Genomic DNA, 255,673 nt, shown 5'->3' on the forward strand with positions numbered 1-255,673 from the left:
TATTATGAATAGATAGACATCTTCTGCTTCTCTCGTAAAAGGCAGGGTTTGTACTTTTTTTTATTTATATAAGTTTTTTTGAAACGTTCAGTGATAGACTATTATCTGTTTCAGCTCTTTCTGATGGGGCTGACATTGACAGTTGATTTAGAGTGATTTTTATATATTACTAATACATATTTAATAAAAAATATATTACATTTTACAGATATAATAACTTAGTTTTAATATAAAATACATCACAATATATGACAATCAGTCATGTTTAAATTACTATACATATAATAAATTAGTATTGTTTATGGCCTTATTTAAAACATATTAAATGCAACTGTAAGGAAAGAGAACGCCAAAAAACAAAAGCTATATCTATTAAAGATCAGTACAAGATCAAACACTGGTTTTCAAAAAAAAAATTACTGAATGACTAGAAACTTTAAAAATGCGAATACTTAACAGATAAGCTAAGACATTATTTATTTCAATAAAACCACCAGAAAAGTTATTTCAGAAAACCATGATTAATATTACTCCTAAGGTTTAAAACCGTTGGTCATCTTGACTTTCATTTAAAATTTCTACTTTAGTATCTGCCATTTTACTAGTTTTTTCATTATTCGCGCTCTCTTGATCTGCAGATGGTGGAATTGGATCCGGTTGATAGTGTGGTATATCTAATCTCGATAGAATTCTGAAATATACCAAAAATATTGTTAAAACAGACTTAGTAAATGGCAAGACAAAATAATTTATATTTACAGTAAAAATTAAGAATTAGGAAACAAAGAATAAAACTGGTTTTTAAAAGCAAAACTTTTGGTTTCGAACTACCAGTAGAAATATTTGGATATTTACTTTTTGATTTATTTTTAGATGTCGCTGTATGCATCTTAAGGAATTTATTTCGTTATTACTTCCTTTGACGGAAAAGTTTTGATTTCACGTTTAGGGCTTCCTACTGAAGCGCTCTGATGAGTCATGCAAGGACGAAATACGTATAAGCGAATTGTCGAAGCATTGTACGTGAAATCAAATATTAACTGTCTTTTCTATAAATATGGGAACCTTAAGGAAAATCTACCAGTCAGTTATTTATTTATCAGTAAGTAACAATGTCATTTTTTGGCCGGAATACATATACTGAAGCAATACTGTTCAGTTAGGGCAACTTAATCACAAATTTAAAGTATCGACAACAAATTATCAAATGCTTACCGTATTAGAGGTATAGCACAGTTGTCTTTACTTTTGTTTTTCTTTTTTATTTAAATAGTCTCTATATTCAAAATCCACAAGGAAACTAAGTTATTGTAGCTGGCTGTATACCATGTATCACAAAAAATTTGTTAAAATCCTTTATAAAAGGTTTATTAATTAAAAAACACAATCAGGCTATGTCATGAAGTCAATATTGACAACATTGTCTTCATGACATAGCCCGATTGGTTTTTTTAATTAATATACCTTTTATAAAGAATTTTAACAATTTTTTTTTAGTTTCTATATTCTTAATTTTTATTGTTAAAACTTGCTCCCAGTCCCCAAGTTTTTGTTGTAAATGTTGAAAATTGTAACCAGTTCAAATTAGGTGAATGCGAAATTTAATTCTTATATTATTGTAATTAGATTTGCAGTGTTTTTCCGATATCTTCTTTTTGTTCAATGGTATGTATGTACAGCGCTAACAGGTCTTTTAGGCCCATTGCAGGATGGTTAATTTCCATCGTTTTCTGTTCTTAGCCAATATTCCAATTTCTGATTTCCATCTCTCTGACATCTTCCATCACTATATCTCTTCATTTCTGTCCTTCCTAGCAATATTCTTGACTGTTCTATTACCTTGCATTCTTTCTATATACCCGTGCCCTTCTAGTCTACGTTTTTTCACCACTTTTGTTATTGTAAAGTTAGCATAAAAATGGTACATTTCTACATTAGTTCATCTTCTTCATTCTTTCGCTACTACTTTTTCACCAAACAATCTGTGAAGCATCTTTTCCATGCTTCCAATCTGTTCTTTATGGTTTTGTTTATAGTCCATGTATCGGCAGCATATACTATTCTGGGTCTAATTATAGTTTTGTATACTCTATTTTTTGTATTACGAGATACATCTTTAGTGTTAATTATCTTCCTCATGGCTCCAGCACACATGTTATTCTTGGTCAGTTTCAGGTTGATTTTAGTTTCTTCCTTACATGTCTGATCAATAAGAATACGTAAGTACATATATTAATCCACCTTCTCATATTCTACAACTGATCCATCCTTCACTTCCAATTTAAAGGATCACCTGGTGTTTATTGCTTTTTTGCTTTTACATTAACTTTCAGTCCTATTTTAGAGCTTTCCCGAATCAGTTTTTTTGCTATATTTGCCAGTTCTTTCCCATTTCTTGCAATGAGAACCACATCATCAGCGTATGCTAAGAATTGGTGCTCCTTGTATAAAATAGTGACGGACCTATTTATACCACTAATCCTTATCATTTTTTCTAGAACTGTATTGAATAGCAATGTAGACAACGGGTCTCCTCACCTTTTTCCACTTCGAATTCTTCTGAGACTGTACCGTTGCATTTCACAGCACAAATGGTTTGTCTAATTGTCATTTTTACTAATCTTACTATTTTTTCTGGTACTTGGAATTCTTTTAGCGTTTCTATTAATTTTTTTCTGTCTATTGTATCGTAGGCGGCTTTGTATCAATGAAAAGTACATAGCAATTAATCAGGATTTGTTTTAGCATAAAAATTTGATCGGTTGTTGATCTTCCTTTCCGAAATCCTTCCTGCTAGTCCTAGATTCTTGTCTACATATATTTCTAATCATTTTTTAATTAGTATGTCGAGCACTTTATATTCAATTATATCTCCCTTTTTATGTATAGGAATTATAATCGACTTATTCCTTACTTGAAGCATTTCTTTGGCATCCCACACTTCTAGTATTAGCTCACTAAGCTGGTTTATTAAAGTCTCTGTTCCATATTTTAAGTTCTCTGCCATGTTGCCGCTCTCCCCGAGGCTTGTTTATTTTTCATAACCTTTATAACGACAACACCACACACCTAAAAACCAGACTTCTTCCACAAAAGCCCTTTAGCCGGAAAAAAAAAACTTATATGTGATCTGATAAATATAATCGTAATTTCTGCCGATTGTGGGATCTAGAAAGCTTAATGCTGCATGGGAATAACCTTTTACTCCGACATGCATCTACATGTTGGAGTAAAAGGTTATTTCTAGCGTCGTTCGACAACCTCCAGTAAGAGGCTTTAAATTTGCGGTTCTCCTAATTCGCTATCGAAAAGAGATCTCCCGATTTCTTGTTACTTCGTATAGATGCCGCTGCTAGTGTATCAGGCAGTTATTTTAATTATAACTGCCAAATACTAGACTGCATTTCATTTCAGTTTGAACTTCCACAAGTGTTCCACAATGTATATTAAAAATGTTTTGAATCACCTTTCTACATTGCTTCTGATTTCTAGACAATTTCGCAATATCACTTTAGATCTGATCAATTTTTTTTTAAGTTAAATTAATGTTGACAAACTTTTGCAGTAGTGAATAAAACAATAAATAAGTATACTTACAATATTGATATACCAACGATAATATTAATAGCCAATGACAGATAATTATATAAGCCACTGTTTGTATTTATCGTAGCATTGTATATGGCTGGATAGACCAGACCAGAGAGCAACGAAATTAAGCTCTGTAGTATACTCATGAGAGCCAATATATTTCCCATTTCTTCAGGTCTGAGCATATAAGACATTACTGTTTTCCACATAAGCATAGTTAAACCTCCAAAACATCCAAGAAAGTTACCTAAAATATTACATAAATTAAATCAACTAAAAAACTCCGAATATATTTTTGCTATAAAGGTTGTTTTCCTAAGAAGGACACGGCCAACTACTTATTTTTCCAAAAGTGTGATTAACAATTTAAAAACGCTACAAAAAGCAATGTTAAGGTCGGTAACCTATGCTTTGTGTAGGCTTGCAAAAAATAAAAATATTGCATGTTAATAAAGTAAAAGATCATGTTGTTACTTAAATATTCAGTAAAACGCTTTTGTCCCATGGTCTCATGGTGTACATTATTTAATTTAAAAGTAAAAACATTACCGAGTGTCACCAACACATACCAAAGAAAGATGAAGCGAGGCATGAGAAGGAATTGTATAAGCAATCTAATAATATTTTTACGGCATCTTTACGATGGACTTGCAGTCGGTGCTTCTATGCTCTAAATTAAATGCTGGTTCACTTTAATTTAAAACCAAACTTATTGTGCATAATTACACCGTGTATGATTTGAAGACGAAAGCTGGTTACTGTAACATCTGGCATGAAGGCAAGGGAGGATTAAGTGCACAATCATTTGCTTCCATAATTAGCACTTTTATAATAAATCACCTTGCACAAACAGAAAATAATGGTGAAGATGACAATAACTGCTTATTTTTTTAGAGCGAAGGATGTGGCTGCCAAAACAGGAATGCAACCATTGCAAATGCCTTATAAAATTTAGCTGCGTTAAGGAAAATTACAATAATTTAGAAGTACCTCGAACAAAATCAAACTCAAATGGAATGCGATTCTATGCATTCCGTTATTGAGCGCAAGTTACGAAATAGAAACATAAATGTTGCGGCAGATTATTTTTATGTTACACCTAGCTTTTTCAAAAATTTTGAACAGGTACATTTTGTCAATTCAATTAGACCTGGGCGCAAAGCTGGAGACCCAACGGTTAATGATGTCCGGGCTCATATACTTCATCTAATTTACTTACTGTTGCACGTCATCCGCATCATAGCCTGTGAGATCACATGATAATAACACGACATATTTAGGCGGTAGGTGTGTTCCTTTTTAGAATCACTTTACCGAGTACACTGGCAATACAGCCACTAGACATATTTTATTATTATACGCATAATATTATATATGTTTCATTTAATTTGTATAAATGCATTATAAAGTTTTTATGAAGAACATTTGTTCGGAACACACTGTAACTGTAATCGAGCGAAGGTGATACTTTGGCATAAATTGGTAACACTTATTTGACAGTTGCAGTGTTGACAATTTTTGTTTTACATTTTACATAAAATAAAATAAATATCTATGTATTCCATTTTACATCTTTATATGACGCATACAAGCGGCTCAAATTTTTTTTAACAAAATTATTTTTTAACTCTTGTTTTGTTTTTATTTATTTACATTAAATAATAATTTTTTTTGTTGTATAATCCACTTTTGCAATAATTATGTGACCTATTTGATTTAAAATGGATTCAGGATTTTTGTGTACTTTGGCAACTATGTCAACTTTGATCTCTGTTAATAATAATGACGTGCAACGGTTAGTAAATTAGATGGACTGTAGGTACAATTCAAATGATACCATAGATTTTAAACTGCGACATGTTGCCGATTGGGAAGCTCTTCCATCAAGATATAACCAAGTTAAAAAACTGCTCGGCTATATAGCGCTCCTTTAAAAATCAAAAGAGAGAAATTCGACCACTTAATGTCTAAAAAATATTTTACCCAAAGACTACCACCATTTTTACGGTCAGTTGCCGAATTTATGAATTATGCCGAAAGTTACGAATTATACGAAAATAAATATTAAGTACACTAAATTTTAAATTGTTCAAAAAATTTTATTTAAGTAGAAAAGTTATCAATGAAATGTAATAATTGTTTAAACGATGTATTTTTATAAGTCACACAAGTCCAACAAAAATAAGAATAAGCGCAGAAAAATCAGTAAGTCCATTTATATAATTAGCATTAACTGATATCATGTTTTAGACAAAAATATACTAATATCTAACCTGTAGTAGATTTATCATCGATATTTAAAACAGAAACACACAGTATCTTTTAACTTAATTAATTTAACGTGTCTCCTGGAAAGTTTTGCTTTTGTGACTTATGTGATTTGCTAATTTGGCCGACGAATTGGGGGTGGAGAAAATGATAAAATTGTACAAAGAATTATTTGCAACTGTACTTTCATTAATGTCAATATTTAAGATAAATGCCAAATACCTGTATAAATTTACATTTAACTCATTCCGAAAAAGTCGTTTTCGTGAATATGAAACGTTTTGATGCTCTGATATTTCGACACTTCTTCTTTCTTCTTAACATGCCATACACCAAAGTGTGTAGGCGACTATCTCATTACTAGAATTCTGTTCTTGGCGGCGTGACACAGCTCGCCTGTATTGTGTATTCCTGTCATTCTTTAATATTCCTTAACCAGGATAATTGTTTGCGGCCGGCTCCTCTCCTACCTTCGATCTTCCCTTTTAGGATTAACTGTGGTATTTCATATTTTGCTCCCCTCAATATGTGCCCAAGGTAACCAATCTTGCGTTTTTTAATTAATTTAAAGAGTTCTCTTTCCACGCCGGCTCTCTTAAGGACGTCATCGTTTCGAACTCTATCCACCCAAGATATGCGCATCATTCTTCTTAATGACCACATTTCAAATGCTTCAAGTTTGTTGATAGATATTTTTTTCAAAGTCCACGTTTCCATGCCATAAAGCAAGATGGACCATATGTAGCACTTGACCATTCTGTAGCGTATTTCGAAATTTAGGTTTTGATTACATAGGAGCGGTCTGAATTTCACAAAAGCTTGTCTTGCCATTTGTATTCGGGTTTTTATCTCTTGTTGTGGATCTGATTGGTCATTGATTGTGGTGCCAAGGCATTTAAAAGTTTTCACGCGTTTTATGCGATCGTCACCTATGCATATTATCGGGATTTCTACTAATGACCATATACTTCGTTTTCAAAATGTTGATTTTGAGGCCATATTTTTTACCTATGCTATTCACTCTATCAAGTAGTAACTGCTGATTCCAATTTATTAGTTATAATCACTGTGTCGTCCGCATAGCGTAGGTTGCTAATTGGTATGCCGTTCACCTTAATGCCTAATTCCGTGTCTTCTAATGCTTCCGCAAATATATTTTGAACATATAAATTAAAAAGTATCGGAGAGAGTATGCAGCCTTACACCTTTCCGGATTTCAAATTCATCCGTATATTGGTCTTGATCAATCCTCACCTTTGCCATTTCGTTCCAGTATAGATTTTGAATAATTCTGATCTCCTTCTGGTCAATGTTGGCCCTATGTAGAAGTTCCATCATGATACCATGTTTAACATTGTCAAATGCCTTCTTGTAGTCGATGAAGGTGAGGTAGACATCTTTTCGTTGATCTAGACAGTTTTGTATTAAAGTGTTCAAACATAAAATTGCCTCTCTTGTTCCTAGTCCCCCCTTAAAACCGAATTGTGTTGACCCGCTAAGTTCTTCTAGTATCTTGTACATTCTTGAGTGTAATATCCTAAGGAAGAGTTTCAGCAGGTGACTCATTAAACTGATTAAGCGGTGTTCATTGCATTTTGTGGCATTAGCTGTTTTTGGGATCATCACAAAGGATGACTGCAGCCATTCTCGCGGAATGTAACCAGTATCATAAATTCTATTAAACAGCTTTACCAAGATTTCGATATTCTCCTCGTCTAGTAGTTTTATTGCTTCTATATTAATTTCATCTGGACCTGTTGCTTTATGCATCTTTGTGGTTCTAACTGCATATTCTATTTCACTTCGCATTATTGATGGCCCTGATAAGTTTTCGGAAGGAAGTTTGCGCGTTGGTTGTGTTGGTCTTTCGTCATTAAAAAGTCTTTCTGCGTATTCTTTCCACGCCATTGCTATCTCCTCTTCTGACTCTATGTATTCGTTTCTGTCGTTGCGTATTCTTGTTTTGTGGTGGCTTTTGTGTATATTCGATATTTCTTTGATCTTCTTATGTAGTCCAAAACTATCTCCTTTTTCCTGCAATTGTTCTATTTCGTTGCACCTTTCCACCATCCAACGTTCTTTTGCTTTCTTAATTTTCTGGCGAATTTCTTTGTGTATCTGTTTGTATTTGTCTTGATTACGTTGTTGTTTATGTTGCCTTCGCTTTTCCATTAGATCCATAATTTCGTCCGTCATCCATTCATTATGCTTTCTCTTTCTGATCTGTGTTTTAACTTCTCTGTTTACTGCCAGAATCGTTTCTTTAATATCATTGACTATCTCTTCGATATCATCATTTTGTTCTATTATTCGCATTCTTTCATTAATTTGATTTGCATAGCTCTTCTTCAGATTTTCATCTCTCATCAGTTCTCTTGTATTTATAGGCGTGCTGGTGTTTGTATTTGTTCTCTTAATTTTTGCTAGTTTTAACCTCACATCTGCTATTAGCGGACATTTCGACACTAACCTACGCTAATTTTGGTTATTGGTCGATCGTATGATCTTGGGCGGGTATTTTCAATTCGATACGTACTGCTTGTACTCTTTTAAAAACAACAACATGCGTTTTAATAGAGATCAATATCATATTTGATTTGATTTTGGAATCATAGTTTGCATTTTTAATAAGGTTTCACATACTGCCAGTGACAAATAAATTCTAATACATAAAATACTTACCTATATAAATATACATATCGCTTGTTGCTAAAGCTCGAAGAATAGTTACAATGGTTATCGATGCAACACCTAACAAAGCCAGCCGCATTTCCTTTATTTTTAAAACCTTATATAAAATATAAGTGCCCAATGATGCTAAAATCATGTGCCCAACAGAGGTAATGCTGCTTACAAAATTCATTTTGCTTACGGTCCAGTGTAATCTATTTCTTAAATATAAGGAAAAAACTTGCATGTCACCCATACTAAAACACCATATTAATTGAATGGCTATAACGATAAACAAGAATCTATTTATTTTGTTTTCTCTTGGTCTAAAGGCTGCTTGTAAAACAGCTTTGAAGTTTAAGTTCGAACAGATGTCCTTTGAGTTGAATATCTACAAAATAATAATTTATTATTGATAAAAATTAGATGATATTACAAATTGCACCATATTTTCAAAAATTGTACTAGATCAAGATATGTATCCAATAAAAGCTCTCAATTGGGGAATTAAATTAGGTGTCTACTTCAGTTTTGCTAGTGGGTAATTTCCAAAATAATTGGAAAAAAACTATTTAGTTACTGATCGAACCTTAATATAAAATTTTATATTTCACTGCGCTTCCACAGAGATAGAGAGAACAAAAAATAAGGGAAACGGGTGAAAACACGTAAGTTAGAAAAAGTATTGCTTTCGAAGTTTCTTAGATAAAAGTATATGATAAAATTTTCATGTAAAATACAGAAATTCCTTCTACTTCGCTACCTAGCCTAAAGCCTAATGTCTGAGCACTAGCTATATATATATATATATATATATATATATATATATATATATATATATATATATATATATATATATATATATATATAATATTACTGTAGTAAGAAAACCATATATAAAGTGGCAAGAAAATGATTCATGTCTTTAAAATTATGAAGGGATATTTATGAAAATAATAGGGAAAAAATTCGAAATATACTTAAACATCTAAACAATGGTAAAGCGATAGGAACTGGGATTAAATCGACTAACTTAATAAAGCCAAATACCACACAATATAGTGAAATGATGCATAAACTCTTAAATAAGATATGAATTGATAAAGAGTTTCTAAAATGGTTAAATAATAAATGAGTTATAACACAATAAAAAAAAAAGATAACTAAGTTACTGCAAAAATTGCAATGCGATAAAACTTCTAAGTTTCGCATTAAAAGTTGTAAACAGACTCCTAGCTTTTCCTGAAGTTTTAAATCTAAGGACATTCTTGCTTGATGCTAGAAAACTAGGCAGCAATCATATGTACATCCCATCCACTTTAACACTGAACTGAGCCTCCAGTAACTTCAAACTTTTGGTGAAATCGTTTACCCTGCTCATGACTGAGCCAACATTTTCCGGAAAATCAGCAAGGTAAATGTAAAAAATATAGTTTGATTCTCAAGTTGCAACCCATTAATTTAAAGTTCTGTAAGAGTTGTTGGATAATTTCAGCGTAATTCGTAATTCTGTGTTCGTATATTTTCAAGAAAGTCGTTAAGAATGTTTTTGTCATAAAACAGATCAAAAATCAGAAGCACAAGGGTGAAAAATTGTATAGATAGAATAAAAAGTACATAAATAACAAAATATATAGCAAAGAAATCAGAAGAAGTTATCTAGACTATATGTATCTAGAACCAAAAAACTAAAAGAGAAATACTCGAAAATAATGCAAAAAGTAAAAAAAAGAAATTTAAAAATAGTATCTACGCTTGTTTGATATAAATATAGCCAGAAAGGATGTATAGCAAATGCCAAGTACCTACAGCATTTTCTTACCTGTATACAAGAATAAAGCAATTGTTCAACAATAATAGATCCACTTAGTTTTTCATATCTTCCTTAAAAATAAATTTTTTCTTTCAAAAACAGATTATATCAAAAACAATGGATACTACAATTAATTTGGATTCATACATGATATATCAACAAGAAATGTAATTTCGTTGACTAAGTTTCTCAAACGTTTTTACAGTGAAAAATAAATGAACTAAATGGATAGCATCAATTTCATACAAAAGTAGGATTTTATCAAGATTAATTCTTATTCCTCATTCTAATAATTATTTTTCTTAATAATAATTAAGCTAATGTTGCTTTTTTCCTAGTATATGTTGATGATGAGGTAGTACAAAATATTGGAAGAGATTTATAACTAGGAAAGAATCCTAAAACAGGATCTTGAAGTAAATATTTAAAACTGATATAATAGCAGCTAAATAAAATATTTGTTTGAATATTGAGTTACTATTGCAAACACCTTTGCAGTAAAATGATTGCAATTCTTGTAAAAAAATAAGAGTTTTAGGTATCAAAGATCGGTATTACAGTGCAAAGGGGAAATAGATGGAGCATTGTAACAATGACATTTTGATAGCCATGACACTACCCTCCAACAATACATCAAAATTTAAAATATAGCACAAAGTATATGTTTAGGAAATTTAAGTGGCAGAACATGGAAATAAATATTATTGATGAAACCTCTTACGTTTAGCTGACGACATCGTGCTAATTTCAGGCAATTTCAAAGAAGGCCAACATTACTTCTGCGACAACCGTGATTGTTAAGAAATACACTTTAAAACATACGGTATATGACAAACTAAGGTCCTTATAGCAACATATCTATAAAGAACTTTGATCAGATAAAAGGCATATATCGAGCACAGTTTAATTAAATCTTGCCCAAGTACTTTCGATCCCTAGATCATCTTCAGGGGCATTTCGTCAATTGTGGCCTATCCGGCAAGAACAAGATGTCATAAACATATAAATGTACATTACACTACACTACAAATGGACAAACAAACACTTTAAAATAATTTAAGGAAGGTTTGTTTCTGTCTCCGGCTTCTTCAAGTAATGTAGCCTTCCTTAAATTATTTTAAAGTGTTTGTTTGTCCATTTGTAGTGTAGTGTAATGTACATTTATATGTTTATGACATCTTGTTGTTGCCGGATAGGCCACAATTGACGAAATGCCCCTGAAGATGATCTAGGGATCGAAAGTACTTGGGCAAGATTTAATTAAACTGTGCTCGATATATGCCTTTTATCTGATCAAAGTTCATTTATTCGAGCATTCAACCTTATATTTATTTATATCTATAAAGGACGTAAAAGTGGGGTACCTTTGTAATATCTTTTTAGGTACAGCTGATTCCTAAATCAACTGAAACGGCTCTTAAAGCGTATTTTATAGAAAATTGAGCAGTGTATTTTGAAGGATAAATATTTACTATTTATATACTGTCACTGTTACTGCCAAATCTTAAAATTTGCCAGATAACTTATTCTGTTCAACCTCAAAAAATGGCTCCACATGCTAGCAAAGAACTAAAAGCAAGAATTGTAATGAAATCAGAAGATGATTGGTGACTATCTGCCGTAGCGAACTATTTTAATATAAGCAAAACAACAGTTTTTAATATTAGTAAAATAAAGAGAGAACAAGAAACTCTCAAAAGAAAGCGTAGTTTTGGAAGACCAAGAATATCTACCGCTCATGGAGGTCGTACGCTTTTGGAGAGATTAGAAGGGAACCCTTTTGAAAATGCGAAAACTGCAAAAATTATGTCTCAGTTTCCGGGAAGAAAGACAACAATTTGACAACAAAAAAACAAGCTCTTACACCACAACAGAAGCAATCAAGACTTCTATTTGCTTTAAACCATCAGCTACAAGATCAAGATATTTAGGACAGGGTAATATTTACAGATAGTATTATTATTATTATTCTAAAAGGGCAAAACTGGGGTGTATAGACCAGATGATAATAGATTTAATCCTCTATATGTTAATAAATATCGAGCAGCTGGTCATTTTAGCTCCAATATATGAAATACATCATGTAGAAAACATCATGTTTCCCACTATAGAACAGTTAGGTATATCCAAAAAATAATTTTATCCTCCAAGATAATTCCCCTGTTCACACTGCAAATTTAATAAACCAGTGGCTCCAGAATAACAACATCGAAACCTTACATTGGCCCAGCTACAGTCCAAATTTAAACCCAATCAATAATGTGTGGAGGTTATTATAAAACGGTTGTATCGGCGTAATTTTATACCTCAAAATACTGAAGAGCTGTGGCACGCTATATAACAGGTTTGGAAAGAGCTATCTGAAGAAGACAATTTTATAGTTCCTTTCACGCAGGTGGATCGAGGACTACAAGCTGTTATCAATGCTGATGAAGATATAACAAAATATTAATTTTATTATTCTTCTTCTTTTTCTCCTAGCACTACAACCCGGGGTGGGTTTTGGCTGACTGCACAACTTGCTTCTATCTTGAACGGTCGTCCATAATACTTGGGTCAGTGGGTAGCCCCATTGTTCTTAGATCTAACCGTATATTGTCTCTCCATCGAATTCGTGGACGTCCTAAGGGCCTTTTTCCATTGGGGGCTTCCTCCCATATTAGCTTGACAAGACGGTTATTGGGGAGTCTATGGACATGGCCAGCTCATCTTAGACGTTGGAATTTAATCTCTTGGACTATATCGCTCGCTCTATATATCTGCTTGACCTCAGCATTTGTTCTTTCGAAAATTCTTCTGAGGATTTTCACACTCATATTTTTACACATTCTCACACTCATACATGAACACTGGTCTAATCACCGTTTTATATATTCTAATTTTTAATGTTCGTGTTAGGCTTTTAGATTTAATAGTATTGTGGAGGCTGCACATACATCTGTTTGCTGCCTGAATTCTTCCTTTAATCTCTTACGCGATATCGTTATTTGCAGTGATTGTTGCTCCGAGATATTTAAAACTCTCCACTCTTTCAAAGTTATATAGATCTATTGTAACATCGTGGTTTCGTGGTCTTGTAACATTTTATTGTTACATACCTAAATTTAGTATAGTTTTGGTCTTCCAGGCCCTCGCTTTCTTGCTTTAATATATTGTTGAGTTAAGTCGTTTGTTTTATTCCTTAATATTAATAAAAATAATAACAACACTATTTTGTGTAAAAACTGTCACTTATATACTCGTTCTAAAATGTAGGAATTCCAAATAATATTAAAATTTAGACCTTAATAATTATTACAATTTATGAAGTATGTAATCAATTCGTTGTTGTTTGTTTGTTTATTTTATTATTTGTCTGTCATAATAAATATAATATAATGTCATATCAATCAAATACACTGCTCAAAATCTTACTAAGAGTCGTATCAGTTTTTTTAGGAACCAGCTGTACATATTTATTATAAAAATTTAGTTAAACTAATTACTTAGTACGTAGTTCGTAGATCTGGACAACCAAACCTTTATTTGGGCGAAATTAGAAGGCCAATAGAGTTAGCATGAGTGACTTTCGGTAGTGCAAAATTAAAAAGTACCTACGGTATTTAACACTTTGAGGTCTAAATGTGTAAAACAAATAGTTTTTGAACACTTTATGCTCCCATTATTGACTTACGAAACAGAAACTTTAACACTTACTAAAAATTCTAAAACAAAAATTAAGTCATTGAATTGTGTAAGTCATAATCCTATGCAGAAATTATCTCAAAAAAAGGCAACTCAAGAGACTAATAACTTTGGGATCAACTCTCAAAAGTTTAAATATTCTTCTTCTTCTTTTTATGCATAAATGACTCTGTCTGTTTTTCAATGTACCTCCAGTAAGTTGTCTTTCCATCGTTTTCGTGGTCTTCCTACTGATGGTCTTTCTATTTAGGAACCGTCTCTTGCTGTCTTTACTACTCTATTTTGTCTTTCGGCTTATACGATCGTTCTATTCTTTTCTTTTATTTCTTACCCAGGTCCACCTTGCATCTACGTCGTATATCTGTACTTCTAGGTCTGTTCCATAGTGTATTGCCAACAATGTTTCTAAGTGTTGTCATCTCTGCTGTTTCTAACATCCTTTTCGTCATTTTGTCAATATTGGTCTAATGACTGTTTTGTACATTTTGCTTTTCATTTCTTTCCCGATATATTTATCTTTACATATTGTATCATTCAGGGAGCCTGCGGCTTTGTTTGCTCTATTCACTTGATTTTCCACTTTACTTTTCAGCTTTCCGTAGCTAGATAATGTGATTCCTATATATTTATTTAGTCCAACGCTTAATAAACATTAAGAAGATAAAGTAGAAACATCGGAAAGAAAAGATGCGACCTATTCTTATAATAAAACATACAATAAAATAGTTTATATCTTACCGTTTTAAGCTTCTTGGCGTCCTTTCTTGATTCCGGAACAAAGAAAATTGTGTAAAGAATACTAGGTATTTGTAGTCCGATCGAGATCAGATACATTATTTCATAACTTGTAGCGTATAATACACGCGATGATATCATTTTTGAAACAAAACCTGATGACATCAGAATGAATTCAAAAACAGCTAGTCTGAAAATATAAAAGATTTTTAATAAATATGGTTAGGTACAACTTTCTTAATAGCAAGCAACGCACAAGAACTACAAAATATAATAAATGCGGTAGTTCACCACAGCGAAATGTTCGGTTTACATCTAAACGTTTCTAAAACTAAAACTTTAGTATTTTCAAAGACACCAATAAACGTACAGGTGTATGCCAAGGGTCAAATAATAGAACAGGTAAATTCCATAAAATATTTGGGAACAAATATCAATAGTCAGTGTAATCCAAAAAAAGAAATCCTATCAAGAATCGAACAAGCAAGGAAAACATTCATGAGCATTAAAACATTTTTTACAAGATCAGACCTTAGTCTACAGCTTAGAATCCTAATGATCAGATGTTACGTTTTTTCTGTCTTACTGTATGGCTGTAAAAGTTGGACAATGGACTCCGAAATAGAAAAAAGAATAAATGCCTTTGAGAGTATATATACAGACGAATGTTGAGGATTCCATGGGTACAAAGAGTTACTAATGTTGAGGTACTTCGTCGCATGTGTAAACAAAAAGAATTAATAAGAGTAATCAAAGAGAGGAAAATGCAATACGTTGGTCATGTGCTGAGAGGCGAAAGATATGAATTACTTCAAGTTATACTGGAAGGAAAAGTACAGGGCAAAAGATCAGTAGGAAGATGCCAGAACTCGTGGCTGAAAGACCTGAGGAGATGGTTCCACCGCTCATCCGCAGAGATCTTTCGCGCAGCAGTTTCCAAAACTACAATTGCCATTTGGATCGCCAACCTTCGAAAGGAGACGGCGCAATGAGAAGAAGAAGACAACTTTCTTGTTAAAATATTAATACAACATATTGGTTATTGTTAACGTTCGGGCGCAAAGACACTGTATGCCTTGAGGTAAGTTGGAAAGAACAAAGGTTAAAAATAAAATAAAATGGAAATAAAATTAAAACAAATGGAAAAAATGAAATTGTATATAGGTTTATCTAGTTTTGTACATATTTTGTCAATAACACCTTAATCAGAGGTTGATAAAATAAATAATATGGCGTAACAAAATATCAGAAATTACTTTACATTCATTCAAGGCTATTCAAAATCAATTAGAAAAAGAAAGAGCAGCAACACCTACCAAATTAATAAAATTTGCAATACTAAATAATGAAATAGTAGCTGGTATAGATAGTTTGGACCAGAATTAATAAACTCAAATTTAAACTTAGTCTTGGTCTAAAAAACTTTTACTCAAGAAAATATAATCAAAAGAAAAAAAATCTCCCCCAGAGGAGTCGTGCTTACAGATACACCAACAGCTCCCTACCTACCAACTAAAGTCTACCCCCATACGGACTACTCATACATTAGGTCCTCTCCAGACTGGCAGTCTGGTGCATCACGTAAATAGCCGATTTTTTTCTCTTTGTTTCTGTTTTTCTCTATATCTCTCTCTTTCCCTCTCTCTCTCTTTTTCTCTATCTCTGTCTCTCTCTCTTTACTACCTTTGCTGAAGATTTATATTTGATATTTTCTTTCTTCTGAAATTACTTAGTTACTGCCTCCAGTATTTCTTTGTATTCACCCTTTCCCCTCATTACTATCTGCATTAAGGTAGTTGCACTTACCCTACCTACATTCTAGTGTCGTTTCTGCCTTTAGCAAAACTTCTGTACTCGAATACACAATGCTCGACCGTGTCAGTCACTCCAGAGTCCGCAGTTTCCAATCTCAATATTTTCTATTCTTTCTAGGTACGCCCTGAGGAAGCTGTAGCCTGTTAAAAATTGGGTAACAAATAATACGGGTCTTTGTCATGTCACTTTATTCAGACAGAGATATTTGGAATTAATACCCTTGTCCAGGCTAAACTTTGCTTATTTTTGCATTTTTTTCTGCCACTTCGTTATGCTGTTAGTCCTAGCTACTCTTTTTTCTTTCCAAAAAAGGTTTCCATCCTTTTTTTTGCCATTAGGTGGATATGTAACATATCCGTGATTACTTAAGTAGCCACCGTTGATGTTGTTTTGCATGCATGTGCCAACCTCGGTAGTACTTTTTTTGAGATTTTTCTAGCATTCTCCTATATTTCTTGACGTTAAGCACTTGTTGCCATATGGGTGCCGCTTAGAGCACATTAAAGTGGACCACTTTGATTAGAATTCTCCTTTTGGTTGTCCCTGGTGCTCTCACATTGGGCATTATCCTTCTCAGCACTAAAGTCTCCTCTTCTGCCGTACAGACGACATATTTCACGTTCTCGGCAAAAGTTCGCCTTGTATCTAGGACTAATCCCATATACTTTCCTTTCTTCCTCTACGAAAAGGCATCCCTGATTCCCATCCATGTCTTCAATTTGTTGAAAACTCAATTCTCTATCTGCCTAATTGACCAGTTTTTAGTGGGCTTTACCAGCACTACCAGATCATCCGCATATGCTATTAGCATTAAACCAATGCCCAGCTTGGCCTTCAAAATCTCATTGCAAAGAAAATTCCAAAGCAATGGCCCCAGAATGGAACCCTGCGGCACTCCCACCGTGGTTCCTATAGAGTTACCCCTCGCAATGTTGATGCATATATTTAGAAAGTATTTCCTGACCAAGTTCTGCAGATAGAATTCTGCAGAATTTCTTATGTCGAGGAAGAAAGACACCATCCCAATGCTTCTGCATATGTATATTTTATATACACATCCGTTTAGAACGTCTTTCGACGTTGTCCGATACCTAAACACCATCTCTTCCTATCTTCGCAGTCGTTTGTTGTTAAATTTCTTTCGCTCATGGACTTGTTTACGCCGTGTTGCCATTCTAATCTGGGTCTTCCTCTTTTCCGTCGACCTATCGGTTGCCATTCTATTACTTTATATGTGTATATGTTTTACTCGATGAAAATGGTTGTGACCAAGTGGTATGTAAGAAAAGTGAAAAAAAAAACAGAATATGGGACACCTCTTTAAACCAATTTATAATAAAACCAATATTGAAGACAAGCAGTATTTGTATACGAAGCCTGACGAGATACCATAATTAAGAGGAAAATATTTTTCGCCAACTTTGAACATGTCGATAGTGTATCGAAAGTATAATTTGGGCATCTATGTTGAATTCACAGAAACAGGGCATCGGAATCGGAATATAAAGGTGGCTTTAATCTTTAGTGATTACCTTTGAAGGTGTAAATCGTCACTTAAAGTCATGGAATATAGTTTTTTGTATCTGGACATCGTTTTCATACATGAAATTAATATTCTGGGTTGATTTAAAAGGAGAGAAAACACCATGATGGAATTTTTGTTCCCGATGATTAGGTTTCCATAATTCAATCAGCAAAAAAAATACGAAATTCCAGGTCAAAAGAATGAACTCATTAGAGTTTTTTAGTACCAAGTTTTGCATGAACAGTTTACGAGGTAAAAATTGGAGTTCCCAGGACATTGTAGCAATCCAGTTTCTTACCCAAATTTGGCCTCTTCTCTTATTATTTCTTCTCTTTTTAACACGGTTAGTATTCTCTTTAACAATACTTTTTAGAATTAAACTGACACCCTAGACGGACTGCAAATTTTATTTTTTCGATTGACATATTACTATTGTGTAAACGACCACAGAAAGTCGGAACTGAAAAGAATATTCCACTATTTAAACCCAAAAATGAAACTGGCTTGCCAAAATTCTGTTCTGTTAAATCTAGCATAAACCTTTACTGGCGTGCAAACAGGACTAGCGTGGCTACTGGCGCCACCAAATTTATGCGTGTATAAACTCGCCTTAAGGTAGAAGACTAGTATGGACATAAGCTTGATTCAGTATACAATAATGTACATAGGTAAAATATACCTGACCACATCGACTAACTTCTGTTTAGTAGCCTTAATGACGCAGGGTTAATGGTGCAATCTTACCTTACTACTCGGTCTTGTTTTGTCGACACATCTATTAAATAAGCAGAAGTAACAATAGCTCCGGTTGACATGCCTCCCATTACCATTGATGGAATCCCAGCAGCAACAAACCACCAAGAAGATGCGTATGTAAAATGTGCTATCAGGAAATTATTTATAGAGGAAATAGTTCCACCTAAAAACAAAATGAAAATCGTATATATTACTAGAACGATTTCCAAAGTGGAAATTGAAACGTCAATAAACGTACTTTAACCTTTAATTGTGGCTTATTCTCATTTAAATAGTAATTAACTTATTATGTATAATCCCATTGAATGTCACAGTTAACTATATATCGTTTTACATCGGTCGATTAATTCAGAGTGACCTTAAAACGAGAAAGGCACTTTAAAGAATTTAAATGTTTAATCTGTAATGACGTTTATAAATCATCTTAGAAATATGTACTCACCATATTTGATGCTTCGTTCTACCATCGATTGTGTGGTTTATAATCAATGGTTCTACATATCGATAATAGTCGGAGCAAAATGTTAATCAAATTTAGATCATTATAAATTCACAAGTAATCAAGAAAACTAAAATATTACTTATATATTACTAAAAATATTTTTCTCGTCATTTAAAGAGTTGGAAATATATCTTTCACCTTAAATATTTTTTAGCTTTTAACAAAAAGGTCAAGAACTTCAGTAATGCATTAATAATATACATATTAAAGTGTTTGTTATTAAACTATTACTAAGTTTAGAGACTTGAAATTTTCTATAAATAAATATAAAAGTATTGTATTTTGTGATTAACAAAAGCAGTGTAACATAAGGGAACAATGGGGTGTGACAAAAGCTATAATTTGTATATCTAAAGAGTAGATCTGGTAAAGTTATTCTTTCTCTTCTTCCTCTTAGCCTTCTATCCTGTATTTCTCAACATGGGCCTCTCCCATCCCTCCATGTCCGTCGTAGCAACATAAATATTTCTAGTTTGTTGTGGCTATTTTTTTTTAATTTTTCGTCATCTACCCATCTCATCTATGGTCTTTCTCTTGGACGTCTTTGTAAGGTTTCCAATTTGTATCATGACATTTCAATGTTTTTGTGTAGCAGTGTGTCCTGCGAAGCTCAATTTGGGTTTGACAATTTAGGTCGGGATATCTTTGAAATTTTTTTTTGCCATTTTCATTAAGTTATACGTCTAGGGTCGTCTGTGTGTCATTATTTTTGCCACATTTATTTTTGGGCTGAGGTATTGAGAGCTGTCTGTGAGTTCCTTCACCATAGTTTGTAGTTCATCGAATGTGCTTACTATAATCACGATGTTGCTAGCTAATCTGAGTTGGTTTAACTTGTTGTAGTTACCGTTGATGCCATGTTAACCAAGATTTAGATTTAATGACGTCCTCTAGGGCTAAATTAAACATTTTGGCGATATTACGTCGCCTTGTCTAACTCCTCTCTTAATGGAAATGGGATTTGTATTTTAGTCTAGTTATACTATCATAGTTGTGTTTTCACATACATTATGCATTACTTGCCCATACCTCTAAAATGTTCTTGTTTTATGGCCCACATCTCGATACTGTCAGGTGCCTGCTTTTGTTCTATAAATGCCAGAAATACGCGTATAATCCATTCGTTCAGCTAGAGAATATTTTGACATATTCATAGTCGGAAACCTACAACACAAAATTTCCTACATCACACTATTTAAAGCTCAAATAAACTTTCTATTGCAGATTTTTTTCATCGAAAAAAGAAGAATTATTATAAATAGTTGGAGTGTATACTAAACCCATACAATTTTCAGTATTATATTAAACAAATATATTTGTTGTTATAATTCAGTTTAACCTTTAATAATAACAACCTAATTTTTCGTGGGTAGTTACAATTTGAAAAGACGCCCAACTTTTACTCTTACAACAGTTTGCGTTTATGGTAGCTAACAGGGGTAGCAGGGATGAAATATGTTGATTCGACGACTCTCAAAAATTTATTACTAACGTGTTTTTTTTCTTTGTTCTCAATATAATTATCCAAATTAGCCGAAAAAATATTTGTCAAAATGCAAAGTTTTATTAAAAAGTCCCTCTTTTCCAACAGGTATCATTAACGATGTCACTAACCATGTTACTAACCACCAGATTTTTTTTTCTGTTGGCTAGTTAATATTTTAATAATTTAACACCCAAATTGCCGTACAAATTGCGTGGTACGTTTTCTTGGTCGTATGTTCAAACGTTGTAGTAACAATAATACCTAATGTAAAAATAATTACTATCAAGCTGAATCTTCGTAAATAGTTTCATTTTGATGAAACTTGTACTAATTAAATACTTTATACTTGCATTAAATACTTCAGTACATACGTTTGTCATTTTTAACTCTAAACATATTAAATGATCTATTCTACTGATTATACAATGAATATATTTTTGGCGAGTAATGAAAATGGATTGACATCATTAATTAAAACAAAAAATTATATATTCGTCTAAAATTTCTAAAATCGTTCTTAAACATCAAATTTACACCGAAATAAACACCGAAACGTCAAATGTATGTAGTTCAAATTAAAATTATCATTACAGTAAATTGTGAAAAGTATACCTATTTTACTGGTTAATTTAATGTTTGTACTTTAATTTTGCATTTTTTTTTGTTTTATATTAATACCTATGTATGTGCGTGCATTAGTATATTTATATTCGCCTATTTGTATGATATAAATATATTTAATATTGTAGCAAATAGTATTTATTGTCTTCCGCGGCTGAATGGATCAAGTAATCCAAAGCTAATAGAAAAAAAAAGTAGACTGTGGCTTTATCTCATATAAACTATAATTAATATTTAATATTTAACCTAGACGTGCCACAAGAAAACCGTTTCAGTACCTTTTCAAGAAATATGTTTTTACTTAATGTTGTATTACAAAAATACGAAAACTTCTTCTTTTTTATGTAGACATAACTCTGTCTCTTTTTGAATGTGCCTCCAATAAGTAGTGGTTTCGTGGTCTTCCTACTGATCGTCTTCCTACTGGGGAACAGTCTCTTGCCGTCTTTACTACTATATTAGTTGTCATTCGGCTTATATGATCGTTTTATTCTACTCTACTATTTCTTATTCAGTTCTTGTTCTACTTCTACTTCTATATCTGTACTTCTAGCTTTGTCCCATAGTGTCTTACCATCAATTTTTCTTTTCATCTCCGCTATTTTAGCCTCTTTTTGCTCTCTCTGTGTCATGTGTCGTGCTTTTGCTAGTCTGGTGACTGTTTCTTAAATTCTGCCTTTCATCATGCGGCCCGGTTTGTTTTATTTACTTGAGTTTTCAGTTGTAGCTTTTTTGAGTTTTCGAGCTTTCCTTAGCTAGATAATGTGATTCCCAGATATTTAAACGCCATCACTTGTTCTATTATCTGACCTTTCACCTCTAATTTACATATTAGTAAATTTGCTGTTGTAACCAAGCATTTTGTATTTGTTGGGGAAATTAACATGTTAAATTTTCTGGTGGTTATATTAAATTTGGTGTAGCACACGTTGTAAATCATCTTCACTTTGAGAGAGTAATATTGCGTCGTCTGCATAGTAGATTATTATAAATTGTTTTTCTCACATTAGTATCCTTTTCTAGTTCTTACTTTCTTTGTTAGTTCATCCATAATCAAGTTGAACAATAAAGGACTCAGGGAATCTCCCTGTCTTATTCCATTGCCAGCTTCAATAGGGTCGGTTAGTTCTTCTTCTACTTTTACTTTTATTGGGTTATTTTGAGGGATATTTTTGATCATTTTAATTATTCCTAGTAGTATCTCTCTTGCGTACAATAAGTGGATAACGTCTTTTTTTGACCCGTTCAAATGCCTTTTTAAGTTGCAAGAGACATAGATATGCCAGTTTCACTCCAATGATTTGTCTTGCACTTGTCTCATTGTATAGGAAAACGAAAATGATAATTCTTGTCAGACATACGCTGCATACCTGCTTGATTACAGGACATTGTTTTATTTTGTTAGAGAATACACGTACCTGTCACATGATACCTTTGTCCTACAGTTATTAATAAAAAAAAAATGGTCTTGTGGCATTGACAACTTTTGAACGTTGGACCAGAATAAGACCAAGCAATTTTTAGGACAATGTGGGTGTTAAATGATATAAATATTGACTAGTCAACAGAAAAAAAAATCAGGTAGTTGTAATTATTTTTCATGACCTTGTTAATAATACATGTTGAAAAGGGAGGACTCTTTGATAAAGCCATGCATTTTGTAGGACAAATATTTTTGGGTAATTTAAATAACTAACTTGAGAATAAACAAGAAAAACTCCGTTAGTAATAAATTTTTTAAAAAAATCCAGAACCAAGTGTATTATCTTCATTTAATCTGCTGCTACGTCACATACTGATCTAGTTTCATGACATTTACATAAATTCTTCTTATTTAATATATTTGTATTAAAGCTTGGCCTCTATCATTACAAAATAAATAGAGCCATTGAGCCATTTTTTAGACACCATTATTTTCTTTTCGGACCATCAATATTTTCTCCATTATATGATGAAAGTTACAGTTTTTCGTCATTTAAGGTGTTTTTTAAAATTCTTAGAATCTCCTTATAGATTTCCATCACCGATAACACATTTTTATTAAAACCTAAGATCCGTATTTGACTTAATACAGTATTATGGAATAAATATAAGTTTTAATGAAGCAATATTGAACATCCAGTAATAAGGTGTGTGATGTTTTTTTTTTGTAAAGTCTGATCTGGTGTTTTATATTTGTCTCATACTTTAACCTTAAGAAAAAGACATAAAGATGATTTACATTACACGTGACTGTTATTTAGATTTATTTTTTGCCCGTATCTATAAAATTATTTTTTACATCTTTTATTATTGCTTGTAAGTCTTCAATATCTAAACATATAATAAATATAACTGCCTTCCTCAAGATATTTACATAAGTAAAATTTTTCTTCGGGTAAAGAAGGTTAATATTAATCCTTATTAAAATAGCCATATTAAGCTAACTGCTGTAAAAGCCAATACTGTTGCCCGGGTTTTGTAAAATATAATTTAGTCAAGGAGGCTACAATGTATTAAAAATAGGTATATACTTACATATCATGCTTAGTAGTAGGAAAGGTTTCCTCCCAAACTTATCTGACCACGTACCAACATACATGCAAAAGAATATGGGAAATGTGTTATGAAGTATATTTTGAACCATGTTAATATAATTAACAGTCGGCTGTACTTTTGGCTCGAGATCTATTGTAACGTTATTAACATCATTTCCTAATTGGGCACAATCTGACTCCGGATAACCAAGTATAGTGTAGCACGTTCTATACATAAGCAAATTCGTAAAAACAGAGCCTACAAAAAGGTGTGTTAAAATACACTGAGGTATATTGTTTTACTGGGTTAAATAAACAATTTACAAATTAACTATTTACATTTTTATAATTTATGCAACAAGGTACATTAGATAAAAAAAAACATCCATTTTCGTTGATGAGAACCGGAGATATTGCAAATTGTATAAATTTGAAGTTATGAAATCGAGTGAAATCGAGAGGGTACAATATGTGTCGCTTTTAAACCCTTCGCCTTAAACACATCTTGGACTGATCATTTTTAAAGGGATTGTTTTGACATTTGTTAACAAAAACTGAGATTTTATTCTTTTAAATAGTGTTTTTTAAATTTTCAATGTTTGTAAACAAAGTGCCAGTGAATTTACAAAAGAAATACTGGGTTTTAAAAGTCAAATATTCAGATTGTATTTTTTCAAACTTCGTGTAAAAGTGACATTTGACAACTTTTTAATGTGTCTGTGTTATTTTAACCCTTTGAGACCCTTGGATCATAATTATGCACAGTTACGTCAGCTAGCTCCATGTTAAGGACCCTTTATTTTGAAACTGAATCAAAATCGCGACGCAACAGTTGTTGTAAAGAGACTTTATTGTTTATTTGCAATGGCGGACGCTCGAAAACTTCTCATGGTAAGTAAATAAAATCCAAAAAAATCCGTTTACTTTTATATAATTTTTAATACTTTATAATTTAATTGTGTAGTAAAGCGATAAAAGAATTTATATTTATATTTATTTTGTAGAAAAAAATATTTATACCAATAAAAACTTGGTTTTTATTTATTTGGACTATTCCAAGACTTGATATATCCGAGACTTGTTAGGTTTTATGGATTAAACTTAAAATGAAAATGAATACATATATAATTAAATTTTTTTGAGCTAGGTGCAATAAATATACATGCACATATTTTCTAAAAAATATGTATTTAGTTTTTTACATATTTTAATTTTAAATGATTGATGATTTACGAAAGTCTATGTAAATATTTTATTTTTAGAGGGAAAATACGATCCAGAAAATGAAAAAGATGCAGCTATTTTATTGGAATTACTGGATACCGTTTCCGATATTCAACTTAGTGAGGAGGATGGGGAAGGAAATATTCCAGAAATCTTCTCAAAACAAATAAAAGTTCGTGGAGGTGTCGACATAACCTTGATGAGTTGTCTGAGTCATACTGGAATAAGGAAAAAGATATAGCTGACATTTCAGAGCCCACGTCAGGCAAGAAAAAAGAAGTTCGCATAGGAGTTCGCATCACACAGGGTTCACAAAGATTCAAATACCTGAGTATTTGAATCTTTGAATCCAGTTCACACGGAGATGACGAAAACGAATCTGGGTCACACGAGGATGATAAGAACAATTTGCCACTTGATGGTTTATTTACTTCAAAAGAAGGCAATTCCAGCTTTGTAACAACCAAAAAATCTGTAAAATGGTGTAAGACAGATTTTGAACCTCCAGATTTTGTTTAAAATAAGGAAAAAAAACCTAGCCCTACAACATCTCCAACGCCTCATAATTCCTTATATTTTTTTTTCTAAATATATAGACGTCTAGCATTGTATGTAGATGGTCACTTTTACCAATATGTATGGCTTTTATGACGAAAAGACTCAGTTTAATAATACATTTGTAGATGAAATTAAGTTTATTTGGTTTACACATTATTTTCGGATGCCTAAAATTTCCAACAGTTTGTTTATATTGGCACAAAAATTTGCATATTAATATATTTAGTGAAACAATGGCAAGAGACCGATTTTTTTAACTTCGATCAAATTAACACTGTATAAATACTTTGTATACAAAATTCTTATAAGTTGGAGACCGTGGAAATATAAACGAAGCAGAGGAAGACCCCAAATGAGATGGGCAGATGATATCAAGAAACACGTGGGCTTTAGACAGACAGAGAAGAATGGAAAAGGATTGGGGAGGCCTATGTCCAAAGATGGACCGAAGAAGGCTTATTAGATCGATAAATACTTTGACAATCCTCGATAACTCGATAACTCGATAAGTTCTATAGAGTACATTCTTTATATGATGGTATCAGGAAAGGACGTTTAGAGTTAAAGTTAGAGAAAGAAACCTATGAATTAATGAACCAATAGTACCATTTATGGGCCATTTGTCTCTAATTCAATACTTAAAGAGAAGTCTGTAATTCAATACTCAAATACACCCTGGCGGGTAAAAATTTTTGTCGTATGCGCAAAGTCTGGCATCGCTTATGATTTTGTTTTATACCAAGGCGCTTCTACTGGCTTAGGTGCTCAGCTGCTAAAACGGTGAGGATTTGGTGCTACAATAATTCTTCATCTTACAGAAAGAATAAATAATGAAGAGCTTAAGTTATATTACGATAATTACTTTTCCTCGTATCAACTTCTTAAAGTCTTAAAATCAAAAAAATATTAGCAGCTGGAACAATTCGAGGCAATAGGTTCAACAATCCTCTTGCAAAACCAATAAAGAAATGTCGAAAAATGGTAAAGAAACTATAGATTGGTAAAGATGGCTATGTAGTTTTAGTCAAATTAATATATAATCGGAGTGTGCTTCTGGCTTCTAACTTTGTTGGAACTGAAAATACTGACGTATTTAAGCGGTGAAGCGGAAAAACGTATATGTACGTAGAAAGACCTGAGGTGGTAAAGGTTTATATTCATTCGATGGGTGGCGTTAATTTATTAGATCAAATGATCAGTGTGTACAGAATTTATATTCGTTAAAAAAAGGGACCCTTTGAATTACTTTTTATGCCTTAAACTTGGCTGCAGTAAATAGCTGGTTTGAATATCGACAAAAATGTGACACACTAAAAATTTGAAAAAAAAAGACCCTTCTAGATTTCAAAATATGGCTTGCTGAAAGTCTGATCAAGGCAAACAGACCAATTTCTTGCATCAAAAGCGGCAGGCCAAGTACTTCAACAATACCCATAGCACGAAAAAAATTGAAATATAACCTTGACGAAACTAGACCAGTTCGTGAAGTTTAATATGGGTCCTTTGACCATATTCCCCAATTTAATGGAAACAAAGAAGTAAAAAGGTGTAAGCATGCAAACTGTAACAAAAAGACTCACTTTTTTAAGATAAATGGAATGTAGACCTTTGTATAAAAAAAAATTAAAACTATTTTTCTTTGTTTTACAGACAATCATTTTTTGCTATTTTGAGTCTTTATTGCGTTTTAAAATAAATTTCAATTTTTAAAACAAGTTTTTGTTTTTGTTTTAACTCAATTTCTTTATTAAAAGTTTTAGTAAATCTTGCCAGTTTCTGTTATCTATCGATAAAGTTTATTTATGCTAAAATTTTAAAAAATGTACATATAATATGTATTTTAGGACCACCACCTACTACAAATTGTAGAAACAAAATAATTGTTTTTTACTAGGAAAAATAATCAGGTCTGAAAGGGTTAAATGCTTATAAGCTTAAAATCACAGTACTTTTGGAAACCCACTTTACAGTATTTAACATAAACTTTTTAACCGTTAAATGATATAGTTTGATAATATAAGTCAGACTTAATATAGACACAATATATCACGAATAATAACATTTTAAATTTTGCAATAACTGTTAAGTTAAACTTAATGAAACTTTTTTAACTCAATTTGGTTACAATCCTGCTTGTACTCGACTTTCTATCAGTCAGAAGAACAAGCAGGTTTTCAATCACGTCACGGAACAAAATGATCATATGCAGTGCCTCTAAACCTTATCCGAAAACTCTATCGAATCTAATATAATAGATCTAATATATAGAATATAAAAGACTACTTATTCTTATTGCTGTTGACTTCCACAAAGCATTTATCATAATAAAAACTCTTATATTTTAAAAGCACTATAAAAATGCGGCAACTGTAAATGTTTATTGCATGACTGAGAAGATAAAAATTGGGAGAGGGGTACGGCAGTACGACACTTTTTCAGTCACCAAAACTATTTATAACAGTCATAGACTATGCATTTAAGTGTGGGACGATTCGAGTGGGACTTAAAGGGTATTAACATCGATGGAAAGAATCTAATTCATCTCCGAGATTCCAATGACATTTTTCTCATAACAGACGACTTGGGACAAGAAAAAGTAATGTTACAACAACTACAGCAAATAAAACAGAGAGTTGGTTTAAAAAACTATAACAAAACAAAAATGGTGACTACTCTTGTCGCCAATTAGCTAAAAGAAATCGAGAAATCGCTTATAGAAGTTGTGGAAAAATATGTGTATTGTGTATTTGAGTCACGAAATAGGATTAACGAGAGAAAACCAAACATGTGAGCTACTTAAAATAATAAGTTTAGGTTTAGCTGTATTTGAAAAAATTAGAGATGAGTTTGAAACAAAGCTCCCACTTGATTTAAATTGGAAAGATTTTCTTTTCTTTCTGAAGGAAAGATTTCTGAAGGTAATCATCAGCAGAAAAATTGAGTAGGACACAATGTATTCACACAAAGCTTAAGAAATAGACTAAGAAACGAGGAAGTTTGTAGACGAACCGGAGTGCAAAACATTACCGATTGTATTACAATGCAAAAAATGTAGATGGGCAGGATAGATGTTTCAAGAATAAAAGACGGTGGGTTGACAAAAAAAAATTACTTAAGTGAAGACCACAGGCAGACGAGCAAAGCCGGGAAAGACCCCCAACGCAATGGACCGACGACCTCAAGATAATTGTAACCAAATGAATAGCAGAGGCGAAGAGCAGAAAAGATAGAAATATTATTCCTTATAAGAGATTTCAAGGCCCAAATAGGCCAAGAAAATTGCTTCAGAGAGGTTGCAAATACAAACTCAATACATGAAATAACAACAAACAGTAATGGAGAAAGACTATGTAATTTAGAAGCAGCATTAAACATGGACATAAGTAGCATGAAACTTAAACACAAATATATACATAAAGTAACATGGATGAGACCAGTAAGTCTTCAGGAAAATCAAATAGACCATGTACTGATCAAAAAGACACACAAACAATCGATAAATTACGTTATCGCAACATTGATTCGGATCATATGCTAGTGATTACAAAATGTAAAATAAAAATAACGAAGAATGACACAGAGAAAATGGGACGTAGATAAACTGAAAGCAAAAGAAGTAAAAAGAAGATTTGTAGAAGACGTAAATACAGAGATGCAGTTCAAAAAATAACAAATTGAGGAAAGTGGAAAGAAATCACACAAGAAATAAACAATGTATTAGAGAAAGTGGTAAGCAAAATTCAAAATCAAAGAAAAAAATATTGATTTGACGATGAATACAAATTAGCAGTGAAAGGAAAGAATAAAACAAGATTGAAATGGTTAAGCACAAGCAAAAAAGGGGAACGAAAAAATACAAAGATTAAAGGCAAAAGAAAAACAAGTTATTTAAATCGAAAAAAAAATTCAAAAAGTAGAAGAAATTATGAACTGGATAGAAACAGAAAATGAAAGACACAACTAAAAACCATTGTAACAATACTTAAAACTGGGTAACCGAAAACGGACAGCTAATATAGCCATATAAGTAAAAAAATGGCAGATGTAATTTCAAAGAAACATTTTAAGAAACGGATAGAGAAGAATAAAGAAAAACAATAACGAACACAGAACAAGATAAAGAAGAAGAAGAAAAATTGGTCTATACTGAAGTGAAGAAGAAAATATGCAAATTTAAAAATGGGAAAACAGCGGAAAAAGACGGAATATGTGCAGAACTTATAAAATACGGTATGGAGGCACTATATAGACAGATTTATGAGCTAATACAGAACCTATGGAGCAAAGATATAACGTCCAAAAAATGGAAGAAGGGAATTAGAGTGACAATCCCAAAACAAGGAGACCACAGAATATGCAAAAGTAACAGCTGGTATAATTAGAGACAGAGTAAAAAGTAACAATATATACAGAACAAAGCATAGCGGATTGTCAGTACGGTTTTAAAAAAGTAAGATCCACGATAGACGCTATATACATATACGCTAAAACAAGTGATAGAGAAAACATACGAGTATGACCGAGAAACACATATACTTTTCCTAGACTTTAAACAGTCGTTTGACAAACTAAACAGAAGAAAAATGATCCAAGACTTACAAGAGAGTAATATACCAAATAAAATTATAAGAATGATAGAAATGACACAGAAAGAGAAATAACAGAAATAATAAAAATGAAAAATGGAGTAAGACAATTAGATGCGCTCTCAACGATACTATTTATTCTATCACTAGGCAATCATAACACTAGACTATAATAAAAAAGCTGTAACATGAAGGAACTATAAACGAAAATGCAGTATAAATAATAGGATATGTGGACGATATAACCATAGTAGCAACAGATAAAAAAGCATTAAAGAAAACCTTTCAAGAAATAGGAAAGGAAGCCAAACTGAGAAAACTAAAAATAAAACATAAATGAAAATAAAACAAAATACATGAACGTAAGGAAGAAAAAGAAGACACAAATGACAGAACTGACAATAGATGCACACAGTTTCGAAGTGGTTAAAACATTTAAATATTTGGGAGCACTAGTCAACAAAAGAAATGAAAGTGTAGACATGAAAAGAAAAATTCAAGCGGGAAATACAGCGTTTTATAGAAATAAAATATATAAGCGGAAACACAAAAATGAAAATTTAAAAGACGACTATAAGACCAATAGTAGTATATATGCTGCAGAAACATTTACATTATCAGAACGAGAAGAAAAGCAATTTAAAGTTTTTGAGAGAAAGATTATCAGAAAAATACTGGAACCAAAACGGTAAAACGAAGAGGATAAAGGACAATGCATGAATCACGAAATACAAGACTCGCTGGGTCAAGATAACATCGTTAGAGCAATAAAATCACAAAGAATTAGATGGTATGTACAATAATGAGAAGAAAGAAGAGCAATTCGTTAAGAGTTATAACGAGGTAAACTTACACCACCAAGTAAAAGAACCAGAGGCGGACCTAAACTGAGATGGAGACAACAAGTGGAAGAAGACTTGAGGATTACGGAAATTAGAAATACAGAACGGACAATCAAAGAGAAAGAAAAATTGAGAAAAGTAGTAAAAACAGCGAAGTCACACCAGAAACTGTAAAACCAGAATGGAATGATCCCCACACAAAAAGGATCTTCAAGTGAGAACAGCATGATAATGATGATCTTTTAAAAATATAATGAGTATATATGTCAACTTGCATGTATTGCTGTCCTTCGTGCACCCAATTCTAACTGTAAGTTCTGTAAGAGTGTTTTCATGTTGAAGATTTATACAAAAATTTATAAAAAGTGATTTTAGTAGAAAGAATTTTGTTTCCCTAAATACACTAATCTACATCCCATTATATAAATCAATCTTAACAAATAATTTCGTGTTTCATGTAAATTTGTTGAAATCGTCATTAGACTTAAATTGGAACAAAAATATTAAAGTTCGAAACAATGGTTCTATTTTAAGTTACTTTTAAAATATATAAAATACATACCACACAACTCCCCGGAAAAAATTAAAAGGCATAAAGGTACTTCCACGCTAAAATATTTGTACCACGCCATTATAGTCCTTTTTTAAAAATCAGTGTCGTTTTAACTATGAAATACGTATTAAAAAGAAATAAACAACAGATTATTACTTATATATGTGAAAACACAATTTATTTGCGTAAATCATAAATATGCGCTCAATATTATAAAAAACTACATACCTGAATAGATTAAACTAATTTTAATTTTGAAGATGAGTGCTTGGGTATTTTCTTGGTTCCTCAGCATTGTTGTGGATTTTTTGTTTCTTTATCTACATATTGAAAATTATATTTTTATAATTTTTATCAGTCTACCTTTTATTAATCAAAAAATTTGCCTTGAATAAATAATACAAAATTTTTGTTCAAAAAGCTAATTGTATGATAATCTTTGGCTGTGCTAGAGGTTCCCAATGGGTTCATATTAATTCTCTGGGGTTTCACAAAATTCAAAACAAGCTTAATATAAACAGTGACTGATTATGTTTTCTGCTGAATAGCTTAATTTATAATCAGACAGCAGGATACCTTTCTGTGTGCACGGAAGTCCGGATAGTTGAAAACTCACCCTAACCTATATTCAGAGAAAAAATTTACCTAAGTTTTCAACTATCACAGCGATTATATTTTAACTTGATATTGTATTTATTTATATAATAATATAAATGTTTCAGTTCTAGTTAGCCATCCTAAAAAGAAAGTTGATACCAAGACTGTAAACAATTTCAAAATATATTAAGCTTGGCACCTATTTAAGACGACACATTTCTACATAAATATTAATCTCGATCAAGACTTCTTCCTTACACTTATATCAGAAATAACAAATTTCTTTTATCTATTAAGCTTGCGATCCTATAGTCTTCACAAACTTTTGCTCCTGGTTTTTTGTGCCTGGAACTCTGATTTGAGCCACCCTACTGGTATTTTTCCTGACTTGTATATTTCATTAAATATTTCAGTTAATATTTTTATTTGTTCTGGATCTAATAGCTTCAGCAGTTCTGCAGAAATTTTATCAAGTCCCGATGCCTTTCTATCCTTTATTTGTCTGACGGCTGCCGTTATTTCTTCTGGTAGGATTTCTGGACCTGAATTTTCTTCAATGATGGGTTCTTGTATTGTTCTAAGGTCGTGGAAAAGTTTCTCCAAGTATTCTTTGTAGCTTCTTTCGTTGTCGCAAGGTTGCTTTCATCATCTGTTATTTTTCCGCTGTTGCATTTTCGAAACTTTCCAGCTATTTCCTTCACCTTTCGATGGACATTGAAGTTATTATATCGACTCTTACACTCCATTTCTTGACATTGTTCTGTTTTTTGTTTCTCTTTGGTTTCTCTTATCTTTCTTCTGACGATGGTATGTATTCTCCTATATTCTTGGAGCTTTTATTTGTTTTTTTTTTTCTCTGACCCATAAGTTTAAGTATTTCATCGGTCATCCACGATTTCCATTTCTCTGAATCTTTTTTCAGGTGTTGTTCTTTTATTTCTCTCACTGTTTCTTGTATGATGGTCAGACTTTCCTCTATAGTTTTTACATTTCTGCAGTTTAGTGCCTTTGTATTAAGATATTTACTTACCTTCAGTCGAACATTGGGATGGTTTAGTTTTCTAATATCATACTTCTTCATCGACTTCTTCATTCTTCATTCTAGCATTAAAATTACCTACAACTGGTACATAATCAGAATTTCTGTCTGCCCCCGGATATGTTTTTACCGATGTACAGCTGATCCTATACCTCTTATTTACTAGCATGTAATCAATCTGATTTCTTACAATTTTCCCACAGAATCGTGTGGAGATTTTTAGGTGTACAATTTCCTTGGGTGTAGCTTAAACCTGGTGTTCATTATTACTAATTGATTTACTTCAGCAAAACTCTCCAATATATCTCCCCGATCGTTCCGATTTCCTAGTTCAAATGGTCCAACTGCAGATGATGTTTTGCTGGCCCCAACTTTGACGTTGAAGTCACCTACGATAATTGTTAGGTCTTGCTTTTTTAACCTTTTCATGCCTTGAATAATGCTATGGTATAGTTCTTCTACCTCTTCTTCTGTTCCTTCTGTTGTAGGTGCATAGGTACACTTGAATTATATTTATGTCGATTGGTCTTGCTTTTATTTGTATGAGCATCACTCTTGCTGAGATTGGGATGAAATTGTCAACAGATTTTGCCTTTTTTTGTCAATATAATGCCGACACCTAATTCATGTTTGCCGTTATCTATTCCAGAATAGTAAACGCGGCGTTCCCCGATATTGCGGTTCCTGAACCTGGCAACGCATTTCGCTTATTCCCAAAATATTTAATTTCATGTGTGCCACTTCTTGTATTGCATTATGGATTTTACCTTTTTGTGCCATAGTTTTTACGTTCCATCTGCCTATTCTGATATCTTCTTTGCATTTAAATCTATTTGTTATACTTGTAACTGCTCCTCAATCTTCCAATCTTTGTTCCTCATCTCTATGCCGTTGACCGCTTTCACGGACCACTTTCTTCTGTCTTTGAAGCGGAAGCCTTCTTTTTGTAGTGCGTATCCGTTTCGTATGTTGGCAACCATCATGGCAATCTGTATTGTGCAAACTGTGGCTCTGTTGTTGTGTTGAACCACATACGTAGATTTTTCAGCAAGGAAATCCTTCGCCCTCCTGGACCTCGTTATTCTTCTACTTTTCCTTGTAAAATTAATTGCAGCAACCCACATCTTTCGCTGTTTCTCATGATGTGACCGAGGTATTCGATTTTGGCTGTTTTTATTACGGTTAACAACTCTATTCCTTTTTTCATTCTTAATAAAACGTCCTGGTTAGTAACATGGCCGGTATAGGATATCTTTAGGATTCGACGACTCAATTTTCTTGCAGGTAGCGTCTGTGAGAGTCCACGACTCAACTCCGTACAACAGTATAGGAAAAATATAACATCGTAGTAACCTGATTTTTATGAGTAGTGATAAATCATAACATTTGAATAGCTTAGCCATTTTTTGAAGTCCACATTTTGCTTTTTCTATCCTTAATTTTATTTTTAGGAAATGGTCCCAATTTTCATTGACGTTCGTACCAAGGTAGGTGTATGTTTTTACTCTTTTTATTGGTTGACCATTCACACTGATTCTTTCAATTTTCTGTTCCTTCTTAGAGATCGTCATACATTTTGTTTTTTTAATGTTCAGTGAAAGTCCACATCTCTGACTCACTTCTGTGATTATATTCATTAACTCCTGTCGGGCTTCATAACTGTCAGCGAATACCACCGTGTCATTTAAGTTCCAATCTGATGTCATTGATAAATTCTCCGTTAATTTGAATCCCGGCTTCAACATCTTCTACTGCTTTTTGAAAGATTTCCTCATAATATATGTTAAATTGCAAAGGTTTATTCCAATATTTGTTGATATCTCCATCAGCTTGTCGTGTTTTACTGTATCGAACTCTTTATGGTAATCGATGAAGCATGCATAAATATCGCAATTAACATCTCTACATTGTTGAAATGCACTGTTGTATGCTGAAGAGAGCTTCTGTCGTACCCACTGCGTTCCGAAAACCAAACTACACGGCTGATTTTTTCTTCGCATAGTCTGTATATCCTTTGATATATTTACTTCTTCATGTGCCATCTTCTCTAAGAAGGTTGGCAACCATCATGGCAATTCACACTTTCGATACCGCTGCTCTAAAGAGGTCAGCAGAAGTGCAGTTAAACCAAGCTCTCAAATTGTTTAACCAGGAGATGCGCCTTCTTCCGCGAATCCTTCTACCCTATATTCTTCCTTTCATTATTAATTGCAACAAGTTATAACGCTCGCCTCTCATGACATGTCCCAAATATTGCAGTTTTCTGACTTTAATTGTATTTAAAACCTCTTTATCTTTTCCCATTCTTCTCAACACCTCGACATTCGTGACTCTATCCACCCAACTTATTCTTAATATCCTTCTGTATGCCCATAACTCTAAGGCTTCTAATCTGTCCGAAACATCTTTCATTAATGTCCAAGCATCCAACCCATAAAATATTACGGAGAACACGTAGCATCTGAGAATTCTTATCTTTAAAGAAATTGAAATATCCCTGTTGCAGAGTACTTTTTTTAGTTTGTTGAAAGAATTTCTTACCTGTCCTATTCTTTCCTGAATCTCTTCTGTGTACTCATTATTTTTATTAATTATTGTACCCAGATATTTATATTTTTCAACTTTTTTAATTTGTTTTCCATGTATTGTTATGTTTTCTTGGCGCTGTTGGACTTTTGTAATTACCATAAATTGTGTCTTTTTTGTGTTTAGGGACAGTCCGTTTTCTTTACTGACTTCTACCACTTTGTCAACCATTTGTTATAAATCCTCAAGACATTCCGCTAATAAAATAGTGTCGTCGGCAAACCTTATATTTTTGATTGGTCGGCCATTTACTTTTATTCCCATAGTTAGTTCTTCTAGTGCTTCCTGGATTATTTCCTATGAATACAAATTGAACAAAGTAGGAGACTGATTATAATAGATAGCGCTAATAACCGATAAGATGGTTTATCGAAGGCTTTGTTGTAATCCAAGAAGCACATATATACTGGCTGATTAAGATCCATGCACTTTTGCACCAGTACATTCCCAGCGAACAGGACTTCCCTCGTTCCCAGTGCATTTCTAAATCCAAATTGTGTGTCACTTATGTTCTTCTTTCTTAAGTTTGTTGTGTATTCTCCGGTGTATAATTTTTAAAAATATTTTGAGCGTATGACTCATTAAACTTATTATCCGGTGGTCTTGACATTCTTTTGCATTTGGTTTTTTTGGTAGTGTTATGAATGTTGACATCAGCCAATCACTGGGAATGATTCCTGTACTGTGCATTGTATTAAATAAGTCGACCAATATTCCAATTTACTGTTCTATTAACCATATTATGTCTACAGGTATTTCGTCAGGACCTGTTGCCTTGTTGTTCTTTGTTCTCTTTATCGCCTCTAATACCTCATCTTCTATTATGTCTGGGCCGTTGTCGAACTTTTCCTGTTCTAATGCTTTCTCAGTCCGTTCGTCTTTAAATAGCTCTTGAATATATTCCTGCCATCTTTTAAGCCTTTCACCGACGTCCATAATTATTTTGCCGTTTTTATCCAGCAGTATGTTTGATTTCTTCTTCACATTAGTGCCTCTTATTTCTCTAAATCTTTTATGAAGGTTTAACTTATCATGTTTCTCTGCTCAATCTTTCGCATCTGTCACTATCACAGACCACTAATAATAATAGGTAGGTGATCTGTGGTCACTATACCATTTTTCCTTTGCATCTCTGATCTTTCTCCTTATTTCTGTGTGTATAATATTATATATGATTTTGTCTTTGGTTTTATAAGATCTCCTTGCTTCCATGAGATCCAGAATCTCATTGGTTATCCATTCATTTTTGTTCTCGATCAGCTTAGGTGTTAGTGTTGTCTCACATGTGCGTATAAGAGCATCTTTACACATAATATGTCATTTCCTGTTCGCATCTTCAGTAGAAATAATTTCTATTTTGGTGAACTCTCCTTTAATTTTTAGTGTGACTTGCTCTTTTGTCATATTCATATATCATATTTGATATATGATTTTTATAAATAACTTTAAAATGTGGCTTATGGTCCGGAAATTATTGCAAGATACGAATGTTCTTTTCTTTGGTAGAGTAATAAACGTTGACTTCAGCCATGATCTTGGTATTATATTTTTGTTAGTTGTTGAGTACCGTCATTGTCAGTTTAGCATGTGCATTTTCAGGTTCAGGAGCTTTGCCATCTTTTAGTAGGAATATTGCTTTTTCCACTTCATCCAATGTGGTTGGTAAGTGGTCTTTACATATGTAGGAAGGAGGTTGTTTAGAAGTCATATTATCAAAGAGTTCTTGTATGTATTTGATGCATATGCATATTTCTTGATTTTTATCAGTGATGATGTTCCCATGTTGATCTTGCAGTTTGCTAGCTGTGTTGGATTTTTGAAGACTAGCTGCTTGTTTTACCTTTTTATACATATTAAATGTATCTTGTTTTTATTTCAACAACTCTATCTCTTTACACTGTGTTGTTAACCAATTGCCTTTGACCTTTCCTATTTCGGTTCTTATTTGTCTCTGAATATTTTTGTACATTGTTTTGTTATTCTTTGATTTTCTTCTTTCTTCCATGAGTTGCAGTACATTGTTATTTGTCCAACTTTTTCTCTTCTCTTTATTTTCTATTAAATGTTTTTCTCCGATCTTGTTAAATATTTTACATATTTTCTGGAATAATTCTTCTGGGTCATATGTTTGCTTCATGTTGCTTAGTTTTTCTGACAGAATCCATGCGACTGTCTCCTTTTTTTCCTTATTTTTTAGTCTTCTTATATCACATTTTTTGATAATATTCTTTTTTATAACCTTTTTAAATCTAAACCTAAATTTACCAATAACAGAAATATGATATGACGCGCCGTCCGCACCGGGATAACTTTTAACTGATAGGCATCCATTACGGAATCTCTTGTTTACCGTTTTGTAATCAATTTAATTCCCCATTATATTTCCTTGTTGATCTTATTGAAAGACCCAAGAATACAAACATGTTGGTGATAGTTTAAAGAACGTACTTAATATTACAAATTCTTCTTCCTCTACAAATAGTTTTTAATCTTTCTCTGCTTTTATTTCTCTTTCCTAGATCATCAAAATCACCAACTAATATACAGCTTTTTCCTTTGCCAATTTTTGCATTTAAGTCACCAATAATAATCGTTTTATCTTCCTTCTTAATTATATAGAATTGCTCTATTTCTTCTTCTGGTTTAACGCTGGTTGGGGCATACACTTGTAAAACATTTAATTTGACCGGAGTAGTATTTAGTTGTATTTTTATTAATCTTTCAGAAACAGGTATGAAATTTGTAACATATTAACGTAACTAAGGAAATACGATTACTCCAACCCATACATATGTTGACCCTCATAATTTCCCGAGTGGTATACCATATGGTTCAAAATAGAAGACACTGGATTGATTTGGGGGAGGGCTATGTCCAAAGTTGGATTACTTAAAGCTGAAGAAGAATACCATATGGTTGTCAACAATACAAGCACCACTATTTGGCCACCTCATTTTGCTTATACCCATTATACCTACTCCAAGTCTGGTCATTTCTTAAATGTTACTATGAAGTTTTCCTTTCTGATAAATTGTATCCACATTCCAGGTACATATTTTAATAATCAACTTTGAAGTTTTTAAAAACTCTTTTTTAGTTCTGTTATAGGAATTTCGCTGGGTTACGACCTGGGAGGCCCTGTGATCTAAAGGTGGATCACCTGCCTTGCCAAATATTGGTTTCCGTATTTCATGTTATGTAATTTCACTTTAGTTGTATTTGCCATGCTAGCTTTACTAGAGATGTCGTCAGGGACCTTCATTGTAGTGGTTTTTCGTTGCCTTCTGCATTCTGGTGCCGTTGACCTCATTTTTTTGGTTCTTTCGTCTTCGTGACCAATTTCTCAATCTCAGGACAGCCGAGTGCCCTTCCACTTACCAGCTCATCCGCCCTAAGCCGTTGGGCAGTAAATGGTGGATTGCTTATCCCAGCAAATACGCAGAGGTCAAAGCCTCATAGCTTATCTAGTAGGATGCGCCAGATCACCATGATCTAGATCATCATACGAGCAAGACTATATGTTGCGCATGACTAGCCTATAACATTCACATTTCACTTATTTTAATTTCATATTTAAACTTAAACGCGATATATTTGACAAATAATATTATAAGTAAAAATAGTTGTTCATATATATATATATATATATATATATATATATATATATATATATATATATATGTATATATGTATATATGTTAAGTAAAAATAGTTGTTCATATGTATATGCATATATATCATAATATTCATATTGAGGACCACTTCAAATATTTTTTCAACAAAATTGTTATCTGGTGTAATATACTATGTATTAGAATATATCACTTGTTCTATGTACTCGAATTAAACATTCAATTTTTTGTTGTACAAAAATTTATGTACTATTGTATGTAATATATATGTAAAAGAGGTTAAAAAACCTCAGCAACCTTTTGGTTTTAATATCGAAAAACGGTGTACGTATACTCATACACAATCAATGTGTATTGTCTTTTTTGCACTAGCTCTTGTATTACCATGTATTCCCAGATAACCTAGGACCCATACTAGTTGATACTTTTATGTTTCGCCAGTCAATCCGGTTCTTCTTGGAATTTCCATACCTAAGTTTCTTATTACAGGTCCTAAAAGCTCCCATTACCGCTTAACTGTATATACCTTATATTGATCCCCTTATGTGTTTGAAAGCTCTCATGTCTATTTTTCTTTCACAATGAAAAATCTTATAAATCTCTGCCTACAATACAGCAAAATTATCTAAATGTTTATATAGTAATGTCTATATGTGTGTATACCTGAATCAGACCATTTAGACCACCTGTGAAACAGTCAACAGAGTCCGCATAACCATGATGATTTCCAACCTTCGATAGAAGATGGAACTTAAAGAAGAAGAAGTGAAACAGTATAACCCTGCCGCTGGGTTATGTATTTTTCCCTGCCAAATCCCTGTCTTGAGCAGATGTCCACTTCAGGAATAAGTTCTATGCTTATGTAACATTGTGTTATTGTTATTGCTCCCATAGTGATTTCTTCATCCCATTTATCTAGTGTTTTTCTCATTATATATTTAGAATATACGTTGTATAATAATGGTGATTTTGGCTAAGTTTTTATCATACAGTTAGGTTAATTAGATGGTTAGGTACTCCCATATTTTTCATTAAACTACAGAGTGGATCCCATTTTCCCAAATCGAAATCCTTTGTGTAATCTACGAGACAGAGCAGCATTGGTACGTTGTGTTTCCTCATGTTTTTTATTATATGTCTAATGGTTAGTATCTGTTCCCGCGTTTTTTTTTCTTGGTACGAATCCACATTGTTCTTCGGCTATCTCTGGAAATTGAAAACTCTTTAGCCGTTCATTGATTACATACAGCAGAATTTTGCTTGCATAAGAAATAAGCGCAATAGTTGTGTAGTTGCTACTTACGATTAGTGATATTTAGTAATGAATAGGGATGAAGGTTAATTTGCACCATTCATCAGGCCATTTATCTGTAATCCATGTCATGTTGCACATATACAGTATATTCATCTAGGCCAATCTCGCCCATTGTGTTTAGAGTCTCCGCTGGTATGTCATCGATCCTTGCAGAGTTTTTGTTTCTTAGTTGGTTAAGAGCCTTCTCTACTTTTGCTTGTAAGACTGTTGGTTATGCCAATATTTGTGTATGAGTATAATTTATATTTCTTGTGTTCTGAGACTGATGCATCTTTTGAAGTGTCTTTGTATAATTCTGAGCAGTAATTTTTTCTTTTCTCTGCAATGCTCTCTATGTCGCTTTTTACTTCTCCATTATGGTCTTGAATGGCTTGATGTCTCGGGCCAAATATTCTCAGTCCTATTTATTGAGTGTTGCTTCCTACATAATCTATACGGTATCTCTAGTTTTATTTATGATTTTCTGATGTATATTCTCATCTAACCATTACATTGCTCTAGTTTTCTTGGTGTCTGTAATATCCTGTTCTATATTAAAGTGCAGAGGAGTAAGGCATCCATAGCTCTTGTTGGAATGGCCCTCAAATCCCCTGTAATTGCAAAACAAGCAAGCATTTGTGTCTTACTGAAATTGAGGATGACATAACTCTCTAAACTCTCTAGCTCTGCTAATAAGCTACATAAGTGAAGACTAGTTTTTATTTAAATTTTTTATATACTACAAAAACTTGCTTCCTCGCTTTTTTTATCACTTTGCTTCTTGACTTTGCTTTTTTTGTTTTGATATCTCGCTTTGCTCTCTTGTTTTGCTCGCTTATGATAGTGATATAAAATACATGGTGATGCATTTAAAAATGCTAAGCAAATAATGAATTTGTCTTTGGACTTATCCTGTATTAGATTTAAGAGTAAATTAAAATCAATTATATTTATGAATTTTGACAATATTTAAAAATATGGCTACAATTCTTTGGACTTAAGCAAGATGGAAAAAGATTTTATAATTGAAAAATTTTATGAAAATGTTACAAACACAATCCAATAGCTATCTGAATTTGTAAAAAGAATATGAACGTTGTGTAGTAGTAGAAGAAAAAAAAATTAATTTCAAAATTTTTCCTTGAAAAAGCAAGTATGGATTGGTAGAGCCGTATTATATATAAATTTATAGTGGCATCAGATTGGGAAGACTTGAAAAAGATTTTTTGTGAAACTTTTGAAAGTAAAGGCTGGTCTTCAATCCGATATGCTCACACATTTAAATACCAAACTCGCTGCTTATTTGGATATTCAATAAAAAAGGAAAAGCTACTACTGCAGGTCAGTAAACCCATTGACACAAGCATATTTATATACATATTTAATAGCTATTGGCCTACAAATAATGTGGCAGATAAAATTGATAGAGGAACGCTTCAAGGTATTCAAGATTTGTACAATGAGATAGGTAAACTTAGAGCAATTTGCAACTAGAAATCTAATAGAGAATAAAAACTATGCAGAAAATAAATTCAAACAAACAGAGGAAAAACTCTTTGTAAAATATGCGAAAATTCAAATAAAGAAAGACGATTCCATTCTGAGGAGAATTACGGATTTAAAAAAAAATAGATAAAGCTGGTCAAGTGAGGAAACTAAATAACCATGTAATGTTAGAAGTGGAATTGAGCAGCGGGAATCCAAACAACTTACAATAATATCATTCATTGTGTTAAAGTAAAAATAAACACACTGGATGTTAATGCACTTACTGATCCAGTATTTAATGTGTCATTGATACATGTAAATATTGAAAATAAAACAAAAGGAATAAAATAATAAACATTAGTTAATCCAAACACAATTAAAACAGTAGGTATGGTTCCATTAAAATTAAAAAATTTAGATGTTGAGAAAGAAATAAATGATTTTGTTACAGAAAATGAAGAATTTAGGTATGATTTTTTAGCTGGTTTGGACTGTTTTTTTAAATTTAAGTCACAATGACAAACTAGAGATTATTCATAACAATGGTATATGGCAAGTAGAAATATAGAATCGCTAGAAAAAAATAAAGATGTCAAAATTCCTGATGTACTAGGAGACATAAACAAAAAAGAATATAAAATTAATTTCAATAAAAATTTTAATATTGATAAATTTAACATAATAAAAAACCATTTAGATTTAGATAAACAAGATAAAATTAAGGAAATAACAGATAAATAAGTAACAGTATGTGCCAAGGATAAATATAATATTGGTACATTAAAGATTATGAAGCCCACATTGATCTATACGTAGAAAAATACTGCTACAAACAGATGTACAATGGAGGACAAAAAAAATAGGAAGTCAAACAGCAAAATTATTGGAAAAAGGTCTGATTAAAGATATAAAAAAGAAAAGGAAAAAAATCAAGGCTATGTATAGACTTTGGAGAACTCAACAAAATAGTCACACCTTTATCACAGCCTTTTCCACTGATAGAAGATTTAATAATAAAAACAGTAAACTATAATTACTTTACAACATTAGATATTAATTTAGCATTCTGGTGAATTCCAATGAAAATTAAAAATAGACACAAAACAGCATTTGTAACACAAGAGGGACCTATCTATCATTTGGATTGAAGAGATCGCCAGCCATTTTCCAAAGAATACTAAGTAACATAATAAGAAACTACTAAATGTCAGATTTTGTAATAAATTTTATTGATGATATTATAATATTTTCAAAGACATTCACAGGTCACATTTCACATATATCTACATTATTGAAACAATTATGAAAGAAGGTTGTAAACTAAAATTCTCAAAGTGTTCGTTTGCAAAATATAGTGTAAAATACTTGGGTCATATAATCGAAAAGAATTTGGTGACACCATTAAAAGATTCCCTAATCGCTGTAAAAAATTTTGCACTCCCGGAAAAAGGCAAAATGTCCATCAATTTTTGGGAAAATAAATTTTTATCAAAAATATATACCACACATAGCAGTTACAGTTGCCCTACTACATAAACTATTAAGGAAATTTGTTAAGTTTATCTGGACAAAAAAATGTCAAAAAGCCTTTGATAAGAAAAAAACTTGGTTGTGTTCACAACCAATTCTAAAAATATTTGGCCCAAATGTTCCAATTATTATAATCTACACAGATGCATGAATTATTGGTGTGGGAGCTGTGCTAAAACAGAACGATGCAAATGGTAATTGTAGATTAGTGACCTATTTTTCAAAAAAGAAAATAACAGAAGCACAGAAGAAGAAAAAAGCAACTATCTATAATGCTTAGCCATAAAAGAAGCCGTAAAATATTGGCAATATTGGCTAATGGGCAAAGAATTTAAGGTATGTTCTGACCATAAACCCTTGAAAGGTATGAATTTTAAAGCTAGAACGGATGAAGAATTAGGTCATTTGACTTAATACTTATCACAATACAACTTTATGGTTAAATATAATCTAGGGCAACCAACCAATAAGCGAACTGTCTGAGCAGAAATCCAGTATACGAACCAGAAAAAATCAAGAACAAAACCAAAATATGCATGGACGTCACATTTAGTTACAGCAAAACGACCATTTCACATAGTTTCTATAGACATAGTTGGAGGATTTGGTAGGTGTAGGTCAACAAAGAAGTACCTCCATATATTAATTGACCATTTTATAAGGTACGTTTATATTTTAACATCTCAGAATCAAAACGCAATGGACTTGCTAAAAAATTAACAATAATGGTAACAGATAATTACCAGGTGAACATAGTGTTGACCGATCAATACCCTGGAATAATCTCAAAAAAATATATAAAACAACTTGTTAAGCATAATAATACAAAACTGGTTCTCACTGCCGTTGATACACCATTTTATAATGGGCTGCATGAAAGAGTAAATCAAAATAAATTGTAAAATAAATGAAACAAAAAACAATCGAAAAGACCTACAACTTAATGTTGAAGACCAAGTATACGTGGAGAATAGTAATAAAATAATTAGGGCAAAGATAAAAAAATTGCGAACTGGACCATACGCAATTAAGAAGAAGTGATAGAATTCAATCTACGAATTGGATACTGAATACAGAAAAGAAGAGTCAAACCTGTTCCACATCACAAACTAACACCGTTGTTTGAAAAATCCAAAAATAAACACACAAATGCCTGAATAGCTCTCACTTGGAGGGGGGAGATGTAAACGTAAGAACGCAAGATTACCAAGCAGCTTAAGATAGCCGGTGAGAGATGAGTGACAATGCTGCCAGTGACAAGTGAAAATAAACATTATTCTTGAAAAATGGTAGCAGAACCTAATTAATAGCTTTAATTGTTGTTTCTTTGTTATTTTCAGGAATGATCCCTTATAATTATAAGTTTGTAAATCTTAATATATATATATATATATATATATATATATATATATATATATATATATATATATATATATATGTAAATACTTTTTTCTTTTTGGGTGTGGTAGTCAATAAAAAATAGAGCTTTGCTAAGGCGTACTATTTATTCTGAATCCAAGCTTTCGGTGGTTTTTTGCCACCTTTATCAAGGTCTACAAAGAAAATTACTATGTTGTAACAAACTGAATGGTGCCAAAAAGGCTGTAAAAAACTATAAAAAACTTACCCGAATGTAAGATTCGTGGCATAAACAACAACGTTAAATAACATGATAAAACTGAGGTTGCAACTAAACTTAAAAATGTTACTGTTAAAAAACACTTTAAAAATTACTAAAAACGTTAAAAGTTAAAAACAAAATGAAAGACGACATGTTGAAACAGTCGTCGTTGCAGGCTTGATTTCAGTCACATTTCACGAGCAGAAAGAGAAAGTGAGTGGATAATTATTGTTTAAATAGTTTGGAGAAAATACAAAAAACAACTTTGAAAATAACGTCTAACAGAATACTGTTAGTGAATTTTTAGTACTGCCAACTGTATTACCAACTTGAAATTAAGCGGGAAATTAAAAATGTAAATTATAACATAAGCAATCGAAAGAAAATAGTATTTAGTAAATAGGTTTAGAAAAAACAACTCAAAACAAAACAAAAATGAATTAGTAATTGCAGTTTGATCGTAAATATTCAATTAATAATGAAATTTCAAAAAAAGGAAAGAACCAAAGAAAACTCTGAGATGCAAAATAGCTCAGTCAAAAGTCAATATAAAATTTTAAATTTTGCTAAGATTCTGGATCTCAGATCTCTTATTAAGATTGTTATTATCACTCTTGCTGATATGTACCATCTCTAAGAAAGTTCTCTTGAATTTATTTTTCTCTCTGGCTAATATTTTTACATTGTTGAAATCTATCTTATGGTCTAGATCGATAGTATGCTCTGCCAAAGCACAAGTAGGTTTGTTTAATCTACAATCACTCTTATGAGAAATAATACGGCTAGACAGATTCCTTCCAGTTTCACCAATGTACGTGGATGGACATTCAGTACATTGAATGCAATAAACAACATCTGTAGTCTCTAGAGTGGTTAGGGGTTGTTTTATTTTGCTATACAGCTCACGTATGGTTTTGATGTTCTTGTTAGCTATTTTGATATTCTTAAAGTCTTTAAAAATCTTAGTGAGTTCAACGGTTAGTTTCGGAATATATGGAAGGGCATAAAAATACACACTTGTTGGAGCAGAAATATTTTGTGCTGAGGGCACTGATTGTGACATAGTAAGTATGTTGTTTCTATTAACAAAGGGGACATTAAAAATTAATTTATTTATCAGTCTTAGAGGATATGAATTTTCAACAAAAATATTGCGTAAGAGGTTGAGATCATGTTGGAGATAATCCGGATGAGACAACCTTTTGACACGTTCTTTCATCGCTAGGACTAAATTAGTTTTCATCCTCGGGGGGTGGTAGGAGTGGTAGCTTATGAATCTATTGCTACATATGGGTTTTCTATACCATTGTGTTTTCACAACATTATCCTCACATCTATGCAAACTCATGTCAAGGAAAGGCAAAGATCCCCCCCCTTTCCTTGACATGAGTTTGCATAGATGTGAGGATAATGTTGTGAAAACACAATGGTATAGAAAACCCATATGTAGCAATAGATTCATAAGCTACCACTCCTACCACCCCCCGAGGATGAAAACTAATTTAGTCCTAGCGATGAAAGAACGTGTCAAAAGGTTGTCTCATCCGGATTATCTCCAACATGATCTCAACCTCTTACGCAATATTTTTGTTGAAAATTCATATCCTCTAAGACTGATAAATAAATTAATTTTTAATGTCCCCTTTGTTAATAGAAACAACATACTTACTATGTCACAATCAGTGCCCTCGGCACAAAATATTTCTGCTCCAACAAGTGTGTATTTTTATGCCCTTCCATATATTCCGAAACTAACCGTTGAACTCACTAAGATTTTTAAAGACTTTAAGAATATCAAAATAGCTAACAAGAACATCAAAACCATACGTCAGCTGTATAGCAAAATAAAACAACCCCTAACCACTCTAGAGACTACAGATGTTGTTTATTGCATTCAATGTACTGAATGTCCATCCACGTACATTGGTGAAACTGGAAGGAATCTGTCTAGCCGTATTATTTCTCATAAGAGTGATTGTAGATTAAACAAACCTACTTGTGCTTTGGCAGAGCATACTATCGATCTAGACCATAAGATAGATTTCAACAATGTAAAAATATTAGCCAGAGAGAAAAATAAATTCAAGAGAACTTTCTTAGAGATGGTACATATCAGCAAGAGTGATAATAACAATCTTAATAAGAGATCTGAGATCCAGAATCTTAGCAAAATTTACAATTTTATATTGACTTTTGACTGAGCTATTTTGCATCTCACAGTTTTCTTTGGTTTTTTCCTTTTTTTGAAATTTCATTATTAATTGAATATTTACGATCAAACTGCAATTACTAATTCATTTTTGTTTTGTTTTGAGTTGTTTTTTCTAAACCTATTTACTAAATACTATTTTCTTTCGATTGCTTATGTTATAATTTACATTTTTAATTTCCCGCTTAATTTCAAGTTGGTAATACAGTTGGCAGTACTAAAAATTCACTAACAGTATTCTGTTAGACGTTATTTTCAAAGTTGTTTTTTGTATTTTCTCCAAACTATTTAAACAATAATTATCCACTCACTTTCTCTTTCTGCTCGTGAAATGTGACTGAAATCAAGCCTGCAACGACGACTGTTTCAACATGTCGTCTTTCATTTTGTTTTTAACTTTTAACGTTTTTAGTAATTTTTAAAGTGTTTTTTAACAGTAACATTTTTAAGTTTAGTTGCAACCTCAGTTTTATCATGTTATTTAACGTTGTTGTTTATGCCACGAATCTTACATTCGGGTAAGTTTTTTATAGTTTTTTACAGCCTTTTTGGCACCATTCAGTTTGTTACAACATAGTAATTTTCTTTGTAGACCTTGATAAAGGTGGCAAAAAACCACCGAAAGCTTGGATTCAGAATAAATAGTACGCCTTAGCAAAGCTCTATTTTTTATTGACTACCACACCCAAAAAGAAAAAAGTATTTACATATATTTTTTCCAAACTAGTCAAAAAACTTTGGACTACTTTTTCTTACTATATATATATATATATATATATATATATATATATATATATATATATATATATAAGCGAAACAGCGAAAGACTGTAACTACAGGAAAACATTCCTTGGTGCTTAATGTATACTGATGATATAGTGTTGATAGGAAATGAAGTAGGAAGGAAGGAAATCGTAGTAAACCCAACTAAGAACAACAACTGAAACAGTAGAGACAAGTTCTTAAGGAAAAAGATTTAAATACTAGGACACAAAAGATGGAGTTAAAAAGGTATAGTTTTAACTACCAAGAATCGGTATTACAAAGTAATGGGAAAATAGATGGAGATGCAAGTAGTAGAATTTGGGTTGGATGAATGCAGTATAAGCAAGAAAGTCGTGGGCTGTGTAAAAGAAAAATTCCAATAAAGCTGAAGCTAAAATTCTTTAAAACAGCCATAAGCTAGTAACTATACGGGACCTAATGTTGTGTAGTTAAAAAAAAAAGATGAACAACGAATGGATGTGGTGGAAATAAGAATGCTTAGACGGATGAGTGTGGTGACAATACAGGATAAAATTAAGAAAGAGCGTTATCCAGAAAGTGTAGACACATTTTTTGGTATACGTGAATCTCGAAAAACAAGGGTCCTGTGACCTAATTTTCAAGAATTGCAACCCAAATATTCAACAAGCATGTTGTTTAAATGCGGTGAAGATTAGAACTTGAGTAATTGTGAAAATTGTATTTGCTTACAATACCATTCTTGTGGAAAGTAGTTTTATCTTTAAATAAAACGTTTTCGATGAAATAGGTATCATTATAAATTTATTCCTGACCCCATTGACAAAATTCTAGTCATTAATGATAATTATCATCATTATTAATCTCTAAGTGCAACTACGAATATGGATGCATGTTGTTCTTTTTTTAAATTCTTCGAACACTACGAATACTAATTTCAAAAACGTTTACCATTTTCCTCGTACTAATATGCATATTCTCAGTGATTCTAAAAATTACATTTAATTATTTTTCTTCATTTACAATAGTTTTTGTTTTATGTGACCAGTCCGTTGCAACTATTCGATTAAAATTTTCTTCTCGATTATCGTCTTTTAGGGAATTGCTGATGATAAAGTATTGTTGCTTGTAATACATTTTTTTACACTCTTCTAACACAAAAACCATATCGATTAGTTTCTCTTTAGAAAAATTCATGTTATTCATACTAACAAAGTAACGGGAACTATAAAAATAAACGTTTAAACAAGTTATGTATTAAAGTCATAGATAACTAGATAGATTATTGTATGTTTTTATTAATATTTTAAACACCAATAATCCTAATTACCTAGGTATTTTGATATCCCATTCTATATTAAGAGATTAAGTCTAGATTATGTTTTTTTTTTAATTATTTTTGATTAAATATTTTTTTCGGCCAAACTATTAAATTTCACCTATAATAGTTGTTTTTGCAATTCATGTTTGGCTCAATTACGAATAACTCCCAAATTAAAGAAGTTAGGTGTAGGGAATGCTTAAGAAATAATAAAGTACCATAAAATAACATTCCATTGTTGTTTCAGTTATAAAATCTCCGTCAAAAGTTTTTACCAATCCTGTATATTAAAATCAAATATTTCGCTTTGTTAATAATATTGGACAATAGTAAACTATATTAAAAATCTTTTGAACATATATACAGTTATATTTTTTTTTCGTCAAATCTCTACAATTCTACAGGGTGTTAATTTTGTAAATAACGTAGTTATTTATTTTTTAATACAAAAAAAACATTTTTAACTAAATTTATTAAATGGTTTTTCTAACAAACCTACCATAGAAGTCTGAAGGGGCCAAACTGGTCCTGTGTCAGTTATTATCGTTTTCTCGGAAATTAGATTCTTTCTTTTTACTTTTGATCGGATGGGTAAAATTATATCTATTTACGTTTGTTCCTAGAAGGTCTTTTATTACATAGTGTTTGTTCCTTGAAAGTTTTTCCTTTATCGTGTTCTTTATTAGATTCTGCTGATTCTCATTTCTGTAATATTGAAGCATTCGTTCATTTGTGAAAATTGAAAACCACTGTAAAGGTGTCTCGCCGTGAACTATCAGAACTTGAACTTCTTGAAGAAATACGAAAAATAAAACAAGATGTTTCGGGAGGCGAATCTGAAATCAGACGATTAAGAATACGTACCACTACAAAATAGTGATTCAGATCGGTTAGAAAGTTTTGTTGTACAAAAGTTATCAATTTATGTAAACTCTGCTTCTACTTCTCAACAACACGATTTAGCTAATATTATTGTGAATCCAAGTGTAACTTAGCCAAGTTGCAAGAAAAAAGAGGTCAACAAGCAAAAGTAATTTCAATCGGAGACAGCAAACAATCAAAAGACAAAACAGCATGGAAAGTTATTGGTTCTGGATCAGCACCTGGTAAGATCATGATTTTTAGTTTCTTCATATTCACTGAATGTTTACAGTCATTAGCATTCAGCATAATATTTGCCCAGAGCAATCAGGTCCTACTTTGTATGCAGAAAGAAACGTAAAGAATGTTTAAGTGATGTAAGTAAGTGCTTGGCTGCTTTTTTTTTGCTACTACCAAACTTCGCGTATACAGAGCAATTGTAGAACCAATTACCACATATGGTGCCGAATGTTGGACGATGACAAAGAATGAACGAGATAAAGTAGACGTTGTGGAAATGGATTATCTTAGAAGGTCATGTCGAGTATCGAGAATGGAAAGAATCAGGAATGAGGAAATACGAAACCGTACAGGAATTAGAGATACTCTTTCAGATAGAATACAAGGAAGGCAATTACAATGGTATGGTCACGTGATGAGAATGGAGGAGGAGCGGTGGCCAAAGAAAGCCTTAATGTATGTTCCGCCAGAAAGAAGGAAAAGGGGAAGACCACCAAATTCCTGGAGAAGAGAAATTACAAAAACAATGCAATCTAGAGGCTTAGAAGAGGGAGATTGGAGAGATAGGAAAAGATGGAGGCTGAAATGCGGGAAGCGGAAATCGCCGTAGGACCCCCGTTATATGATGATGATGAAGTAAGTGCTTGGCATCTTATAATTAACGAAAGCATGTTGCATCATATACAAAGATGCACTATGACAGAATTATATCGATGTTTGAAAGAGACACATGGACTGTAACTTGGGAAGAACTGGATGCTGCCGTGGCTATTATGTGGGCAAGAGAAGTCTACGGCGCCAAAAATTTCCCAACCAATAGTAGTCAACAATATGGGGTCCTCAGTTTTTTAAGCAAACTATGTCACGTAATAGATGCAAGAATATTATAAAATTTCTTAGATTTAACGTAAAGCAAACAAGATCTGAACAATTAAAAACCGACAAATTTGCTCTAGCCTCTGCGGTTTGGAATGGATTTATAGAAAATAGTGTTGCATGTTACAAACGGGAACCTCACTGTGGACGAACAAGTACTGTCTTCTAAAGCCACACAGTACATATCAAATAAGCCGGATAAGTTTGGCATACAATTTTGGCTTTTTACTTTCGTGAAATTAAAATATAATGTAAATGGTCACTTTTATACTGGTACTGATCATCTACGCAATGAAGATACTAGTGTTCAATCAACTGTAGAAGGGCAAAAACAAATAACTAATTTACATCGAAAAAATTGGTCAAGGCATTGCAAAAGGAATCATTACGTCTTGTGGGTACTTTGAATCGCAACAGAAAAGAAGTTCCTCTAAGCGTAAAAATAGAGAATGGTATATTACCCATATATTCCAGAACAATGAAAAAATAACAATTACTGCATACCAAGGAAACAGTCATAAAAATGTGCTATTGTTGAGCTCCTTACATCAGTCACTGACGGTTGCTGTCGATGGAAAAAAACTTTTCTGAAACAGTAAGTTTTTATAATCAAACTAAATATGGGGGTGATGTAATGCATCAAAAGGCGACTTTATATTACAAAAGTTGCTTCAAGAGTCTATTCATGTGTTTTATAAAATCCTTGACTTAAGAGCAATAAATGCATGAATTATTTATAAAGCAGTAACTGGAAGTATACTCAGTCGTCGTAAGATTATTCTTCAGATGTGTGAAGAATTACGGACGTCCTATCTTACCCGAAAACTGGTACTACACTTGTCAACACCGTTTTACCAACAATCGGTACTGTTATCAAAAAAAAATTGTTTAAACCTACAATTGAAAATATTTTATAAAGGAAATCATAGTTCCAACCAGTGCTATGGCTGTAATAAAGCAATGTGTGGCAAATGCCAAAAACTGCAAACTGTATTGTGCTCCAAATGTTTAAACAATGATGATAAAAAATAAAATCAGATTCTATCATCTAGAGTTGATATAATTTTTTTAAACTGGTTTTTTAGTGATTTAGGAATTTGGGGCCAAAACGATACCTTCAGGCTTTATAGGTAGGTATGCTAAACCAGACTTTTTAGTGTTAAAGTACCTCGTATAACACTACCAAACCTTATATTGCATAAACGAGAATATCGAAAACAATTTAAAAGTGGAAAAATAAGTTTGTTCCACCCTAATAATACGGATGGCCTATCCCAATATACCTATTTAAAAATGGTCCTATATAAAAAGCTTTTTAAAGTATATTTATGCTTCAACTTCTGTCTAAATATTTTTTTTTTGTATCTCTTACGACTACTGAACAATTGGACTTCATTGCGCTAATGCCTCACCCTGTATATATTTATTTATGAGCTAATATATTAATTGTTTAACATGAAATATACGATAAAAGGATGATACTGCACTTAATTAATTTTGATTAGATTGATAAAATCTAGAATTAAATTTAAATATCATCGTATAGCAGACGTAAAATAGATACTTAGAAGTGCACATTCCATGATCGCTTTCTCCTTGTACGCTCAAAGTTAGATAAATAATAATAAGGTAAACATTTAAAAACACATGAGTTGTCGCTATTTAGTTATGCAGATAGGTGTGTTATTATTAAGAAAAGGGCACTTTCTTCTGCAATAAATGAGAACGTTTCTCTTTGAGTTTATCGGTACTTTGTTACAAAAAGTTGGTTAGTACTCGACATGTATAATATTTGCTCTGTTGTGAGCCTAAGTAGATTTTGAAATGGAATAGTGGATCAAACTCACCAATATACGTCTTGCTTTATATTTTATTTCTGCCTTCAAATGTATGTATTCACTGTAATTTAAAATATTAACTGCTGTATCATCTATTTTTAACAGACTTTTATGCTGTACGATGTAATAGATAAAAGAAAAAATAGACTGGTATGGTTCTTACAATAGAAAAACTTTATTATCACCAACACATGATTTAAACAACCAAAAAGACATCCCTATACGTGAATGTCACCGAGAGATAGCCATGGTAGTCTCATACCTAATCAAATAGATCATATAAGTAATAATAGATTCCAAAGCGTATGTAAATAAATCCCGCAAATTGTCAAATGTCACTCCCATACGCAAACCGTAAAAGAATGTGAAAAAGGCAAGGATGTAAACTTGCCAGGGTAATACTAAGTAACCTTGAAGATTCAACATCAAAGAAGTACTTGAGAATGACCAGGAAAAACCTACGTTTGACAGTTGGTTTTTTAACTGGTCATTGTCAACTAAGCAAACACTTCCACACACTGGGTCTAGTAGACACACCTCTATGCAGAAAATCTAGGCTTGAGTCTAGTTGTAGTAGTCGTCAGTCGATAGCTTGTCTTTTAAATATTTTCTAATAGATCGCAGACACTATAAGTCTGAGCATGCCTGCTGTCATCATCAGTTGGCGCTGCAGCCCTTCGTGAGCCTTGACCTGAATGAAAACATTCTTTCATCCTTCCCTATGGAGTGTCTGTCTTCTCCAGCCCCTCACTCCAATCTCCCTCAGACCTTCCTGTACATCGTCCAGATATCTGAGTTTATGTCACCCCCTGCTTCTTCTTCCGACCGGCCTGTTTAGCATAGTTATTTTAGTGGGATCACACTCATCACGCCTGCTGTATAAGATAATAATAATAAGCATGTCGATACAGGCGCACGGCGTTTAGAAATCTTTGTTTAAATATTTAAAACTAAATGAAAATGTTTTTGCAAGATAGAAACCACTTATCCTAGTAAATATATATTGACTATGCTTGTAAAGTCTACTATGTTCCAACATAAAAACGTTCATAAACAGACTTGGGTCTCTAATGATCACTCCACGCGAAACCAAATTGACCATGTAATTATCGATGATAGACATGGAAGTAATGTGCTCGATGTAAGAAGCCTCTGGGGAGTAGATGGAGATACAGACCATCACCTAGTAAGAGCAAAAATCAGGTTAAGAATATCTTCAGAAAAACCTAAGGCCAACAAAGCATTGGGACAGTGGAACATCGAGAAAATGCAAAATGAGGAAATCCTAGAAAATTACAAACAAGAAATTAAACAGAATCTAGATACAGTGGATCAGAGCAATGATGTCGAAAGGCTGTGGCAACAAATGGAAAAATTAATTACGGAGTCAGCAGAAATAATAATAGGAAAAAGCAGGAAGAATACAAGGAAATGGTTTGATAGAGAATGTCAAAAAAACTACACGACAGACAGATAAAGCGGAACATTATGCTTCAACAAGGAACAGCAGAAAGTAAAGAAAACTATTCAACCTCACGCCGAGAAACAAGAAAATTAATTAGAGAGAAAAAAAGAAAGTACGAACAACAGAAATATGAAGAAATGGAAAGGAATAGGCAACAGTCAAATAGTCGAGCATTTTACAAATCAGTGTCAAACAAAAAGAAAGGCTTCAGACCTAGATGCGTGTCTGTACTCAGAAAAAATGATGAATTATTGATAAATAAAAAAGAACTGCTCCAAACATGGCAAGAATATTTCGACTTCACTAAACATACATCAAGAGGAAGAACATGGAGAAAATATATATTTTGGGGTGGACCTACCTACATTGCAAGCAATTAACAAATAGTAGAACGGAAAAGCTCCAGGCCCTGACAATATAATTGCTAAATTCCTTAAGTACGGAGGGGAAACTCTACATAGACAAATACACAAACTAATATATATAATAACACTTATATGAAACGAAGAGAAAATACCAACAAAATGGCACGAAAGTGTAATAATCCCCATCCATAAAAGGGGAGACAAAACCAAGTGCTCTAATTATAGAGGCATCTTCCTACTTAATACGGTATATAAAATTTTGTCAAACATCCTATTAAGTAGGCTGACACCGTTTGTAGAAAATTTCATGGGGGAATACCAAGCTGATTGCAGAAAACATAGATCGACCATAGATAAATATTTACTCTAAAACAGCTGCTTGAAAAAGGATGGGAATTCAATAGAACTATCCATAATCTCTTCATAGATTTCCGGCAAGCTTACAACAGCATTAAAAGGGATCCGATGTGGAATGCAATGGCAGAACTTTCAGTTCCATAAAAACTTATCCAGCTTGTTAAGTTATGTGTAAATAGCTGTAGATCCAGAGTACGGATAAGTAACAAACTCTCAGAATCTTTCGAAATAAGCCATGGCCTGAAACAAGGAGATGCGCTGTCACCTCTCCTCTTTAATATCATCCTGAAGAAAGTAGTAAGAGCAGCACACCTTAAAACAGAATTACTGACAGTAAATGGACCAAAATTACTACTAGCATACGCAAATGACATTGACATTGTGGGAAACACTATCACCAATGTGAAGGAGACTTTTAATAAATTGGAGGTAGAGGCAAAGAAAATTGGTTTAAGGGTAAACGAAGAGAAAACCAAATACATGTGCATCAACAGACAAAAGGGACGAGATAGAATAGGGCAAAAGAGATTAAAGGAAGAATTCAGGCAGCAAACAGATGTATGTACAGCCTCCACAATACTATTAACTCTTAAAGCCTAACACGAACATCAAATATTAGAATATATAAAACGGTGATTAGACTGATGCTCATGTATGGGTGTGAAACGTGGACCCTGGCCAAAGAAACTGAAAGAAAACAGATGTTTTGAGAGGAAAATCCTCAGAAGAATCTTCGGGCCTTATCACAACATTAATAGCAACCAATACCGAATGAGAACAAATGCTGAGGTCAAACAGATGTATAGAGCGAGCAATATAGTCCAAGAAATTAAATCCCAACGCCTTAGATGGGCTGGCCATGTCCATAGACTTCCTAATAACCGCCTTGCCAAATTAATATGGGTGGAAGCCCCCACAGGAAGAAGACCCTTAGGACGTCCACGAATGCGATGGAAAGACAATATATGGTCAACTACTAGATAAATATTTTTGGACCATATAAATATGGTCAACTACTATATTAAACAAAATATTTTTATAGTAGTTTTTTAGAAAAGAAATCCCATAAATCACCAATTAAGGCATTTAAAAAAAAAATTGCAAATAACTCGAAAGAATAATTTTTCAAAAAATTGCCAGGAGAAAAAATGTATTTACTTTAATGATATACGCCTAAAAAAATTTTACTTGAAGCAATTCGGGAAATTGTTTTTTTGCTAGGCTAGTTAGAAAGTTATTTTTTAATAACAATTTTAAGGCCACTTAAAAAAATTGATTTGAAATACGTTTGAACTTAAAAAAAATATACAGAATCGAATAAAAAAGGTTTGGTGAGTGGTTTTGGCAAAAAAAAATTAGTATATTCCGTTTCTAAGCGTCTTTTTAGGGGTAAACCGCTCGCCTATAAATACACTTTATCTTTTCTCTACAATAAAACAACTAATATTTGTGAAGCGTTTTTTTCCAGTTCCGAATTAATGATGAATAAATAAAAATTCTTGTAAATAGCCATTCAAAACCCTAAATATGCTAAAGTATCTAGTTGGAGATGGGACTTGGGTTAGGTTCAATATGATTGGGCACTTAACCACCCTTCTACTCGACCTTAGAGCTCTATTGTTGCTCATTCCTAGGTTAAAGTTGTCATTTCAGCCCAGCCTTTTTAACAAAGGCTATTATGCTCTTGATGATACTTCTACGAAGATATAGAAGTCTAGTTAATAATGCTTAAATTTATTGGGCCCTATTTTATTCAACCCTGGGCAGTTGAATAGAAAATATAATTGATTATTCGTCGATTTTTCCTATTCATCTCTTTATTAACCCCACTGTTATTACAATCTATCTATACAATCTAAATTTTAATATCTAGGTGGATAATACACAATAAGTTATATGACACCTATTTATACATAATACATATAGGTACATTTAGTATTATTCAATTGATTCTAACGGAACTTTTCATTTTAACCTTCGAACTGTATGCGGTTTATTTACTAAACTTTTTGCGAACACATATGTTTCTTCGCGCACTTTTTGATATCGTAGTTGACGTATGTGAATCCGGCGTCTTGCTGGATGGTTTCATTGGTTATGAACCATGGAACTTAATGTTTTTTAATATTTTGGATTGAAATCTTGAAAGGATGGATTGTTTTCGCTTAGGAAATATATGCTGAAATGATCTTCTGTCTATGTACATATTTAGATATTTGATTTCATCACCTTGTGGAGGCTATTTTGGGATTTTTGTTAGATGATAGTATTGCCGTATCTTCCGCAAAAATGGCTGTGGTCATATTTGTATCTGTTGGTAGGTCAGAAGTGAATATAAGGTATAATATAGGTCCTAGGATTCTTCCTTGTAGCTTCCCAGCAAGAATTTGTTGTATGCTTGTGTATTCATTATTATACTTTACCTGGAAATTTATTTTGATGATGTAGGACTTATAGAAATGTAGAAATTATATAGTAATTCATTGGTAAATTCTGTTTCAGTTTGCATACGAGACCTTTATGCCAGACTTTATCAAATGCCTGGCTCATGTCCAGGAATACCGCTAAATGGTACCTTTTACTTTTTTAAAGTCTTCATTGATTCTTTCTCCAACTCTATATACCTGCTATATTGTTAAATGTTGTTTTATGAACCCAAATTGGGGTGATGGTATTAGTTTTTTGTTTTCTAGTACAGGCATTAGCCTAATAAGTGTCAGCTTTTTAAAAACTTTGGACACCACTGGAAGAAGACTAGTAGAACCGTAGAACTGTACATTTTCTGGTTCTTTACCTGGCTTTAGTATCATTGTTATCTATGCCAATTTCCATTGTAGTGTGATCTCAGAATCTCCTAGTCTCATAATAAAGTATAATAACTGTGTATAAAAATCGGACTAAAATAAGGTTGCTGCGTATCTCCTACTTTGTTTAAGATCTACTCGGAGCAAGCGATGAAAACGTGGAAAAAAAATGCAAAAACATGGGAATTCCTCTAAACGACGCAATATTGTACACATTGAGTTTTGCAGACTACCAGATAGTGATGGTCCAAGACTATGAAGACCTCGAATATATAAACCGTAAACTTATCGAAGAATACGAACTATGCGGGCTAGAAGGAAATATTAAGAAAACTGAATACATGTGTATTGGGGGAATTTAACAAAATCTAATTTTGGAAGAAATACAGCGAGAAATAAATCACTGTCAAAAAAACAAATATTAAGACATGCAAATAACCAAAGATGGCAAATTACACAAAGAAATGAAACATAAAATAACCAGAGAAGCTAAGGCATTAGGCAGTGTACTTTGGGACAAAACAATCTCCAAAGAAAACGAACACAAAATCTATAACAGCGTTATAAAAAGCATTGTTACCTATGGAAGTGGGGCATGGCAACTGAAAGGAAAAAACTTAAAAGCATTAAAAGCAACAGAAATGGACTTCTGGAGAAGAGCGGCTGAAAAATCAAGATTAGACAAAGTTAAAAACGAAAGAATACGAGAACGAGATTAAACTAGACACCGCATGGAAGAAGAAAGCAAGGTAGACTCAGATTAAGTTTGAGAGAAGAAATATATAAAGACGTAAGGGAGAGGGGAGTTGAAGAAAACCGTTGGAACGACCGAGATAAATGAAGACTGGACGTTATAAACTGATTGACCGATTTTTAGAAATTGGAAGCCTTTCTCTGGAAGTTGCTACAGAGTTTTTCCAGTAATACGGTCGTATCCTGGGGCTCTTTTTGGATCAATATTGTGTTTTATAATAGTTTTCACTTTATTTTTAGTGAATTTTTTTTTCAGGAAGTTCTAGTCTCTTCTTTAGTTTGTGGTATGTATTTTCCGTCATTTAGCGTAAAAACTTTTTAAAGGTGTTTTTCAAATGTATCAGCTTTTTCTAGTGGGCTTTTGTCCATTTTCTTGTTTCTATTCTTAGTGGTGGGATTCTGGGAATTCTGGGGATTCTGGGAATCCTGGGGTTCTTCGTAAGGTCCTTGTAGCCTTCCATAACGAGTAGTCGGTGGCTTGGGTTGTATCTAGTTTTTGTAATTATTCCTGAAAAATGCATTTTTTTCTGCTATTTTCAGTTTTTTCAGGTATTTTTGTGCTTTATTAAGGTCTGTTTTACTCTGAGGGAATCTTGTGATTTTGTGCCATTATTATTTCATACATTGTATTAAAACATATAAAGATTTGTGGGTAATGGTATTGAGTTCCATGCTACTTCCTGTAAATGTTCCACTGCATGTTTGATCTGTTTATCTATCTTTATTGGGATATGTTAATTGATTTGATTGTGTACTAGATATCTAAAATAACTCCAATTTGTTTTATTGTTGTGTAATATCTCTTTTCTGTTGTTGATATGTTTTTACTTACGGTTCTGATAACCGGTGAATGGTCAGAGGATAAATCGACTTTGGTTTAAAGCATTTTTCATTTATTTCTTTCATTACAGCAAAATCGAGAACATCTGGAATTTTCGCAGAGTCTGCCGGCAAGTATGTTGCCGGCTTTCTCCTAATCATAGTATCATATGGATACTATGATTAGGTTAGCTATTAGTATTTTTTTGCAGTGCACGACCTTTGGTATTATTAAGTCTAGAGCCCAACATTAGATGTTTTGAATTGTAGTCTCCGCCACAAATAAACCTGGGTCCAAGTGTATCAAAAAAGATTTTAAATTCTGGATGTTTAATTGAGTGTCTTGGTGGACAATATATAGCTGAAAAAGTTATAAATTCTGCCCAATCTTCTACGACTATAGTTGTGGCTAAAATATGTGGTTTTTGATACTGAGTTGTCTGAAAATGTTTGGTGTTGTTTCCTATCATGATTGCTGTCTTACTGTGTGCAGTTCCAACTGGATATGTTTTGTAATATATTTTATAGTTATTAAATTTTATGAAACTATTTTCCGTGAAATGTGTTTCTAAAATCAGTATTATGCCTAGTTTATGATTAATTATGAATGCATACAACTCATTTTTGTGTTATTTCAGGCCATTAGCACTTCATATTGCAAATTTTATTGTATTAGTCCTTAGTTTATTTTTGAAACAAGTGTTGTGAGTAAGTTCAGCAAGGTGCGCATTTGTTCCATAAGCCCTTTTGCCATGTTCTTTAACTCCTGTACGTCATTTGTCTGAGTGGTCGTTAAAATCTCACTTTAATTGGTATTTACCATTGGAGGATAATGCAGATTGTTGTGTTGTACTTATCTGTGTTATAGCCGCTGGTAGCTGTTGGTTTTGTGTTAATTCAGTGACTCTTCCGTTTTTAAGGTTGTAAATCTTACTTTCTGGTTATTACCGCAGTACAAATTTTACTAGATCAGATTGATTTTTTAGGGCAGTTAGCTGTTGGGTAATTTAGAGCTCATTTTACACGATAGCAGAAATTTGTTGTATGACCATATTTTTGACATCTAGTATATTATACTAACTCTTTTTGTAGTCTTTGAGCTTCGACATCAATTTTTGAGTTGAATGAATATTTCATCTTATAAATTTCTTTGTTATATTCTTGAATTTTTAAGTCCACAAAAACAGTGGTAGGGTTTTTTTTTGTAGTTCTTTGTCAAATATTTGTTATTTGTAGAACGATATGTCCTTGGCTCTCTACTTCTTTTTTAAATTCTTGTATATCCACAGTGGGATGAATATAACGAATCACTATTCTAAAGGGTTTGTCTTACTTCTTGCAATAGATAATAATATGATATTCAGTTTTTTTCTCAACAAGTGCGTTTACTATACTGTCGTATATTTCAATTTTTTGCACCTGTACCATGACTTGTTCTTCATTTAGTACTCTAATTATACGTTTATCTTGATCTATAATGTTTAATAGTTCATTTAATGGTTGAATATTTTTAACAACAGCAATAAATATCGGTGGGGTTTCTTTTCCTGTTTTTTGCCTATTCAGTATCTACTTTGACATTACTTAAAACATTAAATCTATTTGCTGTTGGTTTGTTCAGCCAGTAGTTATCTATTTTGGTTTGTTTAAGTTTGAGATGTTGTTCCGGACTATTTCTCGCACGTTTTTGTTTTCCATTCTTTGTCATTTGTTTTAGATGTACTTAATGGGGAATATTGCGGTAATCTACTTTGGACTGAATGGGGGTATTGAGGTTGAGGTAACTTCATTGACTGGTTTGACTCTCTTGGAGCGAAATTTTGCTAGATTTGTGATGCAGTATGTAGTCCATTTGCATTTGTTGTGGAAAATATCCTAGTTGTTGAACTCATAAGTTTTGATCACCGAGATTAATTTGGCTCAAAGTTGGACCTTGAAAGTATGGAAATAGATGTGTTACCTTTGATTTCTGGATTTCAAATAAACTCACAGCACATTTTTGACACAATCGCCCTCACTAATACTAATATATTTTATTATAGTTTGATTTAAAATCTAAGTATATATGATTCATATCACAACACAGATTAATTTTGTTGAATTCAAGTCCTTCTTAAAGTTCCATCTCTTACCGGAGGTTGGATATCATAACGGCTATGGTCACTTTGTTGGCTGCTGCTCTGAAAAGTTGTAGTGAACTACAGGTAAACCACTCTCTAAGGTTCTTCAGCCAGGAGATGCGTCTTTTTCCTATGCTTCTTCTTTCTTGGGTTCTTCCTTGCATAATAATTCTCAGCAGTTCATATTTTTCTCCTCTGGTTATGTGACCCAAATATTCTAGTTTTCTTCTTTTTATGCTGTTCATAATTTCTAACTTCTTATTTAGACGTCGTAGTACCTCAGCATTGGTAATCCTTTGAACCCATTGAATTTTTAATATTCTTCTGTAACACCACATTTCGAACGCTTCTATTTTTCTTATGTGTTGTTTCTTTAATGTCCAAGCTTCCATTCCGTATAGTAAGATAGAAAATAGGTAACATCTTAGAGCCCTCAATCTGAGATGCAACTGAAGGTCTCTGTTGGTAAGCATTGTCTTCATTTTCACAAATGCTTGCCTTGCAGTTTCAATTCGGACTTTGATTTCTTTGCTTTGGTAATTTTTGTCATCAACCCAGGTTCCCAGATATTTATATGTCTCTACTATTTCTATTTGGATTTGCTCTATTATTAATCTTTCATTTCCATGTTGCGTTTTTGAGACAATCATAAATTTAGTTTTTCTCTTATTTATTTTTAGTCCGTATCTAATGCAATAATCATTAATTCTATTTACCAATTCTTGTAGCGATTCCAGGGTGTCTGCCATTATAACAGTGTCATCAGCGAATCTTATGTTATTTACTATTCTTCCGTTTACAGAGATTCCATCACCCAGATCCGCTATCGCTTTCTGGAATATGGCTTCACTGTACACGTTAAACAGTAATGGTGACAGAACACAGCCCTGTCTTACGACTTTCTTTATATCTATATTTTCGGACTTTTGTTCTTCTATCTTTATATTGGCCTTTTGATTCCAATACAGATTGATAATGATTCGTAAGTCTCGTCTGTCTATATCTTTGTTTCTCAGTACTTCTATTAGTTTTTAATGTCGGACCCTGTCAAATGCCTTCTCGAAGTCGATGAAACAGGAATAAATATCTAGGTTCATATCTAAGCATCTTTGAGAGAGGACATTAAAAGCAAACAATGCCTCTCTCGTTCCCAGTCCCTTGCGGAACCCAAACTGAGTATCATCCATATCATCTTCTAGTTTTCTATATAATCTTCCATAAATCACCTTTAGAAATATTTTGAGGGTATGGCTTATTAGTAATATTGTCCTATAGTCTGAACAATCTTTGGCACATACTGTTTTTCGTATTGCTACAAAGGTGGACACCAACCATTCCTGTGGGATTTTTCCAGTTTTATATACTTCATTAAATAGGTCCAGAAGTACAGGTAGAGTTTCATCGTCTAGACATTTCAGTAGTTCCGCGGGTATTTCGTCTGGACCTACAGTTTTTCCGTTTTTTGCGTTTTGTATTGCTTGTTCGATTTCCTCTATTATGATCTCTGGCCCCGTTTCGCTGTCGATTTCTTCCGGTTCTTGTCGATTATCCTCAAACAGATCTGTTATCTATGTCTTCCCTTTTTTTAATTTCTCTTTTAATTTGTATGATGATTTTTCCATTTGCGTCTTTCAGAAGGGTATCTTTCTTTTTTCTCAGTGTATTTATCATTTCCTTTATTTTCTTATGCATGTTAAAGCTATCATACTGTTTAGCATATGCCTCTATTTCACTGCATTGATTAGCAAGCCAGGTGGATTTGGCCTCTTTTATTTTCTTTCCTATCCATCTCTGTAGTTTCTTGTATTTTGCTATACTCCTGCCTTTATGTTTCCTTCTTTCCTCCATTAGATCTAAGATTTCTGAAGTCATCCATCTCTGGATGTCCATCTCTGAATTCAAGTCCGTTAAGGAATAATTAGGTTTCAATAGAAAATTAATAATAGTAATTATTTAGCACAAATAAGTATTTTACTTACATCCTTTCTCGATAAAGTTTGGACAACTACTATTTCTATTCATAATCTAGTAAATTTTTGCATGTCTTTAAAGGTTCATGTATAAAAATCTTTGCATGTTTAAACCCAGTTGTTTGTAGCATTATTCATTTGTTTGTACTGTGCTTCTTGCTAATGTAACGACAATTTCTGGACCTGATAATGTTTCCTTTGCCTTTATTATGGCAAGTAGGTCTGCGTTTTTGTTCATTTAATACCAATATGTCCATGTACCCAGAGTAACTAACTTTTTTATTAGTAATTACTTTTTTCGATCAGAATCAGATACTGAAAAAAGTTTTAAACTAACGTTCGACAGTCCAATTTACCGCCTACTGTATCATTTTTTTAAGATATCAAACTTACAGTTCAAAAGTTATGACGAATTAAAATATTGGACAAACTCGCCGTGTATATTTTTAAACCATGGGAGCAGATACTTGTTAACAGACATTTACATTACAGACATTATTTTACCCGTATAAATACAACATAATTTTCATGTTGTATATTTTGAGGTACGTGTAATGAAAATTCAATCAATATGACGATTTTTATATTAAAAATTAGAAGAAAAAAGGGAGGTTAAATAGACAAATTTATTAAATACTATATTAAAAACCTTTTTTACAATTTTAAAACATACAATTATACAATTGCTTATACAAGTCCTAAGAGATTCAATGATTTTTTTATAAATACTTATCACGATACAGAATAATCACTAATATTTAATGTTTAAAAGTAATTATTCACTATAAATAATAATGAAATCACTAACTTACCAAATTGAATGGTTCACCAATTTCTTCATAATCTTTAGAGATTAATAAAGTTAAAGTGACTTTGGTTACAATAAATAGGGACTTAATACAGTCCAAAAATTTAATACATTTTATAGGAAATTTTAAGGTGTGGACAAATTTGCATTTTGTATGTAATCTTGCAAAACATATGAGATTTGTAGATAAATATAGATCCCAAACTTAATACTATAATTATTATAAGGAAAAAGAGTACTGTGATATAGAATGCCACGTAGAAACTTATTTTAGATCACATTATACAACGACAGATCATCCCTTTAGTATCTAAAATTTCCAAGAAAATATAGTAATCAGTCTATATATTCTATATTTATTGCATCTTCAGTGTTTCGACTTTAAAAGCTATAACAATCTATTTTACAGAAACATCGGATAACTGTACAAAAGAGTGACGGTAATACCCCAAATTTCAGTGACAAAAACTGTATAAGAAATCAATGTAAAGAAGAATCAATGTGAAAATGTGCAATCTAGCATCTGCAAAAAATACATATATAGTAAGTACAAAACACAAACAGAAAAGAGAATAAAAGATAACGTTGATGATACCGGGAGCAATGGCTGGCAATCAAATAGACCACAAACAGTACAAGATGTGTCCACAAACGAAAAAATGTTCACAACCAGTACAAGATGTAAGATCTTACAGAGGAGAAAATGCAGACACTGGTCACATACTACTAATAGCAATATTACAAAACAATATTTCAAATAAATACTAACAAGGAAAAAAAAGAAAAAAGTTAAACATAGATAAATTTAAAACACAAGAAACAAAACAGCAGTATTATAAAGAATTGAGACAAAAACTAAGAAAGTATAACAATTAGGATACAGAAAAGCAAAAGGCAGAGCAAATAATAGGGCCTCAAGAAAACACAAAGTTGAAAGCATGGTTTGATGAAGAATGTTATAAAAAAATTAAACTAAAAACCACGCGAGAGACAAATGGCTAGAAAATAGAAGGCAGGGACAACTACAACAATACTGAACAGAAAAGCAAGAAGCCACAAAACTCTACAAAAACAAAGAAAGAAAAAAACAACTATAAAAATAACAAAAAAAATGTTACAAATATTTTACGGGTTAAATAAAACCAGCCAAGAGACATATGCAGTAGATAAAGAAATGACTAATATAGTAATAACTAATAATAATTCAAAATTCATAGCTGTTGTAAAGCAACAAAAACTAAACAACACTCCAGGACCAGAAGAAATTAATAACGAACTAATCATAAACGGGGGAAAGGAGCTGCTGAAATGAATCTTCTATTTATTATGTTACTGAACAAAATGTATAAGATAATGACTACAGTTATCAGAAACCGACTAAATTGTTACATAAAAAAAAATAATGGACACTGTCGACAGGGATTTAGAAAAGGGAGATCAACAATAGACACAATACACGTACTAACGCAAACCGTTAAGGAAACATACGAACATGACATAGAACTACATATTATGCTCATCGACTTCCAAATAGGCCTTCAATAGCATATCCTCCTCGGTCCTAATCCCTTTTGGGATGTGGTGACATCATCACGCCATTATAGATTTGTCACGATTTCCCCCCATTCTTCCCTGGTCTGGGCTAGTTGTTCGGCTTCATGTAACCCTTGGTTAACTAATATTTTTGTTTGATCTACCCAACGGCTTGAAGATCTTCCTCTAGGTCTCTTTCCTTCAACTCTACCCTTGACTATCAGTTTTTTCATCATATCTATTCTTCTAGCAATGTGTCCCAAATACTGCCAATATCTCTGTTGTATGTATTTAAGCAATATATCCTTTACTTTAAGTTGTTCTAATATCGATACGATAGTGCGATGATCAATCCAGGATATTGTTAACATGCGACGGTATACTCACATTTCAAAAGCGTCTAGTTTATTTTTATCTGCTTTGTTTAAGGTCCACGTTTCGGATGCATATGTGGCTATGGGAAAAATGAGTGCCCTTACCAGACTTAGTTTTGTGTGTATTATTATGCTAGAATTTTTCCAAATTGTTACCAGTCTCATCATAGCTGTTCTACCAATAGTCAACCTTCTACGTATCTCTGTGTCACAGCCTCCGTCATTTGTTATTAGGGACACCAGGTATATGAAACTATTTACTACTTCAAAGCCCCCAATTTCTTTATTGTGTTGAAGATTATTTCGAGCTCTATCTACTATCATGATCTTTGTCTTAGTCCTATCTAGCTTTAGTCCATATGTTTTGCTTTTCTTCTCCAGACATCTCATTATGTCTTCCATTTCTTCTTGATTTGCCGCGATTATTATTAAAGTGTGGTCAGCATATCTCAAGTTACGGATTTTTTGACCTCCTTCTGATATTCCACCCTTCCATCCGTCTAGTATCTTTCGCATAACGTGTTCGCTGTAGATATTAAACAGAGTTGACGAGATTATGCATCCCAGCCTGACACCTGCCTCGGTTTTGAAATGATCGGAATGGGTGTTGTTTATTTTTACTGTGCACTTATTATTTTCATATAGATTTCTAGTTAGTTGAATTAAGTGCTGGGGTGTTCCCATTTCCGCTAGTATGGACCATAGCTGCTGCCGTTTGACTTTATCGAAGTCCTTTATGTAATCCACAAAGCACATAACTATAGGAGTATTGAATTTAGGGTATTGAATAGGAGTAGGATATTAGGGTTACCGTTCTGTAGTTGCTGCAATCTAGCGGAGTTCGTTTTTTGAATATAGGGATGAACGTGGATGTTGTCCAGTCGTTGGGCCACTCTCCGGTTTTCCAAATATTTTTGCAGATCATATGCATAACATTTACTCCAACATCTCCAGTCTTCTTTAAAACTTAAAAACTCATAAAAAATACAATAGCATATACAGACAATAATTATTAAAAGAAATAAAGAAAATGGAAATACCAGCTAAGTTAATAAGACTAACTAGAATGACAATAAAGTCAGCAGTAACTCATCAGCAAGAGTAAAAACAACCGCAGGAGATACAATCGTCATCAATATAGAACTTGGTAAAAGACAAGGAGAAGTCTGTCAACGGCGCTCTTTAATAGTATATTAGAAAAAGTAATCAGAGACGTAAAGCTAAAAAAATCAATTACCTATTTAAGGTTTTACACAAGTCATAGGACGACAGAAAACGATAATATCACATCGTTTTCCTTTATGGCCACTAAAGTAGGTAGCACCTCTATACGCTAACCACTTTAGTGGATAAGTTTTAGGAGACATATGTTTTACTTTCCGAGTTTGAATTTGTATCAGCCCGAGCGTCTACTAAAGGAAGGATGCTGAAATGAGTCATAACACTCTGTTGATACCGATTCGATCACGGGAAGTTTAACAAATTTGTCCGCCTAGGCCATATATTTGACCATTCATATATATATATATATATATATATATATATATATATATACAAAATGCAAAATACAAAATGGAATAATCTGCTAATTAAAATATGTTTTGAATCTTTTTTTATTGTGGCATGTCAAGTTATGTAAATATTATCTTTATATGGGATGAAGCCACAATTATTGATTGAAATGAAAATTAAATTTTTACTCCTAACGTTTGACGTTTGGATTTCAACTGCGGACTTGTTTTTTTTTTAAATAAGATCATTTAAAAAAAATGCCGCGTAAGTATATAAACAACAAAGATGTTAGCAGGTTATGTCCCATATAAACATAATATTTAACACCTCAATTTATCTTATCAAATTTCGTTATATATGGTGACTTTCTTAATAATTTGAGTGCTATTTTTATAGCTCTGTATAATGATAGCTTTTTTGTATTTTCATAAATACAAGTGTGTAACATTAACACAAAAGGACTGACACGCTGAATCACTCAGCTGACTGAATCACTCGAATCAAATATATAGTTACATTACATAAGCTGATCTGTAATAACTCTGGTGTCTATTGGTAAACTAATTCTTTTACTGCCTCGTTTCTCATCGATACTTAAAACTTCGAAATTATTTATACTTATACTAATTTCCGTCTTATTATCTTCTTCTGCTGTTCCAGGTGGTGGCATGTCCACTTTGGGAATTTTCAGTCTTGACAAAATTCTTAAAAAATAAAAAAGATATAAAAGTTAAATATGATATAAATATATATATATATATATATATATATATATATATATATATATATATGTATATGTAAATATAAATAGCAAAGATTATTCTTAAATCTTGACACTTTCTGAAGTTAGATGTTCTGAAAACAAACTGGGCCTCACTGGAAACTGAAAGTCTTAAGGTAAGAATACGGAGTAGGTAGATGCGCTTAAAAGAAGAAGTACAAATTATTTGCATTGAAGAAAGAAAACTGGAAGAACAAAGGGCGAGATGGCTACATGAAGGATACACATTTTGGTATGTAGGAAACCTTGACACTAGAAAAGTTAATATCATTGCTAATAAAAAGGAAAAATTCCAGTGATTGGCTGTATACCATAGTTTACAAAAAAAAACTTACAGTAAAGTGAAAAACATCTAGTATAAAATGGTATACATTAAAAAATTATTTTTAGAGAAAATTGCAATTTTCCAAACGGATTAAAATTCCAGAATGTTTTTGGTCTTACCAGGCCATCATTAGTAAAAAATAGATACCAATTGAAACCAGCTACTTAAAAAGGTAAAATAACCTTTAAACTGCATATTAAATACATTAAAAATTATTAGTTTTAATTATATTAGCGACATGAAATGGACAGTAAAAGATTTCACCTCAAAGGAAACATATTAAATCCTAATCTAAACAAGTCCTATCTATATCCTGGGAAAGAACCGGTCAACTCCACAGACTCAATATAACAACACAAGCATAAGTATGTACCGTATCCGGGTGATATTATCATTATAATAATCATTAAAATCCTAAGAGGTGTGTTGTAATTCATTACTGAGCTTCAGGAGCTGGGATAATTTGATTAATGATCTTTCCTCCTTGTTCTCAGTCAACTGTTGTATATGCCGCCTCAGTATATTGTTTTTTGAGAAACTTTTTTGTAATTGCTTATCCTTGATGAGGATCTATCGCATTGGCATTTACTTTGACGCTTTTCTTGGATCAACAGCGGCTCCATTTTTTGTGGTCGTTGCTATAGATATGACCAAAAACATTTTAAAATTCTAGAGTTAAATGTACTAACAAGACTTTTGTTTTCTTTAATTTCATCTAGAAGTGAGATATTCATGCGGTGAACTGTCCATAAATGTCCACATTTCAAAAGCATCTTTGCGTCGTCTATTTAATTTTTTACCGTCCAAGTCATTCTGGCATACATAGTAAAATATAGAAAAGACGAGAGTTTAAACAAGACTCTCTTTGTTTTTTTTTTTTTATTTTGGTTTTGTTGTGGTTAACCATAAGTCTAACATTAGCACTTTTTACCCAGTGTTTTTTTACCCAGTGTTTTTTTAGTAAATTAGTGAATTTTTCAGAAGAGGTTGTGTGTAGCATCGTCTATGAAACAAAAGTTGATATCTTGACACAGCCTATATTTACTCCTCCCTCCCAACCATCCAGGGTTATAAAAGGTTATAAATTTAATTATAACAAAATTATGAATTCTGTATAGATGTTAAATAATGAGGGATTCATCAGCTAAATTCATTCGTTTATTCGAACTGTGTGATCTGATCAGATCGATTTATATTCTCAGTACACATACCAGAAGATGATTTTACACTTAGCCGTAATGCAATCATGTTGCTTTGTTTATCTTTAAGTATTTCTAAACCACTTCAACTTCGCAAACAAATTATGTTACGTTCGAATTCAAAGACTGTATTATCGGTGTCTGCGAGAGAAATGCGATATGTCAGTGCGAAAGAAAAGTGGAAAGGAGTAGAGATCTGTCATCCAGGTTCATACGGAGTGTTTACGGGAATGATGATGATACGGTGATGCGCGATAATATTATAATTATAACAGAAATGTCATCTGAATTCTTCTTTTTCTTCTTCTTCTTAGTCGCCACTGCCTGATGTTCATGGTTTTAAGATCCTCTACGCCGTCTATCCACCTTTTACGTGGCCCTCCTCTTGTCCTATTTCCTTAATGTTTCCATACATTACGAAAAACCCAGTACCAAATAAGAGGAAACGAATATGATTATTTTCTTAATCATCATTAAGCAATCCCTAACTAAATTATTTGTATGTAATTATTAAAGCTGAAAGATATTGTTTTGAAAAAAAGCAAAGTTATCTTTATAACAAAAATTGAGATTTATACTAAGAACTAAAAACATTCCATAAATGTAAATAATGATTGCAAATAATATTTGATTTTTTTAATATACTTACAATATTGAAATAGCAACAACACCGTGAACAGCACAGGTCATGAAATTATATATTCCACTGTTCGTGTTTAAAGTTGCATTATAAACTGCTGGATATACAAGACTAGACAATACGTTGACCAAGCTTTGAAGAATGTTTATAAGAGCAAATATTTTTCCCATTTCGTCAGGTCTTAGCATATAAGACATGACAGTCCTCCACATTAACATACTCACACCATTAAAAATACTTACAGAGTTTGCTAAAAAAGATTTAGTATTATGTTGACACAAATTTAGTAGATATATACATATAAGTTAAATAAACACATTATTACTAAGGATAAAGACGGTATTGTAGTAAACAGACATTGATTAACAGCCAACTTGCAAATTGAAATAAATCAAAGAACTTTTTCAAAGATGGCAAAAGTCACTATCCTGATAGGCTATCTATTGACCTTCTAAAACTTGACAATGGAATATAAGATGTAGTAAATATAGTTATTGTCGTTTACTTAACAGAAAAAATTACAAACGATTGGATTCCGTTTAAATTCTCAACATTATAATACACGAAAATGGTACTTGGTACTATAGAAGAACTATTTTTTGTGCTGGTACACACATTTAATAACTAATAAACGAATGACGACATTATTAAAAAATAAAATAATTAATCTGGTTTAAAAAAAGACATAGATTTATTTAGTATATTTAAGAATATCCTGGTATACCTTCCTGTAATATAATATGTCAAAGATTCACTATTACAATGGACGTCAAAAAGATCAGTATTTGAAAATTGTAGGGGAAAGGATGAGTTAGTTTGCCTTGATGTTTTAAAAAATATATTAATAAAACTTTTTCTATTTACGATGGAGAATGGAACAACAGAGAGAGATGGAAACGGTTGAGAGAGGGAAGGCAGTGAATACTGTAGAATCCCTAAATATATATATATACTTTTTCTATTTTCACCTTCCTTCATTTGTTAGATAAAAAATAGATATAAATCTCGAAGGACCAGCCTGGATTAGTAATACTCTGTGGAAATTGAAAGTAGAATAATTAAAATGTGGCTTCCAGTGAAAATATTTTTATTTTATTATTTACATAAATAGATAGCAGTCTACGAATTGCCAAAAAATCACCTTTTTAAATAGTAATTAAACGTGAAAATATTCATATAAAATGATCTTAAATGAACTAAATAAATGAGATTTACAGAACAGTAAAGTTTAGTTGTATATCCGGCAATCCTGTAATTTGTCGGACCGGCATTTACAAATGATTCTTACAAAAACTCTTGATTTCTTCAGTTTTACTTGATTATAGTCGGTACTTATATATTAGATACACTAGCACTGAATTTAATGACGTTAAACATTTATCTAATAAAAATAAATTTAACTTTAAATATACTTATATTTAAGAAGCGTGAGATGAAATATGTTAAACTTGCGTGCTTTCAGTTGGAAAGTGAGAGACATAGTTTTTACTTACTGCTAGTGGCAAAACTAGAAACGAAGTCTTACTAACGTGTTTTTATTTGTAAGGCGTTTTTTAGCAAGAAAAGTTTTGTTTTAGGGGAGTTAGGTTCAAATATAAAAAACTGACAGGTGCAAAGAGGCCAATCCAGCATTTGCAAGGCAAGTCCAGCACACAGCAAGTTCATTCCGAAATATGTGTAGACTATATTCGTCAACGAATATTTAATTGTTTTCTTTTTCACAAAGACATTTCTGTACAAGATAACCCAAACTGATAAGTAAATATTTTAGAACAGAATAGTGACTATACATTAATCAATTTTATGTCCTACTTGAGTATATTAGATGGTGTTTGATATATTATGAAGGTACTTTTAGTATAATATTTAAAAAAACTGTTTCACTTTTTTATTTTCGTAAATATTAAATTGCAATAAATTACAAATAAATACAATTAAATGCTATAATTATTTCTTGAAAATATTTCCAAAACTAACTGTATTTTTGTAAGTGTTTTTTACTCATTGTTGTGGTTTCAATAATAAACCAAAAACAATTTTTGGCGCCCGTTAATGGGTCAAATATTTTCGCTACCATAGAAACATTTTTAAAAGGGTAGTGTTCAATCACAAAATAGTCCATTAATTTGTAATCTCAAGGTCGTGGCATATTATCGTGCACGTTGCGTTTCCAGCACATAGCGTTTAGTTTCCGAAAAATATAATTTAAATGTCGGTAAGATAGTTTCGAAACAAATTCAGATTTCTGCTTTAATCTGGAGCCTTCTAAAAATTGCAAGGCATGGCCAAACGATGATAAAGATGTTAATAGAGACATGGGGAATCTAAAATTTGCATTCCACGACATGTCTATTCATCTAAGCAGAAATCCTAACGAATTTGTTTCTCGTACTCATACAGAGTAGATCCGAAGAAAATGAAAAAGACAGAAAAGATTTTATTTCACGTTCAAAGCGTCTATGTACCTATTGATACGTATTTCGCTTTAATAAAGCTCATCAGAATAGTTATTCATAGCCGTTCTTAACGTGAAAAAATGATGTCGCTATTGCGTCCATAACGAAGTCATGTTATTGTTACTTCTAATAAGACAGAGAATTTTATTTTTCACGTTAAGAACGGCTATGAATAACTATTCTGATGAGCTTTATTAAAGCGAAATACGTATCAATAGGTACATAGACGCTTTGAACGTGAAATAAAATCTTTTCTGTCTTTTTCATTTTCTTCAACATCTTTATCATCGTTTGGCCATGCCTTGCAATTTTTAGAAGGCTCCAGATTAAAGCAGAAATCTGAATTTGTTTCGAAACTATCTTACCGATTTTTCTATCAGATGTCGCTATTGCGTCCATAACGAAGTCATGTTATTGTTACTTCTAATAAGACAGAGAATTTTATTTTTCAGTTTCAGCTTCCGTTCAGTATATTCGAAAATAATATTTTACTGATGCCGACGGCTACGTAACGAGTCGTAACCGGTTGGTAAGGATAATGTGCATTAGATGTCCACCACTTCAAAGTATGTGAATTTGTCCACCACTTCAAAGGTAGAATTATCAACTGTGAATTGGTGGCCGATGTTTCTGGGTCTATTGTTGGGTGTTGATGCCATTATCTTAGTTTTATCTTCATTTACTTGCAGGCCCATATTTTTTGAGGCGTTTGATAAGGTGGTATACATTTCTTCTAGCTTGCATGTTGTGCGGGCAACTAGGTCGACATCATCTGCATTTGCCAAAATTTGGGATGATTTATTAAAAATGTTTCCTCTGTTGTCTATTTGGGCATCCCTGACCGCCTTTTTCAGAGCTATGTTGAAAAGGAGACACGCCAGCGCATCTCCCTGTCGCAGCCCAACATGCGTTTCAAATGCCTGTGATTGTTCACCTTGTATTTCGACTTTTCAAACAACTTTACGCATTGCAGCCTTAACCAATCTTATCAGTTTATCGGGAATGTGAAATTCATCCATGGCTTCATACAATTTATTTCTTAGGACACTATTATAGGCCGATTTGAAGTCTACGGAAAGATGTGGTAAATAGAGAATTTTTAAAACTGAAATAATTCAGGGGATAAAAATCCTACAGGCATCCCTCATTTAGAATTTTCAAAATTGGTTGGTGTTAATTAGAATTAGTTGGTTTTAATAAAAAATTTAATAACAATTATTATTGTTACGATAAAAATCCTGGCCTAAAAATAACTGTAAAATATATGATGACTAATATTCTGTTTTGTTGTAGAAATTTCGCCGGAGGTTCTAGATTCAAATTATGGTGAATTCTCCAACTAGATGCTTCTCGATTTTTCGATGCAAGACAATGCCATCTTTCGATGCTGTTCTAGTATATCAGGATTTCGTATATAAATACAACATTTTTATATGGAGTGGCAGTTAATTCTCAAGAGACCCGCGCTCGCGAATTTGTTACGTACGGATATAATAAATTATTGTCAGATAAGTTAATATAAATAAAGAAATAAATTAAATCCGTAAGTGTTATAAATATTGAACCTTTTAATAAATTCACAACAAATGGTGTCAGAGTGAGATCGAACATAAATTAGACTTATAATAATAATACAAGTGAATATAAAATAAATTGTGAAAATGGCTACGATTTATGAGCTGACAGTGACTAATTTAAGAAGACATCTTGACAGAGAATCATCTTGAAGACAGAGAATTATCTTCCACCGGAAAAAAGGCTGAGTTAGTCCAACGACTAAAGAACGCTTTGCTAGAAGAAGGACTAGATCCAGAGACTTATATATTTGAAGACAAACATGATGCTGTCATCTCGTCGATTTCGAAATTGGAGAACAAAGTTTCTGACGATATTTCGAAAGTTTCTTCTGATGTAGCCAAAGTTTCTGGTGATGTAGCCAAAGTTTCTGGTGATGTAGCCAAAGTTTCTGGTGATGTAGCCAAAGTTTCCGGCGACATCGCATCATTGGAGAACAAAGTATCCGGCGACATCGCTTCTTTAGAAAGCAAAGTTTCTAACGAGATTTCTTCTCTGGAAAGCAAAGTATCTGCTAACATCTCTTCGGAAATCTCTAAAGTCACTTCTGAGATGTCTGCCCTGGACGATAGAATATCTTCGTTAAAAAACCAAGTTGCTGCCGATATGTTGGCCTTCGAAGAAAAGATCTGGAAAGAGATGGAAAAGAAGATGGAGGAAACCGGGACAGCAGAGAGAGGAAACAATCCAATTACAGTGGAGATAAAAGAAGACGAGACGAAATGTAAGTTGGAGACACGGCCGAAATTTGAAGGAAGTGGAGGTTCTATTCATGTTAAAGTCCCAACTTTCGACGGAAAATCATCATGGAACAACTACATGAAACAGTTCGAATCAGCCGCAAGAGCAAATGGATGGTCTGAAAAAGAAAAGGCAGTAAACCTGACTATCGCTCTTCGAGGAGATGCCTTAGATGTGCTTCAGACCATAGCAGTAGAGGAGACCGATGATTTCGAACAACTGAAGAAGAGGTTAAATATGCGATATGGCCACGAACATTTGGAGCATGTATATCAGTCGCAGCTTAAAAATCGTAGACAGAAGAAAGATGAGGCTCTTCAAGAATATGAGGTAGATATTGCCAGATTAGTACGATATGCTTATCCAACAGCTCCCGAAGACATGATGGAAAAATTGGCCGTTCAAACGTTTATTGATGGTCTTCGTGATCATGAAATGCAGAGAACACTACGATTAGCTCGTCACAAGACGCTGGTTGATGTCTTATCCGCCGCCCTCGAATACGAGTCAGCTACGCAGGCCTCTGGTGGGTACAGTAAAGTTAGGACTGTAAAAGAGGAAGGAGATGAAGATAAACTTGACCAGCTCGTTAATATGATGAAAAGCATGACATATTATAAGAAAACGAAGACCATCAGATGCTGGAATTGTGGCGAAATAGGACACGTGCAAAGCTCCTGTAAGCACCCTAGGTACGACGCAAATCAAGAAACTCACCATCAGGAAAACTAGAACGGGTCAGCCTTAGGGGGGCAGCTTCGACCCAGAACTTTTCCAAAGACCCTCTCATACTAATAGCTTCTTTGAAATGTCGTGAAGATAGTGTATATGTAGATGGAGACATAAATGGTAAAAAGCATACGTTGTTGGTGGATACCGGAGCGACCAGAACCATTATACGCCCGACAGTTATAAACAGCCGAAAGAAACTGTTACCAACGAGGTTGCGACTTCGGACCGCTACAGGTGAAAATGCTAACATTCATGGAGAAATCCAGGTACAATTGGGAATTGGAGCAGAAAAGTTCGTCCATACTGTTATAGTTGCTGACATCGAAGAGGATGTTATATTAGGAATGGACGTAATGAATATGCATGGATTCCAATTGGATTTTAAGAATAAGGTAATCAAAGTTGGCAACGAAGAGGTATTTCTCCATCCACATAATGACAACACTGTGCAAGCAGCCATTACAGAAGATACAGTCGTGCCTGCGAGAAGCGAAACGATCATAGTAGCGCGACTACAGGGAATTGTAGACGAAGGGACACCTGTTATGATGGAGCCTTGGAACCACGACGATGAGGTTGGCCGTGGAATCATAATTGGAAAGGAATTGGTGACTTCGGCCAAAGAAATTCCTGTGAGACTTATCAATGTCAACGACTACCCAGTGACCATCAAGAAAGAGACAAAGGTAGGAACTTGTGTACCTGTGACATCCATAATCCGTCAGGCGACAACATCTGATAATTCCAACGACAAATTCGACCAAATGGTTGCAGTTGCAGGACAGTCTCTAAATCAGATGGAGAAAAGGAAATTAAGGGAATTTCTTCGGCAGTATCGTGATATTTTCGTACCGAAAGGAGGAAAGACGGGAAGAACTACCGTTGTTAAGCATAAAATTGATACTGGTAATGCTAAGCCAATTCGTCAAACAGCTCGACGATTACCACAGGCGAAGAGAGAGGAAGCTGAAACGATTGTTCAGGAAATGAAGAAAGACGGGGTGATAGAACCTTCTACGAGCCCATGGGTCTCTCCGGTGGTCCTGGTTAAGAAGAAAGACGGAACGACGAGGTTCTGTGTGGATTACCGTTTGCTGAACAACGTTACCAAGAAAGATAGTTATCCTCTGCCTCGGATCGATGACACATTGGACACATTGGCTGGAAGTAAATTGTTTTCTACTTTGGATTTGAAGTCTGGATACTGGCAGGTAGAAATGGACCCAGTAGATAAAGAAAAGACAGCCTTCACCACAGGATCTGGATTGTGGCAATTCAACGTTATGCCATTTGGACTCTGTAATGCTCCTGCGACATTTGAGAGGCTTATGGAAAATGTGTTGAGAGGGTTATCTTGGAAAACATGCCTGGTTTATTTGGATGACATAATCGTCTTGGGGGAGACATTCGAAGAACATCTGAAGAATTTAGAAAACGTTTTTAATCGACTTAAAGCTGCCCAATTGATGTTAAACCCCAAGAAGTGCCAGCTATTTCAAGGTAAAGTCAATTATCTGGGTCATATAGTCAGTAAAGAAGGAGTGGCCGTGGATAAGGGAAAAATCGATTCCATTAAGGAATGGCCAAAACCAACTGACAAACATCAAGTGAGAAGTTTTCTTGGACTATGTACTTACTACCGGAGGTTTATTAAGAAGTTTGCAGATATCGCTAAGCCATTAACGCGACTTACGGAGGAAGCAAGAGATTACCGCTGGGATACAGACTGCCAAAATGCCTTTGAGACCTTGAAAAAGCATTTAATAACAGCACCAATTTTAGGGTATCCACTGCCAGAAGGAGAGTTCATCTTAGATACAGATGCAAGTAATGTGGGAATTGGAGGAGTGCTGTCTCAGATTCAAGGAGGACAGGAACGAGTCCTCGGATATTTTAGTAAAGTTCTTTCAAAACCTGAGCGGAATTATTGCGTCACGAGAAGAGAACTTCTGGCAGTAGTGAAATCAGTAGAGCACTTCTATCAATACCTCTATGGAAGAAAGTTTCTAATCCGAACCGACCATGCCGCCCTTAAGTGGTTGATGCAGTTTAAGAATCCAGAGGGTCAGATAGCCAGGTGGATCGAACGACTCCAAGAATACGATTTTAAGATTGAGCACCGGGCCGGAGCTAGTCACAGAAACGCTGATTCTCTTTCCAGAAGGCCATGCTCAGCAGAGTGTTCCCACTGCAACAAAACGGAATCCAAGGAAGCAGCAGTGCTAAGAACGACGATTGTCAACGACGACTGGACGCTTACTAAGATCAGGGAAGAACAAGAGAGAGATCCAGTTATACAGAAAATCCGAAAATGGAAAGAGGAAAACCGTCGACCACCTTGGCAGGAAATATCAAACCTATGCTCAGTAGTTAAGACGTATTGGGCCAAGTGGGACTCATTTATCATCGAAGATGGCTTGCTTAAACGAGTCCTGGAAAATGATGACGGTTCAGAGAAGAGAAGACAGTTGGTGATCCCAAAGAGCAGAATAGCCGAAGTACTTCGTCAGTTACACGACAGTCCATCGGGAGGGCATTTTGGTGTAAGGAAAACCCTTCAGCGAATTCGGGAACGGTTTTATTGGATGAACAGTTCCGACGATGTAAAAGACTGGTGTAAGAAATGTACTATTTGTGCCACGAGTAACGGGCCTTACCGAAAAAGGAGAGCTCCTATGAGACAATATAATGTTGGAAGCCCGTTTGAAAGAATAGCTTTGGACATCGCTGGGCCATTTCCAGAAAGTGAAAATGGAGGCAAGTACATGCTGGTAGTAATGGATTACTTCACTAAGTGGGTCGAGATTTACGCACTTCCAGACCAGAAGGCCGCCACCGTTGCAGATAAGTTGATCCAAGAATATATCAGCCGATTTGGAGTGCCTTTGGAGATCCATAGTGACCAAGGCAGGAACTTCGAAAGCGATCTATTCCAAGGAATATGTGATAGACTAGGCATGAAGAAAACAAGAACTACAGCATATCATCCGCAATCTGATGGTATGGTAGAACGGATGAATAGGACAGTTGGCAAATATTTGACAAAGATGGTGTCCGATCATCAGCGAGACTGGGACCAATACCTTTCGTTCTTCACAATGGCCTACAGATCTGCTGTTAACGAATCAACAGGCCAGACACCAGCGAAAGTCCTATTCGGACGCGAAATGCGACTACCTTGTGATCTAGAGTTTGGGTGTCGACCTGGAGAAGATGTAGCAGGTGAAGATTATGTGATCGAATTACGAAGAAGAATGGACGATGTACATGAGTTGGTCCGTTCCCACCTTCAGATCGCTAGCGACCGAATGAAGAAACGGTACGATACACAAGCCGAAAAGGGTTGCTTTAAGAAGAACGACAAAGTATGGCTGTATAATCCCAAGAAGCGAAAAGGTTGTTCTCCCAAATTGCAGCAGTTTTGGGAAGGTCCATACCTCATTATGGAGAAGATCAACGATGTCATCTACCGAATAAGCAAGATTCCGAAGGGAAAGCCGATGATAGTACACCATAACCGGCTGGCGTCTTTCGAAGGTGACCACGACGTAGATGAAGAAGTGGAAGTAAACCAAGTCCACGATGTGTCTAACCTCACGTTTGAGGAATTCATGGGTGCCTATGGAGGTACCGGTAAAGCGAGACATGGTGTTACCACTGAAGAAAAGCAAGATCTACTAGCGCTCCCCGATGACTACTCGCTGGCCCTCACCATCCCGGCCAGTATCAAAGACGCACCAGGGTTGGCATCCGTCTTTCGAAGGAAGTTTGGTCGAGTTGCAGAACTTCAATGCCAGGTGCCAGCTCCCGGTAAAACCTTGAAACTCCAAGATGCATCACGTTACCTTTTCTACCTGGTAACAAAAGACACTGCCCGTGACCAACCTACCTACCGAGATGTATGGGAAGCCTTACTTCAATTGAGAGAGCACGTACTAGAGTCCGACGTGCAAAAGTTAGCCATGCCAAAGTTGGAGTGCCGCCAATTAGATTGGAGGGTTATCCGAAATATGGTGGAGGAGATCTTCAAAGACACCGAAGTCCAGGTGTTAGTCTGTTGCAATCCGCATAGTTACTGGTGCGGAGAGAAAACCGTCCCTTGTCATTTTTATACAACTGGAAGTTGTAAAAGAGGGTCCAGTTGCCGATACCAGCATACAGTTCCGGTTCCAGTGCCGACAAGGTTCCAGGAGGAACCATCTTTTAAGAGGGGGGCAATGTTACGATAAAAATCCTGGCCTAAAAATAACTGTAAAATATATGATGACTAATATTCTGTTTTGTTGTAGAAATTTCGCCGGAGGTTCTAGATTCAAATTATGGTGAATTCTCCAACTAGATGCTTCTCGATTTTTCGATGCAAGACAATGCGATCTTTCGATGCTGTTCTAGTATATCAGGATTTCGTATATAAATACAACATTTTTATATGGAGTGGCAGTTAATTCTCAAGAGACCCGCGCTCGCGAATTTGTTACGTACGGATATAATAAATTATTGTCAGATAAGTTAATATAAATAAAGAAATAAATTAAATCCGTAAGTGTTATAAATATTGAACCTTTTAATAAATTCACAACATTATGAAGGATGAAATTAAAATACAGAATGAACAAACGGATTAAAGTTAATAAACTTAATAAATTTAAGGCAAATCCTGTCAGGATACATAATTTAATTGATTATTATAACACTGATATAAATGAAACAATAATTGAATTTAATCGCGCTTTAACATGATTTATTTAATTGTGAACACATTTTATTATTTCCTAAATATGTATCTAATACGGAAAAATTAAGGTGTAGGTAATTATCTTAAAGAAAAACTTACCAACATATATATAAATATCATTTGTAGCTATCCCACGTAGCACACTACTAACCATGGCCATAACAACAGCACAGAAAGCTAATGGTAACTCTTTGAATTTAAGAGTTTTGTATAAAAGAAAAGTTCCCAACATTGTTCCAATCATCATTCCAACACTTGTAATACTTCCTACTAAATTGATTTGGCTCAGGGTCCAATTTAATTTTGCTCTTAAATATAAAGAACTCACTTGCATTTCGCCCATGGTAAATCCTGATATAAATGTTACTATTATAAATGCAAATAAAAAGGCATTGATATTGTTTTCTCTTTTCCTAAACGACTCTTGTACTATTTGTTTGAAGTTAATATTGTCCCAAATATCTTTAAAACTGGGTATCTAAAAAATTGTTATATTATTTATAAAAAAAATTTGAATAAAATCCTTTATAAAAAGGTATATAAAAAACCCAGTTGGGCTATGTTGCATTGACAAAACGTTTTCGGAATAAATATTCCATCATCAGTGTCAAGTTAATACATGGATGTAGCCACTAAATATGTGGGTAAAAACCCTTTAAAAATTATTAAATAAGATTTGATTTACATTATGTCTAATTTACAGTTAAGATGTTAAAGTTACCGTTGGATTGGTAACATGGTGACATATGACTCTACATTAGTTGCGAGTCCTGAGACGGTATGTCTACGAGGACTTTGTCAAAGCAACTCTTCAGTTGCTTTGACTTTTGCTAATTCTTTATGTGAAGTCCAGTATTCACCTTCCTTTTTCCTTTCTCTTAGCATTGGATTTACTTCAACCCTTCTTTTTACTACAGTTTTTCTTTCTTTATCGTTAAGTAGGAGAGCAATTTCACATAATTTTTGTCGAGAAAACAGAGATCATATCTTCTATAGGTCGGAAACTATAGGTGCTATATATTATGCCGCGACCTTTAATATCAATAACAGGTTAGTGGTTTAAAATAAGTAATATTATTTTAAAAATAGATGATAACTATGACGAAAAATTTATTCAAGGCATCCAAAATATAAATTGTTTAATAACATTATAATGGCAACAAAAGTAGATTTATCTAGAAATATTGTGAAAGCCATCATAGTACTTAACGCTGTTGGCAAATGCCAAACGGACATATAAGTATAAGTAAACTGTTAGTTCCAGAAATGGATTTCTTATAAATGTCTTACATGATTTTCCAATTGGATCTTAAGAAAACAAAGAGAAATTTTTCTTTCTCGTTTTCATTGTCCTTGCATGATTTGTCATGATGAGATCCGTTCGTTCCAACCCGTTTTTTTGGTTATTTAAACCTTGTTTTGTTTTACAATGGCTAACTTGCCACCCTAACCCCTCAACCCTACTCTTTTATCGGAGCTTGGTACCCGATGTGAACACGGCATAGTGGAGATAGTTCCTACAATTGTTTTCCATAAATTTTCGCACAGTTAACTTAAATTAACATAGTAAAATGGTCTGATAGAGTTTACAAAGTACCGGTAAATTGAAAGGTAAACTTAATATTTTTTTTGTCATTTATGCCGAAGTGACTTTTTGTACAAAAATCATAGAAATATAAAATCTCGTATATTTTACCTGTTTAAGCTTCTTTTCTGCCTTTACTGATTCTGGTATAAAAAATATTGTATAAAGGAGACTAATAATTTGTAAACCTACGGCAATCATGAAGATTGCTTCATAACTGGTTGCGTATAATATGCGAGCTGATACCAGATTCCCAACAAAAGAAGAAGCTCCCATGATCATTTCAAATGCAGACAGTCTAAAAAATAATAGTATAATTATTTTAATAAGTATTAATCATTAAACTTATTGGAAATTTTATTTATACAATTAATATATATATATATATATATATATATATATATATATATATATATATATATATATATATTAATACATATTAATACATATATATATATATATATATATATATATATATATATATATATTAATACATATTAATACATATATATATATATATATATATATATATATATATATATATATATATACAGGGTGGTGAATATGGCCCCGTCAACCGGGGCATAGGCTCAACGAGAACTTCTAAATTGTTGAATTCCTGCTTCCCTAATTATTTTACACCAAAAGCCATGGGAAACTATTTGTAGACGACTGAAATCTGTGTCAAAAGCAAATGTTAAGTGTGTTCTACGAATTAAACGTATTCCAAAATGTTGCAAAAATATAATACATTTTGAAGGCCACTCCTAAAAGTCAGGCCACACGCACTGCAAGAATGTGTATGACGTGTTGCGTTTGGTCATATTAATGTTTCTAATATTTGACAATATTTAAATTGTCAAAATTTTTATATTGTGATTTTTTGTTTAAAAAACAATAAAGTTGATTAAAAAGGTACTCAGTTAAAGAGAAAGAATCAATAATAAAAATGTATTATTTAGACAATAGAGCGCAAAGTGTGAGTTCTATATTTAGCGTAAGATATCTCAATAGACCAATTAAAAGTCACTTAACAATTTAAAGGATTTTACAAAATTTTGAAAATACCAGGACCGTTATTTCTAATTGTACCTGTACAAACAATATTGCGGTGGTATCAAGAAATTTAGAAAGTTAAATTAAAACAAATGTATTAAAAGTAGTAGTAGAAAATCCTAGAATAAGTTCTCGGACCATTGCAGACCAGTTTAATATTCATAATTTCACGACCTTAAACATTTTGAAAGAAATTAAATTTCGTTCATAGAAATTTCAATGTCATCAAGAACTAAAAGGAAATGCTGAGAGACGAGCGGAATTTTGTTATGGATTTTTAGAGAGGGCTAATGCAGATAGAACATTTTTAAAAAAAACTTTATTTAGTGATGAATATACATTTACTTTAAATAATAAACCAAATGTTTAAAATTACAGCATTTGTTCGACAAGAAAGCCTAAGGATATTATTAAAGGCCATACACAATATCGAAAAATAAAAGTCTGGTTAGAAATATTTATAAACAATATTAATGGACCATTTTTCTATAAAGAACATTTAAATTAAAAAAAGTTTTTAGAATTGCTACAAGAAGAGATTTTACCAAGAAATTGCTCGAGATGAAGAAGAAATTTGGTTTCAAATGGATGAATGTCTTGAGTATAATAACTGTAAGGTTAAGGAATTCCTTAAAAACAACTTTAATAATTGTTTGATTGGAGCTCATTGAAACATTAAGTGGCATCCGAAATCGGGAAATCTAGCTCCAAACGATTATTTTATCTGGGAGCATCAAAATCAAAAATCTATTCTGACGAAATTTACAGATATTGAAGCATTAAAAATGCATATTATTGAAGAGAGAATAACGATCATATTCTTGCATTACGTGTGGCCTCACTTTTAGTGATGGCTTCACGAATCATTCTCAATTTTAAGGAGCGGATGGGAGCGATAGTTTTTACTTTATCGAAATCCATTTTGTGCTCTGTCTGAATATGATATTGCATTTTTTTTACAAAATATAGAATGTTCTTGAACAAGATATCTCGTATAGAACAAGATATCTGGTAGACACAATGGTCTCCATTGGACAACTTGGAGTGAGTAGGAAAGACGGTTTTGATGTTTAAAGGATTAAGAGTTCTACTGATCTTATGAGTGACACCTATTGTCACCTATGATAAAAGGTAGAAAGATTTTGGGTTGATTGGGAGGTAAGATTTCTTTTTTGTATGGAATGGGGTTTAGATGTTTTTGAATGCTCCTATTGATTTAGGTTTTGTGGTAGCCGTTTTCTAAGAATGTTTGCCTTATTGAATTGGTTTTGGATGACCTGTGATTGTTGTTGCTAAGTCTTATGGAACGGGAAATAAGAGTGTTGATGACTGAATTAAGTTGGGCGGGGTGATGATGTGATTTGGCATTTAGATAACGGATTGTATGGGTTGGTTTTCGGTACACGGAATTAGAAAAGCTATGAGGTGGGTGTTTCCGAATAAGAACATCATAGAATGGCAAATACGCTTCAGACTCAACTTCCATCGTAAATTGAATACTGGGATGTATTCCATTAAGGTGGGAGAGGAAGAAATCTAATATGTCTTTACCATAGGACCAAATGACAAACGTGTCATGAACGTACCGTAACCAGCGGGTGGGTTTGAGATTTTATGAGGACAGGGCTGTTATTTCGAAATGTTCCATGTAGATATTAGCTATTACGAGACTGAGGAGGGATCCCATTGGGGTACCTTTGATTTAACAATAGAAATGATTTTGGAATGGAAAGTATGTAGTAGTATATATGTAAATAAATATACCTATATATATATATATATATATATATATATATATATATATATATATATATATATATATATGAAAATGGACGATTGCATTTTCTTTCAATTCGAACGCGAACCATTGTTCTGCACGTGTTTGGAGTTACTTAACTCGCATCAGAAACACTTGTGGTAGTTTAAACTGTAATTAAATGCAATCTACTTTACCTGTTATAGTAACATAACAGGCCTAAGCACGCTAGCAGTAACCTCTATACAAAACAACAAGAAATTAGGAGACTTCTCTTCGATATCGAATTAGCTGAACCGTAAATGCAAAGCTTACTGAAAGCTATTGGGCGTTATTAGGAATAATCTTTTACTCCGACAATACATCTACAGTTCAGTCTTTACAACAATATTTTTTGCACTCTTAACGTAGAGAAAAAACGTTAAAATAAAAGTAGACGATTGCATTTCCATTTAATTTGAATTCCACCATTATTCTACACTGCAGCACATTTAGATGCTTAAACTGAAATGAAATCCAATAGATTTTGTCTGCTATTCGCTATGTGCAAGTTCCGAAGAGCGACATCTAGTGGCATAAATCAGCGAAGGTGTTAACACTATTATTATTTTAGTCTTATATTAGCTGCAAATAAAGTGACTTAAACTTGTTTTTTAAATACAATTATTATAGTAATATATATCAATGAAATGAAATGAACGAATATGAAAAAATTTTGAATTGATTTTTAACTGTAAGTATATTTTTTACGTTTAAATTTCATTAGCTAACATTTAAAATTGAGGTTATGAGGTTATTAAAAGGTAAACATTGTATGTAGTAAATAAAAATAATTATTAAATTGCAATATTACTATTAATATGGATGCAATAATAAAACCTAGATTCCAGAAAATAAATCAAAAATCATTTAACCAATGTTCATTTTAGACTAAATTGAACAAACTTGAACCAACATGATTATTATTGAAATATACACTTTGAAGTGAAATTCAAAGTTAACTTTAATTTAATGTTTACGTTAACTTATTACGAAATCGGGCGTAAGCATGCAGAATTTGGGTTATGTTACTTACTTCTGCTTTAATATGATCTAAATCTACTTTTCTCATTACATTACTGATTCTGTGCTTAGAAGTTGGAAACCAATAAAATTTGAATTTACTATTTTTTGTTATATTTTTATAATTTATAACACATCATTTGCGACATCCCATTTTCTTCAATAACTACTTATGATTATGAAATATGCTAACAAAGTTGCAAAATTTCACTACTGCACGCGCACGATCGTTTTTCGTATCCCCTCCAAGTACCTGCACACAGCGAATAGTAAAATAACACGCCTGAGTACGCTAGTAGAGACCTCTCTTCGATAGCAAATTAGATGAAGTCCTTGTACGTATAAAAAAATAAACATATATCTGTAGACTATTTAAAATATTTTTTAAAAATGCTTACCTTACAGCTCGGTCTTTCTCTGTTGAAACATCTATTAAGTAGGCAGAAATCACAATAAACTGAGAAGCGAAACCGCCCGATATTAACGATGGTAATCCAGATACAATAAACCACCAAGTTGAAGCGTTTTTAAAATAGACTATAAGAGTACTACTTATATTGCTCAAAATAATACCTAAAAGAAGGAAAATGTTTAAATGGTATCTTGTAATTTAACAAATAGTTATATTGTGATCCAACCACGTTAAATCTATGTACATTTATTTTTAGCATTAAAGTTAGTAAATAATATTAAAATTCCACAAGAAAATAGCTCCAGAATACATCAGATATACTTGAACTAAATATATGAGGACTCTGCATAGGGAGTTCGGAGACGTAGTGTAGTGTCGTCTAAATTAATTAATAATACTTAGCGGGAGCACTCTAGGTAAGAAGATTTCTTACATATTGGCGTTTGCTGAATGAATGTTTACATCATACTGATTGAATGCTTTGAATTAAAGCATCGTTGAAGGTCACTGGCTACTAACGACTACAGATCGGTTTGAGGATATATGTTACATAGATGGTGCCAGTAGATTAGATCGCTTTCCACTTATACACAAAATCAAACAAACTTCCCTCAAAAAAAAATATCTGCATTCTGTAGAGGAGATTATCGTAACGTGAATTAGAAACTTTTCCAAGATTTTATAACCCAAAATAGCTCCAAGTTAGGTAATCTAATATCAAGTTACCAAGTACCGATTAATCAGAAAGTTTAAAATATTCGGACATTTCTTTATTAAAACAGTATAAAACCAACTTTCGGCCTCGATCTAGGTTAACAGACTAAAACAATAACAGTGGATTCGTCTAACCTTGGGCATCAAGTCTTCGTGCTCTGTTCCATACGGCTAAAATGTTCATATTACCTACTGTTGAGTACAGTGTGCGCCTACACAGTGGTAAACAAACTTCAAAGGAAGAAACATCCTACTGGCAACATAAAGAAAAATCATGAGGTGTAAATAAACGGAAGTCGAGATTGTCCTTTCGTACTCATTCACCAACTAGTCGTTATCCCTATAAACAAAATACGAATACAGTCTCTCAGCAAGAAGTATTTAATCTAAGCTTACAGCTAGCGAGATCCTTAAAACACCAGTACACGAGCAAGTATTCACCAGTCCTGTTAAAAACAAAGTTCTATTCCAGACAGCTAATAGTTTAACGTGCACAGTGCGAACATGAAAATATGCAAAAACACGTCAAATTGTAGATCAGTTTTCACCTAAATTACATCAACCCTCTAGCGGGGGCGGACATAAACCCCAAAATCTTTAATAGAAAGGGAGGTTAAGTGATACCTAATTTTAAAGTTTATTTAACTATCTTGGTAAAAATACCACATGCAATATATTTCTTTTAAGTAAAAGTTAATATAAACAAATAAAAGTAACTTACTAAAGTAAATGTTCAAAATTTGTTCGAAGTTGTTATTTTTCCCGTTAAATCATCCAAATCTCTAGGTTGTGTTTTATAGACAATTGACTTTAGATATCTCCATAGTAAGAAATATAGAGGTGCTAGCTCGAGTGATCGTGCTGGCCATTCTATTATTCCTATCGGCCAATCCATCTGCCAGAAAATCTATCATTTAGCCACTGCCTAACTAGAAGAAAGTACTGTGGTGGAGCTCTATCTTATTGAAAGTGAATCAGATCTTTTTGCAAAATGATGTTACCAACCGCATCAATTTAATTTTCCTAAGTATTTGTTATTAATGGGTATATTATTTCTTTAAGCAGATTTAAGTAGAGCGCACCAGTTAGATTTTCCACAATGAATAAAGGTGCAATAATAGTATTTTCAAGAATACCAACCAAAACGTTCAATTTCTCGTGATACTGTGTACGACCTTCCTTAAAAAGTCATGGATTTTTATCACTCAAGTAGCGACCATTTTGCGTGCTTTCATGTCTATTAGGAGAAAACGTACAGTCATCAGTAAAGCAAATATTTTGTAAAATTTGCATTTGCATTTAATACGGGTAAAATTTATGTAACTTTAGTGCTTTTCTTAGTTTCGTGAGACACTGCTACTTGGCGTGCCACATTACGAAGTGATGTGGAGGGTTCTGCAGTAAAGGTACAAAAAACTTCTATTTATTATGTTGTTTCATCCAAAACACGGCGATTATTTCTTTTTTTTTTTTTTTTTTGTTAGCAAAGGTATCAGTTTCACTAAACTTGGCAACTAATTTAAGGACCTAATTTATGATTTAAATTACTCTTCGGATATCTTTGGTTGAACATTGTTGCCGTTCTAATTGTGTATCTTCCAGATTCTCCATAAATAAGAATAATTATAGTTCTTTATTGAAGTGTTAATATCATTTTTAAAAATAATTTAATTAAAGAACAACTTTCTCGCAAACTAATACCCGTAAAACAGGTCATTTACATTCCGATTTTTAGTCCGACTAGTGGTCCAACTTCCGCAGTTGGATCTGAAATCGGACCGTGAGTGGGCTGGTTGGATTAGTTGGACAATTTGTGGTACGAGTCAGAACATCTAGAGGGACGACTTGAAGGTCCGACTTCCGACGAAGTGGGAGCGTAAATTGTGAAGTTTGAAGACGGATTACATTTACAGGTTGGATCGAAAATTTCCTCAGTCAGTTGACCTTCGGCACCTATTATGTATAAGATTTCTATGAATTACTTTACGCAAAGATTCCTAGTTCGCAAATATATAATAAAATATAATATACCCCTATTAAAATCAAGATTCTTCACCATCACCTACTTTTTGTTAGGGCAAATCATTTTCCTTTCTGTAGATCTATTTCGGACACTTCCACACAGGTTCAACTTCCAACAATCCGGATTGGCTACAGAAGAATTATCAACAAACAACGAAAATTAAAGCATTGTTGTACTAAAATTAGAAGTAACTGTTTCTTTATATTGTTCTAAAGTTATTTTCTTGTGGCATCTTATGCAAATTTACTATTTTAATTGGAAATAAGCCTGAATATTAGATAGAAATTAAATTTATTTGACGTTTCGACTTCAACTTAGGAATATTTTGATAACGATTTCCGAAGTGGAAGTCCAAACGTTAAATACATTTAATTTTAAACTCATATTGTGGCTTATTCCCAATTAAAATAGTAAATTTACAACAAGATCACTTTGTAACTGATATTTCCTCCCTGTATACCATTTGCTTACTCATCAACACACCAATAGGTGTGGAGATATTTTACAGCTGAACTTCAGATCCTCAAATGACCTTCTAGTGGCAAGAAAGCGTTAAGTTGCTACAAGGCGTGTTGTTCAGTACTGACACATTCACGCATGACCGTATCTTTTTTGGAAATGAGTAGACCAACTTTTTCCAGCATCAGCGAAAAAGTGAAGTTATCCGTTCTGAGGTAGTTTTTGCAATCATTCTCATCAATGACATTGAGTAATTTCGTATAACAATAGTTCACACGATCAACAAAAATAATTTCTTCATTCAACATGTTTTCTTCTTTTTTTCAAATGATAAAAATAACAAGCACAAGCTGCCATTTTCTTCCTAATAATTATATTTTCCGTAGTGTTTACTCGATACATTTTTTGGTTAAGCGATGTACACCGTCGTGAAAACAAACTAGAACTGAAGTTGGACAACTATTAATAGTTGGATAGCAAGTCGGATCGTGAGTGGAGACGAATATCCAAATAGTAGTCCTACTAAGTGAGACCGCAAGTCGGAACGTGAATGTCCAACTTTAGTAGTCCCAGGACACGTGTTTTGAACTTGATACTTAATATATTTACTTAATATCCTGATTTTTTCAAAAGTACTGAAAAGAAATTTATGTGGCATTTTTGAAAAAGTAGTTGAACGACCTTTAAAATTAGGTAAATTATTTATTTTCTTTGTACATTAATTCTATATATTCTGATGTAGTTTTCTTGGGTTTTATTATCTATTTAACGTTTTAAGAAGTTTTTCATGTCTTTTCTAAAACTAAAAATATTATTTGACTAATTGCCTACTTAAACTATATACTTCAGTCGTCAGAGACGAAAATGCCACTGAACCTCTAAAAATCATAAAAACAAAAAGAAATTTTTGACCTCAAAAAAGATGCAAAAAATTTTACTACTTTTACCTTCGGGCTTCTTCCTAAAATCCCCACACAGGGGGGTAAAAACGCAAAAAAATCAATTTACACAGACAGAATCTGTACACCGTAGAAAAAAATGTTTTAAATAAAAAATGTAGCTGAGCTAATTTAAAGCAAAAATGTTTATATGCATTTTTTGTGTAGAATGAAACCTTTTCTTAGCAACAACGCTTGAAGCGACCACCGATTTTGCATGTCAGTTACGCGCGCAAAATTAATGTTCAATAAAATTTGTATCAGTTCGACGGTAAAAATTCGATATCTTTTGATTTAAGTGACCTATCGACAAAAATCAAGATGCGTTTTAAAGGTGAAGAGTTTAGCTTTTGTATGCGTTTTTTGTATTTTGCCGCAAATAAACTCAGATTTTATACAGGTGTTAAATAAATAAACGTGGCCCGATTTTTGCCATTTTTTATGATTCACACGAGATCAATACAATCTATCCCGTTCATTGACTGACCATTATAAAGTTTTGATTACAAGAACCTAAACTTTAAAAGCTGTAGCATGAAATTTTAGTTTTGTGTTTTAACAACAAATGTGAGTCATTAGACATATGCTTAAAAACCTTAGATTTATAATTTCACACAACAAACGATCCGAAATATTTAAAAAAATTTTTTAAATGTCTTCTTAAATGCATTTTCTGTGACATATGATCGTTTGTAATGTAAAACATTAAATTCTGCGTTTTTTATTCATATTTCATTTGCCTCATATTTGTTACCACAACTCAAAATTGAAATTTGATGTCATAGGTTTTAAAGATGGATCTCTAAAAATAAAAAGATTACTGGTCAATGAAATTGATCAATTTTATTGATCTCCCGAGAATCGTAAAAAATGGCAAAAATCGCGCCACGTTAATTTATTTAACACCTTTATAAAAACTGAGTTTTTTTTTCGACAAAATACAAAACCTGCATACGAAAGCTGCACTCTTAACCTTTAAAACGCATCTTAATTTTTGTCGATAGGACATGCCAAATCGACGGTCGCTTCAAGCGTTGTTTCTAAGAGAACGGTTCATTTTACACAAAAAATGCCTAAAAACATTTTTGTTTAAAATTATTTCAGCTACATTTTTAATTTAAAATATTTTTGTCTACAGTGTACAGATTCTCGGTAAATCAAATTTTTCACGTTTTTACCCCTGCAAGGGGGGTTTTTAGGGGGAATCCGTGGGTAAAAGTGATAAACTCTTATGCATCTTTCTTGGGATTCGAAAATTAATGTTCCTTGCAAAATTTAGCTTGTTCATATGATTTTTAAGGGTCAATTCACTGACGATTGGACTAATATACCAACAAGAATAGTTGATCACAAAACGTAAATTTGTTTTTCTATCATACTTTTAAGTAAAAAAGTTCTTGGACAATAATTAAAATGTATTTTTTTAAGACAATTTTGCCAGTTTCTTAAATGGGTTTTAATGTTGACTTAACGTTGTACTGAAGTAAATTTTGTTGGACCGATGTCCTTTTTGTTATTTATGAAATTCACATTGTTTTATATGTTTTTTGCTTTATGTATTTAACTTGTCTTTGTACGATATTCCGTTTTTAATGTTTTTAATTTTTTAACTTTAAACAAACGACCCATTTTTGTTAAAAGGAAAACAAATTCTCAATGGTTAAAATCACGAAGATACAACAAATATTTATTTTAACACAATAGATGTTACATATTATTATGTACCTATACACAGACAAATATAGTGACTCATTTATGATTAAAATAAAATTTTTTTACCTACTTACAGTTGTTTAGATTTCAGCTAGCTCTTGTTATTTCTTGTAACAGTAATGGTTTGGTACTTTTGGTTTTGTTTCCATTTACTTGATATATATTATATCTTTTAATATCCAGTTGGTCAATAAATAAATACTTAATAATAAAAGCTCTGATAATGGCTGTTTTATAATGTCTGTTTATAAAATCTATAATCTATTTGTAGACTATTTAACCTAAGAAATTTATGATAATAAAAAAATACTTTTATAATATTTGTTAATATTTAAAACTAGTTAAGAGAAATAGAAAAGTATAGAAGAAACTTAAATTAAATAAATCAAAAAAATGATATGTTTTTGTAAATATAAATCAAAGACTGGAAAAGAAAACTATTTTAAAGTTTGTAAACATGTATTTACTAGCTGAGCGTTTTCGGTTTACAAAGCCATCTTCAGAGCTATGCTACAATAGAACAATGATATAAATAACGAATTTGAAGTTAACAATGTTTCACTTACGTCAAATATTTAAAAGTATCACTACTACGAGAGATCTCATGTGATAGAACAATTTAGAAATTTTCCTTTAAGCTGTTTCTATGTTAAAATATTCCAATGAAAAATCGCACAAAGAACTGTGCACCGGACTCCACAAAAAACACATTAAAAAGAAATTTTTTGGGTTATGTTCCGGGTGTTACAACCCGACCATTTGTTGAAAAGTTGAAGCAGCAGATTTGCTATCTGCTTTTATGTGTTTTTTTAATGAAATATTTTAAAATAGAAACAGCTTAAAGGAAAATTTCTCTATACTTTTATCAAATGAGATCTCTCGTAGTACTAATACTTTTACATACTTGACCATAGCTCTGAAGATGGCTTTGTAAGCCCAAAGCGCTCAGCTAGGAAATAAATATAACAATAAAACACTGAAAACTTTGATTTCAAAACTTTCACAAAATTTATTATAATATCTTATCACTACAGGTGTTTCGGTAGAGTACCTTTTTCAAGTGATCTATTTTTGGTATGTGTTAACACTTTATAATCTTTAATGAATATGATAAGGAGGGAAGAACTGTTTGTCTTAAGTTGACCATTTAGAATTATGTCTTTTTTTAATTTATTAATTTCCATAGATACCAATAAAGATGGCGTAAGGCCTTTATTTTGGATGTGAAAAATTTGAAATTCGTCATTAAACGAATGATTATAATCTAGAAGGTAAAATGCATATGTAGAATCTGTTTTTCTATTATTGATAGCCCTTTTATGTTCTGCTATACATTTGTTAAAAGTCCTACCAGTTTGACCGATGTAAGTTTTTGGGTAGTTGCCACATTTAATTTTTATACACCACTGTGTAATTGCTTTTTATTTTGGTTATTGTTGTTTTTAATAAGCACTTACACAGTGGTGTATACAAACTTAACTATGGCGACTGCCCAAAAACTAACATTGGTCAACCTGGTAGAACTTTTAACAGACGTATAGCAGAATATAAAAGGGCTTTCAATAATAAAAAAACAGTTTGTACATACGCACTTCACCTTCTAGATCATAATAATGCTTTTAATTACAAATTTCAAATTATTCACATCCAAAATAAAGGCCTCAATCTATCATTATTAAAATCTATTAAAATAAACAATTTAAAAAATACAGACATACTTCTAAATGATCAACTTGAGACAAAAAGTTCTCCCCTCCTCAATCTATTCAGTTCAAAACTCGAAGGTGTAAAAACATACCAAAAATAACTCCACTTAAGAAAGGCACTCTGTCGAAACAGCGGTAGTGATAAAATATAATAAATTTTGTGTAAGTTCTGAAAACAAAGCTTTTAGTGTTTTATTGTTACATAAAATGAATTCTCATTAAGTAACGGTCGAATCCATAACTTATAGGAAAAATGTTTACACACTTTAAAAATACGTTTCTTTTTCATTTTTCGAAACTTAAATTTACCAAAGTTATTGAATAAATATGATAATCCCATTTTCCCTTGTACTTATTTTGCTACTGAATTAATTATGTATTGTAAATGCTGCGACCAATTTACTTATTTTTTAATTGCTATATATATATATATATATATATATATATATATATATATATATAATATATATATATATATATATATATATATATATATATATATATATATATATTATAGCAATATTTACTTTTGGGTTTGTTGAACCGTACTATATTTAATACAAAATTAGTTTTTCTTGGGTTTAAGTTCAATAAAGTGGAACCAGATTTTATTTTCCATAGAAATCACCGTTTCGGCAGGAACCCTTGCCTTTGTCAAGATTCTAAAATATACTAGATTAAGAACAAATATTGTAAAATATGTATATATATATATATATATATATATATATATATATATATATATATATATATATATATAACTTACGAAAACGTAAAAGGTACACAGACATTAATAAAGTGACAAATAAAAGTTGATATCTGATATCTCATGTATATATATATATATATATATATATATATATATATATATATATATATATATATATATATATAACTTACGAAAACGTAAAAGGTACACAGACATTAATAAAGTGACAAATAAAAGTTGATATCTGATATCTCATGGTTTACTGTCATTAGTGTATAATTATTGATATATAGGCGTATCATTGATTTTTTCGAAAAAGGTAAAGTGGAGATATGTTATGAGCTTAAGAGCTTTGTATGATGTTATATTCATTATTATTTAAATCAGATTGAAATATAAACCATGAGATACCAGATATCAATTAATGTCAGTGTCCCGTTTTACGTTTTGGTAAGTGATATATATATATATATATATATATATATATATATATATATATATATATATATATATATATATATATATAAATTAACGCACCACTCATATTTTTCTCAATAATCTTTATTTATTGATAATTTACTGTACGACAAGTTGCCTATGGACCTTGTTTGACAGTGACAGTTATTATGTAAGCTAATAATAATCTTGTTTTAACAATAATTTGTATTAAACTTCGTTTTAGACTAAAAGTGACTTAAACTTTTCATAAAAAGTACCGATTAAATCAAAGTGATTGTGAGAAACAAGCTTTTTATTGTGATATTTTTCATCACATGCATGTTTGGAAGTTCATTTGCATAACAATCAAATAAAGCATGAACCGCCAAAGAAATTTGTCGATGGAGGAGGCAGTGCGAGCATCGACTCTCCTAGATGAAGGATATTCAATGCGATACGTTGGAGGTTTGTTAGGAAGACATCATTCCAGCATCAGTCGCAAGGTGAGGCCATATAATGAAACCAGGGTAGTACCATCGATGACCAGAGCAAAGGCGAAAACGTTGCACTAATCAAATTGATGATCGTTTTTTGAGACAACGTGCGCTCAGAGATAAGAGAGTCACAATTTGCTATAGCAATTTGCTAAATAATGAACTAGCAGATGTTCGAAATGTCACGATATCGTCTCGAACAGTTAGAAGACATTTACATGAAGCAGAATTGAGCAACAGAAAACCGGCCAAAAAACCCTTGCTTACCAGAGAACACAGGGTTCAGAGATTGAATTTTGCATGATTGCATCAAAATTGGACCATCGATGATTGGAAACGAGTTCTTTTCTCCGATGAGACTAGAGTAAGCCTAAAAGCTCCAGATGGTCGTGAGCGTGTCTGGCGAAGGCGAGGAGAAAGATTTTCCAGCTGCAATATCTCTCTTAAAGTACCTTTTGGTGGTGGCTCTAATATGTTTTGGGGGGGAATTTGTTTTGAAGCTCGTACGGAGTTGGTCCCCATACGTACGAAGTCTATGAATGCCCATTATTACTTAGACAACATTATTGTAGAACATGTAATGCCTTTTGCTCCGTTGCTTGGACCTAATTTTTTATTCTTGCAAAACAACGCTCGTCCTCATGTGGCTCGACAGGTTATTGGCTACCTAAATGATGTTGATATTCCATTATTAGAGTGGCCACCTACCAGTCCGGACATGAATCCTATAGAGCATCTATGGAACTATCTCAAAAAAAAGATTCGAAGTCGTAGACTCCCTATTGCCAATCACAACCAACTCATTGAGGCCGTTATTGAAGAATGGGAGAATATTCCGCAAACTTTTGTTAAACATTTGACATTAAGCATGCTTCGACGCATAAATGCAGTCATAAGAAGTAGAGAAGGGCCTATACGGTATAAGTGATGACCCAGATGCATTTTATTGTGTTACTTTACTGATTTTTTTCTTTTTGCAATTTGGCGTTATGCTAGCTTATTTACGCATTTCCGACAAAAACAAATTTTTAAAGAAACAATAAGGCAAATTAAGGTCATGATAAAGTCATGTTGGACTTATTTGTAGGTGTTTATTATTATTTCAATGTAACTTAGTTTTATTTTGTGTTCATATTGTAAATATTTGGATTATTTAAAGTGGTGCGTTAATTTTGTCCAGGAGTTTATATATATATATATATATATATGTATATATATATATGTATATATATACATATATATATATATATATATATATATATATATATATATATATATATATATATATATATATATATATGTATATATATATACATACATATTTTACAAAACCTGTTTGTTCTTGATCTTGTACATTTTAGAATCTTGACAAAGGCAAGGGTTTCCTGCCGAAATGTTAATTTCTATGGAAAATAAAATCTAGTTCCACATGTAATATAATTTATTACATGTATGTATATTTATAGCAAAGGCACTAAAAAGAGAAATTTTTTTCGATAAACAAATTTTGTAAAAAAGTAACCAAACTATAAAACAATGTTCTTATTAAGATAAAACATACAGAAGGCATATTTTGGCAACTACAACAAAAACAAAAAGTAGGATTAAAAAAATTATTTTATTTGATCAACTTATTTTTTTCTTGAGTCATGTCCGTTATGTCATATCTATTTAAAAAAAAATACTTGTTTATGTACTTAATTATTACTACCAAAAAATGCCTAACTATATTGAAACAACTTACTTTATATTTAATTAGCATGCTTACTGATAATTTTTGATAAACTCAACACAAGAATCATAAATTTATCACTTATGCAGCTTACAAAACAAAAACCCTCCAGTTATACCAGTACCAATCTTTTGTAAATTTTTATATTCAAACCATGAAACATTCGCAGTCCCTAACTAATGTATGTCAATGCTCCTTTTAAAGTTTAAGTAAAAGCCAAAAAGACAAAACCTTAGGGATTAAAAGTTTGACTAAAAAACCTTTGTATCCACAACAAAATTTTAATGGTATGTGAATACATTATAAATTTGGCTACTCGTTGTCTATATTTAAGGACTTTCCTTAATAAATGAGTTTAATTACCTGATAAATGACCTGCATGCATATGTTAACAAAATAATCAAAATGGTTTAGACCTGTTTTACGATTATTTTTCTTTTGTTAGATTTGTATTTTAAACAAAACGGAGAATTGGAAACAAGATAGATTATTAGATATGTGTAAGTCTTATTTACAAATGGCTGTATAAATGGCTAACTTTTCCATCGAAGGAATCGCTTGATATTTTAGAAATAATTTAATACTTGTTAGATGTTTACTTTAGTCTAATACAAGTATTTCTTTCTTTTATCTTCTATTTTAGTTTTCGTGCAATTTTTATTCCATATTTCATAAAAATGTATGGCAGTCACTTTTTGTACCTATTTTTTCAGTGTTAAGATTTTAATTAAAACCTTCTTATAATATGAAATATTGTATTTCTTTTTAACTGTTTTTATAATTTTAACTATTTAAATAGTTTTTTTTGCGTATTTAGGAGAATTTCTTAAAAGTTTGATGACATAACCTAACCTAACCTTATTAGTCCGAGGGAAGCATCATAGACATTTAATGCAAATAGATTGGGCATTGAAATACAGTGTAGTTTCCACAATGCGACAAAGAAGACTGACGCAAAGCATTACCTGCCTCCTTTTGTTTAAGTGGGCCGGGCTTATCGACCACATGACCTTCCCGTTAGTTATTTAGGCCAAGTGGTCATAAAAAATTGCCCGTTGGAAAGAGATGCAGCGACTGCTGCAAGAAGAAATCTGTAACCATAAAACATTTTGGCATAGGTATAATATCCGCCATTTTTATTTTCTGTTTTACTTAACTTCACACTGCAATTTTTATCATTCTTCAGTTATATAATTAGATGCTTAAAGATAATAAAAAGGAGAGGGATGAGTGTATAAAAAGTAGCTGAGACAACATTTCCTTCTAAAATATCTGAAAAATATTCAAGATACCATCCAATACCCATGACATGGTGTGCTAAAGGTTTTACTTCACACAAGGACTTTGTTAAAATTTAAATTACCGAGCATTAAAATTTGGCTTAAACTATACAAATATTTACCTGAGATAGTTAATAACAAAAATGGCTTCCTTCCAAATTTGTCCGACCATGTGCCTACATACATGCAAACAAATACAGGAAATATATTGTTAATTGTATTGTGCACCATATTGATATAATTAACAGTTGGTTGTACTTTTGGTTCCAATTCTTTAGTAATATTGTTTACAGTATTTCCTAATAGAGCGCAATCGGATTCTGGATAATCTAGTATAGTGTAGCATGTTCTGTACATGAAGAGGTTGGTTGCAATAGAAGCTAAAAAATTGTTTAGTTTTAATAGTTATAATATATAAGTAATATATAAAAATAAATAAAACGGGAACAAATTATAGTTTACAGGCGCAACAAAACGTATTACCTAATAGTAACAATTTTTCAAAGTTATCAAAGCAATAATGATATACGCGGCAGAAACGCGATCTGACATAAAGACAACAAAAAGCAGTAGAAATGGCAGAAATGAAAATAGCGAAAAATTGATGATAAGACAACAAATAGGGTAGTAAAGACGACAAGAGACGGTTCCTCGATAGAAAGACCATCAGTAGAAAGACCACGAAACGATGGAACGAAAACTTACTGGAAGCACTTTGAAAAGTCATGTCTACTTAAAAAGAAGAAGAAGAAGAAAAATAATTCACAAAATATAAAAAACATAGAGCAATGTAAAGGTCAATGTTGAATATATCTCCAAAACAGAGTTTTAAATCAAATGTTTACTTGTTCCAGATTCTGAATTAAAGTTTTTGTAGCACTTGTGATGGGAAATCTGTTCGACATACCGCTAGCAATATTTTCCACATTTAGACTCAAATATAATTGAGCTGAATATAAAAATCGCCAAAACATTTAATCAGTGTTGTTTAAATTTTTTAAATGTTTACCTTCTCATCTTCTAAGGGCTAGAAAAAAACTGTCACTTTTTTAAAGTTACTTCTGGTCCAAAAAAAATTTTTCTTACCAACTTTTTCAATGTAATTAATATCTAAAATAGTCGTTTTAATTAATTAATTGTGGAAAACAATATTTACTGATATTTTCTTACAGTGATGCGTAGATTGGTACATTGTATTTAAATTTTATCTCTGATTTCTAAATCAAGTCCTTAGGAATCTAAATTTAAATATAATTATTTAATTTTTTTAAGAAAAATAATCTATTAGTATTTTAGTTAATCTGTCTATTTTGAATAATTTCTAATATTCTATATCTATTTTAAGTAAAATTATCTAATAAAGACATAAATTAATACAAAATGTGATGATTAATACAAAATGATTTTTCCTTGACCGTGGTGCCCGGTCGTGGAAATATATTTAAATCGTGATAAACTACAAAACATACATAAGAATATATTTTAGGCCCTTGTGTCAGAACGACCTATTCAGTTTATTGTCCTGTCCATTAGAGGTAATATGTTACACGGTTGCTCTTTCATGACCACATTCATAACTTGGAAACAAATTCTTACCTTGCTTGACTAAGATGTCAACATATCTCATCTATCCCGTATAGATATTATTTAAAACTTGAAGATTTCCTGTTCTGTATTTTAAATTACTTAATTTCAAACTGTTGGTATCTTGGTCCATTAGTGGTCTTCTTTATGCTGTCCTCTTTAGCAAAGTTATCAATTTTTTTGATACTGCTGCTCTAAACAGGTCATCTTAGCAACATTTAACTATAACTCCTTTTTAAGTCCTCTTTCTTATATTATTATCTGAATCGAGTTACAACGTTCATCACATATAATGTATTCAGAACTTCCTTGTCAGTCTTTTAAATGCCTCGATATTGATCATTTTTAGCAATGTTCCGTTAGCTCATAGTTCAAGTCTTCCAATATGTAAGTAACGTTTTTTTAACCTTTTATTTTTTATTTCATAGAATAGCACGAAAAGCTCGTAGAATCTCAGCAAATGTGTCTTTTATTTCATTGTTATATCTCCACTACAAGGGTACCTTTTTCATTTTGTTAGATGTATTTCTTTTTTATTCTATTCTAACCTTAAATTGTTTCGTATGGTTATTATTCATATTTTTTAAGCCCTTTTCTAACCTACATCTACTACTCGGACACCCATTTGTTCTAGATTTTCAACGCAGTCGGCTATTAGAACAGTGTCGTCTTCAAATTGTGTATTGTTTTTTTAAATCGCAATAAAAATAGATATTAGCCAATCTTTAGAAATAATTCAGATACCGAATATTGTGTTACATACGTCAATCAGTAACCCAATCTGATCCTCTTCTAATAATTTTATTATCTCTAATGGTACTTGACCATGGCCTGTCGTTCTTCCTTTGCCGTTTATCAGTCTAACACTTAGACCGCCATCGTTGTTACCTTTTTTAGTTCTTATTTCGGTCTTTTGTTACTATTTATGATTTTCTTTCTTTCGTTGTTTATATCGTTTTTTATAAAGATAAAATTTTAATCTGCTACTACTAACTGCTCTATCTCTTCTTACATTTCTTCGTAAGATTTCTTTTTTTGATTATCTTATTTGTGTTTCTTATTTTAATATATAATGGCGTTATATGCCATCACTTTTAAGAATTTTTGTATGTCACAATTGTATCTGTATTTGAATGAATTTGTAGAATGATTCCTTCCCCATTTTAGTGGTAAGTGCTGTTGTTACCGGAGTAATATATTTTTTGTTTTCTAATAATTTTTATGAAACAATAATCCAATTATTATTTTGCCTGTATTGGGCTATCTACTTTCCCTTATTCATAAGATAACACAAGGTGAAGTCTCTGCATTTCTCCAATTACATTATGCACTTTTACTGCTTCATATATTGACTTAACATTACATCTGCCGAATTTTATTTGTTTTTTTTGGGTCAAATAGTATGCGACACATTATGGCAAAAGTGTATTACTATTATTAACATTTTTTGTCATATGAATAGGACACATTGTTATTAAAATTAAGTAGGCGTATTCTCAATAGCATGCGAACTTATCGAAGTGGGCGAACATGTTATATTATAGGCCTACCTATTACCTTTCCAAGTGGAAGAACGAAGGAAGTGTTCCTTTCATGAGACAGAGGAACCACGCCCATACTGCAGGGTTATACCGGGTACACAGACGTGCCAAGAAATGCAGAAGCGGCCGTATACAGAAATATTTGGTGGTGAAGAAAATTTAAACATTTGTATTCTACTAGGAGAATAAACCTCTTTATTCTGGGCAGAAATGTTTGTAAGTCTGCATTGTGTAAGTGAAATTAACATACGGGGTTTTTCTAAGTGAAACGGATTAATATATGTAGAGATAGCTAAGCAATCATAAGCCTTAAGGAGGTCTCAAGAGTATTGTGGGAATACCGACAGACTGGAGGAGTTCCAGGTCTCTGGAGAACAAACGATAATTAAAGAGCTAATGCATTTGCCATAAGAGCATTAGCTAAAACATTCTTTGGTCAGAGACAGCCGTGGGTATAAGAATTTTTGGCATTTATTTCACATTTGGTTAATACACTTTTTTTACACAATTTGCTTACAACAATAATATACAACGTTGCTTATTATAAAGAATGTGACCTTTTTATGAAAGCTCATAATTATGAAAAACTAAAGCCTTTTTATATTGCTTGTTTATTAAAGCTTTTTTGAAGGTAGCCAATGTAGATAAGGTAGTAAATGGGCTTGGAACTGCTGGCATTGTGCCTCTAAACCCTGACATATTTTCCGATTTATGCAGTGAACGTGATTCTCATCCATTAAATAGTAAAATAACCGCAACTTTCCATTAAACATTTCAAGACACTACAGCAGAATTGCCATTGCAGGGTGAGATAATTGCATCATCCTATAAAATAGTTCAAAACCCCAATACACAATTACCTTTAACGAATGTTGCAAGGGCTCTATCTCCCAGTATTGCCGGACCATGGGGACAGAAACTTTTTCTAGCCAGTCAAAACAAAAATCCAAAGTGACAAACAAGAAACGATCCCAAATATTGACTTCGACGCTTATGAAGAGTGAATTGGAAAATCTGGCACTAAAAAGGTCATTAAAAATTAATCCTCCAAAGCACAAAAATCTACAAAAAGTAAAAACACCGAGTTATCCCACAAAAGAAAAGTTTTTGTTGACTTTTTAGATTCAGACGAGCAAGTGGAACCAGTTTGTGAGGATAAAGATGATGTTGAAGAATTTATGGAAGGGGTTACAAACAACAATATTGAGATCTCTCTCATATGTCGAGAATTCGGCAAAAATAGTGAAATTTGGTTCCTTTGTGTAAATTGTGGCAAATGGGCTCATGCACTGTGTAGTGGTGTTAATTGGCCTGAAAACTATATTTGTGAGTTTTGTGAATTTTTTTTTTTTTTTTTATTTACAAAATTGCTTCAACCACTAGGGGTTATTAGCATGGTACAATAAATTACATAAATGTTAATATGTTACACTATATTTTGTGAAGAAGTCTTGCATTTTGTAAAAAGTTTATAGTTTTGTCATTATTGAAGCCGTTTAAGCACTCTTTGGATGAAGTGGGTAATCCAGCTTGAAGTCGTTCTAGGGTGTACAAAGGGCAGTCCACTAGCACATGGTCCACTGAAGTTACACAATCACAACTGTAGCACATGGGAATTTGTTCTTTACTTAGAAGGTAATCGTGTGTTAACTTCGTATGGCCTATACGTAATCTAGAGATGCATACTTGGTCTCGTCGCTTGAATGGGAGTTTGTATACAGCTACCTCTTGCTTAATGTTTTTCATGGATGTCTCTGAATTGTTCCAGTGTAGTTGCCATTCCTCGCTTATTTTGTTTCTAAAATATTGCTTCAGGTCGCTATAAACGCATTTAGTGAATAATGTTGATTGTGGATTCTCTGCTGCTTCCCTGGCCAACTGATCAGCTTTTTCGTTTCCAGTTATACCACAGTGTGACGGAACCCAAAGGAATTTAACAAATCGGTCGTTTTCTTGACATCTCATTAGTTCTGACTTTATAAGCAATAGAATGGGGTGGTTTGTGTATAACTGTTTCATAGAGCTGAGAGCACTTAAAGAGTCAGTTATTATTAAAGGGTTTTGTATGTTTTTATTATTTACAAATGTTATTGCTTGCAAAATGGCAAGAAGTTCTGCGGAAAATATGGTTGATCGTAGGGCAAGTGAGGAGTAGTCTTGGTGTAAAGTTGTAAAAGAAGCCCCTACCCCATTGTCAGATTTAGACGCGTCTGTAAAAATGAGGCAGTTATGAGAGCAGTTCAATTTCTCTGCTGCTTTCTTTTTAAATATACTACGTGGTGTGTCATATTTGTTATTGATAGTAAGACTTGTATTACAAATAGGCAGCTGTATTCTCCAAGGAGGTTGATGATTAAGGTTAGTTACATTGTATATCTCAGGAAAATGTATGTTTAAACTATTTTGTAATTTTTGGATCCGGATATAAAACGGGGGACTTAATCTTTGTGAGGTGTTAAATGTCGAAGTGAATCTGTCAGCAAACGTGTTTTTGAATGTCGGTATATGTGGATTGGCTGACAATTTAGCAGCATACACAAGGCTGAGGTAGTTTCTTCTTAGTTGAAGGGACGGTTCACCTGATTCACAATATAAACTTTCAATTGGGCTAGTATGATGAGCTCCCAGTGCTATTCTTATTGCTGTATTGTGTATTGGGTCTAGTAATTTAAGTATTGATGCTTTGGCTGAATTATAAGCAACTGCGCCATAATCTAGTTTAGAACGGATTAGAGTTCTATAGACAGTTATGAGTGTTTGGAAATCAGCACCCCATTGCTTGTGAGATATGCTTTTCAATAAATTTAGACCATTTTGAGTTGTTTGTCGAAGATGAAAAATATGATCTTTCCAGATTAACCTCTGATCTAGTTTCATTCCTAGGAAGGTAGTTGATTCAACATAAGTAATAGGTAACGAGTATAAGGTGAGATTAGGTGGTAGTATAATGTTTTTTGGGCTCTTGCTAAAGAAAATTGCTTTTGTTTTGTTTGGAGATATCTGTAGACCACATCTGTCTGACCAATTTTCTAGTTGATTGATAGCGGCTTGTATATATCTGGTAAGTGTTAGAACATTTTTCCCTCGAGAAAATATGACGAGATCATCAGCATATAAGCGTGCTTTTACTAATGAACTAAAGGATTTAGAGATATCATTAATCGCAATAAGGAACAATACTACGCTTAGTGTAGATCCTTGTGGGATACCATTAATTTGTGTTGTTGGCTCTGAACAAACATTATCTACACGAACTTTAAACTCACGAAATATTAGAAAATTTTTTATAAACTTAAGAATGTTACCTTTGATTGACCATCTGGATAAGTTTTGTAATATGTCGGATCTCCAAATTGTATCATACGCATGGGTTATGTCAAAGAAAACTGCTAAACACTCTTGATTGCATCCAAATGCTTCGTGAATTTCGGATTCTATATCAACTAGATTATCTAAAGTAGACCTTGATTTCCTGAAACCACTTTGAATAGGGGTAAGAAGTTGTTTGTCTTCTAGATACCACAGTAGTCTATTGCTTACTATTTTTTCCAGAATTTTACATATCGAACATGTTAGCGAGATCGGTCGATAAGACTCCGGGTCTGATTTTCTTCTTCCCTGCTTAAGGATTGGAATAATAATTGACTGGTGCCAACTATCAGGAAACACATTTTTTGTCCAGATAAAATTGTAAATTTTTAGAAGGTATTGTTTACCTTCTTCGGGTAATGATTTTAAAAAGGCAACTGGAATGTTATCTGGTCCAGGACTGGTATCTTTTGTACAGTTTAATGAATATAGTAACTCGTCCATTGAGAGTTCGACGTTAAGAGGAGAATTTGTATGATCTTCTAAATCTATATAAGTGTTCTCTAAATTTTGTTTGTGTATTTTGGAATTTGTAGAGATAATGTCATTGCTGGAGTGTCTTTGATACGTATCAGCAAGTATAGCAGTTATTTGTTCTTTCGTCGAGCAAGTAAGATTGTTATGTTCTAGATAATGGATTGTATTGAAGGATTTTTTTCCATTCATTTTATTAATCATTTGCCAAACTTCGGAAATAGGAGTAGATGAATTTAAGGACGAGACATACGCTTTCCATGCTTCTTTTCTGCTTTTCTTCAATATATATCTACAGTAGGCTCGCTTTTGCTTAAATTCAAGTTGGTTTTGGAGTGTGGGGAATTTTTTAAATTTGTAAAAAGTTCTTTTTGACTCTCTGATTGCCATCTTACATTCCTGGTTCCACCAAGGGACTGGAGGATGTTTTTTTGGGAAATTTATAAAACCTACGGACAATTCTGCAGCTGTTGTTATAAGCTGAATAAAACTGGAAACTATAGAATTAATATTTGCACGGTCATCACTAGGAGGAGTTAGCTCTGATACAGATCGAGATATTAAAGAAGAATATAAAGACCAGTCGGCATTCTTTAGATGCCATTTATTAGACGGAGCGGAAGAGGGAGCTGTATTGTTATTCGTTATTAATATTGGGAAGTGGTCACTTCCATGTAGATGAGATGTGACTTGCCAAGACAGTCCAGGTTGTAAAACTGGGTCACATAAAGTTAAATCAATTGCTGAACCGCCACCTGTAGAGACATTAAATCTTGTAAAACTACCATCATTAAGTAAGTTGAGATTAAGGTTAGTTAAAATTTGTTCGATTTTACGCCCTAAACTATCGGATTTATTTGATCCCCATAGAACATGATGTGCATTGAAGTCACCTAAAATAATTCGTGGTTGAGGAATTTGATTAAAAAGGTCTAATAGTTCGCGAACTGAAGGATCAGTACCAGGAGGAATGTATATATTGCAGATGTTTATTTTTTGAGGTCCTTTCAAAGTTATTGCTGTAGCCTCTAATTGTGTATTTAAATCAATTATTTCTGAATCATATTGGTTATGTACATAAATAGCTGTCCCTCCACTAGCCTGGTTTGCATTAAGTCTATTTTTAATATATGGTGTGTAGTTTTTTAGTTTGTAAAATTTCTGCTGTTTAAAGTGTGTCTCTTGTAGACATATTATGGACGGTATGAATTTGGACATTAGTAATTTAAATTCTTCTAGACGGGTGTAAAACCCGTTCAGATTCCACTGAATTATGGAGTTGAATTTTTAATTAATAGGTGTATCACTGCAATCTGTAGAGGAATAGTCATCCTGTAGTTTACAAAGTTTCTTCCTTAGTCTTGTACATCGTGTTTTCAAGTATCTTTGTGATAGCACTGCGTGAAGTTTTTTTAGGAGATCAATTAACCCTTCGATATCTTCCGTGTATGTTTTAGCAATACTAAGCGGATCTGCAGCTCCATGGGTGTTTTCAAGTAAATCTATTATCTCTTCTTGACTTAAACAGCTACTGTTTGACTTGTTTTGGAAAAAATCAACTGTACAGTTAGTAAGATCTTCAGCTAAGTTATGGTGGGTTTGGACGTCTGTTTTTGTTCTTTTGTGTTTTTTATTGGGTTCTTTAAAAGGATTTCCACCCTCCGGTTCAGGAGAATTTGCTATATCAGAAGCATTTCTTTTAGGTGTTTGAGCTTCTGTTTCAGTTTCATTTATAGTTTTATTTATTTTACCAGGTTCAGAAGCATTATTTTTAGGTGTTTGTACTTTTGTTTGAGTTTCTATTTTAGTTTCATTTATTTTATCCGGTACCGTCTCCATTGTTTGGGAGTTATTGAAAGAGGTAGAGTTTTTTGGTGTGGGTGAAGTGGTGGTTTCAGTAGGTTGTGGATTACTGATTTGTTTGGTAAGTACGGGAGAATGTACTGTTGTTTGAGTTGTATTTTGTTGTGAACTAACAGTCTGGTCACATTGTGATTGAGAAATGTGTGTTGTATTGTCTTCGGTGGATTGATTATTATGATTTGGGCATCGAGATGCTAAATGATCAGTTTGTTTACAAATAAAGCACGTTTGTTTTTCTAGTGAGAGAAATATTCGATAGTTCGATTGATCATGGTGAATTAGTATTGAATCGGGGATATTTTCAAGATTTGTAGGGGCTATATAAGTAAAACGTCGAAAACTAATGATATGTCTAAAACTAGGATTTGATGTTCCGATTCGTAAAAAATCTATTGGTGTTATTTGATAGATTCCTATCTTTTTGAGTTCATTTTCTATTACGTTATGTGGTATAGAAGGGGATACATTAGAAATAATTAGTTTTTCATTTGGATTAATTAGTTTTCTAGCTTGGATACGATGTTGGTTTACAATTATTATCCCATTGTCTGTTTCCAAAAATTTTTGAACAATATTTTCCGAAGTGAAGTAGATGCATATACGATCATTAACAATTCTGGATATTGCAAGTATATTTTTGGGGTCAACTAAGTTGGCTACAGCATTCAGGTAATCCTCGATTTTTGAATTTGGAACTGTATTTACTACAATTGCTTGTTTTTTGGAAGGAAATATGTTGGTAGGTTCATTTAAAACTGTTGAATATAATTTTGGTGCAGTAGTATCATTTTTCGGGATTTCTTGTTGTGAAAAAACATTTGATGATGAAGCTTGATTCATGTTGATCTACGGAACCTGAGTACGGTCCTCGCACCAATACGAAATCATTGATAATAACTCGATGTAATTAAATAAACTAAATTACTTACAGTTAATGACCAAAAGTATCAACAATAAATAATTATTGTCAATAATTTACACTTTACTACACTTTTAGCTTTCAATGTTTTTAAACAAAACCACAAAAACTAGGTGCGATTAAGGTAATTAGGTGTTACTTCGTTGAACGCTCGAAGTCGAATCCAGTTTTGTGAATTTACGGTTGTAATTACCAATTAGTTGCATAAAATTACACATTTTTATACACTTTTTGTAATTTAATTTTGTATATGATATCAGGTCACCACAGTAGGGTAATACCCGCAACTTTCGTGTAATAACGTACTTGTAGTATTTTACGCCAAGTGTAAAAAAAATAGAATGCATATTGCAAATAATTTGTATTGTTATGATTTTTGATAGTACATTCATTGAATATTGCCAAACATACAAAGCAACTTTCGTACATAATATAATTTTTTTTGGAAAAAAAATTGGTTTCTGTATAAGTGTACAATTGACTCCTTTTCCCTAACAACAAATTTTTTTGTTTACAAGGGAATCATTCGTAGGCATAATATATATTTGGAACTGAAGGTACGTATTTGACATATAGTCCGTTCGCTTCGCTCAGGAACACTTTGATAGATTTATTGTAGATTTCTTTCATTAAAAAAAGGATAATAATCATGAATAATAAGAGTTTATATTCATTAATATAATGAACGTAGTTCGAAGCCAAACAGATACATACATATACTGCATGTAATTTTGTTTGTGTATTTTTTTGTTTAAATGTTGGCTATTAATACGTATGCTTCGTTGAATAGTAATTTTCATCCACTACTGCCCGTCGGTAAAAATTTAACCGATGTGGCCAAAATTAAATACTATATTTACTAGATAGTTGAGTTTGTTGTTAACGAACCGAGTATATTACTTTTGAAAGTAGAAATATGGTTCACAAGATAGAATAATATTTTACATAAGTATAATATGTAGACTCAGCAATAAAAGTATAGACTGGGAAAAAATAGGGAAGTCATTAACGTCATCAAAACAACAAACGTATTCTGCGCCCTTAATAAGGCACCCAAAAAATACAATTCAATTGAACAGATTGTTAATAGGAAAAAGTGATGTAACTGAAATATTTTTTTTCGTTTTTTAAGAGGAAAATGGATATCTTAAATACCTAGGGCAATTTTGTATTTACTAAATAGTACATCAAGAATTTATTTCTTGAGGTCAGATTGTAAAAGGTGTATGTGAATTGGTTGCCAAAAAATCCAAATGAATTATATAAAAACAGTTAATCTATTTCATGAAATAGTCTCATGCCAGAATAATTTAACAATAATTGTAAATCGGAATCGTAGAGAGAACAAAACTAGAAAAAAAATAAAGCCAAAACCAATATTTTTTAAAAGAAAATATATTGAAACAGCAGTTAAAGTGAATAGTAAGAAATTTGTTTACTCTTTAAGTCATATATAAACCTAATTAAAAATATAACAGTAAATAAATTACGTTCTTGTTACCTTGTAATATCATGGAGAAACTTAAAAAAAGTAAAGGTACTTCCACAGAAAAATATTTATACCACGCCATTGCTGCCGTTGATTTTCAGATCTCTTTACACAAACTTCTTAACTATCGAAGTCTACTGAATTTCCATCTACTTATAGGTTCGAGAAGTAATCAAAAACCTCTAATTTTAAAAATTATCAATGTAGATTTGATAATATTGTTTAAATATTTCGATTAGTCTTAAACTCTTGCATATTTTATGAAAGAATGTAATTCCTAAGATTTTGATTATTATAGTATTGATAACCATCTTCTATTATTATGATAATTAGATATGATACTTATTTTAAATAAAATTATATTTTAATGAATAAATACAAAGATAGAAAGACTTTCTTGACTCTATATTAATAAAGAGGGGCAATGACTTGGACAAAAGTCCATATATCTTCTACGCCTCAATGTTACAAATCTAAATCTGATGAGAGGTAAAGTTCGTAGGGAAAATATTAGTCGCGAGTTTTACTTGGAATCAGCAGATACAATGAATAATATTTTTAATTAAACGATGATGATTTTAATGACAACTAGAGTCGTAAAAAAAATTGGGTTTAAAACCTGACATATTATATTAAATTTATAAAATAGTGGTTAAACTAACAATTATATATAAATTAGTGATATGGTGGCCACAGATGTAGCAAAAAAGTGTCATCTGCAAAAAGTAAGTTGCAAAAATGTGTTTGCTTGGATACATAGGTAGTCTGAGAGTAGTTATGGAGACTCTACTGGATCTTTCTTCTCTGCACATTGCTATATAACAGGGAGGTGAGACTGCACACTACAATAGAGCCTGAACAACGTAATAGTCAGATAACAACAGAGTAACATTACAAATGAAATTGGGGGTACCAAATAGATGATTACTTACCATATAGTCCTTAGATTTAGGCCTATAGTGCGCATCTGCTCACTGGAAACATAAAGGAGAACATAACCTAGGCTTCAGGGATATAACTCTCACATAGACGTGTCTCATTCTGCAAAAGGGTTAAGTAGAGGAAATGTTTCAATATATTTTCTTTCAGTACTAGTGAAAATGTAAAAATTGATATTCTGTTAGGAAAATATACCTATTTATACCAGCAAGAGGCTTAGGCAATTTTGCATTGTAGTTTTGCATTTCTGTTATTGTGCTTGCCACGTTGGTCTACATGCATAAAACCGTCTACTCTTTTCTCCAAGCTTGTCGAAATTGCACGCTTGCTAATTCCTAATGTAGACATGTTTTTCAAACTCTTACTCGGGACCCATTATGATCCAAGTAGAAAGCCTGATTTAACTTCCTAGATTTTTCTGTGGCATACCGATACTAAGGTTTAATTTCAGTTATATGGCGAATCAAATACTAACGCTGTTTCTCCAAATCACCAATTTCCCAATAAAGTGTGAACATTGCCATTCTTTGTTCTTCTGTAAATTTGGTGTCACACCTGTGTAAACATTTTTTTCGCACGAACGCTTCATTGATCTTGCAGCAACAGTTTTTTTGCTTTTAACAGAGACATATGTCTTTCTAGAATTCCTAAGTCTTTTGGCTTTGTTTGCCGCCCACTCTGAAGGACGAACGATCCTTTTTTTCCCTCTTTTTAATTTTAGCTTGCCTTCTGAGATTTCTTCGGAATGCGCATCACACGTATTTTGGAAAACCTCATTTTTAGAAGCAATTAAGTTATCTTCGTCAGTACTGTCACTGTTACTAGAATCTAATAGTTCAAAATCAGGATCTTTTATTGAGTCGTCAGTCGTCACTATCTAAAATCGTATCCATATTGGTTGAGTTTTCACCGAGTGGTTTCGGAACATCATATTCATTAGTATTGAGAAAATTAAAAGCCGGTAATAGACTCAAGAGTGGGGACCCAGTTTTATCATGATGCATAAACTCTTGCAAACTGTTTTTTAGTGATAATGGTGCTGAACCGATCATATTCGAAAATGAATGGTTGCCAGACGTTTCCATCATAAATTGGAACTGCTGAGTCAAATCTTAATTGGGTCTTTAGTCAATACCTTTCTTCAACCTTGTTTGAGGGTAACAATTGGCTAGATGTCGATGCAATGGGATCTGTGCATAGCGAGACCAGATAACGCCCCCGTCCACAATCTTCTAATGTCCGAAAACAAAATGATAATTAACTTACAAAGAAGTAAAAACTTCAAAATTTGTAAAATGGTATATTTTTTATTTATTTTTTTTTTTTTAAAGTCATCCAAAAGAATTGTAAAACATCAGAACGTTTTCGGTCTATTAGACCATTTTCAGTGACCTGGAATGAAGTATTTCCACTTTAAAATGAATAAAAAGGTGAAATTTGACTGTTGAAAAAAAGACAAATGTAGTAAATGCTTACATTCCGTATAGTAGTTGAAACTAGCCAACCAGATGTTAACTAATACTGAAAATTACATCGTTAATATATAAAATAGACATTAAAATCATGACACAATGTCGATGACAATGGATTTGTAAAATACTAGTAGTGCGGCTACATTGCTCGTAGCTGAAGTGGTTCTTAACAGAGTGACTGCTATTGACCGAATGGAAATGAAGTATTGCGTAAGGTTCAAAATGACATGACATGACAAGATAGGCAATTTTTAGTTACAATTTTTACGATATTTTAAACTACGGTATACAGCCAATCATTGGGATCTTCCCTTTAATTTGAAATGACAATTATTGTTGAATAAATACGAATTTATAAATAGTGAGAAAGCATTGAAGATGCCTGACGAATGGTACTTACTTTGCTCCTTGCGTAGTGGGACATTAAAACAAAAACAGGCTAACTCAAAAAATAGACGAAATTATGCACGAATACTGGGACAACTCAAAAAGGCTCACCATCTGTGACGCATACCTTTAGAGTGCTTGTGACTGACTGAGATAATTTGAGATGGCGCGTTATTCTTAAACCGTCTACTACCTAAAAGCACCAGTTGAATAGTGCACCTAACACTCCCCTGCGGCGCTAATTGCAACTACAGAAATCCCATTACTCGTGAAGTGTCAAGCACTAAAAGCAGTAACAAGAGGTAGCAATAACTCTAAATTTGCCATTTTTGAGTTGTCCCATTATTCTTGCCGAAAGGCGATATATTTTCACTATTTTATTAGATAAAATGAATTCCCATCAAGTAACAGTCGAATCAATCTTGTTAAATCACATTTATGATACAGGAAAAATAAGCCAAGACTGGCTATAATCAATATTCATCGCACTACCGAAACTAGTTAAACTGATAACACTGCAACGAGTTCCGTCTGATAAGCCTTATAAGTCATGCAGTAAAAGCCCTATTTAAAGTAGTACATAACTGAATCTATAAAAATTTCGAAACAATCATCGCAGACAATGAGTTTGAATTCAGAGCCAGTATGAGAACGAGAGAAGCCCTGTTCAGTTTACTAGTTTTGGCCCAAGAATTCTACGACCAACAGAAAGATATATTTATATGCTTTATAGACTTCGAAATAGCATTTGATAGAACAAGGCACGCCCTATTATTAGAATGTTTAAAAAAAGTCGGTTTAAGTGAAAGGGGCATCAAACTACTAAAAAGTTTGTACTGGAACCAAAACGAAAGAATTAGGATCAAAGATAGAGATTAGAGCAGGCGTTAGACAAGGATGTATTTTGTCACCGCTGGTATTTAATCTTTATTCTGAGTTTCTATTTACAGAGAAACTGGAGGAATCCAAAAATGGAGTCAACGTGAATGGCGTAAATATTAACAGCATCAGATACGCCGATGATACGGTGTTAATTGCGGATTCCGACTTGGGTCTACAATAAATTATCCACAAGACCAACTCTGGGTAATTTGGTATGACAACAAACATTAAGAAAATTAAAGTCAATCCGAAAAAAAACAAAATATACCTCAGAATTTCACAATAAAACAGGCACATTTGTCAACAAGTTCAAGTACCTGAGATATTTGATCGATAGCAACCTAAATCCTGAACTAGAAATACAATCGAAAATAGAACAGGCCAGAATAAATTTCGAAAAAATTTAAAGAATAAAACTAGAAACTCGAGTACGTGTATTAAAATGCTAATCTAGTCGACTCTTCTCTCTGCAGCAGTTATAACGTGGAGCCTTAAACAAGAACCTTAAATAAATTGGTGGCCTTTGAAACGTAGATCTACCAGAGAATCCTCAAGATTGTATGAGTATACCTTAAACAAAGCAGTGTTGCATAAAATAGACAGGAAACGAGAACTTTTAAACACAGTGAAAGTTATAAAGTCGTCATACCTGGGCCATATAATGTGGCATAGGCCTAGTTACTAATGACATTAGATAATGGAGGGCTAAATTTTGAACAACTAATAAGAACAGCTGAAAACAGAAAAGAGTTTGCAATTCTAGTAGCTAACTTCCATTATGGAGAAGACAATTTAAGAAGAAGAAGTGAAGTAGGATGAGACATAAGTTTTGTAATTATAGTATTACTGGTAAACATCAAACATTTTAAAATATCATTCATAAATGTTTAATACGTTTGTAATGTTCATAAATGGTGAAAATAATTATAATATTTAAATGGCTTCGCACTTATGTAGAATTAATAAGATAAAATTTCATTAAATTTTTTTGTAGGTATTTCAGGTATTGCAAATATTTATTTGATTTTAAAGTCAAGAGGTTCAAGTCTGGTTTAGTAGCAACCCATTAGTTCAATAAATACAATAGATAAATGGACAGGTGTGTATAGATATATATATATATATATATATATATATATATATATATATATATATATATATATATATATATATATATATAGTAAGCTCACAAAATTAAAGTGAGCGAGGGTACAGTTTACATTTTGACTATGTGCAAAACGAGGAACTCAGTAATAAATGTAGATAAGATTATTCCAGTAAGGGTTGCGAATTTATCTAATAATAGTAGTCTCCCGTTTTATACCGCTGTCGCGGCTTTGGGAGTATAACAGGGTAGTCTGCTATATCTAGGGCCTACGGTATACAAGGAAGGTAACATGGCCAGGGCTACGCTTCAACCGTCTATTATTACCCCTGGTTTTACCCAGGTTACTCATTTTTATTCAGGCTGAGTCGACCTGGGGCCTATAGACATTTTTAAAATGTCTAGATATTCTTGTCGGCGGTAGGATTCGAACTCTGGACCACCGGCTTGCGAGGCAAGCATCCTACCGCTTGCGCTACGCAGGCCCGCGAATTTATCTAAAACCCCTTTTAAATTTAACAAAAAACAACAACCAGCATTGTTTAAGCCAAAAAAAAAAGTAATTTACTGCGAAAAATATTAGAAAAAGAATTAGCGTTTTGTTTTGAGATTTTACTAAACTTTTTTGTATGATTTGCGATTTCTTTATTTTTATAATGTAAGTGATTTTTACCAGCATACGAGTTATTTCATAGTAACGATTAGACAATTTTTTTAATTTTAAAGTGTTCATAAGTTTTGACAAAATTAAATAGAAACGAAAATAGTGTGACTAATACAAACTAATTTATAAATTTGTTTTAAACACCGTGCATCCAAATATACAAAAAATATTGGAAAAAAAAATAGCACTCGTTTTTTGACCTGCATTTTAAACCTGAAATACATTCCCGTTTTATACCGGAAGTACCATTAACTATGTATACCGTTTATACCATTATCTTGGTTAATCTTAAATTTGTTCAATTGTTTTTTATTTCTAATTGAAATAATTTGTTTGCATTTTTATTATTCCTTGAATTTTATCGAATCACATTTATATACATGAAAATCATTGAATATCTACCTTTTCCGCATGGTTTCAATCAGAAAACTTACTTCAATATTGTAATTAATTAATATTCCAGGGATAGACCTACCAGAGATCTAAGAGAGTCATTAATATTTATTATCCATAAGTGTCTACCGCAAGGTAGCGGGGATCGCCTCTGGACAGGATCGTACTTTTATTTTCGATTTGCATTACTTATTCGATTGTTAAGTGTGTTTAAAAGCCGGTCTTTATCATTGTCTACCTAAGTTATAATAGTTGCAAAAATATTTACATACACTACATTTACATATTTACAAAACTTTATCATTTCTAAATAGAGTACAAAAAGAACAAAAGCAAAAATATTTTAGAAAAATATTTTCTAAATTGATTTGTGTCTAAAATCTGGTTTTATACCTTTATCAACTGTATTTAAAAATATTTACATAAAAAACTTATACATAAAAAGGTTTCCATTTATACATACAATTCAAAAAGTACTTACATTAAAAAAAATGACCTGGAGAAGTCAGTTTCACTATCAGTGTCGTTATCTAGATCTATAATAATTGTTTATTTGAGCAACCTATCTGTATTTGTATAAGATCTTTACATATTTAGAGCATGTTTAACACTACTTTTTTACCTGTCATTGGCTATTTTCTCCATTTCTAATTTAATTAGACAAACCACAGATTAACTAAGGGTGGGCGAAACATTACTTCTCCTTGTCCACTGACAAAACACTGCGCTTTACGGGTTTGTTAACACTTACGTCTATTCTTTCGGCATTATTAGTATCAATAACTTCATGTGAAGTACTAGGCTCTTCCCACGGACTAAACATTTTTTTTATACACAAATTGTCTTCCTGTATAAAAAAATTTAAAAAATTAACTAACGAAATTGTGATAATATTATATTAGTCTACCTCTTGCCCAAGTCTGAAAATATAATTGGGATTTTAAATATATTGTGACTGGTGCTTTAGGTAATATCCAAAATAAAACCATTTCACGAAATTATTTTAATTGACTTTCACTGATAAGACGTAATGAGGTTTAATGACGGGTTATTTATAATCCTCTTTTTAAAAGTTAGTTTATTATCAGGATCGAAAAAATATACCTGAATTGTTACCTTTTTGAAGGTTCAAAAAATATTTTCTTTTCATAAATTCCATTTCGAGCGTTAAATTTTATGTATTACAATATTTTTTTTTATCTCACTGTTCAATCAAAAATACAAATTTTAGAACCTGTATATAATTTAATGCAGTGAAGGAAGTGACAGTTTTAACAAAAATACCAATGAAGACAGTATAATTAATAACAAAACAACCGATAGTAATTAGAAGAAAAAGAAAAGACGCTGGCATGTTTGGGAAACTAGACCGGAGTGATGTGGGCATCATTAGAAGGATGGAAAGGATAAGGAATTTATAACATGTATGAATAATAGATGATCCCCACGTTAAAAACCATCCTGCATATGTTGCAGAAAGTTGATCAAGTGCTACAGGAAGACAATTTCTTGTAAAAAATGGCTTTAAAATAAAAACGATCGATAGACGCCAAGTGATTATCGAATATACTTGTCTACAAATATGGAGGATCGACTTTTTAATTCAAATTCATAAATACAGAGAAAGTGGAAAAGAAATTGTTTATCTGGATAGGACGTGGTTTGACACCCATGACGTTCCAAAATGTGGATGGGTAGATTGTTCGTGTCGACTGTCATGATGACACCACGTCAGAATTATTTGAGAACTGGTTTTTAAATAAGTTATTGCCAAATATACATCGAGCAAAAAGACAAAAGAGGGAATCTAATCGTTATGAAAAGGAGACCAAAAAAGTGGCCTCTGATGGCGGACATATCCGGAAATGCGAATGCGCCAAATTTAAATTTCATGACACTTCACAATAATCATACAGTGGTGTAGGGGTTCTAATTTATCTATTTATTTGTTATATTAGATAATAATAATAATACATAATATTAATACATAATACACTTAAAATACTTTTTTTTTAAACTAGGACACAATAAATTTTTAATTAAATAATAACAATAATAATCTAAAATGTGAAGCAATTTTTAAAAAACTTCAATAGAAAATACAAATAATCTTGCATGTGACAGTTGGGATAAACAATAACATCAGAAATAACATAACCTAACTAAATTTGATTTCTTAAACAAGGAAAGAGTCTCTCTTTCCTTGTTTAATGTGGCCTCTCAAGATGGCACTTCCTGTCTAACAATATTTTTGCCCCCACTACCTTTACATTCCCTCTTTTGTCTTTTTGCTCGATGCAAATATAGCACCAAATAGTGTAATTTTGATGGACAATGCCAGCTACATCAGTCATAGGCCGAATAAAGTTCCATGTTCTAATGACACCAAACTTAGAATGCAGGAATTGCTGAAAAATGATATATAATATGAAGATAATTGTTCTAAAAAACAGTTACTTGAAACTTTAAAATCATTTTCCATTAGAAAACAATATTATTGCGACAGTTTGGCGGAAGAAATGGGTCAAACAGTATTAAGACTTCCTCCTTACCATTGCATGTTCAATGCTATTGAACACATATGGCATGAGCCAAAAGCATTGGTAAGGAAAAGTAATGTTTCGCTTACCCTAAATTCATATGTGGTTCGTCTAATTAAATTAAAAATGGAGAAAATAACCAATGAAATCTACAGTTAGGTTGCTCAAAGAAACAATTATTGTAGATCTAGATAACGACAGTGATAGTGAAACTGACTTGTCCATGAATTTTTTTTTAAATGTAAGTACTTTTTGAATTGTATTTATAAATGATAACCTTTTGATGTATAAGTTTTTTATGTAAATATTTTTAAATGCAGTTGATAACGGTATAAAACCAGCTTTTAGACACACCTCAATGTTAAAAATAATTTTCTAAAATATTTTTGTCCTTGTTCTTTTTGTACTCTATTTAGAAATGATAAAGTTTTGTAAATATGTGAATGTTATGTATTTAAATATTTTTGCAACTATTAAAACTTTAGTAGACAATGATAAAGACCGGATTTTAAACACACCTAACAGTCGAGTAAGTAATACAAATTGACAATAAAAGTACCTTTCTGTCCAGAGGAGATCACCCGGTGCCTTGCGGTAGAACTTATCGATAATAAATATTAATGACTCTCTTAGATCTCTGGTAGGACTTTAGATATTCAATGATTTTCGGGTATAAAATTTGTTGAATATAATCTATACCTATTATTAAATATAATATATACCTATATAAACATCAGTCCTTGAATTATAAATATAGGAATTAATGCGAATTCAAGAAATAATGAAAATGCAAGAAAATAACTTTACTGAAAATTAAAAAAAAAAAACAATTGGTGAAAGTTAAAATTAATTAAGATAATTGTTTGGGATGTATTTACTATTTCTTTTCATATTTTTACATTTAATATTTTTCTTTTAGTGTACTATAATGTGATCTAATTCAATGCTGTATTCTAACGACTTTGTTAAAATATATTGCTTCCTGTTATTTCGTAAAATTGTTAAACTGTCTCTCTCATTTACTATGTTTTAAGTGCGGAGAATATTCTTTGTACAGAGAACAATAATGAGTAAGACCAGTTAATTTCGTAATTTATTCACAGTTGTATTTGCTATTTTCCGCTAATTTATTTACAAACAAAATATTACATTTTTATTTTTTCTTCATTATTATTTATTTAATATCATTTAACCAGCGACCTCTTAAGTTTTATACAAAACATTTGGCCATTTCGAGCCGGACGATAAATAATTATAACTTTGATTTAATTAATTTCATTGTGTTTCGATTAATTTATTTTAATTAATTGTTTTTTGTCTCTTTTGAAATTAAGCTTAATTCGATTAATGCGATTTTGTTTAAAACCGTTAGCTTCTTTAAATCTAGTTATTCTCTTCGTGTTGATTTGTTCATTTATGTTTGCATTGTCCCCTTTTTCGTGATTTTATCTTACAATGCTCAACAAAATGAACAAATGCAACTTTTCGCGCCATACTCGGCATTCTCTAGATTTAAGGAGGCCTATGAAACGCATTCAAGTATCAAAACCACACGCCTTCATTATTATTCGTAGTCAGGGAAAAGCACCCTAAGGTAACTAATCAAGGTGTTAAATGTGTCTTGTGTTCCGGTTCTTATCAGTCATATAAATGTTTGTATTTTTTGTGACTAAACGGCTTTAAGAACTTTTCCGTTGATTAGTCCACATAATTCTTGTGTACGTGACCTGATTTCACCTCATTCGGAGCGACAAATTGTACGATTTGCAAATCACGGTATCGCGTTTTGCTTCGTTTGCTAACGAACCGACAAATTTATGTTGTTCCTTTTGACAATCACTTCTTTAAATACCAACATTTCTAATTTGCTTCACAAACATATTTAATATCCTCGTCTATCTCGTGTTTTGTGTTCTGGTTCTCACCATTCATATAAATGTTCTTATTTTTTGGGACTTAACAGCTTCAAGAACTTTTCTCGTTGGTTAATCCACATAATTCTTGTGTACGTGCCCTGATTCCATCTTATTCGGAGCGACGAATTGTACGGTTTGCGAATCACGGTCTCGTGTTTTGCTTCGTTTGTTAACCAACCGTCAAATTGATCTTGTTCCTCTAGACAACCACTTCTTCAAATACCAACATTTCTATTTTGCTACACAACCACATTTGATGTCCTCGTCTATTTCTTTCCACATAGTTGATACAAATCAAATATGTTTTCGCATCTTTCTTATAATTCGTATCCTGCTAGATACAGGCTCCACAGCCAATTTTATTTCAGTGATCTACCAAATCAATCATTTTTGTAATCATATCTTATAGACATAGTCATAATATGTGTTGAATTGGCTCTTCGTTTCATAAATTCTGGTCAAAATTCTTGGCAAACCAAATCATCCTGTGGCCTTAGAAATCATTTTCAATTATGTTCTATAAGGGCGAGTCTCTACGACTCATTCTATATTTTATTTACATCTTTCATTACTATCTATGTATGTCCGTACGTGCGGTCAAAGAAATCCCATCCCACACAATAACGGATCCTCCACCAAAAAATGTGGTGTGTGAGAAATTACATTGAGCATATCGTTCGTTGGGTCGTCGCCACACACGAACACGTCTGTCGTTATTTTACAAAAAAAAATCGGGATTCATCAGTAAATAGCACTCGTTCCCAGTCAGCGTCTAAGCAATTAACGTGTTCTTTGGCAAAAGTCGCTGGCGAACAGTCATTTTATCTTGAATAGGGGTAGTTACCCGGTTTCGTTCTTGCCCTGGTCTGCGAGTATGATCCAATATTTCCAGGAATTTTTCTAACACTTGTGAGACAAATGTGTGGGACACATTAAACCGACGACCAATTCTTCGGTAACTCCAACGTTCTTCCGACAGTATCACTGCTTGGGCACATTCATCTCAGGTTAAATTACGTGATTGACGCTCCATATTAGTCTAATGTTTGTATTTTGAGAACGATTTCCGAAGTGGAAATTGAAAACGTTAATAACCGTACTTTAACCTTTAATTGTGACTTATTCCCATTTAAATAGTAATTACTTGAAAATACCACAAAAAAATTGCGTCAGAACAATATTATAGATCTTTTCTACAAAGGTTTGGGGAAGTCGAAAACAGTAGGCACCTGTTAGTTTTGTCCCAATACGACCAAGCTCGTGAAGGATATTTCTAAGCTGTTGATTTTCTGAAAGTTAACAAGCCTATTTTCTGTTATTTCACCGTTTTTACAACCCAATGCTCTTTATTTATCTTTTTCTATTGGTTATCTTCGCTACTTATTCGTTATTCTTATGCATATCTTCGTTTTGTATGCTAGAGAATCGCTTCAGGAAACTTCCGAATCTCAAAGAGACATATGTTGCATTTATGAAAGATTTTGTTACTTCTTAACATATGATGCCGGTTTCTGAATCCGATTGTAAATCGATTATTTCTTATAACTCTCACACAGTTTTAAAAAAATAAATTTTTATTTTGTTTCCTTTATCCAAAATTCGTACCAGCTTCAACGCCAATCTATATGACGTTGGAGGTGTGTCGCTAATCGACGCTTTTATCAAACCTTGAAATGTGACACCACGCCGAAATTTCGACGCTGTTCTTCTTCTTGGCTTTTCGCACCCCACGGAATTCTTATAGGAAAAGGGGCCAACGGTATTGTGTATGACACAGTCTTTCTAGTTTAGTCGGTCGAAAAATTCTACTGATTCGACGCTATTCTTTTCTAATTGATGACATTGAATCAATCCATTGAAAAGTATTGTAAATAATACTTTTATCATCTGGACACACTGAGAAGAAAAATTGAAAGTATTTTTAGAACACATTAGTAATATTCACTATAAAATTCAGTTTACTATGGAACTGGAAGAAAACGAATAACTACCATTTTTAGATGTGTTAATAATAAAGGAGAAGGACGGACACAGGATACACAGTATACCGAAAAACAACACATACCGACAGATATGTATCTACACTCAAACTCATATCACCATCCTACACAGTTACAGTCTGTCATTAAAACCGTGATTACAAGATCCGAAAGACCAAGAACATTAAAATGAAGAAATGCATAATGTAAAAACAGCATTAAGAAAAAACGGCTTCCCAAGATATACCATTGTAATAGCTCAGAATTCTCAAAGAAGAATTAAAGACCCAACAGACGAAGACAACCTGATTGCAAAAACCATATTTCCATATCGTCGTTCTATGATGTAAATTGCCTAACTCACTAAATAACAGTAGTACAGGAGAGCTAAAAAACTTTCTCAATTATAAATTTAATAAGAAGAAAGATAAATTTAAATATATTTTTACATTGTTTATCTTTTGACTACAATTGACTAGGTATAGGTAATTTGCTGATTTATTTTTTGACTATTTTAGGACTAGATCATTTTCGTTTAGCAAATCACTTAAAAAAAAAGGCGTTTCTAATTAATTTTAATAATGACTATCAGTTAGGTATCTGAACAGAAAAACTGTAATCAACATTTTTACAACTTATCACAGAACATCAGACAGAACAACAGACAAATTATCATAGAATGCGTAATAGTCAGCCTTTAAAGACAGTTTTAAATCCAATAAATAATGTTTAAACTTTTTCTTCTGAATTGTTAAAGGTGCATCGTGAAGTTGGCGGAGGGCATCATACGATGAAACAGCTTCATTTTTATTCAGGCGACATGGTAAATGTTTCCAGTCTTCTAAGTGGCGAATTTTAAATATAATGGAACCATCCGGGCTATATCTCAGAGGCTAATGTAAGTGACCGCCGCATCTCCTGACGTCTTTTGGTGTCTTGTAGAATTAGGAACTTGCATGTTCTCAAACTTTGGGTTTGAGTTTTGGGTTGAGACGTGCTGATTGGCAGAATTCTACGTAATCTGCTGGAACATTTATAATTCTCTTTTTGAGCTTCCTTTCAATACTTAAATGCATGGCATTGCATTTAATTTGCGTATATTCATTTTTAAGATACTTTTGCTTAATTGTTGTTTTATTTGCATTTTCATTTGCAATATGCATTCCTGTTCTGACAGGTGCAACCATCACTATAAAAAATAATCTTGCTTCGGGCTTTATTTGCCTGAATAACATGGTTTCTGACTAAGCTATACAAGCTTGATGTAAAAATGTTAGCTGTGGATCCCCCTCTTTCCTCGTGTCAACATGAACACTGTAAAATTGCAGACAACTAGTTTTGTCTTGTAGTATAGAGAGGAGATAGTGGACTTTAAAATAATAATACAGACTGCAAATCCATCGTGTGTATATTGCAACTTTCTGCTTCTTTGTTTTTTTTTATTTCGAGCTTCTTCTTTCTTTTTTCACTTAATGTTCTTCAAACATATGTTTGCACATATTCCCTGTTTTAAAAGCTACACGCTTGTTACATTCGTCTTTTTTTGTGAAAATAACGCGATGTTTTGATTGTCAAGCATACTTGTAAAAGATGCAACAGATAATGGTAATTAGTTGTTCTTATTACACCATTCGTTTTTATAAAGCCTATAAAGCTCCAATTTAAAGGTTTAAACTGGCTTTAAATAAAGCTTATTAGTAGATTTCTTACAATAATGGGAGTTTGTTATTTTAAAAATAATATTAAGCCGTCTTTTATTTGTTTCTTTTCAAGTGCCTGGGATTATTCTGTTTTTGTCCTGCAATATCTTCGGTACAATGAATGTTTTTTTTAAGAAGCCAATAGTTCTTTTTAAAATGCTAAATGTATTGCAGAATATTATTTTGCATAGGTACTTTTAATTTGATCTGTTTGTTAAGAAAGTGTAAATACGCTCATCTTGATTAGTCTTCTTGCTTACTTCTCGGGCCACTAAAACTTCCAGAAATTATCAAAAAGTTTGATTCTGTCATCATCTGTCAACTTATAGCACCTTAGGTAAATTTTTTTGTCACATTTAAACCTATACCTTACACTCTTCATTTTTTTAACTATCTTATAGTCCCAATTTCCTTAATTTTTCCGTTTTCCCAAATAATCTTGTCCTGATTACCTTTTAAGCTTTTCAGAGTTCTTTTTTTATTTATTTTGATTTACATGACGTCTCTTTCTTCTGCTTCTGCGTTCAGTTATTACTTTATTCCCTCGAATTTCGCCTTCATTTGCTCTAGACACAAGGACGTTACTTTCCTCAGTATCTCTCTCAGAGTCAGAAGAATTTGGTTCTTATACCATGTAGAATATTATAGGTCGGGTCAGTAAAGTCGTCATTATCATTTGATATTTGCCCCTCAAAATTGTCATCATCGTCAAAATTTAATACCTCTGGTATAGTAATACATTCGTTATATCGGCTTTTTGGATTACAAGATTTGTTTCCAGAGTTAGGAAATTGCTTAGGCAAATCCATTGTTGATTGCTGCAAATTTTAACAACTGTTTTGTAAGCCATTTTATTCAAATTATTGTCATTAACTGCAACTCCGTACTTAGTGAAAACGTCTGGAAGGGATAAAATTTGATGCTCTGGACGGTGGATCCATTCTGCAAAAAAATCTTAAATTTATATCCGAAATTCTGTTGAACAGGTGCTTTTAAAGCATAGCCTGTTAAAAAGGTATATTTCAAAACCAATAATGTATTTTTCAGTCCAAAATATTCAGAGTTCAATGCAAAGATAAAGTTTAATTTCAAGTCGTTAAAATTATGAAATAGTGGTAAAAAAAGCACTTACAAATTTATACTTAAAAGAAATACAATTCCACATAAAAAGCAAAACGTCATGTAAAAATTATATTATTAGAAATTTGCCTACGTGAATTTGTCACTTAAGGTAGAAATTTGCCTAACTCCACGCTGATATTAAAACTTCGTAAAACTACAAAAATTAATGTATCAGAACTTTAGGCAAATTATGTGCTACAACTATTAAAGTTTTGGTAAAATCCTGAGTTCAATCCTTAAAAAGTGTTTTTTACATACCTTTTCAATTAAAAAAAACACTAAAATAGGAACCACGTTTTGTTTGCTAACTACGATTACGGTTTCACTACAAATGTGGGACTTAGGTAAAATGCGTACTTATTTTTAACGACAACGTACTTGGTAAATTTTGTTTAATAGATTTATGGAGCGTAAATGTTAGATTAGGGTTTTAGGCCGCTGTCCAGTCATGGATTTGTACGTTTCTCAGCAGATGGCGCTAATACCTTAATTTTGTTCAAGAATGGACTTGCAATGCATAGCAATGCATTGGTTAGTGATCAGTGTAGTATTGTCTGGAGGCTCGGGAGACTAAAACCTCGGAAGCCCAGAAGAAGGCATCAACAAGAATGTCGAAAGCTCGGTGCAATGATAATCGACAGTAAAACAATTTATTATTGCTTAATACATAATATAAAATGATAATAATATCTGCAGTTTGTGATAATCTACCATGGAATAGAAAAAATTTCACTGCTTACTATTTCTGTCGAAGAGTTGAAAATGGCTGAGAGATTGAGCAAAAACGCTTCTTTAAATGCAAGATGCCAGCTAACGTAACGGATTTAGTCGCGATTTTAAATTTACAATAATATTGACCACTCCTAAAGTTTAGAACAATAAAATTTGGGGTAGCCCGCCATACAAGGTTAACCCTTAACTACAGACAGTCCATTATTATCATGTAAGAACAGAGCCCCGGTATATTTTACAAGTCATTATAAAATGAAGTCAAATATAAAAACAAATATAAAGTTAATAAAAAAAGTGCATTATGTATTTAACAGTGGTGTCCAGATATGGGAGAACTGGTGAAATAAATGATTTTAATAATAAAAGACAAGATTTTTTAAGAATAATCTATTCAACGATAATTTTTGGTATAATGAAACAAACAGCCATAAATGCTATAAACAAAAAATAAGATATTTTTTAAACAAATAAACCCAATATAGTTACATATAAGAAACATAAAATAGTATTTACGAAAATCTATACATTCATGAAAAAAAAATTGCAAAAGGTAAAATTGTCCAAAAAATTAAGTGGTACGTTCCTTGCAAACTCTTGCCGTGCATTGCAAATATATGGGAGTCTTGCACATTGTATAAATATGGGTAGTTTTCCTTTTTTTTGGCAGGACATCTTCTGCGTGCTGTTCTTTTAATTTCTTGAGATTAGGTGGTTTCGAATTATGGAGTATCCAATTGAAGTATACAAAATCTGACGTCACGTGGAATATTGAAATTTTGGAATCTACGTTTCATTTTTTGTTGTACCAGCATCATTTCTAATTGTTTGTTGTAATTATAGCGATCCATTTTTTGATTATCTCGATATGCTTGGTGAGATATAAACGAATTTACAGATGCTATCTCTAAAAGTCTGAAGAAAATGGCCATGGGCCAACGACGAGTTCTGTGACTAGGTGAATAGATACTGCACTTCTGACCTAAACTGTCTACACCTCCTTTTGTTAAATTATAATATTCAATTATTTATGGCTTGTTGGTTTTTGCATTATTGATTTGGTTATGGTGCATTGATGACACCAGCTTGGTAAAAATAAAGCTTTATTCAGCTTTATTTTACCCTTCAGCTTTATTTTCTTTAGAGTTGCCACAAATGTAAGCTTGTTGGTTTTTGAGACATTAACTAGATGTATTGATGAAAAGAAATTATCCGCTGTAATGCTGCGACGTGTATTAAAAGAGGTTGTGCAAGCTTTAGCACTACCTGTGTAGGCTTAGCATATTTTTTTAAGTCGTCGCTAAGATCATACTCATCAGTCTTTTCCACAGTATATATATGCATTTTGGAGGTAACCATACTTGGCATTTGTTAATAATAATCTTGATCCCGTACTTAGCAGGTTTGGCAGGCATATACATTTTAAATCTGCATCTTCCCCGAAATGCAAGTAGTATCTCATCTATACACACATTTAGAACTACAGTATATACAGATTGACAGTTTAAGATAAAACACTTCTGATATAGCAGCTAAATGATCTTGTTTTAGCCGTTCGTTTCTGTTTTGAGAATCATCAAATCTTAAGCACGTGAGAACTGTTAGAAATCTATTAGCATTTGTGACACATCTGAAAATATCTCGACCAGATCCATCAGTGGCAAAACGGGATCTGACATGTTCGTGGTTTGATTTAAAAACTGAGGTCAGTATCAATAATCCCAACATAGCTTTTAATTCGATAATATCCATGTCTCGGAGATCAGATTTATTAGCACCATTTTTATATTTTTTCCTTATGTTACCAATTTTTGAATTGGTTGAATTAAGAATTATATTTAGAATATTATCGTCAAGGAAAAGGTTTCATACTTCTTCAGGATTAGCAGAGTAAGAGTTGCAATTCTTTGGACCTGATTAAGAATTATTTGAAATGATGAAAGAACTGGACGTAGAAGCTGGAAAGATAGTCCTTAATAGGAATTACAGCAAGATCAAAATCATAACAAATACAGATGAAGACATCATCATAACAAAGAAAACCAAACAGCAGAGATAAAAAAAGTGTTAAACTGGCATGGGCGGTATTTGGCAAACTTAACTACATTCTTAAAAACAAAAGATATTGACAGCATCTTAAGACCAATGTATACAATCAATGCGTTCTCCCTGCTCTAACTTATGGTTCCCAAACGTGAACATTTACAAAAGCAAACATGGACAAAATCATAAAAACCCAAAGAGCAATGGAAAGACAAATGTTGCACATACGACTAATGGATAAAAAGAGAAACGAGTGGATAAGAGAGAAAACAAAAGTGAGGGATGTTAGAAAAGAAGTTGCAAAATAAAATGGAGATTTGCCGGATACAATATAAGATAAAAAGAAGACCGATGGGACAAAATTCTTATAAGTTGGAGACCGTGGGAATATAAACGAAGCAGAGGAAGGCCCTAAATGAGATGGTCAGATGATATCAAGAAGCACGTGGGCTCTAGGTGGATGACTATAGCGACAGACACAGAAGAATCGAAAAGGATTGGGAAAGCCTATGTCCCAAGATGGACCGAAGAAGGCTAATTAGAAACAAATTATGAGTCCTCTATTGTTCAACCTGATTATGGATGAAATAATTAAAAAAGTAAGAACTAAAAAAGGATACCAAATGGAAGAAAAACAACTTAAAATAATCTGCTGTGCAGATGATGCAATACTACTCTCTCAAAGTGAAGATAATTTATAACGTATGCTCCACCAATTTAATATAACCGCCAGAATAGTTAACATGTTAATTTCCCTAAAACAGACAAAATGTATGGTTACAACAGCAAATTTATTAAGGTGTAAATTGGAGCTGTAAGGTTAAATAATAGAACAAGTGAAGAAGTTTAAATATCTATGCATCACATTTTCTAGCTACGGATAGCTCGAAACTGGAGTGTAAGATCAAGTGAACAGAGCCGCAGTCTGCCTGAATGAAACAATATGGAGAAATAAAAATAACGGGAAAGAAACGAAACGCAGAATTTACAAAACACTCATCAGACCAATAATGACATACGCGGCAGAAACAAGACCTGACACAGAGAGGACAAAAAGGATATTAGAAACAACAGAGATGAAAACACTTGGAAAAAACGGGTGTGGCAGTCCAGTAGGACTGCCGGTGGAAGTTACACTTCTATACACGCATTCGTCGTTACAAATTTATTTGGGAGTCAATCTGCACAATCATTACATATGTAATGCTATAGATAAGAAATGGCAGAAAGAGAAACAGAATTAATAACGACTTACTAACAATTAATAAACAACTTTTGACCTGTAATAAGTAAATGAAGGATTGAATCAATATTTTGATGAAAATGTTTATTTTTATTTTCATATATGTATAAAAGGAGATGAATACAACAATTTTTTTACACATACTCTGCAGTAAAATTCATTGATTAATTTGTTATTAATATAATAATACAATACAAATTAAAATTCAATATTCATAAGTATTTCAAAATGACAATAATATACATAACTTTTCTACTGACGCATATGTGTTTTACCATTATACATTTACCATGTAATAATATTAATAAAAAAGTCCTCCCCGACTGGGAATCGAACCCCGGTCTCCCGCGTGACAGGCGGGGATACTGACTACTATACTACAGAGGACATAACACAAACGTATTTCAAAATTGACAGTTCTGAATCATACAGTGATTTATTGAGATTATTATTTTGTAATACAAAAGACTAATATAATTATGAACATTTAATAAATAATACAAAACATCACATAAATAATAATATTAATAAATATTTTAGTATATATATATATATATATATATATATATATATATATATATATATATATATATATAATATTATATGTATATATATATATATATATATATATATATATAATATTAAATTATATATACAAAAGGAACATTTTTATATTCGAGAGAGGAAAAAAGAGAAAATATATCTTCTGTCTCTCTCTTACTCATTATCTTACATATGTAATGATTTCACAGATTCACTCCCATACAAATTTTCAACGTGGAGCGCGCGTATAGAAGTATAACTTCAAAATTGCTGGTAAGACAATATGTCTTACCACAGAGCTAGAAGTACAGATATACGACGTAGATGCAAGGTCTAGAATATCAAGAACTGGGTAAGAAATAGAAGAGTAGAATGGAACGATCATATTTGCCGAATGACAACAAATATAATAGTAAAGACGGCAAGAGACGGTTCCCTAATAGAAAGACGATCAGTAGGAAGACCACGAAAACGATGGAACGACAACTTACCTGAGGCACATTAAAAACCAGACAGAGTCATGTCTATATAAAAATATGAAGAAAATAAAGGAGAAGAAGAAGATAAACCAATTATAAATATCGTATAAATAGTTTGCAATATATAAATAGTGTAAGCTCGTCGTGAAACACCGTGTATATATTTTTATTATTCATTTTCATAAATCAGTTCGTAAACGTTGTAATATATTGTTAGTGTCTAATTTAGATTTTTTATATATATTTAACTACTGTATTTGCTGATTGGCATGCGATAAAAATGGTATACCTATCTAAATTCTTAATTTGCAGATAAGTGAAACCGATAAAACGAAAGTACGAAAATAATAGTTTTCTAAATTAGTAGTAAAATTGAAACAGATAAGATTATAATACGAAAAACAATAGTATTTTAAAAATTAAGTTGTTTTGAAAAACAAACGTTAAATAATACTAATTTACTTAACAAGTTTATAAAGTGACATTTTACAAGATGAGTAGGAAGTTTCCATGACGATCTGAAGGCGTTATTATATTAAAAAAAATTGAAATGGATACATAATTTATAAACCATCAATAATTTATACCTCTCTCTTGACTTTCGTCTTCTTATGGCACCATCTCCTTTCGAAGGTTGCCGATCTAAATGGCAATTGTAGTTTTGGAAACTGCTGCGCGAAAGATCTCTGCGGATGAGCGGTCGAACCATCTCCTCAGGTCTTTCAGCCACGAGTTCTGGCGTCTTCCTACTGATCTTTTGCCCTGTACTTTTCCTTCCCGTATAACTTGAAGTAATTCATATCTTCCGCCTCTTAACACATGACCCAATTATTGCTTTTTTTACTCTTTGATTATTCTTAGTAATTCTTTTTGTTTACACATGCGACGAAGTACCTCAACATTAGTAACTCTTTGTACCCATGGAATTCTTGACTTTAGCGGCAATAATTCATAAGTAGCCATTTTATCAGCTTTAATAATTTCATGTGGAATCAATTTAGCTTCACTTTTTATTTTTTAAAACGCTTCTTCTTCTTCCTTCTTGTATGTAGGCTTAAAGCCTCTCTTCTTCAATATTAGCCTAATAAATTGTTTAAATTATCGCACCAACTTTTTCTTGGTCTACCCATACTTTTTCGTCCATTTGGTGATTTATCTCGTGCTATTCGTACTATCCCATCTTCTGCCATTCTACTAATGTGTTCGTTTTACTCCTGTTTCTGTTTTGTCAGCAATCCATTCATGTCTTCTATATTACATGCTCTTCTTATGTTTTCGCTTCTCTCCCTATCCAACAGACTTGTCCCTGATATTCGTCGAAGTATTCTCATCTCTGTTGTTTCTAGTAGTCGTCTTGTTTTAGATATGTCAGGTCCTGTCTTCACCGAGTATGTTAATATAGGTCTAATTGCTGCTTTATAGATTGTTGTTTTTGTGTCTTGTCTTAGGTGTTAGTTCTTGTGTCATTAAGAGATCTCGCCGCTTTACTTTATTTTAAGCTTTGTTGTCGTACTTCTTCTTCAACATTTTCGTAACTAGTTATATCTATCCCAGATCTCTAAACCTCGGTTCTTGCTTTATTATTTTCCTATCCATTTTTGATTTTCAATCATAGTGGGTATTTAGCTGTTGTCATACATTTGGTGTTTTCTTCTGATATTATCATATTGTATGTGACGAATGTATGTGATTAATGCGACGTCGTCTGCATAACCTAATATTTGGATTTCTTTGTTCCCTATTCTGTAACCATGACCTTTACATACTGCTTGCATTATTTCGTTTCTTATTATATTAAAAAGAAGTAGGCTTAACGAGTCAACCTGTTTGACTTTGTACTGGTATACACTGTGTTAGTTTTCCATTTATCTTTGCCTGTGTTTGATTATGAAAGTAGTTTTGATGTTTTGTATAATATTGATTGGTATGTTTCTTTTATACAGTAGGTGTAAGACGTCTTCGACGACTTGGATATGATCGAAAGCCTTTTTCAGGTCTATAAAACATAGATACATTTTTTGAAATGGAAAAACTGCGGAAAAATTGTTTAATACTTATTTTGGTTAAAAAAAATGTAATATGCTAAAAAATATATTTTTAAAATTGAAAGTATAAATTAAAAAATCAGTATTTAAGTCAGAGAGAAATTGTTCACAGAACATATTAAAAATAATTTGGTTCATCCATAATAGTAAACCACTAGATTAAATATTACGTAGAATTAACTTTTACACTTCACTTAGTTTTTTCTTAGTTTCCATAACTTCCTTGTCTTTAGCTTCTTTTTTACTATCACTCTCAATTGGTTTGGGCATTTCATACCTCATCAGGTTTCTAAAATAAAAAAAAATATATAATTTTTATATAATAAGATTTTGTTATTTCGAGAATACTCCAACGCGGTAATCAACTGAAGTAAATTGAATTATTCTTATACTGAGAAATATCGAGTTGATTATCGAATTGTGAAACCCACCTTGCTAAAACTTTTTGTTTAGTTTAGTTATGATTGGGCTAATAATTAAAAATTGTTATAGTTTTTAAAAAATATAAGAGAGACCTTATGAAGATAATCAGACAAAAAAACATCCAAACAAAAGGTATTGACAAAGCACCTGTACAGCCATTTGAAAATGATCTTTGTTCTCTTAAATAGGATCAACAAATATAATTGTTTAAAAACTACTTGACCGATTGTTAATATCTTTCGTAAATGTAGTAACTACGTAAAAACTCACATTATGAAATGTGTTTTAAATGTTTTTATTGTTTGTTTTAATAATTATAAACATTTAAAAAACCTGCTTACTTTGGGTTTTGTTTGTATACTCCATTCCACAAATATACAACTGTTTTAAATTCGCTTTAAGGTATCGATTTAAATGGTCCAATGTGCTGAATTGTACAATAGTAAATTCTCCCCATTTTTAAAATACTGTTATGACAAATTTAAACCTTAGATTTAAATATGAAGTTATGATATAAATATAGAGTTAATAGTTTATAGAACAGTAATTCAGATTTTGAAGTATATAATTACTATCATTGAGTTTAGTATTGTAAACAAGTTGGTTTTTGAATTAAGTTATTTAAACGAAGTGTAACAATACTTAAGTGATCAAATAGTGTAATTTATTTAGTCGAATATTCAATTAGTATTAAAAAAAAAAACAAAAAAAATTACTTATTCTCTTAATCTCCTAATCGCCTAAAACTATCATCAACGATCAGATTCATAGCCATAATCAATCGGCGATATAAATATGAAACTGTATATAAATTTTCGTTACTTTTTAATATCTGTAACGACTTGTTACTTTAATTATCAACAGCCGGTATGTTATACCCGTTACTTTCGAAACTTTTAAGAGTACATCCACTCAAAGCAAACAAATATTAAATATTTCACTAACAAAGTGAAATATTAGATTCTTTTTCTGGTTTCTGAACCATTGATCTGCCAATTTCTTTTCATTTATATTAAAAATAGTATATATCTTTTTATTACAGTTGTAGTAGTTGTAGTACCTAATAAAGTAATAAAATAGGGTAATATCAAAGAAACTCGGCACGCTTCTTTGGTGTGTACATTTCACGGAAAGCTTATCCAAATGTCTGTGATTATATTTATTTATAGTAGCGTTTGTGTAAAAATTGTTGTTATTTTCGGATTAAATTTCACAATAAATTTTGCGTCTATCTGAACATATATTAACTGAAATAATTTTAGTTTAGATGTCATACTAGTAGATCCTTTTTATTGGAATAATGATTAGACCAATTTACCTAGATACTTCTACTTGCACAGTAAAATATTCGTTGTCGAAGTAATCCAAAACAGCCGTATATTCATGGAATAACCTATAATAACTTTTTTGTTCACAAACATTTTTTTTGTTTAAAAAATCTCAATTGAAAGAGAAGGTATTTTCAAGAAAGTCGTCTGTTGAACGTTTTGTCTAGAATGCTTAGTTTGTTCACAATATTAAAATGAATGAAAAAAAGTCCATTTTTTTGCTGAAATGTCATGGCCCAGTAAAAGTTTGGATGACAATAGCGCCCAGTAATTTTTCGATTTTTCAATCGAAAAGTGATTTTTCGGCTTATTAAAATATTAAAAAAGTGAAACAAAATTTCTAAATTATACATAGTAACTTTTCTATTAGTAACAAAAATTAAATTAGATTATCATAAAAACTTTCATAGTATCTTGGCACGAGATTAGCCCCCAATAATTGCAATAAATCACTCTTTTTACGTTGTGAAATTGGTGTTTAGTTATTATAAGCTTGATTCAAAGTAATTTTGTCAGTTCTTCGATTACCTATATTGCCGCGTAATTTTTTGGGTTGAACAATAGCTTTTGCTTTCTTCCTATTTTCAGTATTGTATGTGGTTTGATATTGGTAATTTTCAGAATTTTTGGTAAATCTAATACTTTTGATGTTACCGGTCTTAATAGTATTACCATTGACATTTTTTATTTTTCATTGATATAGTAAAAGAAACACCTAAAGTACAAAGCAAAATTCGAATTCAAATCGCACTAAGAGATACAATCCATGTGAGAACGAACCTACGACAGGGAGATGCCCTATCCTGTACTCTATTTAACATCACATTGGAGAAAATAATTAGATAATATATATAATTCTAATACATATTAGAATCTTTTCATCACACCACTTGACACTGTATAGTTGGTTGCCTAACTATAATCACATAATTTTCTCACCACAATTTCATTTCACATACATAATTTATAACAATAACATTGATGGTTGACACTGTTATAATTTTATTTTATTTCAACTTTCACAATTTTAAACAACGTTGGCTTCTGTCTTAAATAGACATATACAGTTACACTGACTGCTCTGTCATAACTTCCGTCATAACCTGCAAAGATTGTCATTTCAATCAGTTGCTTTGACAAAGTCCTCGTAGACCATCGAGTTAGAATCTATGGAGAAGCTATGAGCATATTAACGTATGTACTAAAAACGGCGTAGGTAGGCGTGGCTAACTGTGAAACCAATATGGCGGTGGGATCAGGGATGGACTCAATAATATTAAAACTACTAGAAAAATATGACTAGTTATTTAGAAGATTTAGTCATAATCTAAAAAAGTGCAATACATTTTTAATAAACTATGATTTATTTATCCCGCGGTAAACACTAAAAACACGACATATTATACATAAAGATAAATTAATAATCAAATAACAAGTTGTATCTGAATGAAAGAGATAATAATATAAATAATATTTTAAAGGGTAAAATAAATATACGGTATGAAATAAAAGAACGTTCGTTTTACAAGTTATATATTTGATAACTACAAATTAACTGACACTTAAAAATTTAGTTCAATTAACAAATTTAAAAAAGTTATTATTAAAAAAACAAAATTGAACATCTACCCAATATCACAATGGAAATACTGTGTAGAAATACAAATAATTATGTTACAGTAGTTAATAAGAAATTTTAAGATATTTAGGATGAAGATATTTGAGTATTCTCAAGAATAGCACGAAAAAAATTTCTGGGAATTTGATTCTGTTTAGGTTTAATTAAAAATGATTTTGAAATTTAACTAAAATGAATAATTATAAAACCTTGAGAATACTTAATATAGGTGTAGTGATCACTTCCCTGTTAAATGACAGTTATATAAGTACAATTAGTAATAAATAAGACAAATAGTAAATATTATTAACAAATATTCTTCGGCTATTTATCACCGTAATTATATTATCAATTGTCTATCGTCAAAGGGAAAAATTTACTATTATAAGACAATAAATCACCAAACACTAGTATTGGTATTTACCAGTATCTATAGATGATTTTGTTTCTAAAACTCTAAAAGATTCTGCAGTAAAGCCAGGTTCACCATCAATACTTTGATACCACCTGCTCAATGTTCTCGGGTGAGGCAAGCAAGTTTGGAAAACTCTTCTTACAAAATTATAAGCAGCAGGTGAATAATAATGTAGGGTCAAAGCAAAGACTTTAAGTTGCTCTGAATATTGTCGAGGTAGTGATTGATTTTTAATTTTTTTATATTGCCTTAAAAACATTTCTTCTGGTCCACCTATTTTTGAAAGAATATCGAGAACTGCTTCCTCTAAATAATTATGTTTCTTAAGTTCTGAAACAATATTCTTCATGATTGCAAGTTTTTTTTCTCTTCGAATTTGTTTTTTTGATATTAAGGACAATTTTCTTCTTCTTTCGCTACTTATTAATTGGCTGCGATTTAATTGTTCAATTAACTTTCGTTTTCTTGATGTAACATCAACAGAATTATTCATATGTGAATTGGATTCTGTAGATTTAGTTGGTGTACTGGGCATTTCTTCATATGGAAGTTCAAGTTGGTTCTGAAATTAAAACATGTTGTAAAAAGAAGCAAAAATGTTATTAGGTATAAATTCATATAAAATCTACAATGAAAATATTGAAGATGTGTACTTGAAAAGTACTAAAAGTGAAACTAATTTTATTCCAAATAACTCCAAATAACCAAATAATTTTCATAATTATTATATGTATCTTCGATTTTTACTTTACTGTAAATAAGTATTTACGTAGAAGTATTAAAATAACTTTAATTAATAACTATTACTAATTAAAATTAATTTTAATTAATAAGAGTTATTATTAAACCTAATTAATAACTATTATTAACTAGGTGTAGCATATTACCTGTGTGATATAAGCTATTGGAACAGCAGTGTCTTTCAAACGAATAGAAGAAAGTGAAGTTCTATCAATATCTTTTTCTAAAAAATGTTTTGAACATAAAGCACTATATTTAGTTGGTTTCCATATTCCTCTATTAACAAATTTGATCCATATGTCTCGTCTTTCAGGATCTTTTGGAAACCTAAAAATAGAATTATATGCATTACTAAGTATTAATTTTTATTTTAAATAAAAAACATAATTATTGAACTAAAAAAATATTATAAAAATCTTACAAATTGTTTATTAGTATCTTTATATTCTGTGTATTCATTACTTGTATTTTATTGGAAGTGGATGTTTTAATTGCTAAGTTACTGTTAGATTTTTTATGAATACTATTAATAATTTATTCTCTGAAGTACGGGCCATTACTTTGTTTACATGTTTGTATACTAACCTGTGGAACGATATTCCTGAAGATTTTTTATTAATACCGCTTCTGCTACTGCAACTACGTTGAGAACAAGAAACCATTATTATGCACTATCACAATATACTATTACAGTTTCTATAAAAGTGTTATAAAACTAAAAATATTCGAAACTCAAACCAACGTAAATAAACATATAAGATCTGTCAAAAGTGGCAACACAATATGGCCGAAGTGAGGTCGTTTTTAGTCACGTGATGCCCTCTCTATAGATTCTAACTCGATGTCGTAGACATACCGTCTCAGGACTTGCAACTTAATGTAGAGTCATATGTCGCCATGTTACCAATCCAACGGTAACTTTAACATCTTAACTGTAAATTAGACATAATGTAAACTAAATTTCATTTAATAATTTTTAAAGGGTTTTTCCCACATATTTAGTGGCTACATCCATGTATTAACTAGTAAGTATTAACCACATTTTACATTAACCTTAGTCAAAACTTAAATTATTTCATGTTCTTTTTAATTAAGTGGTTAAATACTATTTTAGGACACTGATGATGGAATACTTATTCCGAAAACGTTTTGTCAATTCAACATAGCCCAACTGGGTTTTTATATACCTTTTTATAAAGGATTTTATTCAAAATTTTTTTAATATATGGTATACAGCCAAATACAGGAACTTTGTTTCCTTGTGGAAAAAAAAATAGTTATATAGTAGAATTTATTGGACTTAGATTCATAAAAATAGACTGCCAATGAGACTAAAACATTTTTATTGTCTTTTTCGCCGTTTCGGCAGGATAGCCATGTCTTTTTTTCAAGAAATAATATTGACTAAGAAATTTTTTGTCAAAAGACGTAATAAGAACTAAACAAACAGATACTTTTGGCTTACCAAGCATATAAAAGTTGGTTGCTAACAAGTATACAATTAAACAATATAATCAAAACAATAATAAAATCATAGGACAGACCCACTAAGTCACTAAATGTAAAATTTAAAATTTAATATGTTGTTTGTCGATGTTGGTTTATCATTAAAACAATCACTTGTTGAACAATTGTTTTAACATCGTAGGCATTCTGAGATTGTTTTTTGTGTATTTTAAATTAAATTAAAATATAATATCTTGTTTACAATTTTACATTTTTTATCATTTCTGGCATTGTCCATTTTTCTATGGACTCTAGGAGCTCCCTCTTTTCCCTGTTATGTTCACTTTTTGAAGTTATATTTCTATACGCGCGGTCCACGTTGGAAATTTGAACGGGAGTGAATCGGCGAAATCATTACATATGTAAGATAATGAGTAAGAGAGAGACAGAAGTATATTTTCTCTCTTTTCCTCTCTCGAGAATAAAAATATTCCTTTTGTATATATATTTAATATTATATATATATATATATATATATATATATATATATATATATATATATATATATATATATATATATATATATATATATATATATATTGAATAACCGCTTAATAAAGTACATAGAAAAGTACAAAATACTTCATTGTAATCAATATGGTTTCAGAAAAAAATGCAGCACTACTCAAGCAATTCAGGAAATTGTAAGGGAAGTAGTTGATGGCCTAGAGAGAGGTCACTTCGTGTCTTTAACATTGTGTGACTTATCTAAGGCTTTTGATTGTGTCTCACACACTTTACTTTTAGACAAAATACACAAATATGGCATAAGGGGAAATGCTCTTAATTTATTTCGATCGTATTTAATAAACAGAAAACAGGCCGTTTTTTTAAATAATAACTACTCCAATTTTCACAATGTTGAACATGGAGTTCCCCAAGGGTCTATATTAGGACCTACATTTTTTCTTCTATATCTCAACGATATATTTCATTATACCCACCCCTTAAGGTGTATATGTTTTGCAGATGATACAACCGTTATTAGTACCGGCCAGAATCAATATAATTTAAATAACAAAATAGGAAACGATGTGCTTAAAATTAAAAACTGGTTTACACATAATAAACTAAAACTAAACGAGGATAAAAATCAAAATATAGTTTTCAGTTCAGATCGAAGACACATTTTTGGATATAGCATCAAATTGTTAGGGATTTTTATGGATGACAACTTAGATTGGGGCATCCATATAGACAACTTAAGTTCTAAACTCGCCAGTACAATATTTGTAATGCGTAACCTGGTTTATTTGGTACCTAAAAGTACCCTTAAAATGTGTTACTTTTCATTGTTTCATAGTCATATACAATATGGAATAGCTGTTTGGGGCAACTCTGGTCATGCCGACAGAATATTTAAATTACAAAAGAAGGTGGTGAGGATACTTGCTGGAGCGGATTTAAGGGATCATTGTAAACCATTATTTTTGAACATGGGTATTATGCCTCTACCTTCGCTTTATATGTACGCAACACTGTTGGAAATTCACGATAATAAAAATAAGTTTACTATAAACTCCCAATTACATGATCATCTAACAAGATCGAGGGATTTAATTAGGTCACAACGATTCAGACTATCAAAGAGCACAAAGAATTCAATTGATATTCACTTGTATAACTATCTGCCTAACGAAATAAAAATTCTTTTTCCACCACTGTTTAAAAATAGGATCAGAAAGCATTTTTTAACATATTGTTTTTACTCAAAGACAGAATACCTCAATACACCTTTATAACGTGTACCCAGTTTGGTCAGAATACTGTCGATTTACTATCTACATATCACATTGTATTATTGCTATTAAAATGTACTAAGTTTTATGTATTAGTTTATTTAGTCATCGATTCGGGAATATTCTTAATTATTTGCACATTTTTGTTACTTCCATATTTTAAAGATTTTTTATGTGACAGTTTAGGTTTGTTTTTTTTTGGTTAGAGATTTTTTTATCTTAAATTTTTAATTTTAATTCTTCTGCTAATACTTACATATGTATATTACTTTAGCCAATATGGTTAAGTTAATTTTAAGTTTACATTATTATATCTTTTATTCTATTTTTTATACGGACTTCAAACTTTATGTAAAGTGGTCAATAAACGTTCTATCTATCTATCTATATATATATATATATATATATATATATATATATATATATATATATATATATATATATATATATATATATATATATATATATATATATATATATTATATAATATAATATATAATATAATATTTATTAATATTATTAATGTTCATAATTATTTTAGTCTTTTGTATTTCAAAATAATTGGCAAATATTTTACGTGTTTGGTTCATACGCTGGTGTATGTGAGTTCGAATCCCAATATGAATTTTCTTTTTTATTTTTGAAATATTTAAAAACCCTACGTTAATTTTATTAAATATATGTAATATACGCAAAAATGCTAAATTTTAAAATAAAATGAAAATTTATAATAACATAATCCGAGTTGTTGGTTTTTGAAGTTATACTTCTATCGTTCGACTTTGGAAATTTGTACGAGAGTGAATTGGCAAAATCATTACATATGTAAGATATAGGTAAGAGAGAGACAGAAGATATATTTTCTCTCTGTTTCCCTCTCGAGAATAAAAATGTTTCTTTTGTAAATATATTTAATATTTATTAATATTATTATTATTTTTTTTATTGATATTATTATCATGGTAAATTAAACATATGCGTAAGTAAGTTAGGTATATTGTCATTTTTAAATACTTATAAATATTGGATTTTAATTTGTATTATTATGTTGAATTATGTTGCAGTGTATTTTATGGTATTTTTATAATAATAACAAAATAAGCAATGAATTTTACTACAGAGTATGTGTAAAAAATTTTTTTTGCCTTCAACTACTTTTATACATATATGAAAATAAAAATATACTTTTTCATCAAAATATTGATTCAATCCTTCGTTTACTATACTCCTATTACGAGTCAAATGTTGTTTATATACAGCAAACGATGCACCATATACCTATATACCTAATTAGTTTTCTCTTTCTGCTCTCTCTTACCTATAACTGTCAATCTGCACAATCATTACATATGTAATGATTGTGTAGATTGACTCCCATATAAATTTTTAACGGCGAACGTGTGTATGGAAGTATAACTTCTACCGGCAGTCCCGCTGGACTGCCACACCCGTTTTTAGTTTTTAGATTTTAACAATTCTAAATTTTATTAAAATCAAATTTATGTTTCTTTTTGATTTTATGTATTGTAAGGGGCGTTGAGTTTTTTGCCATATTTGTGAGAACGTATTCTTAAATTAAATAGCTGACTGTTCAATGTATGCCCCATCGCACGTCGAGCAGGAAATTTTTTTAGTTTTGTAAAATTCTTTTTCAAAATATTGTGCCCATTATGAGCAACTGTAATGTTATGTTTAGACAAACGATTTGCAAGTTGTTCTGATAAATAAACCTTTTCTACAGGAGAGAGACGTATAGCTTTTCTTTACCATGTTAATTTTGCTGTTATTTTTGTTATTGTAACACAAAAAAATCTTAGAACGACGATAATGTTAATACAAATGATTGTTTAAATAATAAACCAACATCGACAAACAACAAATTATACATTTTAAAATACATTTTACATGCAGTGTCTTAGTGGTTCTGTGCTAGACTTTTATTATTATTTTAATTGTCATGTTTAATTGTATACTTGTTTAGCAACCTTTTATGTCTTTTGGTAAAATGTTTTTTAGTCAATATAAAAAAGTCAATAAAAATGTCAGTCTTATAGACAGTCTTTTTCATGAACCTTATCTGGTTTCCTTCGACAAGGAGACCTCTCATAAAGAAAATATCATCTGCTTCACCCTCCAACCCACGCCAACACTCACGCCAACCACGTCCTTATCGACGGTATAAATGAAATGTCCCCTGTTCCCAGTAGCAGTAGTGCATTGTTTACAGAGTATATATATATATATATATATATATATATATATATATATATATATATATATATATATTGACCGTGGAAATCTTTCCAAACATTATGTATATATACTGAAAAATGTATATGTCACAAAAAGCTGAAATAAAAAGATAGATACTTACAAGATAACCAGCGCCAATATGCCATAAATTCCCATACTAATAAAATAGAAAAAACCACTGTTTGAATTAATAGTTGCGTTATATATTTGGGGATAAATGCTCGAAGACAATAGCTGTGCTACACTGTCTATAGCAGAAGAAGTAGCGTAAACTTTTCCTAATTCATGTGGTAGTACCATAAATGATATCAAAGTTCGAACCATTGTTGTGCAAAGTCCACCAAAACATCGGATTGTATAGGCTAGAAATAAAAGGACTATCATATTTAGTATGTATTTTCAAAATTTTGGACGAGTACTTTAGGACCGAGGCCGGACTTTAAGCAACGTTTAAGTAGGATTTTTGGAGACTTAAATTCCACGTTTAATGGATCGTTAAAAAGCGGAAAAAATATCCCCATCTGCTCTCCCTTTTATCTCAAAAATTTGGGTAATTATTATGACAATGTGAAATTATTAGGATATGTTTTAGTTTGCTTGTAGATTTTAATTATTATTTATTTATATTAATTTATATATCCCTTAATATCTTTCATTACATCAATTCTTTTTTCCTTTTTTTATTCTTATTTTATATAATTGGTGTAAATATACTTATTTTTCTTTGTTCTTCATAATATTTTTTTATTAGCATTGTATCCTCATTTATCTGTTTATTTTTTAAACCTGTTTTAACATATCTAGAAAGACCCACTTTTTCTTTCTCATTTACTTTTCATGTTTCGTTTGAGTATTTTCTGGTTTCTGAAGGTTTCCGTTTTAATGAATTATTTGTATTTTCTTTAGTCTTCACTTTCGACGTTTCTACCAAGATATTTTTTTGTTTCAATCCTTTAACTAAGTGTTGATTCGGCTTAATTCTAAACATTTTTTCAGTGGGGTATGATTATCAATGGCATGTCGTGTATTTTAATTTAAGTAGCTTTAGTTTCTGATATTATTTTTGTTGTCGGTTTGGAATATCTATAAACAATATAAAAGGTAGTAAATAATTATAAATCTTACCTGCATATATGTAAATATCACTAGTGGCTAATCCATAAAGAATACACGTAACAATGGACATTACGAGTGACAAAACAACAAGTTGAAGTTCTTTCATTTTAAGCTTCTTATATAATATTGTAGTTCCAAATATTGTTCCTACAATCATCACGACATCACTATATACTGAGCTATTAGTAATTTGAGATAATGTCCAGTGAACTTTTTGTCGCAAAAAGAGGGTTTTTAACGACATATCTCCTCCCATAACAAAGTTGTAACCCACAAGAATCCCCATAAGGGTTAGAATGTAATATCTGGTGTTACCTTCCCTCTTCTTAAATGGGACTCTAAGAATTTCTTTAATATTTACAACAGACATCAATTCGGTTAAAGAAGGCCTCTACAAAAAAATATTAAAAGTTTCAAAATTAAAAAAAAAAAACAAATTTTCTGATTTTCAGGAAATTTTTTCATTGACGATTTTAACTGTTAATATATGACGATATAATATAATGTAAATAATTACGATAAATAATTAAGTTACATACGAAACTATTTTCCTCAGTTTATTTTTAAGAAATTTGTTTACTGAATATTTCGCTCATTTTGTACAATGTGCAGTAGTGTAATTTTCAGAATACTTTCAAATATATTTCCTGGTGAATTAAGGGTGCATTTCCTGGTCCATATTTGTTTATTTGTTTATTTTTTGTTTATTTTTTTATAAACTGACCAGCAAAAAAAAACCGACCACTTTGCAACATTTTTTATATACTTAGCTTTTCCAACACTTTTATATTCATTTAATCAGAAAGTGGTAGGGATACTTTATTTTCAAACTTGTTGATTTTTGTAGTCGAAATTTGCGTTCGTCGTCAGCACAAAGCAAACAATACTACCTTGTGCATATGATCTGATAATTTATGTATAAATCAGACGTTTTTGCTTATATGTAATTTTATGGAAGGTAATTTAACAGTGAACGGCTATTTTAAAGCAATAAAAACTAAATTAAATAATAAGATCGTGTTTCAGACAGTTGCTTGCATTCACCATAATGGCATTTACCGTCTTATCTCTCGTTTGTTGGAAATAATACGTTTTAGTACTGGTCAGCCAGATATCCAAGTGCACCAGATGGACCCAATCGCATTTACTTCACGATATAGTGGTCTATAGTTCAGACACTGACCAGAAAACAACACGGCTAACATAATGGTGTAAAATTCAAATGGATCTACTGCTTAGAGAAGAATACGCTGGTGTATCAGATATCTATGGATGAGCAGTAATGGTATGACTGAAGGCCTTGTGGCTTGGTGTTACTCTTCAAGTACTACTACTGTTCAAGGCACAGAATCAATAAATAGATACTAGTGGATTTGAGAAGTGAGCAGGAGAGGTTAACATATTCATGCTTAATTAGAAACAGGATTAGGTCTTGGAACAGAAATAATTTAATTGCGACGATTAACGCGACAAAAGGGACAACAAATTTATGAAAAGCGAAAAATATACTTCGCATCGATACTTAAAACTTGAAGCTTCTAATCACAAGACAGTTGTAAATTACAAAAGAGTCTGTAAAAAGTCTATTGTTTTGTACCGAAGTAAAGGAAAAATGTAAAGAAAAGAAAAAAGCTTACCTAAAATACATAACCGAGAATACTTAATCGAGACACAAGAGGGATACGATAATTAAAACATAATAAGAAACGAAACAAGTACTTGTAAGAAGAACAAAACACCATCACTGCGAAAATTCTTCCAAAGGAGTGGAACATGATTTTTATGGTGTGCAGAAGGAAATAAGACGCTTTATAAGAGGTCAAAGAATGATGGAAAATGTACTAATAAACCGAATACGCATAGAAAAAGGTAAATGGATTAACCATCTGAAAAATCTCTATACAGAAGAAGAACAAAGGACACTAGAACTAGAACAACCAGAAATTACCACAAATGAAGAAGCTAATATAAATACTCAGGAAGTTCTAAAAACACTTGAAAAGCTGGTAAACATAAAAGTGGCAGGTAAAGATGAAATACCAAACAAATTACTGAAATATTGTGGAACAGCAATGAGCAGAACAATTAATAACATTATTTAACAAAATTATAAAACACACTAAAATACCAGAAGAATTGAGAACTAGCGAAATAATTCTACTATTTAAAAAAGGAGATAAAAAACAGCAATAAAAATACACAGGTTTAATTTTGTTAAATACCACCATAAAGCACAACTAAAATTTTGCAAGAACTAGTGAATCAGAGGACAATTTTAGCAGATGACTAACATGGTTTTTGTACTGAAAGATCGTGTACAACTTTAATATTTGTCATAAAGTAAATTCCCGAAAAATTACTATCTTATAAAGGCTAAGCCCTTTTCTTGTGCGCAATACTTCTCCTAAACATTGATAGATAGGAGAATAATTTTTTCGAATAATTAAACAGATTGTTGAGTAGATTCCCCTAAGGTTTAAAATTAAAAAAATTCGAACCGGTTTAAAAATGGCGGCCATAAAATGAATTTTTCCTATAGTAAAGTATAGGAATTCAATATTATACACAATGCAACAACGCGTCAATTCTCGAATGCTGGAATGCACCAACAAGTGTTTCCACTTAAGGAATAACGATAATGACCACTCAAAATTCGGGATCCTCCTGTCTCCGATTTTAATTTATGGGGTCTGTTTTACACTATCTGATGAGTTGGTATTTTTTTATTTTTATATTTAGTAAGAAAGTATTCTGTTTCCAACAAGTGCAGCGTGTGTGAGGTGTTGTGATTCATATTTAGAGATTTAGACTACGTTTTGAGTTTAATACTTGAAGAATTAAATAATGAGGTACGCATTACTTTTGTTTTTAACTCTTGATGTATACACATGAAATCCTAATGATATGGCATTGTCAAATAATATTCTGTACTGATAAGGTAAATAATAATATTTTTTAAACAAAGTATTTAGTATAAAATACCTATTATTAACCAATCTTGGGTTATCTGTCTCTCTATCAGCTGCAGGAGATATAATAGAACGCATTATTTTGTTTTTAATTTATTAGTTAGAAATACATTATTAATTTTGTTGGAAATAAGCCACAGTTTTACTTTAAATTAGGTTTATTTTAAATAAATAAAGAAAAAATAAACTTATTATAAAGTAAAATTGTGGCGTATTTTTAAAAAAGTGGAACAGTAGGCGGTAGTGTAGACTAGCCCGGAGCATTATACTGTTTTCTGTATTTTTTAAATTTAAATAATATTTAAATATACATTAAGTTAGTTAGTTAGTTAGAGTTCTCAAACCGACTTTTTTTTCTTAAACGTGGCATTTTACAATCTAAAATATGCAAAAAAAAGTTACTTCCGGTTTTACTTCCGTTTTTTATTTAAGAAGGGCGGAGTCTAACAATCATATTGTTTCCGTTTCCTAATGTAAATCTTCTAAAATTGGCGTCGATACAGTTTATTTTTAGGATTTTTGAAACATTTACACCAGGCGACAGAAACGATGGATCGTTAGACTCCGCCCCTCTTAAATATCAGCAAAACTTACATTAAAACTCGATGTCGAGTTGGTCCACTAGTAGTATACTAAATGAGCATTTCTGTGTCTGACTTAAGGAAAGTATTTGATCGAGACATATTTAAAGATGTAATTTATCTTCTTGTATAATAGAGAAAGTTCTTATAGATATCATAAAAACTATTAAAAACCTCTACCAAAACAACTGCCAAATTTTGCCAAAGGCGGAATTATTGCAGAATCGACATGATTTGTGTCAATGCAGATTGCTTATTGTTTGGAATATTGAGTTCAAAAATAAAAATAGCTGTTATGATTGCTATCCTCCGTAGTTAGACGGCACTTTAAGGAGAAGACCAAAAGAACAAAATGGAAGTTAGAATAGAGGGAAAATTTACAGAAGCTGTAGACATATGCAGAAGAATAAGACAGGAGAACTCACTAAGTCCTATGTTCTTCAATTTTATGGTGGATGAAATCATCAAAAGTGTCAACAAAGGAAGAGGATACAGCATGGTAAACAAAGAAGTAAAAATACTCTGCAAATTGTCTGCGAAGACTAGCTTACAGATTAGGGCAAAAGAATTTATTATGAAAATCTCAACTCAAAAAACTAAAACAATAGTAATCAACAAAGAACCAATCAGATGTAAAATAGAAATCGATGGCATCAGCATTAAACAACTAATGAAAATATAATATCTAGGAATTACATTGTCCAGCTATGGATCACTGCGCAAAAGATGGAGTGACAACCTTCGAGAGAGGCATAAATCTGCAAATGGACAAGAGAAATTGCTTATAAAGAGGAAAAAGCAGAAGATTCTTGCTTAGTAAAATTACAGATGACCATTCAACCATAAATTTTTATTTATAAAAAGTTAAATTAGATCAGAGGAAGTTACAATATAACTTTTGAAAGCAAGTATCTCAAAAAAGCCAACTACAGATCCATAATTAGTACCTAAATAATAAGAAGCTCATCTAAGGTTGCATTCATTTGAAGATTTGCCTCTTTATTAAGGAAGTGTATATCTTATACTGATTATCTTCGTTTTTGTTGTTTTTAATAGGTAATAGCTAAGAAAGAATATGAAGACAGAGAAAGAGTGAGAGAAAGATATTTCAACTACACTAACTCTGAATGGGCAACTTTAAAAAGTAGTTCAATTATGATTTAACTAGGTACTTCTAGGAAATCACATACTGACATCTTATTTATATAAAATGATACATTCACATGTGCAAAATATGCTTCAAGAAACCAAAGAAAGAAAAGTTATTAGAATTTTTTGGGATAAACCAATAGTAGGACATTGTGAGGTGGGTCTGTCAAATTAAATAAACCATAATCCCTTTGGTATTCACTTTTCTCTTCCTCGATATTTAGAAATATATTTAGTTTTTATTTAAAGTTCTTAATTATAATTTTTATTTTGCTTTGTCTGTTGAATAATTGGTTATTCTTCTTTTCTTTTAAGTTCTTGACTTTAGCAGGGAAAAACACAGCCTTTTATTTTGTGTTTCTCCTCTAGTATTATGAAATTAACTGTTTTTTCTATAACAAGTTACGTATAGTAAACTTTCTCTACATCTTTACCGTTATTTATTTTAATAAGATCGATCTTTACGCTGCTGTGGCTCTTCGTTTTTGATATTTATAAAATATCAACTTTTACCCAGTCATTGATTTGTCATTTTTTGATAAAGTGTCAATTAGATGAAAATCAATATTAGTCTTTTTATCACAGAACAATAGGAGCTATAGGTTTTTAATCTCATAATCTTTAAAATTAAGTAGTTTAATACTGTAATTATTATGAAGTGGGTAAGTATAATTCTGTTTTTATTTTATTTTACAATATTTCTGCTTTCACCAGTATGTTTAATTTCATTAACACTTTAACTTCTATGTGTATCATATATAATACACGAGAGTAGAACGCATTCAAGCGACGGTGTATGTGGCAAGAACGCAGTTGTAGTGTATTTATATGTGTATTATCATTCCTTTAGGCTATGGTATCCAATTTTCAATATTCGTTCGGTAATCCTAGCATACGCAAATCGGCAACATTGTAGATAAAATTTGGAGACACGAAACTGGCGAGTGGCATACCAGTTACTGTTAGACCTTCATTGTAGTCGGGTTTATTTATGTACAATGTCTAAAAATAACAAGAGGTACCTTTCTTTACACGAACTTGAGCATCTGTCTGAAAATGTTAGCGAAATAAGTGATTGTGAATTTGATGATTCAGATGCCGATCCATTAAACACTTATATTTCCGATAACAGTGTATACTCTTCAGTTTGTGAACCACAAAAAAAAACGGCAGGAATTGGAAACACTTAGGTAAGTTTATAGTTACGTATAAATTTCAAATGTATCTAATTTTGAAATATTTTAGGATGATAATGTTACAAGTCAACCTAGAATTCAAGATGAACAGTTGAATTTGCAAATAAGCTAAAGTAAATCTGAAATTGAAGATCTAAATAATATAGATATGGTAAATCCTCATATGGGGAATTTACAGGCAAATGTTATATGGAACAATGTTAAAGGAAATTTGAATACATTCGACGTTATATATGAAAATACTTCTGTTGGTACAGTTGTAGAAAGGAGGGAAAATAATACACCTTTAACATTTTATAGACTGGAAAAAAATTCATATCTCATGAACTGGAATGATACTAACAAAGGAAAAGGCGGCTACGCATCACGCTATGACGCTATCACGCAAAAATTTATGGCGAAAAGCAAAAAAGGCCAAAGGAACAATCACTAGCATCCCTAGTGGTCACGGAATTAATGCAACCTTTTCTACACTCAGGAAGAACTTTGGTTAAGGACAATTTTTACACTAGTGTCAGTTTGGCTCACGAACTAAATGATAACAATACTCTTCTAATTGGAACACTTCATAAAAATAGGAAATACAATCCTAAGTCGGTATTTGGACAAAGCTAAATAAAGAAGATATGATGGCGCTACAGAGCAACACAAAAGTTATTGTAGGAAAATGGATCGACAAAAGAGAGCTAACATTTTTGACTAGAAAATCTTGTCCATAAATGGTCGACGTTCACACAAAATCAGGAATAAAAAGAAAACCGTCTATAATAGTAGAATATAATTCTGTTAAATCTTACATTGACGTCTCTAATCAAAAAGCTTCCTACATTAATCCCATCAAACTTTCTATAAAATGGTATCGAAAATTGAGAATAGAGTAATTGACAAATACAGCCGTAGTGAATGCTTTAATTTTGTACAACAAAGTGTTGAACAAAAAAATGGATGTAACACAATTTCACGAAGAATTAGTGACTGCTATTTGCAAAGACAATAATGTTACAAAACCTCAACAAACACACCATAGGCTGAAAGAATATGACAAAAGAGGACGATGTTTTATATTTTATGTTACAGCACACTGAAAAAATCCTTTGGTCGTGCACATGCAACACACATGCAACAGTGCAACACTAGGTGTACTGGTACTGAATGTAGAGAAAAAACTTTATTTGTAACATCTGTTTTTTCAAAACACATAATGTATAATTGCAATGATTTGTTTAGATGTTTGCTTATGTTTTTCTTAATAAAGTTTTATAAATAATGTGTATCAATTTCAATACATATAGGCTAAGGGTAATGATATTATGAAACATCGTCTAAGTGAACTTCGTATATCAAAAATAAACACACCTTAAAAAGCTTTTTTTAATAAAAAAAAATGTCATTATATAAAGCACATACATATAGAGCATTTTATTAAAAAACATGAAAAAAAAGTGGCCAGGCTGTGACAACTTATGCGGGTAAATAAGGCCCAGGAGTTAAAGTGTCAATGTATTGTCCCTTAGTTAAATTCTTCTTCTAGTGTATCGACAGATACTAGTACATATTCCTATCTTAATGGATTTATTATATCGTATTATGAAAGAAAGTATTGATTTATGGAGAACAAATTATTTTTTTGTAAAAAACATATTAACTAAAACAGTTAACAGAGCAAAGTTACAAAAAATTCTTACCTTTTTTTCAATTTTGAGAGATTCGGGTACCAAAAATATGATATACAAAAGACTGACACACATCATTGAAGTTGAAATTATGTAGATAGTTACGTAACTAGTAGCATAGAACAGATAAGAGGAACAAAGACTGCCAATTATAGATGATAAAGCCATTCCTGCTTCAAAAAATCCCATTCTGTAACATATAAAAAAATATTTAGTTATTCCTTCCTTCGCTTCCAGATTTAAACAATTTATATAACTATATCCCGCAGAATCCACAAAATCAACAATATAAACATATTCTCGGCGCAACAGCTCTAACATCCTATGGTATACAGTCAGATCACAAATTGGTGAGAGACAAATTTTCTAATAAAAATACACATTAAGTGGGTAAATAATAAGTCTACACATTAAGTGGGCAATAAATTATTAGAATAAAAGTTTAAGATAAACCATATTATAACAAAATAAAAATATATAAGTGAGATATAGGGAAAAATCTTCTTCTTCTTTAAGTTCCATCTTCTACTGAAGGTTGGAAATCATCATGGCTATGCGAACCCTGTTGACTGCCGCTCTAAATAATTCTGCACTACTGCATTCAAAATATTTCCTTAAGATCTTAAGCCACGATATTCCTCGTCTTCCCACATTTCGCATTCCTCGAATTTGTCCTTGCATAATAAGCTGCAATAGTAGCTTTGCCCTCTCATAACATAGCTTAAGTACTTAAGTTTTCTTCTTTTGATAGTCAATATTATTTCAGCTGCTGTTAAACGTAATACATAAGAGAATATACGAAAGGCTAGAGGAGGATATTAGCGAGACGCAGTTCGGGTTCCAAAATGGAATGGGTACTCGAGAAGGACTATTTGCCATCAACATATTGATTCAGCGATGTCGGGATGTAAAAGTTGATCTACACTTGTGCTTTGTTTATTACGAAAAAGCTTTCGATAGAGTAAGACATGAAAAACTAATATTAATACTTATGAATAAGCGCATTGACAGTAAAATTATAAATATAGTGCAAACATTATATTGGAACCAAAGTGCCGTAGTTCAAATTGATGGGCAACACTCACAAGATATGAAGATCTGTAGAGGAGTTAGACAGGGATGTGTTTTATCGCCACTTTTTTTAACTTATATTCTGAAGAAATTTTCCAAAACACGCTTAATAATATCAAAGCGGGAGTTACCGTTAACGGAAAATTAATTAACAACTTGCCATATGCAGATCACACTGTGGTCATAGCAACGAGTATAGAGAAGAACTACAACATATTATCGAAAGTTTAAATATGAATAGTGCTGAGATGGGAATTACTATAAACACTAAAAAAATCAATCAATGGTAACGTTATAGAACAAATAGAAAAATATCAGTACTTGGGAACTTTTATCAATGAAACCAATGATCATACTGCAGTTTAGGCGTTATATAACAACCATATCAAGGCTAAAATTTGGACATGCTTGTTTTCCTGCTCATTTTGCAAGAATTTATGTGATCGAGAGTGAAAACTGTGTGGAATGTGGAGTAGAAGGTGACCGAGATCATGTAACTTTTGGTTGTGCCAAATATAATTTGGAATCCACCTTATTATACAATAATATAGTTCATGTTATCGGTAAATCTCCGTTTAACGTTTTTTCTGCCCTAGCGACTCAAAATAGATTAATTTACGATTGCATAATCGATTTTTTGACCAAATGTAATATTTTTCTTTAGTTCAAAAAAAATTGTTTTTACTTTTGACCTTTGTTTTCTCTCCTTTATATGTTTAATCCTATTTACCGTGGCTTAGTTTTCCTATGTATGCTATATATTATAATGTCCTGATGGGCCCCTGGACGTAAAGCGAGTGACCTATGTTAATTGTGTGTGTTTATGGATATATATGTGTATGTATATATATTTTTTCTCTTCCTTTCATTAATTGTTGTACTGATTTCCCAACTTTTAATTTATCTATTTTAGTCTATTCGATTGCAAATAATTCAAAAACTTTTGACTGCTCCTAATGAAATTAAAAGATCGTGGCTGTATGGCAAACTGCCTAAGCCATATAAAAAAATCATATAGCAGAAATAAACAGGCGAATAGAGATTGCTAGATCAGCATTTATACGAATGAAGCCACTCCTAACGTGCAAAAATCTAAATTTGGAGATCAGACTACGTACCATTCTCTGTTATATATTTTCAATATTATTATATTGAGCTAAGACTTGGACATTAAAAAAATGCAATTTAAAAAAAATCGAGGCTTTCAAACTCTGATTATACCGCAGAGTATTAAAAATATCATGGACTGATAGAATTACAAATAAAGAAGTACTGGAGAGGGTTGGTAAAGAAACAGAACTAATCAGCACTATATAAACCAGAAAACTGGAATACCTAGGCCACGTGATAAGGGGACCAAAATATGCAATTTTGAGACTCATCATACAGGGAAAGATTCAAGAAAGAAGATATGTTGGCCGAAGGCAGAACTCAGGGTTGAAGAATCTACGTGATTGGTATCAATGCAGATCGATTGATTTGTTTAGAGCAGCAAGTTCATAAATAAAAATAGCCATTATAATTGCCAACCTCCGTAGGGAGACGGCACTCTAAGAAGAAGATTATTTCAGCTTCATTTTCTATTCTTCTAGTAACTTCTGCGTTTGATATTCTTTGAGTTCGTGATATTCGTAGGATTCTTCTGTAACACCAAAATTCAAAGGCAGCCAACATATTTAGATGCACTTGTTTTAATGACCATGCTTCCAAGCCATAAAGAATAGCAGTGAATACGCAACACCGAAGCATTCTTAGGCGTAGTCCTAACCTTATATCCCGACAACAAAGAAACTTTTTAAGTTTAACGAATGAAGCACTGCTATTTTAATATGTATCTTATTTTCTTTGGTTTGATCTACATTTGATGTTATCCATGTTCCTAAATATTTGTAGGTATCCACACTACGATAACAGTATCCTCAATAATCAACTGGATGTTTGCATTTGCTGATTTAGTCATGATCATGCATTTAATTTTTTTTTTATTTTGTTTATTCTTAGTCCGTATTCATGACAGCATTAAAAGCATAAAAACAGCATAAAAGCGCAAGTTATTCAAAACTTCTCCATTGATAGATATACCTTCTATTGAATCTGAGAGCGCTTCTTTAAATACCGCTTCATTGTAGACATTGAAGAATAGTGGTGACAGCAGACAACCCTGGCGAACTACACTCTGTATTCTCGGGTATTCTGGTTAGATATCAGATATAATATAGATTTAATTATCATATAATTATCATATGCAACATAATACAAGGCGTAAAAGACATTATACGAATTAGGAAAATTAACTTGGTCGCAGCAAAAATATCGAAGCAGCCAAACCAGATATTTGGCATACGAAAAAAAAAAACGAGAAAAACAATTCTACTGATAGTAGTATATACTGACAATATAAAGATACAGAAACCCAAATTAATTCTAAAATAAGAAATATAAAAAGAAATTAAAACAAATAGTAAAAAATATTATAAACATTAGAAGAAAAAAGTGAAAGTGATGATTAAATCAGCATAGAAGTCACAAAGAAGAAATCAAAGATAGCATATATAAATAAACAACAAGCAAACTCTAGGTCATGATGGAATACCACACGAAGTCTTACTAGCAAAAACAATAGTTGAAAGCAAAGAGGCAATTTTTCAAGTAGCTATAATTAGTCATAATTGTTTATCCCCTTGAGTTTTTTGCTTGGCTTCATCGCTAAATTAGTCTTAAAATTATTTCTTTACCTGAGTGCGTTGCTTTTCTGTTATTTTCTCATTGTTAAATTTCTCGTTAAATTTTCAGGGTTTTTGCTCTTTAATTTTTGATTTTTACCGTTTCAGTTTTTGCAACCCCAGATTAAAAAAAGGGGCTTCTAGCTGCAAGGAAGCCGAGATAATGTAAATTTTTTCTACGTGTTTCAATTTTAAATTCCGATCTCAAAAAAAACGGCTGAAACAGTTATCCCCTCCACTTTCCTATGTCGATCTTTCGAAAGTACCTCCGTTTCGAAGTGCTGTAAGTTTCAAAAAATTCGATGATTTTTATAACTATATGTTTAAATATAAAGTTTAGATTTTCATTTAAAATTTGTGAAAATTTTACTTCTTAATGTTTATAAACAATGGAGATATGTTTTTTTAAATAATAGTCCTTAACTTCGTTGTTATTGGTCATAGGTTTTTTTTAAATGTGAGTTTTTTTACCAGCTATCCAATGGTTGTACGTACAAGTCTGTAGCTTGAAAAATATAAAAGTTATTACAATTGATTATAAGTAAAAAAATTACCCCTTTTTCAAACGTTTATTTTGTAAATAATTTCGACGAAAACGCAATATGCATTTAACTTCTGAGATAGTTTAAGTCTTAAAAAATCCTATGAAATTTGCTAAATATATCTAAATTCATTAATAGAGCAAGTTCAATAGTTTAAATATTTAGCCTCAGGAATAAATAAATTAAATAACTTTTAAACTATTTGACCGATCGGGGGTAAATTTTACACAAATTTAAGGTGCGGTAATTCTTAGATGTTCAAATGTATTAATAACATTTTCTTTTTGTTAATAAAAAAATTAATAATATTTATAAATTATTGCAAAAAAACTGCTTTTTTGCACATATCTCCGTAAATTATTTATCAATTTTAATTTAAAAAACGGGAAAATAAAGATATTCTTAATATAAAAAAATGATATAAATATTGTTTATGTAATATAAGGGAAAAACTTGTAGACAAAAATTAAAATTTTGACCATAAATTATTGTTTAATAATTAATATTTATTAATAATAATAATAAAAAAAAACCCAAGGTAAAAATACGAGTACTTTTTCCTCTATTCGTCATCTACGAGGATAGATTGATATTAAACTAGCCTGTGATAGATGGCGCTACTTGATACCGAATTGGTTTCGGTGTTGACATTTGCCATTCATGACATCACGTCTGTCAAAATTTTAAGTTTTAAAAACAATTTGTTTGGTTTTTACAGCCGTCAAAAGCAATCAAATTTTGTGTTTTCGGAGAAATGGAAAAAGTCGAGTATCGTTCAGTGATTAAGTTCCTCCACAAAAAGGGTAAAACGAATGTGCAAATCAAAGCCGACCTAGATGAAGTTTATGGTGAGGTTGCACCTTCGTTAGCAATAGTAAAATTTTGGTAAGCTAAATTTGTTTGTCGTCGCACGAGTGTTTTTGATGATGAGCGTCTCGGGAGGCCAAATGAAGTCACCATGCCGGAAATAATCAACAAAGTCCATGACATGATTATGGCAGATCATCGAATTAACCTCCGCGAGTTAATAGAGGTCCTAAACATTTCCTACGAATGCGTACACAACATCATTCCCCATCATTTTGACATGAAAAAGCTATCCGCGCGATGGGTGCCGCAGTTGCTAACAATCGATCGAATGCAAAAACGTGTGATCACTTCGGAGACGCTTTTGGCGATGATACGGCACGATCCGAAGGATTTTTTTCGCCGATTTATCACCGTTGATGAAACCTGGGTGCATTATTACACACCGGAAACCAAATAACAATCGAAACAGTGGCGCAAACGCGGTGAAGAGCCGCCGAAAACAGCAAAGAGTGCACATTCGGACGGCAAAGTAATGGCGATTGTTTTCTGGGATACGAAGGGCATCATCCACATAGACTACTTGGAAAAAGGAAAAACAATCAATAGTGAGTACTACGCAGCATTATTGGATCGATTTAATGCCGAATTGCATCGAAAATGCCCCGGTTTGGAACGCAAAAAAGTGCTCTTTCACCAAGACAATGCACCGGTTCGCCGATCGGTCGTCGCCATGGCAAAATTACACGAATTGGGCTATGAATTGGTTGAACACCCACCGTATTCCCCAGATCTTACCGCCAACGATTTTTTCCTGTTTCCAAACCTAAAAAAATGGCTCGGATGACGCAGTTTTGCAACAAATGATGAAGTCGTCGCTGAAACTTCGGCCTATTTTGAAGAGCTCGAGCAAAAGTACTATTCGGATGGGATAAAAAAATTGGAACATCGTCTTACTAAGTGTATCGAGCTAAAAAGGGACTATGTTGAGAAATAAATCGATTTAATTCCAACAAACTTGTTTTTTCTATCAAAGGTTAGTTTTATATCAATTCACCCTCGCAGTAACGTCCACCTATATCTTAAAAGCTTCAGATATCTGCGAAAAAATTTTCGGCCTTTTTTTAACCAGACTGGGCTATATATGATATATTTCTAGTAAAAAAACAATATTTACCTAATAACCCTCTTCTTTGGTGTCGTTGTATCTGCCATATAAAGTGTAATAATGACAAATGTTGTACTAAAACCTCCAACTAAAACTCCGGGCAGTGAAGTAAAAATAAAATACCAAGGTGAAAGATCGTCATAGTACGCAACGAAAGTATTTAGAAGAGTATGTATTGTTGTTCCTAAAAGTGATATCATAAGGTATTTATAATTAAAAAGCAGAGAACTAAGGATTTTCTTTCGTAACACTCTTTGATACAGGTATCTAACAACTGCTTGTGATAAATTTGGTGATAACAATATGTAATAGAGAAAATATACAAATATTGAACGTCATCTTTTGGTTATAAATAATATATAAACAATGTAAGATGACTATTTGGTTTTAAATACTAAAGGTGAAGACCGGTAAATTATATGTAAAAGTGACACAATTGTACTAAAAAAGCATAGGCATCCTTTAAACTAAGGGCTTGCAAAGTTATTTTTGTCAAAAAAAAGGCATTTAGCTAGGTAATACACCATAATTTCTAAAATACTGTGTAAAATATAATAGAATAAAAAATTACCTGCAATACCCATCACCAGAAATGGCTTTCGCCCAAGTCTATCTGATAATGTTCCAATAAAGAGGCTGAGAAAAATTGGCAAAATTGACTCTGAGATCCGCATAACAGTTTCGATATTATTAACTGTCGGTTGAACTAACGGCTCCAGCCACTCAGTAAGATTATTCCGTTCATTTCCTAGTTGTTCACAGTCTGATTTATCATACTGTAATATCACGTAACAGGTTCTGTATATAAAAAGATTGGATGAAATTTGACCTAAAAATAAAAAGAAAGATTTAATGGAGATTAAGTTTTGTAAAGTAAACAACTAAGTGCAAAATTAAATAACAACTAATATTAGGAGAAGTATCTTATAGTGTATAGTTTCAATGTTTTTTTTTTAAATTTCAACCACTGTGAATTTGTAAAGAGAAGCAGAAAAACGGACGTAATTCGTGGAGCTAAACTTAAGAGAGGCATGTTGGAGAGGCATCAAGAGATAAAAAATTAGTGCACCTAGCTTTTCTCGATCTGAAAAAGTCTTCCACCGTATACCCCATGAAGGCATGTCTTATCTGGAATGCCTTTAGATCAAGCGATATTCCTGAAGCCTAGGTGTCCTGGGTAAAACTTTTTTACATCAACGTCATAACCTCTATCCGAATATGTCCGCCTTTCTCTATCACTGTTAATATCCTTTAAGCATTAGTTTGAGGAATTTTAGTATTGGCTCTGCCATGACAAGCAATGAAGTTCAACCAATGACACACTAACTTACATTAACGAAATATGGCTAAAATGATGCGAAATGATTGGAGTATTGTGCGATCGTCGAATGGCCGATCTACCTAATGCATAAATATACTAAATTGTTGTCCGCCCAGTGTCCATATATGAATCATAATGTGGGTCATCTACAGCAAAACAAGAATAGGCTACGCATGTCATAGAAATTAGGATACTGTAATGGATGTTAGGCGTATCCCATCTTGATCACGTCAAGAATTGAGCTTTTAGAAAAATAATGTGTTACCTGGGACCTCAGATACGCTGGCTCAATAGACCTAACACAGACATAAGGACCTTCAATGCCATTTTAGATGATGCCCTGGTTTGAACCAGGTAGAGAGAACTGATCAAAGCAGCGGAATCTGTAATAATGCTGGACTAACGCTAGGAAGGTAATAATGATAGGGGTATGGGGATTATAATAAATTTTCTTATGTAGTCCTTATCTGTAGTAGCGTAAGTTTTTAATAATTATTGCTGTATAATTTGTCTATAATTCTTGTTATTACCAGAAACATAAAAAATAGCATTGTAAATCCATGATGACCTTTCTCTGCTGCGTAGATGGTAACTAAATTTAAATCAGGTTTTATTAGTCTTTTTCTGTCATAAGAAGCTCTATTAGGTATAACAATCTATTTTCTAGCTTCTAATATGGTAATAATTAACCACGAAGAAGTAAACAACAAAACAGCCTTAGGCATATGAAAATCATGGAATTGGATACCATTACTGGCTATCCTTCCAGAAATGAAGAAGTACTTGTTGAAACAAGGCCTCGACCCAAGATAGGATCTAGAACAGCTAATAAATTCTATTTAAAGATACAAACATAGTTAGTGTACCTATACACAAAAGATCTTTCAGGTCGCAGTAGCAGAAACACTATACGATGTTAAACTATTTGTATCTACAATCTACTAATTTCAAGATTTCCGTACATGCAGATGTTTTTACATAGTGGTAAATGTATATCAGGGTTGTCTATAAAATTTAACCTATTATATTAGACGCTGACGATCCGGAAATCATAAAGTCATAATTTGTAAAGCGTCCTAAAAAATGTAAAAACTAGAAAAGCTTTGTGATATGCTATAGTGGGAGAAAAATAGAAACAAAGCAGTAGCAGTAATTGGAATATTAATCTACTGAAAATATAAAGATCAAATAGAAATATAATGTCCATAATTGTTATGAAAAATATAATATTTTATAATTGTTATGTTATTGTATATATATATATATAAAATATATTTGAGTTTTCCAAAACTATATTTTTAAAAAATATTTATTTAACACAAAATACTAACAATAGGTTTTACTACGATAAAAGCAGAATCTAGACTAACTAACAATATGATTTTTTATACAGAAAGAAATATAATATTAAAAGTATAACATTCGGAACGTATGTTGTCTTAATCAGCGTTCTTCAGTTCACTGGACTTGGGTCATTACCTCATTAAAGCTTAGTTCGTAATTTATGGGTCGATAACTCCTCCTCTCCTAGAACGAAGCCTGTTGTGGATGTTCGATTGTTGGCCCTTCTTCTTCCTTCTTTGTAGAATTGTTTTTCTTTGTTTTCGCTATTTTCTTTTTAAATAGAACAATAATTGTTATAATTATTCCAATGTACAATAGTGTTGTCCAAATACTTGGAACGTGATACACAGGCGTAGTTTGTAATATGGGTCTTAATTCATGATTTGGAATATCTTTGAGTTTTAATGAATTTAACGTTATTTCCATTGGTGCTATTTTAAGAATGTCGAGATTTAATTGTGGTACGTTTATCATCATTGGTTGTCCTGATGTGACATCTTGAAAGGTTAACTCTTTATTCTGGAATATAATTTTACATGGTGTGTTCTCTATGAGATAAATTCCGTTTAGGATTTTTATTTGCGTCTCTTCTGCACATTTAATGAGTATTTTTTCTTCTTTAGGAAAGACAGCTAAATATTGGTTAATTTCTGGGATAATTTCAATATGGTTTAATGGAATTTTCGCTTTTAAGTATTGGCAGTGTGTGGAGATGCCATGAAATAGAATTTCATCTTCACATGAGTGCTCGTGGTTGATTTGGAGATAACCAGGACATTGAAAGATCTTACCATAAGTACAAATGTCATTTAGAGGAATTGTTATTTTTTCGTTTTTTAATAAATATCTTGAGTTTGGTAACATGATAACAAATTCTGACTTACTTTTAGTTGGGATTGGTAATAATTTATAAAGGTCGAAATTAGATTCATAATTAATAGGAATTGAAAGAAAATATTGTATTTGGTTCTTTTCTAATTTACATGTTATTTGTAAAATAGCTTCGAAATCTAAAATGTTTTCATATTTTACTTCAAAGGGTAGTTGCGTTTTATAATGTGATGAAATTTTTTGGAGTTCGTTATATAATTCACTGGACTTAATAATGCTAGGATGTAATGTTTTTAGTTTACAAAATGTAATAGAATTTTGGACATTTTCCATTGTATTGAGTATTAGGTTGTATGTTATTATAATTTCGTTAAACATGTCTTTTAAATAGTTGACGTTTTCAAGATTTGTTTGGAAGTCTACTATATTTTTTATTGCCAAAATTTTTGATTTTAAATTAATTTCATTTTCTTGTATGTTTTGAATTGTTTCATTAAAATTATTGATAATTTCGTGACTTAGCGAATACTGGTTATTGATTTGGCTTTGCAAGTTTGCTTCATTCGTCTTTAAGTGTTCTAGTATTGAGTTAATTTTTTCGCCATCTTCGGCATCTAAATTTCCTGTTACAGCTTTAATAATTGAACCGAACCCATTGATTATACCTCTTTTATTTCTTTGCAATTTTGTATGTATGTTTAGATTTTCAAATTGTTCCTCAATGTTATTTTTGACGTACTGTGCTAGATTAACATAATTTTTTGTTTCGTTATTAAAAAATTTACAATTAGAAAGATTATTTTTCAGGTGATCATATTGTATATTTAAGCTATCATATTCTTCTAAAAGCGGATTTAAATTGTAGTAATGGACAAATGTGTGGCTAGATTTTTGAAGTTTTGCAGGTCCCAATTTGATTGGTAGTATGCCTAGATTATGGGTAACATCTTTTATTTGGATTGCTGCGCATCCGATTGCGAGGAACCTGAAAATTTGTAAGGTTTTCTTTTAGGTCGTTTGACGTTAGAAAAGTGGATATTTTCGGCAGTATTTTTATGTCGAGTAACTATTTTCGCGGTTTTTCTTTTTTTATTAATTTTGCTTATTTGTTCAGCATTGTATTTATTTTTTGTTTTACCTTGGAATTGTCTGTTACGCACAAATATTTTAGTGGGGATCGTTTCAGGCAATTCTTCTCGTTTTTCGTTAGCTTTTGAGATTACTTTTTCTTTTACGTTTTGTAAAGATTTATTAATATTAGAATAAAGTATTTTCATCTTTTCTTTATGGCTTGAAATATAATTATTTAAAACTTGTTGCTCGATATTGATATCAAAAGGAGAATTATTATCTATATGTCCCGTAATCAGCTCGTATGGTTTCATTTTTGTTACTGAATGGATGCTATTATTATAGGCTAGTAAGGCATAATTTATTTTATGTTCAATATGGTCATTTTTATATTCTTTTTGATTATTTAGTAGTCTAACGTGTTCAATGATCGTAGAATGAAATCTCTCGGCAATTCCATTAGACTCTGGATGTTGAGAGCTTATAAAATGTACTTTTACCTTGTGTAACTCTAACAGTTCTTTGACAACTGAATTTTTTAATTCGGTTCCATTATCAGATATTATTTGTTCTGGTATGCAGTGATGAGTAAAATATCGGATTAATGCATTCGCTACTTCAATGCCTTGAGCTGAATTTATTTTGTATAGTTGACCATATTTAGAAAAAGAATCTATTATAGTTAAAAATTTTGTATTTTCCAACGTAATCGAATCTAGGTGTACAATTTGGAAGGGTTTAGTTGCAGTAGGTGTTATATTGAACATGGGTTTGACAGGTTTCCTGTCGTACTTTGTTAATTGGCAAATTTCACAATCGTTTATGAAGGTTTGGATAGATGCTCTTTGATTCGGCCAATAATATAAGGCCTTTATTCTACTTTCTGTTTCATCTAATCCTCTGTGGTTTTGTTTTCCTTCGTGATAATTTTTTATTATTTCCTCAATTTCATTTGGTGGGATATCAATTAGCTTCTTGGTGCATTTAATAAGAGATAATTGCGAAGATTTGAAATATTTTTGTATGACGTTACTAAATATTTCATATATAGGATCTTCGAAGTACAAATGATATTTAACTTTAGGTGCTATATATTCTTTTACAAATTTAACTATGTCGCGTTCAGTGTTATTTTTTGAGAATTGTACAAGAATTCTTTGTTTTTTATCATAAAGTTTTATAATAGATGGTGCTGCTGGTTCGTAATTAACTTGAGAAATGATAATTTGATTCATTCCAGTGTTTACCGAGCTTTCTGATATAGGTATACCTGTAATCGGATTTTCTATGTTTGTATGGATTGTAACACCGTCGCTATCATGGGAATCTTCATCATTGGCATCTTGATCATTTATTATTTCATCGGGTTCAACAATCAAAGACTCTGAATCCACATTATTTGGGGTTCCTAATAATGTTTCATCAAAATTTTCTATATAGTCGAAGAAATTTGGAGGTGTTTCGGGTTCTATGTCTTGAGTTTCATTTGCATTTAATCGTATTCTTGATAGACAATCACTATTTGTGTTTAGAGCACCTTTTTTATAAACAATCTCATAATCATACTCTTCGAGTTTTAGTCTCCAGCGAACTAATTTTGAGCTAGGATCTTTTAACGAAAATAGCCATTGAAGAGGCTTGTGATCTATCACGAGAGTCACACGACGACCAAAAATGTATGGACGGAAATATTTAACAGCCCAAACTATAGCGAGGAGTTCCTTTTCGATCGTAGAGTAGTTTATTTCTGAGTCATTCAATGTTCTACTCGCATAAGCAATTGGTAGATCAGAACCTATTTTTCCTTGACTTAAAACTGCACCTATTGCAAAGTTACTCGCATCTGTTGTCAGATTAAATGGTTTCGTAAAGTCAGGGTACTGTAAAATAGGTTCATTTGTAAGAAGATCTTTACAAATATTAAAGCATTCAACATAATCTGCGTCTTTAATATTTATTTCGTTATTCTTCTTCAGTCGCATTGTTAAGGGTTTTGTAATTTTTGAAAAATCTTTAATAAATTTCCGATAATATCCCAATAGTCCTAGGAATCCTTTTAATTGTTTCGTTGTAGCAGGTATTGGGAAGTGTTTTATAGCCTTTATTTTTTCTGGGTTTGGCTTTACTCCGTCTGGAGTGACAATATGACCTAAGTAGGCCACTTCTTTTTTTAAAAATTCAGATTTGTCCAACTGTATCTTAAAGTTGGATTCACGTAGTCTCTGAAATACTTCTCTTAAATTTATGAGATGTTCTTGGAGGCTAGTACTGAATATTATAATATCATCTAGGTAGACAAGGCATTTTTCGTTTTGTATGCCTCTCAATATGTTATCCATTACCCTCTGGAATGTAGCTGGGGCATTTCTAAGGCCAAATGGCATCCTTAAAAATTCATAATGCCCGTTTTCGGTGTTGAAAGCGGTTTTTGGGATGTCTTCTTCTGCCATTTCTATCTGGTGAAACCCAGATGCTAAGTCTAGCGTGGTAAAGTACTGACAACGCCCTAATTTGTCCAAGAGATCAGTAATATTTGGAAGTGGATATCTATCTCCTAAGGTGATAGCATTTAAACGTCGGTAGTCAACTACAACGCGAAATTTAGGTTTGTTGGAGGCATCGAGTTTTTTAGGAACCACCCAAATCGGTGAGGACCATGGAGAACTAGACGGTCTGATGATATTTTGGTCTAACATGCCTTGAATTTGATTTTGGACTTCTTTACGATATATTTCCGGATATCTGTATGATTTAGAATATATTGGAATCTCGTTAGAAGTTTTTATATTATGTTTTATTTTATTAGTGAAAGACAATTGGTTGCCCTCAATATGAAAAATGTCCGAATATTCTCTTATTAGTTTTAAAATGGAATTCCGCTCTTCGGTATTCATATGTTCGGTACGGATTTTCGAAATATCAAATTTAAATTTTTCGGTATATATAGAATTAAGATTAGGATGATTTATTTGTTCGTATTCATCGAACTTTTCAACTTCTATTAGTGAACTTAAATCAACTTTAAAATGGGACTCTGATGAGTTCGTAATAGTGCATAGAGCTTCATTATTAACAACTCTTGTAATACATTGGGGAATTTCTAATTTTCCTAATTTTGTATACGGTACAATTACGTCACCATTTTCTATATTTTTTATGTTTAACCTAATTACTTGTTCGGAACGTGGAGACACTACTATACAATTCGTGCTGCCAGCGACCGGTCTATAATAGAAAATTTTAATTGAGCAAGTAGGTGTTTTTAGTAAATTATTTACTAAATCAATATTTGCTTGTAATAATTTTAAATTATCTAATCCTAATAAGCAATCGAAATAATCGTGAAACTTAAATATATGATAATTTAATTTTAGCGGCTTTTTATGCCTAAATATAGACGAAGAAGGAATTACGGTACAGAAATTTTCCTTGGTAGTTCCAAGAGCAGTAGAAATTTGAAATGGTTTTTTGTATATTGAATTTTTAAAATATTTGTCACCTATTTTTGGTGTAATAAAAGATTTAGTGCTCCCGGTATCTATTAAAACTTTTAAATTATGTTCAGGGAAAATTATGTACGGCAATTCGCATTCTTTGTTAGTTAGGTTTAATAATTCTACATGCTGTGGTTTTCTTCCGAGGCTAGCTCCTCTAAAAAATGGTCTTGGGATGAACTTTCAGGACAATCTATATTATCTATATTATAAAGTTCTTCCGCGATAATATTTTTATTTTGGCTTGCAAAATTATTGGGGTTACGGAAATGAGTCCTATTTTGGAAGTTTTGCGTTGGTCTGTACGTATTATTAGTTGTTGTACTCATTGGAGTAGGGTTTGGGAATTTTCTATTCGGATTTGGCTTGAAAGCATCATTGTTTCCATTAAAATTTGAGTTTTTGCTTGTACTAAGATTATTTTGGAAAGAAGATTGTCTCATATATTGAGAATTCGGAGGATATATAGGGTTTTTCTGTGTTGAAAATTGATTCCTTTGTGTGTATTGAATTTGGGGTTGATGTATAATTTGTTGATTTTGTCGGAAATTGGATTTTGGCCTGGATGAATAATTATTATTTTGATAAGGTTTGGGGTTTTTACTGTGAGAAGAATTATTTTGTTCGAGATATATTTGAAAATCGTTTGTCAGAATGCCTAATGCAGAATTTAAATCTGGAGGATTCTTTGTACGCATTAGGGTTCCAAGAGGTTCTTTTAACCCACGTAACAGTACTCTTAATGCTAAATTTCGGAAAAAGCTACCGAGAATATTAATCTCAACCATATGTTCAGTTTTTGTAGACAAAACAGATATTTGATGATTTAATAGGTGTTGAATTCGGTTATAAAAATCGAATGGAGATTCATTGCCTTGTTTTAAATCTGAAATTTCTATGCTTAAAGTATAAATATCTCTTTTATCTGAATACGAATTTATCAAAGCATCTTTTAAATCCTGCCAAGTTCTAAGAATACAAGAAGAAATATTAATTGCGGCTTCGCCTTTTATTTTTGCTATAATACTTGACATCAAATATTCATTTTGAAAATCATTTACATCCGCAGCATTATAAAATTTATTTACAAGTTTTTCGCAAATTTCTAAAAATCTAGGAAGTAATGTATGATTTCCATCAAAATCTGGAATCATATCTAAGTATTCTTTCTTTAATTGTGGAACTGCCATTTTAAATTTATTATTTAATTTTAATATTTCGGGAATTATTTTATTATTACTATTAAAATTTAAATTAGTTAAAATTGAGTCAGAATCTGTATCTGAGTTACTACTCTCTGAATAATCAGTATCTAGTGTTAAATTAGGCTCTCTATATGACATTAATTCACTTACAGTAATGTAGCGATCTTGTCCATGGAATACCTTGCTTTGGAACTGGATCTAGAGACACTCACAATATTCACTTGAAAGTCCCTCCGGTATAGAAGTACGAATCTTCTCGTCAGGTTACTCAATTCGCCCAACTGGAATTCACTTCGCGAATATGGTTCAAATGGTCAAAAAATCGTAGAAACGAACCGAGAGTTATATTCATTAACGCCCGTTTGACCATCCTACTGACTGCGCCAAATATATTTGAGTTTTCCAAAACTATATTTTTAAAAAATATTTATTTAACACAAAATACTAACAATAGGTTTTACTACGATAAAAGCAGAATCTAGACTAACTAACAATATGATTTTTTATACAGAAAGAAATATAATATTAAAAGTATAACATTCGGAACGTATGTTGTCTTAATCAGCGTTCTTCAGTTCACTGGACTTGGGTCATTACCTCATTAAAGCTTAGTTCGTAATTTATGGGTCGATAACTTATATATATATATATATATATATATATATATATATATATATATATATATATATATATATATATATAAATATATATATATATATACCTTGAAATTATACTGTCCATATATGGCGACCTGAACAAAGAAATAAGAGATCAAGTACAAAAATCAAATAGACTGGCAGAATGCCTTAATAACACTTTATGGCGAAACAGATACAATAACGCTGAGATAAAGTCAAGAATTTATAAACCCAGTGTAAGACCTATATTGATAATATGCCTCAGAAACAAGACCCGACCCAGCCACAACGCAAAGACTACTGGAAACGGCAGATGAGAGTACTGAGAAGAATTACATGTAATACGCTGAGAAATCGAAAGAAAAGTAAAGACATTAGAAGAAAATGTAACGTACAGTGTATGAACAAATGGAAACTAAATAAAAAAAACATGGAATAAACACATAAGCAGAATGGGAGAGACGCGTTCAAAATACAAATCGGCAGAAGAAGACTCGTACTACCGCATAAAGGATGTGGTGGCAACCTTCCACAAAGGTATTTATCAGCCAATGAACAAGTAGAATTGTTTATAAAGAGAAGTATTAATAATTGTTATTCTATGTTCGATTTCCTTATCAGAAAAATTAAAGCTTATCAGAAAAATTAAAAAGGATAAGAAACATCACATCAACATTCAAACAACCAATACACTGAGCTCTATTATGTCTAAAACCAAACCTGACGACACACAAGAGAGATCAAACAGCTGCGTCTATAAAATAGCTCGTGAATGCAACAATTTTTATTTTGGAGAAACCTCAAGACTATGTCAGGAAAAACGAACATAAAACATAAATTAAAAATAGAGATTTCGACAAATTACATATTTGCAAACATGCCTGGGACAATGAGCGCAGAATACAGTGGTAAGATGCATTAATATTTATAAAAGAAACAGACATGAAAAAAAGAAACATCAACGAATTAGCTCTTTTTTAACTTTTTTAAGTAAAGAAAAATGTGTAACATTAAAAAATCAGCATTATTCGCGTACAGTATTATTCCAAAATTGAAAAAATGAAAAGTAGCTTTGTTAAAAAAGAAAATAGTTACAACAAAGTAATATTTATGTCACTTGTTACTAATTTCTAGTATTTCCATTCTCGGCATCTCGGCATTCTCGGCATTCTCGGCAACATAACAGCCTGCATACGTATTGATATTTTGGTAATTAAACTTTGAACACCAAATTAGTCCAATTTGTCTTGAATTGTCTGAAGAGCCACACTAAGCTCGGGCAAATTGTTTGGGTTTGGTAGCCGAACTTGAATTCGTCTTTTTCATTGTGTCCCATGGATGTTCTATTGGATTGAGGTCTGTACTGGAAGCTGGCCAATTCATACCGATAACCCTGACGTCTTCTAAGTATTCATTGACGATTTGGCGATTCTATCATGGTGGGGACGCGTGTTATCGTTCATACAAATAAAATCAGAGGTACCACATGCACGTCTTAAGTGGCTGTTATATATCTTACTCTTGTAACAAACCCTTCATTCACAAGAACTAAGTCAGTACGGGCATCGGAACTTATACCAGCTCAAACCATAATTCACTCTTCTTGATAGAATATTCTGGCGGCAATATTTCATTAAGCAAATCGTTTTCCTTGCCTTCTCCAGATTCTTTCGCGACTGTGTAGTGACCTCAAGCAAAACCTGAAATCATCACAAAACAAAACGGTTCTTCAATTTGCGTAATTCCAGTTTTCGTGTTCCCATGCATAGATTAATCGACCTACATAGGTCGATATCGATATCGATATATAGGGATGGCCTTCTAGATAATAAATTGTCTTCATGAAGTTGTCGACTAACTGTCCACCAACTTACACCCATATTTCGGACTTCTTGCATACGATTTGTTAGCTCAATTGAAGTTGGATGTCTATCTTTTAAATACGAGCAAACCAAAAATCGATCATCGCATGCGGATATTGCTCTCCTACGGCATGATCATGACCTTTTAGTATAGTTGTTGTTCTAATTTAACCATTGAATGGCTCTTTGAACAGCACAACGACTTATCAGCTGGACGGTATAATATTGGCTACGATACTCTTGCATTAAAGTCACTACTCTTGAAGCATCCGTTGGTGTTAATTTCATTTTAATATATTTAAAAATTCTGATAATAAAATAATTTATAGAAATTAATAATTGTACTTATTCGGGGGTTTCTCTCGATTTATATATGTGATATAACATAAGTTCAAAGATTTAGAACTCGCAATAAATGGGAAATATGTCATGGATCGAATTGTTTGCACCTGAGTATATTTTTATTTTTAATTTAACATATCAGTAACCACTATCCATAATCACTTTATAAATGGCTATACAGGTAATAATTATTTAGCTTTTTTTTTGCAAGCCGTAAACTTTCTTAAAACTAGTGGTCGATTCCTATTCCAACAACAATATATGAATCAAATTACGTACTTAAGTTTTGTGTAGACTCTCACAAACTTGGCTATATTCCATAGAACTACATACGTTCTCTGATACAATATTTACTATTTCAAACCGAGTTATCTATTTATTTAATTATAGCTTCTACACACAATTTTAATTTAACTTTTTGGTACTTTCAACACTGTCTGTTTGGTTGTTTTTTGGTACCTTTAAACAATTACAATTGCAGAATCGGATTTACATCAACTGAAGGTAGAGAACTAATAATTAGAGATATCTGCGATATAATCTTAAATAGAATCTTCCTAGACAAAATTATATCTGATATTATTTACATAAATATTTTATACGATTAGTTTAAATAAAAATCATATTTTAAATTGAAATATAACTTTCTTGTACAAAGAAAATTTACAATGCTTAATTTGCCTAAAGTTTTTGATTATTTCATATTTATGTAACTTTTCTCATGAAAGCTTTAAAAAATATATTGCAAATAAACTTTATTTAAAAACTCGCAAAAAGAATAAAGCTGATTACTTACGCAACAAAGTTTGGCTAAGACTACATAGCACTAAAGGAATTTCCACAGGAAAATTAAATTTAAAAACCATTTTAATAGACTAAAATATGTTGTTAGATCTTGAAGAATTAGGTACTAGAAGAAAAATGTGGTTGTTGGAAATATATACTCTAAAGGGTAATCGTTAAGAGATAATCTCGTATTCTAATGATGTAAATAGAATATCATCGAATATGATAATGAATTACTAATTGTACTTTACATAAAGGTAATTGTTATACACTTTTTGTGCGTCTATCCATCTTATCTTTAACATGTATAAAGATACTGTTTGTGTTGGTCAAAATTGCAGTTTTTTCCTTTGTAGTAGTATTAAGTAGTAATCTTTAGAAAGATTATGAGCAAAATTAGCAGAAACAATAGAAAACACTCCAAAACATGATTCTATTATTTTATTTGGTGATTTAAACGCATACGTTTCACGTAAAAAGAGTAGTTTTCTTCAGTTAAAATTAATTTTAAAATATTAAATATTCAAAAGTGCTAAGGTATAAAAAACGCATATTACAGTTAAAGAGTAAGTTCATCTCACGTATGTTTATTGAGATTTTTCAATTATTTACACTGTTTAAGTAACGAGTGATATAAAAATTAACAATTTTGTCTGCTGTTAGTCGTACTTGTACCTGTAGCTTATAGAACTGGAATTTGAGAAGGCATATTAGGCCAGTCAAGTTTCAGCAGCCCAATAAAACATGAACACAAATGTCCAAATTGTAAGTTGTCCATTATTGACAATAAAAATACACTAAATTGATTCCTGTTTTAGCACTCTAAAGAGAACATATATGTCAAGTACAATTAAAATCCAATTTACCTTATCGGTAGTAATTAGTGCCTAATTTTGATTTATTATCGTATAAAAGTGATTTTTGGACAAGTTTTGTACGGATTGCTTTCATTATAATATTAAGTCATTAAAAATTATATTTAATTTATACAAAGTACATACCAGAAACTGGTTTCACTAGTCTGCTGGTTCTTGTTGGCCATCCAACTTAATGGCTTTAAATACAATTCTGACAGCAAAACCAGTTAAAGAAGAGATATAATACGAGGTTATTATCTGTGTCTACATGAGCAGTACTAATATAAACAGTATTTCTACAGTTTTTACCTTAACCATGGCCCTTCAAATTGCTATAAACAACATTCCAGCAACTACATCCCTCTTATACGTAAACGCTGCATAACATTCGCTACTACACCGAAACCATCTTTTCCAAAAAAAGAACAGACCAAAAAATATTTCCTGTGCATCCAGAGTCTCTAACAATAGGATCTGCATATATCTAGTGCACTAAAATCTCGTTGATCAACTTCTGAAATCCCTTCCGGCTATTTAAATCGGACCCCTCATTCTAAGTATTCAAAAACGTGTCTCCATAACAAAAAGAATATTAATTTCAAACATACCTCCTTACATTTCCCATAAAATGCAGTGAAGGGTCTTGGTCTCCAAATAGCCTTGCACGTATCCTTTCTAAAAGCAGGCATTCCAGGTGATGAATAATCCCACATATATATATATATATATATATATATATATATATATATATATATATATATATATATATATATATATATACATATATATATATATATATATATATATATATATATATATATATATATAATAAACTCTTAAATATTGGGGAAATCTGCAAGAAAGACTCTAATGAGTATCAATTGTTTCGCCGAACGTTTTCGCCAAAGAGAATTAATTTGGCTTCTTCAGGACTGAAAGAGAATAAATTATAATTAGCTACCATATATTATATATTAAAAACATTATTGATCTTACCGTAACTTAGAATTGTAAAGTTAGAATGTTAAAAAACTTTGCTAGTAACAACATAGTGGTGTTTTTTGTTACTATGTGCAAAAAAAGTTTTTTTAACGTTGGAAATGTATGGTAGCTTTAAACTTAAAACGCAAAGGTTTACCCAAGGTTAATCGAAAAACCCAATGTAACTACATTTAAAAGAAGGTAATTCTTTGAATTGTCGGCAATAACTAAATTTTTGATTGTTAGAAAGTTTAAATGTGAGGTTCTGTTTTAACCAGAACGCATGTGCTGACAATTCAAGTAGTTCTTTTGAATCTTTATGTCGTTAAGGTTCATTGGTAAAACCGAATGAAATTAAATCCCAGTATAGGGAAATATTATTTTAGATTTTCTTTTTTAATTATATTATATTGTTCATGTATTATTATAATAATATCTTATTGAGATGTATCTAAGAAAAGCAAGGGAATGTTATCTTTTTTAGTTAATGAAAATTAATTATTAAAGTAGGTTAGTTGTTAATGGATATATCAGTCAAGTTAGTTATCTGTGATGTTGTATTGTTCTTGGTATCTGATTTAAGTAAGAAGTGGTATATATCGCTTAGATTCTTAATGTCACTCTTAACATTGATGGAGAAATCGTTAAGGAAAATATAAGACATTTCAATGAAATCTCTTTTAGATTTATTGTTCTCACGGTGGAGAATTGTAGTGTTAGTATAGTCCATGAGATGACCAGTGGAATGGACATGTTTGGCTAATGCACAGTGGTCAGGGTGAAGTCGAGAATCACTTTTGTGTAGTGTACTACGTGATTTCAATAATTGAGATGTTTGGCCGATGTAGGAATTGCTGCAAGAGAGGCATGGAATGTTGTAGACAATGTTACTAAGCCTATCTATGGAAGTCTTATCTTTTATCTTAGAATAAAGATTATTAATTGTTAGGGCTGATCTACAAGCCACATTAAGTTTAATGTTGTTATTATTATTACCAAACCTATTTTCAACACTTTTCAGAATCCTTGTTAACCCCGGAGTGATATCTCTGAAATATGGTAATGAAAAATATTTGTTGATAGGGGTATCCGAGACTGGGTTCCCACTTAAGACATCAGGATCAGCATTGTTAGTCGCAAAGGAAGGTGAAATATCTTCGTTATGGATAGTATTAAACAAAATCTTATTCACTAATGGTGTTGGATAAGCGTTTGAAATAAAAAGTTTCTGTAGGATTTATATTTTATTACATATATATAGACATGTTTGTAATATAGTTGAGAAACTGGACTGTGGTTCCAAACTTGTTGCTCAAAGAATGCAATTTTTGTGCACTGCTTTGCACACAGGCTAAATTTAGTTCTAGCGGAATCAGTCGCACTCAATAAGACTTGCAAAGTATTTTTTCAAACCTTAAACGTAAAACTTTGAATTTCTCAAGAGGTTATTTGGAATTAGAGAAACGAAATTTTGATTTTAATTTTTTGCTTTAAGTTTTTTCTAAAATTTTTCCGTTATACAGACATTTTATTTGATGTATTGCAGACTAAATAGGATGATATTGGATTTTGTATTAAAAAAATTAACGAATTCGAAGTTCAAATCAACAGACAGTGGGAACAATTTGATATAATGTGGCAAAAAACTTGCGACCTCGAAGAGATGGAACTCAAGAGAAAACGCATTAAAATTGACGATGTAAGCGACACAAAAATATCTTATAATCGCCTTTTTTGTGAAATAATAGATAATATTTCCCAGAAGCTTAAAGAAAGATTTAAAAACCTTTGTAAGTTAAGATTTGTGGAGTTATGCAACTTCAATAAATATGCCAACTGTAGTTTCCCGGAAGAGGCTTTTAATTGTCTAAAAAAACATTATGCAAACTTTTTTGACATTCTTTCCCTGCATTCCCAACTGTGCGTGTTGTATGCTTCTCAACACTCTGTACACACTGATACTAGTTCTAAAATACTGACATTTCTTAAACAAACTGAACTGGATGAAGCATATAGTGAGGTTTAAAAATTATGTGACTTAGTGATGACAATACCTGTTACAAGTGCGTCTGTAGAACGAAGTTTTTCTGTACTAAAGCAGATTAAAAACTGTCAGAAATTCCACAAGTGAGGAGAGGCTAACTAACTTAGCGATTTTATCAATTAAAAAAGAACTTATTAAAGAAATGTCTGAAAATCCCAGTTTTTATAAGTCTGTCATTAACAAGTTTGCCAAGGATGACAGAAGAATAGAGCTGCACTACAAGTAAAAAGGTTACCTGCTTTAGATAATGTTTTAGTCAATTTTATAATACAGTCTGTGATCGTAGCTGTAGCCACTTTCTGTCACATGCTGTTGCGTGGACTTATTTCGTACGCTATAAATGATGACCATGGTAAGGAACCATGGACTCAATTGTATAGTGTGTGCAATATGAAGTGTGGAAAAAAAAATTGATATTCATTTTCATCACTAAGGATGGATCTAACTGATTGTGATAAAATATCCGTATTAGTATAGGAATGGTTGCTTGAATATTCCATAGTGCTAGATGTTGAATCGGCAGAATATAGTCTAGCATTAGAAGCTTGATGCTTAGTTTGTAGACAGTTTTCCGGGCATTTCTGAAACAAATATGATTGAATATGTTGGATTTATTATAAAGTTAATATTTCTGAAAAATTTTTCACTAATACGCAATAGATTTTTTAAAAACATCAAATTCCTTTTCCTTCACTGGTGTCTGAATGTGTTAACTGTGTTAACAATCTCCGACTTGCTAAAAGAAACATAATGTAAAATATCTATTAAGGTACCCACTTTTGTTTTCCTTACTTTATTTAATATAATCTTTTGCTAAGTTCTATTAAATTTTACATTTTTAGTTCCCAACTACCAAAGAAAAGCAAGAAGGGTAAAAAATCACCCAAAGCTTTTTCTACAAGGTAGAATTTTCCACAATGTAGTAGCGCACTGGATGGGAAACATATAATATTTAAATGACTTTTTATTTAAGCTCAAGACTATTTTCAGTGTATAAACATTGGAGCAAATAGAAAAGCATCTGATTTAAAGTCAACTTTGAAGTTCTCATTAAAAAATAATACACTAAATATGTCTGATAATACTGTTTTATAGTATTTGATGCGTTTCCATTACAAGATTATCTATGGAAAGTTTATTCTTATCGTGGCTTTTTAATCATAAATCAAACAATATTTAACTCTAGGTTATCATGCCCACGAAGAATCGTGAAAAATGCGTTTAGTATTCTTGTTTCCCGATTTCGTGTATTTGAAAAACCAATTACGTTGGGTCATGAAAGGTTGATGTTATTGTAAAATTAGTTTTTGCCCTACACATCTAGCTACAATAAACAAGCAGTACAGTCGTCAGAGATTTGACCTCCTAAAATCATACTACCAAGCTGAATTTTGCTGATAATATCAATTTTTGCATAGGTACCAAAAAAAATGAAAAAAAGTTTACCACTCCTATCCTTGGACTTTTCCCTAAAAACCCCTCGTAGGGGAAGAAAACGGAAAAAATCGATTTAGCAAGAATCTGTACGCCATAACAAAAATGTAGCTAAGATAATTTTAAATAAAAATCTTTATTATCATTTTGAATTGAATATATATGATTTTTAATGTTAGTTACGCACGCGAAATCAATTTTAAATAAAATATGTGTCAACTCGTCTTTGATCAGTGTCCAAACGACAAAAATTAAAATGCATTTTAAAGGTGAATACTGCAGCTTTCGTATGCATTTTTTGTATAGAGTCGTAAATGAACTTAGTTTCTACAAATCTGTTAAATATATAAACGTTGCTTGATTTTTGATTTTTTTCTACGATTCTCATGAGATCAATAAAATCTATCACTTTCTTTAATCGATCATAGTGGAATTTTCAGAGGAAGTTCCGCAGAGGAATTGGTAGAAAGCAGGCCTCTTGGTTGAAGAATATCAGGGAGTGGACAGGAATGAGGAAAGCTGAGCAACTCTTTAGAATAGCTCAAGACAGAGACAGTTTCGCCATGTTAATCGCCAACGTCAAGGGGACTTGATAGGGCACGTTAAGAAGAAGAAGTGGAATTTACATTGTTAGTGCCTTGTCTTCAAAACTTATAACATGAAATTTTGATTTTAAGATTTGTCAACAAATAGGAGGCATTTGAAATATGCCTAAGAAACGTAGAATTTACACTTTTACATTAAGACGATTGCACGTCACGGGAAATTCCTCCACGAAGACTGTGTTGGATGGAATTTGTAGCTGAAGTTGTATAGTTTCGAAAAACGTACTTGTGTAATAAAAAAAAGGAGTTTTAAATGTTTTATATTGTTTCTAATGTAAAAGGTTAAACCAGTGTTTTTTAGGCATTAGTTAAATGCCTCGCATTTGTTGACAGAACTCAAAACCGAAATAGGTTTTGAAGATTAGGTTCTAAGAATGGAAATTCTAGAAAGATTGATCAATAAAAGTAATTATATTGATCTTATGAAAATATTAAAAAATTGCAGAAATCGGACAAGTTTATATATTTAACACCTTTATAAAAACTGTCTTTATTAGCGACAAAATCCAAAAATTGCATACGAAAGCTGCACTTATCACCTTGATATCGCATTTTGATTTTTGTCGATAAGACACTCATCAAAAGGTATCGAATTTTTACCGTCGAGTTGATACAAATTATATTTAAAATTGATTTCGAGAATGTAACTGACATTCAAAATCACCGGTCACTTCAAGCGCTTTTTATGAGAGAACGGTTCATTCTACACAAAAACTGCTAATAAACATTTTTGTTCAAAATTATCTCACATTGCTACATTTTTTGTTTGATATATTTTTTCCAAGTCGTAGAGATTCTTGGTAAATCGATTTTTTCTATTTTTTCCGCCCTGTGCGGGGGGGGGTATTAGGAAGAAGCTAGTGGGTATAGTAGTAAACTTTTTTGCATATTTTTGGGGTCACAAAATTGACATTTTCAGAAAAATTCAGCTTATTCTTATAATTTTTTGAGGTTCACGGGCATTTTCGTCTCTGACGAGAGGAGAAATGTACAACTTATCTAAATAGAGGAATTTTCTATCAGGAAGATATTGAAAGTGGAATGATATTGTAAGGGCCGTAGAAAACCGAAAACAAAGGTAGAAGTTTACAAGATTTAACCACAATAAATAAGAGTCATAATTATTCTAAGATATAGAGTTAAAGTTAAAGATATATTAGCTGATTGGTTCTTGAATAACGGTGCTGTATTTTTGGCAAATGGGTATATCAAATTAATTTTTAAAATAAATAACGTGAAGCACATAAAAAACTTACAATTTCTGTTGTTTGAGTGTCTCCCTTAAGGTGGTGGCATATTATACTGCACGTATAGTTTCCGGAACGTAGCGCTTCCACTCCAGCAATTCGACTGCGAGTTCACATTTTCATACATAGAACGTTTCAGCTTGATGCGATAAATATGTGTTCTCGCTTTTCGCGACAAAAATTATGTGCAATTGCGCTTCTACTTGATGATGAAGAAAGAAAAACTGTAGTAAAAAAAAGGTTTGCAGTACATCCAATGCTAAGAGAAAGGAAAAAGAAAGGTGAATACTGGACTTTATACAAAGAATTAATTGATGACGATGAAAAATATTACAGATATTTTAGAATGAATAGAGTTCAGTTTGAATATATTTTAAATTTAATTACACCTTTAGTTAAAAAACAAAATACTACATTTAAAGAAGCAATTACACCTAAAGAAAAATTAGCTCTGTGTTTAAGGTAAGTTAAAGCAAAAGTTTCTATAAACAAAATTAACTCATTTATTTATAATCATAATATATAATCATAACAAATACTACTTAAAAAAATTAATAGTAGCAACATAAATTTTTATATACAGGGTGTCGGAAAAGTAGCGGAACAGTCGAATATTTCGCGAAATGAACATCGGATCGAAAAACTGAAAAATACGTTTTTCAATCATTTTCAAAAATCCATCGAATGAGATCAAAAACGCTTCACCCCCTAGAGGTGAGGCGGGGACTACCTTCATGAAAAAATAAGTAACATTTATTCGAAAAATTTTTTAGAATTGTTGATAAAGGGCGCTATAATCGGAAAAATACAATTAATACAAATAAAAAAAAAGAAAAAATACAAAAATCAACAATTCTAAAAAATATTTCAAATAAATGTTATTTAATCTTTCATAAGGAATCCAAAACTGCAATAAAAAACGGGGGTTGATATTTAAGATTTTAGAGCCCACCTCCAGGGTGTGCGACACCCTATCCCTATATAATTAAAAAAAAATCATTCGGTTTGAGAGGGGGGGTCGATTGCCTCCATCGCCTTTCCCTGGATCCGCCAATGTATGCTTTCGTTATCAAAAACCAAATTCTGTGAAACATATTCATTACAATTTGGGATATTGGATGCTGCAGATGATGGCATTGGCATAGAAACGTTAGAAGTCTTTGTTGATGTTGAACATTCCGATGTCTGAGGTGAGTGCATTGGTGTAATTGGCCCTGAATTATTATTATTAGGCTGATCATTATAGGCAGGATAGTTACCCCGATAGATGTATGGATTTCTCATCGCAGGTGGATTAGGATGAGTAATAGATTGTAGTTCTATCTCCCCGACAATTGAAGAAACTCTTGCTTTTTCCAGTGCTCTGTAATATGGTGGCATATTTTTTACAGTTTGGGCCAAACCATAAAAAAGCGCTTCAACTTCGTCTTTTTTCTGCACCACAGATGCAGCAGTACGTTCATTCTTTTTTTTCTTTGGCAAGTACGGAGTTTCAAATACAGTTCTTTTTGGGGCTTGTTTTTCGTAGTAGGACACCTCAGCATTCAAAGATTCTTCTTCAGTCTCTACTATCTCTTAGTCGGCCTCAGCTTCAGCTTGTGACTCTTCTTGTTCGGGCATTTCGATTGTCGAAATGGTAGACCTATCTTGAAGGAAAGGAAGAAGGAAGTTCATTTGTTCTTCAAACTTCCATTTTTTAATTATAATTGCGGCCTGGCCACTCTTTGTTTTTCACTTTTTTTGCTGTCGCCTAAACGCATCTCTAAGGGAATTCCATTGCTTTTTACAATCCTTAGCTGAAAAAAAAACATTAATTAACAATAAAATTTTATTTTAGGTTCCTAGCTACTAGGGGATTCGTTTAAAACAATTTCATATAGTTTTCGACTCGGACAGTCCACTGTCAAGTCAATCGTTATGGATGTTACAAATGCAATTATTTTGACTATGAAATCAGAATGTATTCCTGTCCCTGATCCTCACAAGTGGCAAGAAATAGCTCAAGAGTTTTGGGAATTGTGGAATTTCCCTAATTGCATTGGGGCAATCGATGGGAAACATGTTCAAATAATTGCTCCGGCAAATAGTGGTTCATTATTTTTTAATTATAAGATGGCCTTGGTGGATGCTAGGTATAAGTTCATTGCTGTAGACATAGGCAGCTATGGCAAGAATAGTGACGGAGGCATTTTTCATAATTCCTATTTAAAAAAATATTTAGAAAATGAAATTAAGTTAGAGGATAAACCTTTACCAGGAATAAAATTGAAGATGCCACATGTTATTGTAGGTGATGACGCTTTCCCCTTAAAGCCCTACTTAATGAGGCCATATCCTGCAGTTCAATGTGATCATAGAAAAACAACAATTCAATTACCGATTACCAAGAGCTAGGAGGGTGGTAGAAAATGCCTTTGGAATCTTATCTCAAAGATTTCGTATTTATAATAGAAGAATCCAATTGAAACCAGAATTTGTAGACAAGGTGGTACTAACTACGTACATATAACATAATTTTATTGGGGCCCATTCAGAACATTTATTAACTAATGACAAAAAAATGACGAGAAATTTACTAGTCTACCTAGACAGGGTGGAAATAATTCATTATTAGCATTCACAGTAAGGGACAACTGTACAACATTTTTTCAATCTGCTGCTGGAAAACTTGACTGGCAAAAATAATTTCTATGTATTTTGTGTAATTAATACATTTTAGACAGACTAAATATTTGTGGGATTATTTGATACCTACTTACCATTTTGTCCTAATTTGCGTGCGATTTCCCTCCAAATATTTTACTTTTTTATCTGCATCATGATAGCATTTATGATTGTAATTATATAAAATTTCTTCACCGCGTACGAGTTCAATTAATTTTTCGAAATCCATTTTAACACAAAGAATGTCACAAAGCAATAAAAACACATGCATAAATGACAAAATAGCCTCGAAAATTATTTTTATAAATACTCTGTATCAAAATCAAACAAATTCCTAAATAAACAACAAGGGGAAAACGACGAACATCTAATGCACATTATCCTTACCAACCGGTTACGGTTCGTTATGTAGCCGTCGGCATCAGTAAAATATTGTTACCGAAACGCTATGTTCCGGACAGTGTGCGTTGTTCATATTTAAAATCATTTAAATGATATTTTTGGAAACTAAACGCTTTGTGCTGGAAACGCAACGTGTACGATAATATGCCACGAACTTTATCTGAACCACTTCATGCAAAATTCTGTCGGAAACTGGGAACCACGGTACTTTCGGTTCATATCCGTCGTAAGCACCTATCCCGAACTTTTTGTTTTTTAAAATTTTTGGCATTCCTCAGTGAACGTATTTTAGCTTTAATATTACCTGATTAAAATCCATCAATTATCAATTGTCAATTAGTGAATCTTTGTATTTGTAACGATCAGGATTAACATCGCTCAACCACAAAAATACGAAGGTTTAATCGAGCAAGTTCAGTTTAAAATTACAACAAAATTGTGACTAGTGTATGAAAAGTTGTACGATTCTAAATTTACTGGCACAATGCATACACTTTTCGGACTTGCTTGCCAGTAACTGAGCACAGTATGTTATTACTTTCTTTACTTTATTTTTATCTATCAGTCCATCCTATTTTTTCTTGTAACATCCCTCGCAGTACCGTCTATTTTCCCGTGCCTTACTGTCTAATTTTGTAAATACGTGAGTATTAAGATTTACTTTTGTATGACGTGTACGTTCATAAAACTTGCCGCCATCAAATTTTAACAATTCTTCAATAACTGCATATCGAAAATCATTTATGGATATGTTAGTCTGGTCGGCCTTTATGTAGATGAAATTGGGCATTAACAATTGAAGTACCTAATAAAACTTTTATAGCTATTTTTTTGTACCAACGGACAGTTCGTCGCCAACGTTTTGTACCAACGGATTTATCTGATCGGATAAATTAATGGAGCTTTTACCTGAATTGTAATCAATTATCGCTATCGATTTTTGAATATTATTTCCCCGATATTAAAGTTGCACCATTTTAGCGTTGTGGCAGGTGATTAAAACCAAAACATCTTTTTTGTCATGCCACTTGAGGACACATATTTCTCTTTCATTTTCTCTGGCAATTACTTCATCTTTATTAAGTTTTTATTTATTACTTCATCTGGATTACCCTTGCGATTATTTCGCAAAGGGTTATTTCCGAGATAATGGGTGTTTTGTTATCCAAAAGAATGTGCGTTAATTGAAGGCTTGTATACCAGTTATCAGCTACACAAATTCTACCAGACCCTAAAAGACCTCGCTACAATTATACACTTAGGTTACACGTATAACCATTCTAAGTACATAATTTAAATATTTTGATGTCATATTTATGACACTTTTGTGGATTATACTGCTTGAAGATTAAACGTCCCTGAAACGGTACCATGGTTTCATCGATGCAAAATGTTTTCCCTGGTGTAAATACTTTTTGATAGTTACTTATGATTTGGTCTATAAGTGGTTGCACTTTATACAGTCGGTCTCCTTCTGGGCACTCAGAGTTATCTGAGAAGTGTCACATCTTCAGAAGTAACTGAAATCGGTTGAGGTTCATAATATTAGGGGCAACATTATTTTTGAACATCCATAATAATCTCGAATGGAATTAATTCGCAATATTCCCATGTAGCCCAGTAAACCTAGAAATTGTGCAATTTCCTTTCGTCGCTTCATCGGACATCTCGATGAATGTGTTGTCCGTTCATTTTGAACGTCTCCGGTGGGCCATGGCGGACACCTGTGTCTATACGTAGTTCGCGCCAAGCCAAAGCATATACCGGTGACCGCTCTATTTTTTTTTTAAATTGTTAACAAAAAATGGTTCAAATGGAGGGGATTCGATTTGATTGCGGATTAAATGTTAAAATTTTGTTTAAAATTGCTTTGGCCCAGAGGAACATTTTCGTGAAAAATCCTTGGCGTTTAACCTGTTATCTTACTAACGTGCCAACTGATGCTGATGCCAGCAAATACATTCATGTATAAACTACCCTGCAGCCAGGATTTAAAAAGTTACAACCTCTGATTTGCATAAACAAGCGGTTCATTAAGAGAATTATAGCCCGCATCTTGCCAAGATGCCTTCAAGATGTAATTCTGAAAGTGTTGCATTTTTGTCATTTAATTTAGAAAAATGCTTAGCTAGACCCATGCTTCAAAAAAATATTTCATTTTATAAAAGATCATTCTGGACTTTAAACCTCACTATCTACAGTTGTATAAATAGAAATAAACATGCCGTTTCTTTCGTTTAGGACGAATCAATAGGCGCTAGAGCAGAACAAGAAATAGCATCCTTTTTGAGACAATATATATTTTCCTTGCCGGCAAATATTAATGAAATTAATATGTACAATGACTGCTGTTCAGGACAAACAAGAAGTATTTATGTTGCTGTAATGTTGTATCTTTTGATAAAAGATTTTAACAGAAATTGAAGAGATCTTGTGATTAGTGTTGCCAAAAATCGGTCTTGGTCTTGCAGCTTCGGTCTTGTTCTTGCGTTTTCGCAAGACCAAGACCAAGACCAAGACCGCCTAATTTTAGCAAGACCAAGACCAAGACTAACCCTGCAAGATTTACGCAAGAACAAGACTAAGCCTGCGAGACTCTTGCGTCTTGCAGTTAGGACGGAGTGTCGTTTTAGCGAGTATTGTAGTTCGAGTATATGCTTAAAGACTCTATGAGATGCAAAAAAATATGTAATAAAAATTTGAAAAACTGGACCTATGCGCATTACGAACAATACGATAAACATACATCAAAATCATCAATCAAAACGTTCATTAAAACAACACATTTGACACGTGCTCAGAGGTCATAATTACAATTTAAAAATAAAATATTTTGTACATTCTTTTCCAGCATACGACTTCTTCGCTCTGAAAATAATTGTCCAGATTTTGAGAATAGCCGCCCTCTAATCATAAAATAATCTTGCATTTCCACGCCGACAGTAATATCGTATCCAATTTTTTTAAAATATGTCACCTTAGCTAATAAAAAATATAACACTTATTATTACGGACACCCACTTTTTTTCCCATTATAATTTAGTTAGGAGGAGTCTAAATAAACAAATCTTATCGGCCTAAGACTAAACATTGTTTCTGCTGAGTGTGCGATGAGATCATTCGGTTAAACCAAATTTGCTGAAAGAGCGCAACGAATATTCAAAAGTTTATTAATCACAGATAATGTCGCTTAGCGTGTAAAGAAAATGCCGAAATATTTAGAATAACGAAGTAACGATATATAATTCTCGGTTTGTTATTAGATACTTAGAGTATTGAATAGTAACGGACATTTATAGTAGTAGTTACTTTTTTGACATCATTAAACTTCATTTGACAAGTTTACAATTTGACATGGGGGACAAAGATTCAAATAGTTTTAGTCGGAGTAGTGAGCGTTGGAATTATAGATCTAAACGACCTAAAAGCAAATTTGATGAGTTTTTCGTAATAATTCATGCATCCCAAATTGCTTTGTTTAAATTGTGCCTACATAGAAAGGTTAAAATGAAAATGAAGAAACACTTCAGGTTTAAGGAAGCATCTAATCTTTTCACAAAAAAGAATTACAAATATTTCTTCCTAAAAAACCAAAATTCTGGTTTCTAAAAAAATGTTCCTACTACTTTATTTTGGTAAATTAATGTATTTATTAAGTAGATATCTCCTTAATTTAAAATAACTTCTTTTGATTATCATTGCTTTCTTACCTATTATTTATTTTTTCAAGTTAGTTTTTTAATTAAAAGTAGAGCTAAGCTTGTTAATAACATTTATGTTGCTTTAATAAGTGGATTATAGTTTGTTATTTAATCACCTAAAGAATATGTGCCCTTGATACCTGTATGTGGATTTTGCCACGTACCAATCTTTTTTAAGATTTCCATTTCATATATGGTGGAGGTTCATCAATACCTTTCTAGACAGAAAATGTTCTTTAAAATACAGTCAAGTTTATGTCATTAATTCGGTTTTTTTGTGTTTTACCCATGTTTGATTGACTTTTGTGGGGCATGGTAGATAGCTGGGTTAGTTAGAGCATAGGCACAAATCGCTTAGATCGTGGCTTCAAACTCCTCTAGTAATGTTTAATCAATAGCAATAGGCTAATGGGTAATTGCAAGACTTGCAAAACTCTTGCTGCAAGACCAAGACCGGGAGTGCAATACCAAGACCAAGACCTAGACCAGGTGTATTGGCGCAAGACCAAGAACAAGACTGTCCAAGTCTCGTCTTGTTCTTGCATTTGGGCAACACTACTTGTGATCAATCATAAATTTCTTGAACCGGGGCATACTCATCACGAAGCGGATACGATCCATGCAGCTATTGAAAAAGTCATGAAATATACAACTGTCAAAATAGAAGTACCCAAAGACTGGGCAAACTTAATTAGAATGGTTCTGAGAAATCCTTTTATTGAATTTATAGAAATGGAACAAAAAGATTTCCTGAATTTCTCACAAATTCTAAAAAGTCACTACGTGCATCGTAAACTAAACACTGACAATGAAAATATCTCCTGGCTTTAGATAAGATGGTTACAGTATCGCACAGATTCACTTTCAAAAGTTTCTTACAAAACATTTTTTGATTCAGATTATTTTAAGGTAATGCATTTTTCAAGAAAGAAAGCAACATATGCTACACGTTCAGCTCAACTGTCTGGACTTACATCAAGCAATAGTCCATGAGAAAATACGCTAACCCCACTAACCAATTAGAAAATTCCACAGATTATCAGATAAAAAAATTAAAGACCTTAAGAGCTTAATGCTTGACATTTCTGTATCAAACAGGTACTTTTATTAATGTATTTTTATGACATGTAAACACAAGGAATTTACTTGCCCATCTTTATTTTTAAGTAAAATATGTATCACAGATAATTTGTATTAAATTGCCTATGTCAATACACAATTAATAATTTATCTAAAATTTTTGTTTTAAGAAATGACTGTCACTCAAAAATAAAAAAAAGAAGAATTTTTGTCAAAAATCCGTAAAATAGTTTTTCTATCAGATGTCGCTATTGCGTCCATAACGAAGCCATTTTATTGTTGCTTCTTAAAAGACAGAAAAGATTAATTTTTCACGTTGAGAACGCCTATGAATAACTGATGAGATTAAGTCGAAATACGTATCAACAGATACATAGACGCTTTGTGCGTGAAATCAAATCTTTGCTGTCTTTTTCATTCAATTTTTGTTAAATTTTTAACTATAACTTTTAAACTAGTTTATTATTCCAACAAAATCATATGATTGGTGTTAAAAATATATATTAAATAAACTATTTGTACAACAACACAATTTTAACGGAGACAAATTTGGCCTCATTGTCGGAAACATTGGACACCACATGTTCGTTTTCGTTAAAATAACACAACTAGCTAAGTTAACTTCAGGATTTTTTGTTAATAGGGCATTAATCTGCATTAATCTGTAGGCAGTTCAAAAAATGTTTAACTCACCTTCCCTAACTTCAATAATCATCTTCCAGGTCCTGTAGCTCTAGATTTTCCACAATTTCTTCTCCAGCACCATCGTTTTTTTTAAACTGCACCTAATAAAACACTTTTTAATTGTATTGGTTAAAACGTCTTTTCATGCTGCCACAATCCAAATTAAGGCGTTAGCAATCGTTATAAACTTCTCCAGTTAAGCAGTTGATAAACAACATTCTATATATGATAACATTCTTCTTATCAAAAGCTTTCGATAGAGGGATTTAAAGTTTTTAGCTGTTTCTTGGTTAAACAGTTGATAATGTGCTGTAGTATGAGGTGGCAAAAATATTATTGATATGTTAGATAACTTATCTACATCCTAATGGGATGTTGCGTTTTCTAGGACTAAGGGAATTTCTCTTTTTTGACGTTGCATTTTTCTGTCAAATTTGTGCAGACAATCTGTCTGCACTTGTGGATTATCTCTAAGTGGACTTGTAGTTTATCAACATAAAAATTTTTAAAATATCGAGGATTTTTACTTCTACCAATTACCAAAGGTTTTATTTTTCCCCGTTTAAATTTGTACACAATAACAGGGTCAGCATTTCCTTAGCAGATTTACCCAGCGTACTTTTCATTACGAGATGTAAAGGTTTTACACTTCTAAAAACACAAAGTACTAAAGCAAATGGTTTGGTGAATTTGAACGTTGTATCGATAAGACTACCAAAGAGAATTGAAATACTTTTATAAAAATAATACCTTAATTAACCATGGGAGCTTATCGTCTATGCTTCGCCTAGCTCAATATCTCAAGTGTGAATTCGTCTTGTCTTAAACTAGGAATTAAACCATGAACCCTCAGCTGATAGCAAATAAAACAATTATTTAACTAGTCATATTTATTTAAAAAAAATTATATTTAAATAGCAAAAGATAACCCTGCCAATGCTTTACAGTATATAAAATTTGGCGATACTTATGGAATCATGGCATCGATGGGCTGCTTGCTACTAATTTTATTATCTCTGACCTCACAATTAGGTAATTAGGTCTTCCAGGGCATATTATTCCATATTATATTTGTGTGGCCCCCCAATTAGGTGGTTTTAGAAATATTCCATAAAATCTTGAATAAATTGAATACGGCCAATAAACTAAAATATAAGTAACAGCTTGTATTAGAGACACATCAAAAGGGGTTTAACTTTCTTGCCATTTTACAAAATTACAATGAAAAAAATAGCAGATGGCAAGGATAAAATTAAATATAATTATTATTACTTAGCTAAATTCTGTTAAAATTCCTACATACATATAACTGGAAATGTAGTTTCGAAAGAAGTGAGGTTACGAATGTTGAAAATGCTGTCAGAATTATAGAATATAGATTACAATGAAAGTACTCACCCTCAAAGAATTCTGCAGACAATAAAATGAAGCTTATTATAATTCTTGCATCCTTTAATAAATGTTAAATATAGACAAAAAACATATCCCAATATGTCAGAAAAGCTGATTGACAGAAAGTAAGTGAGAGACTGAAATGAAGTTAGCATACGTCATAGGATGTATGCCTATAATGGAATTACTTTTTCTGCCAACATAGAACAAAATATTTAGTCTACTTGAAAAAAAGAGAAAGAAAAGAAAGACAGAGGGCGCCAACTACTTTATGAATAAAAAGATAGTAAAAATGAAACTGGAGGTCAAGTAATTAATAAATTAATAAAGGAATTAAAATAAAATAATTATTTAAATATAAATTAATAAAGATTTGACGGTTATAACTTTACAACAGTAATTTGGGAAGTCGCAAACGATACAACATTCTCATCTACTTTGATTATGCTCCCCCATGGACTATACAAATTCCATATTGTCTGTTGACACACATCTGTCAACTTATACTAAGGACAATACCCCTTCATCTCTTTTTCTCCAATACTTCTAGAATATTAAAAATAAATATTCGTCCTGTCAACTAATTTATACCGATGCATCAAAAACACCCAAATTGGAAAAAGTAGGATCCGTCATTGTTACAGAGGATTCTGTGCTCAAGTTTTCACTACCTAAGGACTACTCAATATATTCTGCTGAACTTTTTGTGATATCCAAGTCAGTACAAAAAGACTTTGTAACTCTACAAAATAATCATAAACAACTACATATTGTGTGGATACCATCTTAAGTGGGAATACCAGGAAATGAGATAGCTGATTAAATGTCCAAAAAAGCTTGTAAAATGGAGAGATTCGATGATAGAACTAACCAAATTCCTCACACAAATATGAAAAAATGCATCAATGAGTACACAAAAAACTTATCGTTGCGAAGATGGCAACTGTTACCAAATAATAAATTGCGGCAAGCAAACCAAGATCTATCAGCGAAAACACCAAATTTAGTAAAGCGAATGGACCAGATTAATATTATCTGATCTCTCGAATAATATTATGGGAATAAGCGAAATGCGCTGGACAGATACGGGATACCGAGTTATCAAAGATCACAAAATATTCTACTCAGGAAATCTTAAGAACGAACATATAAATGGAGTGGGCCTAATTATGAATAATAAAATCGCCAACTGTGTCAGTCACTTGGTACCTGTATCAGAAAGGATGCTCTTAGTTCAGCTAAACACTCCCATAAAAACAAACATTATTCAAGTATACGCTCTTACAGCGGACGCCTCAGAAGAAATCATAGAAGAATTTTACAATGACCTTACTAATATTGTCAAAAGGATTCGGAAAAACGAAATAATACTAATAATGGGAGACTTTAATGAAAAAGTTGGCAAAGGACAAAGTGGAAATTTAGTGGGGTCCTTTGGTCTAGGGGAACGTAATGAACGCGGAGACCATTTGATTGAATTTGTAACTGAAGAACAGCTCGTAGTGACAAACACCTTTTATGATCTTCCTACAAGACGACTATATACGTGGAAATCTCCCCAGGATACTCCAGATCACACAGTATGAAATCAAATAGACTGTATTCTTAGTAACAAACGATTTAGAAACTCTATAACATCTGTTAAAGCGTACCCGGGATCCGACATAAATTAAAGAAAGTTCAAAGACCAAAAATTATGAAGTACGATATTAACCAACTGAAAAATAAAACAGTAAAGGAAAAGGTACAAAAACGCCTAAAAGAAAAAATGTAGGCTCGTACAGAAAAACCATGGGCCCCTACAGAAACATATAACACAGATGTAGAACTAGAAAATTTGCACAAAGTAAGTCAAGAAATAACAGAGAAATACTTAAAACCTGAAAGAACAAATAAAAAGGAATGGATGACGGAGGAGATTCTATGTATGATGAAAGACAGAAGAAACGCTAAAGATAATAAGAATTACTACAACAACATAAATAATAAAATAAAAAGGGCTATTAAAATAGCAAAAGAAAATTGGTTTATCTCGAAGTGTACAGATATAGAGTCATTACAACAAAAACATGATTCATTTAACTTCCATAAAAAGATTAAAGAAGCGGCAGGCTTATATAAACACAAGAACACTGGATTTCTGACAGATAATCAGGGAAACATAGTACTGGAAATAGAGCATAAAAGAGATATTTGGATTAAATACGTGGAAAAAACTTTTGAACATATACGAAATAACACTGGTATTACAACAAACACCAATTGCGAATCTGGACCACCATTTACAGTCGAAGGAGTAAAATGTGCCATCAAAAGCACCAAAGATGGTGAAGCAGTAGGCCCTGATAATTTTCACTCAGAATTCTTAAAACTTATGGACTATGATGACATAAAATGATTGATAAATATATTTAACAGTATATATGATACGGGCGTGGTTCCCCAAGAGTGGTTAGTGTCAACTTTTATAAATCTTCCAAAAAAACCCAATGCGAGAAAGTGCGAAAACTATAGAATTATAAGCCTTATGAGCCATTTACTTAAAACATTTCTAAAGGTCATTCACAAAAGAATATATACAAAATGTGAGGAACAACTAACAAGAACACAATTAGGATTTCGTGATGCTCTGGGAACACGGGAGGCCCTTTTTGCTGTACAGGTGCTATTTCAGAGATGCATAGTTTTTGCCGATAATCTGAATGACTTACAGATATTAACAAATCGCATAACAGAAGTCAGCAACAGATACGGACTAGCTCTTACCATAAAGAAAACCAAATTTATGACAATTAGTAAAAAACCAATACTAAACGCTCAACTTACAATTAACCAACAGAATATCGAAAGAGTCGAGCAATATGCATATTATCTAGGCACCAATTTAAATAGCCAATGGGACCACTCAACAGAAATTAAACAGCGAATAATAAAAGCAAAAGCAGCATTCGTTAGAATGAGAACCATTTTCAACAGTCGAGACATATCATTAAAAACAAAATGCCGTCTATTGAACTGCTACATATTCACAGTTCTGCTCTACGGAATGGAAGCATGGACACTGACTGTTGCATCTATGAATCGGCTCGAAGCTTTCGAAATGTGGTGTTATAGGCGCATCTTACGTATATCCTGGGTTGACAGAGTTACTAATGTGGAGGTCCTGCGTAGAATGGGGAAAGAATGTGAAATTCTCATGACCGTCAAAACTAAAAAGTTGGAATATCTAGGACATATAATGAGAAATCAAGAACGTTACGGCCGTCTCCAGCTGATTCTCCAAGGGAAAGTAAATTCTAAGAGCGGACCGGGAGAAGAAGCATTTCGTGGCTTCAAAATTTACGAAAGTGGTATAACACGACTACCACTGAACTGTTCCGCGCTGCAATAAACAAAGTAAAGATAGCCGTGATGATCGCCAACATCCGGAACAGATAGGCACTTTAAGAAGAAGAAAAATAGACCAGGTTGTACTACATCGTATTCGAATATAACATACCAGACTGGCGCACGAACACCTACTAAGGAAGGAACCTCCTAGAATATGCTACGCCTGTGAGACCAATATAACTGTAGGCTACATTTTTATAGACTGTCCATTACATCAAATGGAAAAACAAGCTACTTTACTACCAAGAGATGTGAAGTGCGCTTAAGACAGTGAGGATTTTGACTAGATCATTAAGTTTTTAAAGAAATCGAAATTGTATAATCAAATGGAAGTAATACTTTAAGAAAAATTCTAAATTATAATCAACTTTGTAAAAACTTTATAGTTTGTATTTTATATTAATCATTATAATATATTATAGTCTATATTGTACCACCGCTAATAACCTTCTATGGTTGATGCGGGTTATTCCCAATAAAAAAAAACAACAATACCAAAACCAATATCGTAAGAAATAAATTTTGTAAATTTAAAGAAAAAGTGCCGTAGGGTTGGTTTATTTCTTTCTATGTACTTGTTTAGTATCTTTAGACACATACAATGTGAAGGCTTCTCTGGGTAAAAATTTTTGAACTTTGTTATACATATTAAAATAAAATAAGAATACCGCTTAACGACGAACATAACGTTGGCATTACGAGTGTTTTGTTGTGACAAGTGTTCAAGCATTTATGCAAATTATTTTACTATAATGTTATCTTGCAAAAAAAATTTAATTACAATAACAAAATTGTAATTTATAAAGTATTTCCCCTTACAATAATTTCGCTGTAAAAAATGCAAGTTTAATTTAAATATACGTTTAAACAAAAATGCATCAGTATTACTATACTATACTATCTAGATAAGCATTTTTAATAGTTAAAACAATGAAAATGCGATTCAAATTTATTTTAGGCGCATTTTCCAAGTTGGCTTTGTCGTGTCGGTCTGAAACTTTGATTCTTAGATCAGGCGAAACTCAGCTTTGTTAGGAAAATATTCCCATGCAAGGATCAAAATATCATCATCATCATCATCATTGGTGCTACAGCCCTATAAAAGAGCCTCGACCTTCCCAAGTCTATTACGCGAGTCAGTTCTATCCATTGCCAATTGTTGCCAGTTTGCTACGCCTATTTGTCTACCATCCTCATCTACACCATCCCTCCATCTGAGTTTTGGTCTACCCCTTTTTCTATTTCCCACAGGTTGTGACATAAGGATTCTTCTAGGAGGATTGTTCTGCTGTGATCTTGCCAGATGTCCTGCCCATCTTGATCAAAATATCTCCCACCCAAAATAAGAATTTGTTTGAAAAGTTTAAAAAGTAATGGCAAAGCAAAACTGCTAACAATCGATTTTTGTGCTCAAGGGTGCCCGAACAAACGCACCAATCTAGCCAAAATATTTATTGCCTCAGAACAAAACTTTCAAGTCTACAACTTATGAGTCGTTAAGGCTATAACCTATATATACACAGTCAAAGCAGCTTATTGGAATAGCCTTCGTGCCAAGAAAAACTATTCATATAACCTTAATATTCTAATAACCGATTATTGGTGGCTAGTAGAAATAAGTGAACCAAATATACGTAATAATAGGACATATGTACAAGAAACATGTCGAAATATAAAATAAACGGAATAGGACCCCAAGTGGGTAGACTTACTAATTTGGAATCCCACACCGGGGAACCGGTCCGCCTTAAGAATTCTGGGAGAGGCAAATATTTCGACAAAAATGAATGTAGGAACGTATAACATCAGAACCATGAACGAAGACACTAAAATCCACGAACTAGAGGAAGAACTGACTAAAATACAGTGGGATATTTTCGGCATATCCGAAGCAAGAAGGAAAGGAGAACAAAAAATACAGGTAAAATCAGGAAATTTGCTATACTATAAAGGTAAAAAAATGTTTACCCGAATAATTACGACAAGACTAGAGAAGAAGTTAGATTTCTACCAGCCCCGAGAAAAAGCTGGCTTCCGCTCAAAATTCGGAACAAACGATCACCTGTAAACAGTAAAAACCTTAATAGAAAAGTCGCTAGAATATAATAGACCACTGGTACTTATCTTCGTAGACTTTCACAAAGTCTTGGACATTGTGGAATTAGACAGCATTATAACTGCTCTGAACAATAGTAGAATAGACTACCGGCTCACAAAGCTAGTACAAACATTATACCAAAACGCCACAATGCGTGTAAAACTACATGATACCACCATCGAAATTCATATCAAGCGAGGTGTAAGACAGGGCAACACTCTCTCACCTAAATTATTTATAACGGTCCTCGAATACGACTTTAAAATGCTAAAGTGGAAAAATAGAGGAATAAAAATAGATGAAGAAATGCTCAATCATCTGCGTTTTGCCGACGACATAGTACTTATTACCGAAGATCTAGCTGAAGCACAACAAATGGTACAAGAATTAAAAAACGTATTTTCAACAATAGGTTTAAAAATGAATATCAGTAAGACAAAATTTATGACAAATTTAGTTCCCAGCGAACACCTAATCATCCAAAATCAAGTGGTAGAATTGACAGAAAAGTACATACATATTTGTCATGAAATCAGAATAGGCAGATTATGACATACGGAGCAGAAACTCTCACGCTCACAAAAATAACAGTACTAAAAATGCGAGTGGCACAAAGGCGCATTTAAAGATCAATTCTCGGCGTGACAAAAAAAACAAAATAAGGAGTCAAGACTTAAGGAAAATAACAGGTATCAGTGATGTCGTCGAACGTATAGCCAAGCTGAAATGGAATTGGGCAGGTCACATAGCGAGACTGAAAGACACAAGATAAACCAGAAAACTAATTGACTGGCGCCCAAAAGAAGACAAACGCAGCAGAGGACGACCACCAACACGCTGGATGGACGACATTGGACGAATATCCAAGAAATGGCAACAAGAAGCACAGAACCGCGAAGAGTGGCAAAAAATGGAAGAGACCTATGTTTAGCAGTGGACAGAAGAGATTGCATGATAAAGGTAATGAAGAAAACACCAACAATGGCGTAGGATTTATAATAACTGAAAAAGTAGGTAAACACGTACAATCTACCAACGGCATATTAGCTAGAGTAGCATATATGACGCTTAAATTAAAAAGAACAATTAAAAATTATACAGGTGCACGCACTAACAAGTACCTACAGCGATGACGATATTGAATATTTCTACGAAGACATAACAACAGCTTTGGAAGAAAAGAAATCCAAATTAACGCTTATAATCGAGGACTTCAATGCCAAAATAAGAGAACAACTATATAAAGAAGAAGACAAAGTAGGACACCATGGATACGGCAAAAAAAATGATAGAGGACACACATTTATGAATTACTTGGAAGAACTATACGCAATGAATACATTCTTTAAGAAAAAACCCCAAAGAAAATGGACATGGATTAGTCCCAATGGTGAAACTAAGAACGAAATTAATTATATTCTTCCAATGCAAAAATTCATCGTTAAAGACGTAACAGCCCTAAATCGCTTCTCAACTGGTAGCGAACATAGACTAGTCTGAGCCAAGCTGATCATTGATAGCAGTTTTAAAACAAGAAAGAAAATGGAAAATAATCAGAAATTCTTCTTCTTCAGTGCCTTATCCGGTCCGGATATTGGCGATCATCAAGGCTATCATGGTTTTGTTGACTGCTCTGCGAAACAGCTCCGCTGAGGTCATCCCAAACCATTGTCGGAGATTTTTCAACCACGAGATACGACGGCGTCCCGGTCCTCTTCTGCCAAATACTTTACCCTGCATAACAAGTTGAAGAATTCGATATTTTTCTTCGTTCCGCATCACGTGGCCGAGGTACTCAAGCTTACGTTGTTTAATTAAATTAAGCACTTCTTTTTCTTTTGTCATGCGCTGTAGGACCTCAACGTTGGTGACATGGTCCACATAAGATATTTTTAGTATCCTTTTGTATATCCACATCTCGAAGGCTTCGATTCGTTTTTTAGTGGCTTGCGTCAGTGTCCAGGCTTCAACTCCATATAGTAATACTGGAAGAACGTAGCACCTCACTATCCGCATCTTGGTTCCCAAACTGAGATCACTGCAGCACAGCAAGGATCTCAACTTAATAAATGTAGACCGTGCCATTTCAATTCTGGATCTAATCTCTTGAGCGTAGTCCCATTGTACGTTGAGGGTAGTTCCAAGGTAAGTGAATCTGTCGACTCTCTGGATCTCTTCGCTACCTGCCATTAGTGCCCCGGGATCTAAATTTGTACGGCTGACAACCATGAATTTAGTTTTCTTAATATTAAGGTTCAGTCCGTATGATACGCTCACAGTTCGCACTCGGTCTAGTAAGGCCTGCAGATCGTTTAGGCTGGTTGCTAGTAACACAGTGTCATCGGCGTAGCGGATATTATTGATGTATTCACCGTTCACTCGGATTCCCATGTCTAGGTTTGTGAGGGCTTCATTAAAAATCTCCTCAGAGTATATATTGAAAAGAGTCGGCGATAGCACACATCCTTGCCTTACTCCTCGCATGATCTTCACTTGGTCGGTCAGTTGGTCTTCGACCTTGACTTGAGCACGCTGGTTCCAGTATAAATTCATGATGATCCGAATGTCCTTCTCATCCAATCCTACTCTTTGTAGTGCGGTGACCATCTTCTGGTGCTGACAACGGTCAAATGCCTTGGCGTAGTCAATAAAACAAATATAGACATCACAACTGACATCGCGGCATCTCTGAAGTAGGACTTGTAAGGTGAAAAGTGCTTCACGTGTACCCATAGAATTGCGGAATCCGAATTGCATTTCACCGACATTTTCTTCGCATTTCTTGTAAATTCTGGCATGTATGATTTTAAGAAAAATTTTAAGTGCATGACTCATAAGACTGATAGTTCGGAAATCTTCGCATGTTTTCGCAGATCGTTTTTTTTTGGTAGCGTTACAAATGTTGAGAATAGCCATTCATCTGGGATATTACCTGAATCGTATATGGCGTTGAACAGTTCAGTTAACTCCTTTGTGCTCACTTCACTCATCACCTTAATAAGTTCAACGGGTATTTCGTCCGGACCTGTAGCCTTACCATTCTTAGACTGTTTTAAAGCAGCCTTTACCTCGCTTTCTAGAATTGACGGCCCTGTCATGCAATTTATTTCCGGAAGGTTGCCGCGGTCGTCCCAGAAAAGTTCTTCGATATATATTTTCCAGGTAACCAACTTCTCATTCACTGTCGTCGCCAGATTACCGTCTTTATTTATGAGGAGGTGTGTGTTTCTCCTCTTGTATTGACCAGTGGCTTCACAAATCCTTCGGTGGATATTTATATGATCGTGTTTCTCTTGGAGCTCCTCGATTAGTTTACATTTTTCTTGCATCCATGTCTCCTTGGCTCTTCGTATTTCTTTTTTAATAGTCTGGTTGGTTTCTTGGTATTTCTTCGCGTCCCTGTTTTTCATTAATCTTCTTTGTTCCATCATCTGCAGAATGTCATCAGTCATCCATTCTTTATTTTTTACTCTTTTTTTCTTTCCCAGATGTTCTTTTCCCGCATTCAGCATGACGTTTTTGATATAACTCCATTTTTGTTCTACACTCTGTTCTTGTTGTTGAGCCGTTTCTAGTTTTTGTCTCATTGTATCTCTCACGTTCTGACGAACTACGGGGTCTTTTAGAGTGTCATAATCCAGGTTCTGTTTAGGTTTATTTTTGATGAGTTTCTTTAGTTTGAGTTCTATCTGGCCCACTAATGGGTTGTGGTCCGATGAGACGTCTGCTCCTAATCGTGTAATCAGAAATTACACATGGAAAAACTAAAACAAGAAAAACAGACGTACTAAGAGAGAATAAAGGAAATATTGCCGACCAAGGAAGATATAGAACACAAACATATCGATGAAAAACATGATATTTACTGAAACTCTAATGAAAGTGGGTAAAGAAATTGCACAGACAACAACAAAAAAAGAAAGTTTCATATCCCAGGAAACAAGGATTCTTATGAACACAAGATTACATTACTAGAACAAGGGGGCAGAAATAAAATGGAATACAAAGAAATAAACAAAACTATTAGAAAAAATATCAAGGAGTGTAAACGGAGAGTACAGGAAGAAAAGATAGAGAAAACAATTGAAAAAAATAGAAACATGAAGTGCTTAAAGCAGAACCTAGGAAACATACCAATTAATAGCATAAATAACAAAGAATGAGTGGAGACCAACAATATAAAAGAAATTTTGCAGATAATGCACGAATATTATATAAATCTCTATAAAACAGAACAAAAACCAACCCAAGAAATCGGTAATCAGTTACAACCAAAAATAAAGAACGTTAACTCTGACCTACAACCAGAAATCAGGAAAAATTAAATAAAAAAGGCACTCAAAGAAATGAAGAATAACAAATCTCCTGGGAAAGATGGAATAACTGTGGAAATGCTAAAAAATGGGGGGAAAACTCCTTTATGTACTAAAGAATAAAATATTGAACACAAAACAAATACCCACCACATGGAACGAGGCAATAACACTACTACTATTTAAGAAAGGCGATAGAAAATATCTGAAAAACTATAGGCCCATAACGCTACTGAATGTAATGTACAAACTGTTAACTAAACTACTAACAAACAGATTAATAACTAAGTTAGATAATTACCAGTCAAGAGAGCAAGCCGGTTATAGAGTAGGATTCAGTACAAGCGACCATCTTCTTATATATGATAAAAATATTAATTAATAAAAATATTATAAGGTGGAACATTGGGCAGTAAAGAAGTCTTTACAAAATGGGAGAATAGACTATGGATATACGGACTTAATTTCCAATATATATGATTAAGCAAAAACATCCATCAAAATAGTTGAACAAACGGAGCATATTAAGATACGGCGAGGAGTCAGACAGGGTGACACTATATCACCCAAACTATTCAATTAAGCTTTGAAAGACGTTATGAGGAAATTTCAATGGGAAAAACGGGGTAATAACATAAATTACCAATACTTAAATCACTTGAGATATGCAGACGTCATTGTATATAACAGATAAAAGAGAAGAATTACAAAATATGATGAATGAATTAAACAGCGAATCAACACAAATAGGCCTACAAATAAATTATAATAAAACGAAAATTATGATCAACCAACGAGAAGAATTAATAATTACAATTGCACAAACAACTATAGAACAAGTAAAAGAATATGTATATTTGGGACAAATAGTTAAATTAAATAAAGAAAATTAGACCGGAGAAATAAAGAGAAGGATACGGTTGGCTTGGGTATCCTTCGAAAAACTTTCCTATATACTAAAAAATAGTAAATACCTCCAATATTAAAAAACAAGAGTCTTCAACCAATGTATACTTCCTGTTCTCACCTACGGTTCTCAAACTTGGACGTTTACAAAGGAAAACATGGAAAAAATAGCAAATACCCAAAGAGCCATGAAAAGGCAAATTCTAAATATCAGGCTATCAGACAAGAAAAAAAAATACGTGGGTCCGCAACAAAACAAAATTGACCGATGTATTAACGCAGATAGCAAAACTTAAGTGGAAATTCGCTGGACATACCATAAGACAGAAAGACGACAGATGAAAAAAGATTATTATACACTGGAGACCATATAGTAACAAACGAAAAGAGGAAGGCCACAAATGAGATGGTCAGATGACTTGAAGAAACACGCGGGCCCGAAGTGGATACAAACTGCCTACAATAGAGAGACGTGGAAGAAGGAAGAGGAGGCCTATGTCCAAAATTGAACAGCAAGGGCTGTATAGATAGATAGATAGATTGATTATGAACATGCTATATTATATATGTACATACATAAGTATATATGGCCTTATGTCTTTTTATGTCAATAATTTAGTAGTGTAACTATTAATAATTTTTTTTAAAACAAATTACATTACCTATCTGTGCATTCATACACTAATAAGTATGAAATGTATGCAATATATAGATATTTATATATTTTCTTTTTAAAATACATTTAACAGAGTTACTTATTTGTTGTTTTTTTGGCCTTAGGTTCAAGACCTATTTAGCCAGACAATTGGTTTAATATGTAAAAACAATCTCCTACACTACCATTAATTTTATGACAATTTCCTAACCGTTCGTTTATTCACTTGATTTCACCTTCCCATTGTGACAAACAAAGCAAACACTATTGGGTGACTATACAAAAAGGAATAAACAGGAACACACACTGCACGCTAAGGTGCCCTTTATAGCGACTTTTTTTAACACAAACAATACAGGCAACGGTTAAAGGTAAATGACATAAAAGGAAAGACAATATGAAATACAACAACTAACGTCCTACCATTTCGGATTCACACAACACTGAAAAATACAGTTTAGATTTTCCGTTTGGTATGTTTGAAAAATTCCCATAAAATTGATCTAATAGTTGAATTTCGACTACCTAAATAGAGAATAGAAGCAACGTTCTGCGGCAGTATGATTTTTGTTGGAAGATGGCTTGAAATAAAAATTTTATTGCTTCTTATTATACCGACATTGAAACATCCAGTGGTTAAGGTCGTCAGAATTGTCATTACATTCACATATGTCAATTTCGGAAAGTCTTATTTTATATAGGTAAGCATTTACTGTAGCATGTTCAAAAAGGCATCTAACGTACATAGTATAAATTTTCCGAGAGATGGGGCTTCTGTCAATTGAGGGAGTAGATGGAAGAGTTGGATATATACCGCAGTATGTAGTTTTGCTACTGTTAGTAAAGGATTGCCACTCAATTTCCCAATTAAGTCTAACATGTTTCTTCCTAGCTGAAACTATATCCCATTTGGGCAACTCGTTGTATTTTATACCCACTAAAGTAGCGTCTTTAGCCAAATGGTCTACTTTTTCATTGCCTGAAATATTAGAGTGACCTTTAACCCACACAAAGTTAACAACTCTTTTTAAAGAAATTAAGATCCTTAGCTTTTCAAGCGGATCTGCAATTAGTCTGTTGGTATATATGTGTTTAGAGAAGTGTCTTAATACGAGAAGGACGGATAGGACAGATAGGTGAGTCAGATAAAATTATATATCGTTCGAAATATAATGTGCTATTAATTATCCAATCCATCTGATTTTAATTTGTACTGAAAATAATCTTGAATATTGTCTATGTAAATGGCACAGCCAACACCAGCAGACGATTTTGAGTCATCGGTATAAATTTTACAACAATGGTTACAGTCTTCCAACTTGTTCTGTACTACTAAATCTTCGTAAACAATTGAATTAGATGAAGGAATTACTACAGCAGGTTTATATTAATATAGTATGTCATAATTGGAGCCAAATAATGGAATCCCTTCTCCATTGAATGAATATTGTGATAAATTGGGAAAAGCAACAGCTAGAGTTGGAGAGTTTTTATTTGCCCACCATTTGTTTGTTAGATTTTCAACAGGGAGACAAGATATTTTTTGTAATAAGTTGTTTTGATTATTAAACTGGCATTTAAGAATAAATTTTTCTGAAAAAAATAGACGTCTTAAATGTAAAGGTAGCTCGTTACATTCTGTCAAAAGGGCTGGTGTGGAAGTAGATTTGAGAGCTCCTAGGACTAACCTTAAAGCTTTGTATTGTATTCGATCCAATTAATTCAAACGAGATTTTGTCGCTGATCCATAGAAAAAGCTTCCATAGTCCAAAATTGATCTGGTATATGCTCTGTAAAATAATAAATTTATTTTCGGGTTTGCTCCCCAATCGTATCGATTAACGGCCTTAACGATATTAAGGCTTTTTTTACATGTGGCAATGCAATTATTAATATGCTCGTTCCAGGTTAATTTTGAATCCAAGGTAACACCTAGGTATGTAAAACTGTTATATAGAGGAATTTCCATCTGGGAGAATTTTAACTTACTAACTTTTGGTAACCTGTGTCTCGAAAAAAATACTACACCTGACTTCTTAGGTGAGATGTCAAGCCCATGACTATCAAAATACTTTTTGCAATAAGACATATTTACTTTAAGGGCATTAACACATTGTTGAAAAGTTTTTTTCTCAACATAAAAACAGAATTCATCAGCATATTGTAAAATGTTACACTGCATTCCCATAGTATGTAAGTTTAATGAATACAAGTTAAATAATAAGGAACTAAGAACTGAGGCCTGAGGTAACCCTTTGTTAACTATCCTTGGTCACATCAGTGAATTATTTAAACGCATATAGACTTGTCTATTTGTAAATAGATTGACTAGGACATAAGCACATTTATTAGGCACCCCTAATTTAACTAGTTGATCAAGCAGAAGGTCGAGAATAACGTTATCATATGCACCAGAAATGTCCACAAATAAAGCAGCTGTGTATTGGTTTTTAGAATAAGTTAACTGGATATCGGTTGATAAGTGTGAAATGCAATCCATAGTTCCTTTCCCTCCACGAAACCCAAGCTAACCGTCTGGGTAAAGGTTGTTACTTTCCATCCACCATTCTAATCGATTTTTCATGATTCGTTCAAATGTTTTCAATATAAATGACATAAGAGATATCGGTCTTAGGACATTGGGATCATTAGCTTTTGGGATAGGTATTACAAGACACTGCTTCAAAGAATCACAGTTATCACCTTTAATTAGAATATTGTTAAAAATATCACGGGTGATTAAAGGTGATATTTTAATAAAATTGAAGTGCTATTATAGGCAAGTTATATATCATAAGATAATTAATACCATCAATCCCAGGGAAGGATCTCTTAAAATACTTGATATTAGCAGTTAGTTTATTGATACTTCAGTGGGATATATTGAAGAAAGAACATAGCAAGGTGCTATTTTATGAAACAAATTTTCAACGATATTTTCGTCGTGCACATACAGATTTTTATTTTTTTTTTATTGTCTTAATTATATCCCATATTTCAGTTGGATTAGTTTGTCTGTTTAGATTGAGACAGAAGTTGGCCTAACTATTTCTACATTCCTGTTTAAAGGTTCGTTTACATTTAGCATTTATTTTTTGATATTCAACAAAGTTTGACAGACACATATTTTGTTTGTACCTTTTGCATGCAATTTTTCTCTTATTCGATATCTCACGGCACTCCTCGTTTCACCATTTAGGTGATTTGAATTATATATTTGAGGATGGTCCTAGAATTTTGCAAGCTTTGTTTGCAGCATTCGTAATCTGTTCCATTAAAAATATACACATACCGTTGGTATCGATGCAGTTTGGTAGCGTCGAAAATGATTTCTCTATTTCAGCTGCATATAAGTGTAGGAATATTTCTTACTATAAGTATTTAGCATAGTTTTATTCATTAGTTACGCCACTGCAAGGAACCACTTAAACAATATGCTTAAGTCGCTATAAGGGAGACGGGATTCAGAGGCGAAGGGGGACAGGAGATATGTAGACGAGAACACACATTCCTCCTGAGCCGGGGCATTCGATTTTTGTCGCTGGAACTGAGTAGACTTAAATTATCGTGCACGCCGAAAAAGACGAAAGACGTATCCAATTAACGACGGGGGTGTTCGATATTTTAATTCGCAGGTCGCAGACAATTATCCGTAATCTTGTGTATTGTAAATGTAAATAACCTCATTACAGTGTATTCTATAATAATAAAGACTTCTCGCATAGATCGCGGACTTTTAATATAACGTTAACCTCTTCAAATAATAAAAGAACTTTAATTTAGACCTACATTTTGGGGGCTCAACCGAGATTATTTCGAAAGAGACAGTAACGTTTATTTGTGCCGCTAATTATGGAAGCAAGATTATAAAAGACGCAGTTTGTGAAAATCGAATCAACGACGAAGTGAATGTTGTAACATAATATCTATATTCTTTGATATTATGCCAAGAGGCTGAAGTGGCGAGACTTGACGACGTTGCAGACGACGACGATAAGATTAATTTATGGTTTATGGATGTTTGGACCCACTGGATGATGACAAATGATCAGGTGACTTTGTTCCTTTAATAGATCGTGCGAAGATTATTTTTTTTATCATGAACTGTGAACATTAAGAAAAGAACTTTTAAACAAACAAAAGTATTTGTAATTATTTGTTGATTTAACTTTACTCTGTTGATGTGAGGACTTATATTTTGATAATGATAGCTGATGCTTGACTATAATAATATTTTAAATTGAATGTTAAAATCAAAATCTTTTAGTAGGATATTTTGCTTTATTCTGAGATATTATTGTACTTATTATATTGTTGTAATATAAAGAGATAAGATTTGCGAATTAAAAGCGACCACAACCTCGTTCACAGTATTACTAATTTAGACTACACTCAGAAAAATAATCTATAAGTTTTTAAATTTTTAATTCTTTTTATAAATTTTTAAATTTTTTATTTTTTTTAAATAACTTTGATATCAATTTTTAAAATGCAGTCTAAACAAACGACTCTTACCGATTTTCAAAAAATTAGTTATAATATTAAAAATTCGGCATATAAAGCTGTTAAGGCGTTGCACATTATAGCATATGGTAATGAAGGGGTGCCGCGACAAACAAGAAGGAACTTGCGAAATTTTTCAGGCTTTGCGTGGGATAAAAATGCCAGCGAATATGCTGATAAGATAAACGACGTAAAACAGAAATTAGATATGCCAGACTTAGTTGCAGTCTGTAACGTATTGGATCTGGATTATTCGGGTGCAAATGACGACGTAATTGAACGTATTTTTTCGTTTTTGAATGAATTAAATGTAGATGACAAGAATGACGAAGATGACGATGACGATAACGACGCGGACGACGATAAAGAAGCTTATGACGAAGATAAAGACGTTTATGACGATAAAGACGGTTTTGACGATGAAGACGATAATGAATACGAGGAAGAAACTGAAAGTAGGCCAACGATGGCTTTAAAGACAAAGAAAAAAACAAAATCAGGTAGAATGACGGCCGGTAAAGTAAATGATTCTTTTGCTTTGACTTTTAAAGACGTAGAAGACAGCATAAGACCCTTCGACGGAAAAGACGATTATCCAGTGAGAAAATGGATTACTGACTTCGAAGAAATTTCTGAATTAATGGGATGGAATGATTTGCAAATGCTAATTTTTGCAAAACGATCCCTAAAAGGAATTGCGAAACTGTATATTCAGTCAGAAAAAGGAATTAATAGCTGGAAACTATTGAAGAAAAGACTTACTTCGGAATTCGAAAATAAAATAAGTAGTGCTGAAATACATAAAATGCTGATGCGTAGAAAGAAGAAACATGATGAAAGTGTACAGGAGTATGTACTGACGATGAGGGAAATTGGTAGCAGAGGTAACATAGAAGACGAGGTTACAATACAATATACAATAGAAGGCATTCAAGACGACCCTGTTAACAAAGTTGTACTTTATGGCGCAAACAACTTCAGAGACTTCAAGGAAAAAATTAAATTGTATGAACTCATTAAAAAACAGACGGCACACAAATCCTCTACAACTGAAACGCATAGAAAGAAGTGGACAAACAATGAAGTACGACGAGATGGTAGAAACAATGAAATACGACGAGATTATAGAAACAACGAAGCTAGAGGAGATGACAGAAGAATGTCGGAAAACAGAATTAAGAAAGAAGAGCAATGTTATAATTGTGGAAATCGAGGGCACAGATCGAGAGATTGTCCTGATAAAGCCAAGGGAACGAAATGCTTCAAATGCAACCAATTTGGACACGTTTCTTCTCGATGCAATGTTAAAGAAGATAGACCTTCGACTTCTGGTCAGGTAAATGTCATTGACGTAGTATATAAAAACTCAGTGACCTTAAAATTTGGAAATATATCGTTACGTGCATTGTTTGATACAGGAAGTGACATAAGTGCAATGAGACAAGATATTTTTGAAAAGCACTTTGATGACGTCATTCTTATGAAGAATATAGTAGAGTTAAATGGATTAGGAGGTATTAAGGTTGAGACTTTAGGTTCTTTTAATATAATAGTGGAAATTCAAGGCGAAGATTTCCATATTTTATTTCATGTAATCCCAAAAGGAGCATTAGACGTTGAAGTTATTCTTGGAAACAATATACTAAAACAAGCAGAGGTTACCATAACCGAAGATAGAATTATTGTATGCAAAAAAGAAGTAGATAATATGATAATGAGGATTGCAGTTGACGAGGCAACACACGATGATAATCTACAACTGGAACGTATAAAAGACTCAAATATTAAGATGGAGATAAAAGAATTAGTGGAAAATTATGAACCGCGACAGACCAAGACTACAGATATAAAAATGAAAATAATTCTAAGTAGCGAAGAACCGATACACCAAAACCCCAGAAGGCTATCAATACCAGAAAAGCAAGAAGTAGGTAAGCAAATTGAGGAATGGATAAAGAAAAAAATAATTCGACCTAGTACATCCGATTTTGCAAGTCCAATTGTACTCGTCAAAAAGAAAGACGGACAGATCAGAGTTTGCGGTGATTACCGAAAACTTAACCGGAATATAATAAAAGATAGGTTTCCATTACCTTTAATAGAAGACGTATTGGATCGGTTACAAGGTGCAGAATATTTTAGCACAATAGACCTCAAGAATGGATTCTTCCATGTACCAATAGAGGAAGATAGCATTAAATACACGGGATTCGTCACCCCAGACGGACAATACGAATTTTTAAGGTGTCCGTTCGGATTGTGTAATAGTCCTGCAGTGTTTCAAAGATTTATTAGCCACATATTTAGAGAGCTGACATCCAAGAACATAGCAATTTACTATATGGATGACATAATAGTTTTAAGTAAATCCGAAGAAGAAGGAGTTGTACGTTTAAAGCAAGTACTCGAAGTAGCTAGGGACTACGGCTTAGAGATAAAGAAGAAAAAGTGCCAATTTTTACAGAAAAGAGTAACGTTTTTAGGATATATTATTGAGGATGGCAGAATTCAGCCATCGGATGAAAAATCAATGGCCATAAAGAAATTCAAGGAACCAACGAACTTTAAGCAGATTCAGTCATTTTTAGGCCTGACTGGATACTTTCGTAAATTTGTACCGTCATATGCTACGATAGCTAAAGCATTAAGTGATCTACTCAAAAAAAATCAAACATTTGAGTTTGGATCAAAAGAAAGGAGTGCATTTTCAAAACTTAAAGAGCTGTTAACTAGTCAGCCGGTGTTAGAAATTTATCACCCAGATAGAGAAACCGAGTTACACACAGACGCTAGCAGTCATGGATATGGAGCTTGTCTTCTACAGAGATCGAGAGAAGATAATAAGTTTCACCCAGTTTATAATATGAGCAAAAAAACAAGTCCAGCCGAGGAAAAGTATACAAGTTACGAATTAGAAGTTTTAGCTATAATAGAAGCAGTCAAAAAATTTCGTATCTATCTACTCGGAATCAAATTTAAAATAGTAACGGATTATTCCGCATTTACTAAGACCATGAATAAAAAAGATTTAACTACCAGAGTTGCGAGGTGGGCTCTGTTACTGGAAGATTATCAATACGAACTGGAACACAGAAAGGGAACAAGGATGGCTCATGTAGACGCTCTCAGTCGATACCCTATAGTCATGATAATAAATGAGACATCAGTAGTACAAGAACCAGGTTTTATAGAAAGAATAATGCATGCTCAAGAAGCTGATAACCACATTCAAGCAATAAAGAAAATACTTGCTACGGAAGCTTACGAGGACTTTCTGATTAGAAACAATATTCTATTTAACTATGACGAAGGTAAGGAATTGTTAGTCATTCCGAAACGAATGCAAACAGAAGTAATTAAATTGTTACACGACGTAGGACATTTTGCTGTAACAAAAACACAGGAGTTAATTCAAAGAGAATGTTATATTCCTAATCTTAGAGAAAAAGTCGAGCATTGTGTAAGAAATTGTATTAAGTGTATACTTGGAAGTAGAAAAAAAGGCAAAAAAGAGGGTTGGTTACACCCGATACTAAAAATCGATGGACCTTTACAAACATTTCATGTTGATCATTTAGGACCGTTAGCTACAACCAACAAGAACTATAATCACATTTTGGTGATCATCGACGATTTTTCTAAATTTGCATGGTTTTATCCTACAAAATCAACGACGGCAAAAAAAGTCATAGAATGTATGAAGAGGCAACAGAAGGATTTCGGAAATCCTCTCCGAATAATATCCGATAGAGGTACCGCATTTACAGCGAACGAGTTCGAAGAGTATTGCCAAAGTGAAGAAATTAAGCACATTAAGATTACGACAGGTGTACCAAGAGGCAATGGGCAAGTAGAACGTGTCAATAGAACGTTAATCCCAGTATTAACCAAATTGAGTATAGAGGAACCGACGAAGTGGTATAAGCATATTTATAAGTTGCAACAGTTTGTTGATTCCACTTATCAAAGAAGCATTGATGCTACGCCATTCGAAGTACTTTTTGGGACAAAGATGAAGAATAAAGAAGATCTAAGGATGAAAGAAATAATAGAGCAGGAAATGATCAAACAGTATGATGAAGGTAGAGACATGTTAAGAAACGAGAGTAGACGTCAGTTAATCAAGGTCCAGGAGGACAATAAACGCAGGTATGACTTACGAAGGAAGAAGCCGAGAATGTATAGAAAAGGGGACCTAGTGGCAATTAAGAGAACGCAGTTTGGTGGTGGACTCAAACTGAGGAAGAAATATCTTGGACCATATATGGTAGTAGATGTTAAGCCCAATGATAGATATGATGTGAAAAAGTCAGGATATCATGAAGGCCCCCTGAGCACATCAACGTGCGCTGAATATATGAAGGCATGGGTAGAGAACCAATCAGAATCCGAGTCGGATTCCTAGCAGGATGGCCGAATGTAGGAATATTTCTTACTATAAGTATTTAGCATAGTTTTATTCATTAGTTACGCCACTGCAAGGAACCACTTAAACAATATGCTTAAGTCACTATAAGGGAGACGGGATTCAGAGGCGAAGGGGGACAGGAGATATGTAGACGAGAACACACATTCCTCCTGAGCCGGGGCATTCGATTTTTGTCGCTGGAACTGAGTAGACTTAAATTATCGTGCACGCCGAAAAAGACGAAAGACGTATCCAATTAACGACGGGGGTGTTCGATATTTTAATTCGCAGGTCGCAGACAATTATCCGTAATCTTGTGTATTGTAAATGTAAATAACCTCATTACAGTGTATTCTATAATAATAAAGACTTCTCGCATAGATCGCGGACTTTTAATATAACGTTAACCTCTTCAAATAATAAAAGAACTTTAATTTAGACCTACATAAGGTCCAATTTGCTTCATTCATAGACCATTTATATAATAGGGACGGGATTGCATCATTGTGATAATAGTTATTAAGTGTAATACTGATTGGGTAATGATCTGATCCATACGTATCCTGACTAACAGACCAACCAAGTGTAGGAAATACCTTAGATGAAGCAATTGTGTGATCTACTGCAGATTTAGCCTGGCCAGGAGGGCAAGTCCTTGTGGCAGATCCATCATTTATAACAATCAAGTTTGGAAAATGATCTAAAGCATCCACCAAAACTCTACCATCATGTGAGCATGCAGGTGAGCCCCACATGCCGTGATGGGCATTAAAGTCGCCTCCTATTATTTAATCATGTTTTATTTGATTAAATAAATTTATGTATTCTTGAGATTTAGCTCTAACATCGAAGGGTTTATATAGAGATACTATAGCCAGTTTTTGGTTACCAAGAATGATATTGATTCCACAAACTTCAATTTTTGGATTAAAATTATGATTAAATTGAATGACTTCGTATATAATTTTATGTGAAATGAAAATTGCTACTTCTCCATAACCTTTATCTCTATTAACCGCAATGACGTTAAAGTTATTAAACTTAATGTTATCAGTAGGCTTATACTATGTTTCAGAAATTATTGCAATATCAAACTTTTCCTCCATTAAAATTTGGTAAAGAAAATTTTTGTTAGCTTTAAGAAATCTAGCATTTCACTGAATAATCTTAAGATTTTCTTTAAAGGACATCTTTGAGTTTTTTTGTTTTGTTTTGTTAGGTTTTAAATATAATATTAACAATGAAGCTGAGGTAGATCGAAACTAGAGACAGTTAGAAAAGAACAAATAAGAGACGAAATGAAAATGGAGCGAAATATCAATGATGACATAGAAAGAAAACAATTAATCTGGTTCGGACATGTTAAAAGAATGCCAAAGTACAGATGGCCTAGAAGAGTACTAGAATGGATCCCTTCGAAAAGAAGAAAGAGAGGACGACAACGGAGAAGTTGGCGCAACGTTATTGATGAAGCAATGGCGGCAAGAGACTTAGAAGAGGCAACTGCATATAATAGAAAAAAAAGGAAATTGGGGGCGGAGAAGCGGCGACAGCCGTAATAAATCCGTTATTATATATATATATATATATATATATATATATATATATATATATATATATATATATATATATATATATATATATATATATATATATATTAACAATGTTTTTAATTTTATTTTTAAACTCTATATCTTCAAAATTTAAACTACTATTTAATAATGGATTCTGTGAAAATTGGTGAAAAAAACTTGTTAACATGGTAATTAATTGATGTTTAAGTGTGGAAAAATCATTCTGCGGCTCTTTTCCAAACTGGGAGACCGGTCCTGCACAAAAGCTAGTATTAAATTCTCGTCTAATGGGTGGGAAATTGGAAGAAGAATCACTAGTTTTTCTTTTTTTTTTGGCAAGGGTTTAGGAGAAGATGGTTAATCATATGTTGACCTAAAGTTCGATTTAAAAGAAGTATTATGGACTGGATGTTGTGCTGTAGAAGTTTTTAAAACGGGAAATTCTATAGCTGAATCCATTAATGGAGCAAATTTATTTTTTTGTATAAGGCTAGAATAGGCCGGATTGTTAATATGTTTTCAGCTTCTTTGAAAGATATATTCAAATTAGACATAGCTTCTTTGATTTTAGTTTGCTTCTTAAATTCTGGACACTCCTTATAAGTAGAATTATGACTATTATTTTTGCAATAAACACAAAAATTCATTGTCTGACCCAATTTCTACGCCTTTTCTTTCCGCTACACTGTGAGCCGGAATGGCCGTATCGGAGACAACGAAAACATTGCATAACTGGATTAATATAAATTTATACAGGGCATTTAACTTTATTAATATATATAAATTAAGGAATAAGGTCACCACGAAACCAGTACATCAGCAAATAGGGGCAGTTACATGGATCTTGTTTCACTAATTTTTAAGTACCCTTGTTTAAAAACACATTTAGAACAGTCCAGTGTGTTTTAGGGCACCTTAAATCAAATTCAGAATGATTTGATTTTTGCTATTTCGACAGTAGTTTCAAACAAAATAATTAATGAAATTAAACAAACACGCTTCATTTGCAATTATCTTGGATGAAACAACTGATATTACCAATTTTAGCCAACTCTTTGCACTAGTACGATTTGTTCATACAATCTGAATTATACAGGAAAGATTTTTAGGTTTTATAAATGTATCAGAAGATAGAAAGGCAGACGCAATATATAAAATTCTTTGCAAACTTTTAAAATCCATTAATGGTAATGACAAGCTAATTTACCAAAGTTGTGAAGGCGCTGCAGTTATGACTGGGCATTTGGGGGTCTACGACCCCCATCTAGTGCGATATTTATAAACTGTTTTGCCAACAAAATAAACTTAGTTTTATCACAATCGGTCATGCAGATCAAAGAATGAAAAAAAGAAGTTTTTTTTGCAACTTTAAGTGGAATGGCTGCTTTCTTTTCTAAATGCTCTAAACGAACTTAAGTTTTAGATACAATTGTAAAACGAAGACTACCAAAAGTTGCAGTAACGCGATGGAATTACAACGGCAGACTAGTATTAACAGTCTTAGAATACCCTGATTCTTTAATTGAATTATTTAAGAGTGTCTTGGAGAATGGTGAAAAGAGGGATACAAAAACCATAAATAGCTCGAGACCATAAATTCCATCTAGAGTTATTTTACTTCCATAAAATCGCTTTTTACCTTTAGGAATTTTATTACTAAAATGGTAATTTTTCGATCTGGCGTCGAGGAAACCCAAATAGAAATGAATTTTTTGTTGAAAGAGATGGCCGACTTGATTAAAGAAGCAAGGTTAAGAAAAGATGCCAAAGCAAACCAAAAAATTACTTTTCAACTAGGAGAAGGAACAAGCGATATGTGGGCTAATACTCTAGAGAATGGAACTATGCCAGTACAAAACTTCCAAATGGAAAGTGATCATGATTTTAAGTAAATAGATCCATACTAAATAATCAAAGTATATCCAAAATATCGATTTTGTAGTAGTGTATTTGAAATTTTCATTCGATATACTTTTGATATAATAATATTACTTATTGTTTTTAAACTTTCTTATTTTTGATGTAATTTTACTTCTCATTAAATGTATATTATACAAAGACCACTATTATATTTTTTAGATTATACTGTGCCTCATGATACAACTGATATGTTAGATGGAATACAAAAAAAAAATTGCAATCTTTAAATGTTTTAGCGATGAATGCGAACTGCATAAGAGTGAGGAAAATGACATAAAACATCCATTAAGAACACCCCAAAAAAAAAACATTGATGGAGCAACCGCAATTTCAAACAGAAACACAACCACACCAGTAAATGGAGTATGAGGTAAAAACACATATGATACAAAGTGTATTGTATTTAACCCTTTGTGTCTTTTATTTTAGGTCCTAGGCAGTATAAAAAAAACAAAAAACAAAAAACAAAAAAAGGCTCAAAATGAGGAAAACAGAAAATTGAAAGAACTAGATCTAAAGGAAAGAAAAATTGCTTTAGAACAAAGAAAAATGGATTTGGAAGGACGAAAAGTAGTACTCAAAGAAATGTGGGAACAGCAGTAAAAGAGATTTGAAATTTAAATTAGTGAACCTAAGCAAATTTTGAATCTCGTTAAAAACCAACAAAAGTTTTATACAATTTTATTAGAGGTCCGGCCCCGATATCTGGCAGATCATACAGCTTTCTATCGGTTGTGACAAATTGTTAATTACTAGTAGTTAAAATTAAAAATATAATTTAATTTTTATACTGTTTGCAACTTAAAGTTAAATGTGACAGTGTACTGAAAATCGTAGAATTCTGTGAGTACAAAACTGCATTATTAATAACCTTAAAATCAGAAGTTTAAAAGGCAAAATATTTTATCGATTTCAATTCAACTGATCGATTATCGACAACAACTTTTTGCTGGTTTGTGCTTCTAACAAGTAATTAGGCTAGGCTGCTGTTTAATTTTATTAAGTGGCCAGGTCCGGCTTCAGATCCTCTGTGCCAATGTACGGAAATTCTCAGCGGGAAGATGGATAAACCGGAATCAACTACTACCTCACGAAATTAATCCACTACGTCACATATATCTTACTCCAATGCATTAAAGTTTAATATCCTTCAAAAGACCAAGGTATTATACTTTCAACCATACAAGGAATAAAAGTTTTCGAATATGTAAAAGCTGTTAGATCAATAGTACAACCCAAAAATGTTGTTTGGGCATCCAAAATAGCAAACAACCGCGTCTGCATCTACCTCTCCTCTAAATATGTAGTTGATCAATTTCTTAGCTTCCACAAATATATAAATATTGATGGTAACCAGTTTAAAGTAAGAAGACTTATAACCCCTGCCCAAAGACTCACCATATCTAATGTATGTCCTACTATACCTAATAGCATAATTGAAGAGCACTTAAAAACTATGGGTATAAAATCCGCCTCCAACATGACGTTTCTACGAGTAGGCATGCAAGACTCAGAATACAGTCACGTACTCAGCTTTAGGAGGCAAATGTTCATAAGTCCTTTAGAAAATGCATCAATTCCTAACTCATTTCTAATCTCATTCGACAATACATCATATCGACTATACATTTCCATAGATGGCTTAAACTGCTCCAGATGCAATATTCTCGAACATCACGATTCTGACTGTCCTTCTTTATCATCATCAAGCAACTTAATTAATCAAATGAAAACTGACCACCACGTGAATATACATAACTCTACCAATGAAAAATATAATCAGCTACAAGATCAACCACGAAACCAATACCAAGAAGATACCGAAACATTAATGGAACCAGAACCAAATACCATACAAAATCACGCATCAGCTACAAAGGACCAAACCACTTCCTCACAAACAAACAATGAATTACAAATCTTGAATCAACCAAAAATATTCCAAGATAATTCCTTAGTAATTGAAAGCGATATAAAAACCAATTAAATTACTCCTGCAACTAAAAGACAAATATACTCTCCTGAAATTCTTGAAAATGACCTACCTCCTCCTGATACTCAAAAACCTAAGAAAAAGTCGAAAACCCAAGAAGATATTCCAATTATTCTAAATCAAATTAAAGAAAAAATTGAAAAAAGAAACTTCCCTTCTCTTCCTTTACACTTACTTTTCATGAAATATGTGATTTTCTGGCAAATTCCCTTCACTCAAAACATCCTGAACGCATTGTTAAAAATTATTCAAATGAAAGCCAAGAAATAAAAGAAATCTTAAACTTTATATATTCTCAAATACAAAATAAAACTTTAAAAAACAATATTACCAGATTGAAGAAGAAACTGCTTCTCAACAGTCCTTCTTCTACTGACGAAACTGACTAAGAATCAAGTTCTCAACAATAAATAGTTAACACATAAAGAGTTAATGGCCAGCACATTCATATTACGGTGGAATCCCAATGGTTATTTTACACATATAGAATCCATTAAGCTTCTTATATACGAATATCTTCCTTAAGTCATATGCCTAGAAGAGACCCATTTCAACAAAGAATGTCTAAGTCAAGTAGGAACCAAACTCATCTTACCAAATAATAGAAAACACCAAGTCATCATCAACTGACTCCGAATAGGACATACTTTCCTTACACATAAGCATGTCTTCAACCAGGAGGCTGCTCCGATGTGTACCAAGTGCAACACTCAGTCAGTGAAACATATAATTGTTGAGTGTCCCAGAACGAAAGAATCGCGTGTGTCCTTAGTGATAATTTAAAAAGTATACTAACGTCAAATTTACAGTCTTTATTAAGTTATCTTAAAATGACTGAACTATATACCAGATTGTAAAAAAATATTTTTTTATGTAACAATATGTATCTTACTGTTTGTGTATGTCCCCCCGCTAATAACCCTTAGTGGTTGATGCGGGTATATTTGTTTAAATAAAAAAAAATTATTAGAAAGGTCAAACTGTAGCAGCTTCAAATGAGTTGTTATTTTTTGCATATTTATAGTTTAATTGTGTTTATAGTAGATTAGTTTAAAAATAATTTTAAGTAAATAAATAAGTCTTTTAGTTTATGTAGGTTAGTAGGTTAGTAGGTTTATGAGTTTTTAATAATTTATCATTTAGTTAAAAAACATGTTTACAATCTCACTATATCCTAAAAAAGTTATATAATACAAAATATTTAGTTACTGATAAACAGCAAATTAATTAATTGATATTTCAATACAGATATCCATTTTACTTAAATAAGAAACTGTCAATAAAAATTGAATTCATTTTAGAACAGACAATCCACAAGTATGTTGAAGACGTAATATCTAAAAAAATGTTATTCAGAAGGTTACATTTACACAATAATTTTGGCAATTAATGGGTTAATACAATTGGAAAAGAAATAATTACTCGGCAAAAAAGGTGTTTACAATCTCACTATATGCTAAAATTCACAATATTATATAATACAAAACAGTTCAACATTAATACAGTGAAAATTAACTAAAAATACAATAAAATTAGTGCTCTAAATATGTGTCTAAATTAGGAGTAATTACATTAAAATATGTAGAACATTAGTTGTTTTGTATAAAACTTAAGAGGTCGCTGGTTAAATGATATTAGATAAATAACTATAAAGTAAAAATGCAATATTTTGTTTGTAAATAAATTAGTGAAAAATAGTAAATACAACTGTGAATAAATTACGAAATTAACTGGTCTTAAAAAAATTTATTAAAAATCCTTTGTAAAAGGTATATATTTTTAAAAACCCAAATGGGCTGTTATAGAAGAAAAAAAAAAAATATATACCTTTTACAAAGGATTTTTAATAAATTTTTTTAATATATGGTATACAGCCAAATACAGGAACGTAGATTCCTTGTGGATTTTAACTGGTCTTACTCATTATTGTTGTCTGTACAAAGAATATGGACTTACCCTTTGAAATATTAATGTCGTATTCTTAGCCAGATGGTGCCGCGTCGGGACGCCGAGGCTCCTTGGCACGAGAGCCAAAAAACTTGGTGTGTTTCGTCCGCTGTCTTGGGATGAAGTGTGTCTTGAGATTGCAGGTCAGAAAAGAACCTTCGCCGTTGGGTGGAAGAGGGTACATCAATAAATCACCCTATTGTATTGTGATTTTGAGTGCCGTAATTTAAGCTAATTGTGACCGTAATACAAAACCATACACTTGTGTGTATTGGCGACACAAGACAAAAATAACAAAGGAAGTCAAATTCTCCGCACTTAAAACATAATAAATGAGATAGCCAGTTTAGCAATTTTACGAAATAACAGGAAGCAATATATTTTACCAAAGTTGTTAGAATACAGCATTGAATTAGATCACATTACAGTACCGTAACAGAAAAATAATAAATCTAAAAATAAGAAAGAAATAGTACATACTTTCCCAAACATTAGTTTTCATACAAACATATCTGACAGTTTATCAGCAATACTGCACATTTTGTACAATTTACCTCTTGCAATAAAAGTTTTGGATTTTTGTGAAAATCTAAAAAAAACAAATTTCCTTACAATTTTTGCAAATCCCCACTCAACAGCTAATCTAGCTTGGCACATGCTGTTATTAAAATTTTCCTGTGTTAACTTTTGTTCTCCATTGGGTAATCTTGCTGGGTTTGAAAAAGGGCATAGCAAAAGACTGATAATGGATAAGCCTGATCTCCACACAGAACAAAATTGACATTCCCAAAGGCACATTTCCTTTCTAATTCCATATACATATTACTGTCTTTAAAAATCACAGCATCATGGCGCCTCCCTAAATAAAGTCTTTTTAGACTGACTATGATACCATCAGGACATACAATGGACTGGTATTTAAAACAGTGCCATCTCTTATGTCCCGAATAGTATTCGTCTTCGTTTATAGACAGTTCACAAATACGCCTTACAGTTCCAACTATAAAACCCCATTAATTCTGAAGTGCTGCCCCTTTTGTAGCTACTGCCTGTAGCAACAATAAAAACATTTACTTATTTTATATGATTACCAAGTATAGGAAATATAAATATAATCTCTATAAGTACCTACCTGTGAATAGTGCTCCAATTTTTCTTGTGTTAACCATAATACAACATCCAAATCTTCTAAAAGTGACCTGTGACGTTTTAGAATCAACTTTATTGTTGTATTGATAACTTGTGAGAAGGACTGAGCAGATAGTAAAAATATGGTTTTTAAATCACTAAGTCTATTAGGGTATGCTAGAAAACCCAATAAAATGCACAGTTCGTCGAGTCCTACAATATGCAATATGTTAGTAATTTAAAATTCTAGTTCCTTTCGGTATTACATACCAGTACAGGTATGGCCAGTTTCTGTTACTATTGTATCTGCTATCTCTAATAATTGTGCAAGCCTTGGAATGTCCTGTTTTTCAAACCGAAAATTTTGTTTGACTTGCTCAGACTCTAAGCTATTAAAATTGAATACAGAATGTACATTTTGTATGTTATCATTTAAAATATGATTTAGTATTAAATCTTCTATAACTTCGTCATTTGCTTCAACTAATATTGCTTGTTCTAAAATGTCTTCCATATTTCTGTAAAAAAAATTTAAAACCCAAAATGTACAAAACCAGACAAAATATATACCTTGAGTGAAAGAAAACAAAAAAAAATTTAATTATTTTGCTGTCACATACGACACTTGACTGACAGCTGTCAACTATTAACGTGAAGCACCAATTCGACCATTTGATAACTCTAAAATTACATATCCATTAAAACTTATACCGTAAAAAATAGCGTTTACGTCTCAAAATAACGGAAGGATAAAATTTTATTTGATAACTCTCTAATCTAACTATGACATCAGTTCGAAATACTTTCAGAGTAACACATGAAGGTGCTATAAATGCATTCAAGAGTTTCTTAAGTAAAGAAACATGTCAAGATGTTTATCATGCAACTGATGTTGAGAGTAAATATAATGCCTCTCATGATAAATTACACAGGACGAGGATGACCTCAGTTTTATGATGAGAAAACTGGAGCAGGAATATACAAAGAATGGGATGGAAATAAACCTAAAGAAAACTGAATACCTAACAACGGAGAATACAGAAATAAAACAGCTGGAAATAGACGAAGGTAAACAAATCAAAGGAACAGACAAGTATAAGTATTTAGGTTTCATAATATCAAACAAAGGAACAACGGAGGAAGATATTAAAAATAGACTAGGACAAACAAGAGACTGCATACGAAAATTGAACCCGGTACTATGGGATAAGAACATCAGCATGAAAACAAAGAAAAAAATATATAATACCATGACAAGAAGTATCCTCACTTATGGGTGTGAAAATTGGACAATAAATAAGAAAACCAAAGACAAAATAAGAGCAACAGAGATGGAATTTCTAAGGAGAAGCTGCAGAGTAACAAGAAGAGATAGGATAAATAACATGGAGATTAAGAGGAGAATGGGCATGAACTCCGACATAATAGACTACATCGAACAGAAGAGGTTAACCTGGTACGGACATGTCAGAAGAGCAGACCAAAATCGGTGGATAAATAGAATAACAGAGTGGAGCCCGATAGGAAGAAGAAAGAGAGGCAGACCCCGAAGATCTTTCAGAGATGAGGTGGACGAAGCAATGAGTAGAAGAAACCTACAGGAAGGGGACTGGCTAAACAGGAAAAATTGGAGAAAACGGTTGAGTGAAGGAATACAGTGAAAACTGTGGAAATCCTTGTATATATATATATATATATATATATATATATATATATATATATATATGATAAATTACAGATCTAATAAATATTAGTTGTACAATTAGGAAAACCAAACATTACCAAAACAAAAAACATGGGTCACACAAAAAGTAAAATCTTTAGATAGTCTAAAGGATTTGTATACTTTGAGTAAGGCATACCCTGCGCACCATATCAGCACAAAGTTGTTGTTGAGACCACAAAAGGTCAGTTTTATTTTTAACAAAATTTTTAAATCCTCTAACAAAAAAAAAACACATGGGCTGTTATAAATGAACTTAATGGAAAACAAAAAAAATCACAAAAATATCTGTCTACAAATAGATATTAGAATTACAAATTCAGAAATAATATCAAACAAATTTAATGATTACTTTATAGATGCACCAAGTAAAATAATTAAATCAAATTTTAATTTTCAACATTCCAACGATTTTGTTTAAAATAGTTTGTGCCTATCTTATATAACAGAGGAAGATATCTTAGATATAATAATATAAAATTACAAACAAAGCATCGTGTGGTTTTAATGAAATATCAGGTATAGTAATTAAGAAAATTGCGTTTCAGATTTTGACACCACTTGCTTACATTATATATGCTTCTTTCAATACTGGCGTTTTTCCCACTAGGCTAAAAACTTCTATTATTTCACCGGTATTAAAACAAGGTGATCCTGAATTAATGTCAAATTTTCGACCATTGTCTGTTCCATCTGTGACCAATGAAGTACCACAGGACTCCATATTGGGCCCGATATTATTTATTTTGTATATTAATAAACTATCATATTTATTGCCTGATGCATTTGTATCAGTTTATGTGGATGACTCAACAATGCTATTTCGCGATAAAGACAGAAATTTTTTACAAGATAAAATAACAAACTCACTAAAGACCTTCTCTGATTGGTTCAGTAATCTGTCGCTCCTATTTGTTTTCACAAAACTGATTTTGTATTATTTTCATTCCGTGCAAGTTCTACTAAACTCGATCTAAGTATTGCCATCAATGGTGAAGATATATTAATGTCAAATTTTTGACCATTGTCACTGGGTGAATATTACGAGAGTGTATCTATGAATGCCCAAGCTGCAACGTAACGAAATTTAATACTATTTTAATTATATTACGCTGTCTATATTGTAAACGTTATCTGTATTTTAATCTATCTAATCTAATCTATCTGTCTATCTATGTGCTAGTTTAGGTCCACCCCGAGTATTTCATATCCTCGGTACCACCCATATCTGGGAGGCAATTCCCTCTTCGCCACCTGAAAAGGTGCCTGGTGGTGGATAGTCTGTTTTCTATTAGGTTTTGAATAAATGATATATTCAGAATATGGAATAGTGTGACTATGTCAATTCAGGATCGTCCCAATCAAAATCTTCTTTCATTAAATTAATTGAGTTATTTGATCTGCTTGATGACCCTTTATATTTCGGCTTAGGACTTAATGGGTAACTTTTTTAGTAGATGATGTATTACTCATCTTTCGATAACTACTTAAGTGGTTCCTGTTTTCTTTTTTATAAATGGAATTTATGTAAAGTAATCCTTATCATTTGAGTCGTTTCCGAACAGTTAAATGACACATCTAGTTATGTTTGTCATTGTAATCTTAAATATTTTTGCTTATATTTGTCATATTAACCTTAAGTATCTATCAACTTTTTAATCTCGTCGACTTGTGGTTGTCTTAAAAACGTTTTTATCAAAGGAACTACGTAGACGAATTCTTTTATAAAGTGGATTTAGGATAACCAATTAGAATACACTGTTATTGATTAAAAGGCACATTTAAAAAAATTGACCAATGAGTTGATTTAAGCTTAAAGGAATGTTTATATTACAATATATGTAAATTAATACAAATAAGCGTATAATAAATGATAAATTTTATTTGGATGACTTTTTTCCTACTGTATTAAAAACAGGATTTATATATAAATTGAAATTACAGATACAACATCATAGTCGATTCTCGCATCCTAGTTTCCACAGAGAGATATCTATTTCGCTAATAATCATTGTATAGATACCTTTAGGTCATGGCCGATGCCCTCCTGTCATGTCTTTTTTCTTCTTCTTCTCTGGACTGGTCCCCACTTAATCATTTTCTTTCACCACCTGTCTCTATTCATACGTCTTATATGTACATGCCATCTCAAACTCTTAGCTTGAATCGTGTCAATTACTGTTTTTTCAATACTTATTTTTTTTCATATCTCGTCATTTCCTTTTTTATTGAGAAGTATTAACCTATAACAACGTCTTCAAAACCCCATTTCCGTTGATAGTAGCTTTTTTTTAAACCTAAAACTAAATCTGCTGATCTATGAACATTGTGTGATCTACTTTCGTTATTTCTCTAAAAAGGTCATTTCTGATTCGTTCTCTCCTGGACTTTCTTGTGAATCCTGGCCAAAAGTCCATTTCTGTGTCTTTAGCATTTGCTTTGTTCTAGTTTTAATTTGCCAAACTTCACTGCCATAAGTTATAATGCTCCGGATTATGGTGTTATATAATGTATTGTTTCATATTTGAAGACCATAGGAAATGAACTTGATAAGTCCATTTTTTGACATTTCTTGTTTTTAATACCACTTTGTATCTTTAATTGCATAGTTTATATTAACAAAGTCTACTACAAAAGGCAATTATGTGTATATATGTTTAACCTTCCCGCGGTCGCGCGTATGTGGTAGATACACGTGTAACAGATTTAGTATAATATCTATTACTTACGCTGCGCTGCGATCGAATGCTTTTCGCTGTTCCTACTCCATTACTAAAGCAACCTTCCAGTGCACAAATAATCTGTCAAAGGATAGTACGTTACTGAGAATTTTACATTTGTATTTCAGATATACGCGCGACTTTTTAGGTAAGTTTTTATAACTTCTGTTTTTTTTTATTATAGTTACATTATCCTTATTGTAATATTGATAACATATTACTATTTCATGCATTTTTTGGGTTAAAAATTTTCTACGTTGATATAAGAGGTCTGTATCTCTCATATACACGCTATCATTTGTGGCAATTAGTTCCATTTTGTTTATTTTATTTTAGAAATGGCAGATAAGAAGAAGATTTTCAATCTCAATGATCCCACTAATATAGAAGCTGTTGCAAATTGGATGTTTGCTGAGTCTAATGACGATATGCGTATGGATGATAGAGATACAGACAAAGAGGAACATGTTTCGGAACGTGATGACGATTCTGAGTCCGAATTGAGTGATTGAAGTAATGCCGAAGACGAAGCTAACAGTTCCAACGAGGCTGATATAGTTCATTTAAAGAAAAGTGAAAAAGTTTTCGACTCATGGATTTGGCAAACAAATCAAAATAAAAAAAGTAAGCGATCACCTCGCAATATATTACTCCATCTCCATGGGGTCATAGGACCAGCTAAGAATCTCACAGACATCATTAATATTTGAAAGTGCCTTATAACTGATCTCATGATTGAGAGCATCGTGAACTTCACAAATAAGTACATAAGTTCTGTAAGATCTAATTATTGTCGTCCAAAAGATGCCAGGGATACAGACAAACTAGAAATGACAGCCCTTATAAGCTTGCTTTATTTGGCGGGTATTTACCATGGTGCTCGAGTTAACTTTGAAGAACTATGGAGAATGGATGATTTTAAAACAGTGATGAGTTGGAGAAGATTTCTATTTTTATTGAGAGCATTACGTTTTGATGACATAGCTACGGTAGTAGAACATTTTCGAGGAGTTTATGTCTAATTGCCAAAAATGCTACTCGCTTGGGAAAAATGTTACAATTGTATTAATATTACAATATTTCATTACCCACATCTTAAAGTAACTAATTACCATTTAGCGTATCTAGGAAATACGACCATTGGACCTTGGAGCCTCATCCTCAAAACCTAAAACATGAAATTTCGATATTTACTTTTGGTAAAAATATGAGGCAAAGTATTTGTTTATTATAACTTTTATAAAGTATGGGAAGGTATTAACGGCATGATAGTAATAACGCCAAGTTATGATTTATCATCAATTATTGGTGCTAAGTGAACTATGACAACACGGGTTCATTCATTAAAGGTCTAACAAAACATGTGATCATATTTGTTGGCGTCTTAAGTCCCCTGGCGCGTCGGTATATAACACAGTTGATTATCATTTTATAGTTTAAGCTTTTATAATTTCACATGTTGTTGTTGAAGCTACATTATTGGTGAGTACAATTCGAATATAGTGATCGAAAGCTTCTTTCTTCAAGAATAAAATAGTGCATTCTGATTTTGATAATAGTCTTGGTTACTCTAGTAAACTTGATAGAGAGGCATTCAAATTCTTTTGCAGATATCGCCAAGCCAGCCTAATATACGATAATAGCACCATGGCATTATTATCATACGGTAGTACGGTAGTAGTTGTACCAATTACTAACTAATTAACGAGTAATCTAATTGACTAATTAATGGGTAGTTGGTTTCAAATTATAAAAAGTAATTGTTTTTTTTTAGTAACATTTTGGTTTGGACATGTCAAAATACAAAAACCAAGGAATAAGAGGGAAATAGAAGAAAAAGGATATGCGGAATACCTCATCAGCTATTAAAGTTGGGCGGTTCTGAAAATAAGAAAAGTAATCACATTTTAGTTTCACGTAGAACTCCTAGGGATTACGTAAAAAGTAATAAAACGACAAATTGCACAATGGGATGCAAATGTGTTTTAAATTCAGATCAAGAAGAAGATCAATGCAAAACGATAGTTCGTTTAGCATAGATCGGATACCCGTTGACGAGTAGCGTTTTGCGAAGGTGTGTATTTATTTTTGTGAATTAAGTTATACCAAAAATCCTTATTCTGTGGATTTCGGCTTTTTCTTTAATACAATTAGTTTTTAAGGAAAGACTGTCATATAATTCAAACAATTATAAGAAATTAATTATGCCATTTTCATATAGCAATAATGTTCGCACCATGTTCGAAACATATTAGTATATGCGCAGCACAAGCATAGAATGTATACTAAAATACATTCCAACATTCCTTTTTTTGCAAATACTTCAAAGAATATTTTCGGATCAAATATACTGAGCACATTCGTGTACGTAGTTTTCTCGGATCATTCGTAAAAATTTATTCTTGGAATATACATTTATCAGATCTTCTTTAAGTATTCCAATTATTGATAAAAGTTAATATTAGATAATTGATAGTAATTTTAAAATTTTTGAAATATACCTAACATATATATATATATATATATATATATATATATATATATATATATATATATATATATATATATATATATATATATATATATATATATATATATATATATATATATATATATATATATATATATATATATATATATATATATATAAACGTTGGTATATGTATAGGAGGGGTTGTCCTTTTTCTGGTAAGAGCAAATCATTAAAACCTCCGGTAAATGCCTAACTGATAGTGACAAATGGGTCGCAGCTAATCTAAAAAGTCAGCCAGCTCTGTCAACGAATCCTACCTCCTGCGTCCACGAAGAAATAAGTCGCGTAATCCCCGGCAATATATGGCGTATTATGGGAATGCGTTATAAAGCAGAACGAGGAGGGTGAAAGGCGGGTTTTGACGTCTTATAATCGGAACACACCAGCGAACCCTTACCAACTCTTACTGAGAGAGCATGGTAAGGTACGCCTCACAACCCATAACATGAACCAAACATTCAAATCATGGCCCTCATTCTCCGTGGGCTCAAATGGCCCCGAAATAAGTAGCTTTCGGGATCAAGCCAGAAGGGCAGAGGATGCTAAGAATCTGCGGAGTCTAAACCGCTACCCAAATAAAACAACAACGGTATATATAGCGACATATAATTTCCACTCGCTATCAAATCAATCCAGACGAAACTTGAAGAACTGGAAAAAGAAACAGAAAACATAAAATGGAACGTCGTAGGAATCAGCGAAAAAAGACGGAAAAATAAAAAGCTATTGGAATTAGCATCAGGAAACACATTATACTATCGAGGCACATCAACGAGCAGGAAAAGGGGCGGTAATGGTTTCCTAATCAACAAAAAATAATGGAATAAAAAAATAGTAGAAATAACTAGTATGTCGGATATTGTAGCTTACAACTTACAACTTTACAAGTATCAAATTATACAATATACAAATTATACAAATATACGCCCTAACGATTACTCACACTGACAAAGAAATAGAAGAACTCTACTAACAATGTACATGAAGCATTAAATGACAATAAAAGTCATTTCAAGTATTTAACTGGTTTCTTTAATGCTAAAGTGGGAAAGAGAAACAAGAAACAAGAAGTCGATGATAAAAATAAGAGGGCAGAAAGACTGCTTCAGTTCGTTCACTACCAAAACATGGCAATTGCAAATATATTCTTTAAGAAAAATATCGAACAGAAAATGGACTTCGGTAGCTCCAAATGGAATCACTTCGAAAAAAATTGACTTAATTCTAACCAACAAAATTGCTACAATTAAAGATGTCATCTAAGATTTGCAGACGACATCGTTTTCATTGCTAATAATCCTGCAGAATTACAAGTACTTATAAGCGACCTAAATGAAGCTAGCAATGAAGTTGGCCTAAAAATGAACTTGACAAAAACTAAAAACATTTACAACGAGTTAGCGGATGTCCAAGATGTAATAATAAACAACACTGCACTTGAGGCACTAGACGAGTATGTATACCTGGAACAATTAATACATAAATCTGGCCCCTTACTTCCAGAAATTAACAGAAGAATAAAACTGGATTGGGCATCTTTTGGTAGAAATGCAGTTACATTCAAATCAAAGATGCCAATTCACCTAAAAAAAAAGCACTCGATCAGTATATACTACCAATCATGACATACGGCTACCAAACTTGGACACTTAAGAAAGAGATAATATCGAAAGTCAAAGTCAGTCAAAGGTCAATGGAGCGATTCATGCTAAATACAACAAAGAGAGATCGAAAAAGAACAGAATGGATAGACATAAAACCCAGGTTACTGATGCAATCCATAGAATTAAATCTTTAAAATGGCAGTGGGCAGGATATTGAGCGAGAAGAACTGACAATAAGTAGTCCACTAAAATTAGACTGTAGTATCTAAGAGGCGCCAAGAGACCAAGAACATGTCCAAATTTAAGATGACATAAAAATCGGCGAGTACATTTTGTTGGAAAATGTAAAAATAGTATTTTTCACGTTATTTTTGAACGATACAGAGAAAATCAGCTTGTTATTACTAAATTTTTTAAAGTTGTTTTTTTGGCATGTTTAGTTTGGTGGACTCCCTTATGGAACCAAAATTTTTGTCGGACAAGAGTTTTTTCGGATATTTCAGGAAGTTGACTTTTGTATTAATTATACAGCAATATGTTGTTAATAAATTTGATACATCACTTCAAAATGACCACTTTTGAATAAGCTGGAGAGAAAAAGCACCCGGTACAGAAAGTATCCCAAGAGATATTTGGGGGTCGAGGTCTTATGAAGCTATCCTGAAAATTGTAGCCTGTTATGTATAAGTCATACAGTATGTCGCCTGGCGCCTAGACTAATACATCGCTATAATAAAACAATTTTTAATTAAAGGTGATTACTTGGCAACATCGCACTTAACGAAGCCCTTAACGATAACATTTAAACGAAATCATATTCCACTTATTAATTTTGCAGAGGCGTACCAAAAAATAATTTAATTATTTATTTAAACACAAGTAATTACGTAAAAATTAAATCTAAGACCGATATAATTGTGAAATTATCATGTGTCTTTTGACAGGTATCTTATAGTTGTCTAACAAATTAAAGTAAAATTTTATTCTTATTAGAGAGTACCTAATACAGAACTTCAAAAACAGAAAACTTTGGAAAATACTTATTTTTTCATTAAACTAAAAAATTTAAAATTTTAACATACGATCTCGTCATTACACATCATCCTCTTTCAATTTAAATCAGAAAAAGTGGGGTCAATTTTTGTCAAACATACTGTCAATGGAGACTATGAAGAAGTTAGAAGTTAAGAAGAATCTTAAGGAAAGGCAGACCTGTAACAATAGAGTTGTCAAACATTCTCAAGAAATATAACGAGCCTCTGAAAATTTCGAAAAATAAACTGGAAAATATAAAAAGCTTGTTACTTTATATTCCGCCAGTCTACCATACTTTTTATAATCAGTTAAACGAAGCTTCTGACTATGTGAATGAAGAAGTGGAAATTGTAGAAACATAACTTAGTTTAAATTGCGTTAGGCTTTCACGGCCATCGTCTAACTTATTAAACTGTTTATTCGGGCTGTTGGGCCGTTGTCTTCTGTTGAGATTTGTTCTCGACGTTTCGCCAACACTATGCCACTAAGATGCCAACCCCTAGTGTTGGCGAAACGTCGAGAACAAATCTCAACAGAAGACAACGGCCCAACAGCCCGAATAAACAGTTTAATAACTTAGTTTATTTTTTGTCTTACGATTTTTTTAATTTAAGAACATGTTAAGCCACATTTTTTTTTTCGAATAAACATATTTTTTTATGTAAATATGTGTTTTTTTATGTGAAATGATAAATGAACATGGAATTTAATAAATAACATAATTAAATAACAAGCGTTAAGGTTTTTACATTTAAAGCAATATTTTCTAGATTTTTTTAAAACTTTAAACATCAATATCTCGGTTTTGTTATTTTGTGGCTTACCACTATTTTGCAAGAAGCTCTTCATCTATAGATCAGCAAAATATTGATAAATTTACCGATGTTTCAAACTATTCATTGAACTTGTCTTACTATACATTCCTGAATCGCGCACCAATTTATATTGTTACGGGGGCAAATATTTATAAGACTATATTACTTATTTAACTAATTTACATGGGCGACGCATACACAATAAAAATGACCCCGGTAAGAATTGCTGGCACTTTACATCGTTGCCGCTATCGTTTAGTTCAATTTGTAGATTTTGTCACCTTTAATTGAAAATTGTCCGACTATACGCATAAATATGCATAAATCATAAAACGCAGATGTAAAAATACACACTTCGACGATAGTTAGTATCGCTTCAAACGTAGTGAAAACATCATTGATAAGTGGGATGTGAATCATATTATAGACACAGTTTAATAAATTTTAATATATTTTGAATACAAGTTAAAGCAAACTTATGGAATATTCTGTGTATGTTAGAACAAACATAACTGGGGTAATTCCCAAACGCATTTTTTAAGATCTGCGATATATACTTATAGTGATAATATCGTAATTAATAAAGGTGTTGATTTAAAAAAATAAAAGGTATTTTATAGTTATCCTAATTGAGCCTCACTTATCTACTATATTTATGTCCAATTCAAGTGGGAGTACTCCAAATTGAACAATGTATTAAATAAGATCAATTATAAATAAATAAGATAAGTATCTACATTCCTACACTTTATATACAGATATATGCACTTTTTATAAATTTTTTTCAATATTATAACGTCAAATGTAAGATACGAAAAAAGATATAAAAAACGCCAATAAAAAGGTTACAAGTCAGATTAGGAGGAGTATTCGGAGGTATTGGCGAGATTTCACCTAATATAAATACATAAGCAGCGACTATAAGTCATAAACATTCTTAAAATATTAATAGGCTTTTTGTTAGTTTTGATTCTACATTATATGTATATATATTCTTCATGGTTTTAGCGAGTATTCCGTACAAGAATAATTTATCCAATGTATTAAGTGCCTAATCTTCTTCTTTAGTTGTGAGGCAAGATGGTTTACTTTTGTGCGTCTTGTGCTGCTCTGGTTAGTTGCCATTGTTTTCTTGCTCTTCTTTTTTCATAGACTAATTCCAAGATTTTCTTAGGGTAGTTTTTTCCTTGGTCTTATATATCCTTAGTTATCTTATTAGTAATTCAGGAGTATTTTCCTAGGACGCTTGTTGAATATCGGTATTGAATTTTTCCACCTCAGTTTCCAAGTCTTCTTTAGTTTTCAATGAACCTACCAAATCAATTCTTTCTTCTGGTGTAATTCTAAAGCTGTCCCAGTACATTTTATGGTTGATCAATACAGGGTTGTAAGGCTTTTGAATAATTTCACAAAAAATTAATATATTGGGACTATCATCCTAGTTGACTTTTAAGTTTTCTTCTATTTATATTCGCTCCGTGCGTGACCATGGTAGGGGTACCTTGAAACGATGCCAGCGTGCGTAACGGCGAAATATGACAAAATTGGAGTCTTTATACGCATAAATTTTATCAAAAATGTGTGCAAATACATATTGCGTATTTAATTGTGCTAATAATAGCAAAAATAGCAAGTGTAGTTTTTATAGGTTTCCAAAGATTACATATAAATTAGAGAAAAGAAAAAGATGGATCCGTGCGATTAATATGAAAAAGTAAATATCACATAACATCATTTTTATGCAATTAAAATAGGAAATATTGAAATAATTTACCTTAAATGATATTTTATAAGGCTTCAAGCTAACTGCAGAGTGCCTGATGACTTTAGCATTTATATCATAACTTTTACTATTACTGTTTTTAATTATATGCTCTTTCACGTGAAAAACTTGATTTGCCAGTACTAGATTTTTAACTTTTCTTTTCCGTTTGGGCTTAAAAAGATATATTATGATGAATTTTGAGGAACCCAGGTTTTAATACTACATTTATTTTGTACATAAACTGAAAAAATATAGTTAAAAAGTTATCTATTAATAATTGTCAATTTCGCCTGTATTTAACAATGTCAAACATATGTCATTAATGTCATATGTTTAACCTGAAAATTGGTAGACTCCAAAACTGTCAGATGAAGGCGGTAGGTGTCGCGTCAGTCACGCACAGAGCGAATATAGATGTTCGATACGTTCTCAATGATGTGAGAGTCCATTAAATCGGGAATTTTTATAGCTATGGCCCAATACGTAGACTTTCCTGTTGAGATAGCTTTACATTTATTCTCATTTATCGCTTTGAGCTATTCTTTGCCCTTTATTGTTATGTCTTGAACTCCATTATGTGTGTTTCGCGTTAAAATACCCTCCCATGATGAACCGATCACCCGCGAATTTTAAAAGTGTAGTATATCTCTCAGATTTGTTATTGTGTTTTGGGGGACTATATAGCCCAATAATTGTTAGGTCATAGTTCTTGATCCTAACTTTTACCACTGTTACCTGAATATCTTCAACTTAAAATTTGACTTCTTCGTTATGTTATAAATTTCTCTGATTATAACCGCACTATCAACACTTGCATTATTTTTATATATTTGGGATTATAGCAATGTATTAGTCTGCTATCTCTTGGGCCTATGGTATACAAGGAAGGTAACAGGACCAGTGCTACGCTTCAAGCACCTATTATTACTCCTGGTTTTACCCAAGGTACTCATTTTATTTAGGCTGAGTTGACCTGGGACCTGTAGATATTTAAAAATATCTAGATGTTCCCATCAAAATATCCCTAGATATCTAGAAGCAGATCCCAGGCTTTCTGTGTATTATAGGTTGCCTAATTAATAGCAAAAATAATTTATAAATAATCAAAAACGTTTTTTATAAATTATATATAAATTGTTTATTGTTAAGAGAAAACAAGTTACATTTTATGTAATATAACAAGTCTTAAGCAAAACGCAAAACATTTATTCTAAGCTGTACTAAATTGTTTTTGATTATTTGTTTTTAAGTAAAACTAATCAAATACGTATAAGTAGTTACATTAGAGTAAAACAATGTGTATTATTCGTTAAATAAATTGATATAAATTATTGTGCCTTTTAATGAATTAAGATAAGAACCAGACATTATAAATTAAAGAATTCACAACCAAATATAAATAATTATAAATAAATAAAAGACTTTACAGTGGTGCAGAAGTGTGATATTTGTAAATTGTGAAAATGACGACGATTTATGAGCTGACAGTGACTAATTTAAGAAGACATCTCGAAGACAGAGAATTAGCTTCTACCGGAAAAAAGGCTGAGTTAGTCCAACGACTAAAGAACGCTTTGCTAGAAGAAGGACTAGATCCAGAGACTTATATATTTGAAGATGCTGTCATCTCGTCGATTTCGAAATTAGAGAACAAAGTTTGGAGGAAACAGGGACAGCAGAGAGAGGTAACAATCCGATTACAGTGGAGATAAAAGAAGACGAGACGAAATGTAATTTGGAGACACGGCTGAAATTTGAAGGAAGTGGAGGTTCTATTCATGTTAAAGTCCCAACTTTCGACGGAAAATCATCATGGAACAACTACATGAAACAGTTCGAATCAGCGGCAAGAGCGAATGGATGGTCTGAAAAAGAAAAGGCTGTAAACCTGACTATCGCTCTTCGAGGAGATGCCTTAGATGTGCTGCAGACCATAGCCGTAGAGGAGACCGATGATTTCGAACAACTCAAGAAGAGGGTAAATATGCGATATGGCCACGAACATTTGGAGCATGTATATCAGTCACAGCTTAAAAATCGTAAACAGAAGAAAGATGAGGATCTTCAAGAATACGAGGTAGATATTGCCAGATTAGTACGATACGCTTATCCAACAGCTCCAGAAGACATGATGGAAAAATTGGCCGTTCAAACGTTTATTGATGGTCTTCGTGATCATGAAATGCAGAGAACACTGCGATTAGCTCGTCACAAGACGCTGGTTGATGTCTTATCCGCCGCCCTCGAATACGAGTCAGCTACGCAGGCCTCTGGCGGGTACAGTAAAGTTAGGACTGTAAAAGAGCAAGGAGATGAAGATAAACTTGACCAGCTCGTTAATATGATGAAAAGCATGACATATAAGAAAACGAAGACCATCAGATGCTGAAATTGTGGCGAAATAGGACACGTACGAAGCTCCTGTAAACACCCTAGGTACGACGCAAATCAAGAAACTCACCATCAGGAAAACTAGAACGGGTCAGCCTTAGGGGGGCAGCTTCGACCCAGAACTTTTCCAAAGACTCTCTCATACTAATAGCTTATTTGAAATGTCGTGAAGATAGTGTATATGTAGATGGAGACATAAATGGTAATAAGCATACGTTGTTGGTGGATACCGGAGCGACCAGAACCATTATACGCCCGACAGTTATAAACAGCCGAAAGAAACTGTTACCAATGAGGTTGCGACTTCGGACCGCTACAGGTGAAAATGCCAACATTCATGGAGAAATCCAGATACAATTAGGAATTGGAGCAGAAAAGTTCGTCCATACTGTTATAGTTGCTGACATCGAAGAGGATGTTATATTAGGAATGGACGTAATGAATATGCATTGATTCCAATTGGATTTTAAGAATAAGGTAATCAAAGTTGGCCACAAAGAGGTATTTCTTCATCCACATAATGACAACACTGTGCAAGCAGCCATTACAGAAGATACAGTCGTGCCTGCGAGCAGCGAAACGATCATAGTAGCGCGACTACAGGGAATTGTAGACGAAGGTACACCTGTTATGATGGAGCCTTAGAACCACGACGATGAGGTTGGCCGTGGAATCATAATTGGAAAGGAATTGGTGACTTCGGCTAAAGAAATTCCTGTGAGACTTATCAATGTCAACAACTACCCAGTGACCATCAAGAAAGAGACAAAAGTAGGAACTTGTGTACCTGTGACATCCATAATCCGTCAGGCGACAACATCTGATAATTCCAACGACAAATTCGACCAAATGGTTGCAGTTGCAGGACAGTCTCTAAATCAGATGGAGAAAAGGAAATTAAGGGAATTTCTTCGGCAGTATCGTGATATTTTCGTACCGAAAGGAGGAAAGACGGGAAAAACTACCGTTGTTAAGTATAAAATTGATACTGGTAATGCTAAGCCAATTCGTCAAACAGCTCGACGATTACCACAGGCGAAAAGAGAGGAAGCTGAAACGATTGTTCAGGAAATGAAGAAAGACGGGGTGATAGAACCTTCTACGAGCCCATGGGTCTCTCCGGTGGTCCTGGTTAAGAAGAAAGACGGAACGACGAGGTTCTGTGTGGATTACCGTTTTCTGAACAACGTTACCAAGAAAGATAGTTATCCTCTGCCTCGGATCGATGACACATTGGACACATTGGCTGGAAGTAAATTGTTTTCTACTTTAGATTTGAAGTCTGGATACTGGCAGGTAGAAATGGACCCAGTAGATAAAGAAAAGACAGCCTTCACCACAGGATCTGGATTGTGGCAATTCAACGTTATGCCATTTGGACTTTGTAATGCTCCTGCGACATTTGAGAGGCTTATGGAAAATGTGTTGAGAGGGTTATCTTGGAAAACATGCCTGGTTTATTTAGATGACATAATCGTCTTGGGGGAGACATTCGAAGATCATTTGAGGAATTTAGAAAACGTTTTTAATCGACTTAAAGCTGCCCAATTGATGCTAAACCCCAAGAAGTGCCAGCTATTTCAAGGTAAAGTCAATTATCTGGGTCATATAGTCAGTAAAGAAGGAGTGGCCGTGGATAAGGGAAAAATCGATTCCATTAAGGAATGGCCAAAACCAACTGACAAACATCAAGTGAGAAGTTTTCTTGGACTATGTACTTACTACCGGAGGTTTATTAAAAAGTTTGCAGATATATACAGAGGAAGCAAGAGAATACCGCTGGAATACAGACTGCCAAAATGCCTTTGAGACCTTAAAAAAGCATCTAATAACAGCACCAATTTTAGGGTATCCACTGCCAGAATGAGAGTTCATCTTAGATACGGATGCAAGTAATGTGGGAATTGGAGGAGTGCTGTCTCAGATTTAAGGAGGACAGGAACGAGTCCTCGGATATTTTAGTAAAGTTCTTTCAAAACCAGAACGGAATTATTGCGTCACGAGAAGAGAACTTCTGGCAGTAGTGAAATCAGTAGAGCACTTCTATCAATACCTCTATGGCAGAAAGTTTCTAATCCGAACCGACCATGCCGCCCTTAAGTGGTTGATGCAGTTTAAGAATCCAGAGGGTCAGATAGCCAGGTGGATCGAACGACTCAACTCGAACGATCCAAGAATATATCAGCCAATTTGGAGTGCCTTTGGAGATCCATAGTGACCAAGGCAGGAACTTCGAAAGCGATCTATTCCAAGGAATATGTGATAGACTAGGCATGAAGAAAACAAGAACTACCGCGTATCATCCGCAATCGGATGGTATGGTAGAACGAATGAATAGGACAGTTGGCAAGTATTTGACAAAGATGGTGTCCGATCATCAGCGAGACTGGGACCAATACCTTCCGTTCTTCACAATGGCCTACAGATCTGCTGTTAACGAATCAACAGGCCAGACACCAGCCAAAGTCCTATTCGGACGCGAAATGCGACTACCTTGTGATCTAGAGTTTGGATGTCGACCTGGAGAAGATGTAGCAGGTGAAGATTATGTGATCGAATTACGAAGAAGAATGGACGATGTACATGAGTTGGTCCGTTCCCACCTTCAGATCGCTAGCGACCAAATGAAGAAACGGTACGATACACAAGCCGAAAAGGGTTGCTTTAAGAAGAACGACAAAGTCTGGCTGTATAATCCCAAGAAGCGAAAAGGTTGTTCTCCCAAATTGCAGCAGTTTTGGGAAGGTCCATACCTCATCATGGAGAAGATCAACGATGTCATCTACCGAATAAGCAAGATTCCGAGGGGAAAGCCGATGATAGTACACCATAACCGGCTGGCGTCTTTCGAAGGTGACCACGACGTAGATGAAGAAGTGGAAGTAAACCAAGTCCAAGATGTGTCTGACCTCACGTTTGAGAAATTCATGGGTGCCTTTGGAGGTACCGGTAAAGCAAGACATGGTGTTACCACTGAAGAAAAGCAAGATCTACTCGCGCTCCCCGATGACCACTCGCTGGCCCTTACCATCCCGGCCAGTATCAAAGACGCACCAGGGTTGGCATCCGTCTTTCGAAGGAAGTTTGGTCGAGTTGCAGAACTTCAATGCCAAGTGCCAGCTCCCGGTAAGACCTTGAAACTCCAAGATGCATCACGTTGCCTTTTCTACCTGGTAACAAAAGACACTGCCCGTGACCAACCTACCTACCGAGATGTATGGGAAGCCTTACTTCAATTGAGAGAGCACGTACTAGAGTCTGGCGTGCAAAAGTTAGCCATGCCAAAGTTGGAGTGCCGCCAATTAGATTGGAGGGTTATCCGAAATATGGTGGAGGAGATCTTCAAAGACACCGAAGTCCAGGTGTTAGTCTGTTGCAATCCGCATAGTTACTGGTGCGGAGAGAAAACCGTCCCTTGTCATTTTTATACAACTGGAAGTTGTAAAAGAGGGTCCAGTTGCCGATACCAGCATACAGTTCCGGTTCCAGTCCCGACAAGGTTCTAGGAGAAACCATCTTTTAAGAGGGGGGCAATGTTACGATAAATATCATGGCCTAAAATAACTGTAAATATTATGACTAATTCTGTTTTGTTGTAGAAATTTCGGCGAAGGATCAAGATGAATCATCCGATTCAGGTAATGCCTACCTGACACACGATGGGTCCCCCTTTGTTATAAAAACAACAATTCGAATCTTCTGGAGACTAGCCGATGTATATACCAGTTTTGAGAGACCATTTCGCCGCTCTGTCTAGTCGAGAGGGCCGTCGACTTTTCGAATCTAACGGTACTGGGTATATAACAGGACATTTTATTTGGAAGAGGAACAGTTAATTCTGAAGACCCGCGGCCGCGATTTTAATTGTTACGCTCGCCTATATAAATTATGTGTATTATTCGTTAAATAAATTGATATAAATTATTGTGCCTTTTAATGAATTAAGATAAGAACAAGACATTATAAATTAAAGAATTCACAACCAAATATAAATAATCGTAAATAAATAAAATACTTTACAATAGTATATATGCAGAATATTGAAATACAATGGACGAAAAACCGAGTTGTTCCAAGAGAAGACAGCAAAATTCTGATGTTGATTCCGAAAATGAAAAGCCGTAAAAGAGACGGAAAATGTTAACGTCCGAAGAGAAGGTAATGATAGGAAACGTTTATAAAGGAATTGTCGGCAGAAAAATGGCATTAAACGTTAGCCAAGCGGTCGACATTTGTAGCAGTTTAACAAAAGTATCCGTTAGCTGTATTTATCGTGTACTTAAAAATACATCGGAAAATAAAAAGCAAGAAAAAGGTAAAACTAGAGGTAGGAAAAGCATTGTTTTGGATGACGAGACAAGGAATATTATACGTCGAAAAATTCATTCATTTTATTTTCGGAGTGAAATTCCAACACTCAAAAAAATTTCTCAAGAGCTCGAAAACGCTTTACCCAAGATATCTCGTAGGGTCTTAATCAGGACCATGCGCGAAATGAACTTTCGATATGTAAAACGCAACAGAAAAAGTATGCTATTAGAAAAAAATGAAATTATTCTGTGGAGAAGAAAATATTTAGAAGAAATACGAAAAATTCGCAGCACTAGACGCAAAATATATTATTTGGATGAAACCTAGATTAACGAAGGTCATACAGTTGGAAAAGTTTGGCAAGATTTAAATGTAAAAAGTAAACGCGAAGCATTTATAGAAGGCTGGTCTACTGGATTAAAAGCTCCATCATTAAAGGGACGGCGTTTAATCATCACCCATATAGGAAGTGATACAGGGTTCCTTGATGATGGTTTGCTTCAACTTGAGTCGAAAAAAACAGGTGATTATCATGAAGAAATGACTTCTGAAGTATATGAGCGCTGGTGTAAGAGAATCTTATCAAAATTGGAATCTGGGTCTGTGGTTGTTATGGACAATACGCCATATCATAGCCGCAGACTAGAACAATTACCGACGACGGCATGGCGGAAAGGGAGAATTCAAGAATGGCTTACAGAAAAGGGGATTGCATACGAAGAATCAATGCTCAAAATTTAACTACTTGACATTGCACGGTTAAGGAAAAGTGAATATCTTAAATATGTTGTGGATGAAACTGCAAAAGATTATGGTGTCAAATTTCTGCGTCTACCACCTTTGCGAACTTAATCCCATTGAACTTATATGGGCGCAAGTAAAAGGAGAAGTAGCACGTAATAACAAAACGTTCAAATTAAACGTAGTTAAGGAACTTTTGATTTAAGCAATTCTCCATGTAACTCTAGAGAAATGGGCTAAATGTATAGGCCACATAATAAAAGAATAATATCGTATGTGGGAACTTGACACTCATGTCGAAATTTTACTAGAGCCAATTATAATTACACCAGGTGAAGATAATGACAGCGATAGCAGCACTGCATCTTCAGATTTAGACAGCAAATAATATTTTCTAATAGTTTAGTAGGAACATCAGCATAAAAAAACCAAAAACAAAAAAAAACGAGAAGACCATAGTAAGTGTGTATAGTGTTTGTGTTAAATAAAATAGTATAATGTTTTGTTACATCCAAAATTATTTTTATTTTGGTTTTATAGAATTTTATTTTGTTTTAAAGAATTTTATTTTGTTTTGTTTTATACTGTTTAAGTGTTTTGTTTATTTTATTTAATGGGACAATATGGCTCTTGGCGAACACCAATTTAAAAAAAAAATAATGCGCCACAAGACATTCCTCTCGGGTGGTGTGGAAACTGTCTTAAAATTTGTTTTAAAAACATTTCATTATGTAACTCTTTAAGAGCGGGTCACGTCAAAAGACGTTTTAGCGTAACTTCCGCGACAGCCGGGTGGCACCAGTAAGCTTTCTGCAAAATTACTTGTTTTTTATAGCTTTTTGTTTGTGGCATTCTGTATTTTTGGGAGACTGTATGGAATAAGCCAAAAATATTTATTTATAGGTTTAATTTACTGATGTTTCGATCTCTATATAAAGACATCGTTTTCAAATATACAAGTGATATTTATTTTTCTATGGCTTTTTGCTTGCCGTTCTGTATATTTAGAAATAATGTTGGGAATAAGTAACAATATATTTAATTAAAAACATGTTTAATTTACTGACGTTTCGATCCCTATATAAAGAGATCGTTTTCAAATATACAAATGATAGCAATATTTATTTTTCTGTGGCTTTTTGCTTGTGGCATTCTGTATTTTTAGGGAGAATGTTGGAAATAAGCCACAAGACATCTATTTACATGTTTATTTTACTGACGTTTCGATCTCTATTACAGAGACCGTTTTTAAAGTTATATAATAGTATAATAAGAAAATAATATAATAATATATAAATATATAATAATAAACAAATAAAATAAATATAACTATAATTTATATCTTTAAAAACGGTCTTTGGATATTGAGATGGAAACTTCAGTAAAAACCTGCAGATAATATATTGTGGCCTATTTTGAATAATAATATTTAAACAATATAATATAATTAACGTTGAAATAAAAGTAAGTGTACGCCACTGGATTTTCATACGTCTTTCCCCACTTCCACGCCTTCAAACGATGACTCACTCTCCCAAATAGTGAAATTAGAGTTTAGGTATGAAATTTTTTAAGAAAAAATGGTGAATGCGCTAAAATTTCCTCGCCTATTACATCCTCTTTTTTTCAAAATTTATTTGGTGTTCTGTCTTTCAATCTATCACAGATGTACACCTAAGGAGTTAATTAAAATAATAGTTAATTGTCCACACTATTTTTTTTTGTTATTATTCATCAATAGTTAATGTATTTAATTTATCAGATAATATTACGAGACAGTGATTTTTTTTGTTATGCACTTATATTAGGTGCTCAAAATAAAATTAACCTTAAACGAATGTTAAATATTAAGTGTAATAAATTCAAGTTGATACTGACGTAAGGGACAAAGTTCGACATCGACAAATTTCACAGAAGCTAATATGTTCAAAAACATCGGGCTAAAAGGAACTACAACGTTTAAGGAGTTTTATTATTTCAGATGATCAATGGACCCCCAAATATGAAAAAACCGCGAAGTGCTACAATTTAAAGGAATTCGTTTTTAAGAAAGATGTGGATTTGTCCTTATACACTAGGGTGCATTTGGGTGAATTATATACAGTTTTCAAACAAAAATGTTGTTGAAACTTAAATCTCCCATCGAAATTTTACCTTTTATTGACAAAAATATTTTTTTTTCAAAAATATTTTTCGAGAGCCTTTAATTAAAAACCCAGTCTGGCTATGTTAAATAGATGATGATGGAATACTTATTCTGAAAACGTTTTGTCTATTTAACATAGCCCGACTGGGTTTTTATATACCTTTTTATAAAGGATTTTATTGAAAATTTTTTCTAAACACTTTTGTCATTTTGAAGAGAAAGGATAATAGTTTTTTCCTCTAAAATAATATCTATACCTATACCCCCGTAAAAAAAGTTATAGTGCAAAAGAAAGTCGCATACAGTCGTACCTCGACATACGAGTGTAATTCGTTCCGTAATCTTGCTTGTATGTCAAAGCAATTTTCCCCATTGAAATTAACTAAAATGTCAATAATATGTTCCAGTCCCCAAAAAATTCGTAACTTGTTTTTATTAAGTGTTTTTAACACTTAAATCATTAAAACTAAACTTTAACCTTTAAACTTTAAAAACATTAAGTGTTGTTCTTTTAAAATGTATTTAAAAGAAGAAACATTTAGTTATAAGTAACAAAAATTACATAAACATTCTGTAAAAACATAAGAAAAAGTGAAGTGCTTACGGAAGCGCTTAATTTTCGTCAGTGGCCTTCGCTTTTTTCGTCACACTTTGCTCATTTTCATCTGCAGGTCATTTAAAAGAACTGTCCAAGGTTTGTTTGTTCTTTCCTTTCAGAATATTGCGGAAATGTGTTAAGCAAGTTTTGTTGAATAATACCGATGCACGTTTAGTTGTAAGTTTTTCGGAGTGATTTTTATCCACGAACTCTGCAACTTTCTCCCACATTCCCAGGATCTCATTTATATATCTTGTAGAGACAACGTCTTCCAATTCTGGCTCCTTTTCAAAACACATTTTTGTGCGAATGTAGTTTGTCTAACTGCTCGGTTGTCAACTTCTGAGTATTCCTCGACAAGTTCATTCATATCTCTTTCATCGACCTTTAGACCCATGGATTTTCCAAGAGAAACAATTTTATCTTCCACTGACACTTCGGGTTCCTTCGCAGGCCCTTTTATCTACAGCCTCAGGCCATAGTTTCTTCCAGACAGAGGTTAAAGTACTTGTTGTAACATATAGTCAGGCCTGCTCAATAATTCTTAGGCATATTACTACAATAAAGTGGTCCTACCAGAACTCTCGAAGGGTAAGGTTTGTGTTCTTCGTCACCTCAAAGCAGCGTCGAAAAATGTGCTTGGTATACAACTTCTTAAAATTAGAAATCACTTGCTAATCCATGGGCTGTAAAATAGGAGTCGTGTTGTCTGGTAGGTAGAGAATCTTTATAAACTTGAACTCTTGAAGTAAATCATCTTAGAGATTTGGTGGGTGAGAAGGGGCATTAGCGAGGAAAAAAAGGATTTGCATGGGTAGGTTGTTTTGCTGTAGATATTTTTTAACCGAAGGGGTTAACACCAGGTTTATCCAATCCACAAAGAATTTCCTGGTGACCCACGCCTTTGAATATTAGTCCTCCTGGCATAACATAACTGGCAGTTTTCCTTTTAAAATCTTATGTGACTTAAAGGCTCTAGTATTTTCTGAATAGTACACTATAAGAGGTTTGATTTCATAGTCGCCACTTGCATTGGCGCAAAGTAGTAAAGTTAATCTATCTTTCATAGGTTTGTGACCTGGAATCATCTTCTCCTCTGCCCTTATGTAAGTTTTATTTGGCATCTTTTTCCAGAAAAGTCGTGTCTCGTCACAGTTGAAGACGTGCTGGGGTATGTATCCTTGGGCTTCTATCAGTTCGGAAAACGTTTTGGTGTAAACCTCAGCTGCTATCACATCCGAACTTGCTGTCTCACCATGCCTGACTACGGAGTGAATGCCGGTCCTTTTTCTTAAGTTGTCAAACCAGCACCAACTGGCTGTAAACGAGTCATCCGATTCATCATTTGTTAAAGTGTGTGGGATCTGTTTCAGCAAATCTTCGTAAATCGCTCGTTCCTTCTCACATATGATGCTTTGTGTTAAGGTTCTTCCTTGAAGCCGCTTCTCTCTCACCCACACCATTAGTAGTTTCTCCATATTTTCATGGACAGAACTCCAGAGCGTAGAAATTATTTTAACGCCCTTAGCTGGTATTATACAATTTTTCACCTCCTTCCGTTTAAATACAGTACATATCATTGATGTGATACGCCCGTACATCTTCTCCAAGTCAGTTACTCGTACACCTCGCTCATGTTTTTCAATGATTTCACGTTTTAGTTCAATAGACATCATCTTCTTCTTTGAACCCATGTTTGTAAAAATAAATGTAATATTGTAATGTACAAATAGCACAAAACGCGAACCCAACTTATCAATAATACTTCCAAAATAAGGGAAAATAAGCAAAACAGACAGACTGAGGTCTATAGTAAAAATTTACACGTTGTAAATTACACCGACATCAAGAGTGCAATATGGTTAGTATTAGAATCCGAATTTTTGTCGGATTTAACTTCCAATGACCATTTAATTTGTCGGTCCAAGTAATAGTCACGTACACACCCGTAAAATGATCTTTATTGCGAGACCGTAAAGATCTATTACCAGTAAAACTACGTTTTATTTACAAAGCAAATTAGAAGTAGTAAAATAGAAGAGATATGAATTTGAATAAAAACCAATTATTCCCCGTATCTCAAATCTTGCTCTCATCTCCAAGCAAAATATCGCTCGCTCCGCGGCTCGTATCTCAAAACACTAGTATATTAGGGCGCTCGTACATCGAGGTACCACTGTATGTTCCTGTTTTTTTGCTGTTTTTTGAATATATTTTTGAAAAAAAAAAATTTTTGTCAATAAAAGGTAAAATTTCGATGGGAGATTTAAGTTTCAACAACATTTTTGTTTGAAAACTGTATATAATTCACCCAAATGCACCCTAGTGTATAGGGACAAATCCACATCTTTCTTAAAAACGAATTGCTTTAAATTGTAGCACTTCGCGGTTTTTTTATATTTGGGGGTCCATTGATCATCTGAAATAATAAAACTCCTTTAACGTTGTAGTTCCTTTTAGCCCGATGTTTTTGAACATATTAGCTTCTGTGAAATTTGTCGATGTCGAACTTTGTCCCTTACGTCAGTATCAACTTGAATTTATTACACTTAATATTTAACATTCGTTTAAGGTTAATTTTATTTTGAGCACCTAATATAAGTGCATAACAAAAAAAATCACTGTCTCGTAATATTATCTGATAAATTAAATTAACTATTGATGAATAATAACAAACAAAATAGTGTGGACAATTAACTATTATTCCAATTAACTCCTTAGGTGTACATCTGTGATAGATTGGAAGACATAACACCAAATAAATTTTGAAAAAAAAAGAGGATCTAATAGGCGAGGAAATTTTGGCGCATTCACCATTTTTTCTTAAAACATTTTCACGCCTAAACTCTAATTTCACTATTTGGGAGAGTGAGTCATCGTTTGAAGGCGTAGAAGTGGGGAAAGACGTATGAAAATCCAGTGGCGTACACTCACTTTACACTTTACACTACACTTTATTTCAACGTTAATTATATTATATTGTTTAAATATTATTATTCAAAATAGGCCACAATATATTTATCTGCAGGTTTTTACTGAAGTTTCCATCTTTATATCCAAAGACCGTTTTTAAAGATATAAATTATAGTTATATTTATTTTATTTCTTTATTATTATATATTTATATATTATTATATTATTTTCTTTTTTTTTTCTTAACTTTAAAAACGGTCTCTAAAAAAAACTATTATCCTTTCTCTTCAAAATGACAAAAGTGTTTAGAAAAAATTTTCAATAAAATCCTTTATAAAAAGATATAAAAACCCAGTCGGGCTATGTTAAATAGACAAAACGTTTTCGGAATAAGTATTCCATCATCATCTATTTAACATAGCCAGACTGGGTTTTTATATACCTTTTTATAAAGGATTTTATTAAAAATTTTTTAATATATGGTATACAGCCAACTACAGGAACTTAATTTCCTTGTGGAAAAGTATTTTGGATTTACAGTATCGCATTCCGCTTTGGTAGAACTCATATATATATATATATATATATATATATATATATATATATATATATATATATATATATATATATATATATATATATATATATATATATATATATACATATATATATATATTATATATATATATATATATATTATATATATATATACATATATATATATATATATTATATATATATATATACATATATATATATATATATATATATATATATATATATATATATATATATATATATATATATTATATATATATAATATATATATATATATTATATATATATTATATATATATAATATATATATATATATATATATATATATATATATATATATATATATATATATATATATATATATATATATATAGAGGAATGCGTTCGACAAAGGACCTATTTCTTCAAACAACTCAATAACAGAGTTAAGTTGTGATTGCTGAGTGTCAGAAACATTTTCAGAACTGATAATAGTATTTACTACACAAGTAGATAACTTTTCAGCCTTAAATGAAAATTTTTAGGAATCCAAAGAAGGTTAATACAAATGAATAAAATCCATGCCTAATATCATTTTATGTAAAATAGAAGGAACTATTAACACTTAAAGTGATTGAGTTTTACTCAATAAAGTAACAGGTAGCCAAACATCTACAGGTACGCCATTGTATACAAGGGAACAGGTACTAGTTTTCCGGATCAGACAACACCTGGAATATCTGGACAGCAAGGATTGATTCACTTTCTCTGACAGGACTATCCAAAAGGAGTTTCTACCTGCTATCAAGCTATCAAAGTGTTCTCTACTCTACTACAAATAAGATTGTCTCTATAAGAGAAGAGAAATTAAAAGGGCATCAGTATAGATATCACAAAAATTATTTTACTAGAAATATTAAAAATTAATTGTTTCAAAAATTTAATTTTTATTTGTTAAAACGAATGTAAATTTAGTAGGTGGAAAAGACAGTAATACATTTTTCGTAATAGAGTAATAAGTTTTTAAACACATAGTTAAAAACCTAAATAGTTAATTTAAAATTTCTTTTCTTGGGAAACTTAAACAGTAAACTATGTATTTGACAATATTTTGTTGAAAGTAGAAACAGTATAAGCTGCATTGACCAAAAATACTGAAAAAATATTTTGACGTAAAATATTATGGATCATCTTTGGGACTTGTAGAGAAGAGACAATATCAAGAGAGATCAAGAACTTAAGATACTCTATGAAAGTAAAAACATAGTACGCTCCATCTAGTCAAGTCGAATAAGATGAACTTTATATTATAAATAAATATAAATAAAGAAGTAAGGCAAGGATGCATACTATCCCCTATGCTGTTCAATCTTTACTCGGAACTACTATTCAAGCAAGCCTTGGAAAACCTTTCCACAGGAATAAAAATTAATGGAGAACCAATATCTAGCATAAGATATGCAGATGACACTGTCCTACTGGCTGATACAGACACAAACTTACAGAGGGTTATAGACCACCTTAAGGATGCTTGTCGAGAGTTTGGAATGAAGATCAACGAAAAAAAAACAAAAGTAATGGTGATCCAAAGAAAACAGAATATCCCCTTACCTATAAAAATAAATGGGAATATTTTAGAACAGGTAAACCAATACAAATACCTTGGCTGTTGGATTAATTGCAAGCTGGACCCAGAACAAGAAATTAAAGCGAGAATTGCCCAAGCTAGGGATAGTTTCTTTAAGATGCGCGTTCTATTCTGCGATACACATATAAATATTAAATTGAGATTAAAACTTGTAAAATGTTTTATCTGGTCTGTTCTTCTCTAAGGAGTCGAAACATGGACTTTAAAAATAAAGAGCCTGAATAGAATCGAGGCATTTGAAATGTGGGTGTACCGTAGAATTTTAAAAATTCCTTGGACAGCACGAAAAACAAATGAAGAAGTACTAGCGAGACTCAATTTAGAAAAAGAACTATTGAGAACAGTCAAAAGAAGAAAAACCAGTTATTTAGGGCATTTGTTGCGCAACGAGAAATACTACATCCCTCAGTTGATAATAAAAGGCAAAATAGAAGGAAAGCGAGGAATTGGAAGAAAAAAATTGTCCTGGTTACGTAATATCAGAAACTGGACAGGACTTGGATTTGAGGAACTCTTAAGAACAGCTGAAGATAGACAAACGTTTGCCACCATAACCGCTAACCTCCATTGATGGAGACGGCACTTGAAGAAGAAGGATATGTTTAAAATCTAGTGATGGATAGTAAAAGCTAGTGACTAATCTCAGGTTAGTTGGTGGTATAGAAAAAGATAACAGTTCAATCTACGCATAATATAAGTAAAATAATAGAAATAACTGCACAAGACAGGCAACAGTGGAGGAAAATGGTGAACTCAGCAAAGGGTCACCTAGAGTTGTAAAGCCAATGATAACGATGATAATGAAGTAACCGAAATCCCATTTATGGCAAAATTCGGTGTCTCCTCCATTTTTCTTAATAGACAAAGTGCTAGGTATCCTATCAATTGGCACACCACTGATAAAGGTCTTCTCTGCCACATTAGTTATTTGTCTCCGTGGAATTATTTACGGAATAATTGTGAATATGACGAATATTGTAGTGATTACCTTTATATGGCAATTTAAGAAATTTAACCTGAGTTGTTTATACAAGCTTTACTGTATTTAAAAATATTGTTCGTTTCTCTAGTAATATACAATAACACTTCCTATTCACCTTTGTCTAAATCTTCCTGAATGTCTGAATTCTGAAGTAGTATGACAATCGGTAAATATAAATTGCAATAACATCTTTTTTCTGTTAATATATATTTATTTACTTATATATTTTTGAAAAACTGCATTGTCATCACATAAGATAAAGTCTGATTAATATCAATTGATAATAAGTATTTAGATAAAGATAAAACAGAGTACAACGGTTAAGAGGATATTATCAAAAGATTTTGTTTATAAAATTATTAAGGATGACTTTGCAAAAAAATTGCAACAATACCATTTTTGACTATTTTAATTCTTTTAATAATACATTTTTTTTTCTACTTTTTATCTTCTTCGTCCTGCTTTATTGGAAGACCCATGCCTATTTTGCCCCGATTTTTAGCTTCTGATGTGTGACCACCTTTTTCTCAGGCGTTCTATTTTCTTTTTCCTTGTCCCTGAAAATCTTAATGAATACTTCGTTAATTTAAGTTAAAATATAACATCAACTATTCTGCCACAAGATCTCCTATTCTTATCTTCCTAATTCAAAAAAATCTCGAATTCATTTTTTATAGGACCAGCTGATAAACCTGAACTGATCCAAATAATCAATAGTATCAAAAGCAAATATTCCTGTAGTATTGATAAACTATCCATAAAAGTTTTCTTTAATCTAAAAAAAATATGTTGGAAGTTCTGGTCTAACTAATAATTAATGAATCCTTTGAAAAAAGTAAATTTCCAGATAAAAAACTTAATTTCTACAAAATTCGAGATATTTCTTTAAATTGTTTCCAATCTTACTTAGGAAATAGGAAACAACTAGTTAGAGCAAATGATACTAGCTCTAGTCACAAAATACTTGTATGTTGAGTACCACAAGGTTCAGTATTGGGTCCTCCACTTTTCCTTATCTTTATAAATGACATCACTAATTTAAAAATCGATGGAAAAATTGTTCTTTTTGCTGATATAAGTATCACCTCGAGTAGGGATGGCGGTTGTTGACAAAACACCAGTTTTCGTTTATCTTGTTTTTTTTTACTTAAGGTTTAACCTGGTAATTATAACCGATTAAAAAAACTGATTATTCCAAAAACCGGTGCTCAATTTTTTTAATCAATAGTCAATACCCAATAAACTGCAATGTTAAATTTACATTGCGCGTTAGTTTGCGCGACTCCATTCGAATCATATCAATATTATCGATAGTATCGAAAGGATATCAAGATAATCAATCAATCAATCAAAGTATATAAACAATAACTTTTTAATATCAAATTTAACAACCTTTGGAGCCATAATAAATTTCAAATCACAACGTAGCACAGAAAATCCAAGTCAGGAATAAAAATTTTAGTTTAATAAAAAAATATTATTGTATTGATTACATTTAGTTATTATTATATACAGTATGGCGTAAATATAATACGATAAGTAAAAGTGATAATTTGAAAAAAAATGTAAACAAATAGGTTACAAATTTACAAATAGGTTGCATTATATAAAATAGATTTGGTATTATGTTGCCCAGAACTTTTCATGAAGCCTATTCAAGAAAACTCGTTCAGATATATGTTGGTTGGTTAATCGGCTTAGAGAGAGACGTGACACTATTAAACGATATTGTGTCTAATGAGAGAAGCCGCTTAACCAACCAAAATATATATGAACGAGTTTTCCTCCATAGGTTTCATGAAAAGTTCTGGACAACATAATACCAAATCTATTTTATATAATGAAATCTATTTGTAAATTTGTAACCTATTTTTTTATATTTTTTCTAAAATTACTACTTCTACTTATTAGTTTTACTTATCGTATTATATTTACGCTATATTGTATTTATTAATACATATTTTCACCCACCTGCTCCAGGCATACACACTATCGCCCTCCTACTTCCAACTTTAATACCACATATAAATTTATCCCTAACTAATTCTCCTTGAACCAAAACTTTACCGAAATTTAATGTGTCACTTACAAAGTTTAGTAAGGCAGAAACTAACCAGGATTTAATTAGGAAATCCTTACTAGAAATTCTTAATTTTAAGAAACTCGATCGGGTACTATACACTGACGCATCAAAGAGCAAAACGAAGATTGGTTGTGCGGTTACCACTACTGAAACAGTCGTTAGTTCATGTCAAATACCTGCCACATGCAGCGTTCACACTGGTGAACTGTATGCTATTTACCAAGCCTTCAAACTCTGTTCAGCACCCAATCAACATATTGCCATCTGTACAGACTCCCATGCCTCTATCCAGTCCATCAATAATCTATTTACTAATCACCCTCTTGTAGAAAAAATCCATGACACTTACCAAAATCTTATCATCCACGACATCCATATCACTATCATATGGATTCCCTCCCACATCGGTATTATGGGTAACGATAACGTCGATTGCTTTGCCAAAGAAGCTGCTATATATAATTGTACACCACATAATATACAAATTGCCAGTGACCTAAAAACTAGTATAAAGAAACTCGTACGAAATTACTGGCAGAATCACTGGAAACAATCCACTACATTTTTACACCAAATAGATCAGACGATTGAGCGGTTCGTTATTTATGGTATAACTAGAAATAAGATGGTTATTGCTAGAAGATTGCGTATCGGTCACACCAGATTTATACATGGTCACCTAATGAATTCTACACCTAAGCCAATCTGTCACTATTGCCAATCTCCACTAAGCGTTCTACACATCCTTGTGGACTGCCCTCATTACAATACACGACGCCAAGAACTGGACATGAAGGGCGACATCACAGATATATTATCGAACCAGAACCAAGTCATCACAGCTGTCCAGTTCCTGAAGCTAGAAAACTTACTTAATAATGTATAATTGTAGTATATTATAATATGTAATTGTACCATATATATAATTGTATCCACGGTGCCTCGTGCTAATGGCCGAAGCTGTCACAAGCACTTTAAATTAAATAAAAAAGAATAAATAAATGTAATCAATAAAATAATGTTTTTGTTTTTATTAAAGTAAAATTTTCATTCGTGACTTGCATTTCCTGTGGTACGTTGTAATTTGAAATTGGATAATAAAAAGTTTCTGTTTATATATCGATTGATTATATTATCTTAGTATCGATATATTTTGAGTCGCTCAAACTGACGCACAGTGTAAATTTAACATTTTAATTTAATTTGACTATTGATTAAAAAAATTGAATACCGGTTTTTGGAATAATCAGTTTTTTTAACCTGGCGGTTATAATCGCCAATTTATACCTTAAGTAAAGAAAAAAAACCCTTATAACCGAAAACCGGTGTTTTGTCAACAACCACCATCCTCACTTCAGGTGATACTGGTATCATTAGCAAAAAGAATAAAATTTCCATCGATTTTCAAATTAGTGATGTCATTTATAAAGATAAGGAAAAGTGAAGGACCCAATACTGAACCTTGTGGTACTTAACATATAATGCTTCTGTGACTAAAGCCAGTAACATTTGCTCTAACTAGTTGTCTCCTATTTCCCAAGTAAGATTAGAAAAAATTTATAAAAAAAGAAATACCTTCAATTTCGTAGAAATTTAGTTTTTTTATCAAAATTTCGTGTATCAAAAAATAATCAAAAGCTTTGGAATTAGCCACAAAAAACAATGAGAGTGTAAAGATTATTTTTTAGTGTTTGGTAAACCTCATGTAGTACAGAAAACAAAGCATTACTGGTACATTTATTAGATAAAAAGTCGAACTGATTTTGTGATAAAATGTTGTTTTTAACGAGAAAGAACATAAGTGGAGATTTTATAAGTCTCTGAATAATTTTTGATAGTGTCTGTAGTAAGGTAATATGTCTATAGTTGCAGACATTCGATTTTTCACCACCCTTATGAAGAGGAATAATAATGGATATTTTAAGGCACTCTAAAAATTTACCTTTTTCAAAGGATTCATTAATTATTAGTTAGACCAGAACTTCTAACATATAACAACATAACTATGAAGATAGACTATCTATGGCTCATCTTACGACATTCGAGCAGCGACGTCTTTGAGGTGACCTAATTATGCCCTTCCGTATTTTAAACCATAATTTTGGGAAACTAAACACCATATTCGAAAGAAGAAAGATTAAGAGGCCATCGATACAAATGAAAGAGGGAACAAACTAGTGCAAGGTCCAGCGTGAACTTTTTGCCAAATAGAATCTTTAATATCTGGAACAATTTGGATCAAACACTACATCGGCAAGTACTGTTAACATCTTTAAAAATAAACTTGATAGCGCTTTATTTTATATAAATCAGTTCAAATTTATCAGCTGGTCCTATAAAGAATGAATTCAAGACCTTTTTGAATTAGGAAGATAAGAAAAGGAGATCTTGTTGTGGCAGAATAGTTGATTTTATATTTTAACTTACATTAACGAAGTATTTATTTAGATTTTCAGTAGCAAGACAAAGGAAAATAGAACTCCCGAGAAAAAGGTGGTCACACAACATCAGAGGCTAAAAATCGTGCCAAAATAGACATGGGCCTTTCAATAAAGCAGGACGAAGAAGATATAAAGTAGGAAAAAAATGTATTATTGAAAGAATTAAAATAGTCAAAAATGGTATTGTTGCAATTTTTTTGCAAAGTCATCTTAAATAATTTTATAAACAAAAGCTCTTGGTACTATCCTCTTAACATACTATGCTATAACGCACGTATTATAATAAATGTAGGTAAATTATATAATTATTAGGGTGAAATAAATTACTAATAAAGACTTTAATAAATTTGTAAGTGTTATAAATAGAACCTTAAATAATAAATAAAGACAATAAATTGTGTGTGTGTGTGTGTGTGTGCGTGTGTGTGTGTGTGTTTTATTGGCACTGGTTTTGACAACCAACTGGCCAGTCAATTTGTTTTGAGCTCTCTTTACACAAGATATTGTTAGTATTTAAATTTAAAACTATTGTATTGACAGTTAAGACATGGAATGTTAGAAACTTACTTACTAGTTTACTCTGTTTTTGCTGTTTTATTTTTTGTATCTTTTTTTTTATTTTTTTTATTTTTTTTTTATTTTTTTTTTTACTTTCTTTTTACTTTTTTTTATTTGAAAAATAATTAAAATCCTTTCTAAAAGGTATATATTTAAATATATACCTTTTACAAGGGATTTTAATTAATTTTTTAATATATGGTATACAGCCAAATACAGGAACGTAGATTCCTTGTGGATTTTTTTATTTGGTTTTATTTTTTTTTTATTACTACGCTAAGACATAAACCCGATTCGACACCTCGGAGGTTTAGATCTTCTTAGTAACTTTTTTTTTTATTTAATTTTTTTTTTATTTTGTTCTTCATTTTTTTTATTCTTTATTATTTTTTTATTGTTTTTTTTGTCAAAGCTTTAATTTTAAGCAATTAATATGACCATATAAAATTTTATATACATCTAGATTCTTTGACTCTAAAAGATGTGTTAGATTAGAAGGTAATTGAACATTAACTTGAACTAGCTTGGTAAAAAAATTTGATATTTCAATAAAATGTAAAGGACATTCTAACAGCATTGGTTGTAGATCAGCTAGCTGCCCACATATACATTCATTATTATTTGTCAGTCCTATTTTTCTTTTGGATACTGGAGTCATACAATGATTGCTTCTTATTCTACAAATAGTTTTGATGAAGCCTCTGTTGGAAACTTGTTTAAACCATGTCTTGACGGAAATTGTGGGTTGGATTCTTTTATAAAATTTGCCTTTGTCTGAATTGTTGTAGTGTCCCTGCCATTTTGTGCATTTAAGAGATCTGATTACAGATATTAAATCACCCATAGGAAGTTGATAGGTTTGCAGAGTGGATTCTTTCATTGTTGCTTTTTTAGCCAGATCATCTACTATTTCGTTGTTTTTTATACCAATATGTGCTTTTATCCAGCACAATATGATATGTTGGCCCGATTTTAAAGCTTCACTATTCAGTGCTATGATGTCACTGATAATATAATTTTCTTCAAAATTATGTAAATTATATTTCAGTTTATGTACAATGCTTTGGCAGTCTGTACATATAACATAGTTTAGTTCTTTTTGATTTATACATATTTTGTAGGCTTCTTTGACTGCTACGAGTTCAGCTGTGAAAGTTGTCATTTTGTCAGGTAATCTGTTGTTTATCTTTATACTTTTTTGGGGGTAGAATATAGCATATCCAACTCTGCCGTCCATTTTTGAACCATCTGTATATAGTTTTTGATAACTCCCCCAATGATGTACATACTGAAGGTGATCTATTCTAGTAAGAAAAACTGTGGTAAGAATATTACTTAAATGGCAGTTAAATGGAGATAAATAATCTTCATAGTTTAATTTTCGGGATGAGATTTGTTCTATTTGGTGTATGTCGTCAATGTAACTAGAAACGTTGAGAAAACTTTCCACAACTAAAAGCTGCTTCTTTTTTTCCCAGTAATGATGAGTTAGGTATATAGTGGTTAGGTGTACAATTTTACTCAACAAGTTTATTGTTAACTGCCACTTTAACTATAAATTTCTCACTTAAGCAAGCAAGCAAGCAATTTAATTGAACCCAGCCTATGAGAAATGTTCATCCAGGTAGTACGATCGGGTGTAACAATTCATTGGAGCAAGGTGTGTTAACTCGAGTAAAAACAGGAGTCACCCCACCGTGCTCCAATGCTCTAGACCATCCCTTTCCCCCCTATAGCACTCTGATGCGCTATAGAGGTACAACAATCAGCCAAATGCTCTTCATGTGGAGGTCCTGGGTAATAGAGCCCCAACATGGTTTCCTAACCGAATACAAAAACTCAGGACAGCGCATCTCCGCTATATTCCTGTTATCTTACTGTGGCTTATCCGCGAACTAAAATTGCTTACTTGGGCATCAAGTCTCCGCTCTGAGTCCCGGCTCAGTTCGGCGACTTGGTGCTCAAGGGGTTGGGCCCTACATGCCCGGTTTTGGGGTTTTTGTTTTTTTTTGGTGGCCGAAGCCGGTTTTTGTTAGTATTTTTTTGATTTTTTTGGTGGCCGAGGCCGGTTTTTTGTGTTTTTTGTGGTTTTTTTTGTAGGTGACCTGTGGACAAAAAATCATAATTAGTATATAGTCTAAATCATAATAGAGAAAATATATAAAATATTATACGATACCACAATATAGACTGTATCCTTGTATGAGCAGCTGGGCTCACTGTGTACGAGGCGATATGCGATATTCTGGGTGATTTGAGCTACGAACTGTCTTCCTTGTGTGAGTGTTTATGATTTTGGAGTTTCTTTTCACTCTGGGGTTTTGTATGGTTACGTTTCCCTCTGGGGGGGTTTTTTATTTCTCTCTCTGGTTTTCTTTTAGTCGACTATCTGTTGTTTAGGTCTTTTGTGCTTCCATCTGTGGAAAGCGTCATACCTCATTATCTCTCGTAGAATGTGACTGGGGTGGTTCTCTAATTCTGCGAACTTTATCCTGGCCTTTTCCTTCATTGTGTCAGTCACTCTGATTTGCTGTAATTCTCTGAAAAGGAATCTTTCAGCTACGTATCTTGGTACGTTTACCGCTTCTCTTAGGCTTTTGTTGTGTTGTGCCTGTATTTTCTTTTTGGTCGTGTTGCATATATGTCCCCATGAAAGTGACGCGTAGGTCAGTATAGGAAGGACTATACTGTTTATTAATCTTATTTTGGTTTTGATGCGAAGTTTGCTTTTCCTTCCTGCTAGGCCTCTTATTGCGGCTCTTGCCATATTTGCTTTTTGTATTGTGGCTTCTACATGTTTGTTAAAAGTTAATCCTTTATCCATTATTACACCGAGGTATTTTGCTTCGCTTTTCCACTCGATGGGATTGTCTTGCACAGTTACCTGTTCTTCCGGTTGTTCTCGCCTCTTTTTAAAAAGTACGGCTTGCGTCTTGTCTGAGTTTATTGCAATTTTCCACTTTAGACTCCATTCTTCTATGTCGTCTAATGCTGTCTGTAGGTTGGTGACTGCTATGTCTACATTTCTGTGTTTGGCCGCTATCGCTGTGTCGTCGGCATAGAGATTTAATAGTGTACCTGGTGTTCTAGGTATGTCTGCTGTGTATATCGTGTACAGCAAAGGTGACAGTACCGCTCCCTGTGACACTCCGGCCTCCGGGTTCCCGAGTTCGGACAGGACTTGTCCTATCCGGACTCTGAAACTACGGTTGCCCAAGTACGAAGAGATTAGTCTTGTCATTGCTCCGCTGTACCCGTATCCTCTCATTTTGTATAATAGTCCCTTATGCCAGACTCTGTCGAATGCTTTGCTTGCATCCAGGAATGCAGCTCCTGTGTATTGTTTATCGTTGAATCCAGCTGCTATGTACTCTGTTAGTCTGAGTACTTGTAGCTCGCTGGAGTGTTCTGATCTGAAGCCGAATTGGGCTTCCGGTATGATGTTCATTCTCACTTAAGAATTCTCTGCGTAATGAAAGTGGAGGTTCATTAAGCTCACATTCCATGACCAATATGGGTACGGATCGATCTCATTAAAATTCTGTATAGTAATATTGAGATGTTTGGGTCAGCTCCCCAGTTACTGACACTTACAGTCTTGATGATATTCATTGCGTTTTCCGTTCTTCGCAATATATAATTTGTGTGTTCTTTCCAATTTAATTTTGAGTCTAAGAATACGCCAAGAAATTTTATTGAAGTTTTATAATGAATTTTATAATTATCAAATTGTAGGTGGTTTGGAGGAGAATATCGTTTTCTGGTAAAAGTAACAATGGTTGATTTACTCTCCGAAATTGTTAAATTCTTATCCGTCGCCCATTTTTTTATAATATTCAATCTTGATTTAAGGTACTCATTACATTTATCTATTGATTTATTTTCTACATAGATTGCAACATCATCAGCATACTGTAAGATTTTTATATGTCGAGGAAGTTTATTTTCTAAATCAGCAGTATACAGAATATATAATAGAGGACTCAAGATGCTACCTTGTGGTAGTCCCAAAGATGTGTCCCGTGTGTTAGACTTATATCCATTTAATCTAACGTGTACTGATCGATTAACATACAAATTAATGATATTCCATGTTACAGTTTCAGGTATTCCTATTTCCAACATTTTCGCATACAGAATGTGGAGATTAACATTGTCATAAGCCCCCTTTATATCTAAAAACAAAGCACTACCTGCTTTCTTATAAGTAAACGAACCATAAATGTCTATCAATAAGTGACTCAGGCTTTCTTGTGTGGATTTACCTTTTCTAAAACCAAACTGAGTTTTTGGTAATAGGTCGTTCTTTTCTAACCAAACTTCCAAACGGTTTTTAATTAGTCTCTCATATGTTTTAAGTATACATGAAGCCAGTCCTATTGGACGGTAAGAATCACAATTATTTAACGATTTTCCGGGTTTTAAGGTCGGGAGAATAGTATAAACGCGCCAATCGTCAGGAATCTTTATGCGGCGTGACCAAATTTCATTGTATATATTCAGAAACACAGTCTTACCAATTTTTGAAAGATTTGATAGCATCGAGTAATGGATTTCATTAGCAGCTGGTGCTGAATTTGAATTTTTCTTTAACGAAAAGTAAAGTTCAGTGCCAGAAAATGGTTTGATTAAGAGGATTTGTTCTGGATAGTCGTATTGCGCATTCACTTGTAGGTCAGGAATTACTAATTCTGCAGACAGTGGAGTGATATTTTGATGGAACTCTTCTATCGATGAAGCTTCCGATAGTATTATGGGGACTATGTTCTTAGTTTTTCTATTTTTTAGTCTATTAACTTTTGACCATACATCTTTAATAGGTACCGACCTATTTAAGGACCTGACATAATCTCTCCAGCTATTTCTTTTAGCTTGTTTAGTGATCCTCTTCACGTGGGCATCATCTTTTTTATACTTAAGTAAGTTTTCTTGGTTTGGATGATCTTTGAATATACAAAAACTTTCCCGTCTTCTTCTGACTGCTTTCTCACATTCTAAATCCCACCAGTATTTTCCTTTGGAAGTTGGTTTTTTATTTTAAATTTGCGAATGCAGTACGATGCAGTTGTATTTATATTATGCAAAAATTTTTCATATGAATTTATATCT

At 32.5% G+C, this 255,673-nt stretch overlaps 4 protein-coding genes across 4 annotated transcripts; all 4 read right to left on the bottom strand.

The window, feature by feature from the left end:
• Positions 1-264: 264 nt before the first annotated feature.
• Positions 265-31,865, bottom strand: LOC140440378 (probable peptidoglycan muropeptide transporter SLC46). The gene is made up of 7 exons (XM_072530846.1): positions 31,755-31,865; positions 23,984-24,241; positions 18,846-19,020; positions 14,765-14,951; positions 8,542-8,920; positions 3,598-3,838; positions 265-691 (listed from the first exon to the last, which is right to left on the bottom strand). Exons 1-7 carry the CDS (start codon positions 31,822-31,824, stop codon positions 541-543), a joined length of 1,461 nt encoding a protein of 486 aa, XP_072386947.1. The 5' UTR covers positions 31,825-31,865; the 3' UTR covers positions 265-540.
• A 33,026-nt stretch (positions 31,866-64,891) lies between these two features.
• Positions 64,892-111,164, bottom strand: LOC140432285 (probable peptidoglycan muropeptide transporter SLC46). Its single transcript, XM_072520102.1, has 7 exons — positions 111,014-111,164; positions 99,885-100,142; positions 87,543-87,717; positions 83,382-83,568; positions 81,785-82,163; positions 71,456-71,696; positions 64,892-69,205 (listed from the first exon to the last, which is right to left on the bottom strand). The coding sequence occupies exons 1-7, from the start codon at positions 111,081-111,083 to the stop codon at positions 69,019-69,021; spliced, it is 1,497 nt and encodes a 498-aa protein (XP_072376203.1). The 5' UTR covers positions 111,084-111,164; the 3' UTR covers positions 64,892-69,018.
• Positions 111,165-133,227: 22,063 nt separating this feature from the next.
• LOC140440393 (probable peptidoglycan muropeptide transporter SLC46) lies at positions 133,228-171,206 on the bottom strand. Its single transcript, XM_072530870.1, has 7 exons — positions 171,105-171,206; positions 158,772-159,029; positions 158,210-158,384; positions 151,902-152,079; positions 144,331-144,712; positions 143,327-143,567; positions 133,228-133,471 (listed from the first exon to the last, which is right to left on the bottom strand). Exons 1-7 carry the CDS (start codon positions 171,172-171,174, stop codon positions 133,366-133,368), a joined length of 1,410 nt encoding a protein of 469 aa, XP_072386971.1. The 5' UTR covers positions 171,175-171,206; the 3' UTR covers positions 133,228-133,365.
• Positions 171,207-187,665: 16,459 nt separating this feature from the next.
• On the bottom strand, positions 187,666-219,812 carry LOC140440404 (uncharacterized). The gene is made up of 4 exons (XM_072530875.1): positions 219,614-219,812; positions 217,291-217,538; positions 217,025-217,233; positions 187,666-187,938 (listed from the first exon to the last, which is right to left on the bottom strand). The coding sequence occupies exons 2-4, from the start codon at positions 217,532-217,534 to the stop codon at positions 187,891-187,893; spliced, it is 501 nt and encodes a 166-aa protein (XP_072386976.1). The 5' UTR covers positions 217,535-217,538; positions 219,614-219,812; the 3' UTR covers positions 187,666-187,890.
• Positions 219,813-255,673: the final 35,861 nt, after the last annotated feature.

This window comes from Diabrotica undecimpunctata, chromosome 1 (genome assembly GCF_040954645.1).
Source record: "Diabrotica undecimpunctata isolate CICGRU chromosome 1, icDiaUnde3, whole genome shotgun sequence".
Taxonomy (NCBI): Eukaryota; Metazoa; Arthropoda; class Insecta; order Coleoptera; family Chrysomelidae; genus Diabrotica; species Diabrotica undecimpunctata.

Bases quoted from the DNA above. Each gene is read 5' to 3' on its own strand.
- LOC140432285 (XM_072520102.1), bottom strand. From the start codon at position 111,083: ATGGCGTGGTATAAATATTTTTCTGTGGAAGTACCTTTACTTTTTTTA. The intron at 100,143-111,013 runs GTAACAAGAACG...ACAATTTTTTAG, and splicing joins TTTCTCCATGATATTACAAG to CTTCTATTGCAACCAACCTC. The intron at 83,569-87,542 runs GTAAGCATTTTT...ATTATTTTTTAG, and splicing joins GAGAAAGACCGAGCTGTAAG to ACTGTCTGCATTTGAAATGA.
- LOC140440378 (XM_072530846.1), bottom strand. From the start codon at position 31,824: ATGGCGTGGTACAAATATTTTAGCGTGGAAGTACCTTTATGCCTTTTA. The intron at 24,242-31,754 runs GTATGTATTTTA...ACCTTTTTGTAG, and splicing joins TTTTTCCGGGGAGTTGTGTG to GCTCTGTTTTTACGAATTTG. The intron at 3,839-8,541 runs GTAAGTATTTTA...GTAATATTTTAG, and splicing joins CGATATGTATATTTATATAG to GTAACTTTCTTGGATGTTTT.
- LOC140440404 (XM_072530875.1), bottom strand. From the start codon at position 217,534: ATGGAAGACATTTTAGAACAAGCAATATTAGTTGAAGCAAATGACGAA. The intron at 217,234-217,290 runs GTATGTAATACC...TGCATATTGTAG, and splicing joins AACTGGCCATACCTGTACTG to GACTCGACGAACTGTGCATT. The intron at 187,939-217,024 runs GTAGGTACTTAT...CTTATATTTTAG, and splicing joins AATTGGAGCACTATTCACAG to TTTATTGGCCGTATTCAATT.
- LOC140440393 (XM_072530870.1), bottom strand. From the start codon at position 171,174: ATGGTTTTTAAATTTAATTTTCCTGTGGAAATTCCTTTAGTGCTATGT. The intron at 158,385-158,771 runs GTAATTTTTTAT...TATCACTTTTAG, and splicing joins TCTGGTGATGGGTATTGCAG to GAACAACAATACATACTCTT. The intron at 152,080-158,209 runs GTAAATATTGTT...TATATGTTACAG, and splicing joins CCAAAGAAGAGGGTTATTAG to AATGGGATTTTTTGAAGCAG.